General features: G+C 42.2%; 2 protein-coding genes and 2 long non-coding RNA genes across 9 annotated transcripts; 2 read left to right on the top strand and 2 right to left on the bottom strand.

Moving 5' to 3' along the window:
* Positions 1–17,408: 17,408 nt before the first annotated feature.
* HEATR5A (HEAT repeat containing 5A) lies at positions 17,409–149,325 on the bottom strand. 3 transcript variants are annotated; one of them, XM_045016018.1, is made up of 37 exons: positions 149,230–149,325; positions 148,430–148,506; positions 138,510–138,741; positions 136,771–136,982; positions 132,448–132,556; positions 131,732–131,881; positions 130,983–131,154; positions 126,119–126,279; positions 120,989–121,244; positions 119,751–119,906; positions 113,529–113,779; positions 107,063–107,174; positions 105,967–106,119; positions 101,656–101,755; positions 100,012–100,121; positions 88,306–88,469; positions 88,032–88,207; positions 85,426–85,531; positions 74,906–75,096; positions 68,653–68,812; positions 67,120–67,309; positions 65,390–65,559; positions 54,943–55,081; positions 51,425–51,604; positions 49,097–49,333; positions 48,070–48,251; positions 44,651–44,719; positions 43,711–43,890; positions 39,783–40,017; positions 39,061–39,309; positions 37,069–37,196; positions 30,973–31,120; positions 25,722–25,994; positions 23,151–23,375; positions 20,894–21,045; positions 19,324–19,537; positions 17,409–19,094 (listed from the first exon to the last, which is right to left on the bottom strand). In XM_045016018.1, the coding sequence occupies exons 3-37, from the start codon at positions 138,633–138,635 to the stop codon at positions 18,790–18,792; spliced, it is 6,141 nt and encodes a 2,046-aa protein (XP_044871953.1). In that variant the 5' UTR covers positions 138,636–138,741; positions 148,430–148,506; positions 149,230–149,325; the 3' UTR covers positions 17,409–18,789. The 3 variants fall into 3 exon arrangements, with proteins under 3 accessions (XP_044871953.1, XP_044871951.1, XP_044871952.1); XM_045016016.1 differs by having other exon boundaries at positions 20,894–21,048; positions 149,230–149,324; XM_045016017.1 differs by lacking the exon at positions 148,430–148,506 and having other exon boundaries at positions 20,894–21,048; positions 149,230–149,322.
* Positions 40,083–111,165, top strand: LOC123369932. Its single transcript, XR_006579192.1, has 3 exons — positions 40,083–40,236; positions 43,794–43,893; positions 110,731–111,165. It is a non-coding gene; the product is annotated as an uncharacterized LOC123369932 (long non-coding RNA).
* Positions 149,326–149,556: 231 nt separating the features above from the next.
* On the top strand, positions 149,557–204,161 carry LOC123370239. Its single transcript, XR_006579318.1, has 4 exons — positions 149,557–149,788; positions 199,621–199,717; positions 201,782–201,884; positions 203,784–204,161. It is a non-coding gene; the product is annotated as an uncharacterized LOC123370239 (long non-coding RNA).
* DTD2 (D-aminoacyl-tRNA deacylase 2) lies at positions 157,230–178,410 on the bottom strand. 4 transcript variants are annotated; one of them, XM_045016599.1, is made up of 4 exons: positions 178,228–178,402; positions 175,788–175,841; positions 164,185–164,254; positions 157,230–157,728 (listed from the first exon to the last, which is right to left on the bottom strand). In XM_045016599.1, exons 1-4 carry the CDS (start codon positions 178,336–178,338, stop codon positions 157,403–157,405), a joined length of 561 nt encoding a protein of 186 aa, XP_044872534.1. In that variant the 5' UTR covers positions 178,339–178,402; the 3' UTR covers positions 157,230–157,402. The 4 variants fall into 4 exon arrangements, with proteins under 4 accessions (XP_044872534.1, XP_044872538.1, XP_044872537.1 ...); XM_045016603.1 differs by lacking the exon at positions 175,788–175,841 and adding an exon at positions 171,366–171,468 and having other exon boundaries at positions 178,228–178,343; XM_045016602.1 differs by lacking the exon at positions 175,788–175,841 and having other exon boundaries at positions 178,270–178,410.
* Positions 204,162–209,834: the final 5,673 nt, after the last annotated feature.

Genomic DNA, 209,834 nt, shown 5'->3' with positions numbered 1-209,834 from the left:
CTGCACCCCAACCCTCTGCCTCAGCCCAGAACCCCATCCCATACTCTGAATCCCTGCCGTGGTACTGTTTGAAACTAGGTCCTATTCATAGGACAGGGGAAATTTGCATACCACACTGATGGCTGGTGGGAAAACCTGAGAAACTGATGTAGTACAATAACAGGTCATTCTTATATAAAGAATATCCATGCACTGGTGCCAAACTCCTCCTCTCTCACAGTTTAGATTTACTTTCCCTACCTATCTTGAGTAGAACTGATAGAAAAATGGAAGAACTTTTTTTTTAAAAAAATATCAAAATGTCAAACTTGTTTACATTTTACAGGGTAAAAAGCAATTTTTAATTTTTCTTTGTTTCCTTTTTTCCACTAAATGTAATAAAATGAATGATGTCCAGTGTTTCTTTCTCCTCACGGTGTTGGTGTGTGTGTGTGTGTATGTATATGTATGTGTACACACACACACACACACACTAACTTTTCAGAACATCTTATATCACTAGATATTCATTCAACTACATTCAGTGGCAAAAAGAAAAACAGACAAAGGGGGAAAACAAAAGAATGAAAATTTAAAAAATTGAAATTTCAAAATGTTTGGCTTCAATTAAAAACTAGAACATTTTGGAAAAAGAAATAAAAATTGTCAGTTTTGAAAAAAGGTCATTTGCCATTAAAAACAGGCTTAGAATTAAAAAAATCCACTGGTTCTAATCTCAGTATGTTCCCCTCAATGTGGACTGGTTGTAACGGAGGATCTACCTCTAGGGGATGCAGTGGGAAGGGTGCAAAAGAGCCACCCGTGTATGTATGTCAACAATAGATTTCAAATGGCAAGGTACAGCACTGCAAGGAAATACTTGTGTACTGTGTGCTTTAAAACCCTATATACAAATTCATTCATTCATAAGTGGTCACATTATAAAAATATTGATGCCCTGTCCACATTGGGGTCAGTCTATTTGCCAAAGACATTTTGAACGCTATTTAAAAAGCACTTCAGTCTAATATAGTTTAAACATGTTTAAGATGGCTAGTGTGATTTATAACCCCGGCTAAGACATAGTAGGGCACGTTTGTTAACATATTTTTGACCATGCTGAACGGTTTCCGCAAATATATTTTGGCGCCCAAGGGTGAGTTTCAGACCCAAATGCCAATTGAGTGGCACAAAATGCGGGTGGCACTATTGTGCTTGTAACACCCTACATTATGCTTTTTCTGGAAGTAACTGATTAGTGCCTACAAACATGGGGTTTTGTGGATACAGTGGGTGTGTCACACACTGCATAGCTGGCCCCTTGCAAATTTGACAGTTCTTCTAAGGTAAGAATTTCAGTTCTTCTAAGGTGCAAAACATCTGGAATATAATCAACAAATGAAAAAATGAGGTTGGCTTCAGAGAAGTTAAAAATAAAACCTAGCTCCTAACCCAAATTGCTGTGGCTAGGCTTTTAATCTGTGTCCAATTTTTATGGAGTCATTGGATAGTTATGATGATACAGTAGTATTATTTTGTTATTCAGACATTTCATACTTGCTTTTATAGTATAGTAGTGTATATACTGCAGGCTTTACCGTACATTGTAGATTCAGTTAATCATCCATGCTGGTGAACATAATCTCATCTGAGTTTTTGCTTTTCGGATGCACTTTTGTGAAAACATTGCTCAATATTGTGCTCTGAGTGTACACAGGTAACTTATTAACATGACTAAGAATTGTGTGTCTATGTCCACATTGCTGCTCCACGGAAGTAAAAGAGAACCTACCAATTTACACCAGCAGGGAATTTGTCTCAATGCATATTAGAGGATTGGGCCAAAAGAAATATGATGAGGTTCAACAAGGACAAGTGCAGAGTCCTGCACTTAGGACGGAAGAATCCCATGCACTGCTACAGACTAGGGACCGAATGGCTGGGCAGCAGTTCTGCAGAAAAGGACCTAGGGGTTACGGTGGACACAAAGCTGAATATGAGTCAACAGTGTGCCCTTGTTGCCAAGAAGGCTAATGGCATTTTGGGTTGTATAAGTAGGGGCATTTCCAGCAGTAGGGGAATGTGATCATTCCCCTCTATTCAGCACTGGTGAGGCCTCATTTGGAGTACTGTGTCCAGTTTTGGGCCCCACACTACAAGAAGGATGTAGATAAATTGGAGAGAGTCCAGCGTAGGGCAACAAAAATGATTAGGGGGCTGGAGCACATGACTTATGAGGAGAGGCTGAGGGAACTGGGATTGTTTAGCCTGCAGAAGAGAAGAATGAGGGGGATTTGATAGCTGCTTTCAACTACCTGAAAGGGGGTTCCAAAGAGGATGGATCTAGATTGTTCTCAGTGGTAGAAGATGACAGAACAAGGAGTAATGGTCTCAAGTTGCAGAGGGGGAGGTTTAGGTTGGACATTAGGAAAAACTTTTTCACTGGTAGGGTGCTGAAGAACTGGAATGGGTTACCTAGGGAGGTGGTGGAATCTCCTTCCTTAGAGGTTTTTAAGGTCAGGCTTGACAAAGCCCTGGCTGGGATGATTTAGTTGGGTTTGGTCCTGCTTTGAGCAGGGGGTTGGACTAGATGACCTCCTGAGGTCCCTTCTAACCCTGAGATTCTATGATTCTATGATATGACCCGCTGTTAAGATTTGGACCAAACAGTCTCAAAAAACATCCCTTTGCAAAGTTTTAGAAATAATTTTTCTTAACGGGTTTTAGCTTTTTATGTCAAACCTAGATCCAAACTATTCTGAAGTTCAGCAGTGCTTGGATCTGGCATTTTGTTTCTGGTCTATCTCCAGTAAGTGTTTGGCTATTAGTGGTAGTGGCATATGTTCCCCTTTTATGCAGGAATACAGTTCCTTTCCAGAGACCTGAGTACAATATGTCTAGCTAGAATCCACATTTGTTCATATTTGGAGCTTTGAGAACACAAAGAACTAACTGTGAGGTTATATGTTTTTAATTTGCTTATTGGGGAAAAAAGCAATGTCCCCTTATAGTGAAGTAATAGTGTTTACATTATAGCTATTTTGATGGAGAAGTTCTAAATGTTAACCACATGTTCAAAAAGGACTATATTGCATTTGTGAATTCAACAACGCTTGACATTTGGAATATTTGTAAAAACTTATTTTGTGGTGTTAGAATTATTCCTCAGAGAATTTCACCTTCAAAAATGCTTTCGTATAGGTACAGCTGCCTGATTCTGAAGGTCACGGCCCTGCATGTGTGAGAAAACCCTGGAGGCGGATGCATCTTGTGCCATTGGGATATGGCCCCTAAAGGATCATAAAGAATTACTATTATGAGTTATTTATATTATAGTAGCACCAGGAGACCCAACTGAGATCAGTGCTCCACTGCACTAGTCACTGTACAAGGCCATCATGAGAGAGAGTCTTTGCCCCAGAGAGCTTACAATCTAAATAGACAAGCAAGACAAAGGGTGGGAGAGGATAAACAAAGGCACCCAGAGGTGGGTTCCACTCCACCCTCAATAGTCCCTCTCAGTTAGTTCTCAGGTAGTAAATTACATCCAGAATCCAGCCCAATATTATAAATGCTATATATACAAATATAAAAATGGGGGCTACTAACGCCACCTATTATTAATGTTGCCCAACATTATCTATTATTATTACTTCTTGCTGCCTGCAAAGCTCCTGAGAAAGTAGTCAAGAGAGGGCTTCTAGAGCTAAATTGTTCCCTCAGTTACACCAGTGTAATCCCATTGACCTGTGCAATTCCAGTAATTAAATCAGCAGGGTTCCAGGTTGTGTGTATCTGTTGGCCCATATAGAAAATTAGAAGGTTTTAGACTTCCTCCCAAGGCACTAGAAAGATGCTGGCACCAGAAAGCTTCTGTGTACAGGATCAGACACCTTATGTATACTTTAACAAGAACTGTGCAGTAGGAGCGGGATATCCTGTTTTAAATAATAAAGACAATGAGAGACAAAGACTGTAGCTCTATCTGCTTTTCCTCTTGATTAACAGAGTAGGAAACAGGATCCTGGGATTTATACCCACTCCAGTGTCTCAGAACAAGAGAATTTGAAAATGGCTGCACACATGTACCACTGTGCCACATTTACTATTTTGCATGCTCCTTGCTCTTGATTAGAAATATATGATATGATGTCCACAGCACACTTATCTTAATAAAATTTGATATTTTAAGATGGTATACTTCTGTATATTGGGCATGTGACTGAATCCAATATACAGTAGTTTGGACCCCAATGCTATTTTTTTTTCTTATTTCTGTAGCAAATTTAAGCAGCTTTCTGTAGATAGCAGCAGCCAGCACAGTGGCTCAATGGACTAATACTTCCTGCTTTAGTTTAGTGATGCTTTACTCTCTATTGCAGTGAGCTTGAATCACAGATGGGGATTAAAAACAAATAAAGAGATTTGTATTAAATGCACTCCTTTTGGCATAAGCTATCATTAATAATCACAAAAGATAGCAGATAGTTTAATGGGTGCAAAATTTCAGACAGAGAAATATACATTATATATTGAATTAGTGCCTTTGAAGTGTGCAGCTGACTCTGAGAAGGGTCCTGAGTCACTGAATACATGGAAAACAATTGATCAGTCCTCTTTATAACAGCCCTTACCATATTTGAAGACTGTTATCAGGTCCACCCTCAAGCTTCTTTTCTCAAGACTAAACATACCCTGTTTATTTAATCTTTCCTCATTGGTCATGTTTTTCTAAACCTTTTATCATTTTTGTTCTCCTCTGGACTGTCTCCAATTCATCCAGATCTTTGCTAAAGTGTGGTGCCCACAGTTGGACAGTACTCTAGCTGAGGCCTCACCAGTGCCAAGTACAGTGGGACAATTACCTCCTATGATTTACATACACCACTGCTGTTAACACACACAAGAATATTAGCCCTTTTCACAACTGCATCACATTGTTGACTCTACTATAACCCTCTCCCAGATTCTTTTCTGCAGTACTATTGCCTAGCCAGTTACTCCCCATTTTGTAGTTGTGCATTTGATTTTTCCTTCCTGAATGAAGTACTTTGCACTTATTTTTATTGAATTTTATCTTGTTGATTTCACTAGTCTCCAATTTGTTAAGGTCAATTTAAATTCTAATTTTGTTGGACGAAGTGCTTGCTGTGCCTTCCACCTTGGTGTCATACACAGATTTTGTAAGCATATCCGCCACTCCATTATCCAATCATTAATTGGCATATTGAATAGTAGTGGACACAAAACTGGTCCCCACTAAATACGTCCTCTCAGTTTGACAGTGAACATTGATAACTATTTGTTGAATATAGTCTTTCAACCACTTGTACACCCACAATATAGTCATTTTGTCAAAACCACATTTCCATAGTTTGCTTATGAAAATATCAGATGGGATTGTGTGAAAAGCCTTATTAAAATAAAGATATACGATATATACTGCTTCCCCCACTACCCTCTAGGCCTCAGTTATGTTGTCAAAGGAGAAAATTAAGTTTGTTTGGCATGATTTGTTCTTAACAAATCTGTATTCACTGTTACTTATTCCTTATTACCTATAGGTACTCACAAATTGATAGTTTAATACTTTGTTTTAGTATTTTTCCAGGTATCAAAGTTAGTTTAAAAAATAAAAAAAATAAAATAAAAAATTGGAGATATGCCAATCTCCTAGAACTGGAAGGGACCTTGAAAGGTCATCGAGTCCAGCCCCCTGCCTTCACTAGCAGGACCAATTTTTCCCCAGATCCCTAAGTGGCCCCCTCAAGGATTGAACTCACAACCTGACTTGTCTGATTCCCTGGGTCCGCTTTGTTCCCCTATTTAGTGTACTACATTTGCCCTTCTCCAGCCTCTGGGATCTCACCCATCTTCCATAATCTCTAATGGTTCCATACTTCCTAGATTGCTTCAGCTAGTTCCTTAAATACCCTAGGGTGAATTTCATCAGGCCCTGCCAGCTTTAATACATCTAACTTATCTAAATATTCTTTAACCTCTTCTTTCCCTATTCTGTCTTGTCTTCCTTTCCCCTTGCTGTTAATATTAGGACTTGTTTACACTGGCACTTTACAGCATGGCTACTTTCTCACTCAGGGGTGTGAAAAAACACACACCTGAGCACAGCAAGTTTCAGCACTGTAACATGCCAGTATAGACAGTGCACCAGCGCTAGGAGCTACGCCCCTCATGGAGGTAGGTCTTTTTTAGAGTGCTGGGAGAGCTCTCTCCCAATGCTGTGCCACGACTACACAAGGCACATTAAAGAGCTGCCACGGCAGTTGCGTTATCTGGTCACTATTAATGTTTTTTAATGAAGACTGAAATAAAAGGGGCATTTAACACGTTAACCTTCTTGATGTCATCAGTTATTAGCTTTCCTTCCCTGCTCAGTGGAGAACCTACACTTTCCTTCATCTTTCTCCTAATGTATTTATAAAACCTCTTAATGCCTATTATGTCCTTGCTAGGTGTAACTCATTCTGTGCCTTAGCCTTTCTGATTTTGTCCCTGCATATTTGTGCTACTCATCCTCAGCAATTTGTCCATTTTTCCACTTTTTGTAGGATTCCTTTTTGTTTTTCAGGACATAAAGAGCTCCTGATGGAGCAATATTGGCTTCTCACTATTCTTCCTATCTTTCCTTCACATGAGGATAGTTTGCTGTTGCGCATTGAATATTGTTTCTTTAAGAAACTGCCAGCTCTCCTGAATGCCTTTTTCCCTTAGATTTTCTTCCCAGGGGACTTTACCTACCTGTTCCCTGAGTTTGTTGACATTTTCTTTTTTGAAGTCCATTGTCCTTATTCCGCTGCTCTCACTTCTTCCTTTCTTCTTAGAATCATGAAAATGGTCATTTCATGATCACTTTCACCTAAACTTCCTTTTTTTCCCTGCCTGCCCTTCCTGAGCAAACTATACCCTCTACATCAATATTCCAGTCATTTATCCCCAACAACTCTTAGTGATGCCAATTAAGTCATAATTTAGCTTTGATGCTAAGACTTCCAGTTCTTCCTGTTTATTCATCATACTCCTCACATTTGTGTATAGACATCTAAGATGTTGAACAGATTCTCCCACTATTTTCCCTCTTGGTTCTTCTATGGCCCTATTATAAGTTTCCATTTCCCCTTCAACTTCTAGCCCTCTGTTACGGTCATCTTTTTTATACTTACCTGTGGGCTTTCAACACCTGCCCTTTTTTAACCTAGTTTGAAGCCCTCCTCACTGGGTTGGCAAGCCTGTGTCTGAAGATGCTCTTCCCTTTCTTGGTCAGGTGGACCCCATCTCTTCCCAGCAGTTCACCTTCCTGTAACTGAATCCCATGGTCAAAGAAGCCAAAAGCTTCCTGTTGACACCATCTGCACAACCATGCATTCATCTCCGGGATGCATGCATCCCTGCCCGCGCTCTTATCATCCATCAGGAGGATGAACCCCACCTGCACATCCAACTTCTAAACTATATATAAAATATTTAAAACTAAATTAATTTGTCAAAAAATTCCAACAATCTGTTTCCTGGTACATTAGCCTTGCTTGTTTTGTATTGTTCACTTACTTGCTAATTTGGTGATCAACAATTGGTCTGCCCATCCTTACAATGATGAGACAAATTAATGGCATTACTGTAGAGAGAGATAATGCAGTGTTATTAGCATATCACACCTTGAGTCTACCTCTGTTGACAGAAGATTCTAAGTGGTTAATGTTTAACTTAATCACATTGTGTCTGGCCTTTAAAGGAGGCTACAGAATGGTCATCATAATGAAGGAAATTCAAGAGGAGTGTAGTAAGTAGTTCCTGCGAATCAGAAGAGGAAAACAGCACCAAAGGCATGAATAGATTGAGATCAAGTTAAAATTCTTTAAGTATTACCATTTGCAGTGCCAGGAACCTAATTTGTTTTTCTAGGCTTCCTATGTGATAGAAGCAGAGAACAGGCACCCTGGCTGAGTAGCTGCTCCAAGAATATGAAGAGAAGCCAGATAGGTAGCTTAAAAGTAGTTGCTGCCCATTTTGTTCCCTAGCTTCAGCCCTCTTCAGCTAGGGAGCACTTCTGTAGTGCAGATGTGAATGACAATTTTTCTATTCACACAACACCTCTGTTCCTAGGTCTGCTGGCTTAGTGATACATCCTCTCTCTTCCCCACTGTCATGGGGAAAAATCAAGATAGAAGGCAGGGAGCCCTTGGGCTCAGAGCCTCACTTTGCTTTTCATCATCTAAGTTTGGCTGGCTGGCTGGCACCAGAGAACATGGTGGCATTTCTGAGCAACTCTTCAAACGAGGCTGCTGCAACCATTGCCTTAGGAACAGCAAAATATTCCTAGATTGGCTGGCCTCAGAATAGGAGTGAATGGAAAATGTGACAGGAAACAAGCTCTCTTTCCCTCCTCCCCTTGACCATACTAATACAGTTAGACTCCCCTGCAAACTGAACATTTACTGTAAACTCACTACAACAGCAAGTCACACCCAGGTCTCCCCCATGGCAATACAATCCACTGCTAAGCTAAGCTAATAAGTCTGCTCCAAAATCCTCCATTTTGTGTTGCCAGAGTAAGTGAACACACATACCACAGGATACCGCTGTTAAATCAACAGGGTTTCAGATAGAATGATTTGAAAAATTTGGACAAAAGCAGAAAAATGTTATTTCTGGTTTGGGCAATGTGACCATTTCAATCACAACTGCTCACTTGCTAAAGTGATATGGTGAAATACAGTGAAACATGAGTGAGTTTTTCTGCACACAGTTGTACAGTATCTGACTCAAACAGAAATTTTAGATAACCTTGGTGGCAGTATTTGAATTGTTTATCCCTTAAATCTTCAGTTAGTCAAGTTTTACAGAAAATATGGATGTCAGTGACTATCTTGTTCTCCTGATGTTTTATCATATATTTCATGTGGGATGGAATGAGAGTTACAGGCTGTACAGAGATTGTATTTTCAAATTAAACAGCATTACATTTTTACTTGTAAACCAGGATAAGTGTTTCAGGATCCAGAATCTTTGGGGTATACTTCCAACAGAAATGCTTCAAATCCTCTTGGACAAATATCTATTGTTCTTTTTCAGAACTGAGAGGCTGAATGGAGAAAATGCACCAAACAATCCTATAATCAAACACTTCCTCAGATGTCATAATAAATAGTAACAATACTCTGTACTTGTATCAGCTAAGACTCTCAAAAAGCAAAGTATCTCTATCCAAAGCACACTGTAATGTCAGTGATATGATTAACGAGCTCTGTGTAAGCTCCAAAGTTTTTCTCTGTCACCAACATAAGTTGGTCCAATAAAATATATTGCCTTACTCACTTTGTCTCTCTCATATCCTGGTATCAACATGGCTACAACAACACTGCATATAAGAAGTGGAAGAGATTTAGTCTCAGTTTGAAAACAGATTTAAAAATCCTACTAATCTTTTATAGGTAGATACTGTGACTGAGGATATAATATGTACTTCCTTAAAATCAAGACGGATTGACTAATTTTTTACCTCACTAATGATGATAGATTCAGCTTCTTACCAACAAAATCCTTCAGACACAGATTCCCTTCATCTGTAAATTCCCCAACATATATAAATAGACATAATAGGCTTTTCTGTGTATTATCAGGACACATTGGCACATGTAAGTAATTTGCATGTTGTGATAGTGCTTTGCAGTGTCTGGCACTCATCATATCAATCTTTTTTCTTCCATCAGTGCTGGCATTAAGGGAATCTGTGTCATAAGGATTTTGTTGGTAAGAAGCTGAATCTATTATCTTTAGTGAGGTAAAAAATGTTTCAATCCATCTTGATTTTAAACTGAGACTAAATCTCTTCCACTTCTTATATGCAGTGTTGTTGTAGCCATGTTGCTACCAGGATGTAATAGAGAACAGAGGGCTGTAAGACTAAATTCCACATTCTAGAATATAGGACTTGGTCCTGTGGAGTGCCACAACTCCCCTTGTGTGTATAAAACTAGAAAGTGTTAAACACTTCATTTCACTGGGGCTATGAGGCTTTACCACTGATTTCAATGGGAGCGAAGTTGTATGTGGGTTAGGCTGACGTAGTGTTAACTAGGCATGCTACTCTCTTTGGAGACTGGCTTTTGCTTTGATTTGTTTAGAAGAAACAACAAGGAGTCTGGTGGCACCTTAAAGACTAACAGATTTATTTGGGCATAAGCTTTCGTGCTTAAAAAACCCACTTCTTCAAATCTGGGTTTTTTACCCACGAAAGCTTATGCCCAAATAAATCTGTTAGTCTTTAAGGTGCCACCGGACTCCTTGTTGTTTTTGTAGATACAGACTAACATGGCCACCCCTCTGATACTTTAAAAGAAACGTGAATCCTATTTTTAGATACCATTTCCCATTTGTTTTTATATGTAATAGGTTACCCTGACTTCCTAGAATCTGATGCAGAATATTGAAGTAGAAAATACTAACAAACTGTATATCAACCAGAGGGTGAAAAATCTATATAACATTGTGCAAAGGGTCTAGGCCTAACATGGGCATCCTTACAGTCTTTGGGACTTGCAAACTAGAAGATAAATTAAATACAGTAGAACCTCAGAGTTAGGAACACCAGAGTTACGAACTGACCGGTCAATCACACACCTCATTTGGAACCAGAAATATGCAATCAAGCAGCAGAGAGACAGAGAAAAACAGCAAATACTGTACAGTACTGTGTTAAATGTAAACTACTAAAACTATAAAGGGAAAGTTTAAAAAAAGATTTGACAAAGTAAGGAAACGGTTTCTGGGCTTGTTCCATTTAAATTAAGATGGTTAAAAGCAGCATTTTTCTTCTGCACAGTAAAGTTTTAAAGCTGTATTAAGTCAGTGTTCAGTTGTAAACTTCTGAAAGAACAACCATAACAGTTTGTTCAGTTACAAACATTTCAGAGTTACGAACCACCTCCATTCCGGAGGTGTTTGTAACTCTGAGGTTCTATTGTACATCAAATCTTTCTTTACTCACTATTACATAACTATATAGTTGAATTTTGAAGTTACATGCTTACGTTTTACCTGGTCTCTTGCATATTTATCATACATCATGGCAAATGTCTTTTCCACTTTTATAGATGTACTTGTAGCTATATCCTACGTCCATAAACCCAACGTCCATAAACCTGGAAGTCTCTTGCATATTTATCATACATCATGGCTTTATCGTCCATAAACCCAACGTCCATAAACCTGGAAGTCTCTTGCATATTTATCATACATCATGGCAAATGTCTTTTCCACTTTTATAGATGTACTTGTAGCTATATCCTACGTCCATAAACCCAACGTCCATAAACCTGGAAATCCTGGATGCCCCATCATCTCAGGCATTGGCACCCTGACAGCAGGATTGTCTGGCTATGTAGACTCTCTCCTCAGGCCCTATGCTACCAGCACTCATAGCTATCTTCGAGACACCACTGACTTCCTGAGGAAACTACAATCCGTTGTAGCAGACGTTGGGTAGCAGATAGAAAACCCCTGGTCAGGATTCTACGGATTCAGTCTGTGCAGATCTGGAAGAGAAGCGGGAGTGGGTGGAGGAGGAGGAGAAGACCAAGAAGAGACAGAGGCAGAGCAAGATGAGACTTGACCTAAAGAACATCTAAGAACTATTACCAGAAGTTGTCAGCAACCTTTGGAAGACTGATCAGCTGTGTAGTAAGAGGAGGCCCTGAAACATAAACCCTTGGTATCAGAGGCCTGGTATGAGGCCTAAGGCCTGAACTAAAGTAATGGTCAAGACTTTGCTAACATAAAGCAAAGTTAAGTTCTGAGCCAGAGCCAGGCCCTGCTCTCAGAAGCTGGCAAGGAAAGGGCTGATGCTGCAAAAAGAGACATACCTAAAAGGTACTGGACACCAGATATCAGAACATTCGCATACTTGTACACTCCACACAGATAACAAGGAACAGGCTGACCCGTCCCAATGACAGGGCCAAAAGGCTAATATGATGGATAGAGTTGTTTTGTTCGAACCTACATGTACAAGATGAGAGGCGGCACGTTACTATGTAGAAAGGTTGTACCTTGCTACGTAGAGGGGTTGCACCTCAATACGTCAGGAGTGATGTGTAACTTGTTTGTACCTGTGTATAAGAATGCATCCCTGGGGCAGTGTCTTTGTCCAGCCTAGGGGGCAGTGGAAAGTCCTGCCACTGACTGAGCTGAGTCCATTGTCAGGGAGCACATAAGTACTAGCTAGCCGCACCTCAGCAGCACCTTGGACTTCTATGCCGGGGAGCTGGAGACTGTGTTTCTCTTCGACAATAAACCTGGTCGACGTGCCTTCGTACTTTAATAGAGTCTGTGGTCACTGGGGGTTCTCTCGGGGTCTGCTGTGTCAGCTATCTACACAGAGCTGGGACAGCACACAGAGGGAACACACACACACACAGCCGATTGATATCAACATTGAACAGAGCAGAGCACCACACCAGTAGCATCTGACAACAAGCTGAAGCAGGGAGAAGTCACTTAGGATGATCTTAACTGTATGCTGTTGCAGTTCGGGTGCTTTTAGCTTGTGTGTAGGGATTTGTGTTTGCACCAAGAAAGGATGCTTTGTTTTGGAAAAGATATTACTTGTCAATCACTTATTGGAGGGCTGTATCTGTATCCTTCAAAATATTCCTTAGCCCCCTTACAGACCCACACCTGATGAGAACAGATTGGTTATAACAGGTGGGCTGTTTTGTGGGAAAACCCTTGGGGGATATTTGAATTCTGTTTTGAGGGGATCCAATGAAAGGATAATGATAATATACATCAAGAGAACATTAAACACTTTGGGTAAACATTTAACACTACTCGTTTTCTAGGGGTCTTCTGCATAATTTTTTCCAATTTTCTCATCTCACTAAGGTTCCATGTCCCAATCACCAACTTTTTACCAGAGGAAAACTTCAGACTTTTAGAACAGTTTAAAACTGTTTAAGAAAGTGCATTGACTGGTTTAGATTCAGCTGGATCTAAACCAGCAACTCACACGGCACATTTATTGTATAAAAGCCTTTTATTAGAAAGCCCATAATGGGATCTGCTATAAGACTAAAGCTACATTTCAGGAAGCTGAAGGTATCATTGCCAAACAAGTTTTGCCTCACATTCGAAGTTAGAGTACACAGATTGGCTTAATGAGCTTTTGATTACTGCACTAAGTGAAAAAAATGACTGTCTAAATAGAAACGTTTGGAAAAATATGAGGATGTCTGGTCACATATCAAACTATTGCATACTTTTGTAGTTTAGTATTTATTAGTCCCTGATACTCATAGGTTATGTTCTCATTCATTTATCCATTTAATCACTTTAATTCGTTGTACCCTGCATGACCTCTACAAGTTCAGGTTTGTTTTTGATTTTTGATTAATAATGAACGCTGAATTTTTTTATGCTAATTCCATTTTATGCATGCATTTATATATGTTTTGTTTCATTATGTATTTCTATTTTATATATAAACAATTAAAATAAAGTTTAAAAACTATATTAGGAATGGAGTTTTAGATGGGACTGCAGACAGTTTAAGCCAGTTGTTCATGTATCTCTAAAAGGGATCACTGCCACACACACCCAGACTCTGCTGAATACCTGCCTGATCACTGGCGACTACTGTCATGCATTACTACTACGACTACAACAAAGTTGACAAGGTGACTCCGATTCTACAGTTCATTCAGTTCTCCCTATTCCCAGTGACCCACATCAGCACTCCTGTGGCCCTGTTTGGGAAGAGATCTCCACAAAAATTCCAATAATTAGTGCACCATTCCAATAGGACTGCTACACCTCTTCTACATGAAATCATCTTATTTTGTGAGGGATATTGCATCAGTCTAAATGAGTCTGAGCTTTACTGACCTTCACAGCTTAAAATATTTCTGGCATCTCAGTTTGTAGCCAAGTGCATGCAGAAGCATACCAAATTAGAGTCAGATTATGAATTACTCTAGACATGCAAATAGTGAAGACTACTTGGACAACTACAGAGTTCTGCATGCTTTGCTTAAATTTAATGACAACTTTACAAAAAATTGCAGGTTGCTCCTAAATGACTATGGCAGATATGACTTTAAACAAATAAAACTGCAGCATGTCCATATTATGGCAAATTAATTTGTCTTTGGCATAGTATTTAAAATATCATATTCCAAGCTCTCTCTTTCTATCTATATCTATATATACTTAGAATATTTATTAACGCATTTTAATTTAACATTGGATATATTTTTTTAAATACAAAAAAGGTATATATTTTGATTTCCCTACTTGAAAAGGTTGGCATCAGGATGAAATGAATTTGAGTACAAAAAACATTGCCAAAAATAGGTGACTAAAGGAGTGGGCACAATTTGGCAATTGTGAATGCTGCCACTTGGTTTAAAACTGATGTAACGAACATGAACAAGAACCTGGCACTGAATCAACCAAACTTTCAGACACCTTCAGTTTCTCAGAGATTAGGTGTAACTCAGTGAGGAAAGATCAGTCCAAGAATAGGGTAATTCATACAAAGGGAAATTGGTGAGCGTACTTATGTAACATAATATGTTTCAATTTAAGGTATGAAGTGTAAAAGTGCAAGGCACACAGAATCAGTACATGAACTTTTCTAATGTTTACATGAGTAAAATAATTGTCAGACTGTTTTTGTTCCAAATTCTGTATATCAAAAGTTAGTGATGTTTCTCTTTTCTCCATCTTTTTCTTACTTCCAGATTTAGATTATGTAGGTGAGACAGTGGAAGAATGGGGGTTTTCAAAATTGTAAATGAGCATCAGGGTGAATGCAGAGAGCAATGAACAAACTTTTTCTTCCTTGATCCAATCAGATTTAAGTGGTAAAAAACCAGGTATAAATGTAATTCCATTTTGATTTAATAATTTGTTTCAAAAGGACAGATTCTAAACTCACCGCAATCTATCTTTAAGACAGCTGTTGTGGTAAACCAGGTCCAAAAACAACACATCTTGTGCTCCATCTGGGCCTTCAAGACCGTGACCACCAAATGCCAGATCACATAGCTCCAGTCCCTCTCCTCCAGTCAGACAATTAAAACGTTAACAATTCCATTCACATTCTCTGAAAGACATAGGGCAATCTTTTTATGCTTTTATTTTTTACTTGGCTTTTATCAGGTTTGCTTGCTCCTAATGCAATATGCGAAACTGTTTTTAAGAAAAGTATGTCAGTGATGTAAAATTTCATAACCTCATTAATATGAAAAATGTTAATGATAATTAGCACAGGCAGAATTTTTTTTAAAATGTAGATGCAATCCTTTATATATTAAATGAGGGGGGAAAGTATTAATATAGATCCCAAATGCAGCAGCCTGCCTTCTCAGCAACACTTCTGCCCAAGGGTTCTTCGTCCTAGTGCGCCGCTTCTTACACTATAAAATACCATGTCTGATTCAAAGTCTGGATGACTCTTTGTGGCCCTCCAAGAAATTGGCCCAAAGTATGTAAGAGAGCACTCTCTCTACCCACCTTGCTGTCCAAAACAATAATCTTCCTAGGCAACTACTTTCCTCAGGAAATATAAAACTGTCAACTTCAAAGATGAAATTTATGAGATCAGGAGATGGTCAGTACTGAGAAAGCTCTAAGTCTAGAGAAATCCCCTCCGACATTGGTAAGAATGACTGCAGATCTCACCATTTTCCAAGGAAAACAAAATTCTTCAAAAAACAATACATAGAAAGATGATAGAGATAAGAGAGGAGGAGAAAAATCATCCCTTGTTCCCTCAGGGGAAGGTGGGAGGAAACTAAACAATTGGTTGGTCTTTATATTGTGACAATAATTTTGCTGGGAATTCATATACTACACCAGTAAGTGCAGTAAAAATGCTTAGACACATGAAATAATCATCCTTGACTCTACATTTAGCTTTCTTTGCGTTGTTCACCATTTTTCTTTACTGACAGAACAAGCTAGAGGGGAAAAGAACCATTACATGTCTCTCAACCCCCCAATAGGGGTAGCCAAATATATTCCTTATTTACCCGCATGTCTTGCCCCTAACTACAACTATTATCACGGCTGCCCTACAAACTACATTTCCCAAACTGCTCTGTTCTCCTAGTTCAAAAAAGAAAGACTGACTGACACCACCAAATGCCAGTCTGATATGTCATCACAGAAGGGAATGGGGGTGGAGAGCTTTCCAATCCACAGTGCTCATGAAACTCCTGTTGTAGGGCCAGATTTTCAAAGGTATTTAGGAGGCTAAAGATGCAGAGAGGTTGCTAAGGAAGTTAGGCACCTAGATGCTTTTGAAAATCCCACTGGGTGCCAAAATATCTTTGACAGCCTGGCCCCTAAAGTCTGGGTCAATCTGCAATCCCAAGGTCACTTCCTCCTCAGGAGCAGGTTAGTGCTGCTCTAGGAGTGTTTCTATCATAACCTTGAGAGGGCTTTGTGGCAGGTCAGGCACCACAGTGCCCCTTTGGGGCAGGGGTAGGATGGGGTGCTGACATCTCACCACTCTCCAGTCACTATGTCCGCCTCTCTGCGAGCAGTCAGTGAAGGCCTCTTGGCCTTCCTCTCCACTATCACCCCTGTCGGGTGGCCAGAGTCCATGAAAACCCCCTTATGAGCGGGGTAGCATGGCCTAGTGGCCAGAGTCCATATACACCCCCTTACGAGCAGGGTAGCACGGCCTAGTGGCCAGAGTCTATCCAAGATCCCTCACGGTTCAAGGGTGAGGGGGTGGGGGGAATCAGGCCCGCCCTCTCCACCAAGCCCCGACCCAGGGCCCTTATAGTGGCAAGCTCTCCTTGCCCCTCGCTCGGCGGGGATCCACCTGCAACACGCCAAGCATCACCACAGCTCTAATGCTGTTTGTCTCTAAAGCTTCCCTGGGTCACTTCCCACCGTGAATACCAGTTCATCTGGGGCAGGGGGTCTTCCGGTCTGTTTCTCCCCTGTGACGTCCTCCATCGGGGTCTCAAGTAGTGCCTTGGCTTGGCTGACTCCTGGATCCTGGCGCGCAAGCTCTCCCTCTTCAGGAGCTGGCAGCGTGCGTCCTTCTCCTCCGGTGGTCAGCCCAGACTGCAGGCTTTTATATCTGCTCTCCACTTGGAGCATGCCCAGCAGAGCTTCCGGGGCATGGCTTCCTCTGCTAGGAAGGAAGGGTTAACCCCTGCTGTACCAGTGCGGGGCCGCTCTGCCCCATCACAGGCTTGTTCACCCCATTATAAGGAGGTTTTTTTAAACTCTCATTGGCTGTTGTTAATTCTGAGTTATTCTATTTGCATTTTCACATCTTATGGTAAATATGCCTATAGAGGTTCTGATAGGGACACTGTATGGGTTGGGAATATTAATTAATTAAAATCCAGATTTTTAAATAACTCTAAATAAATGCAAGTCCTTCTATCAGGTAAAATGAAAAACGAACTTCATTAGGTTTATTTATGTGAATTAGAAAAATGAATTGTTAGAATTTTGGTCAAATGGTTAATTCTGTACAATTTACAATAGTATTTACATACAAATCTTATAATAAAATACAGTACATCACGCTCTTCCTGAGTCACAGTGTGTTTCTCAGCTCCGTAGATGCTTTTCTTTACTTGACTAATTTTTAACAAGGAAATACTATACTCATTTTGACAGTATTTGGTTTACTGAGCTAATACTGGCACAAAAGAAAAAAGGCAATACATTAGAAAATACTTTATAGCCATTGCATTTTTAGTAGTTAAGATTTTTTTTCTATATTAAAATATGTTCCTTGATAAAAATACAGTATATTTTTGTACTTTAAGTTTGTTGTATTTTGACACAAGACTTCAAACACTTCCACCCTTCCTTGAAAAGATATGTATATTAGTGAGAGTCATGTACAGATACCTGATCATTTAAAAATCATGAACTAGATGCAGCCAGATAGATAGATAGATGTCTGAATCAGAGCCACAGTGCATCAAAACTGCTGTCCTTTTCAGGATATGCAAGTTTCAACTGTCTGGCTAGCATAATATAAAGTTAAATAAAAAAGTATATCCTGAAAAGTGAGGCTTTATATCAAGCAATAAGGCACCAGTCGTGCAAACACTTACACATGGGCCTTAACTGTAAGCACATTAGTCCCACACTGCAAGTTCCTGCAGAACTGAGGCCTAAGTGAAAAGGCATTGTGAAGCTGTGATATAACAGCATGGGTTATATTGCTATATCTTAGACAGCTCAAGAGTTTATTAGCATTTAATTAAAGCAGTCAATATTACCTTAAATGTAGCTGGATATTAGAGCTCAACAATAATTTATCTTAAGGATTACAAGGACATTTAATATATGCAGCTTGTTAAATTAGTACTTAGGAAAGACTATTAACAGCAAGTAAATTTATGCCCCAATTAAATCAAAAATCAATAATCACAGTAACTTTTGTTTTAAATGTATTGCCAAAATAATTCAGTTTATTTAATGAATAAGAATTGCTGGCTCCTGAATATATCTAAAGTCTTATTTCTTGTCTGTACTGATATCAGAAATGCACAGTTCTCACATATTTGTTATTTTATTAATGCAAATATATAGTTTATATTACTTTTGATAAGTTTTACTCCGAGTGCTCAGACAAATGTAAAAAGTCAATTATATTTATTAGAAAGCAAATCTCTAAAGAATGTTGTTTTTAAAAAATCATCTGGATTTCAAGTCAAAACTGAACTGAAACTGAAACCAACTCTTCCTGACTACTGTAATTAGAAATGAAAAGGGACTTTTTTGCAATGTTATCAAAGTGCCTAAGACACTTCAGAAAAAGTTGGTCTTTAATTGAATGCTTGAACTTTTCCCAGGATTCTTTGCATGTTTAGGTGTTGTCTTGACTTTAATGCTTTCCTGATTGCCTTTTACAGCTGATTCAAGCCTGGCTTTCATAGTTGGAGAGGAAGCCATTACTTTTTTAAAAACTGATGAGTACTGTGGACCAATCTGCATCACGTTTTGCAAAGCAAACTCATGTAGATTTCTTGCTGAGTTTGTGGCTGACCCCAAAGAATTCTCATCCAAAAGAAAGGAAATAAGGAGGGGCAGGAGGCAGGCCACCAAATAAGCACCTATAAAAATTAAAAACAATACTTAGATATCAATTTTTTTTTAAGTTTTCAAACCCTAATGAATACTACTAACCTTACATAAAGAGAGTAAACATTTTTCTAAGACATACTGTTAAACAGTGTAACTAATAATTAAATTTTGTTCAATTATGGGGGAATACATTTTGTTTTAGTTGACTCTCCACAGCCACTTAAGACATTAAAATGGCATTAGAATTGAGAGACTTACGATGCTCTTCCTCAGCAATGGCTATGAGAGCTGCTACCACCTTTATTCCTTCCTGAATGACTTGCAGTTCAGCAGAATTCTCAGGCTTTGTTTTTTCTGTTTCCTGCAATTTCCCCACAATAGATGGTGCCAAAGAATGAATGTAAGGATATGAGACAGCTCTGTTGGGATATTGAAAGATAGAAAGCAGCAGCTGATAGCACTTAAGCTGTACCTAGAGGGGAAAAGTTACAGTTACAATACTGAATGTAAACAACGTTACACTTAAAACTACATGTCAGAATGGCTTGGCACAATTTTAAAGATAAAGCTTTCATAAGAAAAAAAAGTGTACAAAAGCTTGAAAATTCACATGGCAAGAGAAACTTTTCATCATTAGCTAACTGTAAAACATACTTTGAAAAGTTAAATGATGTCAGGAAAGTATCTCAGAATTATTTTAACAAATAACGAAGAAACCATAAAACATGTCTTGCACTCAATTAAAAATGTCTAAATAGAGTTTTAGGTTCACGAACCCACTAGGTTTCCTAACCATGTTAAAATGAAATTTTTGGAGAAAATTACACTTGACTAAAAGCAGAGTCTTAGAACAGAAATGTCACCTCACTATTAAACTATGGATAACATTTGCAAAAATGCTTAATGCCTTAGGAGTCTAAGTGTCTATGGGACTTTTGAAAGGCTGAGGTGCCTAAGTTACTTAGATGCTTTTGAAAATTTCACCCTATGTCACTATTTCTTTTTTTGTAATTACACCTGGCTTTCTGAAATTCTTATTAATGAAAGCCATCCTGCTAAAAATTGAGATTTCTAAAATTGGACATATAGCAATAGACTTAAAAAGTAAATATTTCCATCTTGTTCTAGCAGCTGAGTCATCAACTTTGATAATTAAAATTAAATAAAGCTGACTTTCTGATTGATAAATCAGTATAGGAGGAGGAGGAAAAAGAACTGGTTTACGATGGACTCTTACATTGGTCAACATAAAGCACACATTTGGGGAACTACTATTTAATTAACAAAAGCCCAAGGGAGTATCATCTTTAGAGCCTCACTTGCAGTGTGATAAAGGGTGAACTGCTGTGACAGTGGTATACTTCCACCATGTAAGAAACAAGAAAAAAATCCTCCTAATGTGCTGTTTCTGTCAAGAGTACAGATAAAGAATCAAAACAGATGACCTGGCAGCATATTGCCTTAAGGTCTAAAATAAGTGCACAGAGAAAATTAAGGAAATGGCTGCAAAACTAGATAACTTTCTTACCCATTTAGTAAAGTGTGGAGTTCTTATTTCCCAGATGGTGAAACAATAATATAGAAAATACTTCATTTGTATACAGAATATTTTAATGAACAACAGTTAAAAGCAAGGCACAGCACAGACCCACTAGCTCTGGCCAACAAGTTTAAAATTGTACTTTAAAATAAAACAGATCTAAACGGGACAGAATAAAAAAAAAACTTTCAAATCAACACTTTTAGTTCGGCCCAGTGAAACAGCTCAACAGAAAATGTGCTAGAATGCTTCTAATTGAAATACTCCTCTAGCTAGGAAAGTACTTACTACAGGATCTTTTGAATCAAGTGCTATTTTAAACTTCTCAATACAACGCTTTTGAAGGCACTCTATGGTAGTAACTTCTGGACTTGTAGACAAAATAAACACTGTAATGCCAGTAAGCAGGCTGACTTCATCAAGTTCTTGTTGAGCTCCATCTACTAAAGATAAAACAGTCTCAGTCTCAAATTCACATTCTAAAAGTAATATTGCAAATTGTAATGTTCTAAAGCAGGGGTAGGCAACCTATGGCACGCGTGCCAAAGTAGGCACACAAGCTGGTTTTCAGCGGCACTCACGCTGCCAGGGTCCTAGCCACCGGTCCAGGAGGCTCTGCATTTTAATTTAATTTTAAATGAAGCTTCTTAAACATTTTAAAAACCTTATTTGCTTTACATACAACAATAGTTGAGTTATATATTATAGACTTATAGAAAGAGACCTTCTAAAAATGTTAAAATGTATTACTGGCACGCAAAACCTTAAATTACAGTGAATAAATGAAGACTAGGCACACCACTTCTGAAAGGTTGCTGACCCCCGTTCTAAAGTGATGTAAAGAATGCTTATGAAGCATTTTTTGGCATGGCATTGCCTATATTATGTCTAAATGGAATTATACAGTGGTGCAAGCACATTAATTTTATATTAAGAAAATATTTTTTCTTTTGCATTTATTGATACTACTGTTTTCACAAGAATCTAAAACCAATGTCATACATCTGACGAAGTGGGTATTCACCCACGAAAGCTCATGCTCCAAAACGTCTGTTAGTCTATAAGGTGCCACAGGACTCTTTGTCGCTTTTTATTTAGAGAGAACCAGTGGCCTCTGGGGACATTACAGTATATCTCACACAAGGGAAACATACCCCATGTATCTAAATATGAGAGAATATGATAATTAAATACAAGAAAAAGTATGTTTGATGCATGTCACACTTTTTGCAATAAGTGTTTAGTGAGGTAAAGAATAGAGCTGCATGGTTTCAGCCATGTGAAATGTTTGTGGACTAAATACAGAAACACTCTAGAGTATTGGTTGCAGACACATATCAATCACTAAAATGATTTATGAAAATTATATTGTAATTTCAAAAATAAATTCAGGATTATGAAGTTTTATAATTAATAAAATCATACATATACACACAATTGTATTTTTGCATAATTCAGTTAAACTCAAGGAACAAGATTTGCTGAATCTGGCACAGAGTTGCATAAATTACATTTGCCTGCACAAGCAAAGCCCCTTGCTTGTCAGAGGGGATTCACCCAAAGGAAAGCAGGTAGGTCTATTGATGGTGAAAGTATTGTTTTAATTCTGACCAGTGGCCCTGGTGCAGAGGATAAGCATGTAGCCTTCCACACCACATTAGAGCTCGGTGGGGTAGCACCACTGCAGTGGATACACCCTTTGGGTGCATTGTTCCAACACAGGCTGGGGCAGAGGATAGCAATGGGTTGAGGCTGGGTGTAAGCCACAGGTGGAACCATGAAATCTGCCTCCCCACTACACCCCAAAAGAGGCACGGAGAGACTGTAGTGGCTACTCCAACCTATAGACTATAGTAGGGGCTGGGGGGAAGGGATAGCTCAGTGGTTTGAGCACTGGCCTGCTAAACCCAGGGTTGTGAGTTCAATCCTTCAGGGGGCCATTTAGGGATCTGGGGCAAAAATCTGTCTAGAGATTGGTCCTGCTTGGAGCAGGGGTTGGACTAGATAACCTCCTGAGGTCCCTTCCAACCCCAATATTCTATGATTCTACCCTTCAGCACCCAGCCCGTCAGAGTAAAGCTGCTAGCAGGCCAGGCCGGTTTATCAGGAGTGTCCGCAGGCACAGAGTCCCGCAGTTCGCCATTCTCGGCCAATGAGACCTGCGGGAAGCGGTGCGGGCCAAGGGATGTGCTAGCCATCACTTCTCATAGCTCCCATTGGCCAGGAACAGTGAACAGCAGCCAGTGAGCTGTGGGGCTCCATGCCTGTGGACACTCCAGATAAACAAACCAGCCAGGCCCGCCAACCCTGATGGGCCAGGTGCCAAAGGTTGCCGACCCCTTGACTATAGTAGCAGAAATGGGAGTGGGCTGTACCTAAGAACTTGATGTTGGACTATGTGGGTTAAGTAAGTTTCACCCTTAGACATTAAGTTATCTTAACAAAGGGTAGTTCAGTTCTTCCACCACCGTCTCAATCTTCTAGAGTTATTTGAATTTTATCTACGCCAGCATCTTTTCATCATCCCCCTCTCACTTCTGGTTACCTGGATCCCCGCAGTCAAGAACTGTGACTAAAGCACTACGAAGAAATTCAGTCCAAGCAGTTCGGCTCTTCTCTGCTCGAGCCATAGGAGAAGACAATATCCCCTTAAGAGCTTGTAAAGATGCAGCAACTGTCAAAGGTAACTGGCCATCTGGCAATTTCACAGCAGTTTCTCTGAGGACTCCAATAATTAGGTACAGGATAGTAGGGAGTACCGAAACACTTCCTATGAGACAAAACAAATGGTTGATATATCACTGCATAAAGCGAAAGATTTCCAGAATTTGTTATTTTATAAATCATTTCTCTTCAATTCCCTTTTTATATACAATGTCTAAACAGTTTTCATTTCTAAAAGTTGCCAACTAATTGTAAGTCTTGGTTCCAGAAAAAAGTATTTAAACTGCATGTGATTTTTAATGTCAAACGGAGGCAGATTGGCTATTTAAAGAGAAGCTGGACTCTCTTCTTTTAAGTCAGAAAGTCATTAACTTCACTGGGACGACTCACATACCTAAAGTTTATTATGTAAAAGTCAGAATTAGTGGGGGTTCAAGGAAGGGCAATGATAATGATGTGGAAAAATGCATATGAAGAAAGAATGAAAAGATTTGGATTGTTTCCTGTAGAAATGAGACAAATAAGAAGGGACATAATAAAATACACAAAATAAAGATTGTAGTTTGAGAGCTTCTGTTGTGTCTGTTTCAGAACACTAGAACAGGGATGACATTCAATGAAATTAACAGGTGGCAAATTCAAAACTAATAAAAAGAAATACTTTCCCCATGATACATAATTAGACTGTGAAACTCTTTGCTAAAGGAAGTCAGTGAGCTAAGAATTTAGCAAGATTAAAAAAGAAATCAGACACTGAACATGCATAATAATATCTAGCATTATAATAGTTATAGCTAACAAAAATTTAGGAAAACATCACATCTAATGTGCAGAGCAGGTTATCCAATATCTGCCTACGGTGTCAAGTATCAGAGGGGTAGTCGTGTTAGTCTGGATCTGTTAAAGCAGCAAAGAATCCTGTGGCACCTTATAGACTAACAGACGTTTTGGAGCATGAGCTTTCGTGGGTGAATACCCACTTTGTCGGATGTGGTTCTTACATCTCCTTCTGAAACATCTGGCACTAGCCTCGGTTGGAAACAGAATACTGAACTAGACAGAACTTAGGCACTACCATATTGGGTCAGACCCATGTTCCAACATGCTTAAATGTTTAGACTGGGCTCTGCTAGTGCAGACACCTGAATCCCACTGAAGTCAATGGAGTAGAGTCCACACATACATTTTGTGCATTATTTTAGGTCCTGATTAAGCAACGTGCACACTTAAAGTCTAAGTGCACACTTAACTTTAATGTGCTTAAGTCCATCGCTATTCAGCAAAACAGATTGAATGGAGATGGACTAAAGCATGTACTTAAATGCCTTACTGTACTGGTGCCTTAGGTTCTTGTTCTGTTTCCTTAAAAGAAAAAAAAAATCTCTAAAGCTTAACTGCAGGAACCTGGGAAGAACAGCTACTGAAGATCAGCAGTGATCTCTCAGAGCCTAACAATGCCATGTCCAAGCTCTTTTCTCGTCATTCTGAAAGATGACAATCACTGGACTGAACGTAACAAAAGACCATCACCACCAAAAATTAATCCTTATGATTGAACAGGAGAGCCAATGACTGTTTCCAAAAGGAGATCATCATCCCTCTGGGCTGGCAGGATGGTGACCGTGACACAAGGACTCAATAGTAGAGGGCAAATGTGGGAAAAGGGGCTGCTAGATGCAAAGGATAGGAATTGCTGGATTTATGTTTTGTACAGTACCATAGGTATGAATAGTATTTTACATAAATACAGTGACAGGGCTCTGATTCAAGGAAATTATTATCTAAATTAGACCTAACTCAGCAACGTATGAAAAAAGCTGGGTTATGGAAGCATGAAGGTAATAAACAGTGAAAGGTAACAAGATAAGATAGATACATATTTTATGTAATTATATTATTTTAAAAAGAATCTAACAAGGTTTGGTGACTGTGAAAAATGAAGTCGGGGGTGACGGTCAGATGCTCTGAGAGATAAACACTACCTTCCTAGTCTGCGTTTCTGTAGTTTACAAGATGGCTTTTGGACAAAGATGACATGGCACATTTCCCTATGGAACACATTTTTACAGCTGTATTATAAATTCCTAAATTGAGGCTTTATAAAGGAAGCATGTAGCTATCAGACATATACCTCTGTGAAATAAAATGTGTCCATTAATTGGACTTCTTTATGGGGAAAAAGATGAGAGAAAAATATTTCGGTCCTGAAAACTACTTTACACTCTCACACTACTGCTCCTGTACCTATCAGCCTTTTTTTTCTTTTTTAACTTTTGAGTACAACAAAAACAATTGGAAAATTGTCATAGGTAAATCTCCTAGACCTTGCCCCAGCATTTATCCAACAGAGAAAGTTATGTAGTAAGTATATGTTACTCTATGATCATCATCCATCTTTTCATTTCATTTTCCCTTGTAACAAAATCACATATTGGTATCAACCACCTCCTACCTTCAGGAGAGCAGACTGACGGAATGTCAGAGAGGATAACTAATGCTGCTGCCACCAATCTACTTCCACTCTCTGACAACAACTGAGGTTTTCCAGCTTTAACTGCAGGGCTACCAGTTACTTTAGGGTTAAGCTGGGGGAGCTGCCTCACTAGAATGCAAACACACAACTCCAGTGTAGCAAAGACTAATGACTTTCCAGGCACCAGTCCGCCTGTGTCTTTGCCTTCTCCAAATTCTGGCAAGGTCTCCTTTTCTGCAGCACCATCATCAACTATAACGAAAAGAAGAAATAAGGACATTAAGCATGTGGTGTTTTGTTGCGATGTTAGGATGTTATGAATCATTAAAAAGGGGATAGAGAATAAGACTGAGAATATATTATTGCCCTTATATAAATCCATGGTACGCCCACACCTCGAATACTGTGTACAGATGTGGTCTCCTCACCTCAAAAAAGATATTCTAGCACCAGAAAGGGTTCAGAAAAGGGCAACTAAAATGATTAGGGGTTTGGAGAGGGTCCCATATGAGGAAAGATTAAAGAGGCTAGGACTCTTCAGCTTGGAAAAGAGGAGACTAAGGGGGGATATGATAGAGGTATATAAAATCATGAGTGATGTTGAGAAAGTGGATAAGGAAAAAGTTATTTACTTATTCCCATAATACAAGAACTAGGGGTCACCAAATGAAATTAATAGGCAGCAGGTTTAAAACAAATAAAAGGAAGTTCTTCTTCACGCAGCGCACAGTCAACTTGTGGAACTCCTTACCTGAGGAGGTTGTGAAGGCTAGGACTATAACAATGTTTAAAAGGGAACTGGATAAATTCATGGTGGCTAAGACCATAAATGGCTATTAGCCAGGATGGGTAAGAATGGTGTCCCTAGCCTCTGTTCATCAGAGGATGGAGATGGATGGCAGGAGAGAGATCACTTGATCATTGCCTGTTAGGTTCACTCCCTCTGGGGCACCTGGCATTGGCCACTGTCGGTAGACAGATAATGGGCTAGATGGACCTTTGGTCTGACCTGGTACGGCCGTTCTTATGTTGACAAAAGTTTACTTCTTGAAGCTTTGTTGTATTGGCAGGGGATAATTTACAGTTCTAAATTCTAATGCAGCACAGTGTTAAAAGTTCTGATAGAGAACAACTGTAGTTTGAAATAAATTTATAAGGATGCACTCACCTCAACTGAATATGGGGGGTCTTTGTCTGTCCGGCAGGAGAAAGGGATGTTGCTCTATTAAGGGTCCTTTGGGTTACGAGGGAGGGGAAAGAGGGATGGACTTACCTAAGTAAAGCCAAGGGGGCAACAGAAAGAGGCCAGACCAGCTGGGGGCACTGACCACCGTGTAGACAGGGGAGAGGGATATTTATACCTCTGTGCATTCCAGAAGGAACTCTCTCTCTCTCTCTCATCAGTCACTGCAGCAGCTAAATTGTCCAAAGATTTCATCCTCACTGAGCATGCCCCAGCCCCTCAGAGCTCCTACGTGGGAACAAACTGTGCATTCATCCCCCACAGAATGACTGAACATGCTCCAGCCTAAGGCTACAGAAGCAAAGCTGGGCTTCTCATAGAACTGCTGGTCCTGGCTGCTGCTGGCTGTGGTGGGGCTGATAGCAGGGAGCTTCTCTCCTCTGTGCTTTCAATTACCCCCCTGCTGGCATTAAGGCAGCAGAGAGAAGTAAGCCACCTGACTCAAGTGGAGCAGGGACAAGAGCTGAATCAGAGGGAAGGAATGGAATAGATTGGGACAAAGTGTCCAGTGAGAGTTGGACTGGAAGGGAGGGGAAGAAACACAAACTATCATGAAGAGTTGGGGGAAGGGAAGTGGGAGAGACTGGGCATGGAGACTAGGAGCCACTGTGGGAAGGGAGGCTGTGATTGGCTGGGCACGGAGACAGGGTGTTAGAGAGGGATACTTTTTTTTTTTTGCGGGGGAAGGGGTTCGGGTTGGGGAATGAAAGAGATTTTACAAGGAATTGTGGGGAGACCAATGGGATTGGTTGGGCACGGACACTAGGACAAGGAGCCAGGAACGGGGGGAAATTGGGCCAAGAGCCAGGGAAGGATAGGAACTGAGATGGATGAGGAGCCAGGGAAGGATAGGAACTGAGATGGATGAGGAGCCCAAGGATGGAGCCTGGGACTGGTAGCCAGTGGAGGAGACAGGATGGGAGGGAGAGAGATTAGATGAAGAGACAGGAGAGGGGAAATGAGACTGGCTAGGCAACAAGACTGGCACTGGACCCCAGAGGAGAAGACTAGGATTTGCTGGGCAAGATGAGTAGGAGAATGGGACTAGGACGAGGAGCCAAAGTAGGGAAGAGACAAGACCAGGACAGAGGCAAGTCTGTGGGGAGAAGGACCAACAGGTAGTAGGCTCTGAAACCACAAGAGAACACTCTTCTCCAGAGTGTGGAATGGAACCCAAGATTCCTGAGTCCCTCTGCTGTCAGCATTGCAAATATCTGTGAAACCCACTGGTAAACTGCACCTCGTCCCCTTGTAGTGTAGTCCACAGAGTGGATGCCAACCAACTACTGCTAACAGTTACTCTGTTAACTCAAGTGGCAGAGATCTCGAAGGTGGATCTCAAGATTCAATGTTGCTGATGAACCAGCTGGAGAACAGTACGATGCCACGTGATGGAACTGCTGATTTTTCAGATGGCTTTTTTAAAAAAACCTAAGAAATTCTACACAAAAACCTCCTAAAATCATCAAAGTAGCAAAATCAAGCACCTCAGCAGGTCTTTTCACAACCATGAGTGGTCTATCCATCCAGATGTAATAAACAGTATCTTCCAGTTGTGGGGAGTTACTTACATTGGCGTTGATTGTAATTCTTGTCAATTTCATGGCTCCATGCTGGAGCTAGCTCCAGCTAGAGCCCGGCTGCCCCCCCCGGGCTCCCTGTTAGGCTGCACCCACCCCACTTGGAACCCAGCTGCCCCCAGTTCCCCATTGCCGGCTCCCAGCCCAGCTGCTGCCCAGGCTCCCTGCTCTGAGCTGGGCTGCGCCTGCCCAACTCCCTGTACCCCACTGTCAGATGGGCTGCTATCTGGAGGCTCCTGGCTCCCCACGGAGAGTCCCAGGGCTGTACAGAGGCTTCCCACCACAGCCGGGCTCCTGTCCAGGAGCGCTGTGCCTGGAGTCCCCGTGGTTCCCAAGCTCCTGGCGAGGAGCTGGGATCCTTGGGGCAGCCGCCGGGCTCTCCATGGGGAGTCGGGAGCCCAGGGCCAGTCTGGATAGGAGCAAGGAGCTGTGTGTGGAGCTGAGAGCCTAGGCTCTCAACCTCCCCACCCCCAGCCTCTCTTAAGTTGGTGGAAGTGCTTCTGGTGAGGACGCGCACAGTGCCAAGTCTTTTGTCGCGCCTGGGCGCGGTACCAATTGCGGCGGTAGCTAATGCCTGGGAAAAATCCCTGGCCCTAGAAGCAGTCCTTCTCTCAGACACGACTGAAAAGGAGCATACTGAAGTAGACCCCTGGGACTGGTGGTAAGCCCACGGGGTCCAGAAGGGCCACTGGGTCGGCGTCTGAGCCAGTACCTGCCACTGTTGTGGCCACGGTACCGGGGAGAAAGTTTGGGTCATCCCCGCTGATTGGGAGTGCCAGCGGCTACAGTGTCGGCTTCTTTGGGACACGTATGAGTCAGTGCCCGTCAGTGCCGGGAATTGGTGCCAGGGCGATGTAGAACATTGCCAAGCCATAGCTGGCTTGCCACTGGCCTCTGAGTCATTTGGGGCCTTGGGACCGGTGCTATGACACCGTGATCAGGGGGAGTGTGGACCTGTCAATGTGATCAGGTCCCACGCCGCCTCATAAGTCTTGGGTTTGGAAGGGAGGTCCAAATCCTCCACCTGGGTCTCCTCCGGTGGCACCAGACTCAACGGTACCTCTCATGGCCTGGAGTCGATGGTGCCGGCTGTTGAGCTGGAGGGGAGGTGCAGTTTCCCTCCCTTAGGTTCACATTCCTATGCACGGGAAGGGGAGCGCCCTCTATCAGTCTTCCTGTGCTGCTTCTTCGGGACAGGAGACTGTGAGCAGTGCCAAGACTGATCCCGTGCTGTGCTCGGCGCCGGGGAGTGCCAGTGCCGAGGGTCTCTGACCCCAGAGTCCTTCCTAGAACCTCCCGGACCGAAGCCAGCGTGCTGTGCACTGACGCTGAGGAGCCCGGTGCCATATCCATTGGGCTTGACTCAGACTGAGGGCGGAGAGCTGATTCCATTAGCAGCAACTTTAGTTTGTGATCCTTCTCCTTCTTCGTGCAGGGGCGAAAGCTCTGAGAGATCTTGCACCTGTCTGCTTCATGAGACTCCCCCAAGCACTTTAGACAAGCTGAGTGTGGGTCGCCCTTGGGCATAGGCTTCTGGCAAACCCCGCACGGCTTAAACCCCTGGGTCTGAGACATGCCCCGGGCCCGGGAGAGGGATGTGGAAGCAGGGGAGGGAAACACCCCCCAGTGCCCCAAGTCCAGATGTCTGTCTAAATAAAAAATTTTTTTAAACTATCTTTAACTATTTACAGAAAATACGCTAGAGGATCCCTCGTTGAAGTTGAGATGAAACGCTCCGATAACTATCACTGACTGTAAGAAGGAATTGGAGACGGCGGGTTGGCAGGGCCCTATATGCAGTGCCATGAAGGCGTGACTCCATGGGGCTCCAGCGCCAACCTGATGGGTGCTACTAGGGGAAAAACCTTCCAGCGAACTGTGCATGCGGCATGCAGACACCTAACTGAAATCTATATGAACAAGCACTCAAAGAAGAAAAAATGTTTTGGTACAAAATTCTGTGCGTATGTATTATTTTTATAGGAAATAAAATTTGGTTTCATTCCACATCTTCTAAACAGAAGAAAAACCTGTAATTTAATTATAATGAATGTTAAAGGGTATATCTAATCGAGGGGAAAATGCTTAATTCAACGGCTGTACTCAGTGCTGTTAGGAACTGGATGAGTAACTTGATCACAGTTGCTTTATTTAAAAACTCGACTTTATATTGCCACACGAGGAAAAAGCTGATGCTCCTGTGTTGCAATTCCACAACTGGCCTACTTAGTCTCGTGTGGCCTGATTTTCTGAAGTACCGAATATCTTTAGCTCCCAGTGAAGTCAATGAGATTAGTGACTTCTTAGCACCTCTGACAAGTAAAGCCACTAATCTACAGCTTACAGATGGAATAAGTTTGGTCATAAAAAGTTTATACTGTATATTGTATAACAGTATATGGTATACCTTCTGCACTTCTCCGTTTCTCTCTCACATGCTCTTGAGCTGCGAAAAGAATCTGTCGGACTACTTCAAGAGTAGCAAGCTGAATATCAGGCGATTCTCTGGTTAGTATCAGTCGATGCAGAACATTCAACAACTCCACACCAAGCTCCTGTAGCAAGAGAAATGTTCAAAGTCTTGATGGTCACATCCATTTACTTATTACCCACAAGCATCAGAGGTTCAGTATCCTAATGTAAATTTATACAATTCTTTGAAAATGTAAGACACTACATAAACTGAACATAAACGACAGCTTGGACTGCAGAATACTCTATCTATTCACCTCAGAGTGAGACAGGAGATATAAAATGAAGCGTCAAAGTAGTAGTAAGCTGATATTGTATTCTCTTTCTAGCTCCAGGATTTCCTTTCTATGTCTCTACATAATGTCTTCAAAATACCTATTTGGACTGTGTCTAGACTGCCCATTCCTCAGAGTCATTGCTTAAGATGTGAGTACAAAGTCATCTGTGATAAACAGATTGAGGACAACTGTGTAAATATAAAACTGTAATAAGATGGTACACATTTTTGTCAGAGTCTTGTGAACTATATTCTCATTAAAGACTAACAGATGTATTGGAGCATAAGCTTTCATGGGTGAGTACCCACTTCGTCAGACACATGGGTATGTGGGTATTCACCCACAAAAGCTTATGCTCCAATACATCTGTTAGTCGTTAAGGTGCCACAGGACTCATTGTTGCTTTTTACAGATCCAGACTAACACGGCTACCCCTCTGATACTATATTCTCATTGCCTTTATTTGCTCATTTCTAATTAGGAGCAGCTGAAAATTATTGGCCCCTCCCTTTTTAAAAAATCTATCTAATGTTTTTGCCAAAGTGCAGATGCTCCCCTACTGTCACAGAGTGTGGGGGAGTCTGGGCCCTGCAACCCCCACTTCCTGTGATTCACCGTGACTCTCAGCCAGCCAGTAAAACAGAAGGTTTATTAGACAACAGGAACCCAGTCCCAAGCAGGGCTTGTAGGTACAACCAGGACCCCTCAGTCAGGTCCCTCTGGGGGGCAAGGATCTTAGACCCCAGAGTTGGAGTTCCCTGCCTCTTCCCAGCCAGCCCAAAACTGAAACTAAAAATCTCTCCAGCAGGCTCTCTTCCTTTGTCCAGCTTCCCGGGCAAAGGTGTTGACTTCCCCCCACCCCCCTTGCTGGCTCAGGTTACAGGCTCAGGTCCTGTCCCTCACCTAAAGTCATCCCCTGCTCTCCCACCCCCATGCAGACAGCCCCTACTGCATCACAGCTACATATTAATTTTCTAACCTCAAGTACTTGACGTCTGAAATTTTACTGTTTCAATGCATAAAATTAAAACAGAAGGAATTAATGAAATTTTTTTTAACTCCACACAGTCATTTTATTGAAAGCCTCCCTCCACTTTCACCTAAGCCGACAAGCTAAATTCTGTTCCTAATTACTTCTGTGCACATGCAACCCCACTGCCTTCACACAGAAGATGAGAAGTTGAAGCTAAGAAAAACCAACCTACCAATCTACACTTCTAAATTTTGGAGCATATGGTGAGAAGGACCTTTCCCCCTCAATGTTCCCAAAAGGAAGGAGAGGCCTCATTGCTTACACCAAACATATATTAGTTTCCAACCTGTCAAGCTACAAACATAGGATCAGAAAGAAAAAAAAGTAGGAAAATTAAAACTGGTTCATGAAACTAAAGATGTAAGCAGTATTATTTAACCTACAGAAGTTATTGAATGTTCTGTATGATACAAAACCGTAAAGTGATAAGAATTCCCAACAGTAAAAGTGGAAGACAAGGTTTTCATAAGGAGGAGGTAAACTGGGGTCTAAAAAGCAGACAGTTTTCCTTGCTTTAAGGGGCAACTGAAATGTAGAATTCCAATTAAAACGGTATGAGGAGTACAGTTGTGCCAGCAAAAGCCTTGGTTCTGGTCACAAATGTATCAGCCTTGGTGCCTTCTTCAAACAAATACTTTTTGTCACGCTGTGTGCTAGGTAAACATTTTGCATGCATTCAATTCTTTGTTAAAAAAAATCGCAAGTATTACTTCACACAAACGAAGGGAGACTGCTATATCTGCTTTGCTTCCTGAGGATATATATTTAATTTAAACTGTGCTGTACATAAACAAAGATTATAATGAGGCCAGGGTGGGATACTCTGAGTAGTTTGTGGATTTGTCATAAGGCAACTAAAACATGACATGTCCCTTTAATTAAACAAGGTTGGGTTTTTTGAAGGAGTATTAGTCATAATCAGAAGTAATGTGATACATATTTTCTTCCAAAAGGGTAAATCATATCTATTTACAGTACTTTGAAAGATACAGTACAGCACAGTTTGCTCTTGAAATGGAAGAGGCCTTATTTTATAGAGTCATTTTGGAAACAATGGTCCAGAACAGTCAGGACCTGCCCAGGTAACATGTTCAGGCAAGCCTCAAAAGATGTCATTTTTAAAGTTTCATTCAGGACAACAAAATAATGACTGACTGGTTAATACGTACGCAATGCCTGACGGATAAAAGAGCAACACTTTTTTGATGGGTGGGTAGAATTTGTACTTTAAAGGATACAATAAAAATTTATACTTACAGAGAATATTATCCCCCTAGATTGTAGATATCAGAACTAGGATGAAGTGTGAATTTTTGTAAAAAGAAAACCTAAATGTGGTCCTGTAATAACCAAACATTTTTCATATTTATACTTTTTTAAAAAGAGAATACATATAGGGCATGTCTTCAATGCAAAATTAGCCCGGGCTATAGCTTAGGCCAGGGGTCAGCAACAGGTGGCACGCAGGCTGATTTTGGGTTGCATGCTGCTGCCAACCGGGATCCCGGCCTCTGGCCCCGCTCAGCCCACTGCTGGCCTGAATGGACGGAACCCGAGCTGGCAGCAGGCTGAGTGGGGCCGGTGGCCGGGACCCCAGACCAGCAGCGGGATGAGCTACTCAGCCTGCAGCAGGTCTCGGGTCCTGGCTGCCGGCCCCTTGCCAGCCAAGGTCCCAGCCGCTGGCTCCGTTCAGCCCGTTGCTGGCCTGGACGGATGGAACCCGGGCTGGCAGCGGGCTGAGTGGGCCGGTGGCCAGGACCCCAGACCAGCAGCGGGATGAGCCACTCAGCCTGCAGCAGGTCTGGAGTCCCGGCCACCAGCCCCTTGCCAGCTGGGGTCCGAGCCGCTGGCCCCATTCAGCCCGTTGCCGGCCTGGACGGATGGAACCCGGGCCGGCAGTGGGCTGAGCAGGGCTGGTGGCTGGGACCCTGACTGGCAGGGGCCGGCGGACGGAACCCCCGACCGGCATTGGGCTCAGCCCGCTGCCGGTCTGTGGTTCCATCTGCCGCACACACTGCCTGTCTGGCACACAAAACCTTTTACTGGCACACAAAATCTTAAATTAATGAAGACTTGGCACACCACTTCTCAAAGGTTGCCGACCCCTAGCTTAGGCATTTCCCCTAACCCCAGATCCATCTACATAGAAAAACATCTAACCCAGGCTCAAGGGTGCTTTAAACTCAGGTTAGCAGGCATGACTGAGGGTGAAGGCTTGGGCTCAGGGGTTTTTGCTCACTGCCTACCTTGCAGTGAGAATACAGGCTAATCAAGTGCTGTTAATCCTCCAGTCTCACAATTTTGCCCTGGCTATACTTTCTCATCTAATTTCTCCCGTCTTCTGCACTGCTTAATATATTTCTACTGCTCTTCCACACCATTTGAGCAGAGATGCCATCCAAGAAGTCCTCTTCCACGCTGCCAGTTGGACAGAAGCTGACACAAGCCTTCTAGTAAAGCTGTGGTGTGATATCAGTAAGAACCACAAGAGCACTTCCATGAATTCATAGAGGGGCTCAGTTTAATATATCACTAAGACCCATGGAATAACACCATTGTGCATGCATCCACATAGGTCTGGCATGAATAGGGCTATATAGTGGGGATGCCCACCCATGCTAGCCTAGCCCAGGCTAACTCTGTAGTGAAGACATATCCTCTGAAAGGATGGTTTATCTCAGTGCCCGCGGGTGCCAGGGCACCTGCCGGGGCATTTATGTGCGCCTGCCTAGTGCTCAGCAGGGGAAAGAAGCTGCGGCCCTGCGGTTGCTGGGGACAGAGAACTCCAGGGCTGCGGGCACCGATGCTCTCTGTCCCCAGCAGGCGCGAGGCTGCAGCTTCTTTCCGGCTTCTGAAGCCGGAGAGAAGCCGCGGCCTAGCGCCTGCCGGGCACAGAGAACTCCAGGGCTGCAGATGCCGGTGTTCTCAGTCCCCGGCAGGCGTGGGGCCTGCCTACTGCCCAGCAGGGGAGAGATGCCAGGGCCCCTGCCTGCTGGGGACAGAGTACTCTGGGGTTGCAGGCTGCGCAGCTTCTCTCAGGCTTCTCCCTGCATTGCCCAGAACTGCCTCAAAAAAAAAAAAAAAAACAACAAACAAACAAAAAAAAAACGCTCCGCCTCTGCAGAATGGACCGAATGCTGCCCCGTAGCATGTGCTGGTACAGGCACCTGCTTGCTCCACTGGTGCCTGGAGCCAGCCCTGTATGTGAGTATTCTTCCTGCACCGATACTGCTGTTTTCTTGTGCTTTGCAATTTATTATTTTTTTAAAATTTTGCTCCAAAATGAGTGGTTCAAATAAGAGACAAAGAACGTATTATTTCAACCCAGAGTGGGAAGAATATTAAATATGATGTTTTTCATATTATTTAATGTACAAATACAAAATAAGCCTTGAAAAACTGTTGGCGCCCGCCACACTCTTCTGAAAACATGAATGTGCTACTGGCCACAAAAAGGTTGGGGACCACTGGTTTATCTGATTGGTTTTCCAAGTTACATTAACTTATACCTTGGGAGCTTCCTTCCTTCCAGAGACTGACATGCTGTTCCCTGACTGGAGTCAGAGAAATGACAACCTTCCATGCTACACATGTAAGTCATCTTTCAACAAGCTGTAACTAAGTTGCAGTCTAGAAATGATTTCTATAGTATTCACATAGGCGGGTTTCTTTTTAATTAACTTTTAGTTTATTATTTCTTTCCAGTTCTATAAAATTTTCAATAAAACAATGTTTGGAATGCAAAATCCGAACTTTTAGGTGAGGTCAATGTACCAACACATTCAAAGAAAGCCAAAAAGTCTCAGGATCTACAAGAGAGAAAGAAATAACTAACTAACTGCCACATTTTTTACCAGACAACAGTGTTTACAATCAGTGCCACAGAACAGCAAATGAAAAATCATTGTAGATTCAAGGACAGCTGAGAGATCTAAGTGATAGCAGACACTGTCACAATACCCTGGTGTAGTAAGATGAGACCCTGAAACATAAACTCATGTCAGAGGCCCAAAGCCTGAATCAAAGTACTTCCAGGCATTGCTAAGCAAAAGCTGGGCTGTGAGCCAGAGGCAGGCCCCACTCACAGAAGTTGACAAGAAGAGGGCTGCTAGAAGCAGGTGCATCCTCACATAAGTACTAATAAGAGGAACTTGTGCCAAGATAGCATCAGAACACTCCACAGAGATAACAAGGAACAGGCAGGTGCATATTAAAGACAGGATCAAAAGGAAAACATGATGGATAGATTTGTTTGAACTGACATAATCAAAGAGGAAGATAGCCCCCAATGAGTCAAGGGGCTGTACTTCAATACGTCAGTAGGGATGAGTAAATCTGTCCTGTAACTGTATAAGAGTGGGTCCCGGAGGGCACGTTTGTCTGGCCTAGGGGGCAGTGGAAAGTCCTGCCACTGACTGAGCCAGTCCATTGCCAGGGGGCATAAATTCGTAGTATGTCTTGTAGAGTCTACGCGAAACTATTACTGTGCTTTGTTTGACAATAAACCTGGCTTGGGTTCCTTCATACCTGACTAGAGTCTGTGGTCTTTGGGGGTTCTCTTGGGGTCTGCTGTGTCAGCTATCTGAGCAGATCTGGGGCAGCACACAGAGGGAACACGCACACAGTCGACTGTTATCATCGAACAAGAGCAGAGCACCACACCGATAGCTACTGAAAATACCAGGAATTCCAACTGATATTTTCTAAATTAGCATATTACCTGATCACCACCTATTTTAGATCGAGGCCAAGGCACATCAAGAAATGTTTGCAGTGCATGTAGGCAAGCAGTAATGTTTTCCATTGCTGAATCTGAGCGAGGTGAGCAGAGAAATTCCACACTAATTCCTGTAAATGGCAGGAGAAAAACAAAAACAGGCTTTACTGAAAACCAAAGTAATTTTGTAAATCAAGACAAGTATGCTGTCAATGTGCTGAAAAGACATGGAAATAGCATATGCATCTTTTATATTCCTGTATGCCTAAGCAAATTAATCTTCAATTGTAAACATTTTAGGTAGGGACTTGTTGTAACAATTAGGCCTATAACTTCTTCCCTGCTTGGGTATTAACCATGAAAAGTAGGTCGAGTTATTTTTAACAAAGAATTTATAATAGGTGCAAGAAAACCAGACCAACCCCCCGCCCCCCGCAGGAGTCGTCCAAACAAAAAGGCCCTCTGATATAATTCAATGACCACACTGAGATCATGCACGGTAAACAAGAAAATGTGGGTCTGGAAATTAATGAACCAAAATAAGTGTGTCAGAAACTAGGCCTAACTGATGGGCAAAATAAGAAAATGGGTTATCCCACCCATCACTCCCTTTTGGGTCATTAAAGAAAGACTTTGGGGGAAGTATGGAAGAAAAGACGGGGGCCACTGGAGTGAGCTTCATCATCATGACAGCCACTCTCACCATCTCCTAGAACACCGGGCCTTTTTAACATTGTTTAATGGTGGACAGTGACTGTGTTAGGGTAACATCTTTGGGCCCCTACATTCCATCTAAATTAACGTTATAGACCTTGTCTTCCTTTATGTATATACATTGTTTAAGAGTATGTCTATACTATCTGCTGGATAAGCGGGCAGCAATTGATCCAGCGGGGGTTGATTTATCGCATCTACCTAGACACGATAAATCGACCCCCGAGCACTCTCCTGTTGACTCCTGTACTCCACTGCCGTGAGAGGCGCAGGCAGAGTTGATGGGGGAGCGGCAGCAGTCGACTCACCACAGTGAAGACACCGCAGTGAATAGGTCTAAGTACGTCAACTTCAGCATAACATAGCTGAAATTGTGTAACTTAGATCGATCCCCCACCCCCGAGTGTAGACCAGGCATAAGATAATGAACAGACTGAAACTTTTGGGCAATAGAACAGAAATAAATAATAATCAGCTTCAAAAACCACAGAGACAGAAGATGAAAATGTTGAGATCTGGGTCCACTAATTAGGAAGAAAATTCTTATAGGCACCCCACAGAATTTTTGCCTTAGTATGAAACTGAGAACCTGGAATGTAGTATGTGAACTCTTGACATACTGATTTACATGACAGCATGAGTTTACATAGAAACTGTAATAATAGCTTAGAAACTTAAAGGCTATCTGAGACTTAGTATTTTTATTTCACAAAAAGGCTGAAGTTTTTAGTTAATCATGTATTTACCAACCCCACCTCACTAGCTAAATGGGGCAAAGAAGTCTATATGAACCCTGGGGCTGCTAACTCTAGACCTGAAGGAAATAACTAAACTTTTCTGTTGGGCCTCAGATACTGAGTCTATGTTTTGCCAGGTTAAACAAAAACGTATTTAGAACTGTGGGTCATATTCCAGAGTAACTCCAATCAAGTCAGTAGTGTCACCTTGTAATTACACTGGTGTAACCAAAACTGAATCTGTTCCTAAGCTCAAAGCAGAAGCACTAGTAGGTTTCTGAGCATAGTAGTAAATTTGCATGTGTACTGTTTACCTTGCATTAGATATTTTTTCCCAGCATAATAAGAAAGTCAGGAAGCAATTCTGTCTCCAACATAGAAACCAATTCTTGCCATAAGTACTTCCAACATATCAATTCTTCACCAACACAATTAAGAGCAGACAACCAAAGCATTACAGAGTGTCAACAGTATTACCGGTATTTATACTAAAATGACTGTTTATAATTTAAAATCCAAACAGATTACATGCTCATCAACCAACCCAAGATAAGATGAAATATGTCAGTATTCACATCCTCAGGAGATTTCACTGCAGCCCTGGAGGAGGAATCTTGACACATTGTAGTTGGGGTGACAGGTCTAGAGAGATTAGTTACTCCTTCATCTGGATCAATCACAAAGAAACCTGTGCTGGTAAGCCATAATGCTGTAGCATAAAGAATTAGAGCCCAGGAATTGTGATAGTGTGGTCTTGCATTTTCAATTGTCTCTGCAGTATAGAATGCACCACCTACAAAAAAATATCAGTCAGAGTTTTAAATGATGCGACTATTTTCATTTGTAAATAATTTCTCTTACAGGTTTGGGATTCTTTTCTGTTATTATAATGGTATTTGTGTTTAATAGCATTTCATTGTATTTCTTAATTGTTTAACAGCCAGAGCTGACCTGGTGGTTTGTCGTTAAATAAAATTATCAACAACAAAGCAAGTAGAATCAAATACATTTCTTTAAGTCTTTTTTCTTCCTTTCATCTTAAAAAGCCACTACTGCTCCATCCCAGAGAAAACTCTATCCTAAACTTAGTAATTGATTTTGTGGTAAATAGCTGAAAAATTATAGGGTGCTGGTTCTGTATCAACTACATCTTATTTTGTGAAAAAGTTATGTACTGTGAGTGGGCACAATTCAGCTGAGATGTTATTAAGCACACACACCCAAATTATATCAAACAAGAATAAAAGTACACAGTTGCCTTCATACCTTCAACCGGAAGTTGAGAGGCATATTCTGAAGGCAAAGTTAAGAGAGCAAAATCCTGAAGTGCAGCAAGCCAGAGTTTGCTTAGGGTCCCAAGGTCCGCCTGGACTAGGTCCAAAAGTCCATCGGCTGACGAAGTTAAATCTCTGTAGCTTTCATCTGTAGAGTTTGTGATCGTCAAAGTTTGCTTGTGTGCATCACCTTGGTTTTTTTCTCTTTCAACTGCAACTATGTAAACCTGTTCAAAGAGACAGAGCAACAGTTATAGATTTTTAAAGCCAGAAGGGACTACTGTGATCACCTAGTCCGACCTCCTGCACAACACAGGCCACAGAGCTTCCTTGAATTAATTCCTGCTTCAAGTCTAATAGCCATGGTTGAACTAGGACATCTTCCAGCAAAATACCCAGTCTTGATTTAAAGATAATCAGTGATGGAGAATCCACCACAATCCTTGGTAAGTGATTCCAGTTGTTAAGGACTCTCACTATTAAAAATTTGCACTTTATTTCTATTCTGAATTCATCTAGCTTCAACTTCCAACCATTGGTCTTGTTATTGATTGAAGAGACCTCTAATATCAAATTTCTATCCTCCTGTAGGTACTTGTACATTGTGATCAAGTTACCCCTCACCTTCTCTTTGAGAACCTAAATCAATTGAGCTGCTTGAGTCTTTCACTGTAAGCAAAAGCCCTGTGTAAATCAAGATTTCACAGACTGCACAGAAATAATGAAATTAGCCCACTACCATGATTTTTCAAAGGGGCGGGGGGAGGAGATGCCTGGTTCCGCCTCCTTTCTGTTGGGAAAAAAAATCATGGTTTGGGGCTAATTTGGCTGCTTGTGGGAGGTTAGCTTCCTGCCCAGCTGGCTGGCAGGGAGGAGGATGACCATAATGTGTGGTGATTAGGAGCCTTGGCAGGCCAGCGGGGAGGCAATGCAGCATCAGCTGTCAAAGAGCAGTGACCAGGATCTGGAGCACAAACAAGTGTGTGAGGGATCCATGCCCTGGCAGGGAGATTGAGGCATGATGATGATGGTCTCATCCCAATTCCCCCACGCTAGGACAGGCCTCGCCCCACCGACACCATTTCAGGGCAGGACGCCGCCCCCCACTCCACACACACTTGCTCATGTTCCAAGTGGTGATCCTGGGCTCAGCTTTCTGGACTCAGCTCCTTGCCGACTGGTGCTGCAGTGTCTCCCCTCAGTCCTGTTGGTGAGGGGATGGGCCTGGGGCTCCTAATTGCTATGCATTGTGAGTACTGCCCCACTCTCCCTACTGGCCAAACAAACGAGAAATAGCAAGAGTGGACTTAGTGTGGAGTGAGCTTGGCTAGACGGCACCACATGGTGAGACACTGACCCCCCGCCCCCTTGGCCCACCACTTCACCACCCTCCTCCAGGATGGCACCAGCCTGCTAATTATCCATAAGTAGCTGCAGCCTTGGCAAGGAGGAAGAAGCTGGGGTGGAATTTGTAAAGGGAAATCATGCCTCACCAATCTATTCAAATTTTTGGAGGGTGTCAACAAACATGTGGACAAGGGTGATCCAGTGGATATAATGTACTTGGACTTTCAGAAAGCCTTTGACAAGGTCCCTCACCAAAGGTTCTTAAGCAAACTACGCAATCGTGGGATAAGAAGGAAGATCCTCTCATGAATCAGTAAAAGATTCATCGTTAAAAGATAGGAAACAATGGGTAGCAAAATATGGTCAGTTCATACAGTGGAGAGAGGTAAGTAGCACAGTCCCCCAGGGATCTGTACTCGGCCCTGTGCTGTTCAACATATTCATAAATGATCTGGAAAAAGTAATAAACAGGGAGGTGGCAAAGTTTGCAGATGATAAAAAACTACTCAAGATAGTTAAGTCCAAAGCGGGCTGTGAAGAGTTACAAAGGGAATCTCACAAAATTGAGTGACTGGGCAACAAAATGGCAGATGACATTCAATGTTGATAAATACAACGTAATGCACATTGGAAAACATAATCCCAACTGTACATACAAACTGATGGTCTACATTAGCAGTTACCACTCAAGAAAGATCTTGGAGTCATCGTGAATAGTTCTCTGAAAACATCTGCATAATGTGCAGCAGCAGTGGAAAAAAAGCCAACATAATGCTAGAAACCACTAGGAAAGGAATAGACAATAAGACAGAAAATATCATTATGTCTCTATATAAATCCAGAGTACTCCCACATCTTTATTACTGCATGTAGTTCTGGTCGCCCCATCTCAAAAAAAGAGATATTGGAATTGTAAAACATACAGAGAAGGACAAGAATGATTAGGGGCATGGAACAGCTTCCAAATGAAGAGAGATTAAAAAGAGTGGAACTTTTCATCTTGAAAAAGAGATGACTGAGGGGGAATATGATAGAGGTCTATAAAGTCATGAATGGTGTGGAGAAAGCGAATAGGAAGTGTTATATACCCCTTCACATTACACAAGAATCAGAGGTTACCCAATGAAATTAATAGGCAGTAGGTTTAAAACAAACCAAAAGAAGTACTCCTTCTCATAACACACAGTTAACCGGTGGAACTCATTGCCAATGGATGTTGTGAAGTCCAGACGCATAACTGGGTTCAAAAAAGAATTAAGATACGTTCATGGGAGGATAGATCTATCAATGGTTATTAGTTGAGATGATCAGGGACGCAACCCATGCTCTGGGTGTCCCTAAACTTCTGACTGCTAGCATCTGGGACTGGATGATAGTGGATGGATCACTCAGTACATTGCCCTTTCCTGTTCACTCCCTTTGAAGCATCTGGCACTGGCCACTGTTGAAAGACAGGATGGACCATTGGTCTGACCCAGTATGGCCCTTCTTACATCTAGTTTCAGCTTCTAACAACGGGATTTTATTAATCCTTTTTCCAGACAGATTTAAGAACTGTGTATTATCAACTCTCTTCCCCATGTAGTTTTTTGTAGTCCAGTATCAAACCACCTCTTACTGTACTCTTGGATAAATTAAACAGACTGACCTGCTTGGGTCTCTCACTATAAGACATGTTTTCCAGACCTGTAGTCACTCATGTAGCTGTTTTTGAATGCTTTCCAGTTTTCTGACATCTTTTTTCAAGTATGGACACCAGAACTGGAGACCGCATTCCAGTAATGGTCTCAATAATCCGTGTACGGAGGTAATACCATCCCCTTGCTTCTACTCAATATTCCCCTGCTTCTATAGCCAATTATTGTATTTATCCTCTTAGCTACAACGTTGTTCTGAGAGCCCATGTTCAACTGGTTATCCACTATTACCCCTAAATTCTTTTCAGTATCACTGCACTGCAGGACATAGTCCCCCACCTTGTAAGTGTGATCTACATTTCTTCATTCCCAGCTGTATGTCCTCGCTTTTGGCTGTATTAAAATGTATGTTGTTCAAATGAGCCCACCTTACCAACTCACTGAGATCACATGCATAAGCCTATATTGCCTAACTGAACTTGCAGGCAGTCACACAATGAGAAATGTGTATATTTTGCCTGAGACATGTTTTCCTACAGAGCCCCCCTGTGAGAAATTAAATACCAATTAAATTTACAACTTCACTGGTGAATGATGTATATCCAACATCGATAACTACAGAGGACACCTACAAGTATCCAAGCCATCTCAATTTAAAATTGACATTGAATCACTATGGAATATTAACAAGTTTACTACTTTATAAGGTTTAAAATGCACCTCTGTGACAACATTTAATTTTTATTTTAAAGCATGTTTTGCTATCATAAACTGCGTGTATAGGTGTTCATGCTTTTGGTTGTGTGTAAATTCAGCAGAGAATAGCAAACTTAACTTTATACAAATTACAATGATATTTCATTATGCTTGAAAGGACAGCTCAATACTCTCATCATACAGTTGCCAAGAGTCTTGTTATAAATCTAATTTACTAACCTCTGCCCAAGCTTTGAGCACAGCCAATATCTCCATAGTTGAGGCACTTTCATTGTACAACTGACTTTGTGCTTCTTTTCCAGCTTGTACTTTGGTCAAGGATGATATGAGCAACTGATGAACCCTTCGAAGGTCATTAAGGTCACTGACTACACCACTTGCTATCCAGGCACTGCAAACCTAGTGAGTACCATAGAAAGTGTGATCACGTGAAAAAATGGAATTTACATAGTCGAATTTTATCTGTAAAGTTACTAAACAAGCTTTTTTCCCCAGTCAGGTACAGTGTTTTTAATTTGGGACTAATGATAATGTTAACTGGAATTAATGTGAATACACTCTGGTTACTGTATCCAACTCAGGGACCATGGAAACCAGCCAGAGCATGCTGGTTAGTTTCCTCCACTTCTACGCCTCCCTCCTGTGACCTCAACATTTCCAACACACCCACAGTTCCTTCTCCCTCCTATTCCCCAATTTTGCCTGTGCAACAGCAGAGTTACCCCGTCTTGGCCTCCCTGCTGAATGGATCCAGAGTAAGTGATAGTTTTGGAAAATAATTTGTTAGAATAACGGTAACTTTTTGACATTATTCTTCATAAATGACAATCTTCTTCAGCACAGGCTGATGAATAATATTTTGACACAGAGAATTCAAAAAAGAATTGCTCTTCTCAAAATGTTCCATTGTTTTCACAGGGAGTGAGGTTAAAGGCTCACTTGGCAAAAGGTGATACATAATTTGCTCAGAAGAACCTTTAAGACAATACATACAGTTATTGGGCTCAAAAGAGGGGTAACTGGGTGAAATCCATTGGCTTGTGATGTACAGGATAAGACTAGTCTTCTGGCTTTAAAAATCATTGTATGTATCCAGTATGTAGAGGAGATTAATTTTTAGAGAGAGTCTCACTTGAAAGTGTTAGCTTTAAACACTTGCCTGACATGCTTTTGCTGTGACATCAGGCGGGGTTTCAGGAGCAAACGCAGGTCGAAGTGCAGCTCCAACCTAAAGAGAAATCATTCAACACTTAATGAAATAATGGTCTGTTTCAATTTTTCTTATAAATTATACAGTTCCCTTCTATTTACACCATGATTTGATTGGGAAAATGATTAGAAGTTAGTTATGTTCCTGCTGGAGAACTGTATTGTTCTCTCTAGTAGCTAGCTACCAGGTATTACTCGGAATCCCAAGATGTTGCTGTCTTACAGATATAGCCTGGTTCTGTGGCCAGATACCTAAGTGATGGACATAAAGAATCTTTGTTTGGAGGAGGGTAGAAAAAGGGGAGATTAAGGAGCAATCTGACAGAACAGTTAAGCTTTTTCCATAAAAGAGATGGTTTCCTCTTTGAGACAGGGAGATTGAGGCTTGTTTCCCCTGTTTGCTAGGGTCTTAAACCAGAACAAAGAAAGCTTTTTCCTCCCTGAACTCTTGACCTGATAAAAAGTTTCCCAACCCTAACAAAACATTACTCCAAAGCTCGACAGGCCTAAAGACACTTAAGAAGGGAAAGTTGGGTTTAAGGAAAAGAAAGCAGCACAATATTAATAATTAGCACAAACAGATTTTAACTTGTATATGTGTGGGAATAGAAGAGACAGAACACAAACCCCATCCATTTCACAAACAACGACGTATGGAGTGACACTGATCAAGGCACATGGATTTCACCAATCCTTAGTGCTGAGGGCCACTTTCACTGAAGGCAACTGAAGAGAAATTTTCCCTGATGATTCAAAAGGTTCTTGTAGAAGAACTTAAGATACATTGCGCTTAAGTTTGTGTACGAGAACTTAAACTTAAGATGCACTGCTCTTTGGGGCAGGGAAAGTATGAATGAACTTGTACAGCGCCTAGCACAATGGGGGTGAGGCTAACTGGGGCCTCTGGGCGCTACTGTAAGAAAATTATTAAACAACAGATAAAACCTGATCTAAGCACTGGTCTCTATAGTTAGGAAACACTTCTTCAAATTTCTCCCTTACACTGGATCCTTCGAAAGCTGATACTTTGACCCTAAAGGAGCTCATCTTAACTCCCTCCCGCCCCCCAAAAGAACTGAAACATTCATGAAACTGCAAATTTTTCAAAATTTCCTTTTTAAAATCACTTATTTTATAGACCAAATTCCTATTGAAAAAGTATCCTACTAGTTGCTTAAACCATTCATTCTATAGACCCAGAGACTGAAATGCTTCTTGCAGCCAAAGATCAAATTTCACTATAAGTTTTGCCACGCAGATCTCATGCTGAATGACCAACTGTGTCAAAGATTTTTTTTGAAGTCTTAAGTAATGCTCTGCAGGATACAAATGAGCATTAATTTGTTTCCAGAGTATCGGTAAAGTTTCTATCTTCAAATTTGTTGTGGACAGATAATCCAGATGGAGTTTCTGCTAGTTTAACTTTCTGTGGTAGCAGAAATATGGGGAGTACTTCAGGCCAGAGCCTGTGTGTTTCATACCTACGCCCATCTTGGCTGGTGCAGACCAATAGAGAGGAGCTGGATTTATAACAAGTGGAAATGGGTAACTCCTTCCTGAATGGGGGAAAGATGCTGGCTTCCTTTAAGGAATTCTGTGTGGGCTTTGCTCAAGAAGCCATTGTTTGATGTTGAAAATCTTGCCAAATGGTTGTCCTATATCTATCTTCTTTTCTTTCTGGTTAAATATTATTGAACTGGTTGTGGTGACATAACTCTAAGAGTATCTCACTGTTTCGGATCTCCTGCACGCCTATCATTTTATGAGGAGACCGGAGTACAGCAAAAAGCTAAAGCTGGTTACATCATTAGATGAAATCCTCAGCATATTAAATGAAGACCAGGTGCCCATACCCATATTATCAGATTTATCAGTGGTCATTGATATCATTGATCATAAAAGTATTGTTGACGTATCTTACGTGGCTGGAACAGATAGCCAATTTCTTTTCTAGCTGGCTGTTGCTGGACATGTCAACGTGAGATTCTACGAGGTCTCTCACCACTCATCCAGAGGGCTATCAGCGCACATTAGGAAGGAGAAATGGGCTACAAAGCCTTAATTTTTCTGGTAACACAAAGTTGTGTGTGTTCATTTCTACCAGCCCAGATGATGTAGTTAAGTGCCCTATGTAATGTCTGTTAGAGACTTGAGTATGGAAGCTGGCCAAGGATTGACCCAGATAAAATTAAAGTGATGCTGGTGGATTGGGATACAAACTGAAAAATATGGCAAAAGTTATATCTGTGCCTTAATATAGGATACATGTCTGTTATTTTTTATGTGGGTGTGCAGTGTAGTGTGAGGGTTTGATTAGATTAGTTGGCCAGAGAAATGACCATGACAGCGTTTTTCATCAACGACAGGCAGAAGGTTTCAACTTTCTCTTTCATAAATGGACCTTGTTATTACAGCCTACACTTTTGTCACATTGAGAGTGGATGACTGCAAGGGCCTCTTTGTGAAACTAAACCATAAAATATTTTAGGAAACCAAAACTCAAGCAAGAATACAGCAACCTGTTTATAAGTGGGATATCTCATTATGACAACATTTACACTAATGCTTTGTTATCTAGAGTGGCTTACTTACTGATTACCAAGTGGAGCTTAAAGGGGTTGATCATAGCTTACAAAGCCCTAAATGGCTTCCTATCTGCCTCCCTCTCCATGCAACACTAATTCAACAGAGGTCCTTTGGCTGGAGCTCCCTCAGTTTAAAGGAGAAGAGAGGCTGCTGGGAGGAGAGTACCTTTGGAACTTACTCTCACACCCTCGGTGTAGCCCGAATCTGTTGATCTTCAGGTCACTGTGAAGCCTATTTTCACAGGCTTTTGGAGAAATGAGGATTGTGAGGGTTAGCACTGATAGGGAGGGTTGAATACTCGTTTGCTTGTGTTATGGTTGGATAATAAGGATTTAAGGGACACTGCAAGACTTCTTAGTTATGTATATCAGATCTATCCAGTAACTTCCTCACCGAGGACTATGTTCATTAAGTTTGAAGTTGTAAAAATATGGGAACCTGAATTACTTGAGCACAGTTTTTTGGTTTTTACCATTTCCTTAGATTTAAAATGCACCTATCTCTTGTATTCTAGGCACATATATAAATGTTATTTAAAAAAATTACAATGTAACGTCTTCACTTTTTCATTCGCCATGTTCAAAAACAAAACAGATTTTGCTTTCAAACTCAAAATCTTTGGTCTAAGCAAGCACAGAAAGTTTCAACCCTAAAGTGAAAATAAATACAACAGTTTTAGTGACAAATTGAACCCTGATTACAGAACTAGCTACTGAATATTTTCTCTTTGTCATCAAAGTGTCCATTTTGTATATAAAATTTCTATAATCAATGGGTGCTTACATTGGCTTGATATTGCTCCAGAATTACATGACCAGGAAACTCTGGTTCTGGAACAGATGCAAACCTCCGAACAACAACTAACAATGTCTGAAGTCCAGAAAGACGGAGCTGGTCACTGTGATCTGTGGCAGCCATAAAAGCCATGCGGATCAAGTCAGCTAAATGCAATACCAAAAAGTCATCTGGGGACAAAAGAAAAAACCATTCAATAAAAACAAACTTGTTCTAAAGTCTAATTTATATTAAAGATGGTGCAATTGTTTCTATTTTTACGTAGTTGTGCCCTAAAGCATTCAAATTTATTTTCTACATTACCATATGCATTTCCTTTAAGGAGTTGTTTATATCCAGGAGCATGTCACTTGTGAGTACTACCTTATAGTGGATCCTAAACAGGAGCCCTTACTTCCCAGAAAATCTACAGAGGAGTTCCCTTTGCTTTCAAACGAGCACCTTTTGTCTATTCCCCAATCATGCAATGGTATCAGCTGATATTTTTCCATTTTAAGGTAAAATTTTGAAGGAAATAAAAACCTCTATATTTGAGGCAAATTTTCATAGAGATCTTGAGGCATCAACATCTTCAGATCAACATGGGGAAGCATAGAAAATTAATGGTGTGTTCATTGGTAATTATGCAGATTACAGAATAAACAGAGCAGTGACTCTAGTTTTCTTGGATATTCCTAGATTACAAAATCGTGTTGCAGTACACAGGCACCAGTTATTGCTTCTAGTTGCCAATGTTTTCTATAGGAACAATGGCACCCTATTTGCATGTCATGCTACAACAGCTGGGTAAGTGAGTGTCAACACTGCAATTATATGCTAATATTATGACTAATTTACCATTGCTCTGTACCTGAATGAATACAGGCTTCTAATCATTTTAATTAAAGGCTGCAATTGAGGTTATGAAGAAATCTATAATGAATTTCCCTTAAGTAACCAAATGTTAAAACATAAATGTTTGCACTCTTTGCACTCTATAAAATTCTCTCGGTATCTCAGTTAGCGTAACACATACCTCTTGAATCCCTTTGTTTCCTTTCCTGAGCCAGTGTTATGTCAAAATGTGCCCTGCCTGCGTTTTCACAGTGGCTGATAATTTTACAAACACACTCTGCAGCAAAAACTCTAGTGGACCATTTTGGATTAGTGAAAGGGTGGGATCTCTCATCAGTTTCAGAGGTTAACACATCATCATCCTCTTTAGTTCCCTCCTCTTCTTGGGTAGTATCCACTGAAGCTACTGAGGTGAAATCTATATTTTTAAAAACACCAAAAAGGGAAGGAATACAACTGATTACTGAAGGAATTCAAACACATTACTGTCCTGTAAGTGCTAGCCTTTAACAGCTTAATGGGTCTAGAAACTGTAGAAAGTATGCAGTGGCTTTTAAGATTCCTGCTGCACCAAATCTCACTAGCCCTCGAAGATGACCAGGCCGCTCCTTCCATTGATTACTTATTTCAGTTAGTACCATAAGGTGGTCAATAATTTTGTCTCAAGATATTCTGCAGTCATGGCTTGGTCATGTTACTAGACTCAAGGTAGATTACATGTTACTGAGCTTTAGGGTTAAAGTAGTCCTGATGATATTAGTACATGCTGGTATCTGCACCAAAAGCTGTTTTATAGGACGTCTCCATGAAGAAACTAAATATTCCTTATTACTATTACGATTATTCACTTGAAAAGTTACAGCAGATTTTGCAAGATAACTTTTTAACAAGTTCATCTCGCTCCTCAGAATCAGCACTGCCCACTTCAGTTGGAGAACCTAGAGCTAGAATAAAAAGGCAAATGGCCCAAAACTATCTTCTGTTTCTTACATAATCTTTTTAGGACTGCAAAGGTCAGTATCATGAAAGCAAACTCAAGTCACATTGATTTATGAATGAAACAAAACAAATCCCAGGAAAGAGTTAAGACACAACAGAAACTATCAGTGTTCCAGATTGCAGGTTGTTCTCTTCATGTACAACTAGCCAGAATAAAATAAATCAAAATAAAAGTCAAAATGGTTTAAGCCAAAACTGATTCTTTCGGGGGCATAGCTTTTACCTGAACCCAATATTCCCCAAGAGCTTATCTTTGTAGTTCCTCCTCCTCATTTGTTCTCCATTCTTAGAATTCAGTCCTTTCAGAATATTAAGTAGGGTAACTAGTTCAACCTGCTCTGAATTATTCATTTAGAAGTATAGCTCTGCATCATTTCCTCCATTAATAACAGAGAGCCAATAGCTTAAGGGAATTTTCTTCTGGATCCCCAAAGGGCCTCATAGCCCCAGTGTTTACTGCATTTTAATTTCTGCTATGAGAATAAATAAAATCTATAACCAGAGGTAAACCCCAAATTTCTGAACATTAACTATTCCAAACCTCCATGTTGCCAAGAACTCATATCTTGTGCTATATCCAAAATTCAATACTGAAAACCAAAATCTATTATGAAACCTTGATTTTATAAATTTATTGTTATCAGCCAAGACCTTTATAAAAACAAGGATTGGCTTGCTATTGAAAAATGGTTGAAAAGTGATTTTTATTGAATGTTCTGAATACCAGAATGCCATTAAAGCATACCAGAAATGTAGAAAAAGATAGCAGACAATTTTTGTATGACTACATTTCAGCAGAACATTTCAAAGACTGTAGGTTTTCAAGACTTTAGTTGCTCTTATTTATTTACTGAGAACAGCCACTGATTGACAACACAGCAGAATCAAGACCGAAGCAAAAGGGCCTGTCAAGATTAATTTTATATCACACATTTCAGGAAGCAGTCTTGCTACTGATGTATCATTTTCTCTGTCTGTTTAGAGCTAACCCAGACTCTACTAATTGCATGGGTGTGGACTATAAATTTCATTATGTACAAGCACAGCTGCATAACATGCACATGACTAATACCACAAGATCCTCAGCATATGTTGCTTTATAGCAACTAAAGATTCATTGAAAAGGAATCCACACACTATACACTAGGTATTAATGACTAGCCTGAACCATTATCTCAGATGTAACGATATGTTCCATTCCAAAGTTTGTGGAAATTTGAACTTTGTGGCTCAAGCCTTTCATCAAGTAGGATATGACTAGTCATGGAAAGAGTTACTGTTCACCAGCCCTTTTCAGAACGCAAAAGGCAGTCAGGAAAGATCAAGTAATTTCCCATTCTAGGGGAAAAAGTGTAAGTATCAAATAATTTAAAATAAATAGCAGTAATACACTTTTTCACAATCTGTACACTTCTAAGAGATGAGACTGATTATTTCTCTCCTGTAAAGCAGAGATCATTTGTAGGCCTTGTTTTTATTACATTCCCAGCTAGAATATGTTAGCACTTACCAGCTGAGGCAGCAAGAACATCGTTACAAAGCTTCAGCCAGAACGAGAGCTTTTCCACTGCCACTGATGTAAGCATATGACTTAGGGTCTCTCTGATATCTTGGCATAGTCTTTGATCCAATTCTTTGTCCAGCAAGCTCAGCAATGCTCCCTCCAGGCCAACTTCTCTGATGTTAATGTCTGTTAAGAACACAGTCTATCATCTGAGTGGTATGCATCACAAAATTGCCATAACACAAGAGTGTAGAAATTCAGTTACAGTACTTAATAATTACACAAGTCATATATTGCAAACAGAAAATATCTGCCATGCCATCTGGGTGCAAAACCAACTTTAAGAACACCACATTATTCAATATTGCCCCAAATGAATTGCACCCCAGTAATTTTTCTAGCTTTTCCCAGGGTCATGAAATGCCTGTCCAATGTGAATGTCGCTTTGTGTTATGTTAAGCTGATTTACTAGAATCCACTCCAGTGAGGATGTTATGTTTAGCTCTAACTGCTTGGTTAAAATCTCTATACCCATGTTAATGTTTTACTTTCTGAAGAATTCTTCATTGTCTGCTAACCCTTGTTATTAGCTTTTGAATATGTAGCAGGTTATTAAGGTTTTTTTTAATGTAATTAGTCATTCAAGGTTGCTGAGAATTTACTGTAATGATTACAAAAGTACAAGATTGAAAATGGCCTTAGACATCAATAACATGAACACAAGTAGGGGAATTTAAATAATAAGAGAATTAGGATTTGCTATGCTAAAAAGGCAACATTTATTTAGTGTGAGGCCAAATGTGGCAGGCCTGATTTTTAGTCAAAGTAGGTCCAGAGGCTTAACCCAAGTTCATATATTTGTGTCTTCTCATGCTGTGTGACAGACAAGCACAGAAAGACGAGTACACCACATACAGTGAAACCCCGCTATAACGCGCCCCACGGTAATGCAAATTCGGATACAACGCGATCATAAGATGGCTCCGGCTGCCCCAAACCAAAAAAATGGCAGTGGAAAAGCTCTCGTTCTGGCTGAAGCTTTGTAAAGATGTTCTTGCCGTTCTCCTCCCCAGCTGCTCCTCGCTCTTCCTCTGCCTCTTGCACATCTCCCCTACTCTCCCCAAGTGTTTCCCTCTTTTGCTGCATGGCTGAGAGCCCCTGCTGCTGGAGCAGGCTGACAGCTGGGAGGGATGCTACAGAAACAGTGGCACGAACTCCGCTCTGAATATCAGCAACTCCTCAGTGTCAAACACTGCAATCAGCTCTCCGTGTGGAGGGGAGTTGGCTGAGCACCTCTGTACAGATCTCTTGAGATCTGCTCCAGCTCCACTCTGCCAGGTCCCAAAACTCCGGTTTTCAAAGTCCAAACCCAGCCATTCTCAGGCCGGTGCTGGTTCATTTAATAGGTTGATTAGCTTGTGCTGTCACTATTTATTGCTACACTCTTTCAGTTACCATTATGGGCAGTTCACAAACGCAAGTCGTTTTCTGCCCAAGAGAAACTGATTAGCTTGAAACGGTAAATTTCCGTAACCCTGCTATAATGTGACCCCACATTTATTGTGATCGAATTTTTTGGACCCCAATAATCGCGTTATAGTGGGGTTTCACTGTAGTTGCATAAATAACCTTAAAATGGAGTGGGGGAGGGAAGAGGATTTTTGCAACTATGTAACTATAGAGATAACCACTTTATTTATTAAGAAATTAATTGATGTGAATAGCTTGTCAGTAGTTCAAAGCCTAAGTATGGTCACCCAAAACACCACACACAGACAAAAGGGCAGGCCTAAGTTTCTTATGGTAATAAAAATGGGAAAATATGGCCATAGATCCATGTGGGTTATATAATCCAAAGGTACCCCCCCCCCCCAAAAAAAACCCGAACACTGGATACTTTCCTATACTCTGGGTACATCAGGTTTCTGAAAGACTGTCAATTGGATCAGGACCTGTTCTCTGATATGCTCCACTTACTGATTCTATCTTTGTTTTCCCATATCTTAGGAGTATGTGAGTAAGTTTACAATCCTAAGAGCTCTTTATGTTGTTTAGTTATATTAATGAGTGGACTTGTTCTGATGTTAAGTAAAGCATTTATCTATATATCCCCTATTGATTCCGTACTCAACAGCTATCATCTGTGTAGCTGCCAGAAGGAAAGAACCTGTGATGATGATAATTACCAGTGCAAAAATTGTTCAGGCTACAAAGTTAAGGTTAAATGATTCTCCATCTACAAAAATAGCTCTGAAAGAACATTATAGTAACAAAATACACAGTCGTCTGGAAATCCTCAGTTATTACCGACAGTTGATTATTCTCATTTGCTTAATATCACTAAATTTACAAATCAACACTTAAAGTGGGCCTTTAACTAAATTCACCTATGGTGTAATCCTGTACTGCACAAAAAGAGGCTTGCTAAATGTTAAAATAACATTGTCACATAATCTCTCTGAGATAGGTACAGTAAATATTAGTGTGCACCAGCAGGGTCTATATGGACCAATTAACGCACAACATGTTAGCCTGCTTTAGAAATCACACCCCTGTATTAAACACCGACGCACTATGTTGACAAGCCCTTAGTGTAAGGGAGGCTGCTGTGGTGTACATTTACATCCCAACTTGCCACAAACTAAATATTCATACAGATAAGCCCATGGTCCAATTAACAAATAAAAATAATTTAAAACTTCTTTGGGTCTCTTTTGGGGCTTCCTGCTTTTCCACCAAAACTTCAAAGACTGCAGTGGAAGCTGGCTGACGAACTTGCACATATGCAGTACATATGACACCTGGTGCTCAGCACTTTTGAAAACCAGACCCCTTACTGTATTTATATGCTCAACTAAATTGTATGTTTTGGGGGGCAAGGACTGACTTTGTGTGCGTAGATAGCACCTAGCACAATGGAATATGGAACCCCTTTTTAAAAACCTTGACCTAAAGTTGTTGGCACATTTATATTAATTCACTATTGCAGTGTTATAGTACTGTCAACCCAAAGCTTTAAAAAACCATGAGTAAGGTTCCAGAAAATCAGGAGATTAACTTAAAGATCACAATTTTAAAAAAGGTTTTTTTTACCTACTATTTGGTTATTGTCACAGTTAGGGTGCACTCAGGACACATTTTCTAGCTCTTCTCTGCAACGATGGGGGCTAGAAACTTTTTTTTTTTAAATGAAAATTGAGATTTTGCTCTCTTGGATTGCTCCAGGAGTTGGGGCTTTAAGAAAAACACCAAGTATTATGACACTTATGACAAAATTGTGAGGCTTGGCAACACTGCTGTTAGCATTGTTTTATCACTGGGAAATGCCTAAAAAGCTTCAACAAAAATAATCACATAAATATCATGTTTTAGTAGAAATAAATATTTTGAGTTAAAGGTTTTTAAATATGCTACAGAACAAATAATCTGCCATCTCAGTTTAATTTAGAAGGGAGGATGCTTAACAATCCAAGTTCAGCATGAGTCCAGCACTGCACTCTCAAGGCTTAATGGACGTACATTACCTGGAGTGAAGTCTTCTCTGCAGTCTTTAACAAAGGCAACAGCATGTTCTGATACCTCAGCTGCTTCTCTTTGCACTAGCTGACGCAAACAAGCTAGTACTGCTCGTCTCAACAACAAGTAGGAGCTACAGAGATTCACCTGAAATATGCAAACAAAGAGAGTAAGATGGCTCACAACCTCTGTTGCAGCTACCCAATACGGCAATAGTCCAGTGCTTTCTGATTGATCACTGTTATGAAATAGACTGTGAAGTCCATCACCAAATAACTGTCCTATTTTGCGTACCTTTATAGACCTAAAATTAAAAGTTTACAATATTGTAAATGCTTTGGTAACCACAGTAATTTTAAAGTTCTCTCAGTGAAATTATCCAACAGAGCCAGTCATATCCATCTTTCATTGAAGTCAGTGAAAAAAATTCCACTGACTTCAAGGAAAGTTGAATCGTGATCTAAATGAATGCCTATTTTACTTTTATCCAGAGTACAAAATTACAGTGTGGTATGAAAACTCAGTCCAAATGAACTCCACTCATATCACCATGATAGAGAGCTAGGAGTGATGAAAGAAAATTACGATACAACTAAGGACAGGAAAACCAAGCTCAAATAATTCCAAGGTCTGTGCATGAAAGTGAGATTGTAAGAGAGAGGGCAAAGAGAATAATAAATGGATGCTGAACAAGGTTTCTTTTGAAAATATAATCCAACTAAATTGTAGTTGTTTGTTTTGGGGAAGGTCAGGTTTAGGGATGGGCATGTCGTGTGGAGACAAGTCAGCTCTCCTGAACCATTCTCCAGCATGGCTGTTTAGAGCATCATTTCTTCAACATCACAAGATCAGACTCTGCTTTTTGTATTGAAAACCGATGCCAACGTAAACATTGTTCCTGGAGCAAGGAAACAACTTTAAAAAAACCAAGTCTTGCACCTGAGGTTCTTCTCCCTCCCTCCCCACAAATTTTAAGACTATCCTGAAAGTAATCCACAGATACACTATGCTTGTCAAGTGGCTGGGCAGGGTAACTAGACCAATGTTTATACAATTTACTGTAATCCAAGTTTAGGTTATAACGAGTAAACAACCAAAATGAGCATGTGTCTAAGTATATGGAAGGTAAAGAGGTTATCCTTTACAATTAAGTAACCTTCTACCCTTATGTGTCACCTAAAGGCAGTGGTTTTCAACCTTTTTTCCCATTTACGGACCCCTAAAAAATTTTCAATGGAGGTGCAGACCCCTTGGAAATCTTAGGCCTGGTCTACACTAGGATTTTAAATCGAATCTAGCAGCGTTAATTCGAATTAACCGCTCAACCGTCCACACCAGGAAGCCGTTTAATTCGACCTAGAGGGCTCTTTAGTTCGAATTCGGTACTCCACCCCGACGAGGGGAGTAGCGCTAAATTCGACATGGCTATCTCGAATTAGGCTGTGTGTGGATGCAAATCGAACTTAGTAGCTCCGGGAGCTATCCCACAGTGCACCACTCTGTTGACGCTCTGGACAGCAGTCCAAGCTTGGATTCTCTGACCAGCCACACAGGAAACGACCCGGGAAAATTTGAATTCCTTTTCCTGTCTGGGCACTTTGAATCCGATGTCCTGTTTGGACATCGGGGCGAGCTCAGCAGCACCTGCAACGATGCAGAGCTCTCCAGCAGAGGAGTCCATGCAATCCCAGAATAGAAAGAGGTCCCCAGCATGGACAGACCGTGAAGTCCTGGATCTGATCGCTGTGTGGGGCGATGAGTCTGTGCTTTCAGAGCTGCGCTCCAACAAACGGAATGCAAAGACCTACGAGAAGGTCTCCAAAGCCATGGCACTCAGAGGATACAGCCGGGATACAACGCAGTGCCGCGTGAAAATCAAGGACCTGAGACAAGGCTACCAAAAAGTCAGAGCGGCAAACGGACGCTCCGGAGCCCAGCCCCAGACATGCCGCTTCTACGAGGCACTGCATGCCATTCTAGGTGGGTCTGCCACCACTGCCCCACCAGTGACCGTGGACTCTGAGTATGGGATAGTGTCGACGGGCAGTTCCTCGGCGATGTTCGCCGATGGGGAAGATGAGGAAGGGTTTGTGGAGGACGACGCAGGCGACAGCGCTTACAATACCGCTTTCCCCGACAGCCAGGATCTCTTCATCACCCTCACAGAGATCCCCTACCAACCCTCCCCGGCCGTTAACCCGGACTCAGAATCAGGGGAAGGATCAGTCGGTAAGTGCTATAAACATGGAAACATTTATTTTTTTAAAAACAGGAATAAAAAATATGTAAAAACTATATAAAAACTTTTCCATATAAAACTATATAAAAAGAAGGTCCACACATATAGGGATGGAACAGAAATCCTCCTGGGACACTTCCACGAAGCTCTCGTACAGGAGCTCGAAAAGCCTCCGCAGGAGGTTCCTGGGGAGAGGTGCCTTATTTGGTGCTCCGTGGAAGCACACTCTTCCGCGCCAGGCCATCCTAATGTACAGCGGAATCATTGCCTCCACCAGCATGGCAGCATACGGTCCTGGTCTGTGCAGGGATTCTAGCAGCATCCTCTCTCTCTCTCTCTCTCTCTGAGTGACCCGCCTCAGGGTAATCTCGTTCGGCGACTGCTGCATCTAATTAGGGCAATTAGTGTACTGTTACTATTGTGAATGCTTGACTTTTACTTTGCATAGCAAATGACCTTCATTTAACAGCCACGTGTTGGAGGCCGCAGAGGAAAAGCATACAGTGATCTTTCCCGGGCACAGCCGCGAGGGGCTGGAACAGGGTCAGACTTTATGCTTTCCAGATTGCCTTCAGCGGGAGGGCACAGCTATCCATTAACTGTTAAGCAGCCTATAGTGTAGTGCTTACCAGGCCTGGCTGCTACACGGATTCAGCTGTACCGCCCCGCTTGTCCGATCTCCTATGCAAGACCGCAGCCAATGAAAGCGTATTCTAAAATCTCGAACTTGTCCTGAGAGCTCGTGAGACTAGGTTCCCTGTATGGTCTTGTTCACAGAAACTGACTAGAGTGTGTTCAGTGTTCGCAAACATGTATCTTTTCAAGGAAATCACTTCCTTTTTCCCATCACACAGCTGCGGCTCCTTCAAGAACTGCCCCGGCATCCCCCTCACAGAGGCTGGCGCAGATTAGGCGGCGAAAGAAAAAGACTATGGACGACATGTTCTCGGAACTGATGGCTTGCTCCAGAGCCGAGGCGGCCGAGCAGAGACAGTGGAGGGAGACCCTATGTCAGCACCAGCGCTCACACAGCGAACGGGAGGACAGGTGGCGGCAGGAAGACCAGCAGGCGACTCAAACGCTGCTTGGGCTAATGAGGGAGCAAACGGACACGCTCCGGCGCCTTGTAGATGTTCTGCAGGACCGCAGGCAGGAGCAGAGAGCCCCCCTGAACTGTATCTGCAACCGCCTTCCCCCGCCACAAAGTCCTGTCCCCCCTCACCCAAAATCACAAGAAGGAGGGGCGCTAGGGACCGTGAAAACTGTCACTCCACCCCAGCAGAGCGCTCATGTACCAAACAGCTCTCATGCCATAAATTGTGAGAAGTGCTTCCCTTCCTGGATCACCCAGTCCCAAATCCAAGTTTCATCCCCCCACTGTGTAGTTGAGTATTAAGAGTAGTTTGTTGTTATTCACTGTTTCCGTCACGTTTTCCTTGTCAGAAGACTTTGTGTGAAGGGGGGGGAGGGGTTTTTTAATTGCATAGGACAGCCTCCATTACCAGGGTACAGACTTGGGGGCAGGATCAACAGCAGGACACACACAGACTGCAGTCACTAGGCACCAGGGTCAGTCTGTGAGGTGTATGCTGCCCCGGGTCAGTCTGTGAGGTGTATGCTGCCCCAGGGTCCTAGCACCTGCCATCCACAAATGGCAAGGCAGGCTGCCCTTACCATGCCCTTCCACCCTAGCCACGAGCCTCTCCGATGCCCTGAGCCCCAGCAAGAGCCCTCATCCACGGACACATACTCACCCTTCCCACACACCCCTCACCCCTTCCTATGCCCTAACCCCCAGCCCAGAGCCTGCATCCAAACTCCGTCCCAAAGACGGCACCCCTCACCCCTTCCTGCAAACCCACCCCTTCCTGCACACCCACCTGCAACCGTCCTCCCCCCAGAGACCGCTGTAGGAGCAGGAGCCTGTCATTCCTCTAGTGTAGAAGCGGTCTGTACATCAGTGCACACCGTACCCACCGCAGTCCGCGTCCATGTTTCAACCCTTGAACAGGAATTCATAATAAAAGAAAACTTTGTTAATAATCAGTGTTCCATTAAATTTATTTTAAAACATGTGTTGGAAGGGGGGAAACCTGGAGAACGGGGTATGTAACCGCAGATCGAAGTCAACAGTCACTGAAACAGGCTCAGGTTCAGCTTCTCTGTAAATCAACTGGAGAGTCATAGGTTACCCTGCTCTCCGAGGAACCTAGCTTTCAAAGCCTCCCGGATGCACAGCGCTTCCCGCTGGGATCTTCTATCGGCACGGCTGTCTGGCTGAGCGTAATCAGCAGCCAGGCGATTTGCCTCAACCTCCCATCCCGCCATAAAGGTCTCCCCCTTGCTCTCACAGAGATTGTGGAGCACACAGCAATAACAACGGGGATATTTTTTTCGCTGAGGTCCGAGCGAGTCAGTAAGCTCCACCATCTCCCCTTGAGACGTCCGAAAGCACACTCCACCACCATTCTGCACTTGCTCAGCCGGTAGTTGAAGAGCTCCTTCTCACTGTCCAAGGCGCCTGTATAGGGCTTCATGAGCCAGGGCATTAGCGGGTAGGCTGGGTCCCCGAGGATCACTGTAGGCATCTGCACATCCCCAACCGTTATTTTGTGGTCCGGGAAGAAACTACCTGCCTGGAGGCGTTTAAACAGACCAGAGTTCCTGAACACACGCACGTCATGAACCTTGCCCGGCCACCCGACGTAGATGTTGGTAAAACGTCCCCTATGGTCCACCAGTGCTTGCAGCACCATAGAAAAGTAGCCCTTTCGGTTAATGTACTCACTGGCCTGGTGGGCTGGTCCCAGGATAGGGATGTGAGTCCCATCTATAGCCCCACCGCAGTTTGGGAATCCCATCGCGCCGAAGCCATCTATGACGACCTGGACGTTTCCCAGGGTCACTACCTTTGAGAGCAGTTGCTCAACGATTGCGTGGGCTACTTGAATCACAGCAAGCCCTACGGTAGATTTGCCCACGCCAAAGTGGTTCGCTACTGACCGGTAGCTGTCTGGCGTTGCAAGTTTCCAGAGGGCTATGGCCACTCGCTTCTGCACACTCAGGGCTGCTCGCATCCGGGTGTCCTGGCGCTTCAGGGCAGGGGACAGCAAGTCACAGAGTTCAAGGAAAGTGTCCTTACGCATCCTGAAGTTTCGCAGCCACTGTGATTCATCCCAGACCTGCAGCACTATGCGGTCCCACCAGTCCGTGCTTGTTTCCCGGGGCCAGAATCGCCGTTCCACACCATGAACTTGACCCATTGCCACCATGATCTCCACTGCACGGCGTACCCTGCTTTGTGAGAGGTCTGCGCCACTCTGTGACTTCCTGTCCTCACCGCGCTGACGGAGCCTCCTCGCCCGATTTCTCAGCAGCTGACTGTGGAAGAGGCGGACGATAAGGTGCGAGGAGTTGACAACGGCCATAAGTGCAGCGATGATCGCAGCGGGCTCCATGCTCACAGTGCTGTGGCGTCCGAGCTGTAACCGACCAGAGAAGGGCGCGAACACATTTCCCGCCGGCGCTTTCAAGGAGAGAGGGCGGGAGTGACGGTTGAATGATGACAGTTACCCAAAACCACCCTCGACACATTTTTTCCCCCAGCAGGCATTGGGGGCTCTACCCAGCATTCCAATGGGCAGCAGGGAGTGCGGGAACTGTGGGATAGCTTCCCACAGTGCACCGCTTCCAAAGTCGACGCTGGCCCCGTTACTGTGGACTCAGACAGTCGAATTAGTGTATTTAGTGTGGATACACAAATTCGACTTCATAAGGTCGAATCCACAAATTCGAATTAAGTAGATTCGAAATAGTCTTGTAGTGTAGACGTACCCTTAGGCATAGTCTGTGGACTCCCAAGGGTCTGCAGACCAGAGGCTGAAAACCACTGTTCTGTTGTAACGACCTTTTTGTGGACCGCTTAGACATAGTCTGCGGACCAATCACAGGTTGAAAACCTCTGTTCTAAGGTAACTGAAAAAGGACAGAACTGAGAGTCTTCTGCAGAGAACCTTTGCTGAGGGGTCATGCTCCTCATTTGTCATTGATAAGCCAGTCACTCAAAATGAGATTAAAAATAAAAAAATTAAGGACACAAAGAATAAGTGATATGGAATCTCAGTTTCATTATATTTAAAACTAATTTGTCTCTCCTGCTTTCGTATGCTTATGCATGCGAATCTGCAAAACTCATTATGAATTATATATTTAATAGATACAAAGATTTGCTCTGAATAACAATTCTTTTGTAAAAGAAATGAGTCAATTAGTATCTCTGCAAGATACTTTAACTGAAATTGTAAAGGGTACAACTGAATCTTTAATGCAACACTTATTCACGCAGGCCACATCTCCTGGAAATCTGGCATGCTTAAAATTGCAGCTCACCAGATAATTTTTATAGGGAAGGACAGAGCACTCAAGTCAGGATACTGGGAAATGTGAGAGACACATTCTTCATATCTCTCATTCTCCCACATTTTAAGTAGGGAAAAAGGGAACACACACAATGCAAGCAACACATAAAAATTAACTTAAACCATTTCTGCATTGGACATGTTAAAGTCAAACAGATGCAAAATTAAGTGCACAAAATGAAACACATGTGCCAGCTGCCGAAGGTTAGAAGGGATTTGGTTAGGGTGATACCAGATGAACATCATTTGACATGCTAAAGATATTTTACTTTACATTAATGGTTAAACAGCGAGAGAGAGACAGGAGGAAATAAAAAATGCCACTGCAAACTGCTGAAATTTTAGGATTAACAAGGCACAGGGACCTACCAACACAGAATTATCCAACAAGATCTCCTGCACAAAAACAAATGACAAACCAGTCATGACAAAATCAAAATACAGTTACCACAATGATACTCACTACAGCAAGGAAATCATAAAATGTAAATTCAGAATATTAAATTCAGAGTCTTATCTCAAACATTCCACAATAACCTCATTTGCTTAGTCCAGATACCTCATCATATAATGTTGAACATCTTTAAAATGTACGCCAACAGCCCATAAAACTCATTGGTTAAAATAAATGTAAAAGCAGCTCTTGAAAGTGGTCATTGAAACTATTATATATATTTGTATCTGAACATGTTTTCTTTTGGGTCCTATAGCTGAAAACCTGAGCATCCACCCTATGCAGCCATCCTATGTATATGAGATGCATAAATAAGAACCTAGTGTGTATCCGTAAAGTTAGCTGTAAAATTAATATTAGTCATCACTAGATACAAAAGGTTATTTCCACAACCAAGTATTTAATTGCCAGAACTTGACAGAGAATGTTAAGTACCATGCAGTTAGATGCAAAGCCCTGGGTAAGAAAATCCTCTTTCTAAAGGAAGAAAATTCTAAGATGCTGTTTTTTTATTTTGTTTTGGGGTAGGGGTGGGGACTAGGGGAGAAGGGGGAAATGAAGATGAAGGTGGGATGATGATGTTCTTTTTATATAACTTTTTTTTATAAGAAGTCTTCTTTTAATTATTAAATATTTTAAGAACATTCTAACAAAGTTTGAACTCATAAATTTTCAATATATTGGCAATAGCCTTGGAGAAATAGGAAAAAATCCCTCCAAATAATTATTCGTAATTAGAATTGGTAATTAACGTAACCACTCTCAGCAACAGTGTTTTCAGCTCTCTCCTCACTAGCGTGTCTCAATGGACATCAGTAATACAGTCTGTTTCTCTGACAAGAGCCTCTTTACCTTCCTCCCCGTCTGTTACAAATAATTGCTCAGCACAGAATGGTGGTATTAAAACTAAAAAATAATACCACCTAGCTCTTACTTAGCATTTTTCATCTTTAGAGCTTAAAGTGCTTTACAGAAGGTCAGTATCATCCTTCTTTTACAGATGGGGAAACTGAGGCACAGGGAGAGATACTTGCCCAAACTCACCCAGCAAGCCAGTGGCAGAACTGGGAATTGTACTTATGTCTCCCACGTCCCAAAACAGTGCCCTGTCCATGCCTCCTATTAAGACAACAAGGGTAATTTTTCAGGCAGACCGCATGCCCTACAAACTTCTACTGAATTCAATGAGGCTTCAACACAGGTGCAGGGTCCACCTGCATGGTGACCTCTGCCGGAATGTGGTCTAAATAAGAAAAGTATAAATCAAACCCCACTTATTCATAGTTATGACTGAGAGACCTATTGCCAATTACTAAACTGTATGTATTAGTGTGGAGGGCTTTGATTCTGAAATGAGCTCCTCGCAGACAGAAATCTACAACTGTGTGGAGTCCCGGATTTCACTGGGACGCGGTGTAGGCACAAGAATCTACCCACGTAAAACTTCCTGTAGGGTTGGGACTTAAATGAACACACACACGCACACACGCACACACATGCACCAAAATATACTTTGCTTTTTAATTGACAAGTGTAGGTAAGTTTTAATTTATGAAGTATTCCATAATTTACTGTAACAATTTCACAAGTATATTGAAGTATTATTCTGTAAAAACAATGAAGTCTTTGTAATACAAAACCTCACTACAAACACACTATTATTAAATCTTTGCTGAGAAATCTTTGCTGAGAAACCAATTTTTTGTGCAGTTTAGAGAGGTACTACTGTAAACAGAAGTGGTCAAGACGTTCATTCCATAGATTTGCAAATAGATGGAAATGCTAATGAGTTGGCTGATCAACAGGACAGCAACTCCTAAGTCTGGAGTGCTTTCATAAAAGATGAGTGGAAATGCTTTTTACCTATTGAAAGAAAGATCAAGGATAAAATACGCTGGAAGGGGGAGAAGAAAGAAGAATCCCTAAAAGGTACAATTCTCCCAAAATAAACATGCTCATGCTTAAACCCAATAGTAATGTGGAGCTCTCTCTGAATCTTGCAGATACATTTCTACGAAAACCTCAAACATATATGCAAGAAATGTGAACTCCATAAGAAATCAAAACGTATATCTACTAATGAATGCAACAGCTGCTTAGACAAAAGAACACTTAAACTCCAAGACAGACAAGGCAGAGATACAAGAAAATCCAGAACATTTACTCTTTTTTTGACTTCTGAGAAAAAAACTTTTACAGGAAAACCAGCTAAATCATGTATACACAATGAGGGTAGATCAAATCTTTTTAAAATCTTCTCTTGCTACAGTATGTTCTTATGGAAGCAGGCATTTTATTGTGTGGGAAACAGCTTCAGATATAAGAATAATAGGCAAAGTGGAATAAATTGACTAGGGAGGTTGTGGAATCTCCATCATTGGGGATTTTTAAGAGCAGGTTAGACAAACACATGTCAGGGATGGTCTAGATAATACTTAGTCCTGCTACAAGTGCAAGGAACTGGACTAGATGATCTCTTGAGGTCCCTTCCAGTCCTATGATTCTAGTACAGGATCAAAGAAAAAAAATAGAACTAGGACACCCAATACTTGTGCAAGTAGAGGTTGCATTTGGTGCTGTGGACATGACCTTAGTGGAAAGAACGCCCTGTTTTGCTTATGAAGAACCGACCAGGCATGTTAGCATTAGGGTTGCTTTCTTGGATTTAACAAATTCTGGGGACATGGCAGCTACCATGGCAATTAAAAGGTAATATATAATATTTTACAAATGAGATGACAGACCTGAAAAGTGGCCTATCCCTCAGGCCTGCAAACTGAAGTGAGAGGGGGCAGCTGTCTTGAGTACCAGAACCACAACAACAACTGCTCACTAGCAGTACAGAATTGAAGGGGAAGGTAAACTAATATAGATGTCTTTAAAATTATAAATAATTATATTACTTATACTGAATATTGAGAAGTAATCAGTTACTTCAACAAACCTTAACCTCACATAGGCGAGAAGAAATACTGGCCAGAATTAAGAAGTGGGCAAAACCCAAAACTCATACATTTTGTCAACAAAAGTTTGGCTTGTGTAAGAATGGCAGCACATACTCTCAGTAACGGGTATGCTCTTGGGAGAGATACAGAAGGAAGGAAACAGAAGGAAGGAAAATGGATAAATAGAAAGGGGAGAAGAGAGAATGATCATGTGCATATGAAAGACAGAATACCTCACCCTATTAAAGAATGACTGATTACTAAAACACAGTATTAAATGTATTTTAACAACTGATAACAGGCTGGTTTAAGGAAAATTTATTTAAATGTTTTATGTTTCAAGGCAAAGGTTGAAAATTTTAAAAACAGGGAAAAATACATTTTCATAGCTGTACTTACACATAGGCAGCTTACAAGGCTAGACAAGTTGACATGTCGTGGAGCAAACATATGAAGCTGCTGTAGGCAAGAGATGGCTTGAGCCTGAACAAGGCAGTCAGGGTTATCCTGCATCACCGCACAGCCCAGGAGGCAAGAAGATCTTAAGGCTGAAACTGCAGTATTACTGCCTACAGTTAGAAAAACAGTGTTTTAATACTTCCAACATATTAATTTTCCTCTATTTTTTTTTAAATAGGTACAAATATGAATAATTATACAAAGCATTCACTCTTAATAAAATGATTCACATAGGAGTTTCTGCAAGCGATTCAGTCAAGTAGAATAATAATCATCATACTTAGCAGTTCTACTGCACCTTTAAACAGACAGTCACAGTCAACTTAGTCCTGCCTCAGTGCAGGGGACTGGGCTAGAAGGAAAGGTTCCTTCCTACCTTTCTATGATTCTAAGCTTACAAACAAGCAAGAAGGCCTCAAAATACCACTGAGAGGTAGGCAGGCAGGCATTATAACCAGTTAACAGAGGGGGACAATAAGGCACAGAGAGGTCACACAGTGAGTCAGTGGTAAACTTAGACCTGACTCAATTCTTTTCTCTAGCCTCTAGATCCCACTCCCCACTTTTTGGACTACTGGCACACTTATTCAGTAGAACTTTCTATACCAATACAAAAGGTGTGTTTTCTTTTTTAAGGTAATATTTCGGGAGGGGGGGGGGGGGAATGAACTAAATGATTAATAAAGCCTGGGATTGGCAGGCAGGTAAATGTATCAAGGTAGTACATGCACATCATATGAAGGACTGGGTGAATTTATTATCAATGATAGAGTACACAAATAATAAATAAAAGGAATTCACTTGCAGGTGAGTCAGTGGGATGGAAGTGGACTTAGGCACTGAAACAGCTATAGATGCAGGAAGCTAAGGCTCTGATCCTATAAGCTGTCTTACACAACCCTGCATCCACACAAAGCCCCATGAAAATCAATGAGGTCTGCACACATGAAGCAGTTCACAGGACCCGGGCCTCAACAGAAGAAATTGATAGTGCCTGACCTGACATTCCCTATTAACCCCCCAGGGAAAGGCCAGATATAATGTCTTCCCTGAAGTCTTTCAGTTGCTTTTCCTGTCAAGTCACTGTACCTGCCTTGTTTCCCCAGGCTCCATAGATCTCTGGTGTTGTTGCCCTTTCAAATAATGCTGGAGATTTGTGTACATGCTATTAGTGTGGCTTTCATATTGCACATTATCTGATGGGCTCAAAAAGCAATGGATTAACCTCCTTCTGTAAACAAGTACTAGAATGCCTGTATTGAGCTCTGAACTCAATGGGTACTGTGAGTGCAGAACGCCACTGAAAAATCAGACCATTTTTGTTTAGGTGCCTGAATCTGGATTTTGTTCTCCATTTTTCAAATAAAATTCCCTATGTCTTGGCACTAAGCATAAGGACTTTCAACCCAATGAGAAGCTTTTAGGACTACGTTCTGGTAAGGGTATTAAAAAAAATAGCTTATCCTGGAAGGGTAATTACCACCATGTCTTGGCCCCATAAAGGCCTAGCCTATGAAAAACTACTTCACAGTTCATTTACAAGAAAAAATGTCTGAATGATTCCTGAAAGTTCCTAGAACACATTCACTGTTTGTCTGCAATGTTTCAACTTATGTTTAAGTGTTCTAATTACCTAATCAAACAAACATGACAATATTGTTTATGCATACCTTGCAACTCTGGCCCCAACATAGTGATAAGTGCATTTAAACAGCGACCAAGGCTCTGGTGAACTTCAGCATAAGCAGGAGGCACAGTCAACAACAACATGACAACAAGAGATAGGGTAGGTTCCACATGCACATGATATAGAGGGCCAGCTGAATCTATTATCAGTGACAGAGAATGCAGTGCCCAAGTCTGTAAAATAAAAGATGTAGGCATGTCACACCTATATGTAATAAAATAAACCTAAGAGCTGCTTTGTGAAGTCTGTGATTAAAATAAAAATTAATACATGGGTACAACTAGTGCTCTGAAGTGGAAAGGGAGTGGATGGATGAAGACGCTACAGACAATTTGTTCTTCATAACAAAATATCTGGAAACTGTGGCTCTTCTTTGATAAATATTGTAAGGAAAATTCTACATTTTGGAGTGGCACAACTGGTTAACACCGTCATCATTAGTACCTCAATGGCAACCAATTTCTTAGATTAAGTGTAATGTTAGTCCCACACTAAGTGCTGTAATTTGCAGATATAAATTTTTTTTTCATTGTTTCATGAGCAAGAATAATGGAGTTACAGCAAGTATGAAGGCAGAACTGCTAAAGAGTATATTACATAAGGGCTTGTCTACACTTACCGGGGGATTGATGCGTGGTGATCAATGAATCAGTGGTCCATTTAGCAGGTCTAGTGAAGACCCGCTAAATCAACCGCAGATCGATCTTCCGTTGACTCCTGTACTCCACCAGATTGAGAAGTGTAAGGGAAGTGGATGGGAGAGCATCTCCCATCGACATCGCATAGTGTGGATCCTGCGGTAAGTAGACCTAAGCTAGGTCAATTTGAGTTACGCTATTCATGTAACTCAAATTGCAGAGCTTAGATTGACTTTTCCCTTTAGTGTAGACAAGGCCTTAATCTCAGTCACTTTGCCCTACATTCAAACCCATTACGTTACTTTTGTAGTGATCCTCTGTGTATGGAGGATAGTAGATAGAGGTGATAAATTTAAGTCTACTATTCAGTCTATTTAAAAGGGCATGTAGGGGTTTTTAATCACTTAAACTTTAAGGAGTTTTGATGTATACCCCTTTTTATTTCAACATGTGATTAAAATATCCTTCCCAGAGGGACCATGGCATATGAAGTGTTAGCTCAGGAAGAACCATGTGACCATCTTCACAACGATTTGACTCATGAAAGCAAGCTGGTCTCTGTAGCTAGTGCAGCACACTAGCTTCAAGCTATTTACTACATCATCTTTATAAAAGAAAAGTGCTAGGAAACAGACAGCTTTGCAGACACAAAAAATTATATACATATGAAAAGAAAAAGAAGGCACTATCTAATCAAACAAGATTTAGGTGAATGTACATCAAATTCAAAACAATAGTATGAATTCAGGAATTCTGCTGAAGGAATTGTTGTCTAATCTGCTCTTACATGTAAGAAGAACTTTTACTCCCAAAAAACAATTGGTTCTGTTTTAATATCTACAGAGAGGGCAGATATTTTGAATTATGTGACGAAGTACCTGTACATCAGGAGAAGTACTGTCCTGAGATAAGGTATAAAGGATTCCAACACATGCATTCAGGTGCTGAGTAGAGCCTATTCCTCCTAAATATCTATACAGTGATCCCAGAGCCAAAGAATGTCCTGTTCTTGTCACCACATCCCTAGCAGATTTCAGCCTGTTAATTTCAAGGAGAAAAAAAGTTGTTAGATAGCTGATACTGCCAGGTAATCTTTATACATAGTAGATTTCAGTGCTTTGGTTGCAGAATGCAATCAGCAAAAGATTTTGTTAATCATTATGTTGCCAGAATATGTAAAGACATTTTAGTACTACTTATCTCCTACCCCAGAGTTGCACCAAAATAACAAAGGGGCATTTCTCAATTTAAACAGAGGGTTGTGAAAAACTGGTACTAGCTAGGATATGCTGACAATCTTTTAACTCTGCCAGTTGAGCCTAGAAACAGTAACATACAAGATTATTTTCTGTGGGGGAAAAACCCACTAAAAAAAACTACAAAAGATTTATTAAATTTAGGACAAAACACACACTATATTATTCACTTCATAATCGTGTTATTTCTTCAAACATGACAAAAGCAGAAACATTGTCCAAACTAAGAAGATTGCAAATTTCTAAGCTTAAAAAAAAAAAAAAAAAGAGTACAATAGCAAGACCTCATTCTACTCCCTGGACAGGATTACCACTCTTTTGTATGTGCAGTTAGGGACTGACACCCTTTTACGAACTTAATGCTTTTCAACATTTAGCCTATTACAAAGTTTCAACCAAACCAATCCAATCTTCTTGACACACACTCAGCTGAACTGGCTGGACAGGATTATAGGTCTTTTAAAATTGACAACATTTTTAATGCAAGTGTCCTGCCTTCTGAATTTTTCCTCCACATTCTTCCACCATTTTGATGCAACTGTGATGCAAACTCTTCTGTATACAGGATAGATCAAATTAATCTGGATCTTAAATTTTACATTTGAAAAAAGAAGGAACAAATTCAGGATTATGTTTCAGTCTCTTTTTCCTGCTCTGAATTCAGCCAGTAAACTAATGATACTCAGACCTCAGTGGTTCAGGAGCCAAATTAGTGATCAACATTACTCAAAAGAGCCACAGTAATGCGATCCATGAACATAAGAACGGCCATACTGGGTCAGACCAAAGGTCCATCGAGCCCAGTATCCTGTCCTCTGACAGTGGCCAATGGTTGGTGCCCCAAAGGGAATGAACAGACAGGTTATCATCAAGTGATCCATGCCCTGTCACCCAATCCCAGCTTCTGGTAAACAGAGGCTAGGGACACCATTTCAACCCATCCTGGCTAACAGCCATTGATGGACCTATCTTCCATGAATCTATCTAGCTCCCTTTTGAACCCCATTATAGTATTGGCCTTCACAACACCCTCTGGCAAGGAGTTCCAGAGATTGACAGTGCGTTGCATGAAAAAATATTTTCTTGTGTTTGTTTTAAACCTGCTACCTATTAATTTCATTTGGTGACCCCTTGTTCTTGTATTATGAGACGCAGTAAGAAACACTTCCTTATTTACTTTCTCTACACCAGTCATGATTTTATAGACCTCTATCATATTCCCCCTTAGTCGCCTCTTTTCCAAGCTGAAATGTCCCAGTCTTATTAATCTCTCCTCATACGGAAACCATTCTAAACCCCTAATAATTTTTGTTGCCCTTTTCTGAACCTTTTCCAATTCCAGTATACCTTTTTTGAGATGGGGCGACCACATCCGCATGCAGTATTCAAGATGTGGGCCTACCATGGATTTATATAGAGGCAATATATGATATGATATTTTCTGTCTAATTCTGAATTCTGTGTGAATTCATTGTTTCATTTACTATAGAACTAAACATTCATATTTAAAAAGTATGTCTAGAGAAATATATAATTATTCTTCTTCTCACAGCAAAATGAATAAGTACTATTATTTTATGAACTACAATTGTTTAATAACATAGTAAAAGCATCCTGATTGGTTAATTAAATTACAGTGTTTTAATATCATATGCTGTAAAGAGCCACAGTCTGAGTATCCATGCTGCAAACTCTGTACTTGGAATCAATCATGTTAGCTAAGTAAGGGAAAGGTTTCATAGCTTCTCAGAATCACTTTTTCAATTATTGTCCTTATGTGGTTCCATTTTATTGTTGTTAATTATCTAGCCAGATTTCCAGTTTGAGACTGTGACAATAGTGTCATCAGACTGTAGTCTGCTGAGTCACTAAAAAGTTCCTTCAAGTGTTTTCCAGTCAACCAACTTCCCAAATGTGCTTTAACACTCTGTTAGGCGTTACTTTTTAAACCAGAAAATTTTAAATGTACGCTGAATACCTGCCCATACATTAGAAGTTTAGGATGACTGCATTTGAAAAGACCTACTTTATCATATTTTTCTTTATACATTATATGGCACCTTCAACAGCCTGCTACTACATTCTGTGGTTTTCTTTTTAGACAAAGAATCAATGTGCCTTGTGTGGGCACCTGAAGCTATCAAGTCATTTTTCATATATGACTGACCATCTTGTATTAACAAACCTCTATTTTTATTTCTCCAACTGCAATATCTAGCAGTGCATACAGGAGTTCAAAATCTTTCAGGAAATTATATGCAGGGTGAAATGCTTCAATCATTCCTTCAAATTCTCATTTTGTGCTACACTGTAAGTGATACCAGTAACACAAAACAGTATTAAAACAAGTGCAATTTTTTGCCTCCCAAGTGTTTTTATGGCATGGTCACACATTGATTTTTGCCATTTTTAGATGAACACAGATTGCTCCTGAATTACACTGCTGAAGAGCTGCTGGAAGGCCTAGAATAGGGACTTAAATGGTCATCACTGCTGCATTTTAACAATAAAAGTAGCATAAAATTGTCTCACTTGCCAAACTCAATGTTCTGCTCTTATTACTTTAATAAAATTTCATTTGATGTCCAAATAAACAAGGAAATCTGTTTTCAGCATTTTGAAATGAAAAGAAATCCTTTCCATCTTGCTCCTCAACAAATTGGTTTACATGTTAGTGTAGAAGAATTATCTGCTTTCATTACTTCACTCCTTTCAATCGTTGTTTCCTTCTATTTGAGGCATATTGTCTCCAATAAATTCACACGTTATTGGTGATCAATAAACTGTAACCACTGGCTCTTACAGAATATAGCCGTGTTCACGCCCTACACACTGTTGTAATAATTTTGTACAAGGCATGTCTTGTGAGGTATCATTTAAAAACTCGTAATTTGCTCATCTATAATATGGCAAAATGCAAATAGCAGCATTATATGAGAAGTTATAAACATAAGCGGAAATCATAACTAAAAGTATGTTTTCCAGATAAGCCTAGGGAGAGGCTAAACCAGTTCCTCAGAAACAATGGTCAAATGGAGTCCTCAGCCAGCTGTAAACAAGGCTGATGGACCATTGCCTGTAAGTGGACATTCTTTGGCAGGAAGGGGGACAAGAGCATCTTAGCAAAGAAACAGCATGGAGTTTCCTTCCACACGGGCTACTTGTCGCCTTGCTCCCAGTTGGAAATGCTTCTCAAAAGGGGGGACAGAATTATAAAAAGAAGAGGCAGACACCTCAAGAGACCCCTCTCTTTCTCCCTGCCCATCACATTCATTGCACCAGAAGACACAAACAAAACAGATGTTGGACTCTGGGGGAGGGGTCGTGACCTGAGGGTTTGGTCAGTTATCTGCTGAAACATGTGGTGAGAAAACTTTGCTTTAAATCTAACATCGTTTGTTAAATTAGGCACCAATAAGTGTTTTATCTTTATTTTTCTTATAATCACCCCATATCCCCTCCTGTACCCCAACACTCTGCTCCAGCCCATGTTGAGAATATTTTGCTAGCTTGGCAGCTGGTAGTGTGGGAAGCTAAGATGTTTAGGTTTTTAGGATGGGTTAATTAGGCTTTGAGCTTTGTTTTGAGAAGTTGGCCTTAGCTAGTTCTATGAAGTTACAGCTGCAAGTGTGTTAAATTTGTTAACCAATTAGCAACTGCTTGCTTGCCTGCTTTAAGAGTATAAAGAGCATGCTAAAAATAAATAAAGTACTCTCTGCTTATAATCACATAAGTTGTCAGACTCTGTCCCTGCTCCTCTGCAATGCAACAAGCCCAGAGCCCTCTCCTGCACCCAAACTCCCTCCCAGAGTTTGCACCCTTCGCCCCCTCATTGACCTCAACACCCTGCCCCAGGCTCAGCCTTGAGCCCCCTCCAACACTGCAAACCCCTCGGCCCCAGCCCAGAGCCCGCACCCCTTCCGAACCCTAACCCCCTGCCCCAGCAGTGAATGTGAGTGAGGATGGGGGAGAGTGAGTGATGCGGGTGGGTGGAGTGAGCGGGCAGGGCCTTGGGGAAGGGGCAGGGTAGATCCTGGGTTGCCCTTAAATTCAAAACGTGATCTTGGGCGTAAAAAGGTTAGAGACCACTGTCCTAATAGGTATAACAAGAACCTAGATAGTTTCATAATCAGTATGGTCTTATTTATTTGTGGTAGCATTCATTATGTGCTAGGCACTCTCCAGACACTTTAGGACAGTCCCTATGCTTAGAGGATTCAAAATCTAAGCATTTCCTTTTAACTTTACAATACTTAAAATTTCCAATTACAGAATGAAATCAGAGCCTAAATGTTTCCATTATCACAGAAAAACAAAAACAAAAACCAACACTTGAAAGTATTTACTTGGAGATATCAATGTTTTAAAGTAACAGAAATTTAAAATGAAAAAGTCAGAGGAAAAAAAACCTTGGTTTTTAAAAAAAAAAAATTCTTCCCTGCCACACCCAGCCATGCCATACAACAAAACACGTTATATAAATGCATGGATTTCAAGCCTCTGAAGTGCAGCTATCATGAAACAAGTTAGCCAGAAAGTTTCAGCTTCAATCCTGCATTTCCTTATTTTTGTCAGAAATATCTCACAAATATTAAAACCATTTCTGTATATAAATTACCTTCAAATCAGGCTGACTTTTTGTATTTTTTTAAAGACTTGCTAAATCTTATTTATACCATTTAATAAAAATATGTTGACAGAAAATGGTGTGTCTATTTTGTTCTTACAAATTTAACATTTTACAAGTTTACCCTAGTGCAGATCACCTGTATAAAGCCCTCTGCAGCACCTAAGCTTTGTGGTGGGGTTGAGCTGGTGGTAGAATGAACACCCAGGTAGGCCTCCACACATCTTCCATGTTGTCTCCTTGCCACTACTGAATAAGCCAACACAGAAAGCTTTTTCCTTCATATATCAGAGTACCAGTATAGCAGAAGCTGCACGGAGATGAATGCTGTGGCCCTGCGTTTAAGGATGGATTTCACCTATCTGGTTTCCCTCAAATCCCAGTACTTGACTTGCATAACGACCAAATGCTCGTGCTTTATGTGAGTGAAGTGATTTTTACCCATGTGAATGTGACACACACACACACACACACACACACACACACACACACACACACACAGTTACCAGGCTATTACAGTGGTATGTTATAATGATATACAGTAGAACCTCAAAGTTACAAAAAACAGAGCGTTACAAACTGACCAGTCAACCACAGACCTCATTTGGAACTGAAAATATTCAAATAAGCAGCGGCAGAGACCACCTCCCGCCCCCCCCCCCCCGGCCAAAAAGAGGCAAATATAGAGTACAGTACTGTATTAAATGCAAACTACTAAAAAAAATTTTTTTTTAAAGATTTAACAAAGTCAGGAAACTGTTTCTGTGCTTATTTCATTTAAATTAAGATGGTTAAAAGCTGCATTTTTCCTCTGCATAGTAAACTTTAAAGCTGTATTAAGTCAATGTTCAGTTGTAAACTTTTGAAAGAACAACTATAATGTTTTATTTAGAGTTATGAACTCTATTCCCGAAGTGTTTGTAACTCTGAGGTTTTACTGTGTTAAAAATGGTGCAGCAGCCAATTTTCAAGTATTTAGATTGAACGTACTCAACTTCCATGGATGCCTGCATAATTTCTTTCTTTAACAGGTCTTTTTATAGTAACAGAAGCACAAACTATGTGCATAAATTTGGCAATACTTTTGCCATACATTTAAAGGTATCCAAGATTCAACCACAGATATGTTATTTTATAGGAATTAATTTCCTTTAATATTATGAATATTGAAGCCATGTTGCGTTTGGCTCAAGTTTATACAAATACTTGCAATGACAACTTAATACAAACATTTTTTAAATGACTTACTTGTCAAAACTAACTTGGGCCAATCCAGCAGTGAAGGCACTGTCAGCAACCACTTGTGCCAGTCTGGCCAGAGATTCTGCAGCAGCACATCTTAAAAGTGGGTTATTGCTTTCCAAGGCACCCATTACTAAAGTCAGTGCAGGTCTTCTAACTTCTTCGGGACCTAAACTTCCCTTGCAGCTAGCCAAGTGCTAAAAATAAATTATTTAATCATTGAATTGGTAAGACTGCATAATAAAGATCATTTTTCCCTTTTAAATATTATGACTCAGCAATAAAAACAAACATACATAAATAATTTGGTTTCCTCAGTGAGCACACTCTATTTAATATCACTCAACTGTGGGGCAACTATATTTATATGCCTCCTTCTTTGCGACTAACATGCATAACCTCCAGGGAAGTACAGTATACACTGATAAGCAACATAATATACTCAAAGGCATGACACTTCCACCATTTCAAAAATAATCCTGATAAAAGAATTAATGAATTGGCTTTTCTCCTGCGGTAGTCTACAATAAGTAAATGCTTGTAGCAGAAAACCTGGGAAAGAACATTAGGACGAAAAACACTTAAGGAAAATAAAAATAATTATATAGATTTTAGAAGTTCTAATGAGAGCACATGCATGTGATAGAGACTGATGGAGAGCATCTAATAAAAACACTAGAATTTAATCAAGCAGAGTTCAATGAAAATAGGAATTGTCAAACTTCCTGTGGTCTGGGACCTGGCTATTTTGGAAGCCAGCTAAGTCTCTGCAACTCTCCTAACAGAGCTGTATTCCAGTGATAATGCAGATAGGTAGATCCAGGCATAGACTACCTGCTACTCTATTTAAAGTGTTCCATGGAATAATGTAATGTCTTTACCAGATCATACTAAGCCCAAACCTGATAGCATTCAGATTGAAAAGCACAACATACCTTTAAAATAAAGAAATTATGTTCATTTAAAAAAAAAATCAGGCCTAGTCTACACTAGGAAATTAAGTCGCATAACTACGTCAAAACCAGGGATTTGAAAAATCCATACCCATAAGCGACACAGTTAAACTGACCTAACTCCTGGTCCAGGCAGTGCCAGGCTAAATTCTTCTGTCAACCTAGCTACCGCCTCTTTTGGAGGTAGATCAGCTAGGCTGATGGGAGAAATCCTCCTGTCAGCATAGGTAGCATCTTCACTGAAGCGTTACAGCAGCACTGCTGCAGTATTTTAAGTGCAGACAAGCCCTCATTATGAACAGATACCCTCTTCTGAAATTTAGCAAAGCCGGAAGATCATGTCCACGCAGAATTTTAAGAACATCTCCACCTATTGCTGTAGCATCTGAGTTTTACCATTACACTGTTAAAATTTGACTGTGCCGATTCTGGCGAATACCAGTGGAACTGCACGGGTGTGAGATGTCCCTAAAACTCTCAGTGTAGATGCAGCCAGAGAGGAAAGAATAATTTTCACCTTCTATAATTTTCCATAATTCTGGTTGCCACATAACATAGTTAAGGTGCCTATCACCACAATATCCAAGGGCAGACTAGAGAACGCTAATGCAGAAAATAAAACAGGTCCCTTTATGATGACAACTGTTGATCTTACTTAATATCAGCACATCTAGAGACAGAAAACATTCCACATTATATTTACAGATAGAAGGAAACCGGAAAGTTACACAAGAGCTAGGCATAAAAGCATCTAACAGCCAAAAGGTCTGTTAGAAAAGAAAAGAGGCAATCAACTCCAGAGAGTTCTATCTAAAGTATTACAATGTTACAGAGAATTATCTATTTACTATTTTTTATTTTTTTATTTTGTATTTGTAATGGAAAAGCTGTTAATCTTGGTAGACCTTGGGTAATAGCACTCTTGGTTTCTCCCTAAATCTGGAGAAACACCGTTACAGAAATACAACATATCCTTAAGAAACATATCAATTATTTGGTTCTGCTTAATTGCTTTTAAGAGCTAAGTTTGCTCAACTCTAAACGTCAAGAGGGAAAGAGAGAACAACCTTTCTTGAAGCTCAGGCAATAACAAACAAAGCCACCAAACAATAAGACATTAAAATATAGAATTCCTGAAAACTGGGGTGTTGTGAAACAAATATAAATAAAAGGCAGTCCGTAGTATATACTGTTGTTATATTGTTATACTACTCTGAAACATCAAACAGAGGACGGAAAAAAGAATGATGAATTGACCAATGGGAAACATTTTTATCAAAATATAATGCACTTTCAGGAAACATCAATGAGATTTTAATGGGAAAAGTAAAAATGACCCTTTGTACATTCACATATTTGGAAAGGTGTTTTGACAAGCAGTCATTTCCAAATGAACAACATGTTATACAGCTACAATGATCACTACTCATGCTGCTAGAGGAGAGAGACAGGTTTCAGTTAGCCTTTGAAATGTACATAAAAGTATACTCGGCCTATTTTTCTTCTCACTTTCACCAGTATACCTCCACTGACTTCACTGTAGTTACTCCACTTTTACACAAAAATCAGGTATTGTGTTTCTAGAGTTTGTTTGTTTAAGAGAAAGTTTTACCAGATATTTTACCATACTGGTGGTTTCTCTCTGAATGAGACAACCACTTGCACTAGCAATATTAGTTGACCAGTGCCTCTGACTTCTCTGTTCTGTGCTGGCATACTGCCTCCTGCTCCACCATTTCCATCATCCTTCCTCATGGAGCACCTTCCTTCCTTAGTGCTGCTATCTACACTTTCTGACATCCAAGATTACCATGCCTATTCCCATAGTTCCAACTGTGAACAGGGTGTTCCTAGAGTACTGCTATTGAAGAATCTGTTTTCATGGATAGGAGCACTACAGGACTGGCTTCATCATCTCCACTCTTTTCTCCACAGGGCACTCTAGATAGGACGGTGAGCAGGAATCGTCCCCACTGGCAGCATGCTATAGAGTTGCTCCAGGTGCCAAAGAAAGAGAGCAAGATCCCTGCATCCGTACCAATAGAGTCCAAACTAGCACTTCATGCAGTTTGGCGAGTGTAAAGAAAGCCTATGGCTAGAGATGGGACACTAGATGGGGAGGGTTCCAAGTTACTACAGAAATTTTTTCCTCCCGCTGTCTGGCTGGGATGTGCTCATGGTCTAACTGGTCGCCATATCTAGGACTGGTAAGGAATTTTTCCCCAAGTCACACTGGCAAAATCAAACTTTTTTTTTTTTGCCTCTCTCTGCACTTGCTGGTTTGACCTAGACTAAATGGTGGATTCTTTGTAACTTTAAAGTTGCATTTTAAACATTGAATCCTTAAATCAAGATTTGATGACTTCAGTAACTCAGCCAGAGGTTATGAGCCTATTACAGGAGTGGGCAGGTTGGCCTGCAATGTGCAGAAGGTCAGACTAGATGATCATGATGGTCCCTTCTGGCCTTAAAGTTTATGAGATAAAGGGGTCCCCCACTGCATCAATTTTCCCTCTGGCATAGTAGAGCCCTACTAACTCCTTTTCAAAGTGAAGTATAAACCCTGCCCTCCCTTACTAACTGGGCATTAGAAGAGTTTGCAAAGGATTCCTCCCTCTTTCATTGCAGGAGTTAAAAAATGGTCACTGAGACCTTCTTCCCTTCACTGGCGGGGAAAGAACATTCACACACATTTTCAGAGAGAAAGGAGTGGGAGGATCAATATGCAGAACCCCACTTCCACAAAAAAGATAATCTTCTGATGGGAGAGAGAGAGAAAGGAGGCTACAGAGTCACTAGTAAGGACACAGGAGATAGCAAATAACGAGAGGAAAAAAACAGAGGGAGAGATCGATGGCAGGGATGAAGGCTACAAAGAAAACATGGGAAAAGAATGAGATGCTGAAAGGACAACCTTAATGATAAAATTCAGTGGGGCAAAAAGGGGAGAGGATATTTTTCCCCAAAGATAAAATCAGAGTCAAAGTCAGAAGAGACAAATATGATCGTCTAGTCTGACCTCTTGCACAACGCAGGCCGCAAAAAAATGGTTACCCACCTTTTAGTAACCGTTGTTCTTCAAGATGTGTTGTTCATGTCCATTCAAAGTAGGTGTGTGCGCGCCGCGTGCACGCCAGCTGGAAGATCTTCCCCTAGCAGCATCCGGAGGGGTGGCGCCACTACGGCGCCCTATAAAGGGGCCCGCCGACCCTCCACCCCCTCGGTTCCTTCTTGCCGGCACTCCGACAGAGGGGCAGGAGGGTGGGTATTGGAATGGACATGAACAACACATCTCGAAGAACAACAATTACTAAAAGGTGGGTAACTGTTTTTTCTTCTTCGAGTGGTTGTTCATGTCCATTCAAAATAGGTGACTCACAAGCCTAACCTTAGGTGGCGGGGTCGGAGACCACTGCTGACTGGAGTACTGCACAACCGAAGGCTGCATCATCCCTGGCCTGGTGTGTGATGGCATTGTGTGACGAGAACGTGTGGATGGAGAACCACGTGGCTGCTCTACAAATCTCCTGAGTCGGGATCTGAGCCAGGAACGCCGCAGAGGAGGTCTGTGCCCTAGTGGAGTGGGCCGTGACCAGAGGGACAGGGGTCTTAGCTATGTGGTAGCATTCCCGGATGCAGGTCGCGATCCACAAAGAGATACGCTGAGAGGAGACCGGGAGCCCCTTCATCCTATCCGCCACTGCGATGAAGAGCTGAGTCGAGCACCTGAACGGCTTGGGATGCTCGATGTAAAAAGCCAAGGCCCTGCGGACATCCAGGGAATGTAACCTCCGCTCCTCATTGGAAGCGTGTGGTTTCAGATAAAACACCGGGAGAAAAATATCTTGACCCATGTGGAACTGTGAGACGACCTTGGGTAGGAAAGCCGGGTGAGGTCTAAGCTGGACCTTGTCCTTATAGAAGACAGTGTACGGGGGCTCGGATGTTAACGCCCTGAGCTCCGACACCCTCCTGGCCGAGGTGATCGCCACCAGGAAGGCGGTCTTATACGACAAGTACAACAGGGAGCACGAAGCCAGAGGCTCAAAGGGAGGTCCCGAGAGGGCGGAGAGGACCAGATTCAGGTCCCAAGCAGGGGCCGGCTGACGAACATGCAGAAATAGCCTGTCCATACCTTTGAGGAAACGCCCGATCAGCGGGTTCGCAAACACCAAGGTACCCCCCTCTCCCGGATGGAAAGCTGAGATGGTCAAGTGAACACGAATGGAGGAGAGGGAGAGGCCCAGTTGTCTGAGGTGTAGCAAATAGTCTAGGACTAGTTGACGGTTTCCTACTACCGAGCAGCACTTGTCTGACCTGCTGGGAGCACTGCATCTCCACCGGGTTCAGCCATAGAGCATCCATGCTGTGAGGTGAAGGGCCTCCAGGTTCAGGTGGCGGAGGGAGCCCCGGTCCTGTGTGATCAGGTCCAGGAGCAGGGGCAGCGTCAGGGGCTCCTGAACGGACATGTGCAGGAGTGACGTGTACCAATGTTGGCGCAGCCACGCCGGAGCTATCAGGATTACCCATGCGTGGTCCCTGCGAATCTTCAAAATCACCCTGTGTATCAGGGGCATCGGAGGAAAGGCGTAGAGCAGACCGACCCCCCAAGACTGTAGGAAGGCGTCTGACAAAGACCCCTGACTGCGGCCCAGGAGGGAGCAGAACCGTCGGCACTTTCTGTTTTCCCTGGAGGCGAACAGGTCTAACCGGAGAAAGCCCCAGAGCTGGAAAATTGAGCGTACCACGTCCCATCGGAGGGACCACTCGTGACCCCGGAACGAGCGGCTGAAGGTGTCCGCCAAACCGTTCTGCTCCCCCGGAAGGTAGAACGCTGTCAGGTGGGTAGCACTGTGGACGCAGAAATCCCACAGCGCGAGGGCTTCCCTGCACAGGGGAGAGGAGCATGCACCCCCCTGTTTGTTGATATAAAAGACTGCCGACGTGTTGTCCGAGAGGACTGAAACATCTGCCGGCCAGGTGGGACCGGAAGGTAAAACAAGCCAGGCGAACCGCTCTCAGCTCCCTGACATTGATATGCAACTCGAGGTCCTCCGGCGACCACAAGCCCTGCGTCCTGAGGTGTCCCAGGTGTGCTCCCCAACCCCGATCCGAGGCATCCGTTACCAGGGAGAGGGAGGGTTGAGGGGCAGCGAAGGGGACACCCATGCACACTTTCTGCGGGTCGAGCCACCACCGCAGCGAGCTTAGTACCAAGTGGGGAATGGACACCACTGAGTCCAAGGGGTCCCTGGCCGGGCGATATACTGTCGCTAACCAGGACTGTAGCGGGCGAAGCCGGAGTCTGGCATGGTTTACCACATAGGTGCACGCCGCCATGTGACCCAACAGCCAGAGGCAAATTCGCGCCATGGTAATCGGGGCGCGGTGCAGTCCAAGGATGAGCTCGGAAATCGCACGGAACCTGGATTCCAGCAGGTACACTCTGGCGTGGGTGGAGTCCAGAACTGCTCCTATGAACTCTATTTGTTGCATCGGAGACAAGGTGGACTTGGCTTCGTTCAAGAGGAGGCCGAGATTGAGAAAGATCCGCCTGATGAATGACACCTGGGTCTCCACCTGCTCCTTGGAGCGGCCCTTTATGAGCCAGTCATCCAGGTAGGGGAATACCTGGATGCCTCGCCTGCGCAGGAAGGCCGCCACAACTGCCATGCACTTTGCGAAGACCCTTGGAGCAGCTGACAGGCCGAACGGGAGCACCGTGAACTGCAGATGGGCGTCGGCCACGACAAACCTGAGGTACCGACGGTGACGAGGAATTATGGCAATGTGGAAATGAGCATCCTTTAAGTCGAGGGCGGCATACCAATCTCCTGGATCCAGGGAGGGAATAATCGAGGACAGGGAGACCATGCGGAACTTGAGCTTTCGTACAAACTTGTTCAGCTGCTGCAAGTCTAGGATGGTCTCAGGCCCCCTTTTGCCTTCGGTATTAGGAAATACCGGGAGTAGAAGCCTTTGCGCCTGAGCTCCCGAGGGACTTCCTCCACTGCCCGTCTCCATGAGGGACTTCACTTCTTGACTTAGAAGTTGCTCATGAGATGGGTCCCTGTAGAGGGATGGGGAGGGGGGCTGGTGGGGCGGGAGGGAGGAGAACTGGATAGAATATCCCCTCTCTACCGTGTGGAGCACCCAGCTGTCCGACGTGATTCAGGACCAGGCACAGTAGAAGGGGGACAGATATGACCCAAAGGTAGGGGTAGAAGGATCCAGAGTCTCGATAGGTAGGTCGCCCTCGACCATACCATCAAATAGGGGGTCTAGGCCCCGATGGTGGTCTCGATTGACTGGATGCCTGGCCGGAGGGGTGGCGTTGGTGACGCCGCCTGCCATTTCTGCCCCGCTTGCGCCCCAAACTGCCTGCGCTGGGTCACAGGGGTATGCAAGCCCAGCGAGCGGAGCGTGGCCCACGAGTCCTTTAGGCTATGCAGACGCTTGTCCATCTTTTTGGAAAACAACATCTGCCCCTCGAAGGGGAGGTCTTGAATGGTCTGCTGGACCACATAGGGCAGGCCCAAGACCTGGAGCCAGGCTCCCCGCCGCATGATCAGGCCCATGGCCAGGGTGCACGAGGCTGAGTCCGCCGCATCTAGGGCAGCCTGGAGAGATGCTCGGGAGATCAGCTTCCCTTCCCCCACCAGGGCCGAAAACTCTCACCTTGAGTCCTGGGGAAGGAGCTCCTTAAACTTCGACGTGGCTGAACACGTGTTATGACCATATCAGCTTACAATTGCCTGTTGGTTGGCAATGCAAAGTTGTAGGCCTGCCGTGGAGTACACTTTTCTGCCAAAGAGGTCGAGTCTTTTAGCATCCCTGCTCTTTGGTGTTGACCCCTGAAACCCTTGACGCTCCTGTTGGTTGGCCGCATCCACCACCAGGGAGTCCGGGGAGGGGGAGGGTGTACAAGTGTTCGTGCCCTTTAGAGGGAACGAAATAGCGCCGCTCCGTTCTCTTGGCAGTAGGGGCCAGGGAGGCTGGCGTTTGCCATAAGGTGTGGGACGTATCCGCTATGGTCTTTATCAGCGGGAGAGCCACCCTGGATGGCCCAGAGGGAGCCAGGATGTCTACTACAGGGTCCGCATCCACCTCGATTTCCTCAGCTTGGATTGCGAGGCTCTGAGCTGCTTGCCAGAGCAGTTGTTGGAGGATTCGAGTGTCCTCCAGGGCCGGTGCCACAGCCATGCCCGAGACCGCTTCATCCAGGGAGGAAGACGAGGAAATTACATGGATCGGTCCTTCCTTCGAGGTCCTGCGGCACACGGTACTGAGGTTGCGGGACCGGTTCCGATTCTAAATGTGGCACCGCGACCGGTACCGGGGTCGCCAGTGAGCGGCATGGCGTATCGGGCAGTGCCTGCTGAACCTGAACTGTAGCCGCTGCTGGTGCCGCTTCCCGGCTAGGGGGTGCTGAACTTGGATATGACACACCCCTGCCCGGCAACGGTGCCGGAGGCAGCTGCGCCGGGGCCACCGACGCCGAGGAGACCGAGGCCGACCTTGATCGAGGACCAAACGCCTGGCCTACTGACTGGTGGCAGGCCCAGGGGGTCCAAAACGGCCACTGCAAGGGCGGATGCCATTGCTGCTGCCACTGTGGGTGACGCTGGCGGCTCGCACCCGAAACCGATCTCCTGCTCCGCGACCGGCTGGAGCGGTAGGAGTCTGCCTCTGTGTCTGAAGTCTCTGAGTACGAGGACCTGAGGGGAGCAGCACCCGGTGCCATTGGAGAGCGGTGCTGAGGCGGCGGGGAGCCTCTTATCTGGTCCGGTGCCGCTTTAGCGGCGCGGTGCAGGGAGGGAGGCGACAGCATGGCCGGCTTGCCCCTCAATTGTACTGGGGGACGGGCCAAGGTAGGCATCTCCCTACGGTGCGGGGAGGCTGGCGACGGGAGTCCCATCAAGTCTGAGGCCGCCTCGAACGCCTCCGGTGTCGAAGGGAGGCGCAAGTCTCCGCTGAGGTCCGGGGATCTAGGCCGGTCCGGATTCGACCGCCCTCTCTGCGGTGCGAGGGCAGTAGCCCAGCCTGTCCGCTTGCACCCGCGGACAGTGTCGGCCTCGAGTCCTGGTGGGGTGACCGTTCCCTCACCGGCTTTCTCTTTTTAGCGGGCACCGGCGATGGTGAGCGGTGCCGCACTGAGGCCGACTTCCTATGACCCGACTCCGTTCGGTGCCGGGTTTTAGACGACTTGGGCTGGGCCCTAAGTCCTGATGCCGGTGCCGGGGCACTCCACACCGAGGAATACGTGCTGGGCACCACCTCGGCCGGTTCCAGGTCCAAGGGTGGCCGCAGGGCAGCCTCCATCAGGAGGATTCTAAGTCTTTGAGCTCTGTCTTTGAGAGTTCTCGGGCGGAAGCCTCTGTAGATAGAGCACTGGTCCTTTTGGTGGCTCTCTCCGAGGCACCTCAAACAAGCAGAGTGCGGGTCACTCTTGGGCATGAATTTCCCACAGTCCTTGCAGAGTTTAAACCCGGGGGACCCGGGCATGCCCCAGCGGGCAACAAAAACTGGGGGGGGGACCCCCCAACTACCAAGAACTATATACAATGACCTAAGTAAACGAACTATAACGTAACTATATACATGGACTATACACAAGGATAGGACACTGCTAACTTGCTATGCGCAAAAGAAGTTCCAGTTAGCCATCACCGGCGGTTAGAAGGAACTGAGGGGGGTGGAGGGTCGGTGGGCCCCTTTATAGGGCGCCGTAGTGGCGCCACTCCAGGGGGCGCCAGGGCCGACCCTATGGACGCTGCTAGGGGAAAATCTTCCGGCTGGCGTGCACGCGGCGTGCACACACCTACTTTGAATGGATATGAACAACCACTCGAAGAAGAATCTCACCCATCCACTCCCGCAACAAACCCCTAACTATGTATGAGCCACTGAAGTCCTCAAATTATGGTTTAAATCAAGGTGCAGAGAATCCTCCAGCAAGTGACCCAGGCCCCATGCTGCAGAGGAAGGCGAAAAACCTCCAGGGCCTCTGACAATCTGCCCTAGAGGAAAATTCCTTCCCGATTCCAAACATGGCGATCAGCTAAACCCTGAGCATGTGGGCAAGACTCACCAGCCAGACACCCAGGAAAGAATTCTCTTTAGTAACTCAGATCCCATCCCATCTAACATCCCATCACAGGCCATTGAGGATATTTCCTGCTAATAGTCAAATATCAGTTAATTGCCAAATTATAAACAAAACAGTCATATAGCTGCTAGGCCACTTTATTTTACTTCCAGTCTAGTATTTTATTTCTCTGCTAGAGGAGGGGAGATAAGAAATAAGGGAAAGTCCAACTGTGATCCCCAGGGGTTCAGGAAGGTGGGAATCTTCAAGCAGATATTCAGTCTGAGAGGCTGTTAGGGATGTGGGCTCCACCAATACTTTATTTTTAATATTTGAAGAGTGATCCTCAGATTGGTTGATAAATTAAAGCTGGTTACTGGAAAGGATTACAGAAATGTTCCCATGGTAGGGTAAGATATGCACTTAAACTGAATGACATCAAGTTTTAGCATCAAAACCAATATTTATAAAAAGAGCAGATTTACCTTCAGAAAACTAGAAAATGCTGATACAATGTTTAGTTGTACGGTCTGCTGTCGTGCTCCTTTTGTTTGTTTTATGGAAGCCAACAGTTTTTCTAACACTTGGAGCCTTAAACCAAAAAAAGAAAAAAATATTGGTCAAGCCATTTTTAAAAAAAACATCAAACAAAATCTTTAGATTATGGAAGCATTTGAGTAGCAAATACAATGATCTAAGCCTCACGTGACTTCCCATATCCTACCCTCACCATACAGAGGTGGCTTCTCATCAACTAATTTACATGCCAATTGTTTGAGGTCAGCAAAGAAGCATTTTAATTCAGATTCTTGTCATTTGTTTTGTAGATAAAAAGAATATTGTCCACTCTATAAGCTCTGTCTGGTATTGTACATACTTCAGGGCAAAGACTGCTATATTTGGGCAACACGTTTAGCTTTTTACAAAGTCTTGTACATACATAAAACAACATAATGCTGAAGATGGGTTCAAGGAAGTGACAAAGCTCTAGAAGGGAGCTTTAGAGAAATCCATCACCACCAAAACAAATTAAGATAGAACTGTCTTTCTAATCTCCTTTTCTTAAGTAATATTCTCCAGATTTTCTCTTATTCCTTTCCCATCCTACTCTTTTTTCTTATCATTTACTTTGCTAATCCTCCTGCGTGCACACACAGAGATCCCTTTCTTGCCTCTGCTTGACATCTCTGCCTACAACAAGATTTTTTTGTAGTCCATATCAGCACATGTACTTCCACTATCCTTATGTACTTTTTTTGTCCTTGCTTCTATAACAGGATATTTATTTATACATCATCTTTCATTATCTGATTATCAATGAGTGGTTCCTATTAAAGAGGTCTGTGTGTCTGGGAATAGTATAGTTTGGGATGCCTTGTGGGCACAAAACTATAAGCACCACCAGTGGAGATCATGAGAAACAGACAAAGGAAAAAACAAGACAAAAATAGCAAGAAGAAAAAGACAGAGAGAGAGAGAGGAGAGAGAAGAGAGACCAGACATGGAGAAAAGAGCAAAACATAGAAGAGTAAAGTTACTGAAGCGAGAACAAGGAGAGAGATGGTGGTAACTGCACAGGAAAGTATTTTGCGAAGTAATGTTGCAATGGTGCGAGGAAGGATATGTGAATGTAAGTATTTGGGAATGGTGTGGGCAGGAAAGGATAATGAGATATCAGATGGGTCACTGGAATGGAGGGAGAGAGAGTGGAACTTTCTTTCTTTCTACACAAAATACTGCGTTAATTGGTTGATTCTTGCTGAAGCTCAGAGAATCAGCCAATTCCTATCTTATACCATATCATTTGAAAGACCACATCACACACTACCATCTTTTTTCTGATTTAATAATCCTGGATAAGATTTCCTTCAGATCCTTCAATGCTTGCTGCTTAGTCAGCCAGAGCAGCTGCCCTATAGTGACTCAAAGTAGGGCTACATACAATAGTATTGCAGCATTCCCAATTTATGCTGGCTAAGACAGTGAGATTCAGGACCCCTAAAATGAGCTCTCCCCTTACACAGAATTACAGAACATAATCACTAGCAATCATGCTCATTTCAGGATTAATTGTACAGTACTTTGAAAATGCAAAACAACATAAGTGATACCATTTATCCTCAATCAAATCTTATATATTCTAAGTACATATTTTATTGTTGTTATATTTTTGTATTAAAAATGGAGAACCAACAGCACAAAAACTTGTTGATGTTTTTCCATCATTCAACAATCAATACTATCATAAAGCTAAATCAAAACAACTTTTTAAAAACCAGAACAAAGCTTTGTTGCTTCTGTTATGTTCTCTTGTGGTTGCAAATTACTGTTTTTGGGTACGTATTCTTGTTTATTTTAGACTTTTCAAACTACTTTATTTTCCTTATTACTTTTCTAATTACAGTATTAAAAATTTTTTAGCCTGTCATTGTCAAGGATAGAGGATTATATTTTATTGTGATTTCCCACCCTTTTCCCCCTGATGTTCAAGAGCCCTTATATAACAATTAGTATGCAATAAAATCCTCTCAAGACAAATTTTATATCTATCTGAAAAAAGAACTGTTAATGTACAATGTTCAGTATTAAAAGATTTCTACTAAGAATGGAAAAAAACAGACATTAAGAATCGTCCTCCTAAAACATTTTATAATACTTTCTCCATCAATTAAACATGGATGGAAAACTTATTAACACTATATCTCATTCATGTGCTATGTAGCTGTGACACTGAGTATCCTTCCCAGACCTGAAGAACTTTGTGTAAACTTGAAAACTTGTCTCTTTCACCAACATAAGCTGGTCCAACAAAAGATATTACATCGCCCATCTTGTCTATGCAATATAATGGTCCATTTTACTGGTGCTTTCTTTTCATCAATATCAGTAATTGCAGACTGAGCGCTGAAATTTTCAGACTGTACATAAACTTCCAGCCATAAATCTATCTTTTTAGCTCATGAAAATTCCCTTCATAATTCATACCGTCTATAATAACGTACCTTTAGTCTATATTTTCCATAAGATTTTAAACATACTAACTCTCTTTAGGCTCTGTTTAACTAATGGTGAATTTAAGTAAATACTTTACCTTTGAGATTCTGCTACATGGGAAAATATAACTCCAAAGAGACGGACTGCAGCACTGATAACAGATAGTGCAGGAGGTAGAGGTTTAGGCACTGAATCACCTTCTGCAGCTTTCTCATAAATTGAGTAAGGGTCATACTCCAGGCTTCCTCCAGCTATACTGCTACCTAAGAGGAGCTGCAAAGGCAGAAATATGACAGTAACATTTCCTGACTAAGTCACAAAACAGTAGGGTTAGCAGTGATAACTAATTGTTATACTAGTACTGCAAATACCTGCTCTTCAATAAATCTGTGGTCGGTCTCCTGCAAGAAAGGACCAAGTAAAAGAAGATCATCCTGGTGACAGAGAGGTGGAAGCAAGAACGTAGAGGCAGCCGTTTGGTTATCAGTGGCTGTGAAGTCAGCCACTAGCTCCTTGAGAATAGCACAGAATTTTCCTGGAAATTATAGGGACAAAGAAAATAACTTTTATTCAAAATAGTGATTAATTACTTGCCCACTTGCAGTTTTGTGAACAAAGAATTTATACAGAAAAGCTGATTTACAAACTAAAATATTTCCTAAGACTCCCAATGTTGCAACTTCTTGTGTGTGACAGACTACTGCATTTACATGGAGAACCACTGACTTCACTGGAGCTCGATGTGGGCAAACCAATCCATCCGCACACAAAAAGTTGTGAGATTGAGGGTCTTAGTTTTTATATAAGGCTAAATAGAATAAAATGCATCCTTTTCAAGTGACTCCAAGCCATTATTCTTCAATACAAGTTACTTGGTGGGCAACAAAGCAGTTAGCCAGGCTTGTGTTGATAGACAAATGCAAGTCCATGAAGAGAGACCAATTTCTCCTATCAATTTTCTAGAAGTTAGCGTGGGATACATTACATGTCCAAATATGAATTGAAATATCTGGGAATTAGATGTTACTTAAAATACTCACCCTGTATCGACTGGGAGGAGAAAATGAAGAGAGACAATAGAAGCAGAGGAGAAAGGAAGAGCAGTGAGGAGGAGAATGGACATTAAGAGGAAAAACAGTGCCAGTACCAATGAAGCTAACAGTTAGGTGGGTGATACTGGCAGTAACACAGTAGTCCCCAAACTTTCTATCTCGCACTCACCCCTTATCCGTTCATCCCCCCCTCCCCAAAGCCAGAAGTGGGGCTCTGGGAGGGGAGGATCTGGATAGGGATAAGGGGGCTGAGGCTGGGGCCACAGCAGAGGGCAGGCACAGAGCCTCGGCCAGGGGCCAGGACCAATGGCCGGGGCCAGGACCCCAGGCGCGGGGCTGGCAGCTGGGGCCAAGTCCAAGCCCAAGAGCAGAGCCGGATAGCGCCCCCACAAGCCCCAGCCCTGCCGCCCCAAACGTTTCTCTGCGCCCACTTAGAGGGGTGCGCCCCACGGTTTGGGGACCTCTGCAGTAGAATGACAGTGTGAGTGTGTGACAGAGACAGTATGTGTGACACAGACACAATGTGTGTGTTTGACAGAGAGAGAGAGAGACACAGACAGACAGACAGAAAGACAGAGTGAGTGTGCTGGCTGCTGGGAAAGTTTCTGAGAGCTCTCCTGGTCTCCACTCTCTGAAAGCTCTCCTGGTCTGTCCTGAACCATTGTCTCCCCTCCCCTGTTCAGCAGAGATGGGCAGTGGGGGGGGGGGGGAGAAGAAAGAGACAGACAGACAGACTGTGTGAGTTGGCTGCTGGGGAAATCTCAGAAACACTGCACTGTCTCTTTAAGAAGGGCACTCAGCCACTCACCCTTCCCCACAGCAGCTCGAGTCCTGAGTCGGGCTGTGTCCCCTCTGCCCTGCGGAGATGGGGTACATGGGGGGGGAGACCCTAACATCAGCATCCTCCTCCCGGCTGCGCCCCGTACAGCCAGCAGGATAGTCCCAGGAGCAGCTGCAGGACGGCACAACATAGGGGGAAGGGAAGGGAAGCTGAATATATGCTGCTGGCTCTGCATGCTCTCCTAATCAGCTGGGCAGCACTTAAATCTCTCCTGCATGGCCACTCAAGTGCACAGCTTACAGGGAGCACAGGTCATGACTGAAGTACAGGTATTGAAGGATATGTGCTGTTCAAGAAAGACAGAAATAAAGGTAAAGGTGGTGGAGGAACATTGTATATTAATGATGAGGTAGATTGTAAAGAAATCAGAAGTGATGGAATGGATAAAACAGAGTTTGTTTGGGTCAAAATCACTTTGGAGAAGAAAGCTACCAGCGGCTCTCCTTGGATAGTACTTGGGGTATGCTACAGACCCCCAGGATCTGATTTGGATATCGATAGAGACCTCTTTAATGTTTTTAATGAAATAAATACTACTGGGAATTGTGTGATTATGTGAGACTAACTTCCCAGATATAGATTGGAGGACAAGTGCTACCAATAATAGTAGGGCCTAGATTTTCCTGGATATGATAGCTAACAGATTTCTTCACCAAACTGTCACCAAACCTAAAAGAGGTGATGCCATTTTAGGTCTGGTATTGGTGAGTGGCGGAGCACTGCACTCTAGTATGGACTCGCTTGTCTCACACAAGGATTATCAATGCACAATTTAATTTCACCATGCATATTATTTCAGGGAAACTCAAATCTACTCCTCTACCATGCTTAACAGTTCTCTTCAATATTGCTCCACCCAATCCGCAGAGAGGAAAGCATAGCAAAGATTGTGATGAAATTGCATGATGTGTCACATCTACCGTTATCTAAAGAGTTGTTTAATTCACCACATGGTCGTCTGCCATCACGATGCCCATTGTGGGCAAGTTTACTGGGTGAGGGATTTATGATTGCGGCTCAATGAAGCTCTGAGAAAGTGACAAATAATCATCTTATCTGGGCCCCTTCTCCACATCAACCTGGATTTTATTTACCAGGAAGGCAATGGAGCCTTCTCAATTGGTTTCGTTCCAGAGATGGAATCTGTGCTGCAGCAGAATTTCGGTGGTGTTTTAGAGACAGTCCACTATGTCAATGTGAGCAGCCACAAACCATGACACATACTGTTGAGGACTGCAAAATGACTCAATTTCCTGGAAGTCTTTATGCCTAGAACACTGTTGATAAGAATGCTGTGGCTTGTCTTGACCGGATTGCATATACCAAATAAAAAATAAATACATTTGTGAGTAGTGAGGACATCATAGAAGAACTGGTTGTAGGGGGACTACCCTGGTTCAAGTGATCATGAGCTAATTCAGCTCAAGCTAACTGGAAGGATGAACAAAAATATATCTGCAGCTAGGGTCCTGGATTTCAAAAGAGCAAACTCTAAAAAAAATTAAGGGAATTAGTTAGGGACATGGACTGGGGTAAAGAACTCAAGGATCTGAATGTGGAGGAGGCTTGGAATTACTTTAAGTCAAAGTTGCAGAAACTATCTGAAGCAAGGGGAAAAATGTGTAGGAAAGGGCTGCAGATCAAGCTGGATGAGCAAGCATCTCAAACAGGTTATTAAGGGCATGGCTATACTTGCAGATGTAGAGCGCTGTGAGTTAAACCCGCCTTCAGAGAGCACAGTAGGAAAAGCGCTGCAGTCTGTCCACACTGACAGCTTCAAGTACACTGGTGTGGCTACATTTGCAGTACTTGCAGTGGCATTGGGAACGGTGCATTATGGGCAGCTATCCCAGCATGCAAGTGACTGCAACGTGCTTTTCAAATGGGGCGGGGGGGGTGGAGTGTGACAAGGAGTGTGTTGTGTGTACGTGGGGGGAGAGAGAGTGGGTTTTTGGGGTGCTGAGAGTGTGTCAGCATGCTGTTTTGTAAGTTCAGACCCCTCTTCCTCGCCCCCCGCCTCTCTCTCTCTCTCACTCACTCAAAGCAAACAATAAATGTTTGCTTTTTCTCGGAGCTGATACGTAGTCAGCTTCTCCGAAACGGAGCTTTGAAAGGGCACTTCCGCATTCCTGAGGCCGATTTCACAACAATGACAAGAGTAGCCACTTGACGTAAGAGGACTATGGGACGTTTCTGGAGGCTGATCACAACGCAGTAACGCAACACCTTGTTCACACTGGCGCTGTGGCGCTCCAGCAGGGGCGCAGCAAACATTATTCCACTTGCAGAGGTGGAGTACCAGCAGCGCTGTAGCTGTGGAGTCAGAGCGCTCTACGTGCCTTGCCAGTGTAGACAGGGAGTGAGCTAGGGCACCTGGGGCTGCTTTATTGCGCTGTAACTCGCAAGTGTGGCCAAGGCCTAAGAGAAAGCAGAAAGCCTACAAGGAATGAAAGATGGGAAGAATTGGCAAGGAAAGCTAACTCTTAGAGGTCAGAAACTGTAGGGAGAAGTGAGAACTGCCAAAACCCTGCAAAAGAAATTAAAATCAATAGTAAACGTTTCTACAGCGATATAAATAACAAACAACAAAACAACAACCAAGGAAAGAAAAAGTGAGACTGCTAATCAGTGAGGATGGGGTGGCGGTTAAAAATAATTTAGGTCAGGGATTCTCAAACTTCATTGCACTGCGACCCGCTTCTGACAACAAAAATTACTATACCACCCCAGGAAGGGGGACTGAAGCCTGAGCCCGCCAAAGCGGAGGAGGGTGGGGATTGGCCAAAAGTCCAAGCCCTACCGTCCCGAGGAGGAGGAGGCACCAAAGACCAAGACCAAGGGCTTCAGCCCTGTACGGCAAGCTTGTAACCTGAGCTGTAATCCCCAGGGCTGAAGGCTTTGTGCTTTGGCCCCAGGGATGCAGCTTGGGCTTTGGCTTTGGCTCCAGGTGGCAGAGCTCTGGCCCCACACCCCAAGAAGTCTAAACACCAGCCCTGGTGACCCCATTAAAACAGGGTTGTGACCCACTTTGGGGTTCTGACCCCCAGTTTGAGAACCGCTGATCTAGGTCCAACACCTAAATGAATACTTTGCCTCAGTTATTAATAAGAGTCATGAGGAGCTTAGGGGTAATGCCACAGTGGCTAATGGAAATGAAGATATGGAAGTCGAAATTACCACATCTGATGTGAAAGTCAAACTCAAACTGCTTAATAGGACCAAATCGGAGGGCCAGATAATCTCCTTCCAAGACTATTAAAGGAACTGGCACATGAAACTGAAAGCCCAATAGCATGGATTTTTAATGAATCCATAAACTCAGGGGTTATACCCTATGACAGGTATTAGCAATTCTCCAATTTTTAAGAAAGGGGGGAAATGATCTGGGAAACTACAAGCCCGTTAGTTTGACCTCAGTTGCATGCAAGACCATGGAACAAATTTTGAAAAAAGAAAGTAGTTAAGGACACCGAGGTAAAAAGTAATTGGGATAAAATACAACAGTTTTACAAATTGGTCATGCCAGACCAACCTGATCTCTTTCCTTGAGAAGATAACTGACTTTTTAGACAAAGGAAATGCAATAGATCTAATCTACCTGGATTTCAGAAAGGCATTTGATACAATTCCACATGGGAAATTATTAGTAAATTGGAAAAGATGAGAAGTAATATGAGAATTGAAAGGTGGATAACGAACTAGTTAAAGGGGAGGCTACAATGGGTCATACTGAAAGGTGAACTGTCAGGCTGGAGGGACATTACTAGCATAGTTCCTCAGGAATAGGTCTTGGGACCAATTTTATTTAACATTTTCATGCATGCCCTTGGCACAAAAAGTGGGTGTGCTCTAATAAAATCTGTGGATAACACAAAGTTGGGAGGTTTTGCCCATACAAAGGAGGACCGGAATATCACACTAGAAGAACTGAAGAACCTTGAAAACTGGAGTAATGGAAATTGAATGAAATTTAACAGTGCAAAGTGCAAGGTCATGCACTTAGGGACTAACAACGAGAATTTTATAAATTGGAGATGTATCAGCTGGAAGCGACTGAGGAGAAAAGCCTGGGTGTACTGGTTGATCACAGGATGACTATGAGCTGCCAGTGTGACACTAATGAAATCCTAGGATCATCAGGTGAGGTATTTCCAGTAGAAGTAGGGAAGTGTTAATACCATTATACAAGGCACCGGTGAGACCTCATCTGGAATACTGTGTGCAATTCTGGTGTCTCATATTTAAGAAAGATTAATTCAAACTGGAACAGGTGTAGAAACGGGATATTAAGATGATCAGAGGAGTGGAAAACCTGCCTTATGAGAAGAGACTCAAAGAGCTTGGCTTGTTTAGCCTAACCCAGGGGTGGCGAACCTGTGGCTCCAGAGTCACATGCGGCTCTTCAGAAGCTAATATGTGGCTCCTTGTATAGGCACCGACTCCAGGGTTGGAGCTACAGGCACCAACTTTCCAGTGTGTTGGGAGGTGCTCACTGCTCAACGCCTGGCGGGTGAGGTTCTGTGGCCTACAATGTGCAGGAAGTCAGACTCGATGTTTATGATGGTCCCTTGAGGCCTTAAAGTCGATGAGTGTGGTGATCAACTGTCTGTCCTGCAGCAATATAGATAGCCAAGAAGTGTAGTATATACCCTCATATTTCAGGAGTTTGCACTCATCAAGCAGAGCATGAATAGACTACAGCAGCAAGTAGTATAACAATATTCTGACCAGTAATTTAACCTTTAGGTTATTAAATTAATTTTCTTCATTTTATCAGATTAACCTTTAGACAGGTCTTTGCCTCACTGTACATAAAGCACAATGGCACTAAGTATTTAGAGTCAGAATATTTTAAGCTATTCAAGTGTCACCACTATAAGAGTATGATTTGGAATAAATTTTCTGGTACAATACCATAAAGCCAGAATTATGTCTGCTATAGCTACTGCGTTGACAAACACTATCCCAAGTTATCTTAAACAGATACTTGACAAAGATCAAGTTTATACATACATATATACACATACACACACACACCCCCCTTATAAAGATTACTCCTGAGGGAATTCCGTGCCAAAAAATAAAAATTGGGCACCAAAAATATTAAAATTCTGCAGAATTCTGCATATTTTGTCAATAAATAAATGTAGAGGCTCCAGCATGGCAGTGAGGAGCACAGGCCACGGGCTGCACAGAGGTGGGAAATCACCCTGTAGGCCCCTTCCCTCCCGGGACATGGGCTCAATGAGGCTGCACCTGACCGTGACAAGTGCAAGCGCTGGGCCTGCCCCAGAAACACCTCAGGGCCCTGCCCGTCCATGCCAGATGCACCAAGATAGCAAGTGAGAGGGACAGTCTCTCATGCACACCCAGCCCAGCAGACAGGCTCAGCCTGGCAGGATCCAAGTGTGGAGGGGATCCAGGTGTGGGGTGAGAGGGTTCTGTATGGGGCAATCTGGGTGCAGGATGCTTAGTAAGGGGTCTGAATGTGGGGGATCTGGATGCACAGGGGCTCATTGAGGAGTTCCGGATGCAGCGGGAATAGGACTCTGCAGAGGGGTCCAGGTGAAGGTGGTTGGGGCTCACTAAGGGTGGTTTGGGTGTGTTTGGGGGGGATGGGGCTCAATGGGGGGCTTAGCAGGGGTATCCAGGTGCTGGGAGAGTGGGGCTTAGTGGGGTGGGGGTCAGAGTGTGGAGGGCTTATTGGAGTGATCCAGGTGCAGAGGGCTGGGGCTCATTGAGGTGGGGGTTCATGTGTGGGGGGTGGTCTGGGTGCAGGGTTGGTGGTCTAGAGGGGGAATCTGGATGCGGGGTGGAGCTTGGAGTGGGGGGCTCCAGATGCAGGGGGTGAGGCAGTCTGGGTATGTCTCGGTCCAGCTGCACGGGGATTGGTCAGACGAGAGAGCAGCTCCCTGTACATTGACCCCTCTGCCCGCGGCTGAGGAGCAATGGGGGAAGGAAGTGTATGGGAGGGGGTGGAGCTTTCTGAAGCTGTGGAAGGTTTCTGGGGGTGGGTCTGATCCGGCCCCCATTGCTCCTTGCTGGGGAAGAGGAAGTCCCGTCCTCCCCAGCCCAGCAGGGACTAACAGCTGAGCCCAGTGCAGGGTAGGAGCCACTGGCCAGGGCGTCCACAGCCCCACCCCCAGGGTGATTTACCTCTTATCCAGCTGCTCCAGGCACCCAAAACAATGTGCCTGCACTGCTGGGGAGGGTTGTGTGTGATCACTCTTGCGGCATCTCCTTGCTTCCCTGTCAGAAGTCATTTTTTTTGTGGTGAAGCAAAGAAATCTGCGGGGGACATGAATTCTGCATGCATGCAGTGGCACAGAATTCCCCCAGGAGTAACAGATATTACATACAGCCCTCCCCCAATTTCAGAGAGAATTAGAGTTGCAAAGTCAAACATGCAAAAATTAGGAAATATGTTTTCCTGTGCAACCCTAATGATACAATCTCTAATTAAATGATCCCATACAGTTATTACTCATTCAGTGGCATTGAACTTCCTTAAGTTTTTAAAAAAACAAACTGAGGAAAAACCCCCATCATGTGGAACTATATTGATGCCTACATAGTTCATTAATATGGTTGGGACCTTTAGAGTAACAGGCAGCAGCAGTAGACTGTTATCCTGTATGTGGACCAGCCACAATGGGAAGGCACATACATTTGACCTTTTGATCCTGTTCCCCACTTGTCCCTACCGCCCATGCTTTTATTACTTCACCCCTGCTTCTACATATATAAACTTCAGTGACTAATTAACAGGGCTGGCTCCAGCGTTTTAGCCACTCCAAGTGGCAGAAAAAAAAAAAAAAAGCTGTGATCGGTGGCACTTTGGTGGCAGCTCTACCACCGCCGCTTCATTCTTCAGCGGCAATTCGACGGCAGGTCCTTCCCTCTGAGAGGGACTGAGGGACCCGCCGCAGAATTGCTGCCGAAGAGCCGGAAGTGCCGTCCCTTTCCGTTGGCCACCCCAAGCACCTGCTTGCTGCGCTGGTGCCTGGAGCCAGCCCTGATAATTAGCATTCTGGATAAATGCCATATTTGTTAACAAAGAATGAAAACCTCCCCGCTTTCAATTAAGACTTACACCCACAATATACATATTCTGAGACACACAGAAGATCTTCAATATAACCAGGGAAATTCAGATATAAAAGAAGCAAAAACAAAAAATAAAAAACCAGCACCATAAGCAAAATTCTTTAATAATTTTTGTCAAATCACTTTTTAAAGGGTCACCCTACAGTTTCTAGCCCCAACCACCTGTCCACGTATTGTCTTTTAAACAATATTATACCAATGCAGAACAACTGAAAATTGAAAGAGAGGAGAAAAGGTTGATCTATTTCTAGTAGTTTGTCTCATTAAGAAAAACCAGAACTGAATGGATGCCTCCCATTTCACAACTGGTTTAGACAGCACTATACAGGAAGCACAAAAAGGAGGATAAGAAGTGCCATTATTGGCTGCTTGACAAAAAGTATTGTTTTCAGACCAACAAAATATACAGAAATATAAAAAACAAAAAGGAAACTATGAATTGCTACAAGTTTCTCATCCTTCATGCTTGCCTGAGCCACGAAAAAAGCAACACAATGCAAAACAAAAGTAAAATATCACCCAGGACTTTCCAACACATAAAATTGGTTTAACCAGAAAATATTATGTATTACACAATCACATTGTTTTCAGATCTATTTAATTAAAAAAAAAATCTCTAACATTTCTATCAGGAAATATTAAACAAGCAGCATTTGCAGAGAGGTATTACAGAGAAAAATCTATCAGAAAGAAAAGTGTCTCTGTAGTTAGCCTCTCCATAAAACATATTTTGCTTAATTAGATAAAAATGTAGTTAACTGTATTAAAAACCAAAGGACTTTGAAAATAAACTACTCCATAGCCTAACCTTTATATTCCCATATTCTTGTGTTCCAAGTGGATGAACAGCTTCAGGACAACAACTGTCAGGAAGAATTACTTTTATATATTTCTTCTGCATGAGCTCAAGACATAATAGGTTTCAGGCTGTTTGCAGTGTCTTTAGCAATGTGACTATTGATTTGAATATGTCTTTTGATGTGTTTTGCCTGTTAGTTCTAGATTGCTGCAACATCAACATGGGGTGGGCACTGCGCTTGCATCACTCTATTCATGCCTAAACATGCCAGATGCTATTACATTGCCTATTTTTCAGTTGCATTAAAGAATCCCCAAATATTATGAAGAAAAATAAAATTTTAATTCTATAAAGCTTTGCTCCTTCAGTAAAAATAATGAAAAGGGAAATAAGTAGCTCATCTTTTGTCTTTTTAACTCCATTCACAGTTGTGTATTATACCATGCCTCCAGTATAATAACTTAAAACGAGATGATGATGATTTATCCTTCTAAAAGCTTGGTTAGCTAGTACCACTCGATGGATCAGATGATATAAGGTGAGAAATCCCTTCAGGGTTTTGAGGTCACAGCAAAATGCAGATGGCAGGGAGGTGAATGCTCTCCTCTGCCCTGGAGAAATGTCCTACTCTCCAGCTCTCAGTTGCCAAACACTCCAGCTCTACCTTCCAGGTCACTAAATGACTGTTACAATGAACATGTGTACTTTCCACACTTAATTCTGTTGCAAACTAAGTTAATGGTAGCATTAAAAAACAAAAACCCTACACAACAAAAATAATTAAAAGAGAGAAGCTTTAATTGAATTAATTAAAATGAGCAGTCTAGTACTAAGCTATTCAAGTTTCAGAGGAGTAGCCGTGTTAGTCTGGATCTGTAAAAGCAGCAAAGAGTCTTGTGGCATCTAACAAACGTATTGGAGCATGAGCTTTCATGGGTGAATACCCACTTCGTCGGATGCATGTAGTGGAAATTTCCAGAGGCAGGTATATATATGCAAGCAAGAATCAGGCTAGAGATAACGAGGTTAGTTCAATCAGTGAGGATGAGGCCCTCTTCTAGTAGTTGAGGTGTGAAAACCAAGGGAGGAGAAACTGCTTTTGTAGTTGGCAAGCCATTCACAGTCTTTGTTTAATCCTGAGCTGATGGTGTCAAATTTGCAGATGAACTGAAGCTCATCTGCTCTGTGCTCAGCCCTCCCCTTTAAATCAGACTTGGGTCTGCAGCTGCCACCACCATGCCAGTGCAGTGGGGTCAGAGCATGGCACGGGCCCTGGAACCCACCCCTGTTTTTATGTGACTGTGCCCTCTTTAATAGCCACAGGGGGGCAGTCTTAGCAGGGACCATTCAGACCCAGCAAAGTGGCTTCTGCCTAGATGCAATTAAGGAAAAGAAAAAAAACCACACACAGAGCCCTGTGCAGGGCCAGATCTATATTTTCATTCCAAATAACAGGTCTTTATATGCTGCAAAACGTCTGTTAGTCTATAAGGTGTCACAGGATTCTTTGCTGCTGAAGCTCATCAGTTTTTCTTTGAAGTCTGGTCCTGAAGTTTTTTTGCTGCCGGATAGCTACCTTTAAATCTGCTATTGTGTGTCCAGGGAGATTGAAGTGTTCTCCTACAGGTTTTTGTATATTGCCATTCCAAATACCTGATTTGTGTCCATTTAACCTTTTACGTAGGGAGCGATTCAAGCTATTATTGACTTTTATCAGGTTAAAATGCTGCTAATGATGACTTGCAATGGAAGAGTCAGTCTGTTTTAAGACTTAGCAATTACACATTTGAGGTAAAATTTAGCTCCAGCAATCTACAAGGCCCAGATTAATATATTTGTAATGTAATGGACTAGTCAGAGTAATTCAAAGTAAATTAAACCGATTGTAATAGATGTGCAATTTGTTTATACTGCAATTATTCCTCCTAGGTTTACTAATTTTCTCTGATAGGAATCACTGAAAAGTGATTGAACTCTAATGTTACATTAAAATTATAAAGGTTGCCTATCTTCAATTTTCTAGAAATTCAGGAAAAAATTCCAGCTTTCTAATAGAAGGAAAGGATGATCATAAACATTTAAGTGTGTTATAAACAGGAAACTGAAAACAGAGTGCCCTCAGTGCAATTCCGTGAAATGTGAACTTGGATGGGCACTTCAGAAAAAAAGATGAAAATAAATCTTGCTAGTTGTACACTTGTTATTAAAGTGAAAACTCACAAATGAACCCTTCATATTTTTCACTTAAAACTGTATTTCTTGATAAGAAAATACATACCTTCATAAGTCTTTGGGGGCAATAAAGCCAATAATTCATAAAGTCTGTGCCTATAAGTCATTGATGGTGTTTTTAAAGCATTTCCATACATTTTATGTATTGAAGGGAGCCTTGAAAAAATAAAGAAAACATATAACATATGTTAAAGAGAGATAAAGGGTTATGTAACAAATTTTCCATTGCAGATTTGCTTTAATTTGTACTGTAATTCATATTCACTACCCTTGAGGCTACATACATTACAGATGCTGCCTAATTTGCAATGCCAGCATACCAACAAGCAGCTTACATTGCTATTAACTCAGAAAACCCTCGTTTCCTATTCCCAAGCAGTATTTTCATGCACTATTATAGAAATAGATAAGCTTTTATATTGTCTTGTACTTCAGAGTCTTTCTTGCAGTTAACCTTTTTGTAGTTTTGTCCCACCATGGTCTAGCTGACATCCAAAAGATATTAGACATTAATGTTCTAGAGTGACAGAACAGTTAAAATACTGAACACAAAGGAGGGGAAAAGAACAACTTTGATATTGAACAACAGCATACATACAAAAAAAAGTCCGTTTATAAACCATTTCTGTCTCTAGATTAATTTTACACTGTGTATATATTTGTTTTACAAAACAGAACAGATGCACACATAAATACTATCCCGCTATGTGTATAAAGAGCACACAAAAATGTTATCGAGGTATGTGCATAAACAGGAAAATGTCACTATTAGTGTTGTACTTGATTGCAAAAACAATACAAAATAGAAATACTGCAGACAAACATGGTGTCTGATCAAAATTAACCAAAAAAAAAAAAGTTATATCATGTTTTGTTTCTTAGCATGACATGCAACACAAGACACAGGGCTTGTCTTTAGAGCCCGATACAGATACAAAATTTGTATCTCCATCCGCTCTGCAAAAATGGTCTGTGGATATCTGCAATTTGTAGGGCTCTACTTGTCCTCATTACAACAGTTATCTTGAGTAATTGGAGTTAGCATAGCTTGAGTGAGAGCATGAGTGACCACAATGAGAAACACTCAAGCTACAAAGTGATTTGATTAGCATCCGAGTAATTGGATTAGCCACTGAAGCGTAACTGTAGCTTGAGTTGCTGCATCCCCACTGCATTATTAGCTCCAGCATCAGCTGGACTGGAACTTCATAGAATCATAGATTATTAGGGTTGGAAGGGACCTCAAGAGATCATCTAGTCCAACCCCTTGCTCAAAGCAGGACCAATCCCCAAATCCCTAAATGTCCCCCTCAAAACTTCAACTTCTAACCCTAAAGCCCTAACCCTCACCCATGATGGGCCAGCTAGCTTGATCTTAAAAAACACCACATAACAGGAGCTAGAAATTTTGTGTGTGTGTGTGTGTGTGTGTGCGTGCGCGCGTCTATTTAGACGCACAACTTGAATTATAGCTTGAGCTACCAGTGCAGTGAAGGCAAACCCATAGTACTGTACCAGTTTATTTACATCACTACTGTAGTTTTTGTACTCTGTAAGATACTACTTTAAAAGTCTATTTATTTGTCTAAACAATCCATTATATCAGGAAGATACCAGAGGAATATTCTACAGCAGTTTCTAACATAAAATTACAGCTTACTTTTATTTAAAAACTTAATGATGCATTTACCGTGTCAATAAATCAACAGCACATGGGAGGGGAGGAAGTAGTCTCTGAATAACTTCATCAGTAAGAAGACCACCACAATAGGAAACAAAGGTTTTGATAGCTAAAAAAAAGAAATGGATTTTAAGTTAGTAGAATTTATTTTACTGAAAATTACACCCAATTATCTCATGACTCATTTCAAAATAGAGCAAGTAGAGAAAATACTTAAAGCACTACTGACCTGGGATTTTAAAGACAAATAGGAAAAAAACTGATTAAAATGGAAACTGCACATTTTTAGCACGTCTAAAAGTCAGGCCACTTATTTTGGCAGCATAAGCTGCATCTCCACTGGGGGCGGTGATAACTGGAAATCCCTTTCTTGTGTAGACAAGGCCTTTCTAACTGTTTCTAACTGACCAAGTCACTTTCAAAAATTCTTTTTTACATCTCTGTCAAGTTTGACTAGAGAGAAAAATGTCCACTATATTAGTATTTAAAAATCCTAAAGTAAATAGCTTCTTCCCCAATGTGTATTACCAAAGATTCTCATTCACTATTTAGCTACATCACTTTGCAATATTAATTTTTTAATTAATTTTATTTGAAGCAAAGCACCTAATTAAGTAGGCTTACAAACAAATATTCTTTTGTTCTGGAAAAAGATTTTTAAAGGATATGAATAAAATCCAATCAAGAACACACATCTCCCAGGCCATATCTGTATCTTATAGCTTCACCTTGCACAACATTTCCAAGATCTAACCTCTTCTCTGTGCCCATACCACTAAAAATCTTGTCCAAATGTGATCATTTCATGTGTTGACTTCTGTTATCTCCTCCTCTATGTCCTTGATGCCTGCAACCTTGTCCCCCTTCAAGTTCATTCAAAATGCAGCCACTAAGATAATCTTCCTGGCTTGTCATTTGGACTACATCAGTATTCTCTGCAAGTCCTTCCCTCCACTGCCTCCTTTTCCCACGGCAACACACACAAACTTCTTGCTGTCACTTTCTAAACTTAGTCCTAACTAGCGCTTAAAGTGGTCTGAAATAAGGGGACTTTCACCATCCCCACATCTGCCCATCCCCCTGTCTAGCAATTAATTCTGATCCTCCAGCTCCCCCATCAGTTTTCCTCTCTCCAGTCCCCCATCTGTTCTATCTCCACACCTGTTTTGCCCTCTCCAGTCTGTTCTGCTCCCCAGCCTCACACCTTCTTCCTCCAGGTCTTGGGGTTTTTCATCCCCACCTCCCAGGTCTGTGGGAACCTGCAGCTGGATCCCCTCTCTCCCTTCCCTAGAAGGATGGATGTTGCCAGAGGGAGCAAGAGGAGAAGCAGAGGTGCCATCCCATCACTCACCAGAGGAAGAAGTGAAAAAGAAAGAGGGAATAGCACTGCTCTGAGCTGTTGGGCTCTTTCTGTCCCACCCCGGTGATGGGTTGTGGTGGGGGAAGCGTGCGTGTGTGTGCGTGTGTGTGTGTGCGTGTGCGTGTAGAGAGCTCCACCTACTTCTTGTTCCCACAAGGTGGGTAAGTGGGAAAAGCAGTATTAAAAATGTGCACCCTCAGCAATACAGGCTTGCCTCTTAGAATTTTTATATCCTGGGCCTGCAGGTTATTTCAACCTGCTGCACTTTTAAAGCACTGGTCCAAATCTATCGATTCAACTTATTATTTATAATAATCACTCATTATTTATCATTCCTCGCCTTTGCTTTGCTGCCAATGACAGCCTCAATCACCCGACTTCTTTACTTCTCTGACAATCACTTGCATTGTTTCTCCCATGACTTTCAAGTAGAAGAAACTCCTAGACAAAATCTGTATGGCCACCACCAAATTCTTCTTCAAAACTTACCTCTTTAATAAGGCTGTCGATTAATCACAGTTAACGCACATGATTAACTCAAAAAATTAATTGCAATTAATCACAGTTTTAATCGCACTGTTAAACAATAGAATACCATCTGAAATACATATCTCATAGAACTGGAAGGGACCCTGAAAGGTCATCAAGTCCAGCTCCCTGCCTTCACTAGCAGGACCAAGTACTGATTTTGTCCCAGATCCTTAGGTGGCCCCCTCAAGGACTGAACTCACAACCCTGGGTTTAGGAGGACAATGCTCAAACCACTGAACTATCCTTCCTCCCCAAGCCTACAGCACCCAGTATTCCCAGGAGGTCTCCCATCCAAGTACTAATCAGGCCCGACCCTGCATAGCTTCTGAGATCAGATGAGCTCGGGCCTGTTCAGGGTGTTTTTCTACATTTTCATATATATTATATTGTGTGTTGTAATTGAAATCAAAGTGTATATTATTTTTTATTACAAATATTTGCACTGTAAAAATGATAAAATAGTATTTCAATTCATCTCATACAAGTACTGCAGTGCAATCTCTGTCGTGAAAGTGCAGCTTACAAATGTAGATTTTTTTTTGTTACATAACTGCACTCAAAAAGAAAACAATGTAAAACTTCGGGCCAAGAAGTCCACTAAGTCCTACTTCTTGTTCAGCCAATCGCTCAGACAAACAAGTTTGTTTACATTTAGAGGAGATAATGCTGTCCTCTTCTTATCTACAATGTCACCAGAAAGGAACAGGCATTTGCATGGCACTTTTGTAGTCAGCATTGCAAGGTATTTACGTGCCAGATATGCTAAACATTTGTATGTCCCTTCATGCTTTGGCCACCATTCCAGAGGACATGCTTCCATGTTGATGATGCTCCTTAAAAAAAACGTGTTAATTAAATTTGTGATCGAACTCCTTGCGGGAGAATTGTATGTCCCCTGCTTTGTTTTACCCACATCCTGTCATATATTTCATATTATTGCAGTCTCAGATGATGACCCCAGAACATGTTGTTCATTTTAAGAACACTTTCCCTGCAGATTTCACAAAACGCAAAGAAGGTACCAATGTGAGATTTCTAAAGATAGCTGCAGCACTCAATTCAAGGTTTAAGAATCTGAAGTGCTTTCCGAAATCTCAGAGGGATGAGGTCTGGAGCATGCTTTCAGAAGTCTTAAAAGAGCAACACTCCAACGTGGAAATTATAGAACCTGAACCACCAAAAAAGAAAATCAACCTTCTGCTGGTGGCATCTGACTCAGATAATGAAAATGAACATGTGTCGGTCTACACTGCTTTGGATTGTTATCGAGCAGAACCCGTCATCAGCATGGACGCATGTCCCCTAGAATGGTGGTTGAAGCATGAAGGGACATATGAATCTTTAGCGCATCTGGCACATAAATATCTTGCGATGCTGGCTACAACAGTGCCATCAGAATGCCTGTTCTCACTTCCAGGTGACATTGTAAACAAAAAGCAGGCAGCATTATCTCCTGTAAATGTAAACAAACTTGTTTGTCTGAGCAATTGGCTGAACAAGAAGTAGAACTGAGTGGACTTGCAGGCTCTAAAATTTTACATTGTTTTATTTTTGAATGCAGTTATTTTTTGTACATAATTCTACATTTGTAAGTTCAACTTTCACAATAAAGAGATTGCACTACAGTACTTGTATTAGGTGAACTGAAAATACTATTTCTTTTGTTTTTTTTACAGTGCAAATACTTGTAACCAAAAATAAATATAAAGTGAGCACTGTACACTTTGTATTCTGTGTTGTAATTGAAATATATTTGAAAATGTAGAAAACATCCAAAAATATTTAAATAAATGGTATTCTATTAACAGCGCGATTAATTTGCGTGATTAATCACGATTATTTTAATCACATAATAGTGATTAATTTTTTTTAATTGCTTGATGACCCTAATCTTTAATAACGTGTGTAGAAAACTGTAACCTGATAAAAAGGTAGGCAGGTGGTGAGTTGTGAACCCTGCTACTCCCTGGCTAAAAAGTGCAACCGCCCCATTATATTTGTTATCCCATCCTCCCCACCCCAACCTAGCACACATTTATCTCATCCACCTATTATATCTTGTCTTGTAGAATATAAGCTATTTAGGGAAGAGACTGTCATTTATCAGATATTTGTAAAGTACCTAGGATAACAGAGTCCGACCTGACTGAGACCATTAGGTGTTATTGCAACATAAATAAAAAAATAATAAAAAGATTAGCAACAGTTATTACATAGGTTGTTGTTTTGGAAATATAACACATCAGGATGAGAAAAAAACCCACCACCACAAGCGTTACCAATATAATCGTACAGACATACACACATGAAAGCAGAGTCTGTTATGGAGGTAATTAAAAACAAGCATAAATTCTGCATTGATGGTTTTCTTTATGTCGTCTGAAGGACAAATAATCAAAAAGAGAGAATATGCTAAAAACTTTGCTTACCACAGAGAGCACCAGCACGCCCTTCCAATGTCACTTGCCATGTAAATGAATCTCCCCGACTCCTCTCTGTTTCTAGATCTTTAGGAGATAGTGGAAAGATACACTTCCATAGTAATAGCATTCTTGGGAGATAGTGCTGGACAACAGCAGGACCTGTAAGTTTTAACAACAGTCAATTACAAATCTGAGGAACCATAAGGGTAAAATATTAAATCAGCTCACCTATGTTCAAAAAGGTCTATACTGTTTCCTTCACCCATTCTTGCATTATTCCTTAACCTACTGCCACTGTCCCCCATTTTGTACAAAACATGCCCACTGCTATTGTTAAGGTTGTCTCTCCCAAATTCATTATAAACCTGTTATTTAGCTTTAGACAAGTTTTGTCATATAGGGACTCAGCTGAGGAACAACATAAAAGAAAAAAAATCAATCATTTGGTGGAGATGTTCAGAAATGCAAAATTTCTGGGCACCTCTTAGTATATAGACATCTCTCTCTTATCAAAGGGAAACAGAGGATTGGTGGACAGAAGTAACAGGTTCAAATGCTGAAAGGAGGCTAAGAACATGCAAAGGGACACAAAAAGACTTAGTGAGGGCTTGACTAATGATTTAAGTATCAGGGTCAATACTCTGACAATATTAAGCATGATTAGAGTTCAACAATATTTCATGTGCCTGACAGATTCAGTGAGGATCTTGATATTCCCTCCATCTTGTACTTATCTTGGTATCCTCCTCATCTTGTGCTGACACACATATTATACCAATCAATTCTGAACATTTACAGTCATGACAAAATTTTACTGGACTAGTCTTGCAAATTATCTTTAATATTTAAGTAGTATTGGTCCAATCCTGTCGTTGTTCTGAAGGCAGAACTCCCACCGAGTTAATAGTAAGTTTTAAGGTAACAAACAATGCTTTTATGCATCTTTTATCAGAGATTTAAATTTATGTTAATAATTTTTGGATTTTTTTACTAAGAAATATTACAGGCAAAAGAAGGACCACAAGTATTAAAGCTAGTCATATGGATTTATCAGAAGACATACTTTAATTTAGTCTTATATGTACTTTTAGAAACCTATTACCTAATGTCATTAGAGAAGCTACCAACAGCCATCCAGCCTGCGTTCGTTGTATTGAAATGCGACTATTTTGAGAAGCAGAACACAATAAATCCTCTGCTACTGTCATGATTACCTATTCAAAATTTGAAAAACAAAAAGCATCACTACCTTTGTAATTGTACACAGAAATCGAACACAATGTAATGAAAAAATGCAAATGATTATTTCTAACAAAAAATTTTGATTTTACCCTCAGTGAAGTTATGTGCAAATTTCCCTACTTATTTCAATGGGAGCATGTTCATGTCCTTAGCCAACACATTAATAACAAAGCCTTATGAGAAACATAAGCCCCAAAAGAGAGGCTACAGGACTGAACTATTCAGGGGACAGGTTGGCGTGGTATGTAAGCAGATCAAGAGAAATTTTGTGCCCTGGTACAGCAGGTTCACTAGGTCTCCGGTACAATGCCCTCCCTCCCACCCCCACTGTGTGCAAGGACAAAAACCAAGTACCACCCTCATCCCACTTCTGTAGGAGTAGTACTACTCCCTATTCCCAGGGAGTCTTTTCCCCACGTCTTGGGTTGAGATCACTACTGAGTAAGGGACTGCAAATGAGGGGAACTGTCCTTTTAACCCTCCTCCCCTGGCCCCCGCCTCACAATTATACTCAATCACCAAGGGAAAGAAATAAAAATCAACAGTGCCTAGCACAATGAGGTCCTGGTCCATGACTAGGGATCTTAGGTGCTATGGTAATACAAATAACAAATAAATATAAAGCCATGGGACCAGTCTTCTCCTTGGTTGAGTTCAATTTGAGAGCTATAATTCCCTCTACCCCTCTATCAAGAGATATTTCTAGCATTACTATTTAACCCGCTATATGCTGGGTATTCTCCAAACCCTAAAGAAAGGCAGTCCCTTCTCTGAGGAACTCACACTCTAAAAACAGGCAAGTAGACAGAGGTCATGGAAAGGGGAGTAACAACAGGCAATTTATATACAACGTATATACATATAAATTAGCTTAACTGGCTACAGGCAGCATAACAAAAATGGGGCCTTTAAAAGGGAATTAAATATGGTCATGACAAGGACCTTACAGATGAGCTCAGAGAGGTTGTACCATGCAGAGGGGGGTTGCATCAAGAAGTGGCACAGAGGACGTGTGAGATTCTGACAAACAGGTGGACAAGGCCTACCCCCATAACAGTTTCTTGTCATAGGAAGGGAGTCATTCCGACCCCAGCAGCAAGAGATGAACAAAGACAGGACTTTGGTAGTGGTGTGTTACTCCAGACAGACAACAGCAGTACTGTTCTCATGGCTCTCAGTCTTCACAGGAAGAGTTCAGTGGAGATAGATTCTGTTATTAAATAATTTTTTCAACACAATTGCTAAAAATACCTAACTCTAGTTCCATGTTCCTGAGTAGGGTGCCATTTTGCTGCTACACTCCAGCAGGATGTCCAATCTCATGAGATAGAAAGGACTGCTCGGTGGTTAGGGCACTAGCCTAGAACTTGAGAAATTTGAGTTCAGGTCCCTGCTCTGCCACATACTTTCTGTGGGACCCTGGGCATGTGATTTAGATTCTCTGTGCCTTAGCCCCCAAACATACAAAAGGAAACACACCACTTCCTTATCTCACAGGGGTGGTGTTTAATTAAATACATGAAAGTCTGTGAGGTACAACCTATGGTAAAGGGTGTGTGTGTGTCATGTAAGTACCTTGGACAAATACATCGGTAGTTTGACACATAGGAAGTAAAGTTCAGTAAACGGGAAGGATGGGAAAGGCAGGAGATTTTTTGAGATTTGCTGTAAGGTAAATTTTGTTATTTAAGTACATCACTGTTAATTTATTAATAGTTTAATATACATAATATTGTATATTTTTAAGCAACCAAATAGAACATATCTTTCCACAGGCCTTTTCAAATCATATGTGTCACTCATGCTTTCCATATGTTGAATTGCATTTACTGTATTTCACATTATGTCAGACTGCCAAGACAAGACTTTCAAGTACAGTTACAATTAATCAGCATCAAGGTAATCATCATAAAAGCTTTAATATACTATAGTTTTCCTTTAATTTGCACATTTAAAAAAAATCCATGAAAAACTCAATGAAACGAAAACATTAATTCCAATAATACTAATCTAAAGTTAAACATCAAGTAAGGTAATCTGAAAGAGTGTACATTTAAAACAAAAGAACAACCTTCTAAAAATGTCACTATTAAAAATAATCTCTCATCCCTCACAAACCTCTACTGAAGTTATCAGATGAATGGCTGACAGCGGTCGTACAACTGGCTTCAATTAATTGTGTCTTGATTTCTGACAGTATTTCCCTTCATGCCCCAATAGCTGAGACTTATTTTTGAGGTATTTTTACATGAAATATAAGCAATAGTTTGGAATGTTAAATATATGCTAATATGCTACCTGTTTTGCTTCATCTGATCCTGCAGTTTTAACCTCTCTCTCTCTCTCTCTCTCTCTCTCTCTCTCACAAAAGGAAAATACATTAATACACTATAGCTGCTATCCAGAGTACTAAATATTTGATACTCCCTTTTCCCAACTGCTCTGTTTAGACTGGTCTCTCTGAAATTTGGCAGCTTTCTTGAGATAGAACGGAAGACAGCTACTGTAACTCTTCTATAACTGGTACAGAATTCTTTTTGTTCTGTTCTTCCCCACCTCACCTAGGCCAGGACATCTTACTTTATTTCTTAAAAGAAATCTTTGTTACAGTGTTGTTTTCCAGATAAATTGCAGTCTCTCTTTTATTCTACTTGGGTATACAGTATTTTAAATGGCACTCTTAACTATTAAGTTATTAAGCTATTCAGGCAATACTTAGTTTGTTCTCTCTCTTCTCCCCAACCCCAATTGCTTTGAGTAATCAGCAAATGAAGTTTTTAACATTTAAGAATGTTCTCCTCTCCAGTCCCAAAAACAATCCCTCCATCACCTGGACTTAGGCTCCTAAGTGCTGAAGTCACCTTTGAAAATGGGACCTAGATTCCTAAATCACTTAGGAACTTTTGAAAATTTAACCCATTAATATTGTATGCACTACAATACAGCTGTATAGCTAGAGGTCAGTAATACTTAAGAGATAGCTAGGATTAATTTAAGGTGAAGAGGACCATTGCCAATGCAGATAGAACACATTACTGGACACTGGTAATACCAGGAGGGATGAGCTGGAGTGCCGATGAAAAGCGCAGTCAGGAAAGTAACAAATATTTTCCTCATGGATTGTATTTTCTAAATGGACAACCAACCTAATTCTCAATTACTGAGGGACAATCTCCACTCATTGATACATTTTGCTTTCCACAACCAAATCTCTGTACAACTGTTCATGAGTGATGTACCTGAGTATTTAGATTCTAATATCTAAACTGTATTGTTAAATCTATTCACCTACATTTGGGTTATTTATGATTATGTACTCTATGTATCATATTACTTTTAAAAACACACTTTGTATTTGTGGATAATCTAAGCACTATACCCAGATGTACAGACACTCTTTTCTCAACCTATGTATTATATAACTTGTTTAACATTAGCTTTAATAAAGATTTTAAATCTTATCAAAATGTACCCTTGACCTTACTGAGGTATAATATTAAGTAAAGCAACATCTCTTAATCTTTATAGGCATGCTCCCTCTCCGAGCTTTGAAACAGAGGGCTGAAGAAGGGGGAAAATGAGAAAAATGACACTCAGATGTGAAAAAGAGAAAGCTGACATTGGTGCTGTGCCATATTTTTCCATCTGTAGTTCACTAAGAGGACAAAGCCTTTCTGACTGATGCAAAACAGTCTCCATCACAAGATCTTTATTGCCTCCAGGTTAGATCACTACAATATGTTCTTCTTGGGTCTTCTCATGAAAGCCATTCAGAAACTTAATACAAAACATTATATCCTACCTCCTTAGTGGAGTAGGTTGGTGTGAACATGTTACAGGTATGTTGATATGAGAAATTAATTATAGTTTTGTGAAATCCTATCAAATGGCCTGAACGGATGTAACTGGTGTTGGAATTAGTTAAGGGTCTTAACCATCTTATATAATTTCTACCTTGGACTAGTGGAAGTTTTGGCAGAATGGATATATGGATAAATAAAATTTTACTTTGTACAGTGGTTAGTCACCTAAAGGCATAGGAAGGTGTTAACTCAATTTAGTCTGTGGCAAGTGAATGTCCATCCAGGCAAATTATAACACAGTGAGCAAGGCAACAGATCTGTGGATGTACTTCCAATTAGTTTTATAAAAGAAGATCATTTTCTTTGGCAAAACCTAATGAGCTTCAGTTGTATTGTGGACTAACACAGCCTTTTCTTACTCAACAATACAGTTGTTGGGAAAGGGGCAAGTAATGGTAGCCTGCCAATTTAAGATACTTGCAAGTCAGGCCAGTGTTACAGAAGCTTTAATCTTCAGAGAAAGTTTCACTGGCTTCAAACAGAACCTACTGATTTACAATTCTGAAAACATAACTGGTCTCGAGAAGTTTACTCTCAAATTACAGTCTCCCTCCTCTTTCCAATTTCTCTTTGCCAAAGCTCTTTAGAATCAACCTTCATTCCCAGAAGCAATAGTGATGTGTGGTGGGCAGACCTCAATCTTAATGCAAAAATATTCATAAAATTATTATAACTTACATTAATATTAGGTTGTTAAAAACTTGTTTGCATCTTTATTGAATGAATATTTATAAATACAAGTATGTTATAGCCAGGATGCTTGAAAATATAACAGTATCTGTTAGTTTAGTTACTTATATTCAGGCTGGTTAAAGAAATTCGAGGAGGTGTTTGTTTCTGTCTCCCACGGCCAAGCAAACATCCAGAAGATAGCCCCTCCTTAGCCATAAAACCATGCTTATTAGCTCTAAGAGTGTTATTCAAACTCAGGAGAGCTGCATTTTAAACTTTACCTTGCTTTAACTTTTATACTATTTTCCTTTGTACTATGTTTAAAAGATATATTGGTTATTTAAATTTGTGCTTTGTACAAAATATTTAATAGTAGTCTAATTGCTGTAACAAATTGTAACTGTAAGTAGCTTAGGTCAAGAAACAGACCTTAAGAGTGTCTTATCTAGACCAGGACACCAACTAAAATTAAAAAAAAATAAACTGGTGTAAAGTCATTTGTTTTTTTTTATCTTAACAGAAAAACTTCTAAGTAAACCCATACAAAGAATTCTAGAAGTATTCTTGCTTAAATGAATTTTATAATCTCTATAAACTTCATTCAGAAAAGCCTTGAGGAAAAGCATTGTAGTTGGAAATATTTGATTTTTTTTGTTTATTTCCTAAAAGTTCAAGTGGCAAACACCTGAAATGCATCCTTGCAAATTTGTTTGGTAAATGAAAAGCTCTTAATATCATTGCTATTTAAATGGTAAAATGTGTTATGTACTAACCTAAAATGTAATGACCTTGCTAAACTGACTGCTAATGAAAGAAGCCATTTGAGTATAGAGTATTTATATTAATGGGAATTTAATTAATTTATTACTGGCAGTGCTCAAGCAGCTCTCTCACCCAACTCAGGAAGATGAAGAATCATCTCTAGAAAAACTGTTAGAAAAAAAAACAACTTCTTTCACAGCTATTTAAGCTAAAGACTTTTTATAAAGTAATTTAATTTTAAAAAAAGACTGGTTTGAGAACAAAAAACTTTATATAAAAGGAATGTTTGTAAATTTTGAAAATAGAATTTCATTTGCTGGTGAACTCTAATACAACAATATCTCAGAAAATGAGTTGAATAAAAAGAGAAAAGTTAAACACTAACTTTTAAGTTATGATGTTTTTCCAAACAAAGGAAGTTAGAAATCATGCATATTCATTGAACAGACTGCATACCTCAGGAGCTGAAGGCGTCAGCTAAGCAAACCCCAGAGGCATGGAGCCAATGAGTGACTGCAACCAAGTTTCAGGCTTGTTTAGACTCAAAGAGGTGTGTTTTCTTATAATTTAATGGAAATAGGAAGGAGAAGAGCATCAAAAAAGGAGAGTATCCCTCACATACACACACTGCTAACCTGCTTAAACAGCAACTTACCCTGTCCATCTCTACTCTGTAATTAGCAAAAGTTAACAGACTGAATATTTACTAAGGTTACCAATGCCATGGATCTTCTTTGGAAAATCTGCAATTCAGAAATGTTACACTACCTGATCAGTGATTTAAATGACTAAATTTATGGAGTAAAGAAAATAGCATTATTATGTGTGTTCTTAGGGATCCTTTTCTTCCTAATAAAAGAAACTACTCCATCAATATTTTGAGAAAAAAATAATCAGTGTTCCAATCATGAGATGAGATTAAAAAAAAAATCAGCGTGGTAATATCATAACTAAATAAGAAATACATTTGAGACACTTCAGGAAGGAGCACAACAGAACTGCTTACAAGTAAATTAGTAGGATCATTACCTTCCCTTTTCCATGTGGAATTCCTAATGGGCAGTGTTTTACTGCTCCCAACAAAGCAGCAACAGCAAAACTATATCCAGTCACTGCATCAGGGGAGGACTTAAGGGCACTAAGCCGCTCGATGCAGCGATCCAAAAGTGGAGAAGCATAGGATGGCAATGCTACAGCAATGCAGCGTAGACACCAAGCTGCTGCTAGTCGAACTGAAATACTGGGATGAAGAATAACTGAAATTACTGCATCCAGAACCCCTGAAAGAAAAAATAAATATACTTAAGCCGTGGACAAAGCAGTCTGGCTGATGAGCAAGCTAACTGTCTAAACAGTTATCAGAAGTGGTGTGCCAAGTATTCATTTATTCACTCGGATTTAAGGTTTCACGTGCCAGTAATACATTTTAACGTTTTTAGAAGGTCTCTTTCTATAAGTCTATAATATATAACTAAACTATTGTTGTATGTAAAGTAAATAAGGTTTTTAAAATGTTTAAGAAGCATATTTAAAATTAAATTAAAATGCAGAGTCCCCTGGAGTGGTGGCCAGAACCCGGGCAGCGAGTGCCACTGAAAATCAGCTCGCGGGCCGCCTTTGAAATGTTATTCCTCCTTAGTGTGGTTTCTGTTTAACACATCCCCTTCACGTCATACTGGTCTATAGCGACAATGATATAAAATCCTGATAGCTTCTTTATGGCCTATCTAGTCCAGTGTTACATTTACAAATACACAATTACTTCTTTGGACAAAAGCACTAAATATACTATGCTTCTGTATGTATAATTTTTCTGGGAGCACTGAGATAACACTAAATTATCAACCCAGACTGCAATATCAAACTCAACATTTCTTATCAATGTCATCCTATTTGTACCATTGTTCTAATACATTAAGCAAACATGAAATGTCTACAAAGTACCTTGGTAAGTAATTACAGGCCTGATCCAGCAAGTAAATCCATGCAGGCAGACCAGTGTCTCTGCATGAATAACAATGCATGGATGAGGCCTATAATGGATGGATACAATATAGCTCTGCATAGATACCAATGCCCACCTGCACAGATCAACTGCATGATTGGAGGTAAAGTATATAACAACAGATCTGGAGTAATGATTTTTAAATCACTAAAGCAAAATAGGACAGACCATTCACTGCTCTAAAATGAAAACATAAGAGAATAACTAAAAATTTCTATTTAAATTTGGTCAAATATAAATTTGAGCACATTGCACAGTGTGTGTGACACTGAACTAAAAAGACAACTCTTACTCTAAGTAGTATATACTTTCAATCTGATACTCAGAGTACAGATAAAAAGTACGTTGTGTAACAGTAAAGGCAGGAGTACAGTACAGGCAAAGGGGACAGGGGGCTGCAGACAGGGGAGTTTGAGAGGGAGTTTGACAGAGGCAGGCCTACGATGGTTAGGAAGACCTGCAACACCTGTGCCAGCACTGCTTCTGTCTCCTCCACCTGCGCCTGTAGCCAGAGAGCGCCTGATCATGGAGGTTTCTACCCAGATCCTGGTGTGGTTTTGCAGAGACCGTGATTTGCAATTCCCACTTACTGACATCCAGGCTGGGGGGACCATCCAATGTGAAAGGTGCCTGCTGGTGAAATCTCTCAGGCAGCAGGTGGGGGAGCTACAGGAGGAAGTGGCTAGGTTGAGGAGCATCCGAAACCACGAGCAATTCCTGGACAGTGTCCATGTGGAGACAGCTGAGGTAGCTGTCCAGGTACACAGGACTGCTGACATACCACTGGTGAAGGAGATGGCTCAGGGTGGACACTGGCAGCTGGTTACTTCTGGCAGCAGGCAGTGCACCACCCCTGCCCCAAACCCTCCCGCCGTGGTAATAGGTAACCGTTATGCTCTTCTTGATACAGGAGAGAAGGAATCACCCCCTACAGTAGAGGAGGAGAAGCCTCGTACACCTAAGGCTGAGAGGTCTGCTGCCACCACTGCGAATAGGAAACATAAGGTGGTGGTCGGAGACTCTCTTCTGAGGGGGACGGAGGCACCCATCTGTCGCCCTGACATTTCATCTAGGGAGGTATGCTGCCTGCCAGGGGCCCGTATCCGAGACATTATGGAGGCATTGTTGAGGATTATCCAGCCCTCTGACTACTACCCCATGTGGGCACAAATGATACTGCGAGGCGTGACACTGAGCAGATCAAGAGTGACTACAGGGCTCTGGGAGTACGGGTGAAGGAGTTTGGAGCGCAGGTGGTATTCTCTTTGATTCTTGCTGTCAAAGGTAGGGGCCCAGGCAGAGACAGGTGCATCGTGGATGTGAATCTCTGGCTGCGAAGATGCTGTCGCCAGGAGGGCTTTGGCTTCCTTGACCACGGGATACTATTCCAGGAAGGACGGCTAAGCAGAGATGGTGTTCACCTTTCGAGGAGGGGAAAGACCCTATTTGGGCACAGACTGGCTAACCTAGTGAGGAGGGCTTTAAACTAGGTTCGACGGGGACAGGTGAGCAAAGCCCACAGGTAAGTGGGGAACACGGAGACCTGGGAGATGGGCCAGAAATAGGAGGGAGCGTGGGCCATAATGGCAGAGAGAAAGGAGGGTCAGGGCAAAACTGGGAGGCAAGATCAAATCAGTATCTTAGATGCTTATATACAAATGTGAGAAGTATAGGTAATAAGCAGGAAGAACTGGAAGTGCTAATAGATAACTACAACTATGACATTGTTGGCATCACTGAAACTTAGTGGGATAATAAACATGATTGTAATGTTGGTGTGGAGAGGTACAGCTTGCTCAGGAAGGATAGACGGGGAAAGGGGAGGAGGTGTTGCCTTATATATTAAAAATGTACACACTTGGACTGAGGTGGAGATGGACATAGGAGACAGAAGTGTTGATAGTCTCTGGGGTGACATCATGCTAGGAGTCTACTACAGGTCACCTAACCAGGTGAAAGAGATGGATGAGGCTTTTTTTAAACAACTTAACAAAATCATCCAAAGCCCAAGATTTGATGGTGATGGAGGACTTCAACTATCCAGATATATGTTGGGAAAATAACACAGCGGGGCACAGACCATCCAATAAGTTCTTGGACTGCATTGCAGACAACTTTTTATTTCAGAAGGTTGAAAAAGCTACTGGGGAGAAGCTGTTCTAGACTTGATTTTAACAAATAGGGAGGAACTCATTGAGAATTTGAAAGTAGAAGGCAGCTTGGGTGAAAGTGATTACGAAATCATAGAGTTCACAATTCTAAGGAAGGGTAGAAGGGAGTACAGCAAAATAGAGACAATAGATTTCAGGAAGGTGGATTTGATAAGCTCAGAGAGCTGATAGGTAAGGTCCCATGGGAATCAAAACTGAGGGGAAAAACAACTGAGGAGAGTTGGCAGTTTTTCAAAGGGACGCTACTAAGGGCCCAAAAGCAAGCTATTCCGCTGGGTAGGAAAGATAGAAAATGTGGCAAAAGACCACCTTGGCTTAACCATGAGATCTTGCATGATCTAAAATATAAAAAGGAGTCTCATAAAAAATGGAAACTAGGACAGATTACAAAGGATGAATATAGGCAAACAATACAGGAATGCAGGGGCAAGATTAGAAAGGCAAAGGCACAAAATGAGCTCAAACTAGCTACGGGAATAAAGGGAATGGGGCTACTATAAGGTGGGTGTATAACTGGCTGGATAAACGTATTCAGAGAGTAGGTATTAATGGTTCCCAATCCTGCTGGAAAGGTATAACAAGTGGGATTCCGCAGGGGTCTGTTTTGGGACCGTCTCTGTTCAATATCTTCATCAACGACTTGGATATTGGCATAGAAAGTACACTTATTAAGTTTGCAGATGATACCAAACTGGGAGGGATTGCAACTACTTAGGAGGATAGGGTCATAATTCAAAATGATCTGGTCAAATTGGAGAAATGGTCTGAGGTAAACAGGATGAAGTTTAACAAAGACAAATGCAAAGTGCTCCACTTAGGAAGGAACAAATCAGTTTCACACATACAGAATGGGATGAGACTGTTTAGCAAGGAGTACGGCAGGAAGGGATCTAGGGGTTATAGTGGACCACAAGCTAAATATGAGTCAACAGTGTGATGCTGTTGCAAAAAAAGCAAACGTGATTCTGGGATGCATTAACAGGTGTGTTGTGAGCAAGACACAAGAAGTCATTCTTCCGCTCTTCTCTGCACTGGTTAGGCCTCAACTGGAGTATTATGAAAGATGTGGAGAAATTGGAGAGGGTCCAGAGAAGAGCAACAAGAATGATTAAAGGTCTTGAGAACATGACCTATGAAGGAAGGCTGAAAGAATTGGGTTTGTTTAGTTTAGAAAAGAGAAGACAGAGGGGACATGATAGCAGTTTTCAGGTATCTAAAAGGGTGTCAATAAGGAGGAGGGAGAAAACTTGTTCACCTTAGCCTCTAAAGATAGAGCAAGAAGCAATGGGTTTAAACTGCAGCAAGGGAGGTTTAGGTTGGACATTAGGAAAAAGTTCCTAACTGTCAGAGTGGTTAAACACTGGAATAAACTGCTTAGGGAGGTTGTGGAATCTCCATCTCTGGAGATATTTAAGAGTAGGTTAGATAAATGTCTATCAGGGATGGTCTAGACCAGGGGTCCCCAACCCCCGGTCCGCGGCCCGGTACCGGTCCGCGGCCTCTTACAAACCGGGCCGCGAACCGACCCAGTGGACCTCCCGCAGGCGTGCCTGCGGGAGGTGTACCCGAGCCGCGGGACGAGCGCTCCCTCCGCAGTCATGCCTGCGGGAGGTCCGCTGCTCCCGGGGCTCCGGTGGACCTCCCGCAGGCATGACTGCGGACGGTTCGCTGGTCGCGCAGCTCAGCTGGACCGCCCGCAGGCACGCCTGCAGGAGGTCCACCGGAGCCAGTGGACCTCCCGCAGGCACGCCTGCGGGCGGTCCAGCTGAGCCGCGGGACGAGCGCTCCCTCCGCAGGCATGACCGGTCCCTGGTCCTGAAAAGGTTGGGGACCCCTGGTCTAGACAGTATTTGGTCCTGCCATGAGGGCAGGGGACTGGACTCGATGACCTCTTGAGGTCCCTTCCAGTCCTAGAATCTATGAGGTGGTGCATAGATGTTTGGGTGATAGTCTTTGAAAGGCTTTATACAAGCAGCACATTTTAGGATAAAAATAGATAAGAAAAAAAGTTGGTTATCTGATGCATGAAGAGAGGGAGTTTAAGCAAAGAGGAGGAAAATGGGAAAAGGTTAGAAAAGGGACTGGTCATGAGGGAGGATCACAAACAGCACAGGAGGAAATGAGAGCAAAGCTGAGATGGAGTTATGCAGAGGCTTGAAGGTGTGGATGAGCTTGAACTTCACAGAGAAAAAGAAAGTCTCTTCAGCAAGGATCTGAAGAACGTAATTGCAATCAGAGCAGCCACACAGCTAGCTGATATTAGTAGCAGTGTTCTGAACAGACTGAATGGGTCAAGACAATAAGCTGGCACGGCAGAAAGGAGGTTGCAGTAGTCAATGGGAGAGAGAACCAAAGGCTTCAGAAGGAGAAATTGATAGATTTTAGAGATCAAGTGTATGAAGCACTAATAATTTTCAAGAGCCTGAATGCAACAGAAGTTACACATTTAAAAAAGGAGTGCATTTCTGATATAGAATCACAGAATCATAGAAATGTAGGGCTAGACGGGAGGTCCTCAAGTCCAGCCCTCTGAGCTGATGCAGGACCAAATAAACCTAGACCATCATTGACAGGGAGTTGTCCAACCTGTTCTTAAAACTCCAGCAATGGGGAGGCAATAACCTCCCTTGGAAGCATGTTCCAGAGCTTAACTACTCTTAGTTACGAAGTCCTAATATCTAACCTAAATCTCCCTTGCTGCAGATTAATACCATTACTTTTTGTCCTATCTTCAGCGGACATGGAGAACAATTCATCACTGTTCTCTCTATAACAGCCCTTAAAGTATTTGAAGACAATATCAGGTCCCTTCTCAGGTCTTCTCTTCTCAAGACTAAACATGTCCACTTTTTTCAACCTTTCCCATAGGTCAGGTTTTCCAAACCATCTATCATTTCTGTTGCTCTCTACTGGACTCTCTCCAATTTGTTCATATATTTCCTATGTGTTATATCTTCTCTGTGTTCATATATTTCCATATGTTAGTCTGAATATTCTGCAAAAGTAAGAACACACTGATGCGATTAAATTTGCAAAAAAATCTCAAGGAACATATTTTGCAGACAAATCCATTACCTGTACTGGAATCTTGTAGCAATGGTGCAGCAGTAGTGCCTAAACCATGTATGAGACTTCCAAGTTCATGTAATGCACACACAAGAACATGTTGGCTTGCTGTTACGTCTGTTGTACCAATCCGAGTTTCCAAGTTACCGTCACTCATTACAACATCTGGTAACACATTAAAAACTGTGAAATCATTGCACATTAAAATAAAATAATAGTAAAATACAAAGAGACAGAATAAAGGAATGCAATGATATGGTAGCTACATTAGAAATATTCTTCTATCATTAATTGTCTCACATAAGATTTAGGATTTCCAATGGGACTTAGCTGAGACTTTCCATACCTCAATCAAGTTGCCACAGAAAAGGACATTATTTAGTTCAAGGGTAAGCAGTGGGTGGGAAGAGTAGAAAACAATCATAAAAAACACCACATTGTCAATTTAGCAGGTGACAATGAATGGTAGCAACCAAGAACCATTCTATTTTCAACTAAATCCACAGGATTGGAACGGGCCATATTTTGACATGGGATGGGTGCCAGGTTTGATTACCTTCACTATATGGCACTTTTAAAAAAGTAAGAGATGTGCAAGACAGTTAAGCCTATAAGGCAGTAAAGCTAGGAGCACATACACAGCAAAATTTAGAGTTAGTCAACTAAATTTTATTTTAGGACACTACAGATTTAACCAGCAGTAAGATATAGGACTATACACGAGTTGAGAATTGGCATTGCAAAGGCATGCTCTAGTCCCCTCACCACACCCCCAATGCTGTTGAAGTAATTGGCATAGGAACCAGGCACAGATGTTACACCATTTAAAATCTCCCTTACGCCCAGGGAATTTGCAGATGGCTAGTTGGGCCAGGTTCTGCCATTTTGGACTACCTGAGTAGTATAAAATAGCTAGAGCAGGAAAAGAGAATCTGGCCCCATTTGTATCAATTACAGTTTAAAATTTATTTGATCTTTTCTGTTTTCTGTGTTTTACTGTTAAAAGTCATTCTGCTATGTGACAAGTTTAAGAAGTTTTTTGTTTTATTTTTAATCAATAAAACTACCTGGGGGGGGAAAAAAACCCAACAAACAAAAACGTTTCTCTACATTATTATGGTAATATACCAGAAGTAGAAGTTCTATTTCTGCAGAATCTTTAGGATTAGGGTAGGCAAACAATCATTTTAGCATTGGTTTAAAAAGCAAACCTCCCTCACAAACAGATAATCTTGTTAGTCCCATACCCACAACTTTCTTCAGCCTCCAGATGGCTTGACAAATCTCTTTGGCAGCTGCAATTTGAGCTTTTTCTCCAAGAAGACCTCCTACTGTAGCTCGAAGGATAAATGAAATACAACGGCGACAGCAGATAGCATCCATCTGAGTCTGAATAGCTTTAGGGTGAGACTGAGACACTAGATCTAAAATATGGGAAAGTAAGGCAGAGAAATTCCTTTCAAGCCACTGTCCTCCTAATGTGGAGACAAATACCACATATGCCTGAAAAAGATTTGAAGAAAGTAATATTTAGAATAAAGTCATCTAGAAAATTGCCATTTACATTTACAGATCCATGTAAATGCTTAATATCGCCCTGCACTATATCAAAAACAGGGATACCACATTCTCTACAGAAATCACATTTAATCTCCTTTATAGGACAATTTTGTATATGTTCTCAGTTTTAATTTAGTAGGAAGTTCTTTTGCCTTTCTGATGTAGGTTATTTTATCTGTCAATTTAGGCAATAGTGTTTAAAAATTACTTTCAATTAACACTGTACCAGCAGCACTGAGTCTGGTCTAACAGCAAGTTAATTCAAGATGCTTGTCTATTTTATTTCATTTCAGTGTGTGAGAAGTGCCAGTTTACCCTGAACAGGCACTTGTTATGTAAAACATTGTGTTTGACCTCTCTGAACAACAGCTTCCAGCTATTTAACATTCTGCACATGAAGCCCAAATTTAATGTATGAATGCATTTTAAGAACCACAGTGTTACAAAACTATAACCCATATCCCTAAGAGAATTTTGTTTCTGCTGGCCTAGATTTAGGGAATATTTGCAACCACCAGGCAAAGCTCTTCATTTTAATGAATTTTAGTTTTTTGTCTTGCAACAGAGGACCCATACAAAGGCTACAGATGTCGCAAACAACCAAAAGAAAGAATGCAGAGCCACTTTTCAAATCTAATCACCACAAGATCATTTATCTTGCTGCATAATATAGTTCTTTACAATGCTTAACAAGTGTATGTTTTATATGCACATATTTGCCATCACCATGAAAAGTGAGCACATAAAAATGTGAGTATATATGAATGAAATTCAACAACAAGAGTTTGCAATTAATAGCATTAATTATAAAATAGCAATAACCCATGCATATTTTGCCTCATGTCTCATTATAACAACTTCCTTTCTATGCTGTAATTTGTTAAGTACTATAGTTTGTCAGTATGCAGGTTTCTCATCATTTTACCTGAGGATTCAGAGAAGAAAAACTCTAACTAAAGAGTATATTAGTTTGTACTTCTATATTGCTTTTCTTCCTCCAATCTAAAAGCACTTGGCAGATACTAATTAAGCCTCACAACACACCATTTTATTATCTCCATTTTACAGATGGGAAAACTGAGGAATAGGGCAGCTAAATGAACTTGTCCAAGGTCTCATAGTAAAACAATGGCAGATGAAATCAACTTCATCAGAATGTTTGCAAAAACAAACACCAACTACAGAAACATGGTTAACCAGAACAAATTAAGATAAAGGGAGCAATTAACTGTCTGTATTATTATAAGAACTGGACTATTTGAGGAAAGATGGGGCAAATGGGATGAATTGAAAACAATTTCTATATTTACTGTAACAACCTACTTTCACTTAAATCTGCTATATTTCCTTTCCTTTTGAATGTAAAAAAAATGTGCACAGTCAACAATTTCATTTTCATAAATTGTTAGTATGTATATCAATACCACCACTGGGATTAGAACACATCTCCCTATTCCTAATCCCACATACTAACCACTAAACCATAGCTCCTAACCTTTTAATTCTAAATATCAGATAATTTATCATCATGATTTAAAATTGTTTCAATATCTACTGTACAGCAGTTATAGTAAACTGGAGTATGGGCATCTATTCTTAAAGTTTTTTTGGTAATGGGGATTGAACAGAATCATTCAGATGTGCATGTTCAAGAGAATTTCTTTGAAATGTTCAGGATGAGTTATAACCCTCTAGATAACCACAAAACACAAATGTTTTCTTAAATCTATGTTGGATGTGAAGTCTCAATTGTTAAAGTTCTTTTTACATTTAAAAAGAGCTATTTAAAATCTTCAGGGTTACATTTTTAAACAAAGGACACAAAGATCCATATGCAAAACATGCTCACACACGTGTCTACATTCTGTTTGCACATAAAAATACAAGCCTGGGCTTGCAAAAATTTGCACACAAACTTTTTGGTATAATTTTGGGCACAAATTTAGAGGCTTATTTAATGGTACTGAAATATGGCTCTTGAAATTTGGGTGTCAGGAGAAAAAAAAATACTACCTGTGTTTAATAAACATCTGCACCATGCATTTATAACATCAGTTCTCAACTTCAAGCTCTTTCAGGCAGGAACTGTCTTATTTTATGTTTGTACGGCACTGAGTATTACGGGGCCCTGATCCCAATTTGATCTTAGTGCTATTGTAGTACAAATACTAAAGACTAGGGACTTTGTACTGAATATACTTAATGTCTAGGACTTTGGCCACACAACTCAATTTGTAGTAAGTGCTGCACAGCCAATCAAAAATATATTCCTTGAGGCATTCAAAAGCACTATGTTTAGTAAAACAAAACAGTCACATTTAAATGTAAAGACGAATTTTCCTCATAATTTTAGAAAGGCAAGACAATATTATAAATAGCTTCAATACATATGCCAGATGTCTAAAAAACATGAAGGTCAAATGAAACTACTTAAAAGTTTTTCATGGGTATTAGTAGAGATTAAGTTAGAGATGGGGACAGACTTTAAGGGAAGGATAAAAAAAACAATAGTGTAGTCGGAATGCCACAACTTAAGGAAAGTTTTCACTGGACTGTGGCAAAAATAGAATATATATTTTATGACAACAAGAACAGATATGGGAACTGTAGGATTAAGATAACATGGAGTGGCAGTGTGGTAGTAAGATGACTGACAATTTTCCTAAATTATTGTTGACAAATATATAAATACACATTGCAGCACTGTCAGACAATAACTTTAATAGCCCTCAAAATTCATCCCAAGGTATTCCAACCTCTCCTCAAACTGTAAATTATATATGATGAACTCAACTCACTTAGCAAACATATTGTGTTGAATTTGTAAGGAGGTCTGTATTTATCAGGAACATTTACTTGGCAAGTCAAAGTACAGTTTATTGTGTGTATACAAAAAACTGCTTTGTGCTCTAAAAATACTAAATATTCTTGAATACAAAACAGTTTCCAGTATTTTAAGAGTTATCCCTGAAGTGCTCCAATGTTCAATAGTTTATAATCTATACTTTTATTATTACACATTGTAAAATGCAAGTATTCTACAACTTCATAATTTATGAGCACTTTTTTATACAGAATTACTTAGGTTTTATCTTCACAAAGATATTGTACAGCTTTAACTATACTAGTCTGTGAGTAGACCAGACCTTAGTCTTGATTCACTACTTTCACATTTTAAAAAAGTGTGCTAGACTTTAAATTTAAAAGCTTTTTCAAGAAGTTTTAGTGCAATAAGCTAATCTTGTCATTATCTGAAAAAATTACTTTTAACATAGTGCGCCTTATGCTCTGGCTCCTGAATCTTCTATTTACCATCAGAAGCACCATCCCTCTTGCTGATGTCTCTGTAAATCATCACGGAGCCATGTAACAAAAACAATAAATAGGGATCAACTTCTCCCTGAATTCTACTTCCACCCCACCCCCCTTATTTCTCATGAGTTTAAGGGTTACCAAAGATCCCGTAATTTCCAAGGATCTCCTCTTAACTGATATGGTCTAAGGGTGATGTATGAGATGTGTGTGCAGGTATTAAATCCACAACCCAACTCCACAACCTGGCCATCAAAATACAACGTATAGCTTATTAACCCCTTTATATGACCCTCAGACAGGAGATCTGACAGAGGTAGTACAGCTGCCAATGTTTTGAACTGTCCCCCCCATAGTGGAGGTGACACAAGATTAAAAAGGTCCTGTCTTTGAGATGATGGGAATAGAAAATGGACTCATCTATCCAAGGCCCTCCCTTCAGAAAGGTAGGAAGCCTGGAAAGAGTGTAGTCTTTCAGATTCCTCAGGACATTCTTAGCAGCAGTTAGTGGGAATAACTGATCGAATATTGACTGAAAAATGAAAACAGCAACAGGGAAAGCAACAGGTGACTAACACCTGACAAACCTCTACCTATCTCTCAGGCACACATCACTAAAGTGCTAAGATCAGGTAATTATGACCCCACTGTTCATAACAGGCAAATGACTGCACCAAGAAGAAAGTGCCAATAAACTCTTATTGAAGGGAATGGGAGTATTGCTTGATTAAGGACCACTAAATATAGTTGTGTGAAAAATAATTCTGTTTATGATGCACAAGAAAGAATAGAACCCAGTTCACGTCCTCTAAGCAGCACTAGAGCTGCAGGGCTAGAAGTAAAATCTTATTTTTGTTACCATAGCAAACAGCAATGGCCCTGTACACCTACAACGGTCAGATGTCATGAGTAAGATGCTGCCTTTCTTACAATCACTTCTCAGAGCAGAACCACTTTTTCAACTTGAGTATGAGCCAAATTAATAGAGAAAGCAAGAGAACATTCTGAATGTTCCCTAATACTAGCACTATGAAAATGCATATTTCACTATACATCAGGAGACAGATTCCAATTTAAAATTCTTAACAACAACAACAACAAAAAAGCCACAATAACATAAAATAATGTATTCCTCAAATTTTAAATGTAAAAATTATACTTAGAGGAAAGAACTCCAAAACACTCAGTAAGTTATATTATTTGTAGCGTTAACACATACAAATTTACTCCTAACAATTTCCAAAAAATAGTAAATAGAAGGTTATATTTGGAATTCAACTAAAACACAGAGATCCCTTAGGAGATGAGTCATCAACATTCATGTAATTTTTGTTGTGTACTATTAATTTCAGTATAATTCAAGATATGGATCATACTATGGTACACTAAAATCTTATTTCATACTTATTGTCACAAACAGTAAATAAGTACACAAAACAAAACTAACAGCTTTTTAAAAATAAGCACAGCAATATTAGAAAAATAAAATATAATATAATGCAAACCTGAGTAACTCCAACTCTAATATCTCTGCTGACTGAACTGATTCCTTTCAGTATATCACCACTGGCTCGAAGAAATCCAGAACTCCCACGCAGAAAGCCTGTTCCTAGTAGTTCCATGGCTTCATCCAGAGAAATTTTGCGAACATTTTGCCGGGCGGATGCTAAACATAAATGTATTTTAAAAAATAAACAAACAAACAAACCCTCTGTAAAGGGAAGTTTTAACTTCTTTGCATCTTTAAAAAAATTGTGATGAATACCAATTAATCTTTCCCAAATACATTAGTAAATCCAAATATTGAAAGCAAAATTTCATAACAGAACCAGAATCAAAGCTCTGCGGATTCAGAGTCCTTTTGATTAATATGATCTAGAAATACATGGAAGTACTGCCATCAGGGTCTGCAAACAACAAAATCACCTTACCTTAAATTTGTCACTACAGATCACTACTGATGGTGGGAATTATTAAATACATTTATATTCTGTGTCTGATTTTATTAAAGATACACTTTGAGGCATACATGCAAAACACAAGTCAGCTAGGACTTCAAAGAGGGGGCCTTAGGAAGCGTACGTCTGAATCACTGTTTCCTTTGCTCTGCTGACGCACCTAGCCCACTGGTGCTCACCGACATGTGGCAACGTATATCAAAGCAACAAGCCTAATAATCCAAGTGTTGGCTGATCTGGGGTTGAGTGGGGTGGGTTTCTATGAAGGCTTACAGTACATGTAGGAGGGATTGGTCCTGCTTTGAGCAGGGGGTTGGACTAGATGACCTCCTGAGGTCCCTTCCAACCCTGATATTCTATGATTCTAGGCGGTTCCACACTGCAAGAGCAGCCATCTAACATTTCTCCTACAACTTTCCTTCCATTAGAAGAATTCTCATATTCATTCAAAAGAAAAATTTAATGCTAAAAGTCAAACAGCAGGCCTCCTGAGAGAGAGAGAGATGAACTGTGCTATTTAATTTCATAACAAAACAGATGGTAAAGCCAAGAGCACAAAAATTCATTCTCTCTCTCGTATACTTGATAAGAATTTTAGGGCATTAAGTGTCTTAAGATAATATTGAACTGAAAAATGAAAACAGTAACAGGGAAGAGAATAGGTGACTAACCCTGACATTTCTGACAAAAGATCTACCTATCTTTCTCAGGCACCCATCGCTAAAGTGCTAAGATTAGGTAATTATGACCACACTGTTCATAAGGGGTAAAGAAGAAAATAAGGCAAAGGTACTCATTCTACAGATAATATCTATTACAAAAGACATTAATTTTTTTGAAACTGAAAAAATATGGCAGCTTTCTTTAACTCAGTTGTTCTCTCTAACATGATATTTAGCAGTCAAATAATCCCATAAATAAGCTTGTTGAGAAGGGAAAGTGAATATATAAAAACACACAGTTCCAAAATACTGAAAGCTTCTAATTTAGTCTTAATTAAAATCATAATTTCCCTGGCTACTCTCTCCTACCCTAATTCATGACACTTAGGCCTTTTGTGAAGTCAAGAGTGTAGGTCAGAGTGTGGGATCATGTATTCAGCGCTCTATCCTGTTACATTCAGTGAGTATAGGATAAATTTAAATATTTCATTCTTCTAACATAATACATCAACAACAATCAAAAACAACAACATGATGGATGCAAAGGCAAACACAGAACACCATGAAGAACTGAATGAGGATCTATTACAACTACCTCTTGAACTGATGGGACTGATGATTAGTTTGCTTGTATACTATACCAGCTATAAATTTTATCACCTTTTCCCCATAGACCTTCCATCTGGAAAGATTCTGAGGATTTAAATGTGGATTTGTTGGAATAAACTAATAAAGCTTTAACTGTGGGGATGCTTTATTATAGGAATATTACTTAACATCATATGTGGCTCAGTGAACAGATTACAGAATCCTGCATTTGGAATCTGGGTTGAAAACACTGAAGCTACTGACACTGCCTCTTAAGTGAACCAATTCAACAATCAGCTTGCACCATACTCAGTTGAAACAGATACAGGCTCTCTAAAAAATTTCAGGTTCCATTTATATCATCTCTATTTAAAATTCCTCAAAAGTCAAGAAAAATTTTTTTTGTTCAAAACATTTTAATTCAATTATTGTTACATATAATTTAATGGGCTGGGCAACAATGAAAACCATAATGACTTGCTTTAGCTTACATACTATGGACACGCTTCCCAATAAAAGTGCTCCTCAGCTGCACTGCCATATCTAACTGGTAAAACTGAAGGACTGGGGGGAGAGGGAGGAGAAAGAGGGAAGACATCTGTGATCCCTAACCGTTCCTCAGAGGGCAAGAGGTTCTCCGCATGAACACAGCTGGGAGTTCTCTGTGACTAAGACTCAGTCAACTACACAGTTGGGACTATGTTTGATTTCAGGTGGCATGGCTAGCTGAAAAGGAAAAGATACAGCAACAAGCCATTCTAGGCAATGTTTGCCCTGGCAAACCAATGAAAAAAATCAATCCGATGTTAAACACTACACAGAGGAGCAGTAACTCTCTAGAATTTCTACCATTCGAGAAGCAAAAAAGGTTGAACATGCAGTTGTTGCCACTTGTCATTGTCAGTGCAGCTTGTATATGAGGAACATGCTACTAATGAGTTTGAAGGACAGACAGGGCCTGCCGCAAACTAGGCACCTAGTGGTTGGGGGCGCCTAAAAGCCCGCTCAGGCGAGGAGGTAAGCTGGGGCGAGGGGGCGGGGGGAGGGCCGCCCACAGTAACGGGGGGGGGCCCACAGGGGAACCGCTCCCCGCCCCAAATCACCTCCACTCTGCCTCCTCCGCTGAGCACACAGCCCCCGCTCTAAGACTCCTCCAGTCGGCGCCGCAAGCCTGGGAGGGGAGGAGAATTAGAGTGACGCTGGCGTGCTCAGCGGAGGAGGCGGAGCCGAGGTGAGCTGGGGCGGGCTCCCCAGGTGGGGTTAGCTGCCGCAGGGGGGTAGCTGCTGCAGGGGGGGGCTCCCTGGGCGGGGGGGTGGCGGGCTCGGTTAGCTGCCACAGGGGGTGGGGTTGGGGGGGCGCAAGGTGGAAGTTTCGCCTAGGGCGCGAAACGTCCTTGCACCGGCCCTGAGGACAGGCACTCTGAATTGAGTCCTCAAAATCTATGGGGTTATATAACCAGACTGCCCCACAGATCCTGAGGCTTTGTGCCCTTACAAAGCCACGTTCCACCTTCACGTAGCTGAAAATCCCTTCACACTCTGAGGAGTAGATATGCCTATGGAACTCGTATATACTCGTTCATTAGCCCATTCGTTTATAAGCTGACCCCCCAAGATGGTTAGGTAAAAATAGCAAAAACTGTATGACCTTATATTTCAGGGGTTGGCACACTTTCGCTCCGGGCCCGTCAGGGTAAGCCGCTGGTGGGTTGGGACGTTTTGTTTACTTGGAGCATCTGCAGGCATGGAGCCCCTCAGCAACCAGTGTCCGTGCTTTGACATTCCCAGCCAATGGTGTGCCACTTCCCGCAGCTCCCTTTGGCTGGGAACAGCGAACCGCAGACACAGGGAGCTGAAGGGCTCCATGCCTGCAGATGCTCCAGGTAAACAAAATGACAATGTATTAGATATTCAATTCAATGATTCCACAGAATTTAAAATCACCAACATTTGGTGTAGACCCATTTATAAGCCAACCCCCGCTCTTTGATGCGTCACTTTTTTACCAAAAATATTCGGCCTATGAACGAGTATATACGGTAGTACAGGGGTCGGCAACCTTTCAGAAGAGGTGTGCCGAGTCTTCATTTATTCACTCTAATTTAAGGTTTCGCGTGCCAGTAATACATTTTAACGTTTTTATAAGGTCTCTTTCTATAAGTCTATATTATGTAACTAAACTATTGTTGTATGTAAAGTAAACAAGGTTTTCAAAATGTTTAAGAAGCTTCATTTGAAATTAAATTAAAATGCTGATCTTATGCTGCCAGCCTGCTCAGCTCGCTGCCAGTCTGGGGTTCTGTTCACCTAGGCCGGCAGTGGGCTGAGCGGGGCCTGCGGCCGGGACGCCGGCTGGCAAGGGGCCAACAGCAGAGACCCCAGACCTGGGAGGGGGGTCAGGGCAGAGGGCTGGAGGGGGTTTCAGGGGTCAGGACAGAGGGATGGGGGCTGTGGGGATGCAGGGCAGAAGGCTTGGTGTGTGTGTGGGGGTTCAGGGGTCAGGGGAGAGGGCTGGGGTGCTCGGCTCGGCTGCCCTGAGCCACAAGGGATATGCCCTGTTCCACCCCCTTCCCCAAGACCCCATCCCTACCTCTTCTCTGCCTCCTCTAAGGAGCGAGCACACTGCCACTCTTCCCCCTCCCCCTCACAAGGGCCATCAGCTGAATGGCGCAGGGAAGGAGGGGCAGGAAAGCAGCACGCTGGGGGAAGAAGCGGGGGAGGGGGGAAGCTTGACTGCCACAGGACCAAGCTTCTGCCTCCTGCCCCCGCAGGGGAGAGCAGTGGGTGGGGGGACTGAGTGGGGCTGGGTGCTGGGACTGCAGCAGGCAGCAGTGTGCCACTCAAAATCGGCTTGTGTGCCGTGTTTGGCACACGTGCCGTAGGTTGCCGACCCCTGCGGTAGTATTTCCAAGTACATTTTTCCCCAAATGTGGGGGTTTTTTTAAACACAAAAGTAGATGATCCAACTAAACACACAGGGATACATAACCATTATAAAATGCTGTAAAATGCAGCAAAAAAGAGTGGTATGAATAGTTTGTTTAAACAAAGTATCTGGTGTTTGCATTTTGATATAAGCCTTTATTTATGGATTATATATGACTTTTAGAACTAAGATAGGTTTGCTAAATTCTTACTGAAAAACAAAACAGATGATTTACCTGTTGCCTGTTTACATGTCACAGCTCTAGCCAACACTGTGCCTAAAAGCTTTGAAACTGCTAGCCGCACATCGTAATTGGAACCATCAAATGATTTAAAACATAGGGTTGCAACGCTATCCAGATCTGTGCTCCACATAAAAACTGCCTCCTTCTGAAGTTCAAGGAGACACTAGACAAAAACGGGTGGAGGAGGGAGAGAAAAATATATTCACCATAAATATTCTGATATTGTGTAAAAGCATTTAGGCATTTGATACAAATTTTAGCTTGCAAGATAATACATAGAAGATAAGAGGATTTCATAAAAATACGTACAGTCCTTGACATCAAAGAGATCTGAATATTTACTGCCAGGACAATGTCTGAGCAGATAATGTAAGTAATCTAAACTTACTCATTGTTCTGGGTGTAACAGTTTGTGTGAGACATATGATAACATCTTAAATCACATTTGGAAGTAATAACCTTACCTGGGATAACTTCAGACACATAGAAAACAAAATTAGGTGCCAATATTGTTGTTAGGTGCTAAAATTCCAGAGTTACTTTTTGGGGGGCATTTTTTTGTTTGCTAGGAACACAATTTTAGAATAGATTTACATTTACCAATTAAAAATTATGCATATTATAAGCAAACCTTTACTGTGTTTTTAGGCATCAAAATTATTTTTTCTTTATGATCTATTTAAACAGTTATATTTAAGAAGATTAATTACTAAAAACAGTTAGTTAATGGGCCACTTTACCTTAGCAGCAGCACAGCGAACTGCCATAGAGCGATCTGTTAAGCATGATCGAGCAGCTTTGTAAATATCTCTGTGACATGGGGTAGCAGCAGCTCCTAAGCCATTCAATATATTTTGCAAGCTAAGCATGATCTCATAACGACCTTGAGACTGATAAAACAAAAGGAAGAAAATGTAAATATTATTTTACAACACTAACAACCCTAAAAAAGAAAATGCAGATTATTTAAACATGTTTGTAATATATTGGTACTTTTATTTTTAGAGCTCTACTCATGTTAAGGTGAATTAAAGCAGGTAATTTGTTCTACACCTTTGTAACCAAAAGAAAAGAACGATTCTTCTAAATTCTACTGGAAAGGATTAACATACATATTAAAATTCAAGATAGTTTTATAAAGTGAGCTTTGGAATAAAAAGTGTCATTGAGTAGCTGTTTTATGAATGATACAAAACTGTATTTTATCAAGATCATTCATGAAGGGGACTGTCAATAATTGTGATTCATCCCTCTCAATTGATATATTACAGTTAAATTCTCTAACAATTCTTTTGGATTTGGAGATGGTGCTTCTATATGGCATTATGATTTACAGCAACTTCATGATTTATTTATACCAGTCACCTTGTCCCATTCATTGTTCTTCACACTACTAAGAGTAAACACAGTCTATTAATTTTACCTGCAAACATCTTTTAAACTTGTGGTTCCTTACCTCTGCATTCTTCATTGCTTTAAGCACATTTCCTACAGTATCAGTAAAGCTGTTTCCCAAGATTCTCCCCAGTTTTTTGTACAAATATCCCAAGCATACCACTGCAGCACTAAAACAAAGCAGATCCAAACTTGTTAAGATGAATGCAACAACAGAGGAGAGGCTGAAGGACTGAAGAAATCAGCTGATCTATTTCAATTTTTTTTTTAAATTCAAGTCTAAAAAATTTTAATAATATAGAATATCAATTGGGTGTTACAACTTCCCAGAATACAAATGAATTAGTGAAAAACATCAGAGAAAAAATGGGTCTTTGAAAAGTGTGGTACACACTTGCACCAAAGGTATTAAATACTTAAGTACCAGAATTCAAAGTACTAAACTACTCCAGTATTTGATGAAGGAACAAAAAAAAAAAAAAAAAAAGAAAATATGAACACACTACCTCTTCCCCCGCAAAAAACACGCTCCAAAATTAGTACTTATTTCAGGGTGCAATAAGTGGACTTGATATACTGTATTCTTTCAAGCACTCCAGTTAGCAAACGCAAAAATTGTTAAGCACTGAATATTCGTATACAGTATTAAAAAAATATATTCTTCAGTAAGTAGTGGGTTTTTCCTTACAATGATTTCTTAATTAAAACTTTTTCGGGGTATTGACTGGTTTATAATTAGTCAAATAATTTTAATGAATATCAGCAAAATTAATCAAACAGTATATTTTACACATTTGTCTTGCTATTCAACCAGCCCCACTGAATATGTATTATTATTGCACATTCTCAAAAATATCCATTCAACTAATATTACACTTCCATTAAATTGGGAAACACAAAGTTCAGCAATATGGGAGTTAAAATATTCTCAGAATAACTCATTTAAACTAAGATTAACAGTTATTCCCTAACGACAAAAATACAGTAAGAAAAATTCCCATTTCTCATCTTTGGTTCTTCAAAGGCCACTTCATTATTGCTTGATTAACTTATTAGAGCAATTTACAAACTGACAGATTGGGTTTAAATATTGTTCATGCTTTTGCTGGGCATAAAAAGTACAGTGGTAATGTCATCCAGTATGAATGCTTGTTTGATGGATCCCAGAACCTATTCTAATTAGTCTAATGTCAAGAAAGACCAAACCTATACCCTTCAAATTTTAATTGTAGGGAGGAAGTTAACAAAAATTTCACTAAAAACTAAGTCTTAATTTAATAGCCTCATTTGCCATCTTTACTCACACAAGTAATTTTACTATCCTATCACTAACATAAATACAAGTTATGTGAATGGGCCCCTAGGCAGGGCCTGTGCAACCCATTAGGCGACCTAGGCGGTCGCCTAGGGCGCTAGCATTTGGGGGGAGGCGGCATTTCAGGTCCTTTGGCGGCGACCGCGGCAGCCAGATCTTTGGCTGCCCCGGTCGTTGTCGGCATTTAGGCAGAGGGAGCTGGGGCAGGGGGGTGCAGGGAGGGCTGCCTGCAGCAAGTAAGGGGGAGGGCAACACACAGGGGAACTCCCTGCTCCAAATCACCTCTGCTCCACCTCCTCCCCTGAGCACACCGCCCTGCTCTGCTTCTCTCCCTCCCAGGCTTGTGGCGCCAAACAGCTGATTGGTGCTGCAAGCTTGGGAGGCGGGAGAAGTGGAGCGGCGACAGCGTGCTCGGGGAGGAGGCAGAGCAAAGGTGAGCTGGAGTGGGGAGCTGCTGCGGGAGGGGGGGCGCCACAGGGCAGAGGGGGGGAGCTGCTGCGGGGGGGCCCCTCAGGGCAGGGGGGGTGGCAGAGCGCTGCTACAGGGCTCGGGGAGGGGGGCAAGGTGGAAGTTTCGCCTAGGGCGCGAAACATCCTTGCACCCTCCCTGCCCCTAGGAATCAAAAGTTTCTAGCAATGTGTTGCCTACTAATTCACTGCTATTAGCAGAATTTCTCAGTGGAATATATTCAATAAAAATACTAGCTCCTCTTGTGCACAAATGCAACAACCCGGAAGAGCCATGAGTAAAGAATACATAAAGCTCCTTTGCCTGCCTCCAGTGTAGGGCTGCTTCCCTCTCCTAATTGCAGGCATTTCTTTTCTATATTTGATACTCAAGTCCAGGCAGTACCAACTTCTCATGACAATCTTATTGTGAAAATCTTTCTTAAACTGTTACACTGCAAGCAATAGTAAAAAGCTGTTACCTTCCAAATAACTGTAAATTTACAGTATATAATCTATCATATTTAGAATGCTTAATAGGTATTTTCTTCTCATTCTGTGCTGTTTTTTGTCCCTTTAACGTAACTTCCCCTCCATTTCAGTAAGTTTTAAGACTTCCCTCTCAAATTCCTCCCCAAAATTTGTACTTGGAGATGTCATCTAAAAATCTACGCTCAATACACTGCAATTCTAGCTGCAAACAAACAGCACCTAAAGCATCTGTAACAATTAACTGAGCAGCACAACATTGCCAATCATCCTTTTTTATAAGTAAGTGTGAAGTGCTAAAAAAACAAAAAACAAAAACCCTCCACATACAGCCATTACTAAATAAAGTGAGAATTTTCAATGGCGCCTAAGGCAGTTAGGCACTCAGCTCCCATTGAAATTCAAGTGGAACTGGGCACCCAACTACCTTAGGCCCCTTTGAAAATGCTAACCTAAAACTGTCGCATTCCAAATCAGCCAACTGTGTATACTTAAAATGCATTTCATTGTTTTGTTTAAGATTAATATATTATTTTTGTCTTAACTGAAACACCTATGTAATGGGGTTCATAGTGAATTAACATATTACCACCAACTGCTAATAATAAAGAGAGATGCTAACTGGAGACTACAATACCATTTCATTAAGATACAAGATGCAGTCTCTCTCAATGAACACCCCTGGATTGTCCAAGGAAACCAAGGGCCACTGTAGAGCTTTTAAGGAAAGGTGTTTCTAAGGTCAGAAGCTCAAAGGCTTCAGTCCTTGTTACATACGTTAGCTCAGGAGTAGCCACAATATATGTGAAAATACCTATGGCCTGATGACTATGGACCCTGTGGAGCTTAAAAGTTCTACAGAGGACTTAATCATATAACTAGTAAGGTTGCACAACAGGTCATCTCAATTAAGTAGATTCTACAGTAGTAGAGTATCCTCGCTGGGGTTAATGCATTTTAAATTCACACCTTCAGTTAATTCAGATTAATTTTCCTGAGCGTCCCCACATAGATATGCCCCAGGGTGTTTTCTTTAAGGGTATGTCTACAGAGCAGTAATATATCTGTGGCTGACGTGTGCCGGTCATCAGGGGCGGCTCTAGGTATTTTGCCGCCCCAAGCACGGCAGGCAGGCTGCCTTTGGCGGCTTGCCTGCGGGAGGTCCCCGGTCCCACGGATTCAGCGGTAGCCTGCAGGAGGTCCGCCAAAGCCGCGGGACCAGCGGACCCTCCGCAGGCATGCCGCAGAAGGCAACCTGCCTGCCGCCCTCGCGGCGACCAGCAAAGTGCCCCCAGTGGCTTGCCGCCCCAAGCACCCGCTTAGCGTGCTGGTGCCTGGAGCCGTCCCTGCCGGTCATCTTGGGCTCGCGGGGCTCAGGCTGAGAGGCGGTTTCAGTGCTGTGTAGACTTCTGGGCTTGGGCCAAAGTCCAGGCTCTATGACCCTTCGAGGTGGGAGGGTCCCAGAGCTCCGGCTCCAGCACAAGCCTGGAAGTCTACACAGCAATGAAACAGCCCTGCGGCTCAAGTCAGCTGGCACAGGCTAGCCACAGGCGTCTAGTTGCTGTGGCTACAGTTAACTTAGAACTCTTGTTCCTTGTTACACATATTAACAGTGTGCTTGTCTACACTGAATTTTATCTGCTGTTAGGTTGTCCAATTGCCTAGCTTCGTTTGGTACCTCTGAGGTTCCTAACAATGCTCTCTCTATTTGCCTAACCTAAATAATCTGAAATCATGTTTATGAGAACAGCAAGAAGCTTCTTCTGAAAAAAGAGAAAAAAAGTGAGATATTTCAAGTTGACTGTGCCTTCATGGTCTATTTCTACGGCTGTATGTAGAAGGTAGAGCTGAGATTTTTATCCAAGAATTGCAAAGATAGAAATCACATTGAAGTGGCACATCAAAAGTTACAAAATAACTAAGTCATTCACCATTCATCCTAAAGGCAGCATATGAAACATCAAAAATAAAACTGCTATGCTTCTGATATGCAGGATTGTAATTTGAATTAGCTTTCAGTGTTCATGTTAGTTTAGTCTTTATTTTTAATGCTCAGAAGTCTTTGAAGGTTAGCAAGATGCGATATAAAAAGACAGTTATTCTTATTACTAGTTTGGGGGTGGTTGTTACTTACAGTTTTGTGGGTAGATAACTTGGTGAATCATCTTTGCTCCTAATTAGTTCATTGCATTTGTCAACTGTCTGGTAAACAGAGAGAGTGTCTCCAATACTATAAAGTATAGCTAGGTTCTTGGCTATGAGCCTTCGGGTAGGAGGGCCTGGTGAACTATTTAACAAAGATATTAGTTGTTCAGCCAGTTTCTTCTGTTTTTCCCTTACGTCAGCCTGGAAATAAAGTTAGTAACCAGTTAAACTAAAGCATGATCATCTTTAACTTCTCCCCAGATTGCTTTGTTTCAGCGAGTTTGACATTCTCAATGTATAAAGTCAATTTTCTTCCTGGGCTTTTCCATTGAATGGAAGACAGTCTGAAATATGTGAGCCAGTTATAGATTCTTACATCTACACTTTTCTCTAGTATTATTCCCAGGAATATTTTCCAACAGCATCAGCGCAGCTGTATCCTTCTGACACAAAACTGTAATTTCTTCTTATTGGTTGTGTGTCATTCACCATCTCTCTTTAAAAAGATAAGATAATTCATAAGAGAACGCACAAACAATGCACCTTTGCAGAAAAACAACTATTGAAAATGTACACTGGGAAAAAATACTAAAAGAGTAATTAAAGATATCAGAATTTAATGAAAATATTTTCCTCTATAGACTACGATGTTGAGGTTAAAGGAAATCTCAATTTGTGTATTTTCTCTTTGAAAGCATGAGAAATTGTAATTGGCAACTGTCAAAACACTTTACAATTTCCCAAAATAGTTACCCCAGTTCCTAAGTGACTATTATCTAAATCAATTTACGAGTAAGCTAGATCAGCGATGTGTATACCTTTTGGCTTTGGAGCCACATGCCGCATTTGGGACCCAGTACAAAGTTCTCAGGTATCCTATGTTTCTGTCAGAGATCTTTGTGTTTAGCCTAGTCTTAGAGCAAACAAAGCATATATCATATGGGCATTCCCATCTCAGCTAAAACACACAAGACAATACTGAGCCAAGTAGCCAGAGTTGGCAGAATCCCTCCCCAACTCTTCCATCATTCAATAAGAAAAGGGGAACCACAGAGGAAATAAGTTAGATGGAGCTACAGAGAGCCACAAAATAATTATGCAATGATGTGCTGACATTCTGATGCAAGGACATGAAGCAACAATCACATCACCACATTGTGGTTATTTCTCCAACTACTTTTATTGATGAAGAGGCTCTCCAGCTCAAGGATTACCACCACTGATCTACTGCCTAAACAGTAGCAGCAGTAGTGTTTATTCTATCACATGGCCACTAAACAGACTTTTAACTCAACTTTTTTTCTGTGTATGTACAGGAGATAAAACAGAAAAGCAGCAGCTCTCACACTGTTTTGATTAAAAAAACAACACTACAGATATACAGAAATACAAAGAATACAAAAAGGTTGCTCATTTAAACCTATAAGGCTGTCTAAAAAATTATTTAGCAAACCTGTAAAATATGAAATCTTGTGAAATATTTTTTCACCAGATTCAAAGAGTTGTTTTACTAGAAGAGGACATAAATTCTCAGCAATTTTTTAAAAAGTTGTGTTTGCTTGAAATTCAGTAAGAACACTATGTAGAAGAACTAAAATATTATCATCATCCAAGTATATCTTTAAAATTAACCCTAACTATAAAACACCTAGTATAAGGAGTAAGGAATATGGAGAAAAATAGTTATCTCTAAGGAATGTTATTTCTTTCCAATTATATTATACTTACCCTGCTAGTCACTGGTAAAAGTTTTTCCAAAAATCTCAACCATTCAAAAATGAACTCTGCCTTCTGAAATTCACCAAGCTGGTTATATGCCTCTTCATTAAGCAGTAAACTGTGAGCCAACTCCATTCCTTGAAATCTTTCTCCTCAAAGACTACAGATTAAGACACCCAGAGCTGTAGCTAATAGGGTTGTCCTCATCAATCTTGAGTGACTGAATCAGAAGACTGAACTCCTAAAAAAAGAGAAATCATACCACTTTTCAATCTTAGCTTACTGATATTAACACTAATTTTCAGAGTAAAAGAGTAACCAATGCACATGGATACACACATTATTAAATATTTTATTTGACTGCACTTGGTGATATTTATGCTCATGGAAGTGAGAGATTGATAGTACTAATATAACATGCTGATTAAAGCCAGATATAGTACAGGTAAGCTTGCTCACAAAGCTATCTGTTCACCTACAATTATATTTTGAAATTCCTTGTTGAGCATCTACAGAAAAATGATGGTCATTCATGCCCAATGCTGACAAATTTTGTAATCTATAGTAAAGTTCACTGATCAGGCACTAAAAAATCATGGGATAAAAACAGATAAAAGTCATGTTAATTTATGCCCTGTCTGTATATAAACCCCATTTCACATAAAGGCCTAGTGCATTACTCTACTAATATATCTATCCACAATATATAGGGACTTAATTTTATTCTTAAAGAAACTTGAGATTTTTTTTAAATTCCTGTTAATTAATATTACAATTTATTTTTACAAGTTAATTAATAAGAAATGAATTCAATACAAATTGCATCAAGATTCTTTGCTGCACCAGTCCTTCAAAAACTATATTTTGGGTCTAACACCCCTCCGCCCACAACATAATTAAAAACAAATTTAATAAAAACCTATTCTAAATATATACTTGTTATCCTACAGGAATGTCACATAGGTTTTATAAGCAAAAATATATGATTTAGTAAGAAATTTTGTATCTATCACAAACAAAAATATTCCTTGAGCCAGTGTCATATCTTAAACTCCAAAACAAATTATCTTTTCCAGAGGTCATTAAGACTGCTGAACATGCATTTTTTTTCTGTGCAGCAGCAATACTGTATTGTAAAATGATACATAAAGTAGCAAATGGGTAGCACAAAGCAGTGCTAAATAATTTAGTGCTCAGCTTGTCATATGCACAGTGGCAGGTTATCTTTATTACCTTCAACACATTTTGCACACCTCTTACTCCCTAAGGAAATTAGTCATATATCATTTATTATAATGAACTATCATTTAAAATATACCTGAAATACCAGGCAGCTTGACAATGCACTACACTAGAAATTTAAATATTTCTTTTGGCTGTCAGTGGCTAATTATATATATATAAATTGCTTATGTACATGTACTTTCACAGCTTGCTAGCATTCTTACTCTGTAAGCAGAGTATTCATATAAGTTAATTTTTATTCACTTTACATTTTTCTCTAACCTACATGAGCTAGAGGATTAAACTTTTCATTCCATATTTGGGCAAAGTTTCTTCTTTGTTACAGTGTGGAAATACTAAACACGGTCTTTGCACAATCTCCTTAATGCTCATCCAATGCATGTTTCTAGCTAAGCTTTTCTAAATCACCTACCACAGTCAATTCCAAGTCATCTTAATAGATGATTACAAGCTACAGTTTTTTGCTAACCAAAATGATCTCAAATTCAAAATTTCTAGCGTCTTTTGCTTTGCAAAATCTGGCATCCCAAAAGAAGAATCCCATGTATAAAAAAGTTGTAAAAATACAAAAAAAAATTAAGCTAAAGAGTAGCTTATTTTCATATATTAAATATATTAATAAAATGTATTTTGAAAAAAATCTCTCTTCAAGGGAATAAAAAAGTAGATTTTTCTATCTGAGACTTCTTATCAAATGCAGCATTACTCTGCAATGGAAATCCAGTCTCTCCCACTTCAAGTCAGCTTGGATGAAGGATATCAAGAACCCGACTACTCAGCAATAAAATATGAAATCCAGTGCATATGAAGATCAAGAAATGCTGCCCTACTTATGGAAAACGACAACAAAAACCTAACGTCAGAAGTTCTGACCATTACTTCTGGTTTCTATCTCAGGGCACCTACCAAAAGTCACAATACTGACACAAAATATTCAAATGATCTATGTACTATTTCTTTGTATTCCACCTAAAATTTAATAAATTTCACTACAGTAGTTTATGACACAATCTCTTTTCTCTGTTTAGGTTGTATTCAACTTTTAAATAGTTTTTAAACAAAAAAAATTAGGTGGGGGTGGTGGTGGGAACCACAGCTAAAGTAATATGCTAGCTATGATTCTAGAAGGATACACTCTTTGATTTCTTTATGGGACTTACAAAAATAAACCCGTACACAAGAAATATGCATCTACACATAAAAAGTATTACAAATTCATAAGATTATTTCAAAATCTTCAAACTGGTTTAATGTGCTAATGATAAAAGGAAAGAGGAACTGAAGTATGAATCAACACAGAGGGTAATTAGCAAAGATGACTCAGGGTTTTCTGAAGCATCTGTGAACAATATCGTGGACTCTGACACAAAAGATAAGGATGAGTGGATCTTTCCAGAATCCTGCTCTCCAAGGATAATTCTAATACTGAAATGAATGAATTAATGCTGTTTTAAAGCAAATAGCATGGGAGACTTTTCACATTTTTCAGACACCAATGTATTCGTTTTGTAATCAAAACTCCTGACACAATACATCCTGCAAGCTTTCCAAGACTTTTTTTTTGGCTGAATGTGAGCAGGTTCCCCTCACCTTAGTGTATCTACGACACCCTTCCTACAGACACCTCTAGTGTGCCTGTCACAACCCATCCACTTATTCTGAACCTTTATAGCCTCTGGCAACTACACTAACTTGAAAAAGAAATCAGAAGAGGGTACAAATCTACAGCTTTCCAAGCAAGGAGAACAGTGAGGAAATGTAATGTCTACTGCAACATGCTGGTGCTAGAGTCAGAAAGGAGCATGGATACAAAAATCATGGATGGAGCAATGACAGTCCACCGTGAGATGTCAACATATGGTGTAAGGAAAAGGTGGATCCTAATATTATTAATTATTTTTAGTGTAGTCACGCTCAAAAGTGCTGGCCACTTTCCAAATGAAGGAAGAAACACCTCAACCCCATAGAATGTACAATATAAAGTGTGACAGACCCAGACCAGTGGGGTACAGGAGTCTGGTAGAGGGCAAATATACTGGTCACTAGATGAGTAGTTTTCTGTTCCCTGAGTGACCAGAGCAGGGGCTGCACTAGAGTAATCAGGAACCTGCTAAAACCAATTAAGGCAGACAGGCTGATTAGAACACCTGCAGCCAATCAAGGCAGGCTAGTCAGGGCACATGGGTTTAAAAAGGAGCTCACTCTAGTCAGGCAAGGGGGAGCCAGAGGAGAAGGGAGCAAGAGGCGCAAGGAGTTGAGAGTGAGAGTGAGAGTGAGAGTGAGAGTGAGAGTGAGAGTGAGAGTGAGAGTGTGCTGCTGGAGGATTGAGGAGTACAAGCATTATCAGACACCAGGAGGAAGGTCCTGTGGTGAGGATAAAGAAGGTGTTTGGAGGAGGCCATGGGGAAGTAGCCCAGGGAAGTGTAGCTGTCATGCAGCTGTTACAGGAGGCACTATAGACAGCTGCAATCCACAGGGCCCTGGGCTGGAACCCGGAGTAGAGGGTGGGCCTGGGTTCCCCCCAAACCTCCCAACTCCTGACCAGACCCAGGAGTTGACCCATACTGTGGGGAAGATCACTGAGGTGAGCAAATCTGCCAATAAGCGCAGGACCCACCAAGGTAGAGGAGGAACTTTGTCACAAAAGATACAAGTGTGTGTCCACATATGACACAGGTATACTTTTATGGCATTTCCTTAAGGTTGGGGGAATATCAAGGCTGTGATTTTTCTCAACCTGCAATTTAAAAATACTGAAAAAAACCCACTGAGAAAAGAAAAATGAAGATTTTATTAAATGAAGCAAGCTTCATATTACGCAATTCACTTTGAAAGCATATTTATTCTTCAAACAAAAAAGGCACATGCAGGCCAAAGGAAAAAAGCTAGTTATTCTGTAAATAAAGACACAATAATTGAGTCCCGCAAACCAGTTAGGTCTACCGACCTCATGTATTTGCTCCTAAATAACCATCTACATTTACCAACTTAGGGCCTGGGCTTGCAACTGGATCCATGCAGACAGCTCTTCAACTCCTCAAGTCAATGGGGTTCCTTAAGAACATTTTTAAAAACATCACTTTTGAGGATACACTATTTGAAAGTTGTGGTATCCTAAACAAGAATCTTTAGTAGTTACTTAAAAAATAAACAAACAAACAATAAATCAAGTCAGCAGGAGATCCAATCAGAAAATGTTGCTGAAAAAACAAAACAAACTCACAAAATATATCTTCCAAACAGCTCTAGATCACAGTGTCATTCTAAATACGTTCTTTCTACCATGAGCTGTCAAGTTCATTTTATAGTTATAACATCCTTGCAGAATCATGAAGATTTACTAACCAAGGGAGAAAATATAACTACCCATCATTCATTACCATAGCAAAGATGTTAATGGAAAGATACTTTTCTTGTAAACATGGCAAGTAGAATTTTGCAAGGCTGAGTCAGAATATATTCTCAGAAGAAAAGTTCCTAGTGAATGGGCACCAGATTTATAAATTCCATAATAATGTCAATGTGCAGAGTTTACAGCATCAAATAAAAAAAAATCAACAATAGTTCAGTTTCCAAAACCCGACATCTTACATCAGCAAAGTGAAATACATAACTTGTTTACATATAAAGAAAAAAGAACTGGTAAACTGAGGTCTGAGACATTTGGAGAAGTTACCTTTAGCACTGACTCCTAAACAAGAACATCAGAATATTATTCATGCCAGGGTTTGACTAAGCCACAGATAACGTAAAATTCAAGATAGGGCAGATAATGAGTCTCAACTTTGGACTTCCATCTGTGGTGGCAAACCCACTTGTGCTTTAAAAACATACCCATGCTGAAAAAAATACTCCAGATCTACCACCGATTACTGTCTTCCTACAGATGTGACTGTGTAACAAGGACATTAATGAACCACAATTTTCAATTACTAAGCAACAATGGCAATTTTATTATTTTTTTCACAGATGTTTCATTTGTTTTTAGCAGAAAAAAATAACTATCCTTACCAATCTCCCATACTCAAATATTGAGATTTTAATCATGGCCCACTATTCCAAGAGTGATCACTGATTAATAATGGGAACTAGTAGACAGTGATTATTTTACAGTATTTACAAATTTCCTTTCAGACCTGCAGGTTTTCTACTTTATGAATAAAAAACAACATTTGATCACTCATTGCTGCCTTTCTCTGCGATGCTGACACTAATGACTTTTCATATTCAAGTAAGATTTGGGTGCCTAGACACTACATTCAGATAAAGATCTAGTAAATCATTATCAACTGCCTCTCCTTAGTAGTGAAAATTCAAAGCAAAGTGTAAGAGCTGCAGTTACTCATTCATAATAAATATTACCCTACACATTATTTTCAGACAAAATAATATTGAATATTAAGTTCTGAAACATTTATGCAATAAATTTGGTATAAAAATAAATATTCAATCAATAAAATGATGGACTCTCCCCTACATGCTTACTCCACATTCCAGACGTAATGAAAAATGGATGCTAATCTCAAACTAATCATATACTCTGTAAACTAGACAATCAAAATCAACCTAGCCAGGCTACCAAAAAACAAACAACCCTCCAAAATCAAAACACCACTCAAATTATCTAATAGCAAGTATCTGTTCATCAATGCAAGGTACTGGGGAAGTCCAAAGTAGCAATATTTTAACTAGTTTGCAGTAACATTTTTCTTCTTAAAGCTTTAGGTTCTCTAACATTAATCTAAGAAATGTAACCAATATAATGGGTCTTCCAACCTCTGGCGTTTAGTCTGTGGTCATTAACAATTCTAATCAATTTTATTCCTGCAGAGTTGTTGTAAAAGTTCAATAGGATGATTGTTATTTTTTAGCCAACTGCACGACAAGACTATCAATACTCAAACCTAATTTAAGCACTTAAACATACCTACCTATAAAGTCTTCAAAACAGAAACACTGCTTCTATGTGACTTATCAAGTTTTTTCATTAAAATAAAAATTGGGTGGAGTGTGTTTGTACTCATCTTATGGGTCAAAATATGTGCTAACACACTGGACAATTTCATTGACGTTGCATGACTGTTAACTGACAGTAGATGCTGTCCCAAAATGTTTAACTATAATAATAATAGGAGATATACCAATCTCCTAGAACTGGAAGGGACCTTGAAAGGTCATCAAGTCCAGTCCCCTGCCTTCACTAGCAGGACCAATTTTTTGCCCCGATACCTAAGTGGCCTCCTCAAGGATTGAACTCACAACCCTGGGTTTAACAGGCCAATGCTCAAACCACTGAGCTATCCCTCCCCCACAAACTAAATGCATTAAAACATCTATCCTAATTTTAGTCTCAAACATTATCTTCCAGACCAAAACCAAAACAGATTCAGAGTCCAATCATGTCCTCTCTGCACATACCGAACTCCTGCAGACTTCAAAGGGAGATTAGATTGCACAAGGAATGCAGGAATGCATCCTTGGGTAAACCAAGACTGTGACATAATATAATATAATATAAATAGGATTCAATCAGTTTAACAAAGGCTAGAATTCTAACACATCAATAAGAAGTAGCAAGAAGTCGATATTGCTGATTTAAATGACAAATACAACATCCTAGCTGCTAAAACAATTGGAAATTTAAACATGGATAATAATGCATTTAAGCAGTCATATCCCAATGCTATACAATTTTTTGATGAGTCTAAACAAAGTCAAAGCAAACTCAGATTGCTCAAAATGGTATAACAATTACCCACCTATGTACACAAAAAGCATTCAAGACAAAAAAATCTGACTAAACACTAGCAATAAATAGATAAAGAATGACTGCACGGAAAACTCTAAATATGTAGTTTTTATCCCAATGACTTCTCTTTCCTTAATATCACGTGGGAGGTGTCAATGTCATCAGCATTATGCTTTCTAACCAGTAATGATGTGCCTTTTCTTTGTAGACAAAACCTTAAAATTCTCACTGTACAGAACCACAAAACGTAATTACAGACTGCTGCTGCTATGGCTAGATATGCATTGGCCTGTCCAAGTATGGTCTGTTTTCAGAGCTTTGCGATTCATTCTTGCTCTCTCATTCTATGGCTAAATGGGTGAATTTAATGTATGCTTCCACTCAATCAAAAAAATATAAGAAACTAGATTAAATGTTTATTAAATGTTAATATTTGGAATATTTCAGCATCAGGAGAAAAATCAAAACAGTATGAAATCAATTTTAAACAAAAAGTCATCTATATGGATTCTGAACATTTTTAAACATATCAGAGGCACCATATACTGAAAAAATTAATTCTTTTATGCTTTGTGTTGCTGAGTAGATACCCCGTAAGACTTCGAAAAGCCTCTGATTTTGCAAATACTTACACACATGCTTGATTTCATGCATGAGTAGTACTATGGTCATATGCATGAAGTTAAACACACATGGAACTGTTTGCAGGATCAGGACCCAAGATTCTCAAATACTATATTTACTTCTACCAAAATCATTCAGGACATCACACCTCTAAGTTAAAGGTGCAGTATTCTAGGCTCCATCTGTATTGGGATATGATTGTTTCTCAGCAACTGGTCTGTGGACCAGCCACGGTCCCTGAGATTTCCCTGACAGAGTTTAGGAAGGCAGCAAGCTGGTCCCTGGTATCAAAAAGGTTGAGAAACATGATATACTGTCCAGCAATGGACTTCTGACAGATGCGGTCAATGGGACTCTGCAAGGTCCTGTTCTATCACATCACAATGCAGGATCAGAACCCTAGTTAGTACTACGTGTCACTTGATTCTCTAGAAACTGAAAATAACTGCTTGATAAAGAAGATTCTAAAACAGCTAAAAGCAGATGTAACTGTACACAGATTTCAAATGTTGGCACAATGGCTACATAAACTAGCCAATTATCCAAATATTTTATTGGCCCTAAAGCAAATATTTAATTTGGAATTCAAACACAAGTATACAAAATATCTCTAGACTTAACATTGTAGCAATGAATTAACACAGTTCTCTTTCTTTTCTTTGAGATTTAACTATCAATTAATAAATTAAAAACTGGAACAATCTGGCTTCAACATTCAACTTATTTCTGAAGTGATTAAATACAACTCATTATAAAATACTTAAACATGACATATAACAGAAGAAAGACAAATATCTCCTGACTGTTTATATCTATCTTTATGAAAACGGCAAGACCATTTTTGCCACAGGTTCAGCATTTACAACCTAAAAGATCTAAATAACCAAAAGCATTTTAATCCCCATTAAAAATAAAATCCAACCAAATTTAAAGAAACATTGAAAAACAAAACTGCTTTATATTATAGAAACATCAAAAGAAGCAAGTATCTTTAAATCTACACTTTGACAGTTTCTAATCCCTTCCTGCACATCACAATCCTATTACCTGCCCCCCTCCCCTACCAATCTCAACACTGTAGCCTTGACTACACTAGGATTTTAGGATTTTCCCCTCTTCTCCAAAATTCATACTATCACCAAACAAGTAGAGCTCCAGAAACCTGAAGAAATATTAGGAGCCCTTGTTCAGACAAAACTCTGGCATCACTTAGACCTGCCCTGGGCAAGACTGGACAAGTTTTTCAAAATGCCAACAGCTGCAGGAGCCTTGTCTATACTAGCACTTCCAATGCTGCTATCCCCAGTGGCATATTTTTTACAAGACAAAATAAATGCTCCCAAACCCTAGCATACTCACAGCATGGGGTCGTTTGTCTTCTGCAGCGCCTGTTATCTTTAACAGCCTACTGTTAAAGGCATCAACCTCATCTACTCTATATTCCATTTCAATATCAGTTAAAAACCTATTCTTTTTTGCCAATACCTCTTTCCTTCTCTAGCCCTCTGTATTACTTACCCACACAAAGCATTTTGGGATTAAGTACACATGAAAGTAAGAATAGAAAATAAAGTGGCACGGTCTCTCTCGTGAAATGACACTTCTATCTTCCTCCCTTTAGTGAAACTAATCCAGAAAAAGCTCAGAAATCCCAGGAAACTATCCAGCGAAGAATTAGATTTACCGTATTTCATTTTCTTTCTGCTCTGTGGTTAGAATTACACACATACAGAGATGACTATCTATCAAGTCAGTCTAAGCAGTCTTATCAGCAGCAACTACAAGGGGATGAGGAGTTAGGTTTATTTCTCTCTGCTTTTTGATGTTGATCAATATGGTTATTGACGAGACAGACCATCAGACTGCTTAGGTTCTTTTGTGTGGAGCAGCAAGGCTCTGGGCATGTAAATTCCCAATCCCAGCAAGACAAACACTTTCCCCAAATATCAGAGGGGTAGCCGTGTTAGTCTGAATCTGTAAAAGCAGCAAAGAATCCTGTGGCACCTTATAGACTAACAGACATTTTGGAGCATGAGCTTTCGTGGGTGAATACCCACTTCGTCAGATCACCCACGAAAGCTCATGCTCCAAAACGTCTGTTAGTCTATAAGGTGCCACAGGATTCTTTGCTGCTTTTACTTTCCCCAAAGAAATACATAAGCCAGCTCTGCCATTCTTGTCCCTTTCTCTGACATGGGTGTGGAGGTCAAGCATGACCTCACCTCCTCCATTTATCACCCCCTGAGCTTAGAAAGAAAGAGTAGGTAAAAGGTCTAGAAAAAAGCTCCTGGACCCGCTTCATCGCCCTCACCTTTATAGAGGTTCCTGACAGGATCTGATCTCTCTTTGAAGTCCAGACATCCTTCTACCTTTCTGGGCCAGGGAAACCTGGCAGGAGTTCAACATGCTTTTTTAGCATCACCTCACCCCTCCAGACCAAGAACCACCAGCTGCATTTCACAACAGGTCCCACCCTCTTCAACTCCAACCCCAGTCCCAGCCCATGAGGGTGGGGGTGGAGGTGGGGGGGGGCAGAGTTCCTGCCCCCTTCAGCCGCCCATACCAAATGGGCAGGGGCAGGCACAATTCCTACCCCCTTCAATCCCCCCCATGCCCCAGCCTGTGGTGGATGGGGGCTGGCAGAGCTCCTGCCCACTTCAGCCCCCCATACTTCAGCCTATGCGGAGAGGAGCTGCCCCCTTCAGCCCCCCATACCCTAGCCTGGAGGGGAGGGGCTGGCAGAGCTCCTGCTCCCTTCAGACCCCCAAAGTCCACCCTGGGGGGATGGGGCTGACAGAACTCCTACCCCCTTCACCCCCCCCAATACTCCAGCCTAGGGGGGAGAGGCTGACAGAACTCCTGCCCCCTTCACCCCCCCCCCCAATACTCCAGCCTAGGGGGGAGGGGCTGGCAGAGCTCCTGCCCCCTTCACCCCCCAATACTCCAGCCTAGGGGGGAGGGGCTGGCAGAGCTCCTGCCCCCTTCTCCCCCCCCAATACTCCAGCCTAGGGGGGAGGGGCTGGCAGAGCTCCTGCCCCCTTCACCCCACCCCCAAATACTCCAGCCTAGGGGGAGGGGCTGGCAGGGCAGAGCTCCCCCGGGTCGGGTTACCTGGCCCGCACGGAGCTAGCCGGCGAGTCTCCCGTTCCGGATCCGCAGGGCGAGGTGCTGCCGGGGAAAGCCGCTGCTCCGGCCGGCTTCCTCCAGCACCGGAGGAGACGCTAACCCAGGGGCCGAGCTACCGCTGCCGCCCCGGGCTGCAGGGAGGCGGGAGGGAGGCGCGGCTCAGGGCCGTGCAATCGGGTCTGGAGCCATCGAGCGGCCGCTGTGGCAGGCGCGGCCTCGCTGCTCCGCGGCAGCGCCTGGTGGGGGGGGAGCTGCCGGGGCTCCGCCCCCTCCCCGCCAGAGGGCTCAGCGCCGCGCCGGGCTGCAGCCAGCGCCTGCTGGCGGACGCGGGCCTTGGCATCATCCCCGCTGGACCCCTGCAGCGTAGCACCCCGGCCACTGGCCTCCGCACGGCCCCAGCCCGGCCGCATGAAAGCGGGGTCGCCCCTGGGCTGGAAGTGTGCGAGTCCTGCCGGCGGACTGAGGGGGACAGCGACGCCCTGGTGAGGCGTGGCCCGATCCCCGGGGCTAAGGCTCTGGTACCATGAGGATGCCATAGTTACAAGTCAGTAGCTGCTTTAAAAATACAATGTCACTTTAATTTTACTTACTCTGGTGAGTTTTAACCCGCCCGATCCTTCTGTTATGAGGCGGAGACAGTCCTACTGTCTAATACAATGTCTAATGCACCTAGTGTACAACAACGAGTTGTTTAAAAGAAAAAAAAAAAAACAGGAGTACTTGTGGCACCTTAAAGACTAACAAATTTATTAATTATTTATAAATAATAACAAATTATTAGTCTTTAAGGTGCCACAAGTACTCCTGTTTTTTTTTGTTTTTGTTTTTTTTTGCGGATACAGACTAACACGGCTGCTACTCTGAAACTTGTTTAAAAGAGGGGTTTTTGTAGTATATAAGTGGTGGCATTGGGACAGAATTATATTTGGTATGACTGGGAACAGCCTGGGGTAGAGACACACAGAGCAGTTTGCTTAAGGGAGTGACAGGAGGTGTTTCTGTACAGCTTTCATTTTACAAGCACCTCTGATATGCAGCTACTTTGGGGATGTAGAGTGTCCTACAACTGGCACATAGCGGACTGCAAATAGTGTAGGGAAAGGCACAAACAGGACCTTGTTGTCAGGGTCTTATTTCAAAACCCCATCATATTAACTACTTGATACTCAATTTAGCTACCTCAAAATGCTGAAGACTTCAGGTTTCAGAGTAGTAGCCGTGTTAGTCTGTATCCGCAAAAAGAATAGGAGTACTTGTGGCACCTTAGAGACTAACAAATTTATTGTAGCATAAGCTTTCGTGGGCTACAGCTCACTTCGGATGCATGTAGTGGAAAATACAGAAGGAAGATATATATATATACACAGGGAACATGAAACAATGGGTGTTACCATACACATTATAAGGAGAATGATCAGTTAGGTGAGCTGTTGTCAGCAGTAGAGAAAAATTACTGTTTGTAGTTGTAATGAAAATGGCCCATTTCCAGCACTTGACATAAGGAGATATAAGGAACTGGGGGTGGGGGGGAATAGAAGATAAGCATGGGGAAATAGTTTTACTTTGTGTAATGGCCCATCCACTCCCAGTCTTTATTCAAACCTAATTTAATGGTGTCCAATTTGCAAATTAATTCCAATTCAGCAGTCTCTCATTGCAGTCTGTTTTTGAAGTTGTAATATTGCGACTTTTAGGTCTGTAATTGAGTGGCCAGAGAGGTTGAAGTGTTCTCCAACTGGAGAATACTACGTAAAAGAATAAATGGACACAAATCGGACGTCAAGAATTATAACATTCAAAAACCAGTTGGAGAACTACTGTGATAAACTTGATTTGACACTGCAGTTACATTAGAGTACCTCTAGCTGTGGAAAAGGGAGAGTTAGCTACCACAGGTATTTGCCAATCAGTTAGCACTAGTGTAAGGTTTGGAAGTATACAGTCAGTGCTGTTGTTAGAGAGGTGTCACATAGCATATGGCAATGTATGCATGACATAAGTGTGAGATCAAGGTGGCCAATGTGCCAAAGGTCATTCAGAGATTTAAATAACTGGGATTCCCAAATCCTGCAGAATGGTGCCTATGTGCTCATTCTGTTTCTCACAATAAACTAACAGTGAATTAACAGAAAAGGGTACTACTCAGTGGATCACTGTTGCAGATTTCTGGAGTTGTACATAGAGCGGCCAGGCAAAGTAGATGATGCCAGAAGTTTTAAGAAATCTGGACTTCTAAGGAGTAGGCAGAGGGAACTCTATTTCTAGCATTGCTGTCTCTATCTCCACTTGATGTTGGGTGACCTTGCCTATCATCTTTTGCAGTTGGTAATGAAACAATTTCCAGATTACACAAACCTGTTCTAAGCAGGTGAAGACAGGGTCATAGTGAAATGTGTTTCTGCGAGACTGTCTGAAAAATAGAGATAGGTCTATTAACCCCAATCCAAGTTCAGCGCCTAATGTAACTTTTATAATATTTGCCTATTGCATAATGTATGTGAAAGCAAAGGTAAAGTCTTCCACAACCAGCAAGAAAAGGGAGCTGCAGCACTTGGAGCAGCCTAAGGATGGAAAGAAAACTATTGCATCTGAAGACATTAAATCCCACACTATGGTCTGTGCATTGCTCAGTTTAGAAAGTGTTTTGTGAGCACATTTTCAAATTAAGTCACAAGGACATGATTTGGAATTATTGGATGAAATTCCGTGTCCTGTGTTAGATTGCAGGCCAGATCAGATGCTCAGAATGATTCTGGCTTTATAATCTATGAAAGGGAGGTGGGGAATTACTAAATATTACCTTTGGGGAAACTAAGATATGGCACCTCAGTACAGAAAAGCATTACTCGGGTTTTTGTCTAGGCACAGAATAAGAGTTGTTTAAAATGGTGTAGTGATATCTGTTTGAAAGGAATATATTAATGGCAGAGAAACAGACATCTAGATTTGAAAAAAATCAATGTATTTGTCACTTTATAAATAGTTTATTTCAATAAATGGCTCATAAAGCAATAGATGTAGCAGTAGAAATGAGCTCACCAACCAGCAGCTATTGACCTTTGAGACTGTTAGGCTTTGGCTACACTTACACTTCAAAGCGCTGCCGCGGCAGCGCTTTGAAGCGCTAAGTGTAGTCAAAGCGCCAGCGCTGGGAGAAAGCTCTCCCAGCGCTGTCCGTACTCCACCTCCCTGTGGGGAATAACGGACAGCGCTGGGAGCCGCGCTCCCAGCGCTGGGGCTTTGACCACACTGGCGCTTTGCAGCGCCGCAATTTGCAGTGCTGGAGAGGGTGTGTTTTCACACCCTGCTGCAGCGCTGCAAATTTGTAAGTGTAGCCAAGCCCTTAGAAACAGAAGATAGTAGAAGGGAATTCCTGCAAGCAGGAAATAGTACCCTGGGAGAAATAAACAAAATGGCAACAACCCACACAAATGTAAGTTTTTGTAGGCATGAGGTGACAAATTCTATTCCGACTTACATGCCCTGGAGCCATACTGAAGTCATACTGAGCAGTACCAGCGGGTTTACAATGGCACCACAGGCGCCCTGGGGCCGGGCCCATGCTCAACAGGGGCCCGTCAGCCGGCCAGGCGCTGCACTTCACTTGCGCTGCCAGCCGAGGGGCCACTGCAGGCTGGCTCCTCTCCTCTCCACCCCCTCCCTTGTGCTCCGCTCAGCTGTCCGGTCAGCCCAGGTATCTCCGCCCCATCCCCTCCGCCCACTTGCTCCTCCACTGTCTGGGAGGTTCTCGGGAGTCACGTCCCACAGGGGTCTGCCTGCCCCCTCCCCAGTGTGGCCCCGGCTCGTCTTGCTCAGACTGCCACCTCCTGGGGCTGAGCTGCCTGGGACCAGTGCAAGGGGGCTCGTCTGGGCCCCAGGCAAGGAGGTTCTGAGGGAGCCTGGCCCAGGCAGGCCCCTCCGTTCCCACTCTGATCTCCCACCGACCCCAGCTGTGATGCTGGCTCAGCCCAGGGAAGGCAAATAGCCCCTGCCCAGCAGGCCGGTGAGTGTGGCTGGGGGACAGGCAGGGTGGGGGGAGTGGGTCTCTGGGGCGCTGGGCAGTGGTGGTCTGCGTGGGGCACTCCTGGGCCCAAGGGGGGAATTAAAACAGCCCAGGTCCCCCTCCTGCAGTGTTCTTTGCTTCCCTGCAGAAAGTGAAGGAGAAACGGGGGGGGGGGGGGTGATTGGAAATGTTCATGGCATGGCATTGCCCCCCACCCCAAATAGAGGTGAGGGGTGGGGGCCACATGGGGTGCAAGGTCACATGCCACTTCCCTCCCTCCCCTCATTTCTGTGAACGCAGAGTTGCTGCGCAGCCCCCCTGAAAAAAGGAGGTGCTGCTCAGCTCCCTGGACTTTCCAGCTGGACACCACCTTCTGGGTCCTAGTGCTGGTTGAACTCCCTTCTGTGTGCTGGGAGCCATCCTTCATTTTGTACAACAATGAGTTGTGGGGCGGGGCAGGCCAGGGCAAGGAAAAAGAGGCAGTGGGGAAAGAAGGGGGTGGGATGGGGAGGAGATGGAGTGGTGGGGATGGGGCATGGGATGGGGAAGAGAAGAAGATAGGGGAAGCGGAGGCAGAGGGAAAGAGGCAGTTTGGGAAGGAAGGGGTGGGATGGGGTGGAGATGGAGTGGTGGAGAAGGGGCATGGGATGGGGAAGAGAAAGGGATAGGGGAAGCAGGGGGGCCAGTATGCGGATCCCCTTGGCAGCAGTTGGGGCTCCCCTGTTAAGCAGGCCCATCAAACCCTCACTCTGACAAGCTCCACCTCCCCTGCATCTGTACTACCCCGATGAGCTCCCCCAGACACCATCCCCACTGAACCCCAACCACCTACACCTAGACCCCCATCCAAATGAACTGCCCCCGCTGAGTTCCAACCACTTTCACTTGGTCCCCCCTGCAGACTCCCATTGCCCCTGCACCTGGAATCTCCCTGTACATCCAGATCCCCCACTGAGCTGCCTGCACCCAGACTGCCTGACACAGAACCCTCTTAACCCCGCCCGCCCAACCAATTGCCGCCTCCCCACCACTACACGTTGTTGACTTACATCGGTCATAGCGCTCTTCAACCACTGTGCTCCAACTTGGTTGGCGCTCTCTGCGCCCACCCCGTAAGTGCCATCATGTCATTGGTCAAGGCCAAGGGATGTCCAGGGAGTGGGATTTGGTGGGGCTCTGTTCTGAGTGGCAGCATGGTAAGGGGGCCTGGCTGGGCCAGGGGGGTTGAATATGGGCCAGAGGGTCTCAGGGGCAGTCAGGGGACGGGGAATGGGGGTGTTAGATAGGACATGGGGGTCCCAGGGGGCCTGTCAGGGCAGGGGTGTGGCTAGTCCCAGGAGGCAGTCAGGGGGATTGGATAGTTGGTGGGGTCCTGGGGGTGATTAGGGGATGGGGGGGTCTCTGGAGGGGGGGTCAGGGGACAAGGAGCAGGGAGGTTTGGATGGGTTGGGGGTTCTGGGGGGGGCCTGTCAGGGCAGGGGTGTGGAGAGGGGTCGAGGCAGGCAGGGAGCAGGGGGGGTTGGATGGGTCAGGAGTTCTGGGGGTCCTGTTGGGGTGGGGAGCAGTTGGATAGGTGTGGGAGTCGCGGGGGTCTGTCTGGTGGCGGGGGTTTGGATAAGGGTTGGGGCAGTCAGGGGACAGGTAGCGTCCTAGGGAGGCAGTTACAGTGGGGGGGGTCTTAGGAGGGGCAGTCAGAGGGCAAGGAGCAGGGTGGGTTGAGGGTTCTGAGGGGGGCAGGGCTCCTTGGATCCACACCCTAATGAAATATGCTGCACACGCCTATGGTTGTACTTTTGTTAATCTCCAACCTCATCCCTTCTCAGAAATATTTTAAATATAGTAAAATAACTCATAAGCTTCAAAAGATTCTCTGAAGATATTAAGGGCATGAAAACCTACAGATTCTCTATTAGAAAACACATAAAAGGATCAATTCCTGAGATGTATTGGCTACCAGCAATTCCTCGAGTCAGTGAAAACTGCTACTCCTCAGCACTTTTAAGGAGTTGGCCTAAAACAGAGGAGGGTGTGAAAAACAAAGTTTTTCCAAGTGGATAGAATTTTAATGAATTTGCACAAATTATTCACACAAGAACAATCTCTCTTATATAGGATTCTTTACTAGGAATTTAAATGAGTCATTGTGTCTGTTATAAACAAATAGTGAATTATTAATGAGTAAACATGTAATCTGGGACTGTGTTAATACACAAATGTTTCCAAATGATTTATGTGCATAGTTCCATTTCCTTTTGAATTGCAGAAAAATAATTGCCAGGAAATAGACATCCCTAAGCACTTTGTAATTACCACCAAATGTATAGTTTGACAAATCTGAAATAATCCTATCAATCTCCTGAATTAAAAAATAAACCGTATATCTATGGAGAAAATTTAGATTGTTGTGTTGGTGTAGTTTGAGCCTGGAAATTACTAATGTGCATTAAAGTATATTTTATTTGAATCTAAACTAAAAGCAAAGTCAAATATTTTCAGATATTGGGCCATGATTCAGGATTTCATAAGGTATGCATCAGAATAGAATACAGCTCATTGTGTTGCATACGAAATGCCATACTGGATCAGAGATGTGGCCTCCTAGTCAAATATCCTGTCTCCCACAGTGGTCTGAACTAGATGATTTCTGAGGAAGGTGTAAGAAACTCCACAGTGAAATAAATCAAGGTGGAGTAATCTGCCCCCCATGAAGGTGTCAGTCTAACCCCCTGATAGTTAGAGAATGGGATAAATCCTGAGGCATGAAGTTTTATATCCTTTCCAGATCTCTTTTCACACATATAATTGTGGATATTCTTGATATCCATATAATTTTCCAATTTTGCTAAATTGTTTGCCTCAACATGTGCCAGTAAGTTCCACACTTTAATCACAGATTGAGTGAAATTTTTTTTTTATCAGTTTTGAATTTGCTACCTAATTTAATTGAATGCCCCTTGGTTCCATTGTCCATGGCTCATAACACAAAGACGCTTCCAATCTACTTTCTATACACCGTTAATTATTTATCATATTTAGTATAGCAGTACCTAGAGGCCAACCAAGAATGAGGCTCTATTGTGCTGGTACTGTACATAAAATAAGAGCCAGTCCCTGTCCCGCAGCATTTACAATTTAACAGACAAGATGGAAAAAGGTAGGAGGGAAGGGATTCAACACACAGGCATGGTAAGCAATGTGATGGCTGCAGATGTCACGTTAATTCCAGATTTTTTATTTTTGCTTTGTTATTTAACTCCTTTCCATTGAGTTATATTAGGAGAGGATTAGCTACATGGGAAGAAAAAGGAAGCAATTAGCACAGGGCAGAGAATGCTCACAGTGAAAACTCCAATAAGCAGCTTGATGACATCATCAGTGTCCTTTGGTCCCTGCTTGAGCTGCTTTCTGCAGCTGCTTTGATGGCTTCATTCCTTGGCTCTTTGTTCCCTGCAGTTTCTTTCCAAAAAGGTACCTGACTGGAGGTAGGGATGTGCCGTATGGGTCCTAGTGCCACCACAGAAGACATCTTCCCCAGCACCGTTCTAGTTGTGGGGTTTGTGTATGCGTTCAATTGATCTAATATGGCACCCCTTATTGTAATGTCTGAATGCCTCGCAATCTTTAATATACTTATTCAGACACCACCACTGTGAGATAGGGAAGTACTATTATTACTATTTTACAGATGGGGAACTGAGGAACAGAAAGGCTAAGTGACTTGCCCACATCAGTAAGGAATGGAGAATTGAACTTGGGGAACTGATCCCTTCTGTATAGGCTCCCCCTTTCTTCCAAATTTTTAAATTTACTTCCTAATAAATGTAAACCTTTCTTCATGTTTTTTTAAAGCAATAAAAATATGTATTATTCCCATCTTAAATATATTTAAAAAGCACTGCTGTACATATTTTCACCACAATGAATCTTAAGTAATCATTATTAACAAAATATTTCAGATACACAAATGGGTAAGACACATGAGAATGTCAGACTCATTTTTAATAATCAATGTATTTCATGGGCTGGACAACTCTTGTGTAACTTTATTGAAATAACATGTCTGTTTCTTCACATTCCAATCAATTTAAGCGCATTGTCCCTTATAAATGAGAAATTCTTCAGTTGCTGGAGAATACTATACATAAAATTGATTTTTCAAAATTCAATCATATGAGTGAAAGGTCCATTTGTATCCAGTTTTAACACCTGTCTGTTTCCATATGTTCCATACTTAACAACAACACCTGCTTCAGCACATTTCGTATTAGCAGCCAGTTCTTTTTCACACAATGTTACAAAATGGGAATAAAGCTCCATCCCTTTTTCTTTTTCAATGTTGGAATGGTACTGCATATTTCTTCCCTTCAGTCTACCACCCAGCGTAGCTTGGGGTATTATTAATAAGTTGCCTGGTAAATCCAGAAGAGAAACATACTTTCCACTTTCAGTTTCACTTAATTTAACATTCAACAGTGTATTAACTGCAAAAAAAATCAAAATACATATTTAAAAAATTACTGTGTGTCTAAAATTGGTTAATCTTAAACCTACTATAACTGTGAAAAGCAATATATTAACAAATACTTCAGTCAGGATGGTTAAGAGAACGTATTCAAATAAAACATTTTAAAATGGTTCATTACAATGTCTATATTTGAACTTTAATAATCAAATTACACAGCAGAGCTGTGAAGAGAAATGTATATTCTAAGGTGAAAAAAAGCTGAAGATTAATCAATCAATGCATACCAGGTAAATATTATATCTCCATTCAGTTAATATTAACCACAGATTAGTACTTTCCATACTGAAGAAAGTTTTTGTATATTGTGAAGAACATGGGACATATCTGTATTAACTTGATGTATTCATACATCTGTGGACTTGATGGTTATTGTGGGGTGGCTAACTCTGTGGAACACTAATGATTAATTCCAGTTGCAGCTTTCCTCAGGACTCCAGGAACATGGCTTTGCCTGGTGTTCGAACAGCCAATACACTGAATTTACTATGGGGAGACAACCCCTGACCCACTCTGGTGAAGAACTGCATAAAGTATCAGAGGGGTAGCAATGTTAGTCTGGATCTGTAAAAAGCAACAAAGAGTCCTGTGGCACCTTAAAGACTAACAGAAGTATTGGAGCATAAGCTTTCGTGGGTGATGAAGTGGGTATTCACCCACCTTTTTGCATAAAGCAGTTTAACCAAGTTCAGGAGCCCTGCTGGAAACCTCAGGAGATCCTCTGGCGGGAACTCTTGAACAAAGGAACTTTAAAATGGATAAAAGACAGCCCGAGGGACACTGATTCAGGAGTCAGCCTATCAGAGATGCAGAAGCTGGTCTCACTGAGCCCCAGTGTTGCGGTTGCCTGGGTTAAGTGGGGTCTACTTAAAATGGCAAGGAAAGGCTAAGTATATGTAAGAGAATATATGTGTAGGCTTTTGTTATTTTTAACCCTTTTCTCTCTGGCATATACCTGCGGACCAATAAATAATACTTGTTTTGAAGTAGCTGTCCTGAGTCACTCTAATTTCACACTAGTCAAACTTCTAGAGAGAAGTCAACAGTCTGAGCCAACTGTCTTGGGCCTGCTGAGGTAATATGGCTGGTAAACAGGGGGTAGTGTAGAATAGTCAGTCCCAGCTGAAGTGAGGTGAATGTGGGACTCCATTCTGAGAAGAGCATAGTTGTAGGTCTATCACAACAGGTGCCCACAAAGACTGTGGGAGAGGCCAAAAGTAGAGTTCATCCTTGAACCGTAATATATACAAACAGACAATCATAATTCCATTTACCTTATACCCCTTTTTCCATAGTATGCTTATTATAGAACAGATCATCCCCTCATTTCTTTTCCCCCTGCACCCCCACCCCACCTCACACATGGGATACAAGGATGGGAAACCCACATAATCCCTCTCCAAACCGATGTACATTTCTCTGAGGGCTGATGTTTGAATGAGGTACAGGTGGGATTATGATCCAGAAACCAGATATTCTTTTAAATAACTTTAAAATTCACATAAGGAAAATTTACTACTAGAAAGATTATGTAACTAATAAAATAGACACTGTGGTGACTTAAACTGTTAATGGAAACTCAGCATTTCTTCTCTAGGTCACTAGTTCAAGTGCAAGCCAGAACAGCAGAAACGGAAAGCTACGCCATCTGACAGCAAAGCGAACCAAGTTGTTTTTCCCTTCCAGTTGTCAGTGAAGAGGCCTCCATGCCACAAACTCACCACAACAATGGGAAATAACTAGGGTCCTACCAATTCACAGCCATGAAAAACGCATCATGGACCATGAAATCTGATCTTGTGTATAGTATAGGGTAAAAGCGCACAAATTTCATGGGGAAGACCAGGGTTTCTCAAATTGGGGGTCCTGACCCAAAAGGAAGTTGCAGGGGGGTCGCAAGGTTATTTTACAGGGGGCTGCACTATTGCCACCCTTACTGCTACGCTACCTTCAGAGCTGGGCGGCCAGACAGCGATGGCTGCTGACTGAAGGCCCAGCTCTTCACGCAGCAGCGCAGAAGTAAGGGTGGCAATACCATACCATGTCATCCTTACTTCTGCTCTGCTGCTGGTGGTTGATCTGCCTTCACAGCTGGGCTCCTGGCCAGCAGCCACTGCTCTCCAGCTGCTCAGCTCTGAAGGCAGCACCCTGCCAGCAGCAGGGCAGAAGTGAGGGTAGAAATACTGCAACTCCCCCTACAATAACCTTGTGACCCCCCCCCAACTTTTTGGGTCAGGACCCCCTACCAATTACAACAGTATGAAATTTCAGATTTAAATAGCTGAAATCATTAAATTTAAGATTTTTAAAATCAGGAAACTGACCAAAATGGACTGTGAATTTGATAGGGCCCTAGAAATAACTTGCAGTGCCACTGGTGTCCCAGTAAGGGCAAGGATTGAATGGCTCACAGAGAATGATCTATTCCTTAAATCACTGTCAGATTATGTTAGTGGGCAGTATAGGGAAACTTGCACTGCTGCTGCTGCCCTGGATGTACCAGTTTTGCTATGAAAAAGGATTTTGTTCTCCAATGACATCCCCATTGAATTTTCACAAGCACAACATTCCTTTTGTGATATATTGTTTTAACACACACAAAGATTTAAACTTAGTTTAGGATCACAGAAACTTCATGCCCTTCCACACAGAACCCAGGACCTAAGAGAGAATTCCACAGAAATCCTCTTCAGCACTTCTGCATCTCTGCTTTTGCACAGTGCGGTCTTTCTGCTAGCACTCGCAAATAGCTTGAAATATTCTGTGACTACACAGTCTTGTCAAACTGCTACTATATCACCGTTGCCCAAAAAATGCTCCTAAGCAAAGAGATAACTGTAATGCATTGGTAATCCATCTCTACTTCTAAAAACCAAGGAAACTGAAGAAATGAAACAGAAAATAAAGGATGCATAGGATGGTGACAGAGAAAAAACACCATTAACAACTGACCTTATTCCTAGCATCTCTATCCTGATGCAAATATTAAGACTTATGCTGTCAAGAAGCAAGGAGCTGCAGACACTGCTATATTTTTTTATCTTGAGAATTATACCTGAATTTTAATGTCCAACTATATACCTAATATTTCTGATAAGAAAAGGGAAGGAAATAATTTTACCCAACTCCTTCTGCTGACTCATGTTACATCATTATTTTCAATATCCTGAATATATAGTCAGGTCGGTATTAAAATACTCCTAATTGATTAGGAACTGAAGGTCATGCCATGTGTCATTTGAAAGGTTATTTTCTCTAGATGTTCAACTGCGTCTTGGATCCAAGTCATTCCCTTAACATCCATATAAGTAATATGTCACAAAAGGAACCATATGATCATTTGGATCAGATTTGGTAGCATGTTATTGTGATGGGGTATTCATTCCACACCTCATCTGAAAAGGTTAACGTAGCAGGAAAGAGGCTAATTAACCTAACAGGCACGCCCTGGGAAAGAATTAGGGTAGACAGCCAAGCCCTTAAAAGATGAAGCTCAGGTGAATAGGTGTATGCTGGGCTGGTACAAAACCAGCAAGCTGAGAACAAAAGGAGGCTGCAGGGGAAGGAGTCTGCAGTCACTGCTTGGGAGGAGGGAAGTGTGCTTAGAATAGGCACTCTGGCAAGCCACAGGGAGCAGAGGGTGCTCCGCTAGTAACCTCGCGGGGCCAGAGCTAGAAGAGAAAATAGGAAGGAGCATAGGGAAATAGCAATGGGGTCTAGGAGTAAGCAGACTGTGGTTGCTGAACAGCGGGTCCCTGTGTAGGAGCAGGATTTTATAATTGTACTACGAGAATTAATGTATGATTTGATTTCATCCTGCCAGCCACCCTTTTTGAATAGCAGAAAGGAATGACAGACCAGAACAATCCTTATGACTGATTATGGTCACCCTTTTGTTTTAGGAAAGGAGACTCAAAGAGCTTGGCTCGTTTAGCCTAACCAAAAGAAGGTTGAGGGGGGATATGATGGCTCTTTATAAATATATCAGAGGGATTAATATTAGGGAGGGAGAGGAATTATTTAAGCTTAGTACCAATGTGGACACAAGAACAAATAGATATAAACTGGACACTAGGAAGTTTAGACTTGAAATTAGACGAAGGTTTCTAACCATTAGAGGAGTGAAGTTCTGGAACAGCCTTCCAAGGGGAGTAGTGGGGGCAAAAGACATATCTGGCTTCAAGACTAAGCTTGATAAGTTTATGGAGGGGATGATATGATGGGATAGCCTAATTTTGGCAACTGATCAAAGATCAATTGCCAAATTATCAGCAGGTAAGTATGCCCAGTGGTCTGGGATGGGATGGGATCCGAGTTACTACAGAGAATTCTTTCCTGGGTGCTGGCTGGTGAGTCTTGCCCACATGCTCAGGGTTTAACTGATCGCCATATTTGGGGTCGGGAAGGAATTTTCCTCCAGGGCAGATTGGCAGAGGCCCTGGAGGTTTTTCGCCTTCCTCTGCAGCATGGGGCACGGGTCACTTGCTGGAAGATTCTCTGCAGCTTGAAGTCTTCAAACCACAATTTGAGGACTTCAATAACTCAGACATAGGTTAGGGGTTTGTTATAGAAGTGGATGGCCTGAGATTGTATGGCCTGCGTTGTGCAGGAGGTCAGACTAGATGATCATAATGGTCCCTTCTGACCTTAAAGTCTATGAGTCTAGGATAAGTTATAATGTCTACTATGGTTTCCTATATGTATTACAAATTAGGTACTCTAGTTAAATATGCATTTCTTTGTTTTAAGGTTTTAGTAAGTAAGAGACAGGATCTTGTATTGTATCTATGTTAAGGAGATTACAGGAATGTTGAGGGCCTGAAGCCCCAATGTGAATTGTTTTAGTTATAAGATTTAGCAAGGCTTGATTTACACTGTATTCTGCTGAATATAAAATACTGCTGTCTGTATACCTTTGAAGGTTTCTGTAAGAGATTGTTTGTGTGAATAGGAATGCATGCATCAGGAAAAGATAAGGTGTGTAAGCCATCACAAATGTCCAGATGGTCAAGAAAAAGTGAGAGACTTGGAAAGACCAGGAGACAATCAGAAAACATCCACTGTATCTCATGCTAAACATGTTAGCAGTATTGACAACCTCAGAGGTGAGGCAGGTACCCCCGAAGGCGAGACAACAAATAGGAGATAACGATGGGAAGCCCGACAATAACCATCAAACGATAACAGAAGAAAACCCCAAGATTACCACCACTTAAGGACTAATGATTACAGGATGACATTGCAAAATGCAGAGAGTCAAATGGGAATTTACAACTACAAAGTTGGGGTGTTTTGCCATGGAACTCTGGGTTCAGTCCTGCAAAGTATTGGATCGCGACCGACAGTGCCCAGCTCCACATTCATGCTCATCTAACTGGCCTTAGATTGACCAGAGCTACAACAGACTGGTAACTATAAACATCAACTGGCAGGAGGGAGAGAGAGAGAGACAGACACACTGAAAAGCATACGCTAACTGTTGTATTTTCAATAAATGCATCGTATTTGCCTCACGCCACGCCACCCCCCCCCCCCCAAAAAAAAAGATCCCATGTGCTTTATATAGCATAACACCTGTGCTGGAACACAATAGTGGGTGGGAGTGGGTTCCCCTACCTGCCACTGAGGAAAGTGGCATAGTCCTGAATTATAGGACAGCCTGGAAAGGTAGCCTGACAGTCAATCCTGAGACTTTGATACACCCTGAAGGGGAAACACATATAATGACCTGGGCAGAGGGCCAAGTCACAAAGAGGGAGCACAGTGAGTCCCAGAGAGCAAAAGGGACCGTGGCGAGAGAAAATGACGGAAGAGGGTGTCAGATCTTGAACAGAGCTAATCCCCTGAGCAGCCATAAGGCACCTTTTGTAGTGAGAGAACCCCATTACAGTTATTAACAAGAATAAAATCAGTTTACATTGAATATACCCATTCTTCCAAGAGGGTCCACCACTAGTATGTGGACACAAGATGAGATGCAAACACCTGTCAAATGGACTGAGGAAGACAAACTTGGCTCACAGGCAGGGAGCTTGATGTCATCCAGCTTGATGGACTTCTATACAGAGCCACTGCCAAAACAGTCACTGAAAGGAGGACATCAAAGGAGACTAGAAATGAGTTTCTTCACTAAGTATAAGGTTTGGCTCACCTGCTACTCATGACTGGGGAGATACAAGGGATAACTCAGAATAAAATTACAAGCTCAGAGTAATTTCAGTAGAGTGTGAATTCTGCAATTTACAGGTTCTCATTTACAAAGTTTCTTTTGAAAGATATTGTTCTTATTGCCCTCTCCAGTCATACCTCATACTGGGCCTGATTCCGTAGCTTCTCCATGCATTTAACTGCTGGATAATTAAGCCCTTTTTTTAAACTTATCCCTTATTGTAAGAATACCAATAATACAACATACCCATTTTTGGAATGAGTTCCTCACTGGCTCCTTTGAAGAAGCATATGTAGATAACCAGTCCTCTTTGGATCTATGAAAGATTGCACACAAAAAAATGTATTGTGTATATGTTTATATATCTGCATGGTACTTACTAATATAATGAAGGCAATCCATTATCTGTACATTAACCCAAATTTAACTGGAATTTACAATATATTAATACACAGGCTAAAATTAAAAGCAGATATAGAATTCTTCCTCATGCTGGGATCCAATGGCATAGAGACAAATCCACTGCATGGTGAATGGGAGAAACCCAGAAGGGGTTACGGAATAAGATGCTGTGAAACAAGAGTATCTAGGAGATGGAAAACTTATTTAATTTCAGAGCCTCTTTAAGTAAGTCTGTCTAGGAGACGGGAAACCCCTGATTTCAAAACTGAGCAGTCCAAGATCATTCACCTTGGAACGCAAGTAAACTAGGGTGGAACTACTGATATCTTTACCTAGCAGGCTATGACAAGATATTCCTATGAGCCGGATAGGGTGGACTAGCCTAACAAACCATTATAACTGAAACTTATAGAAACAGAACAACAAACCAAACTGATTTAAACAGATTTCAACCCAGACCTAACAAATGGAAGTGGATAATAGCTAGATATATTACACATATTGTGAGCTGGAATATTAGAACTCTATTGACTCCAGAACAGACTGAGCTCATAGTGGAGGAGTTAGGGAAGTTACAAGCTTCCCTTGCTGACATATGGGAGACACATTGGTTGGGCACAGGAAAGAGGACAGTTGGAAACTACACTTTCATTTGCCCACTTGAATGTCCAGAATAAAGGAATCATAGAGATAGTGTTGCAATAGCAGTGAATAAGAGAATAGTCACTTCAACAGCTGGAAACCAATGTCTGAGCAGATTGTCATAACAAGGTTTACTACTGCCTACAATAAACTATGCATAATTGTGATCTGCTAAAAGCAGCAAAGAGTCTGTAGTGAGTCGGTGTGGCTCCCCTCCTGCCCGGCAGAGGGAGCTGCCCTGCCAACACCTCAGTGGGCGGAACTTCCGCCCCCAGTCCCCGCCCCCCGGAAGTCAAGGGGCGGGGCAGGAAGTAGAAAAGGAGCACGCCCAAGCTCAGTCAGCACCCAGCCACCGCCGAGAGCAGACGTGCCTGCGGGAGCTCCCGGCTGGGAGCCCTCCTCGGCCCAAGGTAACTGCCCTGCCTGGCCGGAGCTTCCCCGCGCCCACTACCCAGAGGAGCCCGCGGAGCCTACCCGGAGCCCGTACTGGGAGGAGCCCCCAGGATTGCCGAGCGCCCGCTACGAGGAGGAGCCCCCTCGGCCCTGCTGTTACCCAGAGGAGCCGCCCGAGCAGTCCTGGCCCAACTTCCCAGAGGAGCTGCCGGACCTGCCGCCAAGCCCGCCACCGGAGCCGATGCAGACCGACTGGCCTGAACCGGGTGCGACGGACGAGGTAGGCCTTGAGGGGGAGATGGAGTGTAGCCCGGGGGTAGCCGACCCTTGTCCGGCTGAGGGCACTGATGTGCCCATGTCAGTGTGTTGCGGCCAGGATCCCCACTGACTGCAGCGGAGCCACGCCGCTGCTAGGGCCCCGGGCTGGGACACAGTGGAGTGGGTGGGCCTGTGTCCCCCCCCTGCCACCCCACTCACGGGTGGCAGTCTCCCCCTCAACCCAGCGCTCCGGCATAGAAGCTTGCACTTGCCTGTTGCTGCGCAACTCCTGCTGCAAGGAGCTGAGCTAGAGCTGCTGTTTTGCTGCCCCGCCCTGACTGGGGGCTTGGGCTTTAAAGACTTGAACTGCTGCTCAGCCCTGCCTGAGGGTCTGAGCTCTGCTTCTGGTTACTGCCCGCCCTGAGCTAGGGCTTGGGCTTACAGACTGAACTGCTGCTCAGCCCTGCCTGAGGGTCTGAGCTCTGCCTCTTGCTGTTGCCCGGCCCTGCTCCAGAGGGCCAGGGCCTATTGGAACTGCTGTTGCCCTGCCCTGCTCCAGAGGGCCAGGGCCTATTGGAACTGCTGTTGCCCGGCCCTGCTCCAGAGGGCCAGGGCCTATTGGAACTGCTGTTGCCCGGCCCTGCTCCAGAGGGCCCGGCGATCTAACGTTGTTCCCCGTGACTCCTAAAGGCTAGCAGGTGAACAGAAGTGAGTCGGTGCGGCTCCCCTCCTGTCCGCTGGAGGGTCGAGCCCCGACCAACCGATTACAGAGTCCTATGGCACCTTATAGACTAACGGACATATTGGAGCATGAGCTTTCGTGGGTGAATATCCACTTCGTCGGATGCATCATCATCATGCATCTGAAGAAGTGGGTATTCACCCACGAAAGCTCATGCTCCAATACATCCATTAGTCTATAAGGTGCCACAGGACTCTTTGCTGCTTTTACAGATCCAGACTAACATGGCTACCCCTCTGATACTTGTGATCTGCTGTTATGCACCAACAGAAACAACAGAAGAGGAAGAGGAGGATGTGTTTTATCAACAGCTAGATAGCAATGTAGAAGAGATTCCTTTGATAATGGGAGACTTGAATGCAAAAGCTGGTAGCAGACATGATAAGCAAATGAACAGTGATGGACAACATGGCATCAAGACAGGAAATGATAAGAACTTGCTATGAAATGCACAATCTAATTATTGGTGGCACTTGGCTTCCTCACAAAGACATGCACGAGGTTACATGGAACTCACCAGATGGTCAAACGAAAAACCAGATTGATCGCATTGTCAGTAAAAGGCATAGTCCAGGGGTGGCCAACCTGTGGCTCCAGAGCCACAAGCAGCTCTTCAGAAGTTAATATGTGGCTCCTTGCATAGGCACCAACTCCGGGGCTGGAGCTACAGGTGCCAATTTTCCAGTGTGCTGAATGGTGCTCACTGCTCAATCCCTGGCTCTGCCACAGGCCCTGCCCCCACTCCACCCCTTCCTACCCCCTTCCCTGAGCCTGCCATGCCCTCACTCCTCCCCCACCCCCCAGCCTCCTGCACGCCACAAAACAGCTGATAGGAAGGTGCGGGAAGGGAGGAGGACGCGCTGATTAGCGGGGCTGCCGGTGGGTGGGAGGCTCTGGGAGCTGTGTGTGTGTGGAGCTGATGGGGGACTGCTAACGTATTACTGTGGCTCTTTGGAAATGTACATTGGTAAATTCTGGCTCCTTTTCAGGCTCAGGTTGGCCACCACTGGCATAGTCATTGCTGCACAGAAACATTGTTGGATGTTAGATTCTATAGAAGTGCCAAGTGTGCCAGTAGCTCTCTGAGGGAAGCACACAAGGTGATGCTTGGAGGATGTTTCAGAACATTAATTTGTAATGAAGAAATCTCACTGCAGACCAAATAGGAAATATACAAGAAGGCAATACAAAACACAGCAGAAGAGTTGCTGGAAGGCATAAGTAAACAAGGAAAAGCTAAAAAAGCAATGAAACAAGAAAATTACAGGACAAGTGTAACCAAGTCAAGACTACTGGAAAAGCAGAAGTAAAAGCTTTATGCAGAGGGGTGAAGAAATCACAAAGATTGGACAAGACATAGTTTTGGAAAGAAGAGGCTCAATAACTCGAGGAGGCATCAAGAAAACAAGATACGAAAACAATATACAAAAAGGGTAAGTTGCATGGAAACATCAGCTCAACAATCCAAACAGTAAAATAAGCTACTGATGGACTGACAACAAATACTCAAGTCATGCTGGAAGTATGGAAGGAGCATTTTGATAAAGTGCTGAGCACTGCAGATCATTCAGCTTCAAGCATTCTAAATGTGCTAGATGAACAAGGCAGCTGGTAAGGCAGAACGGATATCAGCACTGAACTACCATCAGAAGAAGATATAGAAAGAACAGTGAAACAGTTAAAAATAGGAATAGACAATATAACATCTGAGCTGGTAAAAGTTGGCAGGACAAGTGCTATCACAGCATTAGAAAAAAGTTACTAGTTATGGGAGCAACAGGAGGTACCAGACAACTAGCTAAAGTTAATAGTAACAATCTTGAAGAAAGGAGATCCAAAGAATTAGAGGCGCAAGCTTATTGTCAGTATTGGGAAAAATCACGATGAAAGTATTTTTCAACAGATTAGGAGTAAGTAGTAGGAAAGGAACAGGCCAATGTTGCATTGATCAGATATCCATGCTCCAATAGTTGATGGGAAAAAGTGAGAAAGGGGATTAAAGAGTTTGCTCTTTTCATTGACTGCATGAAGGCATATAATTCGGTTTGGAGGGAAGCATTATGGAAAGTAGCAAAATCATATCTAGTTCCAGATGAGATCACTACAATTATAATAGCTATGTATGAAGATTCCTGCAGTGCTGTAAAAATTGGTGGAAAATTAACCAACTGGTTTAAGTAAAAATGTGGTGTAAGACAAAGGGACATGGAATCACTGTCACTTGACAAACTGGACATTAAGAATATTAGCCAAATTGGAGGACATGAGATTGGACAATCTAGTTAAACTCCTTAACCTAAACAGAGGACAACTGGCAGACATCTGAATTAACGATGATACTCTTTGCTACCTTGGAAAACTGGTGTAGTTGACTTGGACTTACAATAAATGCCAAGATGACAAAGTAGTTGCATCTTAGAAAAGGGACAAGGGAATGAAATGCAGCAGTAGTGGACTCATGGAACAAACAGAATCTTATATGTACCTACAGGGCCGGCTTTAGGAAGTGCGGGGCCCAATTCAAACATTTTTGGCGGGGCCCCGGCAGGGATGACTTAAAAAAAAAAAAGCCTCTCATTTCTTAGCAACCGGTTCCCTGTAAAAAGTTCTGATTTAAGGGATGTGCCACAGTATGGCTTTTTTGTACCAATAGGGTTACCATACATCCGTATTTTCCTGGGAGGAATTTTTAAATTTTAAAAATTCCTCCCGGACGGCGATTTAAGAACCAAAAAGCCTGACATCTCCGGGAAAATACGGACGTGTTAACCCTACCTAAAGTTCTTTTTTAAAAAGACGGGCCTGAACTAGAAATGAGCTCCGTTTCACATGTGTGGGTCCCCGCCACTCCCTGGGGTGACCAGATATCCCGATTTTATAGGGACAGTCCCAATTTTGGTGTTTTTTCTTATATAAGATCCTATTACCCCTCACCCCTGTCACGATTTTTCACACTTGCTGTCTGGTCACCCTCGGGTGTGCACATGTGGGGGTCCCAGCTGCTCCCTGCCCCCCTCATTGAAGCAGGTGTGCAGGGTTACTGCCCTGGGAACTGCAGGGCACCAGTGGACATGGGGCTGACTGGAGGCAGGGCAGGGGCTGACTGGAGGTAGAGTCTGGCTGCAGGCAGGGCAAGGGGTGCAGGGCTGGCTGGAGCCAGGGGTGCGTGGGGTGGGCTGGTTGGCTTCAGGCAGGGCTACAGGGGGGTGCGGTATGGATTGGAAGGGCTGGAGACAGAGGAGTGCCGGACTGGCTGGCTTCAGGCAGGGGCGTATGGCAGGGGTTGGCTGCAGGCAGGGCAGGGGGTGCAGGGCAGGGCGTGTAGGGCTGATGCGAGCAGGGGTGTGTGTGGTGCTGGCTGGCTTCGGGCAGGGCTGCAGGGGTAGGCTGGAGACAGGGCAGGGGGTGCGGCAGGGCTGGCTGCGGGCAGGGGCTGGTGCGGGCAGGGCAGGAGGTGCAGTGCTGGCTGCAGACAGGGGCTGGCTGCAGGCAGGGGGTACAGGGCTGGCTGAAGACAGGGGCTGGCTGCGGGCAGGGGGTGCAGGGCTGGCTGCAGACAGGGCCTGGTGCAGGAAAGGCAGGGGTTGCAGGGCTGGCTGCAGACAGGCTGGCAGCAGGCAGGGCAGGGGGTGTGGGGCTGGCTGCAGGCAGGGCCGGCTCCAGGCACCAGCTTATCAAGCAGGTGCTTGGGGCGGCGGGGCGGCACTTTCAGGTATTCAGCGGCAATTTGGTGGAGAGTCCCTCACTCCCGCTCAGAGCGAAGGACCTCCCGCTGAATTGCCGCAGATCGCAATCGCGGCTTTTAAAAAATTTTTTTTTTTGGCTGCTTGGGGCGGCAAAACCCCTGGAGCCGGCCCTGGCTGCAGGCAGAGGCTGGTGCGGGCAGGGAAGGGGGTGAGGGGCTAGTGCAGGTAGGGGGTACAGCAGGGGCTGGCCACGGGCAGGGGATGCGGGTACAGGGGGTACAGCCCACCCTGTATGGGAAGTGCCCCCTCCTCCTCCCTCCCCCACCGGGGTAGCAGCAGCAGCCTGGGGCTCGGGGGCTATTTAAAGGGCCCAGGGCTCCCCTGCTTCCACCACCCCGGCCCTGTAAATAGCCGCAGGAGCCCTGGGGAAGCGGCAGGGCTCCTGCAGCTATTTAAAGGACCGGGGCGGCAGGGGCAGCTGGAGCCCTCCCGCTACCCCAGAGCTCCTGCGGCTATTTAAAGGGCCCAGGAAGCAGCGGGGCTCCAGCAGCTATTTAAAGGGCTGGGGCGGTAGAAGCAACAGGAGCCCTGGACTTTTTAAATAGCCCCCAGAGCCCCACAGCCCTACCCCAGGGCTCCAGCAGTGGGGCTCCGGTGGCAATTTAAAGGGCCTGGGGCTCCAGCCCCTGCTGGGAGCCCCAGGCCCTTTAAATTGCCCCCTGGGGAAGCCGGGCCAGCCCGTTACAGCGCACCGGCTCTTGCCCGTACGCCGTACTGGGGCTTGGGGGCGGGGCCTTCTTAGGGGCGGGGCCCGATTCAGGGGAATTGGTTGAATTGGCCTAAAGCCGGCCCTGTGTACCTAGGAATCTTGATCAGTGTTCGTGGTTCCATGAAGGGTGAGATTAAAAAGAGATGTACCATACCCACAAGTGCTGCACAGAAACTGATGAATTTATGGACTGATGAAAGCATTATATTTGGTACCAGAGTGAAAATTTATCCAACTGGTGTATTAACAGTACTACTCCATGGCCTGGAAGCAGCTGCTTTAAATGAAACAGACATCAGAAGACTAGGGACCCAACAGAGATGACAGTGTTTTGAAAGAAGCAGTTGTAAAGTGGAATGATTTTAAAGACAAATGAAGTTAGGAGAGTAGGGTGTGAAATCAGGTTATAGGACTGACTACAATCAAAAAGATTACAATGATAGGCATACTGCAGAAGCCAAACAGATGGTAGCATGACAAAGAAAATAATGCAAACACAACCAAGGTGAGTTTGACCTAGATGCCAACCACTCACTAGACACTGGGACATCATATACAGGGACATGACCAGGCTGGACTTAATGGAGGAACAAGACATGGACAGGTATGAATAGTGACACTGTGTCTTCAAAGATGCTCTGGAATGAAAATAAACAGCAGAAACAATTCATACCTAATGGATTTGATTACTTAATTTCAAGACAGATGATAACCAAAGCTTTTCTCCTATCAAACATGCAAATAAGTCACTTTCAGTTTAAATATGAATTCATCTTCATTTGAAATGTGATAATCACGGTAATGGCTAATTTAGTAGATTATACCTCAGGAAATTAACATAATATTCAATCACATCACAATTTTGTTAAAACATACTCAGATTGTTAAACACAGAGACCAATATCATGACAGAATATTTAAAACTACTGAGAACATAATTTATCACTTTATCCTGGCTGAAGTCATTGATTTCAATGGAGCAAGAATTTCACCCTTAATTTTTTAAACAGAGAAATTAATTTGCTTTGCACAAAAGAAGAATAACTGATCTTAAGGAAATGTTACAAATATAGGCCAAATCTCCAAACAATTCCTTATGAGATTAATTCTTATTTAATGGAACTACTTGTTTTGAGTAAGAACTAGTTATATGCATAAGGGATCATGCCCCAGAGGTGGAAAAAATGTAAGGCAGATATTGTGCTGAATTTTTCCACTCTCTCATTTAGATCTCTCAACACCCATAGGTAACCCACTGTGATTATATTAAGGGAGAATGACAAAAATCGCTGCCCTTAGCCAATGGCATTCCACCCATCAATATAAGTGCAGTACTTAATCCCTTATTCCTTTAGTCTGATTGAAAAAAAAAATTAAATATCTTTGCTTTAACTACAGGGTCTGTGTGAAAAAGAGACATTACTGTGAGCATATGTGCACAGAATACCCAGGGCTCTACCACTGTAGTTTCAAGGAACAAGTACTCTTCTGAGAAACATTTTTTTTTTTCTGTAAGCAAAACAGAGCACAACTTGCAGTAACCACAGAAAGTCATCTAACTAGGGCCTGGTCTACACTAGGAGGGAGGGGGATCAATCTAAGTTATGCAACTTCAGGTACGTGAATAACATAGCTGAAGTCGACGTACTTAGATCTACTCACTGCAGTGTCTTCACTGCAGTGAGTTGACTGCTGCCGCTCCCCCGTCGACTCTGCCTGCGCCTCTTGTGGCGGTGGAGTGCAGGAGTTGACAGGAGAGCGCTCGGGGGTTGATTTGTTGCATCTAGACTAGACACAATAAATCGACTCCCGCTGGATCTATCGTTGCCTACCGATCCAGCAGGTAGTATAGACATACCCTAGAAGACGCTGCACAATTCAGTGATGGGACTTGAAGTTTATCACCTCAAAATACCATCTCTCAACCAAATTTTTAAGGCATTTTGAAAGATCACTCACAAATATCTTCTGTTTTGTTAAGCTTATGGTAACAGTTACTGTGTTTCCTTAACTATTTTTGTAAAGACTTCTGCTTTGTTCTCTTGTATACGTTAGTATCGGATTCACCAGTATGCTCAAGGCTAAGGGTGAAAAAAGCAACACATTCTTAGTCCCTATTTATTTTTCAGTTGCTGACTTCCTAATAAAGAATTTTCTTTGGGGCTAAAATGTCCCATGCTGATATTGTTTGGAAAGCCAAATGATTCCTTCCAAAAAGTTCATTTTGACCAGTGTGGAATAATATATAGCCGTTTTCTGAATTCCAAATTCCATTAAGTATTTAAGAAGTTAGACTCCTCAAAGTTCAAGTTTCTGTGATTCCATATTATCTGTTCCTAGCAAATGAAGGAGAGAGATACATATGGAAGAGATTTCCAGAAGTAGCAATTATTGATACATACCTACATATTAGTTCCAGAATTAGATTAACATTATGATATTGGTAAGAAAAAAATACATATTGTAAAAGGTCCTGGTAAAACAGACCCAATAAATCTGTAATGAAAAAACCAATCAAAATTGTATCACTACATCATACTTTTTATACCATTGTACCAGAGAAAAATGCCTACAGTATATAGCACACAGTGTAAGAGATAATCAGTTCTGCCACATCTCCCAATATTTGGTGTTCTCCTTAAAGTCCTTGCCCTGAGGTCATCTACTGAATGAGAATCTCAGCAAAAAAAGTTTCTAGCCCTTGTAAGGTTGCAAAGACAACCTTGAAAACGTGAACCAAATATAGCCTAAATGTTGAGAAACTAGAAGGCAAAGAAAAGGAATAAATACAAACAAATAAGTAAAAAAACCAAACCCCTAATTAAAAAAAAATAGGAACTCAAGTCAATCTCATGATTTGAGGCCTGACTTCTCATAGCTGAATCCTTGGAATGGCGAACACTCTAGTTGCTAGAGACAAGTCATGCCTAGCCTTTTATGGTGATACAGACTTTGGGCTCAGTATTCCACAGCACCTGTACAAAGCTAGAGCACAGTGGAGAGAAGAGAGCTGACACAGAGTGGATTGTATCGCTCTGATTCTTAGCTGCGCAGTCCGAGTGTAAGTTAAAGCTGCTAGGGGAAGCTTCAGTTTATGTTGCAGGTGTGAGGCCTTTAAGCCCCTATTTATATTTAACTGTGCACAACTCCAATTCAAAACATTTCATTTTTTAAAAAATGTCTTGAGTATATTAAGTTTTGGCAAGCTGGACACACTATTAAAGGCTTAAGTAATAATGGTACTGTATCAAATCCTCTAAGAACAGATTCAGTCATTCTTACAACTATGATGATTTGTTTCCAGTAAGAGGTGCAACTCAGAATGTTTAAGCTTTTTGAACTGAAATAAAAACGGTGTTTATAAAGTGCTCTCTAAACAATCAAGGCCTAATCAATTAGCTGTTCAGTCCAAACTTCAGCACTAGCAAACTCAAACAAAATAAAATAAATAAGGGGGTTACAAATTCAAAACATTTAGGTCTGGACAACCATTGCTATAAACCTGTATAGTGGCCTAAAGGTGCCCAAGAGGATTACATGGGGAAACCACACTGTATATGGATTTGCTATTGTCAGTAAAATGCCTGTATAAATAGACTAGCACAGCAAGTTCCCTGGCACCTCTGGCTTTTTTACTAAAAATTCTTAGACCTGGCACCAAGCAAACACATTCAAATACATAGAACAATGCATGTACCTGATGCTAATAACAATGCTATAGGCATTATCCAAGGTAATGTTAATACCAAAGGATTATTTAGCAGTTCGTCACTAAGCACTGTCATCTGAATCTGCAAGCAGCGCACACAGTTAGCTAGAAACGTGCAGGCTTTCAGCAGCTGTAACACATGCATTCTGCAAAAGGTGTATTTTCATCTCCGCTCTACAACTTTTGCAGAAAAATGCAATATGTTTGGTAATATAGTAGGAACCCTTCCATAATGATTAAGAAGTCAGCTTGTGATAAATTGGGTAGTCAAGTAAATTATTCTTTGACATTTTATTTTGTTCCAGTTTTCATTGCAGAATAAGTCATTATACGGGTTTTCTATGTACTTGTAACATGGCCCCCAACTCTGCAGAAGCTGAACACTTCCCATATATTATATGAAATTTTCTTAACAATACCCAGAGATAGAATAGTATTATTCCCATTTTACACATGAGCAACTAAAGCACAGAGAGATTAACAGACATGCCTAAAATCACACAAGAAATCTGTTGCACAACAAAGAACCAAACTCCTGAGTCTCAATCTGGTGCCTTAATCACAGAATGATTCTGCTTCAGTACAAAATAAAATTAGAAGTGGTCCAGATAGTTCCCACTACATACTTTATTGTAACAGTATTCACTTTTATTATTGTGAAGAGCATTGGATTTCATCTTATTTTGTTACATGTATAAAAGAGAAGCCCTATGTTTGCACGTACTCTGTTGTAAGACTTTGTATTACATATATTCCTTCTAATGTATGTTTCCCCATGAATAGGCAATTCCATTGTTGGAGTCACTTATTGCTGAGAAACATTATGATATGAAAGTGTTTATGGAACAATGGGTACATAAGTGTAAATGCAGAGTGAGCCCACAAAGACCTGTTGGCTTTCTTTTTAAGAAAGAACTGTCAAACATACACTCTGCGAATACCTGTAGTGACTTTATATGGCTCTGGAGTTGTTCAAGATGATCTATATCGTGATATTTTATTTTACAATAGATTATAAACTCCTCAGTGCAAGGACATGTTTTTAAATTGCTTGTAAATCACCAAGCACGCACACATTTTGTGTCAGTAATAGTTTACTGGGTCTTAGTTTTTTTTATTTTTGTGTTGGTGAGCATGTAAGTGGTAACATTATAGTAAGAAAATACAATGGCAGAAATTCATTACTGATCAAACCTTCCACTGCCCTCTAAAGAAAAGTCATGCTAAGGGATTCAGCTCTTTCCATACTTTTTGCTGTGGAGTGACTAGCTTTCTCCTCATCTTGTAATACCATTGAAATGCCTAGGGAAGATACAAGAGCAGTGATCACTGATAATACACCTTATGGCTGGAAGAGACCTGCTAGCTTATATAGTACAACTCCCCATACAAATTCCTCTACTGGATGTTGTTCTTTCACAGATTTAGGTTAAATAATTTAAAATGTGAAATAAGAGATTTATTTAAACAGCATAGCATTCTTGGAATGGTTTAAATCACAACATACTGTAGTTTATCCCTCTTTTCTGAATATGTAAAGGGACACAGTCAAAGGTCATATTTCCCTCTGAAACTTTATCTATTCTTGTTACAACAAATCCCTAAGATTACTATAATGGAATGATAAGAGAAAAATATTTAAGTTAATTTACTTTGTGCCTAGCCAATTTTGCTGTTTTCCTTGTACGCAGATGCTGATTCTGTAATATGAGTCATGCATGTGGACTTCTGCACCCACAGAGCCCCAACGATTTCAATGGTGCTCTACAGAGGTCAGCTTGCACACATCACATTGCAGTATGAAGGCCTTATTTTCTCTGTTATTTATGTGGTTCTTTTGCAACTGGAGAGAAACAGTTTAAAAAGTTGGAAAATTACTCTAAAGCAGCAAAAACTGGTAGTGGGTGGATTCAGGGGAAGGTATAGAACATAAAATTACTTATAACTCTGTCTTTAAATTTTTATGTCTTTTAAACATGTTAGCACTTCTACCTCTTTTTTGTCTAAGTCCTTTTGCCACACCTTTTTGGACTTCGTGTTTCAGCAATCTTTTCTTATAGGCTACAAAATGATGGGTCCTATATACACCTGAGTTAATTTAGCAAAAGTGCTCATCGATAATAACACATCACCACAGAGTCTTGCAGTACTTTCACAATGCTACACCTGACCCCTCATTCAAACCTATAGCATTACACAGCTGAAAAGGCACAGTATTGTATTTATTTTTAGATTCTTTATTGCTATAGCAGCTCATTGAAAATACAGTTTTTCAAAAGGCATTATTCAAAACCATCCACCCTGATACAATCTAAAACCACTGTCCTTTTATCTGGAATGAAATCAAAACTAAGGACAAAAACAAACAAACCAGACAAAAACAAACAAAATAAGATATCTTCCATTGTGCTCTGAAGCTTGTTGGATTCAGACTTATATAGTACTGTATATGTCTGTAAGGGTTACTTTTCTTTTAAGCACCAGGTAATGGCCACTGCTGGAGACAGACTATACAGGTACTAATGAACCATTTACAGTATCTGGTAGGGACTATCCCATTAAAATGCTGCATGGATGCAGTTTTTTTGACATTCCCAAATTGAATTTTATATCTGAAAAAGCCACTCAGAATGGGGAAAACCAACAGTTCTGAATACAATAAATACCACACAGTGGGACTAATTCATCCCTAGTGTACTTCTGCTAGAGTTACAGTAGGAAGGAATCAGATCTTATATATGCTGCAGGTTATAACAGTGGTCCCCAATCCTGTAAATTGGAGTCCCTTTGTAATGATTAATGGACTGTCTCTTTTCACTCTGTCCACTGCAGAGATGTCACTGTCTCCATTTTTCTGTGCATTCTCTCTGTATCTTTTCCAATTGCTATTCTCCACCTCCTAACTCACTCAAGTGTACGCTGGGGCAATGTGGCATAAACATATGATTTTGTGGAAGCATTACAAAGAAAAAAAACTTGTGCCAACAAATTGTTTCTGGATCCTATAATCCCTCCCACATGAATTGCTCCCATGCCCCACTAGTGCATTAATGACTGCCACAGGAGAACAGAGGGAAGGAAAAGTGGCTATTAGAAACATTCATTGAGTGTCATAATTCTGCATGGCACTTCCTAAGAGATTACTAAAACAGACAAGGTTCCTGCCCAAAATGATGTACAGGCCTATCACTGAGGTCTGATTCTCCAGGGCCTTGCACGGGCACTCAAATCTGTACCACGTGTGCCATCTGATGGTATTTTACACACAGATTGCACAGGTGTAAGTAGATAGACCAGCAGCAAAACGGTGGAGAATTAGGTCCAGAGACTCACCCACGGCCGAGGGAGCAGCATGTTCGCAAGGGGATGCCTGGGGGTGAAAGGGAGAACAGTATAAGCCCAATGCTTCCCTGTTCTGCCTTGCACTGCGCCAGGGGAGCTGGTCCCCAAGGAGCAGAACCAGACAAGGGAGGCCCGTGGCTTCCCCAAGAAACACGCTGCGCTGCTAACCGCTCCCAGCTGGGGCTTGGGGCAAACAGAGCGGACACGCCGAGCGGGTAGCGGCGGGAGGGCTCAGCCGGCAGAGAGGCGCTGTCCCTGCCGCGGCGGACAGCAGCAGCCCGGAAGGAGAGGCGCGGTGGCTTTGCAAACGCAGTGCCAGAGCGGGCCAGCCCGCTGCGCACGTTACCTCCACCCACTCGGCCTCGGAGCCCGGCTCGGGGGGTTTCACCTGCAGCCGGGAGGCCACACACTGCTGCAGAAGAGCCCGTGCGCGGGGCGGCGCGCTGGAGGCGGCCATGGCCAGCAGCGCTGGCGGGCGGGGAGACTGGGGAACCCGGGCTCGGCCACGCAAAGGCAGGCACCGCCCCCCAGCAGCACGCCGAGCCGGAGCTGACCCGGGAAGGGGTGGGGCATCGGCCAGTGCCTGGGGAAACTCCGCCCCGTTGCTCTCCCAGCTGCAGGAGGCGGGAGGTGCGGAACGAAGAGCATCGTTCGGGCCCCGTAAAGAAGCCGGAGTAGCCGGCTGGGATGGGGAATGGGCTCGTGCCGCAGGTGCTGGGTTGCTGCAGGGTAGGCAGCGTGGTGCAGGTTGTGGAAGCGGGGAGCTGATCCAGGACCAGCCTTTTCAGCCACGGCTCGAGAGTTTCTGTTAAATTCCTTCCGGGATCTTTGGTTTTATTTGCGGGGGAGGGGGAATGCATGGAGAAGTGAGACGTTGTATGTGAAATACATGTTTCTGACTGGAATCTTCCTTCCTGGCATGTATCAGGCTCCCTCCGCCCCCAGACTAGTATATGCAAAGCAGTGCAGAGCTGTCCTGACGTGTTGCTCAATAGGTGGCAAGTTCTGGGAGTGAATGAGTTTGGAGGCATTGTATTTTTATGAAATAAATGTGCTCTAGCTCATTTCAGCAGAATGTTTGGGGGAGAATTGCATGACACGCCTCCCCTATGAAAATATTTTGGAGTAAGAAAAATCTGTATCTCTGAACTTTGATTCAGGTGAGATTTTCCTTCAGTAAATAAAAATAGCAGCCTATGTTTTCTAGACTCCCTTTGACTATCTAATCTCCTTCCCTAGCAGATGTATGTGGCCCTCCTCTCTCCTGCTTCCCAGGAATCCCAGCTTGAGTATCCTATCCCCCACCTTTAGAGTTGCCACCTAGAAGATGTAGCAAAAAAGCCACTCATCACCCTGCCACACTAACAAAAAGGATCCGAGTGCTGACTGTAGCTAATTATTACTAAAATGTTTTAACTCAGGGGTTCTCAAACTATTGGGCATGCCTTCCAAGGGAGGGGTGGGAGTATGTCCAGAGACACCAGCTGTGTTCTTTATTTATTTTATTTAAGAGCTCTGGCTGTCAAGCCCTGTGGTGTCTGTGGCTCATGCAGAAGGCGGACTGTGCACGCTGAAGGCAGGGATAAAGGGAACAGTTGGAGCCCCGCAGCCTCAGGGCTGACAGCTGGAGTCCCACCACCCAGGGTCAGGCTCTCTTCCTCCTGAATCCCCCACTAGTAGGCAGTCCAGGCTTGGACAGGGCTCTCCTTCCAGCATTCCAATCCCTCACTGTGAGGCAGCTCTGGCTCAGGCTCTCCCTCTGCTCCCCCTAATCAATCCCTCACCAGGAGATACCCCAGACTCGGGCTGTTGAGCTTAAGCTGGTGGCTGGACATCCACAAGGAAATGTCAGAAAGAGAGGCTAAGATTTTAATTTGGGCTGAAGGAAACAGATCAGGAGTGAAGAAGTAGATCTGTGAGTCTTAGACATGTTTTTTTCTGCTAGCTAAAATTGAGTTAAGTTCATCTGTAATCAGGGCCGGCGAAGAGAGAAAAAAAAAAAAGCTGCAATCAGCGGCACTTCGGCCGCTGCTCTACCAGACATGCCTCCCCCTTCCATGGGCTGCCCCAAGCTCTGGTGCCTGGAGCCAGCCCTGCCTGTAACAAATTATTCTGTTCAATCCAAATCCACAAATACTAATATGACCAATATGCATATAGGATAGCCCTAAAATTGAAGCCATGTAATCAGGGGAGGCTCTAGGCACCAGCAAAGCAAGCACCTGCTTGGGGCAGCCCATTTGCAGGGGTGGCAGGGAAGCATGGGAGCTGAGAACCAACAGGGTGCTCTGGGAGCTGTAGTTCCTTGGTTAGCTCCCTGCCTACAGAGCCAGCCTTTGAGCAGGGAAAGAACTACATTTCCCAGCATTCCCTTGGCCACTACCAACTGGAAAGGAAGGAGAGGGACCTCATGCAGCAGCGTGCTGTGAATGGCAGGGATACCATATTTTAACATTCAAAAAACAGGACACTCCATGGGGAGGGAAGCCCCACCCTGCCCCAATCCACTCCCTCCGACTGCCCCCCACAGAAACCCCAACCCATCCAACACCGCCCCTCCTGCTCCCTGTCCCCTGATCACCCCCTCCCGGGACCCCTGCCCCTAACTGCCCCCCAGGACCCCACCCCCTATCTAAGCCTCCCTTCTCCTTGTCCCCAGCTGCCCCCTCCTGAGACCCACCCCAACTTCCCCCTAGGACCCCACCCTCTACCTGTCCCCTGACAAACCCCTGGGATTCCCATGCCTATCCAACCGCTGCCTGTCCCCTGACTGCCCCCCGAGCCCCTGACCCATCCAACCCCCCCTGCTCCCTGTCCCTTGATTGCCCCCTGGAAACCCCTACCCCTTCTCCAACCCCCCAGCCCCCTTACCGTGCCACTTAGACCAGTGTGTCTGGCTCTGCACAGCACCAGACACACTGCTGCATACATACTGCCGTGCTCCCCCACGGAGCCCACAGCCCCCCCCCACACACACACTCCCAGCACCTGCCTTCCAAATTTGAACACCTCAAAATTCAGGAGTGCTCAAGCTCAGTTTGGGCAGCTGTTATTTCATTTCTCCCAAATCAAATACACTGATCCACTGTAACTTGCTGTAGAAAAAAGTAGAATAAAATTGAGCAAGAAATGCTTCCCAGTGGTTATTAGGACTGGAATTGCTATTTTCAACAACCATTGGTCTTTTTTTGTTGTTTGTTTAATTTTAAAAGGAAGACAGTGATATTGCACTGGCAAATTCCCCATAGAAAGAAAGAGTGGAACAAAAGAATAATAAAGGCACCTTAACTTTTCCTCATTTATGGAGGACCGTCTTATAATATGCATCCAGATATCCTCCAATCACACAAGCTGAAAATTGTTCCACTTTACTGCAGCTCTGTAACCATATGGGAACCAATCCTGTGTGTGTTCTGTGCACATCTAAAATTCCTGCTGAATGACCTGCCCTGGGAGCGAGTTACCAGTGACCCAGGGCTGCGGCGGAAGGAGGGGGCAGGTGGGGGGGCAGGGAGAGCCCAAGGCCGGGGTGGCAGGAAATGGGGGGGAGGCACTGGTGGGGGGGAAAGGGGGAAGCCCAGCGCTGGGGCGGCGGGGGGTGGGGAAGAACCCAGGGCTGAGGCAGCAGGGGGAAGCGGGGGGGAGCCCAGGCCTGGGACGAGGGGCAGCCAAAATTTGTTTTGCTTGGGGCGGCAAAAAACCTAGACCCGGCCCTGCATGTAAGAGCTGCCTTTTAAATGGTAAGGGATGGAAAATATGCTCACTTAATATTGTCCTTCAGTGGGAAAATAGTACATGCTAGAGAATAGCATGCTGGTTGATTTCTGCAAGGAGAAGTGAGACAAGTAATTACTGAGCTAAATATTACTTGTTAAGTATGTCTGATCTGATTTCCAATAAATCTTGTCCATGATTTATTGTGTTTCATTTGGTTGGAACATTCCTTTTTAATGTTGCAGCTGCTGACAGCATGCAATGAGTGGAAGAGAACAAAAGGAAATGATGTTAAATACAAAGTATGGGAAAGAATTAAGATCAACAAAGAAAAAAAAATGTATACAATTTTCACGTGTTTCCACTTGCTTCCAGGAACATTTGGAAGCATTGTAATCATTTCTAGGTCTCTGCCAGGATCCCACTTATCCTAATAGTCACAGGACAGTCCCTAAAGTAACAGCAGTTCTGCATTTCTCGGACCCTTAAAGTGGGACTGTCCAGGTTCTGATCTGTATCAGATTCAAGGCACTTAGGCCCCAATCTTCCCTTGAATTCCCTTCGAAAAGTAACTCTGAGTAGGTGGAGCCCCAGAAAAGTCAGTGGGGCTCTGTGTGGGCGCAGAGGTCCACCTATGCAGAGCTAATTCCAGGATCAGGATTTTTATTTGCTTCATTTTCCCCAAAGTAATTACAACACTGTGTAATAAATTTGTAACCTGCATGAGTGCTTACCAGGGACAGATCTTTATTTCTTGGCTTCAGTCACATGATATGGGCCAAGGTTACCAAAGGTTATATATCTGTCACGTGTCAAGGGGCGGTATGCACTAACTAATGGCTACAATACAGCCCTGAGGTGGATTCATTTTCATATTATTTAAAAGGTGTCAGTCTCTTTTACATAGGGACATTTTGCAATAATAGCATTCTGCAAAAGCAACCCTCTGTGAAAGAAAAGTAAATCAGTCAAGGCAGTTGGTGTTTGTATTAAAGAGAGGGAAGATGAATGAAGTGCTCACTACTGTTAGCTGTAGGGCTTTGTTAAGAATCAGCTGTGTTTAAATAAAATACCTTCTGTTAATTTACTGGGAAGCTGTGTCCCTTTACTCATTAAGTAGAACTTGATTAAGTAGAAATCCAATAGAGTCATTTTCCTTATGGTAGTTTATTTGTGATTTAAAGGGATTGTTACAGAGAATACATAGACACATGGCGTAAACAGGATATAATAAGGGGATAACAGTCCATTGTTGCCTTGGTAGTAGTGAATCAAGCTGGTATTTATTTGTAAACAAGTTGCAAGTATGCATGCAGGTGAGCCAGTATATATAGAGTTTGGGTGGCATTATTATTCATGAGTAGAGATTTTTGGCACTTGGTGGGGCTATGTTGTATTTCCCTTGAAAGACAGATTTATTTTGTGTTAGTATATTAGTTTGGATTAAATTGTGTGGGCCTGTTTTTGTTTGTGTGTGTTTTGTTTTTTTTTAAGCAAGCTGCAGATAGCATATAAATCTGCTACAGCTCATCTTTCCATGAATTTTCCCTTGGATTATCAGATTTGGGTAGTAATTTGTTCTGCATCTTGTATTTCTTTTATCTTGTCTGGCCATATCAAAGGGTACGTCTACACTACGGGATTATTCCGAATTTACATAAACCGGTTTAGTAAAACAGATTGTATAAAATCGATTGTGCGCGGCCACACTAAACACATTAAATCGGTGGTGTGCGTCCACGGTCCGAGGCTAGCGTCGATTTCGGAAGCGTTGCACTGTGGGTGCATAGCTATCCCATAGCTATCCCATAGTTCCCGCAGCCTCCCCCGCCCCTTGGCATTTCCGGGTTGAGATCCCAGTGCCTGATGGGGCAAAAATCATTTTCGCGGGTGGTTCTGGGTACAGCCTCACCACTCCCTCCCTGAAAGCGGCAGACAACCGTTTCGCGCCTTTTTTGCTTGGTGAACTGTGCAGACGCCATAGCACAGCAAGCATGGACCCTGCTCAGCTCAATACCGCAATTGTGGATGTTTTAAACACCTCGCACACTCTCGTGTAGTATATGCTGAACCAGGACCTTCGAACCGAGGCTAGGAGGAGGCGGATACGGCAGCAATGACAGTGATGAGGACGTAGACACAGAATTCTCTCAAACTGCGGGCCCCGGCGCTTTGGAGATCCTGATGGTAATGGGGCAGATTCTATCCATTGAACGCCGATTTTGGGCCCGGGAAACAAGCACTGACTGGCATTGTGTTGCAGGTGTGGGACGATTCCCAGTGGCTGCGAAACTTTCGCATGCGTAAGGGCACTTTCATGGAACTTTGTGACTTGCTTGCCCTGCCCTGAAACGCCATAATACCAAGATGAGAGCAGCCCTCACAGTAGAGAAGCGAGTGGCGATAGCCCTGTGGAAGCTTGCAACGCCAGACAGCTACCGGTCAGTCGGGAATCAATTTGGAGTTGGAAAATCTACTGTGGGGGCTGCTGTGATGCAAGTAGCCAAAGCAATCACTAGCTGCTGCTACGTGGGATGGCCAGGGAGGGTTCATGACGCTCGCGTATTCAGAAGCACTACTCTGTTTAAACAGCTGCAGCAAGGGAATTACTTCCCAGACCAGAAAATAACAGTTGGGGATGTTGAAATGCCTGTCGTTATCCTGGGGGACCCAGCCTACCCCTTGATGCCATGGCTCATGAAGCCATACACAGGCAGCCTGGACAGTGGTCAGGATCTGTTCAATTACAGGCTGAGCAAGTGCAGAATGGTGGTGGAATGTGCATTTGGCCGTTTAAAGGCGCGCTGGCGCACATTACTGACTCGCTCAGACCTCAGCCAAACCAATGTCCCCTATGTTATTGCTGCTTGCTGTATTCTCCACAATCTCTGTGAGAGTAAGGGGGAGACCTTTATGGCACGCAGAGGCAAATCACCTGGCCGCTGATTACGCGCAGCCAGACACCAGGGAGATTAGAAGAGCACACCAGGAAGCGGTGCGCATCAGAGAAGCTTTGAAAAGGAGCTTCATCAATGGCCAGGGTACAGTGTGACTGCTGTGTTTGTTGATGAACAACCACCCCCCCTTGATTGACTCATTCCCTGAAAGCAACACTCCCTCCCCCTTCGAGTACAGCTTACTTATGCAAATAAAGTCACTCTCATTTAAAAATCATGAATTCTTTATTAATTCATTATAAAAAGAGGGAGAGAAGTAAGGGTGTGGTTTGGGAGGAGGATAGGAAGGATGGAGAAGGCCATTAAAAAAATTTCACATTAACGACAGCCTTCTGGTTGGGCTGTCCACGGGGGTGGAGTGGGCGGGTGCATGGAGCCTCCCCCCACACATTCTTACACGTCTGGGTGAGGAGGATATGGAACATGGTGAGGGTTGAGGGTGGTTACACAGGGGCTGCAGCGGCACTCTGTGATCCTGCTGCCGTTCCTGAAGCTCCACCAGACGCCGGAGCACGTCAGTTTGATCACGCAGCAGCCCCAGAGTTGCATCCCGCCACCGCTGATCTTCCTGCCGCCACCTCTCATCTCGGTTGTCCCTCCTGTCCTCACGTTCATCCCTCCTGTCCTCACGTTCATCCCTCCTGTCCTCACGTTCACTGGCCTCTTTCCTGTAATTTGATACCACGTCCTTCCACTCATTGAGATGAGCTCTTTCATTGCGTGTAACTTCCATAATATCCGAGAACATCTCATGTTGCGTCTTCTTTTTCCTCCGCCTTATCTGTGCTAGCCTTTGGGATGGAGGAGGGATGGTTGAAAAATTTGCAGCTGCATGAGGGAGATAAATATTTAGAAAGATACATTTTACAGAACAATGGTTATACTCTTTCACAGTGAACAGCACTATTCACCTAGCACATGTGATTTCCCTACAAGGTCGCATTTTTCATCTTAATAGTGAGTGCTTGCAGCTCTGGAGTTACAGATCTCACAGACACAGGTCCAGGCATCAGAATTCAGCTTGCATGCGGCCATGGTAAGCCACTGTCTTTCGGCTTCTGTAGTGATTTACCCCTCCCCCCCAACGCATGGCTAATACCACGCTAGCTCCCTGCTAATCAACAACCTTCCCACCCCCCACCCACTGCGTGGCTGGTAGCTTGGGGAAGATCGCCGGTGACCAAACACAAAAAAGATCATCGTCATTTCACTCCTCCCCTCCCCCCGCTTCGCTACGTGCAGGAAAGGTTTTTTTTTAAGCTTGCAGTCCACGAACCCATTAGAAAAATGGCCACCCCCCTTACTTAAATTCCTGATTTTTAACCAGGTTATCCTGAACGATATCACTTTGCTGAGGATAACACAACAAGATAAAGAACGGATGCTTCTTGAATGCCAGCAGTCACCGGGACCATACGCTGCTATGCTTTGCCACGCAATGATACCTGATTACTTGCTACATGCATGGCGTGGTAAAGTGTCCTACCATGGTGGGCGGAACAAGGCTGCCTTGCCCAGAAACCTTCTGCAAAGGCTTCTGGAGTACCTACAGGAGCGCTTCATCAAGATGTCCCTGGAGGATTTCCTCTCAATCCCCGGACATGTTAACAAACTTTTCTAAGTAACTATACTGTCTGCGACCGCATCCCAAGTCCTCAGGGCAAATCAATCATTAAAAAACGCTTGCTTAAAAAACAACGTTTGCTATTTACAAAGGTACACTCACCAGAGCTCCCTTCCATGGCGTCATTGTCTGGGATAGTTGCTTGTGAGGGCTGGGAGCAGGGTAATTCCGTCAGGGTGATAAAAAGCTCCTGGCTGCTGGGGCTCACGGAGTGCTGTGTGCTCTCTGCTAGGTCTTCCTCCTCTTCTTCATCTTCATCTTCCCCGTCTGCATAATCCTCAGACATGGCAGAGATTACAACCCCCACCTCAGAATCCACGGTCAGGGGTGGGGTACTTGTGGCGCAGCCCCCTAAAATTGCATGCAGCTCAGCATAGAAGCGGCATGTTTTTCGACCTGCCCCGGACCTTCCATTTGCTTCTTTGGTTTTCTGGTAGGCTTGTCTGAGCTCCTTAACTTTCACTCTGCACTGCACTGAGTCCCTGCTGTGGCCTTTATCCGTCATAGCCTTAGAAATTCTTTCAAATACTTTTTCATTTCGTCTTTTGGAACGCAGTTCTGTTAGCACTGAATCCTCTCCCCATATAGTGATCAGATCCAGTACCTCCCGAGCGGTCCATGCTGGGGCTCTTTTTCGATTCTCAGGAGACTGCATTGTTAACTGTGCTGATGAGCTGTGCGTGGTCACCTGTGATGATGAGCTCTCCACGCTGGGGAAGCAGGAAATGAATTTCAAAAGTTCGCGGGGCTTTTCCTGTCTACCTGGCCAGTGCATCCGAGTTCAGAATGCTGTCCAAAGCAGTCAGTGGTGCACTGTGGGATACTGCCCGGAGGCCAATACCGTCGATTTGCGGCCACACTAACCCTATTCCGATATGTTAATCCCGATATTAGCGCTACTCCTCTCGTCGGGGAGGAGTACAGAAACCGATTTAAAGAGCCATTAAAATCGATATAAGGTGCCTCCTAGTGTGGACGGTTGTGGCGTTAAATCGGTTTTACGCTCCTAAAACCGATTTAAATGCCTAGTGTAGACCAGGCTTTAAACAAAGGACTTCCTTTTGTGAGCCATAAAATGGTGATACATTTCTTAGCAGTTTCAGTTAACTTTTTAATAGACATAATTCTCTAGCAATCTGAAGGGTATGTCTCACTATAAAGTAAATTAGATTTTCATCAAATATTGCATTCGAGGCATTTTGCTGGCTATTGTGTATGTAGACTAGTGATTTTGGATTTGAGAGCAGTCCCAGAAAATTTGTGGGGATGGTGTCCTATCTGCCAACATCTTCTTCAGCAGAGATTTGGATTGTTTAGATCAATTTGATTAACGTAACTAGCATGCAAAAGAAATTTCTGCTTCTTTTTTATTCAAATTCTACCCGATTAAGAAAGGTGGTGGTGGTGGTGGTAACTAAATTTCCCTTGCAACAAGTGGTTGAGTCTTTAAATGATTTTAAGTAAATCCTTCATTTGGTAACCTATGTGTCATATGCCCTCATTTGAGACTTAAACACACAATATTTTTATTTAATTACATTTCATGTAGTAGCTCACAGCCTTTAATATCCTATGATTGGTTCTCTACTCACTCTGCTTGAGCCTCTTAATATACTCATTTAACTCTTTAGCAGTAACAGAGTTTGACTAAGATTAAGAGGATATGACAAGAATGAGTCAGTGACTTCAGTGGAGTTACACCAGGGACAAATTGAAGCCAATATTATAAACAATAATAATTAGTAGTAATGATTAGTTCTTGAGCTCATATGCATGCGTATTTTGTGCACACACTGCCTGAAAGTAGATACCTGTCTAGCCACCTGTGTATGCAATTCAGGATTTGCACACATACAACTGAAAATACATGAATGAAATAGGCAAAACTGCACACCTACCTAGTCTGACAGGTTCCCCCCAGGGTGGCACCTGGAACTGGGGTACCACTGAGCCCCCTGACCCATCCTCTCACACTATACTGCTGGGACAAGCTGCAAAACCCTCCAGGCTGCACTTTCATCAGCATACATTTAGATACGGGTAGGAACAAACTCCGCTGCAGTTACATGCAGGCTTTCTGACCAGCCCCTGCATAAAAAGGCTACAGTTAAGGCAACTCCCAGCTCCCCAGGCGTGCACCCCCTCTGGAGTATAAACCCTAAATTATACAGTCTTGCACTGCACAGGGAACTGTACAGCATAAGAAAATAAAATTCGCCCCCTCCCTCAGTGTGGAGAGGAATATGCAATAGCCTTTTGCCCCTGAGCTAAGATTCCCATACACTTCATTCTAACTCACGGTTTAGATAAAGCAAAAACAAGTTCATTAACTACAAAAGATAGATTTTAAGTGATAGCAAACAGCTCAAAGCAGATTACTTAGCATATAAACCAAAAATGCAAACTAAGATTAATATACTAGATAGATTGGATATGAGTAGCAGATTCTCACCCTTTGAGATAAGAATCTGCAGCCTGCTTGTATTAAGGGGTAAGCTGCACTTGCATTACAGCTTGGAATCCCCAGGTGTCTCATTCACAGGCTAGAAATCCCTTTAGCTTTTGTCCAGCACTTCCCCCAATTCAGTCTTTGTTCCTCAGGTGTTTCCAGGAGTCTTCTTGGGTGGGAAGTGAAGAACCCCAGATGGTGTTGTTAAAAAACTTTAAGGCCTAAAACTTAAAGGCCTACTTATGATAGTGCATTGCTGATAGCTGTTGGAAAGCTTCAAGGCCTAGATGGAATAACGGTTTATGTCAGCAAATTGCTTATCGGCTTGCTTGGCTTGCCAAATGTATGCAGCTGCCTTTCCATATCAAGGTATTTAGTACAAAGGGTCAATAGATGTATTCTGTTTCCCCTTATCGGGATAAATGTATCCTCAACAGCTGTGCCCTTCATAATGATAAATGTATCCTTAATGTATCCTCAACAGCTGTATGTATCTTGTGTCCCCCACAAAATGATATATGTATCCTGTGTACCCAATTATCCCCTACCAGATACATGTACAGGTTCTGCAGGTCAGCCAACTGACATAGACAAACGTAGGCTAAGTTGTTTGTTACTGATTATAAAAAGGGCCCGTCCGGGCTTGGGAAGTGTGTCTCTCTTCTGGCACTAGCCGATGAGAGCACCCGCTCAGCTGACCGATCAATAAAGGGTATGGTACTCGTCTTCCTGTCCTCCGTGCCTCCTTGGTGTAATTAGGTAAGCTCCGGGGGGCGGGAAACGAGCCCTTTTTGGCTAACAGTGTCACTCCCTGTCTTATAGCTTTTGCATATGGTGGGAACCTTTGTTCCAAAGCTTGGTTCTCAGACCAGTCTGTGGAAAAATACTGACATCCCAAGATGGAGTGTAGAGACATGTGGTCTCATTATATGTCCTTGTAGAGTCATAGCAGCCATTACTAGGAGGCTTTCTGTAGCATTCACAGGAAGGCTCACCAGGAGGGAGATAAGCTTCTCTTAAGGCCTATTGTTTTTTCCTAATGGCTCATTGCCCTGAATAGGCCCTTCTCCACTCACTATCTAGACTGAAAGCATCTTGTCCAGTGGGCGTCACCCAGGTGTAGCTACATTTGAAATACAGTTACATAATCAACATTCATAATTTCAGACACAAAAATGATACATGCATACAAATAGAATTATTATATTCAGCAAATAACATTTCCAATGACACCTCACATGACTTATCTTGCATAACATACATTATAATTACATCTTAATCATATAATAATATCACTATGAAGAATATGGGATGCAGTGTCACACCTAGTTTAATAAACTGTGGCCATATAGAGAATGGTTATTTACCTTACAGTATCTGTGGTTCTTTGAGATGTCATCTTTTTGGGTCCTTCTCTAGAAGACTGATAAGCAATGCTCCATCTGGAAGATTGCCACTAACTAAAAAGGTGACTGAAAGAGTGCCCTACCAAATGTGGCTTCTCATGTTGTGGCTAGGTTGAGAGTATAGTGTTTAACAAAAGCAAGGGATTACTTCATGTAGCTGCCTTGGAAATATCAGATCTGGGGATGTTTCTAAAGCATGCAGAGGAGGCAGCCTGTGCTTTAGTATTATGTTAATGTTTGGAGGAAGATGTGTAACAGCCATGTGATAGCAGATGGAAATACACTTTGTAATCCATTTAGAAATTATTTCGGAGGAGATGGCTTGACCTTTAAAAACACCAGAGATAGCAACAAAAAGACAGGGCATCTGTCTGAAAGACTTTGTCCTATCAAGATAATATAATGTCCAAGGTGTGGAGTTTCTTTTCCCCTGGAAATAAATGAAGTTTTGGGAAGAAAATGGGTAAAATAATAGATTGAGTCAAATTAAAATGACACAATATTGAGAAAAAATTTGGAATGAGGTTTCAACACAACCTTGTCTGTGTGGAATATTGTGTATGGGGGTTAGCCATGAGAGCTTGTAGTTCACTGACCCTTCTGGCTAACTTATGTCAACTAAGATGACTATCTTGGGAATGAGGTGGTGTAGAGAACAGTCAGTGAGAGGCTAGAAGGGAGGTTTGAATAGATGAAGGACATAGTTCAAAGCTATGGCAACTTCCCGAAGAGCCCTCCCTTTGATCAATCAATCATCTAGTTAGGGGTAGATTTGATATCCAGCCACTCAGATGTCCCACCACTAGCTAGGCATGTCATAAAGACCCTTGGTTCTATGGAAAGAGCACATTGTAGAACCTTGTATTGGTAATAATTGGGCCCTACTCTCAATTGCTGGTACTTCCTGTGTGCTGGGTGGTTGGCAATGTGGAAATATGTGTCTTGAAGGCTGAGAGCCACAAGCCATTGTTGTGCCTGAAGGGAAGGGATGATGGAGGCAATTGTTATCACCTTAGTCTGAGACTGCATATGTATTTGTTCAGACCAAGACCCCCTTTTTTCTTCAGGATAAGGAAATATTGGGAAAAGAAGACTCTTCTCCAGTATTCCAGAGGCATATTCCCTTCTATAGCTCCGAGACACAGCCAGGAAGTCACTTCTGCTTTTAGTTGATTTTTGTGAGAAAGTTCCCAGAAGACAGATAAGGATGGGGGATGTGTAGGGACTGAAATTGGATGGAATCCATGGGAGAACTTTCAGCACCCATCTGTCCATGTGAGCATGCTCAGTACTAGCCAAGCAACAAATCTGGTGGGGGCACGTGACCCTACATACCCCCCATGCCCACCTCTGTCCAAGTAGTTAGCCAAAAGTTGGGGTCTTGAGGGTTGTTTGTTAGGTGGAGAAATTAATGATGGAGTGTGATGGGGTGTCATCCCGGACATGACCTGAACTGGCCCTTTCTACCTGTTAGTCCCAGGACAGGCTGTAGATGAAGGAGATAGGCTGAGCTGGTATAAAACCAGGAAGTGGCAAGCAAGTAGGGGCTGCAGGAAGAAACAATTTAGCCATGTTCTAGAGTGGGATCTAGAATATAGATTCTGGCAAGAACCTGAGAAATTGTGAAATAGCCTCAGGGGACAGAGGCAGTTCAATTGGTAACCCCAGGGAGGCCCAGAAAACAGGCTCTTTCCTACTTTCCTTTCTCTAAGGAAAAAGCAACAGGTCTGGGCTTGCTAGTCATAGGGTCGCTGGGCTAGTCATAGGGTTCCCCTACCCTCAGGTTCCCCTATCAGTTGTTGGGGAAGTGGCACAGTCTGGGCAGTGGAACAGAAGACTTCCTGAGAGAGATTATCTGGTGGAATTTTGATATCCTTGGAAGGGGAAAACCATAGTGACCTGGCCAGAGGGACAAGCCACAAAAAGGAAGCATGCTGAGTTACAAAGAGGAAGCAATCAAGCCCAGAGAAAGATGGATAGACAGGGCAAGCAACCAAAGGAGGGGGCATCAGATTGGTCAAGAACTAATCCCCAGATGTGGCCACAAGCAGGCACCACAGCAATGAGCAGTAAACCCTATTACATGGTGTTAGGTATTTCTTTGACACATTCCTGTTTATTTACAAAGAATGTGCATGAAGTCCTGTTTCCCTGAATACAGTAGGACTTAATAATTGGAGACAGTTTCTTTACTCAAATGTCCAAGCCTCTTTCTTGCCAGTGCTTTACCCAGAAGCTCTCTTAGCTCTTTCACAGGATCATGCTACAAGTCCTTCTCTGGCTGTCTGTAGCTTTCTGCTGCCTTCTACACCTCTGTTTCCATGGTGCTTCTCTTTCTCCGTCTCAGAAGCACGCGTGCTCACACGCACATTCTATACTATCCAATCAACTCCCCCCTTTATGTTTTATATCAGAACCCTAGAAAACCCTTTGGGCTGCATGGCTCAACTCCTACTCCAGCCTTGTGTATAGCTTGTAATTTGGGTGGAGGCTCCAGTTGCTTCAGCTATCTATTCCATAAAGGAGCTCAATTGCTTTTTACATTTACCCTGAATGAAGGACAGCTGTTACACCCTCTAGCATCAATGAGGTTTTGCCCAATCCAACAGCATAGCAGAAAAAAGTAAGCTGGCATCCAAAAGTAGGGCTTGGGGATGGCTTTTAACTAGTTCAAGTTTCTTTTGTGTCAAACTTGCTGTCTGGAAGCAGATGAAGACTAGCCAATCACCGAGGAAGATGATGGTCTCTTTTGAGATAACCTCAGCTTTTTCCTGTGTGAATACTCAGAAGACCATTGCTGAGGGTAGGTGGGTATCTTGTGCCTACTATGATGCTGGTAAACCAAGTGCCAGCTCATGCCAAGGCTTCTAAACCTTGACTGAACACTGACAACTACATATCTTGCAATCAGTCTGACTCACCTGTGTGTTAATATTGTTAAAATAGATATTCAGTTTATAAGAATGTGGTTAGTGTTTAGACTTAATGTAAATTGCTGCATGCATTAATCTCCCTTATAATATCTGTATCCCATGTTATAAGGTAATATTTAAGAGTTTGCTCTGAAACTGTAAGCCAGTCAGGAGAGAAGCATTAACAAGTGTGAAATATTAGTTTGCCGCAGGAGTTATCTTCTGTCCAACAAAAGAAGGTCCATAGACACTAGACTAATCATTGTGGAACATCAGAGGACAGAAGACCTTGTTGATTGCTTCCTCACCCACACCCACAAAGAGGAGACATACTCATGGACTTGACTCATCAGCATGAACTCTATGGGAAGGGAATAAAAATCCCTAACAAGGAGAAGCTGTATCTCTATGCTGCTTAGACTTTGGGAGGGCAAGATTTCTAAGCATAACCAAGGGATCCCCCAGCTGCTTAGCCTGGGTTAGCCCTAGATGATGTATAGATGTTGGAATTATTAATAGTTCCAATTACTAATATTAATATGTGCAACCAAACACTAATTTAACCATGAATTCCTTTGTTAAATCTAAAGGCTAAATGGTACTTATACAGTTTCTCTAAACATGTCTTAAAAGCCTAAATAATAAGCAATTTACTACATCCAAACAGTAGCAAAACATTTATAAGCATTTGATTAAGATACTTACAAACAAGCTACACCCAGGGGTGCTTAGAACCATATTTGTTGGCTCCAACTGGGTCAGTCAGGTATTAGCAATGAGCCCTTTAAGAGTTTTTCATGCTGTTTAACAATGTTGTTGCCAATTATTGACTTCAGATAAAAACCAATTTGAGACAATTCATCCTTACTTCCAATCTTAATCCAGATAAGATTTACAACCTACTTTGTTTCCAAGGCCTTTCCTCCCCTCCTTCCTGCTGTCCAACAGTTTTCCCATTGCCCGTGGGTTCTCATAGGCTTTACCAGTGCTGTGTGGGTTGGGGAAGGGTCGTGGTGTCTCATTTTAAGACAGATTCTCTTTGTTTTATTTAAAACCATCTGCAATATACGCTATTGGTCAAATCCTTCTTTTTAGAAACTTTCCCATATCTCATTAGTTATTCTTTGAACCAGACATCCTCCCTACTTTATTCCTTCTTGCCTTTTCACTTATTATTTTCAAGACCTTCCTTCTACTTGCTTGTCAGGGCCTTTCTTTACAGCACATATGTTTCCTTAACCAAACTTAAGATCATTTTAATTCTTTATTTTATATTTATCCTACAATAGTGCTTGCATATTATAGCAGCTTCTATTACCTCCTGGAACCTAAGACTGTAACTCATTTGTACTCATACTGTAGCTCACCTACTTTAACTTTGTAAACAACTCATTTCTTTTTCTTAGTTAATAAATCTTTAATTGTTGTCTTTGGTGTAAGATCTAAAGTGCAATTGACCTGGGGTAAGTGACTGGTCTTCTGGGACTGGTAGTAACCTCGATATTGTTGTGATATTTAATTTAATTTATTTATTTAATGGTGTAAGGAACCATCTGTCACAAAGGCAAGCTTGCCTAGGTGGCATGATGTACCACAATACTGAAGGGGACTGTCTGTGACTCCATGGTTAGGCTTGATGCCTGAGGAGTTTACACTTGAAACTTGGTTGGTGAAATCTAACTATAGAATTCACAACCAATTTCGGCCTTATCCTGATCTGTGTGACTGGAAAGGAGAAAGTTTCCTGCTGGATGGAGAAGAAAAGGTATGTCCTAGTGATGGATGTGAGGAGTAAACTTCATCCAAAGATGGCACCAATCTTATGGTACCAAGATTGCCTCACAGATCAGAGTTGTGTATTGGTGCCAGTTGTAGTGATATTGATACTGAGGGTGATGCCAGAGACATAGTTGTTATTTACAACATTAAATTGTCCAGTACCATTAAGTCTTCCTTAGATGGTGCTGATGTTAGTGCTGGTGGTCACCTGCATCATCAAGTGTGGCCACCAAATGTGACTTGTGCCTCCTCTGGGATGAGCAAGAGACTGTGCAGACATCAGTTGCTCCTGTTAGATAAGCAGGCTTCATGTTTGTTATCTAGAGGAGAGCAAGGTTTTGAGCTTTTTCCTGTGAGAAGATGGAGAATGGTGGTGGGAGCCATGTCTGTCCCAGTGTTTGGGTCTCCCCTGCTTCTATGAGGAGGTGGTGCCAGGGGGATGGTCAGTACCAGATGGTCTTCAGTGGAGCTGGATCTTTGTCTGTTGGTGCCAAGGATTTTTGTCAGTACTAAGCTTTGTATGTCAGCTGGTAGAGACACTGGCTGACTGGGACTTGGAACAGACTAGACTGGGACATATCCTGGCATAATCCAGAAGAATGAGCAGCTGTGTCACCCCTGCCCAGCAACCCTAGGTGCCTGACAGTGCTTTGGGCTGCTCAGAAACATACTTCCAACATGCAGTCCACACCCTGCGTGTGTGTGTAACTGCCAGCCACACTTGGATTACACCCTGGCTCTCACCAGCCTTGGTTATACTAAAGGGTGACCCCAACACATTCCAGTCTTAGATTCCACCCTCCACCCCCGAAAAACATTTTCCTGTAGTGCCTAGCCCTCTCCTGGACAATATAAGTTCATATAAAAAGCGTGTTATTTCTTTAATAGAAAAAATATGCACACAACTTGCCATCCCAAATGAAGTTTCACAAACATTTCAGTTTAGAGACACTGGATTAGATAAAACAAGTCCATTAACTGCAAAGAGATTTTAAGTGAGTACAAGTAATGAGACATAAGTCAGAAATGGCTACAAGAAATATAAAATGCAAGTGGTGCCTAACTTAACGAACTATGTTACATTCAAAGCAAAGTTTTTTCAACATATGCCCTCAGCAGTCTACTGAGCAAACTTCTTAGGTCAGGACCCCTTCTCCCAGAATCCAACAAATGCTTCCTTTGTCACTTCAGACGTCATGAATGAGATGGGCAGGCAGAGAGATGGTGGGGTATTTGTCCTTTCTTTTTATAGTTTCCATCCCCCTCTTGAAAACACTTCCAGCTAAGTACCAGGAGACAAAAGTCTATAGGGAAGGATGTTCCCAGCTGATTTTTTCATTCAGGCTTTTGCTTGATGGTTTTAGGGAGGGAAGTTCCTTGGGCCCTCTCCTCATCCTCCTTTTGCATAATGTGTGGCCAAGCATAATTTTGCCCTTAATGTCTACACAGTGCTTTGAATATACAACATGCAAAATAGGTACTAAATAGTAGTATAATAATCCATATCAATAATAGTAGCACTTAATCCTCTCTTTATTCACATCTCTTTTTCAATATGTCTTCTCCCTTGGAGCCAATCAATATTAATGGAGATAGTTTTGATGATTTTCTGGTTGCAAAGGATAGGAAATATTCTTAATCTTGAATTGGACAGACACACTGGCTAGAATAAGTCACCAAAATGGGTGGGTCAGGACCCTTTTACCATGGCATGGATGAGTGGGTTTGATGGCTAGAAAGAGAGACAAAGGGAAGAGCTGAGAGAAAGATAAGAAACAATGGCTCATCCAAAGAAGTCAGAGAACTTGGCTCAGCCCAGGATGCAAGATTTTAAACTTCATCTGCAAAACAAAAAATCCTTCACCTACTGGGTTGAGCTGGGTATACACAAATGGTGGTAGACATTGCACTCTCTTCCAGGGTCATGGCTCAGTGACTACACTCCCTTGTGTGCTCCAGATGGGGCAGCTCCAGGCCCCAGCACGCCAAGCGCGTGCTTGGGGCGGCAAGCCGCGGGAGGTGCTCTGCCAGCCGCCGGGAGGGCGGCAGGCAGGGTGCCTTCGGAGGCATGCCTGCAGAGGGTCCGCTGGTCCTGCGGCTCGGAGGTCCACCAGAGCCGCGAGACCGGCGACCGGCAGAGCACCCCCCACGGCATGATGCCGTGCTTGGGGCGGCGAAATGTCTAGAGCCGCCCCTGGCTCCAGAGCTCTTGGAAAGATTTCAGGCACAATGTTTGAGTTCTCTCTGAGTTGATATAGCAATCTAGCTCTCCCCATAATACAATGCTAAGCTGTAAACTCATGACAAAGCCCTAAACAGGCATATTCACTAGCTAAAAGGGGACTAGACCCCTTAAAAGAATAAATGGATTTGTAGTTCTTATAGGTACTTAGAGGACAGAAACCTGAATCTGTGGTTCCCTAGCTGTGTGTAGGTTTTTCTATGACAGAATACTGTTTACAATAAACAATCATCTCTGTTGTATGGGAGCATTGCCAGAATTTGAGTAGTTAATTTTATGCATGTTTACAGTACACAGCAAAAACCCCCATTACCACGTTACAAATAGATTATGGTTTTGTTTAGTCTTTCATACAATTACAAAAGTGGCACACGTTAAATTAGAGTAATCAGAATTTTATTAAACTTCTGAATAAAATAACACTAAATGTGAAGTCTATCAGATACAATTATGCCACTCCTAAGTGAAAAGTAGACATTTGCCTCTGTTGAAAAGGTTGCTAGATAAAGGTATCTGTTTACTCACCAGAGTTCTTGAAATAAAATAAGAATATAGTTAAACATGGTCTTTGTCTACAGGTGTCTAACACTTTAATGAAGTTCTGATATTAACGTACTATGCTTTTCCTTACTCAAATGTTTATCGTGCTGGGCATTTGTGTGCACAAGTCACAATGGTGTTAACGAGTCCAATTCAACTACCATTGACTTCAGTGGGGCAGGATTGGGCTTGGAGGGAGTAGACCTTTTAAAGCATCCACACACAATGGGGGAAAATAGATCCTTTAGGGTCTAAGCAGAATACATCATCCGTCTTCCTACACACGTAAACTCCAGAGGAATGCAGATTCTGCTTTTGCAGTAAGGCAATCCCTTAAGCAGAAAGACTAGCCTGCCACAGTCTCCTGTAACTACACTATCCTGTTTTTGTTAGTTAACTCTTTGGGTATGTCTGCAGTGCCACTGGGAGATGTGAATGCAGCACATGTAGGCATACGTGAGCAAGGTTCAAGGTCCTGGGGAGGATTGTATTCAGGCAGCTAGCCTGCGCTGCCAAAGCTATGCTATTTTTAGAATGCTAAACTCTGGTACGCCTATATCTGTTGCATTCATGCCTCCTGCCAAGAGTATCAGTGATGACTTGTCACTGGGCTGCATTGGCACTGAAAGTTACTACCCCTTCTAGGGCTGCAGCAAATGCCAGATGTGAGGAGGACATGATGATCATCATTCTGGCCTAGGGCCTCACCTTCAAAACAATTTTCCTGTGAGCAGAGATGTGGCTCTTTCTCTCCTTCTCTGAAGAATATTGTGAATAGCCTTTTCCTATCCTTATGTTCTCAGGGGGATTCCCTTCTAATCACTGTGTGTAGGGTTAATCCTTAAGCCATGTGGTATGGGTATGACTACACTGCAATAACTGCCCCTCCTCCCCTGGCACTGAATCTCAGAGCCCAGGTCAGCTGACTGAGGCTCATGGAGCTATAAAATTGCAGTGTAGACATCTGGGCTTGGGCTGGTGCCTGGACTTGGAGACCCCATGAAGGGTGAGGGTCTAATGCCCACAGCAAGTGAAAAAACTCATGTGAAATAAAAAATAAAAGCTTTCTTTAGAAAGCCTAATACCAAATATTTGTTTCCTGTTTACGTTGGGAAATATTTTATATTTGATGTTCTTCCACTGTGTAGTAGCTATTTAGCATTCATTGTAAAAGACAAAGATCAACCCTTCAGAAATTTTAAAATCTAAGATTATGTGGAAGAATGTCCTTTCCAGCCGTAGTGTTCTTCTAGGATATTGTGATGGGGTGCCCCCGCACACACACCAGCCCTGCAAGAGATGAATTAGGCCAGGTGGACCCAGTCAATCAATTAAGATGCAAACGGAGGAGGTTTAAGCTGAATGAAGGGCATTACTTAGAAGGAATCTCACCTGGGGGGGAACAGCTGGGGCTTTTCTAAAGCCAGGAGTCTGGAAACAGTGGATGAAGGAAACCTGTAGTCTCTCTCTGAGTTAAGAGGAAAGGAAGGGTAGATAGGAATCCAGAAGAAAGGGTTTACCTAGCAGGCCTAAAAAGGGTGGGGTGTGTGTGTATGACTAGGAAGGCTGATGAAGAAGGAGCTTAAGGAAGCACAATATAAAGTAGTCTAGGGAAGAGAACAGTAAGATTGGTGAAGTCCCAGACCTTAAATACTTGCTATAGGGCTTTGGACTTGAACCCAGAGTAGAGGGTGCGCCTGGGTTCTGGAGTGGGTATTGCTAGGGACAATGAATAGGAAGAGCGACATAATCGGGACAGTGGGCATGAGGATTGCCTGATGTCCTTGGTACAGAAGGACTTTGAAAGACTCCCCTATTTGCATCTTAATTAATTCAGCTCTTTCAGGGCCCTTGTAGGGTGTATACATCCCATCTCTGGGATCAAATGTTAAATAGGCTATCAAACTTGTTGAAAATCCTATGCTTTAGGATAGTTTAGAAATGCAAAATTTTAAAAACTCCTCAGCAGTGAAGAGTCTATGAAATATTTTAAACTACACTGAAAGTCTTACAGGAAGCAAAATAACTTGCCTGGATATGGTTTACTATCTTACATGACTCAATGAATATTCATTAGTGATTTACAGGCTTCATTTTTTTCTACTCTTTCCCTTAGCCATTTTACTTTCCACATAAAACCAAAGGAAAATCAAGATCAGCTGGCAGTTATGTTTGATTAGAAACTTACAAAAGAAGTGAGACCAGTAAAGCAGGTACAGTATTGTCTCAGTTAATACCTCTTCTCTACTGAAATTATGGGCTGACACCTGACAAAATAAACCTCTGCGATTGTTTAGGTTGCCATTTGTTCTGAATTTCATGTGGTACTGCATCATGCGAGTAGGAGAGTTTTACCATCATGAAAGTGATTTGAGGCCAGCGAAACACGATCATAAGACAACACTGTCCTACAGTGATGACATGTTTGTGTATGCCATCATTCTGTATAGTGGTGTGATGACACTTTATGGAATAACAATGTTGCAATAACAATGTGAAGATGTTGTGCCAAAATGTCATGAGAGAAATCAAACTTCAAAAGATGGCAAACCTACTCAGCCCACTAAACTTTGACAAGTTTCTTGGACTAGTCAACTAAAGAGACTGCTGTACTCTGGGAACAAAGTAGCCAGTCTCCAGCAACTGCCAAATAACAGATGAGGCATTCTATTACTGCCTCTTCAGACTTCACTCAGTTCTATCAGGATGCATGGAAAACAGTTCATGGGAATGACATCAGGGGTTTCCTATTCAGAGCATTTCCTAATGACCCATATATATTGTGTTCTTTCTTGGTTGGCTGAACATCAGTATGCCTAGGAAGAGATTTATAGGAGCTGTGACCCAAAGATGTCTTTAAGTCTTCTGGATTGACAACTGTATTTCAGAGTTCAACCACATAGAGTATGTCTACACTGAGATAAAGGACCCATGGTATGGCTCTAGGCCATTAGAGAGAATATATAAACATCTGTAACTTTTGATGTCTCAGAACCATTTAAAGGGGTCTGATCTTTTCCTGGTGCACAGAGAAATTACATAAATAGTTCCAAGTACCATAATTGGGATGTAATGGGATAAATGTCACTAGCCTCTGTTTATCAGAAGCTTAGGAGTGGATGACGGGATGGATCACTGTGATTGCCTATTCTGTTCATTGCCCCTGAAGCACCTGGCATTGGCCAGTTGGAAGACAGGATACTGGGTTAGATGGACCATTGAACTGACTCACTATGGCCATTCTTATATTCTAAATCTAACCCTGCCACAACAGGGAGAAAAATATAAACCTGTAAGTCTGGGGGAAAAACAGTGCATCATCGCTGTCAGCCCCAAAATTTATGCCAGAGTTGTAGACTAGTGTCGCTTATGTCTTACATCTGAAACATTTAGAATTTCTTGGAACTAGAGGCGCAAGTCCCAGCCAGGTGACTGCAGCTCTTCATTCTGTGCAGTACAGAAGTCAAGGCCCAGGCATTGTACTGAGTATGGGTCTTTTGAATTAAACCTTTGAAAACTGAAATTGTGTATGTACTCTATGGACATCAGATATTCATAACACTTTTTCATAAACAGGGGTGTTCTCTTCAGTAGTGTCAGTCAAAATTTCCTTATTCCCTCACTGCTTTGCAGTGTGCTAGCTGGCTGCCACTCCCTCCCCCGCTCAAAAAAAAAAAAAAAAAAAAGGTGGTTACATATGGAACTATAGTGGCCACAACTATGGGTAGAAAAACAAAAGTAAAAAGTCTTATGGGCCTTGTGAAGGCATGGAGTCACCAGGGCAGGGTTTCTCAAACAGGGGTTGCCGCTTCTGTAGGAAAAGCCCCTGGTGGTCCAGGCCGGTGTGTTTACCTGCCCCGTCTGCAGGTCCGGTCGATCGCAGCTCCTACTGGCCGCGGATCACTGCTCCGGGCCAATGGGAAATGCTGGAAGCTGGTATTTCTCACCTCTAATGGCAAAGAACTGCTAGTGATCACTGGAACTGAACAGGGATCCTCCATAATGGATTTCAGACACTCTCGCTCATACTGTGCCTATCTCTACACAGTGTGTGTGTGCATTGTCAAGGAGGGTGCATTAGGGAGGCAATGATGGAACAGATTGACAAGATAATATGCATGTGAGGGATGGTTTGGGGAAATATTTGAAAAAAAAATGTAACCAACAAGATACCTTTGATACAATGACCTTTGGCATGCAGCTTTTCTGTTTTTATCTCTTGTATTTAAACTGCAAGCTTTTTAAAGCTATCTTCCTATGCATTTTTGTTTTTACAGTGTGGGTACAGTGAAACCTGAATTGACTGGTCTTTGGATACTACTATCAATGTCAAATAATGGAAAACCAGGAAGTGATACAGCATCCTATCCTCGGGAAGTGGTAAAAATTCCCTTAACATCCATTACAGCTCTTCAGCACTGTGAAGAACACTACATCACATTTGCCATAACAATATATTATTTGTTTAAGAAATTAATTCTTGTAATATCGTAATGATAACATGGATGTACATAAGGTTTGGGAACTACTGTGGCTGGAAAAAAATACACACACAATGCTCTTCATCCATAGTATTTGTACAAACTATGGGCCAAATCCTGCTAAACTTACTTATGTGAATAAACCTTATTCACACAAGTATTCCTCCTGCTGTCAGCATGAGACAGAACTGCCGGCTCAGGAATTCATACAATGTATATTCAAAAGTTGCTTTGCCCCCAGGTGCAACTACCTCTGAAGTGACAACAATAACTGCACAATACCATAGCCTTGTGAAATTGGAGGTAGAATTTCATTATCCATCTTGAATTTGGCCAGGGCACTAGGATAAGCATCTTTGCCCATGCAAAATGTGCCACAAATGGTCAGGACTTAGGTTTTATTTCTCATCTGCTCCAAAAACACTGTGATGCAAGGTATTCTGTAAACAGACAACATTCAGTCATAGAATCTCAGGGTTGGAAGGGACCTCAGGAGGTCATCTAGTCCAACCCCCTGCTCAAAGCAGGACCAAACCCAACTAAATCATCCCAGCCAGGGCTACATCATTTCAGTTCATTGTTTTACACAGGATAGAGACTGATTCCTGTAATATCCTTGTAGGCTTCAAGTGACACATTTGCTCTGCTTAATCTCACTTACTCATATTGTATCATATTCAAACTAATTGTTTTTCACACTTTATTATTAAACAATTGATGAGTGGTCTTCACCTGCAATGAATGCTATTGTTATCCACTAGAGGGAGCATAATGAAAAGACTTAAATAAAAGATTAAAAAACAACAACAAAAACCTGAGAAAGTCTGGGTATCTTGTGTAGGACAGACCAGAGTGATCACTGAGCCAAAAGTTCAAGAATGGCTTCCTTATGGAGCTTCAATGCTGATGCAGACTCCTTCAGGCAGGTGAATGTGGTGTGTTGTGGAACTGATACAAGGGAAAGGAAGGGCATTTCATTCTACAAGAACTGTACAAGGGAACAAAATCAACAAATAAAAAAAAGACAGTCCCTACCCCTAAAGAGCTTACAATGTTAGAATGTTGTTCAAATTGTTCTTGAATTCTATAGTCAGTTGCCAGTACCATGAATCTTCTGAAAGTAAGGATTGAAAGAAAGCTTTTTGTCACTAAAATAGACACATTTTACATTATTGTGTATTGTATCATGATGTAACTGTACTACACTTATTTAAAGTATTTAAGAGGCAAAACGACTGACCTTGATTTCAGAAATTGTGACCAAACCCCATTTGACATAGTCAGTAATTCAAAAGCAGAATAACGGAGTCCAACACTATTCTAAGGTTGTAAGCTCTTTGGGGGTAGGGACTGTCTTTTTTTTTTTATTTGTTGATTTTGTTCCTTTGTACAGTGCTTGGCATATGGTCCTGATCTATGCCTGGGGCTCTTTGGTGCTGTCATAATAATAATTAAAATAAAATCATTTGGCAGAGAGTGGGTAAAATGATTTTTTTTTAAATTACTCCCCTTCAAATATGGAAATCTCTCTTCTTTAGTTAGTCAGTCACTCCTATTGAAGAAGATTTTAATATTTGTTTGTAAATTTCTAAGAAGAACATGTGGCCCTGTGACTGAAGGGAATAGTCAACAAAATAAATCTTAGTATCTGATCCAAAGAAACCTGCTCAAGGCTGCAAAAGCTCTGTAAAATCACCCAGGTCTGGATCTGGATGTATGTTTTTGCTAAATTAGAATATATTAACTTGAGAGATTTATCAACTGATTTTTAATAGTTTTCTTTTAACTTTTAAATTAGGTTTTCCAGCCATTCTTGACTGAGGAGGAATGTAATGAGTAGGATGAGCCAAGATCACATGAAAAAGCAATATGCAAACGATATGGGGCTCCTATTATGGAAGCACTGCAAACTTATTTAGCCAAGCATGATTCTGAAGCCTTTAAGGGGAGGACTTTATTTTTTTTTCTTTGTTTAAGGATTGGCAAAGCAACCTAATTATTTAATTGCATGCAAACAACTTCCCTGTTCTTATATTTACTAAGAGTTAGCATGAATGATTATGCAAAACAAATCTGTCATTAGTTGCTCTCTATTTGCATTGTGCCTGTTAATATGCTGTTGTTCAGACTATGGCAGGGTATAATAAGCAATTCTACTTCTGAAATAAAAATTCTATATGTGAAACTACAAAGAAACCTCATTTTGTTCTGCATGGATTTTTGAAATCACACATTGTCTCAAAATACCATGGACCAAATTTGCTGCTGATATTAATGGGCATTTCACCAAGCCATGCTTCTGCCCCAGCTCCAAAGCATGTGTTGCCATGCCCAGTCTCTTTCATGGAGGTTTATTTCTTTAACAGAGGTTAGCAAACAAACAAAAGTATTTTAAAGTTAATCCTTGACCCCAAGCTTTGAGGCCACCCCTTCCTGGAATTTCTGGCCCTCTAGCTCCTGGCAGCTTCCCAGTCTCAGTTGATTCTGCTCCCTTCTGGAGCAAGAGCCCAGTGCTGCTTCCCTGAGTCCCTGGTTCCAGACACCAACCATAGGCACTAGCTCCACTCCAGTGGGGGCCTTTCCTCCCAGGGTGCAGCCTGTCTCAGTTCAATCTCCCCCATCTGCTTACTAGCAGCCTTTTATAGGTCCAGGTGTAGTCCAGCCCTCTTTAATTGGCTGGACTGGGCTCACCTGCAGTGGTCCAGGGGTACTGGGGGCACAACTCCAATTAAAATCAATGCCAGCTTGATATCTAGACTTAGTAGAAAAAGGTGCAAAAAGAGATTATAATGAATGTAATAATGATAATGGGTCAGATTTAGGGTCTGTCCCTACGTTATGCCCCTACACAGGGGCCAGACACAACTGCAATTCTTGTTTCTGAGTGTAAGAACTGCTCCATCTCAAAGGTGATGGGACAAAAGGAATGTAATGACACTACACGTCCTTCCCCATGGGCCAGCAGTGTTGGCTGGGTTCAGAAGGGATTAGAAGCCACATCCTCCAAGGTATGTCTATACTATCCGCCGGATTGGTGGGCAGCGATCCATCCAGCGGGGGTCAATTTATCACGGCTAGTCTAGCTGTGATAAATCAACCACCGAGTGCTCTCCCATCGACTCCTATCCTCCACTGCCGTGAGAGATGCAGGCAAAGTCGACAGGGGAGCGGCAGCAGTCGACTCACCATAGTGAAGACACTGCAGTAAGTAGATCTACGTACGTCGACTTCAGCTATGTTATTCACATAGCTGAAGTTTTGTAACTTAGATTGATCCTCCCGCAGTGTAGAGCAGGCCTAAAAGGCTATCATAGTGGCTGCACTTTCTGGGAACTCCAGAAGGTATTGTGCCTTGTCTGAAGCACAAATGTCTCCCAGAATTCTTATTCCTCATAATCACTGCAAAATGTTTGTATGGGTAATATTTAAGAAGTTTTGTGTCTATACTGGAAATTAAGTTCTTAAAGTCTTGAAGTTAAAGGCAGGTCACCAGGAAGTGACAAGTTCGGTTCAGGCAAAGTGTAGTAGACAATTATATCTACCACATTTGCATCCAAGTTTTAAAATCACAGACTGAGGAGCTCACTGGATCATTAATGCTGATTTTCAATAACTCTTGGAACACTGGAATAATGGGCCTAAGCGATTTGGGGAAGGAATGGCAGTTGTCAGTAAAGCACTTAGCACATTTTTAGTGCTCTATACATGATTAATAATGATGCATTTGAAAAAATTAATAATTCATATCTTCATTTATAAGAATAATTTCAATTGCTCAGTCTGCTGACCTGAACCACAGTCAAAGTCCATCCTGTCCCAGCGGCTCCAAGCACTTTGCTTACACTAGTGCTTCTCAAGTGGAGATGTACCAAGTGTCACAATGGTCAGAAAATTTTAGGAGGAAAAAACGTACTGTGGCCAAGGCCTACTAGTAGAAAGCCATAAAAAGAGAGACACCATTAACAGAGGTTCATGCTGCCAAGCCCAGGTCTATCTTTCACTGTCTTCACTTCAAGAAGAGATTCACCAGGTGAAGTCCCACTTTTGCATTCAGATCCTGAGCACACCAGAGCCTACTGGTACTCTGTTATCTCAAGACCTGGGATGAGCAACAGTGCCTGTAGAAATTCAGGATGAGAAAGCAGACCTTCTCTACCACTGTGGTGAGTTAGTCTACATCCTACCAGGCCTTCAGGATGATATCTCCTCTCACTGTGGAAAAGAAAGTGGCAATTGCCACAGAACTGATATTAATAGGGCATCTTTACTTCTCTTTACTTTCTCTTTACTTCTCAGTGACCCTGCATATACATTGCTTCCCTGGTTCTTGAAGCCATATCCTGATATACAAACCCAGATCGAAAATGATTCTACCACAGACTCAACTGGTGCAGGATAGTGGTGGTGGGTGCATTTAAAGCAAGCTGAAGATGTCTGACTTCAAAAGAATGCAATCAACAATATGGCTATCAGACTATCTGCCTTTTGTATTCAGCGTAGTATTTGTATTTGTGAAGTGTTCAATACGCTATGGAGTAAAAAGGCAGCACGCTTTGTAACAAATTATGCACAGCCGGACAGACAAGCTGTATAACCTGAGCTTGTTGCTCATGTGAACATAATCTGCAATAGGCATGCAACCAAAACAAGAGATGCTGTGTTCTCTTATTTTGCCAATGCAGGGATAGAAGTGGATATAGATTAAGTTGATGCCTAATGTAGGTAGAATTAAATGTTAGCAATTGCTGCTAGTACATATCTTTTTTTCCTGTGATGGTTTTAACATTCTGTAGTAGGTATGCTTTTTATCATAACTTTATTAAAGTTATAAGAGTCTGACAAAGAGATGTTGTAAAGTAATTGGTGATATATGGATGGTAAAATAAAATATGTTTGTTAGACTCGACACAAAGATAAATAGTGCAAATAAATGTTATTAAACACACAGACATGCAGACCAGTTTCAATAAGTAATTAGTCCCATAAAAGAAACCTAAAGACAAAAAAATGTGTTTTACAAACTACAGGGACATGAAATTTATACCTGGGCATTCCAGTTCTCTTTCTCCTGCTCTTTTAGCACTTATGTAGTTGACACACTCTTCACTCAAAGCTCATTACAGAGATGGGTAAGTACCATTGTTTCACTCTTACAGATGGAAAAACTGAGGCGCTTTAAGGTTTAGTTGATTTGTACAATGTTATATATCACATCAGAGGCAGACAGGAGCAAAGCCCAAATCTCTTGGTTCTCAGGCCTGTGAATCATAGAAGATTAGGGTTGGAAGAGACCGCCGAAGGTTATCTAGTCCCGCCCCTTGCTCAAACAGGACCAACCCCAACTAAATCATCCCAGCCAGGGCGTTGTCAAGCCAAGCCTTAAAAACCTCTAAGGATGGAGATCCCACCGCCTCCGTAGGTAACCCATTCCAGTGCTTCACCACCCTCCTAGTGAAATAGTTTTTCCTAATATCCAACCTAGACCTCCCACACTGCAACTTGAGACCATTGCTCCTTTTTCTGTCATCTGATACCACTGAGATCTGCCTAGGGCTATCCTCTTTGGAACCACTGCATCATGCTGCTAAATAACCTCCAATCCACATTGGAATCAAAACTTTTTAAAAGAGACCATTAAAAAAAATCAGTTATTAAAAAGGTTTTCCTAACAATCTCTCACTCTCTCTTCTGAGATGGCAAATGTGGCCTTTGAAAGCTATCCCAGTGTGACCAAATGTGCCCCATACTAACACCCTACAAACTATTGTAATAATTTTTGTACAAAATATGCCTTGTGAGGTATCATTTTAAAACTAACACTGGTCAATAATATCATAGTGAAATGTATATAGCAACATTATATGTAAAGTTATGAATTCCCCCTGTATATTGTTGTTAGCACATGCTCAAACTCACATAGGCCTGACTAGGCAGAAGTTGTTAAACAGGTCTATCCTAAACAAAGAAATGTGTGTTTACCTCAATTTACACTCCCCGGAAAGGGTCTGTTTTCCATTTGTTTCACATATGGATTGTGTTTGATTTTCCCAGAGGGCTGAGTCACTAAAAAACCTGCCTGAGGTTAACTGCCAGCAGGGGTCAGCACAAGCAGCAACGCAGAGGGAATGCAGGCGCAAACACATGGCCGAGCACGGGCGCTCACATGAAGTGTGTGGACCCCATCACAGTGGACTACAAAAGCAAGGGGCAAAAACACCCCAGGTTATCTATCTATCTATCTTTCTCTCCTTATTTCACCTAAGAAGACAAAGGAACCAGCCTTTTGACTATGGGAGGGATATTGACATGAAAATGTAGTTAGCAATGTTACTAGGAACATGTGGTGAGGATTTTTCTTTGAACAAAGTCTAGTTTGTTACTTTTTAGCTACTAGAAAAAGTTTTATCTTTATTTCTCTTGGAACCATTTCTGACTTTAATACCTTTTACTTGTACTCACTTAAAAATCAGCTCTTTGTAGTTAAATAAACTTGTTTTATTTTTTAATCAAAACTAATCCAGTGTTGTGTTTAAACTGAGCTGTTTGGTAACTCCATTTAAAAATAGCAGGCTGTTGGATATTGACCCCTTACAGGGGCAACAGACTTATAATGTCTGAACTGTCCATAAGAGGGCTCGGCAATGCGGAACGCATGCTTTGGGGAAAATTTGGGACTTGGAGTGTGTTAGGGTCAATCAGCAAGTAGTAAACCAGAGTTGCAAGGTTGCTGGAAGCCAGAGTGGAGCTGGTGTGTTGCTGACAGGCTGCTGGTATCAGAGTTGCTGGACCAGGACTGCAGCTGTACACAGGGGCAGCTCTAGGGATTTTGCCGCCCCAAGCACAGCAGGCAGGCTGCCTCCGGCGGTTTGCCTGCGGAGGCTCTGCTGGTCCCGCGGCTTCGCACGCGCTTGGCATGCTCGGGCCTGGAGCTGCCCCTGGCTGTACACAGGCACTTGGGGTGTGACTTGCATGCTGTTTGGATGTTTGTGAGCAGCCCAGGTTGGATGATACAACTGCAAAGCTTTGTGAGGCTACCAAGGTTGCAGGACAGGTGGTGATACATCCCCTCACTGATTGCATCCTGGAATGTGACACCTAGCAACATTAAATTGTTCTCAAAACCAATTTTACTTTGTGCAAGGTTAGACAGGGATTAAAAGGACAAGAAACTTGCCCAAGTCAGTGTTAAAGCTGAGTGGAAAGAGTGTGGTGCAGCTCTTTGCCATTTTTTTTAACATATTGTTGCCTTTATAGTGATGTATAGCTAAAATGTATGCAAAACATTAATATTGTAATACCTGATTATTTTCTGTGATGTGCATAACATTTTGCACTACTTTAACATTGGCTCCAGCTACTCTAGGAAGGGGCTAACATGGCGTCCCTGGTCAGTGAAGACAGGGTCTTTGGAATATAACTATGTTGGAGTTCCAAAATTAATAATTTTCCAGATGAAGTACTGGAGACTTCAGTATTTTTTTGCCTCTTTGGTTTGCATTAGAAGTAAGTTTCTGGGGAACTATTTGACATCTGCACATGCCTCTGTCAGTTCTATGCAAAATGTGCTTCTACTGTTAGGACAAAAATGGCAATGTGAGTGAGAGTCATTTGTTGGTTAGCAAAAATATTGTATTCCTATTTTTTAATTTTTCTGTGGCTGCCTGAGATCTTGGAAGCATGAACTAAGTCTTTCTAAGTTAGTGTGTTTCAACAAAATGCTTGATTATCTGTGTCTTTTAAAAATATAGGACAAAAAATAAAACATTTGAAAAATGATGGTAAAAATTCTCCTGAAAGTAAAACTGTAGTCCTGTTATACTAACATTTTAAATTGATTTTAGAAAATTGG

The sequence above is a fragment of the Mauremys mutica genome, chromosome 4 (genome assembly GCF_020497125.1).
Source record: "Mauremys mutica isolate MM-2020 ecotype Southern chromosome 4, ASM2049712v1, whole genome shotgun sequence".
Taxonomy (NCBI): Eukaryota; Metazoa; Chordata; order Testudines; family Geoemydidae; genus Mauremys; species Mauremys mutica.
The sequence above is the reverse complement of the archived record's forward strand: the minus strand, read 5'-3'. Positions and strand labels throughout refer to the sequence as shown.

Excerpts from the sequence above, each read along its gene's own strand:
- HEATR5A (XM_045016016.1), bottom strand. The coding sequence starts at position 138,635 with ATGGAGTTGGCTCACAGTTTACTGCTTAATGAAGAGGCATATAACCAG. Across the intron at positions 51,605-54,942 it reads CAGAGAAGACTTCACTCCAG|ACATTAACATCAGAGAAGTT; the intron begins GTAATGTACGTC and ends TGTTCTTAACAG. Across the intron at positions 19,095-19,323 it reads CATTGCTGAGGAAGAGCATC|GTGCTTATTTGGTGGCCTGC; the intron begins GTAAGTCTCTCA and ends TAATTTTTATAG.
- DTD2 (XM_045016599.1), bottom strand. The coding sequence starts at position 178,338 with ATGGCCGCCTCCAGCGCGCCGCCCCGCGCACGGGCTCTTCTGCAGCAG. Across the intron at positions 164,255-175,787 it reads TAGTCACTCCACAGCAAAAA|ATCCAAAGAGGACTGGTTAT; the intron begins GTATGGAAAGAG and ends AATCTTTCATAG. Across the intron at positions 157,729-164,184 it reads GGAACTCATTCCAAAAATGG|TTAATACACTGTTGAATGTT; the intron begins GTATGTTGTATT and ends TTTTTTTTGCAG.